This window comes from Suncus etruscus, chromosome 2 (assembly GCF_024139225.1).
Source record: "Suncus etruscus isolate mSunEtr1 chromosome 2, mSunEtr1.pri.cur, whole genome shotgun sequence".
Classification (NCBI taxonomy): Eukaryota; Metazoa; Chordata; class Mammalia; order Eulipotyphla; family Soricidae; genus Suncus; species Suncus etruscus.
In genome coordinates this window covers 104,600,744-104,836,713 of record NC_064849.1, presented here as the reverse complement: position 1 = coordinate 104,836,713, position 235,970 = coordinate 104,600,744, and the positions used below count along the sequence as shown (strand labels likewise).

The following is a 235,970-nucleotide window of genomic DNA, read 5'->3' as shown; positions in this document are numbered from 1 at the left end:
TTCTAAAACATCCCATTGAGCGTCTGAATTAGGGAGTTGCTAGTGAGACTTTCTAGTCGCTTTCCTTTAAGCTTCATGTTGGCTGCTGGGTTTGTTTTATTTTTTTTTATCTGAATTGACTGCGTCGCATTTAAAATGCTTAAAATGTCTCCATAAGCCCAGTAAATTTGCATCTACAAAACCATATTCCGTTGCTATATGGCCACACCCTTTGTTTATAAATTTTCTCTTCTCAAAGTCAAAACTGTTCAAAGCACTACGTCAGCAAGCCTGACTTTACCTCCTTTGCATTCCTAAGCATTCTTTTTTTATTTAGTTTGTTTTGGTTTGGGGATCACACCCAGCAGTGCTGAGGGCTTATTCCTGTCTCTATGCTTAGGGATAACTTGGCAGTGCTCAGGGGCACATAGGTGGTGCTGGGGGTGGAACCTAGCTAAGACCATGTGCAAAGCAAGCTTGCTGTACTACTTATCCATATCTTCATTTTTGCTCTTGTTTTTAATTTTGACACAGTACCTCTTGAATAATCTCCATTTAATCTTAGTTATTTTAAAAGTGTTTTTATAATTTATTAGGAAGTACTGCAACCAGTGTCTTGTAATTTGTAAGAGACTAACCACATTGTTTTTCTTTTAAACACATTAATAACACTGTGATTTATTAAGTTGTTCATAGTACAATTGTTTCGGGCATTAAATTTTCAAATACCAATCCTACTTCTGCTGTGACTTTCCCTTCACCAATGTCCCCAAATTTCTCACCCTCCACCATAGCCAATTCTTTGAAGGCACAAACAAAATTATTTCATATTGTTTGTTATAATACATAGGCAAATTGAGTTATAAAAACTTAGATCCACAAGGGTCAATTTGAAATAATTGTTATTTCTCTCCATACTGTTACTAAAGTCAGTGTTTTAAAAGTTTAAAGTCAGGGGGCTGGAGCGGTGGTGCAAGCTGTAAGGTGTTTGCCTTGCACGTACTTTTCTAGGAGGGAAACCGGTTTGATCTCCCAGCGTCCCACGTGGTTCCCAAAGCCAGGAGCCATTTCTGAGCACATAGCCAGGAGTAACCCCTGAGCATCACCGGATGTGGCCCAAAAAGCAAAAATTAAATAAAATCTTTAAAATCATTTTTGTGTTTGGTGCTTTGCTGAGTTCTGTGATAAGCTTACTGATGCTGGTAGATTTCTATGTAGCTTTCCCATCAGATTTGCTTTGATACTACAGGGCTAACATGACTATAAAATGTTGAAGTGTTGTAGCTACATCTAGGCATGGGTTCAGGATTTATAAACCTGAAACAAATATGGTGGCTTGGAAGTTTGGTAAGGTTAAATAGTGGAACTAGGCCATATCTATTAGAGAATGTAGGGTGTGGCACTGGACTGCTATGGTTCAGACAGAGTCTTTCACCCTCCATTCTGAGTATGCCACAGAGAGATCAGCCCAGACAAGACTATCTGGAAAAGATTGGCAGCCATTATTTTCTTTTGGAGCTTTGTAGAGAAGCTGGGCCTGACTACAATATTTTTCTAGCTGACTAATGCAGCATAATTTTCTACCCTCATTAATTGTGTCCTTAAAGCCCCACAGCACCTGAAACATAATAAATATTCAGAAAATGTTTAGCCATTAACAAAGCCTCATAGTGTCAAGATATTCTTTTATCAGCTCAAGAACAGGCATGTTACATTATGTGATCAAGGTGGGCTAATATTAAAAAATTAATACACATTTATAATATCAGAATGCTAAACCTAAGTATTTATAGCAAATAAAATTTACATTTTCAGTGATCTATTAAACAATAATAGATCTTTAGCAGGCAAGATAGATGACCCTGGAAATCACTGCTCAATGATACTTATATCGGTGTTCATTTCCAAGTAAGAGCTTGAAGATATCTAAGAGATTTAGGTAAACCCTCATTTTAAAATAAGAAACTAGTAAATATGTGACTGTTAAATGCTCCATACTCTAGGGTACATGATTCTACTATTTATATTCTTCTTGTGGACTTTACTTTCTCATATAAATAAATTTGCAAATGGACAGAATTAAGCTTCACTTTCTTCTTAGTTATCACCAACAATGTGCAGAGTAAGAATTTATTTTAAAGTTACATACTTTTTAAATCTATTGCATATTAATATAAAAATAACTTACATACTTTTTATTTAATGACCCACTGAATCATATACTTTGATGTACACTGGGATTATAGCAATAAGTAAAATAAACATGATCAGCTCTTCCAAGAAACCCATGGTATTTTCTCAGGGAAATCAACATGGGTTAAGTAGGAACGTGGTGTGTGTGTGTGTGTGTGTGTGTGTGTGTGTGTGTGTGTGTGTGAGAGAGAGAGAGAGAGAGAGAGAGAGAGAGAGAGAGAGAGAGAGAGAGAGAGAGAGAGAGAAAGAAAGAAAGAAAGAGAAATGCCTTTTCCTTTCTCTCCTCCACCCAAATCACCTACCTTAGGTGAGATACCCAGGAATCAGGGTGCCTGCAACAAGACTATTACAAAACTGCCAAAGGTAGGTGCCAGAGGCAGCTACTACCTAAAACTCCCACATTGGTGAAGTGCCAGGGTAGGGGCACGTGTGACAAGAATTTCATGCAAGTGAAGATACCAGGACAGCAGGAGTCAGCACTGCAGATCAAAACCAGGAAGAATGTTCTGGCAATGTCTCTCCAGCTCCCTCTACTGACAAGGCTTAATATCAATTTTAGCTATTGAGGTCATGAAAGGCCAAAGGCTTCTCCTGGCGCAGGAAGGTAAGTCAAGAGTATAAGTAAAGGTTGTGTTTCAGTCAGAACTACAGAAATAAAGCTGGAGTAAGCCCCACTCAGCCATGCTTACATTAATTAACCTATCTTCTGACTATGGCCAAATAGTCTCTATTTCATGCCAGGCACGGACTAGATGATAATATAAAGATTATTTGGTAATAAACAAGACAGGCCTACTTTTGTGGAGACAGATCATAGGGTAGATATTAGATTCCAGGTAAATATCTGACTGAAGCCAGACCTATTATGTTCTTTCTCCTATTAGTTTGAAACATTGAAGAGATGAGCAGAGATGCAATTAGTCGCTTCAGTTACTGCACACTGGAGTAATAAATCTACCAGCTGGGGCTAAAGTTCTGGAGAAAAACTTCAATTTCCAAAAACCACCTGGTTTTTTCAGCAGTGTAAATCTTGATAGCTCAAGATTTTCTTGATTGTATACAGTATCTTTAACATTGATAACAATTAGTTTCTATTGCTCATGATCAAATAATCACATTCTAGCATGGGTATAACTTAATAGGGAAGATCAGGCAGAACCTATAACATCATGTTAGTTTGTAGAGAATATCTTTGGTGGAGCAAAGAGAAAGATGATGATGGCATGATTTCTCTGTATATTGTGAATATCATTCTATTTTTAGACTAAAATGTCAGAAATATGAAAGGATTGGGTGGATGAACTGGGTGACAAATACTCTTAGAGATAAATACAATATTCTTACTAGGTTAGGAACAGAAAAAATGGAGAGAAGGAATTAATTTAAAGAATTATAGAAGGAAAACCAAAAAAACTTGTGACAGGTACAAGATAATAGAGGTGAAAAAGAAAAATATGAAGAATGTCTTAGGGGTTCCTGCCAAGAACTACTTAGTAGTGGAACTAATGTTTTCTGATTCATTCAAATACATATGAGAAGCAGATTGATGAGAAAGAACAATGATTCAGTTGCATTAATCTCTCAAATAGAAATCAGCATATAGAAGAGTTTTTACTTTAAACTTAATGATAATCAAAAACAATGTGAGGGGCTGGAGAATAGCACAGCGGTAGGGTGTTTGCCTTGCAAGCAGCCAATCCAGGATGGACGGTGGTTCAAATCCTGGCATCCCATATGGTTCCCCCTCACTCCCCTTGCCTGCTAGGAGTGATTTCTGAGTGCAGTCAGGAGTAACCCTGAACACCACCAGGTATGATCCAAAAACAAAAACAAAAACAAAAACAAAAGAAAGAAAGAAAGAAAGAAAGAAGGAAGGAAGGAAGGAAGGAAGGAAGGAAGGAAGGAAGGAAGGAAGAAAGAAAGAAAGAAAGAAAGAAAGAAAGAAAGAAAGAAAGAAAGAAAGAAAGAAAGAAAGAAAGAAAGAAAGAAAGAAAGAAAGAAATCAAGAAATCAAGAAATCAAGAAAGAAAGAAAGAAAGAAAGAAATCAAGAAATCAAGAAATCAAGAAATCAAGAAAGAAAGAAAAAGAAGAAAGAAAAAAGAAAAAGAAAAGCAATTTGAAACAAAACTTTAAAAATATGTATAAGCTAAACCCTGAACATTTGTCATAGTGACTAGGCTTAGGGTCCAGAAGATCAAACATTGGCCATTCACCCCTCAACCTTGGATCCCATCTATGGAACAGGAAAGGTTTTCTATACCAGAACCAGGTCTTCTACCAGGGACAGCCTAATGCTGCCCTGGCAATGATTTGCTTGAGAATGGGTTCATATTACACTCTGATGATTTGGCAACAGCAACAACATGCTTTCAGGCAGGGTTCCCTGCATTGCCACCTAACAATGAGATGGAACTTGACGACACTTTATGTCATGCTGTCTTCAATATAGGATCTGTACAGGATCTCTAACTACAGAAACCTGACTGTGACAATCGTGACTATGAAGAAATTTTGCTGGGACCACAGAGAAAGACTTTGGAGTTAGACAACTTTGTATGCCTGAAGCCTGTTTTATGCCAGGATGATTCAAGGTAAGGTCTCCCCATTTCTAGGCCAAATATTTTTCCTTTCTGTTTTGCACATATTTTGCTGTGCCTATGCAAACAAATAAACAAAAAGCCTGCCACACACCTTTTTTATTGGATTTTTAAAATCTTTTATCTTTTAAATTGGGGTTCCCACCTTTTTCATATAACCTTGGGACACAAATTACTTTATTTTACCACATCTTCCCACAGTTTTCTATAAAACTAAAAAGAAAGAATCAGAGAAAGGCCAAGTGGTCTCAGATGCCATTGGCCATGAAATAAATAAGGACAGATCTAAATATCCAAGCCAAAGTCAATGATAATAGAATCAAGGGATCTAAAATTTAACAAACTAAACTTAAAAATACCTATTATACTGCCAGACCAGGGGGCAAAGTGTGGTGGTATAGGATGTACTATGGGGCCATTAGTGGAGGGCAGTTGACACTGGTGGTGGGAAGGGTCCTGACTCATGGTATAACTCAAATTCAACTATGAAGGATTCTGTTGATCACAGTTGTTTCAAAAACTAAAATTAAAAAAATATATGTATAAGCTTACCCGGAGCATAAGTTTACTTAAATTTGATTCTGACTATTCAGAAAATAAATTTTTCTTGTGAATTTTTAATTGTGATATTGGGATCCTAGTGTTAATTGGCAGATTTGGGTGGGGGTGAGTACAGATGATACACACCATAGTTAGGGCTTATTCTTGGCTCTGTGCTCAGGGATCACTATTGACAGGACTCAGGAGACCATTTTTGGTGCTGAGAATGGAATTCAGGTAGGTTGCATGCAAGGCAAGCACCTTACCTGCTTACTATCATGCTGATTCGTGATTGGCAGCTCTTTTGTTTGTTTGTTTGTTTGTTCGTTTACTGGTCACACCCGGCAGCGCTCAGGGGTTACTCCTGGCTCTATGCTCAGAAATCACTCCTGGCAGGCTCGGGGGACCACATGGGATGCCGGAATTCGAACCACCACCCTTCTGCATGCAAGTCAAAAGCCCTACTACCTCTAGGCCATCTCGCCAACCCCTGGCAGCTCTTTTTTATATACAATTTTTATACATACTATTATGGACAATCTACCTCAAAATGGAGTCAACCACAAGGCAGAATAAATAGTGGGTGAGAGACCTGGTTTTATTTATTTTATTTGGACTTTTGATTTTTGCTACATTTTCCGTTTCAACTGGCAAAGACATGTTCATTTTTTTCTACACATAATAAAGAATGAGCTCAGAAATGATCAGTTAAAATAAAGAGCAGTAACAATAACAAACCATGAAGAAAGTGTTTTTTTCTTATTTTCATAGTTACTGTTATATGCTATGTAGAGTGTCTAGTTTCCAACATAAGATTATAAAACATGTAAAAATAAAAATAAATGAAAATGAAAGTATAGACCATATCGATTAGAGGAAAGTAAAAATAATTTGGGCTGGAGAGACTTTGCAGGTATTAGCACAATTGTCTTGCATGGGGCTGACCCTGTTCAATCTCTGCCTCTCAGTGATCCCTGGGCTCAAAGCCAAAATTAAGCTATTACCCCTGTTGAATGTGGCCCCCAAACAAACAATTAAATTCAAAACAATTGTTCCTCAAGGAAGCCTGGGCATTATACTGACAAGAGATAGGATTTTATTTTAAAGAGATTTGGAAAAAATGAAAATTACCTAAGGGGAAAAATATAAAGACTATATCTACCAAATAATTTTAGTAAAAAGATATACATTATTTTTTTTTAGTTTTTGAGTAATACAGGGCCATACTTGGGAGTAACCCCTAGTCCTACAAAAGGGTTGGTTGCACTGCCCCAGAGGACTATATGGTGCCAGGGTTCAAACCTTGGACTCCTGCATGCAAATCATGACCTGCATGCACTCAGACCATTGAGGTACATTATTGGACTAACAAATTATTTTTAAATGCCAGCTAAGCATAAAGTCTGGAATGGAAAACTACAAGCACTGGTGAATCTTCACTAGAGGGATTTAAAAGAAGTTTGAGTCAGAAAAAAAGAATATTCAGCAAATTTGAAGAGAAGTTAACTAATTCTATTTAGCCAAAGAGAGAAAAAAGTGAGAAATGAACAGTTTCAGGCATTTGTGTGACACTTTCAAGCATAGCAGCATAAGCATATTGTATTCTTAAAGATATAGACAGTATTCCTTAGAAATTAGACCTCAAGGGGCCGGGCGGTGGCGCTCGAGGTAAGGTGCCTGCCTTACCTGCGCTAGCCTAGGAGACGGACCGCGGTTCGATCCCCCGGCGTCCCATATGGTCCCCCAAGCCAGGAGCGACTTCTGAGCGCATAGCCAGGAGTAACCCCTGAGCGTCACCGGGTGTGGCCCAAAAAAACAAAAAAAAAAAAAAAAAAAAGAAATTAGACCTCAAAACCCAAATGAACAATAATATGAAAAACATAAAAGATAAATCATGCTAAATCAAATCAAATTTGGGGTCTTCCGTAATTCAAAAGACTCCATGATGGAAGCAGAAAGTGGACCAGAGAGATTATACAGCAGATAAGGTACATACCTTTCTTGAGTCTAATCAGGTTCGATCCTTGCTAATGATTCTCCACCAGAACCAGAAATGACCCTTGAGCACAACCAGATGTGATCAAATCCAAAATGAAAAAAAGGAGAAGCAAGTGGAGGAAGAAAAAAAAGGTAGAGGAGGAGGAGGAGAAAGAAAAGGAAGAGGAAAGAAGAGGAGGGAGAAAGTAGAGGAGGAAGAAGAGAAGGAGAAGCAGCAACAGCAGCAGCAGCAGCAGAAGTAGGAGTAGGAAAAAAAAAGTTGGTCCACAAAGATGACTCAAAGGGCTGAGTCATGTTTTTTTTTGCCTTTGGAAGGCCCAGATCCCACTGAGTGGAACTCCAAAGCAATAATAATAATAATAATAATAATAATAATAATAATAATAATAATAATAATAATAGCAATAACAACAATAATATAAAATAAAAAAAGTAAAATATTAAGTTAAGGGAAAATTATTTACAAATTTGGGAAAGTATTAAGTTTTGAGACATAACTGACTGTGCTCAGGTCTTATTCCTTGCTTTGTGCTCCACCATCACATGTGGCAGAGCTCAGGAAACCACATATGGTGTCAAGGAATTTAATAAGCTCAGCAGCAGGCAAGGCTACCACCTTACTAGTACTATTTCTCAATTTCTTTGTCCCTCAATGAAATGAAGTTTAAACTTATTAGTCATTAAAGAAATATAAAAGATATGTATTGCTGTAATTTTAAAAAATGAAATAATATTATTGAAAATTAGATAATAAAGTGTTTCTAAGTATGTGAATAAACTGCAGGGCTGGAGAGAGTTCAGCAGGTAGGATTCAGGTCCCACCCGGCAGCGCTCAGGGGCCACTCCTGGCTCTATGCTCAGAAATCACTCCTGGCAGGCTCAGGGGACCACATGGGATGTCGGGATTCAAACCACTATCCTTCTGTGTACACAGCAAATGCCCTATCTCCATGCCATCTCTCCGGCCCAGCAGGTAGCGTTCTTATCTTGCACACGTAGCCTACCTGTGTTCACTCACCATTAACCCACATTGCCACCATCAGGAGTGATCACTGAGCTCAAAACCAAGAGTAAGCTCAGAGTACCACCAGGTGTGGTCCACAAACAAAACAATAATGTGAAGAAATTAGAATTCCAGTACAACTACTGGAAAGGAAATTCAAATCATGTAAATGCTTTAAAAAACAGACAACTCCTCAAAAAATAAGCATAGAGTAATTAAATAACCCAGCTATTACATTTCATACACAAGGGATATTCAAAAATATGTCTACAAAAAAGTATTTTTATAAATGTTCATAGCAGCATCATTTATAATAGTCAAAAGGTAGAAACAACTTAATGTCTATTAACTGATAAATAAAACATATACAAGCATACAACAGGAATTTACCTTTACAAGTAGCTTCAAAAAGGAATGGCATACTGACTTGTGCCAGAATACAAATAAATAAGCATTTATGTAAAAGCATGCTTTGTAAAAGAAGTCAGGCCCAAAAGACCACAATATATTATGTGAATCCATGTTGGTAAAGATTCACATATTTACAACTATAGTAAATTAGTGGTTCCTCAAACTGATGAGTGTGGGTTGAATATCTCTGTGAATATACTACAAACTACTTAAGAAGCACACGTTAAACAATTGCATCAGATATGAGATATATTTGAATGAAGTTGCTTTTTTTTTTCCAGTCCTTTTGGCCCTCCCAGCTCTTAACTCTATTGTCTCCGGGCCTTATTACAGTAATGTCTTTAACTTTTCTTAAAACCCATAGATGAGTGATACTATTAGGCATCTATCTCTCTCCCTCTGACTTATTTTACTCAGCTTAAATAGATTCCATGGACATCTCTGTGAAGTTGCTTTTAAAGAAAGTGCACTTACTATATTGGGTAGGAAATCTTAGTCTAGAGCAATTCTTAGAAATCCAAAGACCAACACTTTCACACAATATCATATTTGTCACTAAATTGTCACTTGTCATGCTAGATTCTACCCTCTTATTTATTCTAAGGTTAGAGTTGGAATCTGTTAACTGCCAATCAGGCATGCACTTTAAATAGGTACCTAGCAATTTGGGGGAAATGAATGGATCTTCTTTTTAAAATGAGTCTCTGGGCAGGAGATATTGTAGAAAAGGTAAGGAGCTTACCTTGCAGGCATTGTAAGGCAGGCATTCAACACTGACTAAAACCAAAAGCATCACATATGGTCTCTCAAGTGCCACCAGTGATCACTTCTGAGCACTGAACCAAAAATAGTGCCTGAACATGGCAGAGTGTGATTTAAATTTTCTATATTTTTTTTAAAATCAGGATAAACTGTGTTCTGGATATAATTACATGGGTAACTACTGGTATCATTAAAGAAAAAGGGGAATGTGTAAAGTTATAGGAATACAATTGGGAGACTTTAGGATGCCATGAAGATGAGTTTTAATAGTCTGCTGTTAACAATGGAGTGAAACTTTGGTTTTCAAGATAATTATTTGTTTAGATTTCTGATACCGGTGATGAGAAGGATGGCATATGTGAAATTTAAAAATTGAGGGAGAAAGATCTATTTAGAAGCTATTACTCCATGGGGGAGAGGGAAGAGAGAGAAACAGAGATGCAAAGAAAAAGAACATTAGAGAGACAGAGACAGACAAATTGGGAAAGAAAATTTAAACTAAGATGTTAATTTAAGTTAAGAAGGGAGACAAAAATGATAAGAAAATATTTCAAAGGTAAATGTACAGGAATTGGTCATTTATTCAGTCAAGGTTCAAGTCCAAGAATATAAAAGACAACTTTGTGCCTGTTAATAAGAAAATCCATCATCTTCAATGTCAAAGTTCTCCCTACTCCACTAGTTAATGTTGGTAATATTAACTATAAAGATTAAAATATTTATTTTTGTGTACTTTGGCCAAGCACGAAGTTTAGCAGATTTATTTTTTCCTTTTCAGTTATTGATAAATTAAGGTACAATATATGCTATCAGAGGCCGGAGAGATAGCATGGAGGTAAGGCGTTAGAATCCGGGTATCCCATACGGTCCCTTGAGCCTGGCAGGAGTGATTTCTGAGCCTAGACCCAGAGTAACCCCTGAGCCCTGCCGGGTGTGACCCAAAACCCAAAAACAAACAAACAAACAAAACAAAAACAAAAAAACAATGTATGCTATCAAAGAATATAATTTTAATACTCTTTATATTTGATCCAAAATTTTTTCTCCCTCTGTTGTTATTGACTATAACAACAAGAAGCTGATTATAGAAAATGTAGCTTACTTTATCTAATCCATAATATATTGTCCAGAGATTAGAGATATTGAGTGGAGAGCTGGGGGGAGGGGAGAAGGGGTATTGATGGAGTAAGGGCTTGCCTGATCTGTAGGTGGCCCAGGTTCTATCCTTAGCACTATATATGGATTCCCTGAGCACCAAAGGGTGTGGACCAAAACTCCCAACCCAAAACTTATATTCAAGATAAATAATTTGAGGCTAATTATTTAACACTCACATTTTTTAATCCTCTAGTTCTTAGCCTCAGGGAAAGTAGCCCTGTGATCTCCAATTTACTTTCAAGACACATATCTTACTGTCCTGAGCAACCATCTAAGATCTTGATGCAAACATCTTCCTCCCACATTTTCTCATACTGTCTCTGGGAACTTTGGCATCCATGTTAATAAATGTTTGCATTGCTCAAAATACATCTTTATTTGTCTAAGAGTGGTTCTTTAACTTTTAATAGTTGATACACTTCAAGTCATTTTCTTCTACTGACCTCCTTATCTGTCTCACATTCAGGAAATTATGCAATGCATAATTTTTCTTCATCTGAAAACTATTTTTCAATTCTAAAATAGCCCCCACATTATGGTAAAAGAGCAAACTAGCTGTGAACTCTAACCATATTATACTCAATATATGATAATTCAATATATGACTGTATGTGCTTCACAGTTCTCTCATGAATTCACACTGTAACAGATCTTTGATCTAATAAACCCCTGGGTGAAATTTTTTCTTAATCATCTTAACTCCCTATGGCCTCTTTCTTTATGACTGATCACCTGAGCCAGCAATGAGGTCTCATCCTTCCACTCTACAAACCTTTATTAATCTTCAGTGAACGGTTCTCTGTCTTCATTCAGTTTTAATCTCTTGAAGCACAATATTGCCATGTAGTTTGATGGTAAACTAGGATAAGTTCTTCATGCTGCCTGGAACTTCAGGTGTCTTTTTCTTCAACCTTAAGCTCTTAGAGGGCAAACTTAATACCTCGGGGATGGTTGTATTCCTTGAGTATAGTATATAAAAAGGGGTTGCTGTTCAATTGCGGACTTAGAAGATGACAAAATGGTGTCTCTTCCTCCATGAGTCAAGGATTATTATTTCTTCCAGCAAAAAGCTGGAAGAAGCAAAGAAGCTGATTTTCCCATAGAATGCCTGTGCATTATTTTTCTATTTGTTTATGACAGACTAAAACAAAAATAGGACTTATGATAATACATATTTATCCTCTTTGGATTCGACCAGTCAGAGTTCCAGAATTATTTTAACTGGACTAAAGTAAAAGGGTCAAGAGGGGTATACACCCTCTCCAAAGCCTCCCAGAAGAGTATTTTTTTTGTCTTCCCACCACCAGTGTGCAGAGCTGAATTTCTTATATTCTTTGACTCACATCCTTTTCCTTCAACTTTACTGCTAAGGATGTGATGCCTTTAAATCACTTTATGCTTTTAGTAGAACACCTCCTCTTTACTGTGAAATATCACTAATGGAATAGGATGAAGTATATGCTTTACAAATTGGAGTCCAAGGGGCATCACATGATCCACTAGCATTGAGCTGGGAGATTATGCCACTATAGCACTACTGGATGTGGGATCCCAAAACAAGACAAAAAGATCAAATTACATAGAAGATAATATGCTTAAAAATCTATCTCTCTCAATAGTTCAGTTGCAATTCTTTTTTTTTTTCAGTTTGTTTTCTTTTTGTTTGTTTGTTTTTGGGTCACACTGGCAGTGCCTGATCAGGGGTTACTCCTGGCTCTGTGCTCAGAAATCACTCCTGGCAGGCACGAGGGACCATATAGAATGCCAGGATTTGAACCACTGTTCCACTGCCCATCCTGAATAGGCTGCATACAAGGCAAATGCCCTACCACTGTACTATCTCTCTGGCCCCTAGTTGCAAATTCTTTTTTTTTTCACAATAAAATTATTTTATTTTTTTAATTTTTTATTTTTAATTATGAGGAAAATGATGCAAAGAGGACAAGGTAAAGTTACAATGAAAGGACAATCGCCCATAAACAGAGTTCTCAGAAGAAATCCCCTTGCTGGCGCCTAAATATTGAACTTACAGTCAAAGAACATTAAGAAAAATAAGGCAGAACCCATGTACAATTACTTTGTCCACAAGTCCCCAGATTGTGTACATTATAACATTTTTAGCAGTACACAAAGCAACCTAAAGCCATGAGATTTATGTGACTCCTTAAATATTGAAGGCATAGTATTTTTTTATATTTTCATGCGCATATATATTAAAGTTAACATCAAAAGTTTAAGAGGTTTTTTTTTAAGGGTTAGTCAAAAAGGCACAGTAAAAACAGTGTTAGAGTGGCAAATATTGTTTGCATAGGCCCACCAAAATATGGGGGACATGGAAAGGAAAAGCCTTGGTCTAAACACAAGGAGACCCCTACCCCTGAAGTTTCCTGGCATAAGACCAACTCTAGGCTCCAGACAAACTAGTTTATTCAATTCAAGTTATTGTCTGTAGTGGCAATACAGTTTTATTTTTCACGCAGTCCTATTGTTGGCATCAGGTTTCTGTATTAAAGATCCTGGAATCTGCACATCCTACATTGAAGTCAGGCTGGTGTGGAGTATCCTCTAGTTTCACCTCACAATTAAGGGGCAATACAGAAAGCCCTGTCCAGTAAGCAGGTCATTGTTGTTGTTAAGTCTTCTCAGTGTCAATGAAAGTCTCTTTTGAGTAGGTCAATGTCAGAGCAGCGGTAGGGTCTTCCCTGGTAGAGGATTGCCTCCAGGTGATGTTATAGACAACCTTGGCTGTTTCGTAGATGTCTTCTCTAGATCACGGGTGAATGGAGAATGCCCATTCTTCTGAGGCCTGTGCCAGGTTTTTATGTCAATGTTCAGGGTGTAAGGTCCCATTGCACTACAAGATCTGTGTGTTCCCATCTCTATTAGATAAGAACTTATTTGTATGTATAGTATTTTCCCATTTTTGTGTGCCTATGCAAACAAGAAATAAAGCCACGTGGCATTATCAGAGTATATGTGGGCGTTAGAACACGTTCAACAATACCCATGACTTGGTTCAAACATAAGCATTAAACTGAGGGATTCTTTCACACCAAATTCCATATTGAACAGTTCACAAAGAGAAGATTAAAAAAACAAAAGGGGAGGGATCGTCACTATATAAGAGAATATTCAGCAAAAGTTATAGCCGTCAAAAAAACACACATAAAATGTTGAAAAGACATACGTGTCCTTTTTATGCCTTTTGGAATAGTTGGGTGGCTGTTCACTCCAGGGCACCACTTTGGTCTGTGACTTAGGACTCTACAATACTTAAGTTAGAAAGAGTAAATGAGGAGTAATGATGATAGGGGTTAAGGAAGTTAAAGAGAAAAATGATCTTTTGTAGGGGTGTGTGAAAGTGCAGAGTACAAAATGGACATTCTGCATATATAAAAACATAATTCAATGATAGTGAGTACTATTAATGTATCTGGTGTATTATTAATGTATCTGATTTTGAAAATATAGAGTGGAAAGAGACTACCAGTGACTGCGTCAAGAAACTGGGAGGCTGGAAGTTCAGAGCCCCACCCAGACCCTCCCTAAGGAGCCGAATGGATAATGGGGGAAAGCCTAGGGTATCTTCAAGCGACTCCAAGGGAGCAACTCGCTGGCTTGCCCAGGCATGTGGCCCGGGGAACCCTAGAGATCTGGAGCAAGGCGGTAGAGGGGTGCTGTGGTTACCCAAGTCCTGCACCCCGCCCCTAGGCCTGGTTAAGAAGGCCTCTGGCATGGCGGAGGCCTGCTGAACCCCATGCTGCTAGACTCCTGGCTCCCAGGAAGCCTAGTTGCAAATTCTTTAAAGACTTTTAAGAATATATTCATGGGCCCAGAGAGATAGCACAGCGGTGTTTGCCTTGCAAGCAGCAGATCCAGGACCTAAGTTGGTTGGAACGAATCCCGGTGTCCCATATGGTCCCCCGTGCCTGCCAGGAGCTATTTCTGAGCAGACAGCCAGCAGTAACCCCTGAGCACCACCGGATGTGGCCCAAAAACCAAAAACCAAAAAAAAAAAAAAAAAAAGCCTTCATTTCAACCATATCTGTGGGATACATCAGATACATCAAGATACATAATCCTTTACAATAGAATGAGATTTTATTTGGTTATACCATATTTTGTTTATTATACAACAATTGTTGGCCATTTGGAATATTTTCACCTTAGACTATTTTGGATAATGCAATCTAAAAATAAATATTTCTGTGAAGTTTTGTATAACCATATGTTTTTATTTCTTTGGGATATGAGTTGAATTGTTGTGCCATATGGCAAATCTATGATTAATTGCAAAATGCCAGATTGTTATCCAGAGTGAATGTGCCATTTTATTTTCCTACCAGTATTCCATGAAGGCTTAGATTTTTATAGCATCTTCAGTACTTATAGGGGTGGAGAGATAGTTCAATGGGAAAGTCACTAGCTTTATATGTGACTGGCCCTTATTTGATCTACAGCACCACACATGTTCCCCTGAGCACCACCTGGAAAGTGCCCTGAACTCAGTGCCAAGAGTAATCTATAAGCACTGCCAGAGATGGCCCCAAATCACCAAACAAAAATACTTGTTACTATTTGATCTTTTTTTTTAAACACCATGGTTACAAGGTTGTTCATACTACAGGTTTTTATTTCACAAATAAAGCTGTTCATGATTAAGTTACAGTCATATAATGTATAACAATTTTCACTAGTGCACATTTTCTGTCACCAAATCAACAGCTTCCATTTCACCCTCCCTTATGCCCTCTTCCCTCCCACCCACCCTCCTCCTGGGGCAGGAATTTTACTTTTCTTTCTCTATATCTCTCTTCTCTCTCTTTTCTATCTTGACATTATGGTTTGAACTACTGTTGGTGAAGGGGGCCATTCACATCCCTTTTATAGTAGATAGACTCTTCTCTACTCTATCTGCAATCTCCCCTCATGGCAAGCTTTCTACCATAAACTGGTCCTCCTAAGCCTCATCTCTATTGTCTCTGGATAACTATTTGATCTTTTATTCTAGGCATCCCTTGTGGGTATAAAGTGGCATATTACTATGTTTTATGTGAATCTCTAGTAATAATAAGTATAAATATTACTGTTCTTTATTTTTTTTATTTATTTTGGTTTGGGGCCACACCCGGGAGCGGTCAGGGGTTATTCCTGGCACTGCGCTCAGAAATAACTCCTGGCAGACTCAGGGGATCATATGGGATGCTGGGAATTAAACCTGGGTCCTCCCTGGTTGACAGCATGCAAGCAAATGTCCTACCTCTGTGCTATCACTTAAGTTCTTTATATTTTTGTTTTTAATTTTTATATTGTAACATTCTATTTCACATTCCATTTGTATTGTCATATTCTTTATAGTGTATATAGAGTCAGCTGCATGCCAATCAAGTATTTTAAACCCTTTACTAAATTCTCTGCTTCCATAATAATGGTGTTTCATTTTATTATATTTTTAGTGAAGCAAATTGTTTTATTTAGAAAAATGTGCTGAGAATCAGAGGGAGAAAGACACACTGCAGGTTGAATATGGCACCAGGAACACACCAATATTGTAAGTTAAAAAAAAAAAAAAGCTTTCAGGTCCTGGAAAAAAGAAACAACGAGTATGGAGAGATTAACATATACCTCAAAAGATGGAGGAGGGGTTAACTGTAAAGAAATATTTGAAGAAAGGGGACCATGGCCTGAAACTGGTGATGACTAAAATATATAGAAAATGCATGTGAGAGCCCTCAGCTTTAGTGGAGAGGAACTTAGCTGGGATGAGAAGTGGCCTGGTCTTAGTACAGACTGGCTGGTGTCCTTTTGTAACCAGTTATTTATGACTGTCAATGAATCTGGATTGTGCTAAGAAAAACTCTTATTCACTTCATGATACTTCTGGCATCACTTGCCTACTGCTTAAACGGCACAGCTTTCATAGAACATGCTACATCGAATGCTTCTCATAATTGCTTTCATGGCTTTTGTCTCACACACACGAAAGTATTAGTGTGACATATTTTATTATTATTTTATATTTTGTGTTTCAATTAAGTTTCCAAAAGGGTATTTGGGGGTGGGGTGAGGGGCTTCCTAAATGGAGCTCAGAGCTCTACAAGGCTTTCCCTTCCCTCAGCAATTCTTAATCAGGGAAGTGGTTTAATGTTCAATTTGAGGACCTGCAAATGTAATGCTGCTCAGGTACTAGGTGCTGAGGATTACCCAAATTATCCAGGTGGCACTCACAGGCACCTCCTGCAAAACTCTAGGGACCATGTGACCTCATGCAAAGCCTGTGCCTTAACTCTTGTACTATTTTACTGGTCCCATCCTACAGGTCTTAAAGGATTTTCTGTGTATGAAGTCATTAGATGAATTACTGAATGAACCAGTATTTATTCTTACAAGTGACTAGAACTGTTAGCCTATCATTTTATCACAAACAGAAACAAGTATTTAAAATTTTTTATTATGACACCATTATGTATCAAGTTGTTCATAATACAGTTGTTGCAGGTATTAAATGTTCAAGCTTGAAACCCACCACTAGTGTGAACTTCCCTCCATTCGTGTACCCAGTTTCACACTCACCAGTCTAGCCTATCTCCTTGCAGGCACAAACAAATTTCTTTCATATTTTTTGTTACAACACAAAGGCAAATGTAATTATCAAAACTTAGATCAATAAAGGCTAATTTGAAGTAATTGTTATTTTTTCCTGGGGGGGGGGTTGGGCCACACCTGGTGATGTTCAGGGGTTACTCCTGGCTCTGCACTCAGAAAGTGCTCCTGGCTTGGGGGACAATATGGGATGCCAGGGGATCAAATCGTGGTCCGACCTAGGCTAGCACGCGCAAGGCTTGCACCACTGCTCTGACCCTTAATTGTTATTTTTAATGTAATTGTTACTAAAGTTGGTATCTAAAGATTTACTGGGAGATGGTTGGTGCTAATTGAGCCTTCTTTATTACTATTTGGACTTACTGAAATTGGTGGTTTTCTATTTAACTCTCCCATCAGATTTTCTGTGATCCTAGTGGGCTAATTGTACTATGAAATTTTTGGGTTATTCAGGATCTCTAGATCTGGAATGTATTTGGTGGATTAGCAATTTGACAAGGTTCAGTTGTGGAACTGGGCATTTTCTGTGAGAAGGTATTAGATGTGGCTTTGAGTTGCTGTGGCTTCAGGTAGAACAAGGAATTTATCCTCACCCATTCTGAGAATGCCCTAGAGTTTTCAGCCCAAACCAGACTATCTGGGAAAAAAATATCAGTGGCCATCTTCCAAGAAAACTGCAGAAGTGAGGAGAGGTTCTTAGAGGTTATGTGCAAGACAGTTGATCTAGGATTTGGGCGGTGTTCTCACCATGAATATACTCACCAATTGGCCATTTTTCCTGCTGTTTTCTTTTTTTTTTCATAATAAATTATTTTATGTTAAGTTATGGATCTTTTGAAGTCAACACATTACAGAAACAGAAATCTGTATGTTTCAGAATATTCAGGAATTAAAATAGTGAAAAATTGTAATTATCACAAAATATTAATGCAAAACCATCTTCTAGTGTTCTTATTCAGAAAGTGGAAGAAAGCCTGACTATTAAAACTACTTAATCTGGGTAGATAGTTCAAAGAGCTGGTATGTATACTTGCATGTAATAGATCCAAGTTTAATGCCTGACATTACTCTGAACACTGCCAGGTGTGGCCTTGAGCAACTGCCAGGAGCAGTCTCTGAGCTCTACTAACACCCCTTTTTGACTTCCTTCTATTTATGCTTATTGAATTCTAGTCATAAACCTGTTTCTCCTGTTAACTTTACAGCTTCAGTCCAGTGATGAGCACTTCAGTGCTTCTAGATGTATTACCTTTTAGACTGGCCAATAGATTAATAAATCTATCCTTTTAGCACTCAGGAACATTTTGTTGGCAAACAAGTAGAGTTTCAGGGCAAGTAGAAAGAAACCCTATAAATATAAGAAAAATAAAGGGGCTAGAGCTATAGCACATTAGTAAGGTAGTTTGCCTTGCATGTGGCCAACACAGGATGGACCCCCCATTTAAAATCTAGAATCCCATATGGTCCCCTGAGCCTACCAGGCGCAACTTCTGAGTGTAGAGCCAGGGGTAACCCTTGAGTGCAGCTGGGTGTGACCCAAAACTCAATACCCCCCCAAAGGATGTGATAAAGTGGTAATAATATCCAGAGACAATAGAGAGGACCAGTCAATAGTAGGAAACTTGCCACAAACAGTAAATCAGTACAATTAAGGCAAAGAATAAACTACTAGGACAATGATAATTGGAACTGGTCACTAGGGAAAATAACTGGGTGATATATAGAAATAAAGCAATATGCACGGTACCCTTTCATTTATACCAAACCACAGTGTCTAAAAAGGAGGAAAAAATGAAGAGAGAGAGAGAGAGGTAGTGTGGGACAGAGTGTTTGCCCCAGAGGTCTGCATCGTATAGGGAGGGAAAAAAAAAACGGGAAATGTTCATGGGTGAAGGGGGTGGTACATTGTAACTGAAATTTAATTTTGAACAACTCTTTAATCATGGTGTTTAAATTAAAGACATGTCAAAAGAAGGAAAAGCTTATAGAATATTGTTGAATAAAATAAAAATTTTAATATCTTTAAACACCTTGATTACAAACATGATTGTAATTAGGTATCAGTCATGTAAAGAACACCCCCCCACTTCACCAATGCAACATTCCCATCACCATGTCCCAAATCTCCCTCCATCCCACCCCACTCCCACCTGTACTCTAGACAGGCTTTCCAGTTCCCTCATTCATTCTCAAGGTTATGATAGTTCTCAGTGTAGTGGTTTCTCTAACTGCACTCACCACTTTTTGTAGTGAGCTTCATGAAGTGAGCTGGAAGTTCCAGCCCTCCTCTCTTTGTCTCTGAGGATTCTTGCAAAAATGTCTTTCATTTTTCTTAAAACCCATAGATGAGTGAGACTATTCTGCGTCTATCTCTCCCTCTGACTTATTTCACTTAGCATAATAGATTCCATGTACATCCATGTATAGAAAAATTTCATAACTTCATCTCTCCTGACGGCTGCATAATATTCCATTGTGTATATGTACCACAGTTTCCTTAGCCATTCACCTGCTGAAGGACATCTTGGTTATTTCCAGAATCTGGCTACTGTGAATAGTGCTGCAATAAATATAGGTGTGAGGAAGGGATGTTTGTATTGTATTCATGTGTTCCTAGGGTATATCCCTAGGAGTGGTATAGCTGGATCGAATGGGAGCTCGATTTCCAGTTTTTGCAGGAATCTCCATATCACTGTCCATAAAGGTTGGACTAGATGGCATTCCCACCAGCATTGGATAAGAGTTCCTTTCTCTCCACATCCCTTCCAGCACTGATTGTTCTCATTCTTTGTGATGTGTGTCAATTTCTGTGGTGTAATTGGTATGGTATCTCATAGTTGTTTTGATTTGCATCTTCCTGATGATTAGTGATGAGGAGCATTTTTTCATGTGCACATATAAAATAAATTTTTAATAGAAAAAATAAAGTTAAAATTCACATCAAAGTGTGTTATCCTTGTAATCAGTTTGTAATCAGTTTACATATATTCAAAATCTGCTATGTTTTGAGCATTTGAAAGGTATTTTATGTATAGTATTATTGGGACCTGGGTTCTGAACAAGGAGGAACTCCATTTAGTAAAGGCCACATGGAAGGCTTCTTCTCAGGTTCTGAGTAGGAAGAGACACCATTTTGTAAGAGCCACATGGTGTAAGCCACATGCTAGGTCTTCACAAGCCTATTTCCATAGACTCTGCTCCAAGCTACCTGGCCATACCAGGTAGCCTATCAGGGAAGGACAAGGAAGCAGTAGGAAGATATCCCTAGACAATAGCCAATAATTTTAAGGATCATCAGAAAGCTGGAACCTCCCTATATCCTTTCCCTAATAATCTTCCTTATGACCAGGGGGAGGGGGGAATGGTATCTCCTTGGAAAATGGCCCTGCCTGGCTAGTGTGGGGGTCTTGTTGGCAGACGAATTTAAGTATTAAACTTAATTCCAGTTGTGTGATTTCAACCTCTACTCTGGATCCGTAGACCTATGAACTTTTAAATATATACTGATTATAGGTAATTAAACAAAAAGGAACCCTATAGATGTAGATAAAACTGGAGAAGAGCTATATTCCAAGTCACAGCTCAAGTCTGCTACAGCTTGGATGATATCTATTGGTGACTTAGAAAAGGGCAGATGCTTATCTTATTTATACTTCTCTTTTTTATTTGAACACCTTGGTTACAGGTTGTTCATAATAGTTTTTTTTCCCCACAGATAAAGATGTTTTTTTTTCCCTGCAAATAAAGATGCACAGCAACCTTCACCAGTACATTATCATTATTTTCCACCACCAAAGTCTCTCACAAGCGGTAATGGCCTCTTCCCTTCCACCCACCCTCTCCAACCTGCCTCTGATGCAGGCATTTTACTTCATTCTCTCTCTCTCTCTCTCTCTCTCTCTCTCTCTCTCTCTCTCTCTCTCTCTCTCTCTCTCTCTCTCTCTCTCTCTCTCTCTGTTCTTTTTTGACATTGTGGTCTATACTGCTGTTAATAAAGGGGTAACATGCATGCCCTTTTCAGCACCGAATTATTGATTCTTCTTTTGTCTCCCAACATAATAGCTCCCTTTCATGGAAGGCTGTTACCTTCATCTATAGATAAGCACTTGTTGGGAGAGGATTGCTGCTATTCTATTCTGGCCAGTCAAAAAAAAAAAAAACTATTTAGTGACACAGTATTTGTTTCCTGAAACACTCTCATGGATTCAAAGGTTCAGAGTCTAGAAGACAAAACTTGGCAACTAAATTTGAAATATTTATATCTCTAGGTATTTATATTTACCCCAACAGCACATCTGAACTTTATAATATTCTGCTAGATATAGACATTGAAAACAGCATTAAAAGAAGACATCCAGAATTTACTTATCCTGGATAACTAAAAATGTCTAAGTATTGAATGGCAACCCTCCATTTTTCCTCTACCTTTGCCCCTGCAACTCCTATTTTATTGTCTACTTGAATGATTTTAACTATTTTACAATCCATGAGCTAATGTGGCTAATGGTTATTGACTTATCCTCAAGGTTTAATCCTGTTATCTTATATGGCAGGATTTCCTTAATTAATTTTTTTAGTTTGTATAAAATCATAAAAAATCTTTTAAAATGTTTTGTTAATCTAGCTTTGTTTTTGTAATAAGGTACATATCTTGAGTGACTCATTCAAGGAAGTTCACATAGTCCAGCTTAATAAAGCCTTCTGGGCTTCATTCATCCATGGAAGGGCATTTGATTTGCTTTCACATCCTGTTTATTGTTATTAATGATGCAGTGGGAGTGTATATACAACAATCAAATACTGACAAGTTAGGTTCAAATGCTCACACAAACTATATGCATTTTTTTGTTTGTTTGTTTGTTTTTTCGGCCACACCTGGTGATGCTCAGGGGTTATTCCTAGCTATGCTCTCAGAATTTGCTCCTGGCTTTTGGAACCATATGGGAAGCCTGGGATTGAACCCAAGTCTGTCCTGGATCAGCCGCGTGCAAGGAAAATGCCCTTCCGCTGTGCTATAGCTCTGGCCCTGTTGCATAGTGATATTTATTTATTTATTTATTTATTTATTTATTTATTTATTTATTTATTTATTTTTGTCTGTGTCACACCCAGTGGCGCTCAGTGGTTACTCCTGGCTTTGCACTCAGAAATCACTCCTGACAGGGTCAGGGGACCGACCATATGGGTTGACAGGGATCGCATCCAGGTCTGTCCTGGGTTGGCCGCATGCAAGGCAAATGCTCTACCACTGTGCTATCTCTCCAGCCCTGCATAGTGCTTTTTAATGAAAGGTTGTAAAATAGTTTAATCCTTAAAAGCAAGGTAGTTTTGTTTGTTTGTTTGTTTTTTTAATTTTATTTTATTGAAATCACTGTGATTTATAGTCTTTCATAGTTGGTTTCAGCCATAAAATGAATCAGGACCAATCCCTCCACCAGTGTCCATCTCCCTCCACCAATGCTTCCTAAGTGCATCCCATACCACTCCCTAGCCCCCATTCTGCCAGTATAACAGGCCCAATTTAACTTTGAATTGTTAATGTTTGGGTCTCTTAATTCCACTGTAGTTTCCTTTGGCTTGGGTATTTAGTTCTGTCCTTTTTTAACACTAATATTGCACCTGAGACTGCTTGGCCCTTGCTCCCCATCCTTTCATATTTGTGCTTCTCCTCTTCTACTCAGTTTTTTTCCTTCTCTTCACTATACTCATGGATGTTTGAGACAACTCCCTTTTAGACCATTTTGTTTCTTTATAAAGTTATTCTAAATACCACATATAAGTGATATCATTCTGTATTTATCCTTCTTCTGGCTTACTTCACTTAACATACTATCTTTCAGATTCATTCACATAGCTGCAAATTGCATGATTGCATCATTGCTTACAGTTATGTAGTGTTGGGTTACACCTTATTTTACCCAAAGTTTCTTTGTATGTTTGTTTACAACTTGGATTTACCCCAAAACAAATAGTCTAATTTATAAACTTGGGTGGGTTTACTGTCCCACCCAGGTGTGGTCTCTGTACTCAATAAAAATAGTAGTTTGGGCAGGCAGCAAAAACTCCATACTAGGTAGAAGACTGCCAGACTACATGTGTTTCACCCTCAGCCTGGTCTGGATTATTTCATCTGCTACCCTGATTCAGACTCAGTCACTGGGCTTGGAATAAGGCATGTTGCACTGATTTTACAATGTAGCATTCTTTTCCATATATGTACCACTTCTTCATGATTCATTTGTTTGTCATTGGACTTCTAGGTTGATTCCAAGTCTTGGCTATTGTACTGATTGCTATTGCTATTGTACTGATCAATGAATAGTGATGTGCAAACATCCTTTTGGATGAATGTTTTCTGTCCTGGGGATAGATACCCAAAAGAGGAATTACTGGGTCATATGGAAGCTCAGTTTTGAATTTACTGAGAAACCTCCATACTGATTTTCACAGGAGTTGGACCAGCAGCCTTCCCACCAGCACCAGCAGTGGATGAGAGTTCCTTTCCCAGTCTTGCTTTCAATATATATATGCATTTGGATGGTCCTTTTAGGCTTGGAACCATATATGAAAATAGGTAGTATACTTTATAATCATTCTAGACTATGATCTTAGTTATGCCTTATACAAATTACTTTAAATTTTCTCATTTATTTTTTAAGTCTTAAATTTTGGGGGGGAGGGTCACACCCGGCGGTGCTCAGGGGTTACTCCTGGCAGCTGTCTGCTCAGAAATAGCTCCTGGCAGGCACAAGGGACCATATGGGACACCGGGATTTAAACCAACCACCTTAGGTCCTGGGTCGGCTGCTTGCAAGGCAAACGCCGCTGTGCTATCTCTACAGGCCCAAGTCTTAATATTTTTTGCAATACATCTTACATCAAAGAAAAGTGTTATTATAGATTAATGGCGACTAAAATAATTAAGGAAACGACAAATACACAAAAGCATTATTATACAACTGATTTTTAATTGCAGTACTTCTGAAATACAAAACAATGATCAATACAATAGTTTACTGAAACATGTTGGTTTATCTCTTCACTCAATATTTTTGTTTGTTTTGGAATTTATTTTTTTAGATTAATATTTTTATTTGAACACCTTGATTACAAATATGATTAGAGTTGAGTTTCAGTCATGTAGAGAACACCCCCCTTCACTAGTACAACATTTCCACCACCAATGTTCCAAATTTCCTTCCTCCCATCCCCACCCCCCATATGTACTCCAGACAGGCTTTCTACTTCCCTCACTCATTCTTATGATAATTCTCAGTGTAGTTATTTATTTATTTATTTTGATTTTGGGGCCACACCGGTGGTGCTCAGGGATTACTCCTGGCTGTCTGCTCAGAAATAGCTCCTGGCAGGCACGGGGGACCATATGGGAAACCGGGATTCGAACCAATCACCTTTGGTCCTGGATCGGCTGCTTGCAAGGCAAACGCCGCTGTGCTATCTCTCCGGACCCTCAGTATAGTTATTTTTCACTCAATTTTGTTTGTTTGTTGTTTTTTTGGTTTTGGGGGCCACACCCATTTGATGCTCAGGGGTTACTCCTGGCTATGTGCTCAGAAATTGCCTCTGGCTTGGGGGGACCTTATGGGACGCCGGGGGATCGAACCGCAGTCCTTCCTTGGCTAGCGCTTGCAAGGCAGACACCTTACCTCTAGTGCCACCTCGCCGACCCCCAATTTTGTTTATAAATTATAAATATCATTCAATTTTTGTTTCATCCAGTATCAGAAGTTGTTTTCTGACATGTCTTCTTTATGAAATACATATTTTATGTAATTAATGTCAGCAATGATAAGCTTTTCTAAGTCATAATTCAGTGTGTGTGGCTTTGGAAATAGTCACCATGTTGTATTATGTAAACTAAGGCTCATGTAATGAAAGGGAAACATTAATGGACAAAATATCAGGGTTGAGAGTAGGACTAAAAAAAGATATGTTTTTGTGAAAATCTGTTAACGTCTTCATTATTTTGGTATTATAATGCTAGAAGTGTAGTATCTACCAACCATATATTGTCTATAATAATTGTTCTTTTTATATCACGTTCTCTAAAGAGTGGTTGATTTTAGCAATTAAATGGATTAATCAAGTATGCAGAGAACTTTAAATTATCCTGTATATTAGTGGTTTGAAACCAGTGTTGTGAATCAGATAGCTCCATCTGTAATGCAGCAACACCCATTATTTTAAAAATGAGTAAAAGCTGTGTGGAAGATGCCTGTCTCTTTTTAATAATTAGATATGAAGATGAACCATCACCAACTAGATAAATTAATAAAAACAAAAATGACCTCATCTATCAACACACTATGTTGAGCCAGCAAAACCAAGATTGTTAAAAATGTGTAAGGTACAAACTGACTTGTATAAAACAAGAGGGTATATATCCTCTTTATGTAATACCAAATATGGAAAAAATCTCCAATAAACTTCGTAAGAAGATGATTCTGGCTTACATAACAGTCTGCTTAAATGAACCTGACTATAAATTTCCTTCTTCCAACATAATACCCACTGATCATAAGCTAAGACAGTCTAGTTTCTTTTAAATCTCTCATTTCCTTGGATTTACTATGCCATCTCTTTATAGCCATTTAATGTATAAGCTGGACCCATTCAGTTTACTTAAAGAGCCTCTCTTGAAAAATAGAATTGATGCATTAAACAGTGGTACTTTTTAGTATAAAACTACTTCAGAAGCAAATGTAACATTAACATTATCAGAGAAAGAATGCAGTTTACTAGCCACCTTCTCATTATAAGAAACTCAGTAGCTGAAAAAACCATTTTTGTTCAGTTTCAGAACATTTTAATACTTATTAATTTCAAAGATCCAAACACTGGCTTCCGGTTTCAGTCTGCATGACTGTCTCCGGAATCCCAGAGCTCTGGAATAAACCCCACTTTGCTTTTGCATTCTCTGAAGGGTCATGAGTGATGGTGGTCCATGTTTGAGGCAGTCACCACTAGGAGTGGATTTGAAGCAGAGAGAGAGTCATTCGCACAAGCTCAGCCAGTAGGAGGCAGTAGAACCAGAGCTGGACTTGTTATGGGTTGGACGCTGAAGCCTCGATTTCTGTAAGAAGATAGTTTGGAGACTATTTGCAAAATTGATGTTCAATCACTTCAAGTGTATGAAATAGGAAAAAAAAACATCCAAACACCATGTAATTGTGGCATGTTAGGTATTAGCACACTCAGGACAGAAGCAATATTTAAGATGAAGTGAGCGAATCATATTTCATATAGAAAGTTGCCAGAATTATAGACTTATTGGAGAAATTGTGAAAAACAACTTCTGTGAAGAAGTAAATTGTACACATAGTCCAGCTGTTTCCAATGAATTAGGAGCCTTGCTTTACCCTGGTCAGGCAGTTGTTTCAAAAGGTGTCCCTTTTGGGGCCCGGAGAGATAGCACAGCGGCTTTTGCCTTTTAAGCAGCCGATCCAGGACCAAAGGTGGTTGGTTTGAATCCCGGTGTCCCATATGGTCCCCCGTGCCTGCAGGAGCTATTTCTGAGCAGACAGCCAGGAGTCACCCCTGAGCACCACCGGGTGTGGCCCAAAAACAAACAAACAAACAAACAAACAAAAAACAAAAAAAAGGTGTCCCTTTTACTGCATGAAAAAATACATACATCCCCAGATTATGGATACCATTTTTTAAGGTCCAGGCAACAGAAACACTGAAGAAGGGAATCTTTAGTAGGACAATAAGAAGCAAGCTAACTCCCAGGACATATGTCAGCCACATCCCCTGGCTGTTCCGAACGCGGGTATTCAGATTCACTTCATTATGGGCAATTCAAACATTCATGTTTTCTCCACCATCCCAGTGCAGGTGGCTGACACCAATCAGGAACAGCCCAGTGCTGCAGAGCTCAAGAACAAATGACAAAGGGGTGCCCCAGGCCCTATGTGACCCTACCCCACCGGCCTTAAGTTTTAATTTAAAAAAATTCTTTGTAGTGACACACCTATTTTAGAATGACACATTATAACATCATCATTTTCTTATGGCTCCACCACTCACTCAGACTTGTATTCTATGGAGCAGCAAAAGTAAACGTGGACTAGGCTATAGAAATGAAAGATACCAGATTCTCTTGGCAACATTTTTCTTTTTTTTTTTTTTTTTTTTTTGGTTTTTGGGCCACACCCGTTTGACGCTCAGGGGTTACTCCTGGCTATGTGCTCAGAAATCGCCCCTGGCTTGGGGGTACCATATGGGACGCCGGGCGATCGAACCGAGGTCCTTCCTTGGCTAGCGCTTGCAAGGCAGACACCTTACCTCCAGCGCCACCTACCCGGCCCCGGCAACATTTTTCTTGAAATATATTACTGGACTATTAATGATTTTGAGGAAAGCAGGCAGACAGTTAAAGGGGGGACAACACCACTCCCATGACAATGACTTATTGAATATTGGGAAGTAATAAAACCAACTAGCCCTATGGCTGCCACCTTGTCTAGGCCTGATAACACCATCACCTGGCACCACTGCAGACCCAGAAGAGGCTGGACACTCAAGAGAAAAAATTCCAGCAGGAACAAAGTCCAGAAATGGAAGGTCAAAGCAGGCCATCAACTGCTCCCAAGTTTACCCTTGGCAACTACCCTCACAACAGACTGATCTAGGCAGCAAGCCTCATGTGGTTTGGGAAAAACTTTACAAAAGCCAACTTGGAGCAAAGGAGACATGTGTACTTGTGGTGCAAGCGAAGGTACCAGGTGCCCATCTGTGTTGACAATGTCTCCACCTTGAGACATGTACTTTCCTACTTTTACCCTGATATGTTTCCTGGGGCTCTTTCTGCATCTCTTTCTCTGTCTCTGTTTCTGTCTCTTTCTCCCTCTCTCCTTTCTCTCTGTCTCTTTCTCCTCTTTTTCTCTTCTCCTATTCTGGGGAAGTCATATTTTTTCTTGTGCAACTATTTTACCTTATCTCCCTTTATTTCTCAATAAACTTGTTATACTTCACAAGCTCTCCTGAGTAGTGTCCACCTGAAACTGTCTATTGGAAATTCTTTTCTGAGAGGGAAAGGCAACAAATCAGAAAGGCCTGGGTAAGGTCTAGGAGTGATTTTTCTGCAAAGAGCAAGACTCACCAGCATTCCTAAGTCTCAGAGGCATTCCAAGATGACAGAGGTGGGGAGAGAGAAAGCAGTATATTTTCTTCTTGAGGCTTCTACTTCTGCCTCTCTCCTCTTCATTTCACACAAGTCACCTGGGGTCCTCCAGTAGCATCAGTAGTTATTTTAGGGTATATCTAGATTGAGTTATACTGCAAAATTAGCACACGGTTTGGATTGCTTCTTTGAAAAATCTTGGCCAAATAGAAGGCATGTAAAAAGTGAAGAAAATAGTGAAATGAATAAAGGCTAAGTTTGTAGCATAAAGAAGTATTTATAATCCATTATATAACCATTATCTTTCACTCTTTCGTTTAAAAAGACAGCTGTGGCACAGGTGATCATTAGGCTGAATATAGGGATTATGGGCCTGAACATGGTATAGTTCAAGCCTTGCATATGATGTGACCCTGGTTTTGACCCCGTTACTGCCAAAACATACAAAAAAAATTTAAAAACAATCAAATGCCACTCTCTTGGAAGCTATCAGTGAAGAAAGACCAAGGAATGCTGGTAAGTACAACATAGAGCTAAAAAAGACTATGAATGTATCTAGTATTCAGGAATTACTCCTAACTTTGTGTTCAGGGATCACTTCTGGAAGTGCTTGTGGCATCATATGTGGTACAAGATATTGAACGGGGATATCCAACACAAGACAAATGCCATAACCTCTGACCTTATCATTCCAGCACACCAAATGTTAATAATTACTACTATCTCATGTTTTGGGGGAAAGTATTCAGTCTGAATTGAAAAACTCATTAAAGACCATGATTAGTATTTGGATAGGAAAAAAGGACATTACACGTTTTTTGATAATGGCCATATCCAGAGGTGTTGGTGGTATCCACGGACTTCTGCCAGCAGCACAAGACTGGCAAGAGCTGCTGTGTTTGGTGCTTGGGCTTGTTAGTGCTCGGGGGTCAACAGAGTTATAATCTGTGGTTTTGGATATGAACCTCACTATTCATGCATGCCAGACAAGTGCTCTATCACGTGGAGTTTTACCCGTGGCTTTAATCAAACATTAAAAATAAACATTACTGGATAGAGAGATAGTACAGTTGGCAAAGTACTTGTGTGTATATGCTTGACCTGTGGTTAAAATAAGGACTACCTATAGTCTCCAAAGCACTGCTGGAGTGATCCCTGAGCAGAGTTAGGAGTAAGCCCTGAGCACAAACAGAAGTAGCACAGAAATCAAAAACCAGCCAAACCAAACTCAATCAAAACAAAAAATATTTGCTCTATATTTAGACTAATTAATCCCAACCAACATTGGGGATGCCAAACCTATTAAACATCCCTTTAAGATTACAATCTAGATGCACAAATTGCATTCATTGGTAATGACAGAGCCCTTGAAAGCAGAAGAAAAAGGAAATTTCTCCTTTTTGTGAGGCACCTGGGATTCAGGAGAAGGATTTTTATTTTCAAAGCACTATGAAAACCTTTTCTGAGCCTCAAGTGCAACAAGAGAAATGGCAGGCATCTGTTCAACTCAAGAGTTTCAAGAATCCAGAAATAGCAACACTGAAAACCAGTTCAGTAAAATCATATTTACCAAGAGTTCACTGTACACAAAATAGCAGTTTGCAAACTGGGAGTTTCTGACATAAAAGTGATAGGAAGCACAGAGAGATGATATTAGAAGATAGCTTATAAATAAAAATGATAAAAGTGCATTGCCTTTGATGTGGCTGTTTATCAAAATGGGGAGTTCCAGACGACATGGAAATGGTTAAAAGTAATAACTTTTAACTATCTTAGGAAAATGAAAGATTTAAAGATAGTGAGTTATTTTTAGTTACAGTCATGAAATATATAGAAAAATGAATAGTTAAAAATCCAAAAATTAGGGTCTGGAGTAATAGCAGGGAGGTAGAGCATTTGCCTTGCATGTAGAAGGACAGTGGTTCTAATCCCAGCATTCCATATAGTTCCCCCAAGCCTGCCAGGAGTGATTTCTGAGTGTAGAGCCAGGAGAAAACCCTGAGCGCGGCCAGGTGTGACCCAAAAACCAAAAAAAAAAAAAAAAATTAACCAATACATATATGGTAAATTAATTTACAACAAGAGCACTGCAGAATTTTTTGGTTTTGGGGTCATATCCAGCAGCGCTCAGGGGTTACTCCTGGCTCTATGCTCAGAAATCGCTCCAGGCAGATTTGGGGGACCATATGGGATACCAGTATTCGAACCACCATCCTTCTGCATGCAAGGCAAACATCCTACCTCTATGGTTTCTCTCTGGCCCCACTGCAGAAGTCTTGATTAGAAAGGGCTATCTAGTAGGTGCAGCTCATGAAATGAAGCTCACCACATAGAGTGATGAGTGCAGTTAGAGAAATAACTACACTGAGAACTATCATAACAATGTGAATGAATGAGGGAAGTAGAAAACCTGTCTCAAGTATAGGTGTGGGTGGGCTGGGGAGGAGGGAGATCTGGGAAATTGGTGGTGGGAATTTTGCACTGGTGAAGGGGGGTGTTCTTTACATGACTGTAATCATACAACTGCAATCATGTTTTGTAATCACGGTGTTTAAATAAAGATAATTAAGAAAATTTTGAAAAAAAAAAAAGAAAGGACTATCTCTTCCATAAACGTTTCTGGAAAAACTAGAAAATCTTGTGTAAATGGATGAAACAGTATTACTATCATATATACAAAATTATATAAACTACACAAAATTTACTCAAAATGATATTTTTCTTATTTGACATCTAAAAGCAATGACAACAAAAACAAAATGAACAAGCGGGATTACAGCAAGCTAAAAAGCAATGGAATATAGCAATGAAAACCATCAAAACATTAAAAAAGCAATATATCAAATCGGAGAAATTATTTCAAAATCATATATATATAATGAACTAAAATTCAAAAAATATAAATAACCCACACAACTCAGTAGCAAAAACTAAACAATAACCTTCTTTGTTTTGTTTTGGGTCAACACTCAGAGGTACTCAAGGCTTACTCCTGTTTCAGCTACAGGGCTTACTTCTGACAGGGCTCAGGGTACCATATGGGTTGTGAAATTGAACCTGGGTTCAATGAAAAGCAAGTGCCCTACCTGTTATTATCACTCCAGCTCCAAAAGGAAGCAATACTTTGATTTTTATATTGGCAAGGACAGGGGCTGAATAAATAGTATAGCTGGTAGAGTGCTATTCTTCCACATACACAGGGCATCCTGAGTTTGATCTCCAGCATCCCATATGGTCCCCCTCCCATCACCACAAGTGTAGAGCCAGGAGTACCCCTGAGTATCGCCAGGTGTGCCCCAAACCAAAATATAAATAAATTATAAATTATAAAAAAGAAAAGGCCAAAGAGATATTACAGGAGATACATTGGCTGGCTCTAGTATGATACTTGGCTTTGGTATGATACTTGGTACCATGTATAGTTTTCCTAATAACTGCTAGAGTGAACTCCTGATTATAGAGACAGGTGTAAGCTCTCAACACTGCCAGGTGTGGCCCCCAAACCCCACCCCCAAAAATAAACAAGCAAAAGCATGGATGTGGCCCCAAAATAAAAAGGGAAAAGGAACTAAAAAAACATTTCCAAAGACACACAGGTAGAGGTGTTCAACTCATGTACTCATGAAGGAAGCACAAAACAAAACCACAACGAGAATCATCTTACATCTATTAGGTTGTCTATTCTTTACAGACAAGAAAGAGCAACTATCAGTGAGAATGTAGAAAGAGGAATATTCTTGCACTGCCAGTGAAAATATAAATTGATTCACTCTATAGTGAAAAACACTAAAGATATTCCACAAGGAAGTTAAAATAAAACTCTCATGATTTAGCAATTTTACCTCTGGGTATGTAGCTAAAAAATAAAATATAATTTGAGATGATGCATGCACTCACATGCTCATTGTCATATTATTTATGAGCATTAAAAATGCAAATAACATAAGGAGTCATACATGAAGGAATGTTTATGTTTTCATTTTTGATTTAGGCCACATCCAGAAGTGAGCACTTCCCACCTGTTGGGAGAAGCTTAAGAAGCATACTGTGCACAAGAGTAATAATTCTTGTGACAGTGGGACTACATAGTGGCAGAGATCTAACCCAACTTTTTTTTTTTTCTGTTTTGAGCCACACCCAGCAGTGCTCAGGGGTTACACCTGGCTCTTCACTCAGAAATCATTCATGTCAGTCTCGGGTGCCATATGGGATGCCAGGGTTGGCTGCATGTAAGACAAAAAGCCCTACCTCTGTCCTATCTCTCTAGCACCAAACCCAGTTTTCTGCATGCAAAGTATGCATGGAAGATTTGATGAAGGAAATATAGTATACTATAAGAACAGAAACCCCCCTGGGCCAAAGCCCCCACTGTAAAATATTTTTCCCTTCTACAACTTCCCCATAGGCAGTGTGTATTAGTCCAAAGATAAAAAGGCAAAATGTATCCTGTAAAGGTCAGGACCCTAGGTGTTCAGCTAAAATAGAGAAACTAGGTGAGTCCAAATATTCCACCAGATAAGGACCCCCTGACACGAAGTTGTGTCAGCAATAACGAGACATCAACCCTAAATATGTAATTTCTTTCAAGTGAATGAAATGCTTGCATTGTTATAATAACAAATGAAACGCATGAGTTGTTGAAGCCTGTAAAGCCCTATATAAACTGCTTAGAGATTTAACTTGGGGACCTTGTAACCTTCACTGGTTGAATAGTACTTGAACCTCGGCTAACAGAATATAAATTCCCTTTTGCATCTTGCTTTATCAGAGGTGGTCTTTGACTCTCAGGGCCAACTTGAGTGTCAACTCAAACCCTAACTAACTAACTAACTAACTAACTAACTAACTAACTAACTAACTATATATATATGTATATATATATATATATATATATATATATATATATATATATATACATTTTGTGCTAAATGAAGTCAGAAAGTGAAAGATAAATCCTAGATAGTTTTACTCAGTGACATATAAATAAACAAGAATTGACAAAATATAACAAAGATCATTTGTAGCCTCATATAAATACATGTTCGCCAGAAGGGAAGAGGAAAAGGTTGAAGAAATAGGGTAGAGAGGCTCAATTTGATAGTAGGAATAGTAGTAGAATTTCAGTGGTGGATACATGGACGTGTATCACATATTCATGTGTAGGTCTATAATTCAATAAAAGTATTTCAAATCATTAAAAATCAGTAACATTTTAATTAAAACTACCATAACTCAATGTACACCGTCTCCCATACTAGACTTAGTAGTTCAGATATAATTGAAAATTTGTTTTAAAACTCCAGTGTTTGTAGAACCCTAGAATCAAGTTTTTGTGGTATGTATAAAGTGAGATTACTTGCCAGGCCTGGATTAAAAATATCTTGTCTTTCTGGAGTTTTATTGCTGGTTTGTTAGTAAAACAAGTCCAAAAGAAATTATGAGTGGAATTTAAAACTGAAAGTCAGCAAATTCTTGTGGGTGGAGACAACTTTTGTCTTTCTTCCAAAAGTTTAAGATAAGTACAGGTCAAATAAGATCTTTCTCAGAAACTGTTTAGTTTTCCAGATAAATTCACTGTCAGTTAGGAAACCAGCAGCCCATGAAGTTAAACCCCTCCATAGACAGGGCTGTCTTAGCTCTGAGGGTTACTCCTTCTCTTTCCTACACTAACACTGTCTATCTTTTACATGAGTCCCTCCAGAGAGTCAGAAAAACAGCCAAGGGTAAACTGGTGGACCTTTCTACTTGTGTGTTTGTAAATGAAGAATAATGTCTCCCAATGACTGCCCTCCTCTCCCTACCCATTGCAACACAAAACAATTATCTGTCAGTGCTCTTGAGTGGTTCAAGGTGCACTACTTTAACTGGGATCTGTGAACAGATTCCTCCCTGTGTGACCACTTGTTTGATTTTAGGAGGATTGTGGTGTGTGTGTGTGTGTGTGTGTGTGTGTGTGTGTGTGTGTTTGTGTGTCAGGGGAGGCGAGGAGTATTAGGAAATTGTGATATGAAAAAATACTTCACCACCTTGTGAGATCTCTGCAAGTTTGAGTCAGAATATAATCTATCATGTCTGATTAACCTAAAGTAAAATCCATCATGTTTGAACTGTTTAACCAATAGGATAGGTTGAATCACTGCTAAAGAATGAAATTATGCAAAATGCCTCTGAGGGAGACCTTGATGAGCTCTTACCTACCAGACTTCCCATGCCATGGGATGAGGCAGCCTGAGGCAGCCTAGGTGTTTTATTAGTTAATACTTTTCTTTTTTTGTTGTTTTTTTTTGGGGGGGGGCACACCCGATGGTGCTCAGGGGTTACTCCTGGCTGTTTTGCTCAGAAATAGCTCCTGGCAGGCACGGGGGACCATATGGGACACCGGGATTCGAACCAACCACCTTTGGTCCTGGATCGGCTGCTTGCAAGGCAAACACCGCTGTGCTATCTCTCCGGGCCCTTAGTTAATACTTTTCTTTAAGTCCTTTTGAGATGTTTTGTTTTTTGTTTTTGGGTCACACCCAGTAGTGCTCCGGGGTTATTCTTGGTTCAGGAATCACTCCTAGCAGACTAGGGGGACCACATGGATGTCAGAAATCAAACCTGGTATAACTATGTTGCAAGGCAAGTGCCCTCCCTACTGTGCTTATCTATCTGGATCAAAGAGATGTTTTTTGGGTGGGGGCACACCCAGAGGTGCTTTGGAATTACTCCATGCTTGGGGGATCATATGCGATATCAGGGATCGAACCTGGATCAACCATATGCAAGGCAAATGCTCTACCTGTTGTGCTATAGCCCTAGCCCCTCAAGAGACTAGTTTTAGTATCTTCTCCTGCCCTGTGTTTCAAGTGTGTTCTGTGTTCCATGCTATGATTTTCAGATATGTCTTAGAAGTTTTCATGATTTCCTGATAGCTTTATGTGCTGTGGCATCCAGGCTGTCTTCTAAGAAGACAGATACTCATGGGCATCCTGCTAGAAGGTGTATGTGCTATTGAATTCCAGGAAGCCATAAAAGCAAGAAATGCTCAGAGATTAGAAATTATCTGGGGGCCGGGAAGGTGGCGCTAGAGGTAAGGTGTTTGCCTTGCAAGCGCTAGCATAGGACGGACAGTGGTTCGATCCCCCGGCGTCCCATATGGGCCCTCCAAGCCAGGGGCGATTTCTGAGCACATAGCCAGGAGTAACCCCTGAGCGTCAAATGGGTGTGGCCCAAAAACCTAAAAAAAAAAAAAAAAAGAAAAAAACCTAAAAAAAAAAAAAAAAAAAAAAAAAAAAAAGAAATTATCTGAAAGGAGTGGTCTTGCACCAGCCAGACTTAGGCTGCCAGCTAAAAGCCAAAAACCAAAGCCAAAGAAGACAACCTGAAAATGAAACTATTTTACTTCCCTATTTGTTTCCTGAAATTCTTTTCTGAGAGAGAAGATGATGATCCTGAATAACCTGGATAGATATTAAGTCTGTCTTTCCTTTTTTGGCAAAGAAATTCCTCACTCTAAACCAAGTCCACACACCCCAAGAACCTCATGTAGATCAAGTGCATTTCAGGTGTAATCTGAAGACTGTTTAGTAGAGCTGATGGGAGGTAAGCACATAGGTGCTCATGGCAAATTTTATCAGTCTCTGCTCTCCCAGGCATTTCCTTGGGTGCCTGAACACTCTTTTTTAGAGGTTATCTTCATTGCTCCTACTTCACAAAAGTCACCTACAACACTAGGTTTGTTTTTTGTAGCTTGCAGAAAGGAATTTCAAGAGAAGATGGATTGTAAAGTGAAAAAATTATTAAAAAGACAAGAAAACATATCCAAGAGAGGTAACATGAACTTTTTCCAGGTATTAGTTACCCAACATTTGCACATCCATAACAAGGATGCAGGTGACTGCAAAATGGAGTGTGCTGGGTGAATTAGCAAAGCTGACAAGAGTTCTTTCTAAGTTACAAAAATTTGAAGTTCTTAGTGCAGAGAAGTCTTGACTTGGGGTACAGTCAGGAAAGAGACTTTGAACTCTGGACTGTTTTTCACTCGAGGTTTTTTTATTTGTTTATTTTGGTCTTTGGGTCATAGCCAGAGACACTCAGGGCTTATACTCGGCTTTGTGTTCAGGGATCACTCCTGGTGGTGCTTGAGACTCTATATGTGGAGGTGGGATGGAAACTGGGTAGGTCATGTCCAAAGTAAATTCCAGACTTACTGTACTATTTCTCCAACCCTTCACTTAGATTTTATTCCTGCTGGATCTCCTAGTCTTCAGGGTTTGAGCTGGTGTCTTCAGACTGGAGGGTCTTGCTGGTGGCAGGGTAACTGAAATGTTTCCTGGTTATATAGCTTCTGAAATTCATTTCAGGGCCCTTCCCTATCTGACTCCTTATTAGTAACAAAACTTGCCATCTCCAACCTAAATCTTGGGTAGAAGGTTACTTTCATGGCAAGGGGCCCCCAGATATAAAGGATTTTAACTTTTGAGGACTAGTTTTCACCATATCAGTTTGTTCTATTCTGTTACTTCCCCAAACTTCTTGTTCAACAGGAAGCTATTATCCTGTTTCTCACAAGACTATGAGGAAGAACAATAGATAGAGAGAACTGAAACAGTCCCAGTGAAATCACTTTGGGCAGGCACAGTCCTTCTACTGCTACTTTATCATAGAGCCCAAGATGAGGGCTGGTTAAATTCTTATGCAGAACCCTTTATGGAAATTTGCAGATATGATGCAGAATGTGGTGTATCAGACTAAAAGCAACCCTATCTAAACTGTCTTTTTTCATTTCCTATAAAAACTGCTTCTTGGGCTGGAGGGATTAGCTCAAAGAGCTGAGTGTATTGTTGCATGCAGGAGACCTGTATTTGAACCCCAGTACTGAGTGTCTCCAGGAGTAATCCTTTGAACATAGAGCTGGGAGTAGGTTCTGACTACTGCATGATGTGGCCCTAAAACAAAATAAAAGGGACTGGATTGATGGCATGGTGGATAGTGCATTAGCCTTGCATGTAGCTGACCCAGGTTTGATCCCTGGCATTTTACATGGTCCCCTAAGCCTGCTAGGAGTAATTTCTGAGTGCAGAGCCAGGAGTAACCCCTGAACACTGCAAGGTATGGCCCAAAACCAATTAAACAAAAAACAACCCAAGAAACCATAAATAAGTAAAAATAAGAACTGGAGACTATAGAGCTGATATAGGGATTAAGGATTTTGCTTTTGCATGTAAGATACACAAGTTTTATCCTTGACACCACATGATCATCTCCAAAGCACCACTAGGAGCCATCACCAAACACAGAGACAGAAGTAGTCCTTGAGTACTGCCAGGGGTGATCCAAAAATCCAACCATTTTCCCACCCAAAAAATGGTGGCTTTGTGACTGTAGACAAGAGGGTAAATGAGAGTTCTGGGACTTGTCATATTCTAACCTTCAGATTTACCACCAATGAAGCTCTTTTGAGCTCCATCACTAAGTTTCTCAATAAGTGTTCTCCTGAGTGACAAGGTTGGGCCTACATGGTTGCATGACTATTTAAAAAGTTTTTGGAAAACATATGTAAAGTCTATCATTTGTATCTGAAATGATAATTTTATTTCTCTGGTGTGGGGGTTATATAGGAAAGTGCTTGGGAACTGCTCTTGGTTGTGGGTTTGGGTGTCACTCCTGGTACTGTTTGGGATGGCAGGTTGGGGGGGGTGAGGGATCAGACCTGGGCCTTCAAATATACATGACATGTGCTCAGTCCACTAAAATTCTTGTACTGTATAAGTGGTTAACTGAGGCCAGAGTGATAGCACAGTGGGAAGGGCATTTGCCTTGCATACTGAAGACCCAGGTTCCATCCCTGGCACCCCATATAGTCCTCTGAGCTAGTCAGAAATAATTTCTGAGTGTAGTCAGTAGTTACCCCTGAGAGTTGCTTGGCGTGACCCAAAAAACAAAAAAAAAAAGAAGTGACTAACTTTGAGGAGTAAAGGAGATACAGTTAGGAAGCAAAAGACAGCTACTTTGATGAAACTAAATTTTAACTGTAAAATATCTTAAAATTTCACTCATAAAAATGAGTGAAACAGGAAAGTTAGGCCAAATTTAAAGATAACTCATATATAGGGAGATATAAAGATAAAGAAAATCTTTATTTTAATTTTTGATTTTCTGTCACAATCAACCATACTCAGGGCTTACTCCTGGATCTGTGCTCAGAAATTTCTGGCAAGCTGCTTGGAGGACCATATGGAGTACTGGGGTATGAACCTGGGTTAGCCACAGGCAAGAGCCTTACCCACTGTATTAACTCTCCAGCCCCTAAAAGAAGTATTTAATACTGTACAATGCAGATGTTGAACCTTGTCTTATTTTTTTTTCCAGTTCTTGAAAATAAAGGGCATTTGAGAAAGGGCTAGCGAGAAAGTATGTGGATTAAGGCACCTGCCTTCCTTACATGCAGCCAACCCTGATGTGGTTCCCAGAAACTGAGCAATGCTAGGAATGATTCTTAGACACTGAACCATGTTAGTTGTAGAACAAAGATCACCTCCACCCCAATAAAAGAAATTTGATAAAAATTTAAGTTTATAAAGTATTCTATTTCTGAAATCCAAATAGTGCACAACAGGCCCAGGCAAGTTCTTACATCTTGCTATTCTGCAACTCTCCTTAATAACATATGTACCACGGTGGCTCACATAGTTAGGGAAGGAGCTGAAAGTATTGAACTCAGGAAGCCCAGCTATTGCCTCTAGCTTCCCATTATTTTGCTGCCAACATATTTCTAAGAAAGTCTGAATTCATTGTGTGCAAGTCAAAAAAATTTAGTTTTGAATATAAAGGAGGTGAGTGTGGGAGAGGGAAAAACCAGAAGATGGTTCTCCTTTAATGTCAAATTTGTATCTTAAGGGCCCGGGCGGTGGCGCTAAAGGTAAGGTGCCTGCCTTGCCTGTGCTAGCCTTGGACGGACCGCGGTTCGATCCCCCGGTGTCCCATATGGTCCCCCAAGCCAGGAGCAACTTCTGAGCACATAGCCAGGAGTAACCCCTGAGCGTTACCGGGTGTGGCCCAAAAACCAAAAAAAAAAAAAAATGGTATCTTAAAAGGCTTCAAGCATAAGGAATGTGACCAGACTTGAATATATGTTGGGTCACATTGGGGTATTTGTTCTGTTCAGATACCTTGGCACATTGTCAAATTTTTCTTTTCTTTTTTTTTTGGTTTTTGGGTCACACCCGGCAGTGCTCAGGGGTTACTCCTGGCTCCATGCTCAGAAATTGCTCCTGGCAGGCACGGGGAACCATATGGGACACCGGGGTTCAAACCAACCACCTTTGGTCCTGGATCGGCTGCTTGCAAGGCAAACGCCGCTGTGCTATCTCTCTGGGGCCAAATTTTTATTTTCGTTGCAATTATTGAGTTTGACTCAACTGTTACAGTGAAACTGGTAGTAATTTAGGTGGGTTCTTGAATTTTGAATGTAAATTAGCATCCTAAAATCTTAAAATTGGGGAGGATAGTCAGGATAGTAAGTAGGTCTGAGACACGGAACACACTCTACATTTTTTTTGCTAGTCAAACAAAACACCTGGTAACCTAACCAACTTACCTGGCATGGGAGCTAGTTTTTATCTCATAAATTTTTAGGGTTAGAACAGTTCTAGACTAAGGTGAGGTTAGGCTCTTTTCAGGAAAAGACAGTGGGTCCCAATTTCCATCCAGGTTAGGTTGTGTATGTGAGCATAAAGGAATTTCAGAAGATGACAATGAATACAATGAAGTAGTTCTATTTAGAAATATGAGAAGAGAGACCTGTAAATAAAGAAATTACACTGAGGTGGTATGTGCAGGCAACTCCAAAAGAAAGCACCCAGACTGACTTTGCAATGGTGAATTGCAAAGGCCTTTTGCAATTGAAGACCTTTCCTAAGCATCACTGCAGTTTTTTACTGCAGTTAAAAATCAAGAATATTAGGGCCCAGAGTAGAGTATAGCTAGTTTGGTGCTTGCCTTGCATGCACTCAGCCAACACAGGTTTGATCCCTAGCACTGCCCCAGTTCTGCCAGGAATGATTCCTAACCACAGAGCCAGGAATAACCTCTGACTGCCAGGTTGGCTCCAAACCGAAAATAGCATAGACTATTGCCAAGAAAAGAAAAAGAACTTTGAAATATGGAGGTCTTTATAAGATCATTGTTCTTGCTGATTTTTTTCCCCTGGGGTGTCCAGGTGCTATTGCTGGCTCTGTGCTTAGGGCTCTCTGCACTTCCCTGACATATAAAGCATATGTTCAATGCTCTGGCCTTTTGATGGGCCACCAACTTTAGGCTTTTAGTTATAGTCAGCATCAGTCTTGAGCTAGTGACAGAATAGCTTCTAGACATTTATTAGTTTCTGTGTCTTCCCGATTTTCTTTTTTTTTTTTTTTTTTTGGTTTTTGGGCCACACCCATTTGACGCTCAGGGGTTACTCCTGGCTATGTGCTCAGAAGTTGCTCCTGGCTTGGGGGACCATATGGGACACCGGGGGATCGAACCGAAGTCCGACCAAGGCTAGCGCAGGCAAGGCAGGCACCTTACCTTTAGCGCCACCGCCCGGCCCCCGTCTTCCCGATTTTCATTGCCAACTGCCTCCCTCAAAAGGGCCATTGTACAAAAAAATGAAGCATGACTGCATATAAAAAATTGACTTAAGAATTTAGCTAAAAAAAAAAAAACTTCAATTACTCATTATAGCCAGCCAAACAACAATGAAGTATGTTCCCCTAAACAAAAATAAACTCCAAAATATTTTTCAAGCAAGCAAAGGTAGCTTGCAATCTAATTCTTGCACTGTCCACATCCATTACTAAAAGGGGGGGGGGAATAATGCAAACTTTTGTTATCTCTGTTAAATTAAACACTTTCTCCCAATTTCTAAAAGCATGGTTGTTAAATTCAACAAGATTACATAAAGAAAAGTTTCCAGAATATATTGCTAACAAACCACGGTTGAAAGCAAGGGGAACTCCACTAATTCAGAGCTATTATTATTTATTTTAAAAGAAATTGGTCTTTGTACAAGTTAGAATATGTCTGTGGAACCAACAGAGACCTGCATGAATTATTTCTGGAATTTAATTAAGTTGAATATACTTCTATTTTAAGAAGTACAAAAACAAAATAGAATCATCACAAATACGATTGGTGTGTTTTGACTATAATCAGACTGATTTTTTTTTTCATGTTTGGAGTTATACAGAGAATAAGACTTAAAATGTGGATCTTTTCCTCAGTCAGGACCAAAAAGGACGAGAGCAGCCAAGAAGAGTCATATGACAAGTTAGACAAAGTTTCCAGAGCTATTTTCATTTCCTTTGCCCTCTTAAAGGGCAAAAGTGGAAAAGCAGCTTCAACTGAGAATGTTGGCTTTTCCCCATGCTGTAAAGCACAGTAGGGCAGCTGCTAAATGCTGAATTCTACTAGTAATGAGACTTTAGCTCTGACTTCCCTCTCTATCAAACTCCTTAAAATGTGTAGAAAATAAGAGTACAATAAAAAGCTAATCTCTTCTTATGAAATGAGACAATCTAACTTGCATTATTCACAGACACTGATTAAAATAGCAATATTCATAGGGAAAACCTATATTCATAAGTCCAGTTAAAAGACTACCATGAAGGAACAAGAGCTTCTGTGGACAGATTTTTAAATTAGATTATGTCTTTCCAGTGGCTCAGGATACTGATCACAGAAGCTAAGGTCTCATTTGTTAACTGTGGTTCACATCAGCCAGAGTCCTCAGATGCAGTCAAATGTTTGAGTTTTCACTGAGTCCTTCGATTCAGCTAAATACATATGTAATTCTAGAAATGACTTAACTCTCAGCTTCAAGGGGTTGATCAGAAAAAGAGGTCATCTGCTTTTCAATAGTCACCTCATGAAAACCTAACATGGTTCTGGCTTTACAGCAATCCTAATGTGCAGAATACAGATTCTGAGGTGTAGGAGAGTATAGTAACTCGTCAAGGTCAGTCAAATGAACACACACTGGAGGGTTTGCATCTATTATGTAAGTTCTGTTTCTTGCTTTGGGGCCCAACCTGGCAGTACTCTGCAGGGTATAGGGTTCTGCACCCAAGGACCACGCCAATTGAAGGGCACCGGGGACCATCAGGAATGGAAAGGATAGAACCTGTGTAGGCTAAGTCCTTCCACGAAGGTAAAAAGGACGTTAAAAATCACATCCTACGGGGCCGGAGCAATAGCACAATAGTAGAGCGTTTGCCTTGCATGCAGCCAACCCAGGACGGACCCTGGTTCGAATCCCAACATCCTATATGATCCCCCTCTTCTCCCCTGAGCCTGCCAGGTGTTATTTCTGAGCGCAGAGCCTGGAGTAACCACTGAGCATCACAGGGTATGACACAAAAAGCAAAAACAAACAAACAAAAACAAACAACAACAAACAAATCACACCCTTGAGGCCTGGTACTACCTTGACCTGGGGGCAATCTTGACCACACATGTTTGGCCACTCCCCGCTGATCCTGCAGATGTCTCCAGGCAAAGTGCTCTGGCCAAAGCTACTCTTCTTTTTAAAAAGGAAGGCCAGTAGCGAACTGGAATGGTACAAAATTGGGTGCAAAGGGCACTTGGTACTTCAGGTAGGGATGAAAGTAAGGGGGGAACGCCAAAGGGCAACCCCCTCTGCAGCCACTCACACCTGCTACACAGAGACAGTCTTGGGACAATGGACAGCTAGCTAGCTGAAACGCTCAGAGTCACTCATGACCAAGTGGGGAGACAGCCAGTGCTCCCCTCAAAGTTATCAAACTAGCAGACCCAGGGGCTCCTCTGCACAGCCATCTGCAGCCCGAGTCACCGCGGGACTGGGAGCGGTCCTAGGGGAGCTGGGTGGGTTGGTTGGTGGGTGCTTGGCGGTGACGCCTCCCGGGCTGCCGCATCCGCGGGCGCTGCAAGCCCCAAGCTAGGACGTCACAGGGCGCGCGGTCGAGCCTCCAGCCCGCCCCCCGCGCGCCCTCCTCCTTCCTCCCAGCAGGGCGGTGACGCGTTGTCGTGGCCCGTGCAGCAAACAGACAGACCTTCTGCGCCCGCTGCAACTCGCCGCGTCCGCGTCCACGCAGCCCGAGAAATGGCGGCGCTCAAACTCCTCGCTTCCTGCCCGCGCCTTTGCGCCCCGGCGCGCAGAGCCTGGTCTCAGGTAACGTGGAGAGGGAGGCCCTGTGTAACCCGGGGACCCCGCGTTGTATCCTCCGCTGCAGCCGGAGAGCTGCGCATCCGTGGGGGACACGCTCCTACCGGCCTCGCAGCTCCCGATCGCCGTGGCAGGCAGCGCGTCCGCGTTTGTCCCCCGATGGAGTGGACAAACCTCGAGGTGCACCAGCGCGCCCAGAGGCTGAAAGTGGGGAGGCGGCAGGGCGCCCGCGTGGCCAGGCTGCGCTTCCCCAAGGAGGCTGGCTGATCCGGACAACTGCTTGGGGGTGGTCGGGTGGTCGGGAAGGGGCGATGGGGGGACGCGCCTGGGTGCGGGGAACTACACCCCTTCATGGGTGGGGTGGGGATGTTTTTGGAGCAACGCTCTCCCTCCCAACCCCCTGCCTGCCGGGCTGATTCCGGATGGGTGTGAGTTCCCCGCCAAGGGGGCGGATGCGGGGCGAGGCCCTGCTGGGAGTAGGCGCCCCACCTCCGCTCCCCTAAATGGCCTTAAGGAGCAGCTGCGTTGGAAGGGGAGCCGGGACTGGAGCACTCACTCCCTGGGGCTTCTCCCCCCAGGACAAACCTCCCCGGGCAGCACAGGCCAAGAGGGTGCGCTGGGGGCTTCTGGATAGGCTTCCTCCAACTTCTAAGAAAGCCCCTCTAGAGCTCTTTAGGGCCACATCTCCACCGTTTGTGCCTTCGGAGTGCCCCGTTATTGGTTGATAAATGCCTAGCCCCGGGACAGGGACACATACAGTCTGTTCTGCCAAGCTTGGAGAGGTTCTTTCTGCCAGTCTTGGAGCCCAGGCCTGGACCAGAACAGAGCGCCCTATCCCAAGAGGATGACTTACTGATTTTGGCTGCCCACTTCTTTTGCACAAGCATAGATTTTTTTTTTTTAATTTCCTAATGGACTGAATTAATTTTTTAACGTACTATATTCTTGAATTCATTTCGGTTTGGGCCACACTTTGCAAAGCTCAGGCAATTATCAGGTATTTGTTTCTGGGTTCTGCGCTCAGGGAGCACTCCTGGAGATAGATGGATGTTCAGGGGACCAGACAGGATGCCTGGGGTCAAACCTGGGTCGGCTTCCTGCGTGGCAAATGCTGTAACCTCTGTACTCTCTCCCAGGGCTGTCATCTTGAATTAATGCGTGTAAAGAGAACTATTCCTCCCTGTGCTTTTTTCATAATCCTTCATCTTGCTCCAAGGTAGTTTGGTGATTTCTGACCGCTTTACTCACAGAACTTCATGTCTCTTAGAAAGAATCATTTTGTTCACTGCAATTGGCTATGGGTATCTGAAGCTCTATAAATCAGACATGAAAGGGAGCTTGACCTTGAGTCATATTGCTGTGGAAAGGTGAAAGCAGTGCAGACCTGGACAGGCAATACCCTTGGGCCAGCTGAGGTCAAGTCAAGAACTTTCTCACTTTCCATACTTATATATTTGTCCAAATGCAATTCCCTCATTTTCTCATCTTCCCCATATTATGAAACCACTTTTGAAGCTCAGCAAACTTCTTAGGTGGCTAAGCTACAAATTATGGGTTTAGTCATATCTCAATGCAAGTTCTTATCAGGGTTCAAACTTGCCCTTCAGGTTTGATTATCATCCCTGTCTAGTGTATCCTGGATTGCCATTCGGCTCCTTTTCTGTTTACTTTATTTCTCCCTTTCTACTTTTATCAAGCTTGCAACACTTGAACAGTCTTCTCTTTTCAACTATGTACCTTTCCTTCTTAACCAAATGCAAACTCTCTGGGGTGTCTTATTCTCTTTCACTCTCAACAGTACAAACTCCCCTGCCTAGCACACTCATAATATGACAAATCTGTGATGAAAGAACCTGTGGACAAACTTAAGTCTGTAGCCTTGAAAAAGTTTTGTGAAATATAACCCACAGATGAAACGAGGGAGGAATTTTTTTGTTTGCTATAGGCAAGACTCTCAAACATGAGTATGCCTACCTGGAGGACTTATTTATTTAAAGTTTTTTGGGTCACATCTGGGTGGGTGCTATTGGTATTAGGTGGAGACAACCATACTTTGCTGGAATGGAACTCCTCTCTGTGGCTTGTGCTTAATCCCTATACCATCTCTCCAGTCCTGGAGGGTTTAGTTAAAAAAAAAAGTATGTTATAGTCCCAGGATTTCTGACCCTGGGTCAGATCCCTGGGTGAGATACCAGGCTTGGCATCTGTATGTTGCCAACAAATTTGATACTGCTAGTCTGAGGATTGCTCTGCCTCCTTTTCTCCCTCCCTCCTTCCTTCCTTCCTTCCCTTCCTCCCTTCCTTCTTTCCTTCCTTCCTCTCTATATCCCTCCCACTCACCCTCCCTGCAGGAATCTTCCTCTAGATAAAGTCCTCAGTGGGAACATTAGTGTTTTCCATTTACTGTGGAAAATGAATTGCCTTCCCCAATAAAAATCCATAGAACTACCATTAACACTTTACCTGCTTACCTTGTACCTGCCTGATATTCACGGGCAGGTGAAATTCATCTTATGTGTCTTTGAATACACCAAGCCTTTTCACAAATCTTTCTTACTAACCACTTTCTCCCTCTTTCTGGATACAACTGTTGGAATTTTAGCTCTTGACAAACCCTTCAAACTTTCTGATATACCAGCTGATACTTGTTCACCTATGATTCTTTAGCAAGCTAGACTTCCTCTAGTGCTGGCATATGTATGTTGTGGACTAGCAATCTATGTTGGGGGCCGGAAGCGGGACTGGAAGGGAGGCGGATACACTAGGAATGGGTGTGATATTGCAATTATGTGTGTAAGAAACAGTTAAGAGTATTGTGAACTACAGAATCTCAATAAACAATAAAAACAACAATAACAAAAACCCCCTCAGACTCATCTATGCTACTAGTGGTGTCTTTGCCTGCTGTGAGTTCATTGTGGTCTCCTTGTGCAAGTGTCTAACTGGCAGTATGTAGTTCAGGATGAGTAATTCACGGCCCTAGGCACTAGTCCAGTGCCCAGCACTGGTTCAGTTCATCACTTTCATCACCTCCTCTTGGCGGAGCTACAGAACTGAATGTCTCCCTGCTAGGCTGAGAATGTAACTACCCACCAGTGCCTTTTCCATTGAACTCCTCCGCTTTCTTCACCTTTGCTCACTTGGCCACCTGTCTCCACCTCACTCTAACCTACTGTAGAGTGAACTGGAGTGAACTGTGTGGATATGCCCGTGTCTGGAGTTATTTAACTAGAACGGCCCACTTTACTAGTCCATTAAGACTAAAAAACTTAGAAAGCAGTGTGACTGTTGGATTTTTCCTGTAATATCTTTCAAGTCAACTACATCTTTTTTTTTTACAACTACATCTTATTAAGTTCTAGAGTTTTGAATAGTGGGAAGAAGAAATTTACGTAAAAGAAATAACTGGTAGAATTGGTTTGAAAAAAAGGAGAGTCTGGATTTGGAAGCCATGAAATTAGATGCAACAATGGAATGGTAGAATCAGACCTCAGAGGACAGGTGTACGGATTTAAGAGTAGAGGACATGGGGCTGGAGATGTGGCTCAAGTGGTAAGGCATCCGCCTTGCCTGCACTATCCTAGAAAGGTCCACGGTTTGATCCCAGTGTCCCTTATGGTTCCCCAAACCAGGAAGGATTTTTGAGTGCATAGCCAGGAGTAACCCCTGAACATCACCAGTGTGGCCCAATCCTCCCCTTCCCCCCCAAAAAAGTAGAAGACAAAGAAGAAATGGGAGATGGGTATGGGAGAAATAAGTAGCAAATAGTTACATAATTTGGATGATTTCTTACATTTCTGTACCGAGTGTTAAGGAAACAATAAAATGGGATTTTGTAGAAAGTGGAGGAGTAAAAAACAACATGCAATGCATGTGATTGTCAAGAAAAACCTTCAGGGGAAATTGTATCTTCAGAATGAATAATTGTCAAAGCTGTACATTTCACTACCCCTCATTCTGCCAACTTGAAGACTTTTTTAGAGTCGTAGCTGGTGGGGGGGCTGTCTTTTCACATCACTCATTTAGACTTTGAGGTACATTAAACGGTAGAGGACATGTTAGGAACTGGTGAGAGTTTCTGTTTGCATTTGGTTTTGTAAGGGAAGAAAGCAGCTGTTATTGGAGACAGCTTCCTTCCACCATCTTGCCTAACTCAGGATATGCTGCATGCTTCTCCTCCATTCCTCAAGGCAGGGACATCAATGAGATAAAGTGGGCAGAGAATAGGAACCCTCAGGAAAACCAGACCAAAGGCTTCATTTTAGAGGTGCTATTTCCCTGTGTGTAGGCAGCTTCCTTGATGGAGGGACTAAAAGATCCCAGTTATATGTTGGGGTTCCACTAATTTTGACCTTGTGCTTCCTCTTTGCTGCACTGCAGACTGAATTGGTCCACTTTCTTTGACCACTTATGTTGGCTTTATTTTATATAAAATAAACAAAACTGGGATTTATTTGCCAAAACAAATACCACATGGATTAATCTACTGCAGCCTGGGCATGTGAAAATTATTCTTTGTCCATTTGTGTGACTTGGGCTGGGGCTGGGCTCAAAGTGGGGAGATTTAAAGTGGAAACTTCACTCCTACTTTTGGCATGTTAATTTTACACCTTCAGTGGAAGGTAGAGAAAAGGTTGTATTGTCCTAAGAGAGCTAAGATACACTTGGGGAATCTTCTGTAGCTCAGGGACCCAGCTAATTGTTTCTGCATCCATTGTTATTTAATCCTCACTCTTAGCTCTGAGAAGCAATTATCCTCCTTTCCCAACAATCAATCTAAGGGAATCTTGTTCATTTAAGTTATTTTCAGGTTCTTCGATTGTAGCTGGACTGCAATTCCAAGCAAAGGTATCTTTGACACACTAAAATTACTGGAGTGTGTCCTGTTATGCCACATTTAGTTTTCTCAGTCAATAGATAACCATAGAGATTTAATAGATGACAACAAATGCTGGTACTAAATGCATAAACATTGGGGGAAAATAGATCCCGAAAATCAACCCCAAATTGCATGCCTATAAATTCTCCAATAGCTGTGTTCTTCCATATTTCCTGATAATATAAATCTGTCTTAACTATTTCTAACTTTTGATTTTTGTGGTAAATGTGAAATAGCCAGGTCTTTTCTCTAGTCTAGTACATTTGAGAAATATTATTTGGTATATGGGACAAACTCATTATTTTATTTATTTATTTATTTATTTATTTATTTATTTATTTATTTTAGAGATGCACCAAGAATGCATGCTCAGGGCTCACTCTTGGCTCTGCTCAGGCATTACTACTGGAGAGGTGCAAGAAACAGTATGGAGTCCTGGGGAACTGAACTCAGCATGGCTGCATGCAAAGCAAGCCCCTTACCTATAGTACTGTCTCTCTGGCCTCTCAGTAATTTTTGTTGTTTGTAATGATGAGTTTTGCTTTTAGAATCACTAATTACAAGTTAAAGGGACGTACTGAAATTTTTGGTAAGTCTGTACTGCTATGCTTTTGTTTCTGTCCTTGAATCTAAAAACACATTTTTTTAGTCCATAGGTGACATCAGTTTTTTTTTTTTTTTCCTGATTTTCCAATGGATTCTTGCTTCCTAGTCTATGGAGACATAGTTCTCTTGCTTCCCCAGAATGTTTTGAAATAAACCAGTTTGGTCAGTCCTTCTATCTCCTTCTGCTAATGCTTTATTTTTTTGGTGGGAAGAGGAAGGATAGGGATAAGTATATATGATAATAATAAGGATTATATATGTAATATATATTAATAATATATGATATATAATAATAAGGATTAAGTATATATAATGATATATATAGCATATATATGACAATAAATAGTGGCATCTTTACCCAAATTGGGAATAATGACAGCAGTTAGTTACTCATACAAATATGAGGCACTCAAAAATGTGTATGGGGTTGGAAATATAGTACAGTTAGTAAGGCTTTCCTGTGGTCAACCTGGGTTCCTTAATTACTTCTAGGAGTGATCCCTGAGCACAGAACCTGGGATCACTTGTGATGGACCCCTGGGATTATATGTGGTACCTAGAATTGAACCTTAGTGGGCTGCAATTCAAGGCAAGTGTCTTAATCCTTGTGTTATCTCTCCAGCTCAAGTGCTCAAACTTAATTTCCAAGATTAAGCTATATTTGTAAATGACTTTTAGGCAGATTCAAGTAAGCTTGCTATTTGGAGTGTAGGTCAGAAAAGAAAGCTGTCTGTGGTGTATGCCCTTTACTTTCTCCCTTTACTTCCATTTATTTCTCCCTTTTTGGGCTGTGTGCCAGGGTATCCCTCCTCTTCCATGACCTTGAGCAGGTTTGAAATTTTAAAGGGACAAGAGGCAGTTGTGTAACAATCATCTTGACAAGTCTCATTTGACTTTTAATGAAAGGATTATTTTAGAGGAAGAAAGAGGGATAAAATCATACATATGCTAGTTAATTCCTCAAGACTGTTGAGCCTTGATTTCACAGGTTTGTGAAAGTGACAGTATAGTCAACAATCAGATGTCATTCTCTCTGCTCTTTCTCTTCAGGTTCAAACTATAATGACACCAAAGGTGAAGTGTTATTGGTGTGATAAATGAGTAGCCTCTTATGCTCACAGTTTCTTTTTCTCAGGTAGTGAGAGAATGCGTAAGGCACTGATGTACAGAGTGGTCATTGGTGCTTTCTGGAATCTCTCAAGTAGGCATTTTGGTAATTCTAACCATATCTCACTTGTAGGTAAGAGTTTTTTATTGTTTTATAGCATTCATAAGCTTACATCTTTAGAGAAGCTGTCTTTGGGTACCCTGCTGGAGGCATTCTCTAATACCCAAGAATGGATCATGAGTGTGATTGCATTATATTTGTGCTCTGCCTTCTGGGTATTTCTGTCAATGGGAGCAGTGGTTATGTCTCCATGCCATAGAGTATCTGGCATGGGATAGATTATTTGTTAATTGAATGGAAGATTAGGCTACTGTCAGAAACCAATTATTTTATTGGAGGGAGGCACTCTGGGCTAGCCTTAGGGTTTACTCCTGCCTCTGTGCTCAGGGATCACTACTCTTGGGCTTGGGGAACCATATAAGAGTGCCAGGGAATTGAACCTGGGTTGGCTATGGGCAATTTAAGAGTTCTACCCGCCATATTATTTTTCTGGCTCCAGAAATTGATTCTTGATGATACAGTTATTGTGAGTATGAGTCCTGAATTCTGGGCTCTCTACTTTTTTTTTTTTTTGGGGGTGGTCACAGAATAATACAGAATTCTTCCCTTATTTAATAAAAGAAATTGATCCCAAGGGGACTGAGGTAATCTTCTGTCTCCAGGATGTCAATGCTACTCCTAAATGAACTACTCACTATTCCACTCTTGCTTTCCAGGAAGACAAAGTGAAATTATCCTTATATATATAAAGGGGAATCGTTTGTTAGAGACACAAAGTTAAAACTATTCTCCAAGTGGTTTATATACTTGTAATTTTTTCTTTACTGTTTTAGGTATGTGTTTCATATTTTTCAACCAGCACACGTTGCCATACTAAATTTTATACAGATCCGGTGGAAGCTGTAAAAGATATCCCTAATGATTCAACCATCCTGGTTGGTGGTAAGTAATAGCATCATTTTCCTTTTTTATGGTAAGAGTAATAATGAAGCTATAAATTAAAAGTGCCTATATCTTATTACTTAGCTATTATGTACTCATTTTTATTTGTTATATGTCTTACAAGCTTTCAAAAAATTGAGCAAGGTGAAGAATTTAGTATTTTATTTTTTCTTCCTTTTGTGTTTTTTTCTATTTAAAGTCGAAACTTCAAACGATATTGTCTTGTTTTAGTAGTCTTAATCCCCTAGATCATTAAGAATTCTGTATCACTCAAAATAGTTATGTTGTCCTCATGAGCCCACATCCAATCATTGCTTTTAATTCTTTTCTTTTTATAAGATAGAGCATATAAGCATTGTTCTGTTGTTGAATCCCCATTATTGTTTCTTGTTTGGAATGCCTATTAAAGCACTCATTAAAAATGCTTATTTGATTTTTTTTACACCTTCACTGCTTGCTTGATTTTTAAATTTTGTTAGCCTTTTAGGTCTTGGTTTTAGAAATCAAAACTTATTTTTAGGGCTGCTTTCTATTCATCGATCAGTCATTGAAGTTCATTTTGACTCAATATTATTTGAAGAATTGTGGACTCTATAAATTAAAGAAAAATCAATGGTCTTGGCTTCTATTTTAACAAGATATAGGCATTTAAAAACAATACTGCTTGAAAAGATAATTGTATAAGGAAAGTTGGATTACAAACTGGGGCAATAAAAGATAAGTATGTAAGTAGTTAAGCTCAGGAAGACCAGCGTGTTGTCATATGAACTGATTGTACTTGCTTCAGGCATGTGAAGTAAGAACTTGACAGTGATATCTGGTGCTGTTTAATGGTACAAAACATTTTTATGTAGCTCTAAGGTCATTGGTTTGAATTGCCATATCCTGACATTTTGCTTGGTAAGTCTAGTAAGGGCACTTTTCCTTTTTTTCTTTCAATTAAGAATAACACACATATTTCTGCTTCAACATTACCTCCTTCACAGAATGTTTATATTTTTGTTTTATTTATAGGTTTTGGGTTGTGTGGAATTCCAGAGAATCTTATAGGAGCTTTACTAAAGACTGGAGTAAAAGGATTAACAGCAGTCAGCAACAATGCAGGGTAAGTGGACATTTTTTGGGGGGGAGGGGACATCTGGCAGTGTTTAGGATTTGTTTATGGCTCTTACCTTAGCAGTCACTTCTGGTGGACTCAGGGGAGCCATGTGGGATGTCAGAATCAAACCCAGATGACTGCATACAAGGCAGGTGCCCTACCTGTCATACTGTTGATAGCTGTAGCCTGGTAAGTGGGCGTTTTTTGGCTGTTGTTGTTGTTTGTTTTTTTGTTTTTTAGTTTTTCGAGCCACACCCGTTTGATCAGGGGTTACTCCTGGCTAAGCGCTCTGAAATTACCCCTGACTTGGGGGGACCATATGGGACGCCGGGGAAATCGAACCACGGTCCTTCCTTGGCTAGCGCTTGCAAGGCAGATACCTTACCTCTAGCATCACCTCACCGGCACCTAAGTGGGCGTTTTTAAATCAAGTGGTTTGCAAGAGGTTATGGTCTACCTAATATCCCCATTGATAACTCCAAAGGTTATGAAATTAAAATTTCCTCATGTTTTGTTTCAACAGTAGGCTGAAGCCTCAAAAGAGAGAGGGTATTTTAGTAGCATTAGTTATAATCATAGTCTTCATCTGTTGTGATTTTTTTTATTTGTTTGTTTGATTTTTGGTACTAGTCATACTGTGTAATCATTTATGGCCATACAGGGGGACCATATGTGGTGCCAAGATTGAATCCAAGTTCAGCTGCATTTGGAGTACTATCTCCTTACATGTTCAACTGCATGCAAACAAAGCATTATCTCTTTGATCCCCTAATGTGCTTTTCTTTTTTTAAATTTACAACATATTGTTAATATAGCAATACATAGTTTCATTTGAATCTGGCATTATAAAATCTAGAAATGTTCCTTTCTCTTGTATGTTATTACAGATTATATTTTATAAAGGAGGATGAACATTTATTATAAATCTATTTCATGTTCTTTCTTTTGATTCTGCCATTGTGGACGATGATGTACATAGATTATCATTAATCATTAAAAAATGCTGAGGTGAGAGAGTAGTATAGGAGCAAAGGTGCTTACCTGAATATGGCCAATCCATGTTTGGTCCTTATTACTACATAAAATTCCCAAGCACCACTAGGAATGACCCTTGAATACAGAACTAGGAGTAGCCCATAAGCATTGCTGGTGTGCCCTTCCTCAACTATCAAATAAAAATTATTAAAAAAATATTGCTTGTCTCACAAAAAGGCAGAGACTATAAGCACTTAAGACAGTGAATTGCATCAAAACAGTCAAAAGTAGGCCATGATATTCTAATAATAGCATGCACTGGAAGATATATTTATAAAGGAAAAAGCTATTTCAGCATCTCAACAATAAAAGACTAAAAAAACTTTAAAAGACTAAATTGAAAGCTTATTTCAGTATTAGTCAGTATTAGATAGGTAATTTGGAATAAATTGTATATATACATATTTATATATATACACATCTATCTATCTGTCTGTCTGTCTGTCTGTCTGTCTGTCTGTCTGTCTATCTCTATCTATCTATCTATCTATCTATCTATCTATCTATCTATCTATCTATCTATCTATCTATCTATCTATCTGTTTTGTCTTTAGGTTATACTTGCTAGTGTTCAGGGCTAACTTCTGGCTTTGTGCTCAAGGACCATTCCTAATGGGGAACCACACAGGATGCCAGAGATCAAGCCTACATTGGCCACTTGCAAGGGCAAGTGCTCTACTCATTGTATTATTGTTCCATCCCCCATTTGGAAGCAGCTAATCCTAAAATGTGTTCGTTTTTTTCTCTGCTGAGTCTATTAGACTGTTATTTTATTGAGAAGGCTCTGACACCTCTTCTCTGACTAGCCATATTTCCTTCCTCTTTTAGGATTCATGACATTTATACAGGTTCAAAGTTCCAATTTGACAGTTCTACTATCCATTGATTTTGCCTCTTTCTGAATTCTTTTTGAATTCCTTTGGAGACTTTGAGCCTTTGTAAATGGAGCTATATTATTCTCTCCTACTGTTACTCATAATAGCTTCATGTGCTTTATTCTGTTTAGTCTAGAAGTCTCAGAGTTGCTGAATGGGTTTGTGGGCATTATTTATTTCAGTTTCCTTATTTAAGAGAGGAAGTATTTTTTCTTTCTTTTTTTTTTAAATTTTTTTATTTTTAATTATGAGAACAAAGATGCAAAGAAAGAGGACAAGGTAAAGTTACAATGGAAGTATTTTTTCTTTTTTTAATTTTATTGTGACTGAAGTGCATTACACAGAATTATTTACGGTACATAGTGACAATGAATGAAGGGCATTCCTACCACCAATGCTGTCCTCCCTCCACTCCTGTTCCCAGCATGTCTCCCATATCTCCCGCCTTTACTCCCCCAGAATACTAGTGTAACTGGTTTCCACTTTACAGCTTGTTGTAGATTGGGTATCTATTCCATTGTCATTGACTTTGGGTTTGTTGTTTCAGTCTGGTCATTTTTTATTTTCACTACATGTTCATATGACTGTTCCTGGTTGTGGTGTACCCCAAGACCCACCCATATCTGGGAGGAGTTTTGGGAACCGGATAATAGGTGTAACTACCTGCAAGACCTCCCATTTCTGGGAGGGGTCTGGAAAAGGATAGATAAACCTCTGAGCCAGGGGATTCGGGCTGGTGCCCTTTTGCCGTTTCTCTTTTGGCCCGGCTTGGCTTCCTGGTTTTTGGATCTTTGGGCCGCATGGAGCCCAAAGGGAAGATGGCTAACAGGAGATAAGATGCAGGGCTAGCAAAATATAGCTGAATGCTTAAAAGGTTGACATAGGCCACACACCTGTGGTGGCTAGGGCATAAATAAAGATGATTCTTCCTGAAGGCTGCGTGTGAGTGAGTGATTTCACCTGGGCCTGGAACTCGCCGGCTGCATGGAGGTTGCAGAGCCATGTGGGCTGGATGGCATCATCCACCTTCCAGCCCCATCGTTAATTATTTCATGCAACACCTGGTCTCATCATTTTCCCCCATCTATTTATGAGGCTGAATGATTCAAGTTATGCTATTCTGTTGGAGATAAAAAGGTTAAGGAAAAGAGAAGAAAAATTTGGTATCAACTACTAAAAAACAAACAAAAAAAATCACCAAATAATATCCACAAGAGTGAAAAAGAAAAAAAATGTGGAAGAAAAAAAGAGAAGGAAAATAATATCAAAAACAAACAAAACAAAACAAGAAAAAGGAAATAGGAGTGGCAGGGTTTGGTGTTCCCTCCACTTTTTATTTATTTTTTTTGCATAGGCACAATATTGGGGAAATATTGGGGAAGGAAGGACATTCCCATGGCCTAAGAGATTCAAGGTTTCTCCACTCCTGAAGCATATTGTTATGGGAACAACCACTGGCTCCATACATACTCATTGCCATATCCCAGGGTTTTTTTTTTTGTGGTGTCAGGAAACTTTCCTCTCAGTTGTGGATGAGAAAATTTGGCCACTGTAGCTAGCAATCTTGGTATTTGCTCAGGTCCTAGGACAAGGTTTAGGATGGAGTCTTTACGGTTCTAGAGGTTCTGTTCCATCATTGTTGGTATGTTCAGTTTTCTGTATCATGTGCTCCATGTTTTTGTTCCTTCCCTATGTCAAAGTCTAGGAAATTATGGTTCCAAAGGTTCTGCTCAGTCTCTGTTGTCAAAACGGGGCCTCTGTACTAAGAAATCTTGATTTTTTTAAGAGTCCTGGGCTACAGCCTAGGGTAGGGTTTTTCTTAATGGTCTCAAGGTAAGTTCTGCCCAGTCACGGTTATCAAAGTCAGTTTTCTGTAGTTAGTGCTCTTATTTTTCATAGTTCAAAGGACGATATACATCTTCTGATTTACTTAGTGTTTGGTGATGTGATAGGACTTTCTGGTCTTAGGTCAAGTTTTCATTTCCTCGCTGTCCTTGCTGTCATATTAACAATGGCACAAGTATATCTCCCAACGGAGCTTAGTTCCTGGTGTTGTTGCAGGGAGCTGTTTCAGTTCTACGACTGGGATCTGGGGTTTGAGAATGAACTAGCACTGTCCAATCTCGTGGAGACTGAGTTGTATCCATATGACATATGTCCAGGATAGGAGGCACCCTTGTATAAAAAGTGTGAGTTCTTATCTTTAGAAGATAAGATCTTGTTTCTGTGTCTATGATTTCCCCTTATTTACTGTGCCTATACAAAAATGTATGGTGTCCTTTTGTATTGCTGGTGTTATTCTAGGTAAGGATGACAGGCTACACACACAGTATCTGTGGTGTGGTCTGAGCTTTTATCCCAGGCAGACGTTTTCTTGGTTTTTGTACCAAGCAGCACCAAAACTGGTCAGGATAGAGAAAATATGTATATATAAAAAATAGAACAAATAGACAAAACTGAGATAAAAAGGTAAATTAAAAAAAAAACGAAGAAAACAAGTGATGGGGGAGGCTATCTGTATGTTTAGGAATACACATCTTAAGATGCATTATTATACAGGAATTAAGCTTACATAGGCAATATAGGCCTCCCAATTAAGTCTTTTGAGATCTTCTTGTGGGGAGTTAAAGCCAAGGCACTTTTTCATGTCACAGACCTTAGTTTTGAGTTTGAGATATGGTTTGCAGCGTTTCGGAGTCTTGTAGTGTCCTTGAGCTGGGGGTTTTGCTAAGGCTAATTCCGGTATCATGCAACAGTCCACAATTTGATGGGGGTGAGAGGGGCCACAAAGCTTGAGTCAGCAGGCGTGTTGGTTGTGGTTTCTTGCTGAGACACGAGATGGGGGATCGAGAGGGTGTCTTTCATTGAGGAGCTGGATGGTGGTTTGTTGGGGCAGGAGGTTCGTCTTGGTGTCTAAGTTAAGAACTTAGTTAACTAAGTTAACTAAGTTAACTTAGAGTTAAGAACTGAGGATAAAGGGGGTTAAAATAAGGGGAAGATAATGAATCCGGGTTGGGAGATGAGGGAGTAGAAGGGTCTCTGGGTGGGGGAGGGGCAATATAAGAGGAAGTATATACATTGTACAGATGAATTGTTTATGGATTAGGCTTGGCAGTCAGAGAGGACCACTATATAGCAAATAGCGTTCACATATACACTGACTTCAGAGATATTTGAGTGCTATCCTCCATATATACGTATTCCATTTTCTTTCCTATAATAGTCAAGAATTAGAATATTTTTGGATGATGTTCAAAGGGTATTTTTTATTCTGAAAATGGTTATCAGTAAGAAAAGACAAACCTGCAGGGGGTCTAGTATAGATAAGGGAATTTTCCTTTGGCTAGCTATCCTGGCATGTGGGTTCTCTGAGCCCAGCTCTGGCCTCTGCAGTTCGTGGATGTATAGGGGAGGAGTTTTCCTCCACCCTCATCCCCCCAGGGCCCAGGTTACCAGGTCTGGCCCTGAAGGCCATTCTGGCTTGGGGGGTAGTCCCCCGGACTAAGTGGTCAGTCCGGGGGGTCTTTGGCTAGCTGTCTAGCCCAGTGCCCCCAATATACTAGTACAAGAGGAACAGAAATCCTAGCATGTGGGGTCTAAGAGAGGAAATTTGCTTGTAAATGGAGAAGTAACTTGTTGATGATCATTTGTTATTTTTTTATATTAACATAATTTTTATTTTGATCATAGTGGCTTACATATTGTTGACAATAATATTTTAGGTACATATTTACATAAAATCAGGGGGGATTCCCATCACCGGTTTGTCTTCCCTACTCCTCCGTTTTTGTCCTACCTCCCATATCCTCTTCCCTCACCCCCAGGGCTGCTAGAATATGTGGTCCCCTCTTGATATTTTTAAGCATATGACATGCCTTGCAAAACTGACTTCATGCTTATTTGGAACTGCTTTTGATTATCTCAGTAAGAATTTATTGATTTCTTTTCCAGGCAGACCAAATGTGTAATTCACCGTAATTTTCTGAACAAAGTAGATGTTGTTAACCTACTTCATTGAACAGCATTGGGGTGCTTTGCAAAAATCCACAATGGCAGTTGAATCTCTCTTCATTAGGGACATTCTCTCATGCAACTGATTTCTGCTGGGGTGAAAGCTTTGCTTTGCTGTAAGAGACAGACAAAGAGGAACATGTTGTGACTTCATTGGCAAACCAATTGCGAGATAAACTCTCTGGATAAATAGAATTTAGAAGTCATAACTATTTTTCACTTAGAAAAGGCCCCTATTTTGGTGAAAGACTTACTTGAAATGGAAATCTTTCCAAAGCTCCCAACTCCTTTTGATCTGTTTTTTGTTGATTTCATTTTTGGGCGGGGGAGGGGGGGACCATGTGTGTGAGGACCAAACTATGATCCTCATGCTTTGAGATGTGCCTCCCTGATACCTGAGTTATTTTACGTCGTCTTTTGTTAGGCGATCTGGCACTACCTTACTTAGGGGAGAGGGGGTAATTATTAACTCTTTTTTTTTAAATAATATTTTATTTAAATACCTTGATTACTAACATGATTGTGGTTGGGTTTCAGTCATGTAAATAACACCCCCCATCACCAGTGCAACATTTCCATCACCAATGTCCCAAATCTCCCTCCTCCCCACCCCACCCCCGCCTGTACTCTAGACAGGCTTTCTATTTTCCTCATACATTCTCATTGTTAGAATAGTTCTCAATGTAGTTATTTCTCTAACTAAACTCATTCCTCTTTGTGGTGAGCTTCATGTCGTGAGCTGGAACTTCCAACCCTCCTCTCTTTTGTCTCTGAAAATTAATTATTAACTCTTAATAAAGAAAACATTTTCTAGGGATGCTTAGTTGGGTCACCACTTTAATTTGGAAGGTAGGAAAAATTGAGAATGTGCCTTTTATTGGATTTTGAATAACTTTAGCATATTCATTATCAATGGATATGGACAAAAGCTTCAAAACTGATGGTGTGTTAATCAATCAAGAGACAGAGTTGAGGGATGGATAGTCATGTTCATTTCCTCATGACAAGTTTAGAATTTATGTCATTTAATGGGGGAAGAGGGTGGAGTTGCTTTAAAAGTAGCCTCATTCAATGTAAAGACTAGTATCACTAGTCTACTAGTACCCACTAGTAGACACTAATGGATAATATAGATATACCTATGTTTAAGGTTACTTGAACTTGTCTATAGTCTTACACTGTCAGAAGAATTCTGCAAGGGTGCAGTGCATAGTCTTTCTAAATAGGATTCCTGGTTCTGTAACCAGGCTGCAAAGGCAAGTGGCTCCTTTCCTGCTGTTTTCCTTTATGAGGTATATGCCACTCTGAAAGGCTGAATGGGGAGATTTAGGCCACATTGGCTGATTATGAACATTCTACCTCTTTTTTTGTTTGTTTGTTTTGTTTTTTTGGGTCACACCCAGCAGTGCTCAGTGGTTACTCCTGGCTCTATGCTCAGAAATCGCTCCTGGCAGGCTCGGGGGACCATATGGGATGCCAGGATTCGAACCAATGACCTTCTGCATGAAAGGCAAATGCCTTACCTCCATGCTATCTCTCATAACCCCTATCTTTTTTTTTGGGGGGGGGGGCACACCCGGTGGTGCTCAGGGGTTACTCCTGGCTGTCTGCTCAGAAATAGCTTCTGGCAGGCACGGGGGGCCATATGGGACACCGGGATTCGAACCAACCACCTTTGGTCCTGGATTGGCTGCTTGCAAGGCAAAGGCCGCTGTGCTATTTCTCCGGGCCCCCTATCTTTTTTATTTAACCTCTTTTTTGTTTGTTTGGTAAGGGCCAGTTACTTTCCAGGAGATGTACTTTAGCTCATGAAGAATTTACCTTGTTCCATATGAATGCTACAAATTAGTTTTATAGGCAAATTTAGCACTTTCTTTGCTTTTCTCTTTTTTTATAAAAATTTTTTCTTTATTTAAAAAGTTGTTCATTATTGAGTCTCAATCTTACAGTGTAATCACCCTTCACCCCTGAATGTTCCCCACCAGCAGTATCCCTGGTTACTTTCCCACTCTCCTTGCCTCTGGGATAGGCATTTTGCTTCTCTTGATATATTTCTTTTTAGACACTTTTTTGCACTATTGTTAATGAAGGGGTACTGTTCATATCATTTTATCTCGATCCAACATACACATTTTGTCCAAAATAATCAGTTTCAACTATCATATTGGTTCCTTCTCTATTCTAACTGCACTGTTCCACTATTTATGGCAAGCTTTCTTCCATGTTTTGGTCCTCCTGGCCATCTTCTCTATTAGTTTTTGATATTATACTCTTATGTTCATTGCAGCATTATTTACATAGTAAAAATCTGGAAACAACCAAAATGCCTAAGAACAGGTGAGTGATTAAGAACATGTGGTACATCTATACAGTGGAATTCTACACAGCTGTAAGGAAAATTAAGTCATGAAATTTTCTTTTACATGGATGGATATGGCAAGTATTATGTTGAGTGAAATGAGTCAGAGGGATAGACATACCATATTTATTCGAGTATAATGGCACCCATGTATAACGTGCACCCCTAATTTTCTATTAAGAATCGGTATAAAATTTTGTTTTACAACAAGTATTGTAATTGACAAAAAATGTTGTTGAACATGTGCGGTCATGATAAAAATCATTTATTGACAACGTAAACTGGTAAAACACAATACCAATGTAAAATTACCGGTAATTATTTACTTAAAATGCTTCCAAGTCAGATTCATCATCAGATACACTAGAGTTGTTTCCATTCTTCTCGAGTTAATTTTTCATCAGTGTCCCAGTTGGCAGGAACATCTGTTTCTCTAGTTTCTTCGATTTCTTCTGAGTATGAATTCCACAGCAGGTCTTCTTTTGTGCCGTCCAGTTTATTGCTGATGCCTGTCTTCAAAAAACTCTTGATGATCATTTCTTTTGGTATGTCTTCCATTGATGCTTTAACCCAGGATGTCACAAGAGATAGGCCAGGTAGTGCACAGCTGCAGCCTGGAAAAGGTGCAGTGTGAACTCACAATTCACCTGCGCCCTCATTGGACCGGCCGCCCCAGCCCTTGTTTATAACGCGCACCTAAACTTTGATTTCTTTTTTTGGTAGAAAATTCTGCGCGTTACACTCGAATAAATATGGTAGAATAATCTTACTTTGTTATGAAATATAAGAACAATAAAAGATAGTGCGGTATAATATTCTTTTGTCTTTTGGCAGTTTTCTTTGGCCATACTTGGGAGTCCATAGAGCTTGTTCCTAGCTCTGTGTTTTGGGGACTATATGTGGTACTTGTAGAATTACATTATTAATTATTGAGTCCTGGATGGAGGTGTATGAAGATGGATGGAGGGTAAGGTCTTTCTCCTCCAGCCTGGATCCTGCAAATTTTTTGTTCTGGCCAGTCTGAAGGTTCAGGGTAGCAGCAAGGAAAAGACTCACAGCCAGTCATGTTCAGGAGACATGAAACTGTATTAATAATAGGCCACATATGTAGCTTCTATGCTAACCTTTTAAGCAGGATCCATAAGCCACCCTGAATTTAATCCTGAATCTGCCATCTCTGCATGCTGTCTACTTCTGCTGAGCCTTCTTGCTGAATCCCTCAGAATCTTCCTTTGAATCCCCTGACTGCCCCTGAGGCAACCCTGTTGTTACCTTCCATAGATCCCTCCCACAAGTGGGCTAGTCTGACCAACAGGTAATATTAGCATTTTGCCCTGAAAGGGGGTGACATCACTGAGAAATGAAATAGATTGGCATTGTGCAAGACAAGCACTTTATCTCTGTATTATCACCCTAGCTCACCTGTTGGCAGTCTTGATAAACATAAATTGCATAATTGGGGCATCAGCATATCTGAAATAAGAGTAAAAAAATACAATTTAGTAAATAGTTTGAACTTTATTTTCCTTAATTTAATTTTGAAAAAATTCCCAGTTAATGTAATTTCAGAAAGTGTGAATTCAGAAAGCAAAACTTCATATTCAGAAGATAATTAACATTTGAACATTAGTAGTGTCTTCCATGTCTCACCATTTTTACTTTATTTTTTTAACCGTTTTACTTTATACTTTTTCTACTGAAGCCCAAGCTTATGTTTCGTGGAAAAAAAGTAAATCTCTCTTGATATTCTAGCAAAAATGGTTACTAGAGTCAAGCAAAACAGTCCAGCAAAGCATCTTTAATATCACTAGTCTTCTTTAGCAGGCACTTAGCATATAGCATTAAGTGCCATTTATTTTATATGACATATATAATATTCAGTATTGGGTTTCTTACTTTCAAACAATCACATGTCTTTCTTCTTTGTAAAGGTTGTTAAAGAAAGCTATCTTACACAATTTTGTGTTGTCAATATCTGATAATAATATAAGAGATCCATACCGGTTGAATTTATGAGATGGAAAATAGGTGACCATAAAGGCTTACTATAAGCTTATTAACAGTGTTTTTTGAGTCCTAAGCACTAACTTTGGTCAGGTACTCAGCCCAGACTGAGCACCTGATGCACTGCTTGGTCACCATGACAGGTTGCTGGCCAAGAAACAAAGTAAAAGTCAACACAAAACAGAACCAAGTTGAAATGATTGAAAAACTAAACAGATCCCTGCAAGAATCATTAAAAAAAAATTCCCAAGTCAAAGAGTGACCCAAGTCCATCCTGCTTTATGGTACTTGCCTGTATGTTTGGAAAGAGTTTCAGTTGTTTAAAACTACAAGAAATGAGTGAACTGTGTCTGCCTTCATGAATTATCTTGTTTAGATTTTAATAGTCAGGGCTTCAGAGGATCTCACTCATACTCTTATAATTAGGTCATAGAGAATTACCCAACAGGATGCTTCTGAAAGAAATGGTTAGTGCTGCAGGAAAATGGCATGGGTGTTAATGAGTTGTTGGTATGGTTTCCACTTAGTCTCAACCTGCAGTGATGAGAGTGAAAAGCAGGTTCTGAAAGAAAAGCTTTGTGGAAAGGGCTATCCAGTGTTATCCAAGGCTATTTTGACAAGCTATATAGCTTGTCAGGGAGAGAGTCAAGGGAATAGAAATTCTGGTATCATTTTCTCCTCGTGCTCTAAGCTGCCTGATGCTGTCTGCCTTTGGCTGAATCAAACAGAAGCCAGACAGCTGGGGAACTCCAAGATTAAGCCTATACAGGTCAGCTAAGTGAGGCCTAGGGCTAGATAGAGGCTGGAAAATGGACATGGAGGATCAGAGAATACATCCATCTTAAGGTCTTGACAATGGTTTATTTTTATCAATGAGGAACCACTGAGGAAGGGGTACAGTGGACTTGGGCGATACAGTCTTTTGACAGGAATCAAACATGCTTGTGGACTATTCTATATGCTTTTCAACATAGGGGGTGAACCAGTGAACAAAGCAGACTAAGATCCAGGCCTTCCTGACTCTTCCATCCCAGTAGGAAGAGGCAGAAAATAAGTAGAGCCTATCATTCTGAAGAAGTCATTTCCCAGCATGCTCTAGTGTAGATGTGCTATGGCAGGGGTGCAGAGGTGGGCCAGGTGAAGAGCTCTAGTAATCAGGTTCCAGAGTGAGAAAGTGGAGGATTTAGTCCAAAATGAAGATTTTAACTAACCAGAGACTTGGAGGAAACCACTGGTGGTTGTGGGGTGGGTGTGGGTTATGCAGAATTCTGAGAAGTTGCCCAGACTGGTAGAATGATTGCTGAGTAGGGTTGCATTGCAGGTGATGCTTCTGGGGGAATTTAAAGGATGGTAAAAAAATAAAAAAAAAAAAGACCACAGAGGGTAGGGGCCAGAGAAGACTGTCCGTGGGGTGCTGGGAGGCATCTCATCAAGCGGGCCTAGCAGGGTGCTCCAGAAAACTTGGTTTTCACTCTGAACCAGGCAGCACCGTGCTTGGGTTTTTTTTTTTTTTTTTTTTTTTTTTTTAGTTTTTGGGTCACATCTGGCGGTGCTCAGGGGTTACTCCTGGCTGTCTGCTCAGAAATAGCTCCGATTCGAACCAACCACCTTTGGTCCTGGATTGGCTGCTTGCAAGGCAAACGCTGTTGTGCTATCTCTCCGGGTCCCCGTGCTTGGGTTTTTAAACAGAGCAATGACACCATCTGACGCTTTTTACTTCACATTTAAATTTGGCTGTCATTTTGTGACTGGATTGTAGGGGGACAAGAATAGAAGCAGGGGTTTTTGAAATGTCCAGGCAGAAAGGTGGTGACAGTAACAGCCACAGAGAAGGAAGTGAGAAATGATCGACTTCCCGCTCGGAGTTTCAAGGTTGACGCAAGGTTTGTCCATATAAATTTCCTTCCTACTGTTAGGTATGAGCAAGAGAAGGCAAAGGTCACTCTGTCACTTGGGGGTGACTTTCAAGTGAGTTGTGGGTTTTGTGGTGAATAGCATTGATAACCTGAAGAACCAGGGAAATAAAGTAGGAGTAGTTTACAAACTACCAGAGAGAAAGGCTTTGCAATATTAGCAGTAAGAGGGAAGGAGACTCTTCAGGGATGTGGGGCCCTCTACTGGACAAGTGTAACATTCGTCCTCAGGGAATTCTCCCCCTCTGTCAAAAGTACGTAATTATACTCTTGGTCATACTTGACATTTTATTTGACTTGTTGCTTTTTGCATTAAATGAGAATAAATCATGGCACCGTTTACTTTATACCCACGCTAGCTGGGAAGATATGCACAGATTCAGTTTAAATTCCAATATTAAACCTAAAAGTGGAAGATTGTCAGTTAAACCTTTATTTCACTACTGCATGATTATCCCCATCGCAGTCATTCCACCTTTTTTTTTTAAAATAAAATAAAATAAAATAAAATAAATTTTAGAAATAAGTTAAATTCTTCACTGTGATTTAAGTAACGTCATTGCAATAGTGTTAACATTCATGATTTTGATATAGAAAGCACCTTCCACACCACTAAAGTGTTCAGAAACTTCCTTAACCCCACTCTGTCCCCACACTCCTCTGGTTCACACTTTACCATTGCATAGAAGGTTCCAGAAAAGTGAATGGAAGTGGGAAGTATGATAAAGTCTCCAGATTTTTACAAGCTGTGTAACTGACACTTAGATAAAGAAGTGGAACTTGATCAGTGGCCCAGAAAATCCTCCTCATTCATGTTCATTCTGGCTACTGTTCTCTCCCACTACCAAGGTTGCCCATTTTCTATTTATGGTTAATGATGGTAGTGTCTGACCTTGGGAGTGTCTGTCTGTCTTTAAACTTATATAAGGAACAACTCAGTATGCACTGTTTCCCCAATGCTCACTGTTTTGTCTGAGTTATCCACTGTTGGTGTGCAGTACGTATTCTCCTTGCTTATGTATTCTGTTAGTGGTCAGCATGTGGGGAAGCTTCATCTTGTGGCCACAATGGTGCTACAACGAATATTTCTGTGTGTGTGTGTGTGTGTGTGTGTGTGTGTGTGTGTGTGTGTGTGTGTATACCTGGCAATGCTCAGGGATTACTACTGGCTCTAGGCTCAGAAATTACTCCTGGTAGGACCTGGGGGACCATCTGGGATCTGGGGATTGAACCTGGGTTGACTGTGTGAAAGGTAAATACCCTACCCACTGTGTAATCACTACCCCCTGAATATTCCTATTAATCTATTTTGCTCAACATAAATCTGCATTAATGTGTCTGTGGACCAGGGAGTAGAATTCTTGACTTGTGGCACATGAAATTGTTCAGTATTAATCAGTACTGCTACATTTTTTTCTAGAGGTATGTGAATCCACATAGAGTTCCCTTATTATATCTGAGAGTTCTGATTGTCCTATATCTTTGCCATGATCTGTACCTCCTTATTTCTGTTTAATTTAGCCATTGCTTTACAATTAGCCACCCTTTTGATTTGTGATCGTGTACACATTTCTTTATTTTTAAACATTTTTTGCTTTGATGGTGCTTGGAATACTACTGGACCTGTGCTTGAAGGTTGCTATACAGATCATATATTGGGATAACTTGGGAGACTTAGGGACCATGTACTGGAGATTGGACTGTAGTCAGCCACATGCAAGGCATTTACTTTAAATCCTGTACTCTACAGCCTATACCATGCATGCTTCTATTTAAAAAGTTTTATAGTTTCATTTGTTATCATCTTAGAAATGTTTTCTTGTAAATAGAGAGATAGCAGATGTGGTCCAAAACAAACAAAAACTCTGATGTTTTCTTTAGTCAGTTAAGCTAGTTTTTAAAGCTCTCGAGTAGAGAAATAAGAGAAAAGATGACTAAAACACATAGAACATGTTCTTAGTTACTAATGACACTTTTATTTTGTTTGAAATTTTACATGCTTTTTGTTTTATTAAAATATAATAGAAGTAAAAAAAAAATAAAATAATAAAATAAAAATAATAGAAGTAAATGAGAAAGGGGCTGGAGTTTAGTACTCATGCAGGTATCTTCCACGCAGCCAACATGCTTGGATTCCCACAACACATCCCCCTACCCCACCCCCTACTGCCAGGAATGACTTAAAATACAAGATATATAATAATAATATAAAATAAGAACCAGGAGTAAGCTCTGAATACCATCAAATGTGACTCAAAACAAAAAGCAAAAAAAAAAAAAAAAAAAGGTACCAATGTAGCCCAATTTAATGTCTTGTTCTAATAACTCTTGTACTATTTCTAAGAATAAATCTCTACATATTTATTCTTGGAATATATAAAACAATGTATTTATTGGTTTGTTTGTTTGTTTTGTTTTTGAGCAGCACCTGGTGATGCTCAGGGGTTTCTCCTGTCTATGCACTCAGAAATTGCTCCTGGCTTGGGAGACCATATAGGACTCCAGGGATTGAACCCTGGGTTCAGCTGCATGCAAGGAAAATGCCGTACCACTGTGCTATCACTCTGGCCCTGTATTTATTTATTCTAAATTTATTTTGTTTTAACCAGTAGTGCTTAGGGACTTCTCCAGAGATGATGGTGCTGGAAAGTGAACCCAGGCCTGTTGCCATCATGGTAGGCAATGAAGTTATTCCTGACCCATAAACTAACTATAAAACAACATTTACTGGAATAGAGAGATAGTACAGCAGTAGTACTTATACACAGCCAACCTGGGTTTGATCCCCAGCACCCAACATGGCCCAAGCCCTTTAGGAATAATTCCTGAGTATAGAACCAAGCATGTCTGGGTATGATCCTCGAACAAACAAATAATATTCACTACAAATAAATTAGACCATTTTATAAGTAATTGGACAGATAATGGATCTTGATAAATATTACATTTTCTCTAGTTTTTGATTCATTTCTTGGTTTTTGTTTTAGTATGTAATATGGATATTATTTAGCAAATTATATGCTAGAGAAAATCAGTTGATAGTTATAATTTGGGACCAGATTTCAATAGCAAGTTGTTCTTCTTTTTTTTTTTTTCACATATGAGGATAATCTTTTTTGTATCTTACACTTGGACCATTCTTCCAGTGCTCAGCACAAGCGTTCATCTCTGCTCATTTTCCACATCACCACATCACTTTGGAGCAATAGAAGGGCTGGACTGGAGTATAGAAATGGGTTTATCACTTCATGCCAAGATCTTGGGGGGGAAATTTACTTATATATTTTGAATTTTAGTTTCCTTAGCTGTACAATAAGGAAAAAAAATCTTGCAGGGCTTTTTATTTGGATGGTGAGGAGCGAAAAAGACTGTGGATTAAATGCCCAGATATGTGGCATTTAGGAAGCTTTTGTATTTTTGAACTGGACTTCTAAGGAGTTCTGCTTGGCATCTGATTGTAAGTTGCTTTCATTTTTCTTCCAGGGTGGACAACTTTGGCTTGGGCCTTTTACTTCATTCCAGGCAGATAAAGCGCATGATCTCGTCATATGTGGGAGAAAATGCAGAATTTGAACGGCAGTATTTATCTGGTGAATTAGAAGTGGAACTGACACCTCAGGTTGGAACATTTTTCTGCTTTCTTTTTTTTTTTTTCAATGCTGATTTATTTTAAATTGTACTTCTCGCTCTCTGAGGATCTCTTTGTACAAGAGTGTTAAAGCTGAGAGGACACTCTTTTGCCAAAGCAGGGACATTTTAGTACAACATACCTGTTGATTTAATTCCTTAGAATTAATACTTTGTGAATATTAATACTTTTCTGTCATTGCATCCTGAAAGAGGAGACTTCTTCTATAGGCACCAAAGGCTTACTGGATAAATTTTTCATTTATTTTTATTTTATATACATATATTATATATTGTTTTTTGTTTGTTTGTTTGTTTTTGGACCATACTCCTGGTGCTCAGGGGTTACTCCTGTCTCAGTGCTCAGAAATCACTCCTCGTAGTCTCGGGACCATATGGGATGCTGGGGATCAAACCTGGATCTGTCCCAGGTCGGCCCTGTGCAAAGAGAATGCCCTACTGCTGTGCTATCACTCTGATCCCCAGGATAAAATTTCCAGTTTTGCCCCATGGTGTATCTTATGTTGGAACTTCGCAGAAGATGTGCTGTAGTGAGGAGTGACTTGCAGGTCCATTCCTACAGATCAAGGAGTTTGAAATTTGTGAGTGAGATGGTTTTGCTAAGACTTATCAAAAGATTGAGGTATTGGAGGGGAGGGGGACCAGAGCAGATCTTTAGAAAGTTGATGTCATTTCAAAGCAAACAATTATTGCAGTGAATTGGGCATGAATTCAGTCATTTTCTACTCTGTCCCCTAACTAATGGAGGCATTAGTCAGAGAAAAAAACTCTGGTGCCACTCAGTCCAAGCAAACAAGGGTCTGCAGCCAGAAAGGGTTTGTTTGCATTGATCTGCCATCCTGATGTGGTCTCAGCCATGGAGCCCTTTACTCTGCTTTCATTCTGTCAGACAAGAAGATTTTTATGCTAAATTCACCTAATTGGTGGCATTGTAACTAGCAGAAGTAAGCCATTTTTCCCTGATGAAATCACAATAAATACTTGTCTCAAGAGAACAGACAAATGAAGGTGCTATTCTTTCTACTGGAGGCTTCCTGGTATAACTTGGCTCCATGTGGTCCCTCCATAGCATGGATATGGCCAAGTAGTACAGGACTCGGTATTTCTCTCGCTTTTTGCTTAAAATTGTTGAAAAGATGGAAGTATACCGCCTTAGTCTGCTCATGCTTCTGTAACACACTGTCAACTGGGTGCTGAAAAAACAGACCTTCTTACCATTCTGTTGGCTGTAAGTCCATGGTTAAGGCGCTGTGTGACTGATTTGATTCTTGGTGGCAAGGAAGAGAGAGATTAGGTGCTTGAGTGTGCAAGGGAGCACACTGAACCAGGTCAGTGATCCCCAACACCACAAATTAGTGGTATATCCACATTGGTTCTGGCAACTTATCTTGCAGCCCAAGAACTGTGTCTTAAAAAAAGAGAATTAGGTGCTGGGTATTATATGGAGGTGGTTGGGATTAGGACTCACATAGGGAGTTGGAGATGGGATCTTGGTAACATCTGTAGAAATGCTTTGCAGTTATTTATCCTCTGAAATAACATTTGAAGTACTTTTTAGTCTATAAAAAAGTCAACATATCGGGCCCGGAGAGATAGCACAGTGGCATTTGCCTTGCAAGCAGCCGATCCAGGACCAAAGGTGGTTGGTTCGAATCCCGGTGTCCCATATGGTCCCCCGTGCCTGCCAGGAGCTATTTCTGAGCAGACAGCCAGGAGGAACCCCTGAGCAACGCCGGGTATGGCCCAAAAACCAAAAAAAAAAAGTCAACATATCAATATATCATACTGAGTTTTTCCTTTGTTATCTAATTTAGTTGATAACTTGTTTCAAGAATGATGTAAAAAAAATCCCAAATAAATTTGAACCATTGTCCATTATTAAGATGTTAACTGTCGTAAGATCCAGATCATTCCTATCTATATAGGCCACACAGCACATCAGCTTAATTATATTTTGTAAATATATGTAGAAGTTAAATGTTCGAATGTGAAAACCGGTTTTAAAGTACTAAAAATATAATAGTATGCAGAATATGATATCAAGAAGCCAGGGGGAAAACATGGGAGCGGAAAACATGACTTTACAAATAAGCACTTTTGCAAAAGAGGTTATTGTCTAGAAGATGATGGACCGAGATGGACCTCACAGTGTTGATGAAATGCATCAGTCTACAACATTAGGGACTGTTGGGAGCAGTGAGTCCCTAGAAAATAGGAACTTTATCTCTATGTGTGTTTCCATGTGTAGAAGTTAGCTTAATGAACTTTTTACTATGTCTTGCTTTCTTACCTGCAGGGTACTCTTGCAGAGAGGATTCGTGCAGGTGGAGCTGGAGTGCCTGCATTTTACACCAGCACAGGGTATGGGACTCTGGTGCAAGAAGGTGGAGCCCCAATCAAGTACAACAAAGATGGCAGCATTGCCATTTCCAGTAAGCCACGAGAGGTATGAAGTATCGTCCCCTTCAAGGTTCCCTTATTCAGCAAAGTATTCTGGGTACACTTCTTGGGAGAGGAAGTATAAAATCTCCTCTGTGTAAGAACAAGCACTATTATACATGTACATAAGTATGTTCAGTAAAATTACTAGCCAAAACTGAGCACCTATGGGGCAACTAGGTTCATGAAGAGAAACCAGAATACATAGTAGAAGAAAAAAACCCTGTAATCTATATATGACATGAGTTAGTTCAAAACTAATTTTGTGGTAGATTTTAGCAAACATAGAGCTTTCAGGATTGCTGGTTATATTTCTATGGGATCATAAAGTAGATGTATATATGGGATTAAATGCTTCAAGCTCAGACTCCTTTATATCTGACCGAAGAAGAAGAAAAGTATCACACTTGTCTACAAACATGAAAAGCAGAAGTCTATAACCATTCCAGTGGAATAATTTCATTTCTCTCTATTAACTGTCATTTTATGTGTTGACCACTTTTGAGCTTTAGCTCGAGTAACTTAGTTTTGCCTTAAATACTGGATGGTAGGATGGAGTTCCTCTGTACTCAGTAACTTCACTCATGTACTAGGAAAAATATTTAGAACTTTATTTTATTCTTCCCTCATCTCACACACACACACACACACACACACACACACACACACACACACACACACATTATTTTGGGGGTCTACATCTGACTGTGCTTAGATTCCTGGCTTTATTCTTAGGAACTCTTCTTTGGCTTTCGAGGGCCATATGCTGTGCCAGAGTTTGTACCTATTTGGATGCATGCAAGGCAAGCACATTAACTTCTGCAGTCTGGTCCCCCAAAACTGAACTTTATTTTTTAAAACTATATTTTAAGACTAAACTCCAAAAAGAAAGTGATGGTCACTGACTCTTTTCTGGTAGACTGGTTAGGGCTGAAAACTTTGGGGTGTTCTCAGAATGGGTGTGGGTAGATTCCCCTTTTTACCTGAAGGCACAGCAGCCCCAAACCACACCCAACATTCTAACTGGAATGACCCAGCCCCACAATTGAACCTTATCGAACAGCTAAGCCACCAAATATGTTCTAGATTTATAGAGCCTGGGCTGCATGTCCTCTTGTGGTCTTGTGACACACCATAATTTCATAATAGTATCAGCTCAGTAGTGTCACAGGAAATCTGATGGGAAAGTTACATAGAAGACCGCCAAGCTCAGTGAACCTAAACAGTAACATAGAAGGCTTATCTGGCACCAAAAATAGCCAAGTAAATTCTCAGACGCTGACTTGATTAACACCATGGAGAAATATAACCATTATTTCCAACTGAATCTTTTTTTTATTGGAGGGGTGGGCCACAACTGGCAGTGCTCTGGGGTTACTCCTGGCTCTGTGCTCAGAAATTGCACCTGGCAGGCTCAGAGGAACCATTTGGGATGCTGGCAATCGAATCCTGCAAGGCAAATGCCCTACCTCTGTGCTATCACTCTGGCCCCTTCAATTGGCTTATTGATCTAAGTTTTGATAATTCTATCTGCCTTTGTGTTGTAACAAACAATATGAAGTCAATTCATGTGTGCCCTACAAGGAGACAGGCTTGGATGGTGGGTGGGAAACTGGTGGAGGGAAGGTCACAGTGTTGGTTGGGGATTGATATTTGAATATCAATTGATATTTGAATGCTTAACTGCCTATTCCTATTAGGAATAGCTTGGTAAATCACAGTGTTTTAATACAAAATAAAAAAATAGTGTTTTAAATTTTAGGCACCATGATTTATAGTACTATCATGACTTCATGACATATATGTATGTCATATGTATATGTATAAAACATATATATGTATATATATATACACACATGCTTTCATGTATATAGTATTTCAGCACCACATAGTTTCACTAGAGGTCACCTCTCTGATGTCCCCAAACCCTTTTCCACCAAGGATAAGCTCTTTAGACTAGTTATTAAGTCCTGTTGCTTTTTGTCATTTATTATTCCTTCTGTTTCTTTATATACCATATATGAAAGAGATAATTCTGTTTGTCTTTCCTTACGGCTTCACTCAGTAAGATATATCCATATCCATCTGATTAGCAGAAATGCATAATATCATCTTTTCATGTACTGAGTGGTATTCCCTTGAGCATATGTACCACAGTCTCTTTTTCAGTCATCTGCTCTTGAACTCTCAGGCTGTGCCCATATTTTGACTGTTGTGAATATAAATGCAATGAATATTGTATATTGTGCCTTGTAAAAAGCAGTGTCTTTTCAGAACAGGCTTTTGGTCCCAAGGGGTAGATGCCAAGAAGTGGTGGAGCTGAAGTGATAATAAAATGGGTAGGGCACTTGCTTTACATTTGCCAGATTGCCTGGCTAATCTGGGTTCAATTCCTGGCACCATATATGATTCTCTTGAACTCTTCCAGGAGTGATCCCTGAGTACAGTACATCCTGAACACCGCCTTTGACTTTAGATCCCAAACCCAAACAAAACAAAACAAAAACCAAAGAGAAGAATTGTTGGGTCACATTGCAGCTCAATCCTTAGTTTTTTTGAAGTGTTTATACTGCAAGACAAAACTTTAGATACAGGCATTTGAGATACTCTAATTTGAGCTATTACACATCGATTAATCTTTCATTGCTATGTTTTTTGGTATCCTTTCCTTCTGTCCGTTCACATGACTCTAAAGTGAGCACGACTTTCAGAAGTGCCAAACTGATGAGTAAGAAGCTGAAACCTCAGTCAGGAGAGGGGTTTCATAGGTTGAGCCTGCCTGCAGGAATGTTAGCTTTGCACATCCATGTTCTGAAGGAAAAGTAAAAGGTCATTCTCTGTGTTCCCTGCTGCTCACTATTGGTTCTTGCAATGTTTTCCATCTGGAGCTTTGTCTTTCTTCTTAGAGCCTTCAGTGTTGACGCAGAGCTTTTATTAATGTACCTCATTCTTTCCTGCTTCTTCCTTCACTGTCTGGTTATAGGTTTAAACCGTTTTTAGCAAAATGAAAGACAAAAACCTTAAATGGATCACAGTTACTATAAATGAAGGTGCTAAGAAATAATATTTTGAGAACTTGTTATAGGTTAGAGAAGTTTTCCTTGCCTGGGGAGATTTGTGAGAGACCAGACTCACTCTGGGACCCTCAGGTTTATTTCTGCCTAGAGCCAGATACATGAGTCTCATCTTGTCATTAAATCTGAATTCCCAGGAAAATTGACAAATTACTTCTCATGTCAATTTTTGTTTGCTCTGTGTCCCTTATAGTAAAAAAAGATGTGGTAAATTAATTTTAAACAATGTACTATTTATTGAGGATGTTATTTGTGGAATGTTCCTCATTATTTGCATTAATTAAGAGCTGGGGGAGAGAGGGAGGATGGAGACACTGAGTAAGCTGTGATGGCAGGACTGAAAGTACTGTGATAAGGAAAAAGGGCAGAGACAATTAAAGGCCAGGAAGATGATGTTCCAGACTGGGTTAGGAAAATCTCTCTGATATTTAGTAAGGATTTCATTAAAATAGGGGGAGCAGAGCAAGCGCAGAGCAGGTAAGACATTTGCCTTGCAAGCAGCTGGCCTGGATTCAATTCCTGACATCCCATGTGTCTCCTCGAGCCTCCTGCCAGGAGTAATTTCTGAGCTCTTCTAGGTGTGTCCCAAAAGCTTAAAAAATAAATTAATTAAAGGAGAGGGGCTGGGGAGGTGGCTCAGAGGTTTAGAGGATATACTTTGCACGCTAAGGGCCTGCGTGTGATTTTTAGTACCAACTGAATCTCTGAGCTTGGAACTGGATATTGTCCCCCCAAAAAAACAAAATGAAAATGATGAGTATTAAGTAAAAGGGCAAAATGGACAAAGATCATAGAGTTCTGCTCTAGCCTGGTGGAGAAGACCAGACTTTGAAGTAGGCTGCTCTTGTGAGGAACAGCAGGAAATCAGACATAAACAGAGCCAGTGAGGCATTGTGCAGGGACCGGAGGCCCAAGTGAGGTAGGTGCCATGTCACAGGAGTTTTGGTCTTGCTGAGGTGAGAGGCTGACAGAGTTTTAAATAGAGATAGGAGAGAGTGTTACATAAGTCACAGTTTGGAAAGATGCCCATGACTGTTGAGTGGTGAATTGTTTGGTTTTATTTTTTTGTTTGTTTGTTTTTTTATAAGTGGCAGAAGGCAGAAGCTTTGAGGGAGACTAAAGCTTTTAATATACATTTTTATATATATACATTTTAATATATATATTAAACGGATATAATTCAGGACTTCCATGTATGTTGGCAAATACCATTTTTTTTGTACTATAAGATGTACTTTTCCTCCCTAAAAAGTGCTTCTTATGGAGTGAATGCTGCCTGGAGCTGAATCCTGAGTACAGGAGAGGAGAGCATCTAAAAATCTATGCGTCTTATGCTCAGGTACATCTTATAGAGCGAAAATATGGTACTAATCATTGAGCTACATTATTGGCTCAACTGGTTAAATGAATGGCTTGAATTAGAGTGCTGATAGGAAATACCTTTTTCTGTGCTTTGTAATGCCTGGGAAGGAAGGGAGCAGTGAAGAAGAAGGGAGAGTGTCTAAGAGTGAAGGCATCAGATCATTTGGGTGATTATATAAAGGAATGCATGGTGGAATAATGTCCACAGACAATGGAAATGAAGAACATGAAAACTTGTCTTTAGCAGGAATCATGTCACTTGAGGGAGCTGGCGGGTAGGACGAGGAGGAGGCAGTATCTATAGCGAAGGGAAGTGCACAGTGCAAAAATATACTTCAAGCCTTGTATGCCTGAAACCCAGTCATGAACAACTTTGCAATTTCACAGTGACTAAGGAAACAAATATTTACTCATAAAGAAAAGGAAAGATGAGGGAAATCATTTTGGCCTGCTTTTGGGCTATATTGGGTGGTGCTCAGGGACTGCTCTTGCCTCTGTGCTGAGGTTGTTCCTGGCAATGCCCTGGGAGAACTGAGCTGTTGACTCCTGATGGAGCATTGTAAGGGTCCGAGTTGACTATCCGAGTCAGTGCTGAGAGTCAGAGGCCACCTTCGATAATAAGATGCAAAAGGGAGTTTATTCTACTAGAAGTACCATCTAACCAGTGGAGGTGACAAGGACCCCGAGTCAAATCTTAAGCAGTTTATATAGGGCTTTACAGGTTTCAACAACTCAAACATTTCATTGATTAATACAACAATGCAAGCATTTCATCCAGTTGAACAAAAATCACATCAAAAATCACATCATACTTATGGTTGATGTCTCAACTTACTGCTGACTAAACTTCTTGTCAGGGGGTCCTTATCTGGTAGAATATTTAGACCCACCTGGTTCCTCTATTTCAACTGAGCAGGGAGGGTCCTGCCCTTAACAGGGTGGGTACATTTTGAGGTTTTATCTTTGGCTAACACCCTATGTGTATGGGAAAGTTATAGAGTGGAAAAATATTTTATGGTGGAGGCTTTATTGGGGGCTTGGAACCACCTTGGTTGTAGGCCCAGTGGGCTTTGATTCTCATAGCATCACTCAGCCACCCCAGTATCTGTCTATCTAGTTCCGGAAAGACAAGAAGAATTTGACTCCATCGCAGGTTGAGACTGAAAATTGGCCATTGATTTTGGAAGCAGAAAGGTGAAAAAGGAGAAGAGTAAAGAATTTGGTCATGGAGCCAGAAGTGACTAATGAGCATGTAGAGCTGGTGAAGTACACCTTTTTAATATAATTTTTATTAAGACAAATGTGAATTACAAATTTTTCACAGTTATATTTATGAGAATAGTGACAGTGAATTAGGGAAATTCCCACTATCCATGTTAACTTTCCTTGCCATTATTCCCAGCATGCATCCCATACCTCCACCCTTAGCCCCCTGGACTGCTAGTGAAACAGGTCCCTACAATATAGCTTATTGTACTTTGGGTCTCTTTATTCTATTGTCATTAACTTTGGGTTGGGTATTTAGATCTGATCATTTTTTATTTCCTCTCAATGTTCCTGAGACTGCTTTGTCCCTGGTACCATTCACTCCCCTACCCCCAATTTGTAAGAAGACATAGAAATATGAGGCAGAACAAAATGATTCATGTTCTATGGATCTGTTAAAAAAATGTGGCAGGAGCCCCTGTCTAGAAACTATAAATATAAATTTAAAAGATAAAAGGGAGAAGGCTGGTGTGGCAAGGTTTTTGTTGGTGGTGGTGGTTTTTTTTTTTTTTTTTTTTTTTTTTTTTTTTTTTTTGCCATAGGCACATTAAGTATTGGGGAAATTAGAAAGGAAATTCCCTTGGCCTAAGAGATAAAGGATTGAAGCATACTGTCATGAGTACAACTTCTTTGTTTGTTTTTGTTTTTGGGCCACACCCGGCGTTGCTCAGGGGTTACTCCTGGCTGTCTGCTCAGAAATAGCTCCTGGCAGGCACGGGGGACCATATGGGACACTGGGATTTGAACCAACCACCTTAGGTCCTGGATCAGCTGCTTGCAAGGCAAACACCACTGTGCTATCTCTCCGGGCCCCATGAGTACAACTTCTTGAGGGAATATGTGTATTACTCTGATGCACTTTTTACTTGGTTTTCTTTATCTTTGGTACTGGGGCCCACACCCTGTGGCACTCGGGGGTTACTTTTGGTTCTGCAGTCAGGAATCACTCCTGGTAGGCATGACAGGAAACGCTGTGTGCAAGGCAAGTGTCTTATCCACTGGATTATTTCTCCAGCCTCCCTTCCAAATTTTAGAATTCCTCCCACTCGGCACCAGTTAGAGTTTAGATCCAGCAAGAAATTATATAATTGGAATAGGAAAAAAAGCTGTAATTAACACCCTTTGCCATGGTTAGCAAAATTTTAGCTGTTTTTCAGATTTGTATGCAAGATACTCACTGTCTTCATTTTTAAAAAAACCTTTGCATTGATAATGCAGCTTGTAAATACTTTTCATGTAAATGTATAAAATTATTTATTTAAACATCTTCTATCATCAATGACTTTCTAGGCTCCTTCCTTAATACATTTTAATAGGAGAGTGGGTATCCTTGAGTATCATTCACAGTTCCAAAACTCTCTGGAAGCTTTCTAGGAAAAGCATGAAGTGTATCGCTAGGGGGCGCAATAGGACTGTGGAAAGAGTCAGCTCGCTCATTCCTCACCTCCTGTGTTCTTATGGGAGTGTGGCTGTTGATTATGTGTCTTCTCTACTTTAATTCCAAAAGCTAAATCCCAAAGCGAAAAAGGAACACATTGCCATGGCATAGTATTACTTTTTGCTTTTCCCTCTGTATGTAATAAACATACAAAAATCAAAATTATCCTTTTAGAAAGCTGGATAGATAAATTGGATAAAGGAAGCTTTAAAAAATATGCTGATGGGGGCCGGAGAGATAGCACTGAGGTAAGGCATTTGCCTCGTATGCAGAAGGTCGGTGATTCGAATCCCAGCATACCATATGGTCCTCCAAGCCTGCCAGGAGCGATTTCTGAGCGTAGAGCCAGGAGTAACCCTGAGTGCTGCCGGGTGTGACCCCCCACGACCCCCCCCCAAAAGAGATATGCTGATGGGTGGAAACTAGACATTTAGTGATGAGCATAATGTATATGCAGGTATTGATATATGTCTGTGCTTCTGAAGTTCATGTTATAAATTAGTGTTATTTAAAAATATGAATATTTTACATCGAAACATTCAGTATTAGACCTGTTGTGACAGAAAAGGTATAATAGGAAAAATATAATGTGCCAGAGAGATAGTACAATGGTAAAGTGCTTGCCTTGCTCGTGGTTCAGTCGCCAACATCCCAATTGGTTTCCTGAGCATCTCCAGGAGTAATTTCTGAGTGCAGAGCAAGGATTAACACCTGAGTATTGCAGTTTTGGCCCCAAAACAAAACAAAAATACCTAAAAAGAAAAATATTTAACATCTACATGCCAACAAAAACCAATAAATGCTAATGAATCCAATATAATATACAGAAATACATGTACATCTTTTATGAGAAAAATGATATTTTTAAATAAGGCAAAAAAATCTTCCCAAAATAATTTCTCCAAATTGCTCCCATATATTCTAGGCATATTAAAATCTCTAAGAAAAGGAACCTCTGAATATGTACAGATGGATTAGGAGAGATGATGGGTTTTTGTACCTATTTTATATAAAGACAATACATCGGACATTTAATACAATATATAGAGGTATTCCAGAGTGGTAGGAAAAGGCCTATTTATTATTATTATTTTATTGTTTTAGTTTTTGGGTCACACCCAGTGGTGCTTAGGGGTTATTTCTGAGTTACTCTTATTGTACTCAGGATTTACTCCTGGTATGCTTGGGAGACCATATAGATTAATGTCTGGGATTGAACCTGGGTAGGGTGAATGCAAGGCCAGTGCTCTATTTTCTATACTATTGCTCAGGTCTAAACCAGTAGTTTCTTGTTCCTCAGCTCTTCTAGACCCTCTTTTGACTGAGCCTTTACAGATGTTGGTACCTCATTTTCCTCTTCCCCATTTCTCACTCTGTCCTCATTGTCCTCTTGCTCTTTTTGAAATCTCTGGTGAGAAGCTTCTCTTTCTGAGAATTCTTCCCTTGCTAGCTTTGTATCCCTTTTTGCCTGTCTTTGGTCGATCATGTGTCACAACTGGACATCTTACAGCACCTTCTTTACTTCTGCAGGTGCGAGAATTTAACGGCCAGCACTATATCTTGGAGGAAGCAATTACTGGAGATTTTGCTTTGGTGAAAGCCTGGAAGGCAGACCGTGCAGGAAATGTGATTTTCAGGTAGCATGAAGGTTTTAAAAACCAATGTGATTACAAAATGGATAATTTCATTTGTGTGCTGATAAACATTTTCTTAAAAATGGGTTCAGATCTGTGCTGGACAGAGACTTGGATTCCATCTTCAATACCAAACAGTGACCCTTGCACTGAAAAGAGTTCTAAGTATAACTGAGTGTGGCCCCGAAACTGAGGGAGGTAGGAAGAAAGAAGTGAAGGAAGGAATGGAAGGAGGGTGGGAGGGAGAAAAATGGAAAGAAGGAAGGAAGGGGATAAAACACCTCGTGTGTGTGTGTGTGTGTGTGTGTGTGTGTGTGTGTGTGTGTGTGTGTGTTCGATGTGACTCATCAGATGCTCGAATTTCTTTACCTTTGTGTATAATCCAAACAAATTATTATTATTTTACCTGTGTATTTTAGTCACCAAGACTAAACTGTAATGTAGGAATTGACATGTAGGAAAAGATGATAGATGTATACACATATTTAATTTTGATTTATTGTTTAGAAGCATTGTCTCAAAATACCTGTTTCTTTGATAATCTAGTTTGATAATCTAAGTTGATGCTAATGCAATCACTGAAATATTTTTTGTTCTGAAATGTCAATAAAGGTTCTCAATGACAAGTTGATTAACCTTAATGATAACTAACTTCCATTTTCATTATCTTATTAAGCCATAGGCTTAAGATCTTAGTATTTCAAGACCTTCTCATTATTATAAGCAAACCAAGTATTTGCCGTCTTGGGTTTATAGATGATATATTGTTCATTTTTGAAAATTCTATTACATTTGAACATACACATAAAAGATTACTAGAATGTTTGACTCATAAAGATTTTACTTATTAGGTATATTGGAACATATTTTTTGTACCTTTTCTGCTTTTTAAATTGAATTTTAATTTCTTTTTTTTTTTTGTTTTTTGTTTCTTTGGGACTGTACCCAGAGATGCTTAGGGATTACTCCTAGCCCTGCAGTCAGGAATCACTCCTGATGGTTTTTGGGGGACCCTATGGGATGCTGGGAATCAAACCCAGATTGGCTGCATGCAAGATAGGTACCCAAACCACTGTACGATAGCTCTATAGCTCTTGCTCCTTAATTAAAAATACCAAATTCAGCTTTGGTGGGATCACAGCTCCCTCATGCTGTTTTTTGTTTATGGCTGAGGAACATATATATTTTTTGGTTTTATATTATATATCTCAAATTAAGCTAGTTTTTGAAATTACAACTGAGTTTGGCAGTAACAGAATACATTTTTGTAACATGTCTGTCTCGTTTAACATTTTGTCATGCTTTTTCCTGAGGCCTTGTTGCCTTTATTCACTTAATACTGACCACTCTTATTTTTATAGGTATCATACTCAGGACAGAAGAGTGCTCTGGCCTGAGGGGGGGGTCACCAGCGCTCACACACCCAGTGGTGCCGTGAGTGCATGTGGTTTTAGCAGTTGGACTTAGGGCCTCCTATCTGAGTCACATTCTTGGCCACCTCTCCCCTGACATTTTTTTCCCAAGCATTGGACATCTAATGTTGGTCTCATATATACAAATGCATTATACCATTAAACCTCCTTCTTGGCCCAAAGTCTGACAGATATTTTTGGGGGTAGGGTCTGTTTTTGTTTTATTTTTTTATTATTTTATGCTTTCTTTAGTGCTGGTGGTGCTTGGAAGACAGCTGAGCAGGGCATTGAACCTGGGCCCTGTGGATGCCAAGTATGCACTCCAGCCTTTTCAATTATCTACCAGTCTCAAGCTGGTTGCTGCTTACAGAAGATTGATGAGGGTTGGAGAGAGAACTCAATAGGCTGGAGTGTGTGCTTTGCATGCCAGAGGCCCAGATTGATTCCCAGAAGCACATGGTCCTTTGAGCATGGCAGGGAATGACATCCAGCCCCTTTGCCTTTGCACTGCCAGGTATGGTCCAAAAGAAGCGCCACCTTGCACCCAAACCAGCAGAAATAAAGTATTCTTTTTTTTTTAATTGATCCTGTGTTTCATTTTTTGGATTTTGTGTTTCGGGACTTCCCCTGGGCTACTGTCCGTACAACATTTATGCCTATAGTTCTTGAAAGCTGATATAAATTGAGAATATTGATCCTTAGTGGTGAAGGTACCTTAATTTTTTAAGATATTTACTTCTAGAACTTTAGTGAAACTACTGAATACAGAGGGTCTGTTCAGGTGGGAGAGCTCTGTCCCACTGACCTCTTTGTCTTTGGCCATTTTTTGTCCTGAATAACTTGTAGACTCCAGCACAGGCCCCTTGTGACAATACCTCTCCTTATCCCTTGTTTTAAATCCAAGTGAAGGGATTATAAAGCTCAGGAAAGAGCTAGTAAAATGTGGTTTTGACTTATTTTCTGTTAGCAAAAATAATGTTTTAACAGTTTACACTCTCAGAAAACTCTGAAAAAATACATTTAAGATTTTATGATTAGGGAAGTGCATTCATTAAAAAGACAAACAGAAAAATTGGCATCTTGAATTTTTTTTTATCTCAGGGTCTACTGTGGGTGTTGTAGTTTGAAAAAAAAAATTCCTTTAAACATTGGTACTCCAGAATGAGCTTTATAGGTGAGTTAGAATTTTCTGAAGAGTGCCATTTATTTTCAGTAATACATTTATCTTTAATAGGGAATATAATTGTTATACTTTCTCATATAAATACTTGCTATATCCCTCTATTTTAAAAAGAAGCAAATTTAAAGAAATACTTTACAGTAGAAGTAAAAGTCATCCCCATAGGAAAAGATATGGAAGTTACTTTTAAATAGAGTAGGATGATTAATTTCATTTTGATTTCATATGACCTATAGGATAATAAAAAGTAGTCCATCTTTCCTTCAACTCCAAACCAAACCAACCAACCAATGAGTAATTGAATAAATTGATATTATGTTTATTTTTTAATTTATAACATTTATAAAATTTATGGAAGTTGATATACTATTAAATAATTCAGAGTCTTTAATTCATATTTCAATATCTTTAAAGCAGCTAGAGACATTTCTTAATTTTGTCTTACCCAATTTCTCTTTTTTTTCCAACCCCTTTTATAGGAAAAGTGCAAGGAATTTCAATTTGCCAATGTGTAAGGCAGCGGGCACCACAGTGGTGGAGGTAAGAGATTGGGTTATTTCTCATTTTTTTTTATTTTAAGAATTTATTCAAGAGACAAAATTGATTAACATATTGAGGTAAACTGACATAACATAATATAGTAACATAACATATAATTAATATAATATAATAATACATGTAAGTCAAAGAACATTTCTTAATAAAACACAATTTTTTTTATCATAATGACTTACATATCGTTCACAGTAGTATTTTAGGTACATATTAACATTGAATCAATGGAATACCCATCACCCCCAGTGTTGTCCTCCCTTCATCCCTGTTCCCAAGCATATATCCCTTTCTCCCTCCTTTATCCCCCAGAATGCTAGTTTAACTAAAAGCATATATGTTAAGACTAATGTAAACCATTTTTTTATTTTGCAGTTTCAGATATTTTTACTAGTGGTTTCTTAAAGGTGTAGAGTCAAAGGAGCACTGTATAAACAATGTTAGAGTGGCAATTATCGTTTGCATGGGCCCACCAAAGTATGGGGGTCAGGGAAAGGAAAAACTTTTGGCCAAAGTACAAGGAGGCCTTACACCTGAAGTTCCCTGACATAAGACCATTTCTAGCCTCCAGGCAAACTAGTTTGTCCAATCCTGGTCATTGTCTGTAGTGCCCATACAGTTATATTTTTCACAGTCTCTGTTGTTGGTATCCTGTTTCTGTATTGAAGGTCCTGGAATCTGTATATCCTACATTGAAGTCAGGATGGTGCAGAGCGGCGTCTAATTTCAACTCACAATTGACGGGCAATGCAGAAAGCCCTGTCCAGTACACAGGTTGTTGTTGTTGTTGTTTAAATCTTCTTAGTGTTAAGGGAAGACTCTTTTGAGTAAATCGATGTCAGAGCAGCAGTAGGGTCTTCCCTGGTAGAGAATTGCTTCCAGGTGATGTCATAAACAACTTTGGATGTTTCATAGATGGCTTTCCTGGTTCAATGGTGACTGGAAAATGCCCAAACCTCTGAGGCCTGTGCCAGGTCATCATGTCAATATTCAGGGTGTAAGGTTCCATTGCACCACTAGATTTGTGTGTTCCTATCTCTATTAGATAAGAACTTATTTGTATGTATAGTATTTTTCATTTTAATGTACCCAATGCAAACAAGGAACAATGCCACCTGGCATTATCAGTGCATAAGGGGGCCGCAGGAACAAGTCCAACAATCCCCGTGACCTGGTTCAAACATAAGCATTAAACTGAGGGACTCTTTCATCAACATTCCATATTGAACAGTTCACAAAGAGAAAAAAAAGATAAACAGTGGGGAAAATAAACAATCTAACTTAAGACAATGGACACAATTGTCACTGTTTAAGAAAATTTGTGCGTTCCCATCTCTATAAGAACATGTTTGTATATAATTTCTCATATTAATGTGCCTATGCAAAGGAAGAACAGTATCATATGGCAAGATTGGTGCCTTTGGGGATGCTAGAACAAGTCCAACAATCCAATTGACTTGGTTCTTATATAAACATTAAATGGAGGGACACTTCTACAAACTTCCTTATTTAACAAATAACAAAGGGAAGGAAAGATGGAGAGGGACTCTTTCACCAAAATACCTTATTGAACAGTTCACAAAGAGGAGAAAAGATAAAAAGTGGGGAAAATAAACAATCTAGCTTAAGACAGTGGACTTAATTGTCACTGTTTATAGGAACTAATCAGAAACCTAGTATGGTAGCAACCACAGTTACACAATAAAAGAAGGAAGAGGCCAAGAGGCTATTGAGAGTAAACAAGTAAAGAGTTCTGGCCTCTTCCCAGCCTGAGAGTCCATCCTCTCATTTTTAATTTGAAAATATATGGTACCCCCACCCGAAATGGTCTCTTCCCAAACTAAAAGACCATCCTCCCATTTTATTTTAAATATATATGGTACGCCCCCGCACGGTTTTTGAAATGGAGACCAATGAGAAAAAAAATACCAGTGAATGTCACGACATAATGTCCCAACATACACCAGTGCTGCATCGGCCCGCCATCCACCCCATGTGTCCCTCACTTAGTGTCGGGAGAGAAAGGGGGAAAGCCTGAGGACCACGATACAGTCCACCTGGGCCGGCAACCAGGGAAGACCTGGAGTAGGGGAGGAAATAGGGGAACGGCTGGAGGCCTGCCAAGCCTCCCAGCACCCCCCAAGCTAGGAAAAATGCCTGCGGTTTGGGGTGTCCCCTAACCCCATACCTGGGAAGAGCCGACCTCCAGGATCAAAGCACTGGAAGCCAGCTATCTGCCCGGCCCCTCCCTCTGCTCCTCCTCCCTAGAGTAGGGAGGCGGGAAGCTTGGAGACCCCTAATAGAGTCCACCTAGAACCCACAGCAGGCCACCGAGGTTTCACTCAGGCGGGGCCTAGAGCCCAGGTGGGAAACGGGAATGGCTGGAGGCCTGCCAACCCTCCCAGCACCCCCCACGCTAGGGAAAATGCCTGTGGTCTGGGGTGTCCCCTTATTTCTCATTTCTTGAAGGGAGCTTTTAAACTTGATATTTTTTTCTTAGTGTTAAAAAATGTATATTAAGTTCATTTACTTTCTCACAGTTTCTTAATTTGTACCTAGGGCAATTTGCTTTAAATATATACTAGTAAATGTTTTGCTGCATCATTAGCTTTCTGGGTAGCTAATTTCCTTCTTCAAATGCTAGCCATGGATGACTGCATTAGCCACGCGATGGCTCGGGACTGCTGTATGGATTAGTTCTAACCTTATTGTGAGATATAACACTGCCATCCCTGTAGAGAGTCTCATTAGACCAAGCTTAATTAGAAGAATTAAGATGAAAACTAATTTGTCAATCTAATTCAGGAATTCGAAGCAAGAGAATTGATTATACAACAAGTGACAATTGCTTACACAACAGATGACTGTGAGCCCTTCTGTGAGCCTGCCACAGGTTGGATGGTAGAAAGGAGCTGTGCACTCAGATGAGAAGAAAAATAAGGGACTGGGAAAAAGTGTGGAGACTGGGCTCTTTCTGATACCAAAAGTCTATTTTCATTGCAGTTTAGGTTACATGGTTATAATAGTGTTAGCCTTTATGGTATTGATACATAAAGTTCCTCTACCCTTCTGCCACCAACATGCCTAAGATACTCCACCATTGTCAAGCAAAGCAAAGCAAAAAAAAAAATTCTATTTATGACTCCATGAATTTGTATTATTCTGAGTCTAGTGAATGCCTTGGGCTACAGGATTTCTTTGCTGCCACATCTGTGCAATCTGTTACCTGCAGTGGCCACTTTTTCTCTTTTGTCTCCTGCAGATCTGTCCTGCTTTATTTTATGATGACCTTCTGAAGCAGATGATTAGCAGCTAGTTTCTGAAGTCTGACATTTTAACAGGAGTCTTTAAGAGGCAGGACATTATTTTCATATTCCTGCTAATTCTTAACAATAATGTAGCTATTATTATCTTCATATTTATTATAGATTAGTTAATGCTGCATTTTTGTAGACATTACTTTTCTTGTTTTTCTTTTGGAGGACAGGCTTCTAAGCTATGCTTAGAGAGTTTGAGGTCACTCGGTGAATCTCAACTAACCCATCTCATTGGTATTGCTAGGGATCACTTAGAGAACCCAGGCTTAGAAACCTTCAAAGCTGTACCTGGTGTCACAGAGGTCCACGTGGTGCTGGGGATCAAGCTGAAATCTGTTATATGCAAGGCTTATGCCTAATTCCTGTACTTTTTCTCTGGCTCTTCCATTACCATGTTTTAATCCTCAAAGTAGTCCCATGAAAAAGGGACCATTATTCTTATTCTAAGGATGTAGACTTTAAAGCACAAAGAGATAGCACAATGAGTTAACAACACACTTTCCTTACATGCTGCTGATTCTGGCTCAATTCTGGTTCATCACATGTGATCTCCTGAAGCACTTCCAGGAGTAATCCTTAAGCATGGAAACAGGAATTAGTCAGTAGTAGAGCCAAATATGGCCCAGTAACTAAAACAAGCAACAAAGCATGGGAGCCTATTGCCATGTGTCACGCACCATGCACCTAGGTGGAACTAAGTAGAACCATAGTAAGGACTGATTTCAGAGTGCTTTACCTGTATTTTCCAAACTCCAAAATCATAAATAGATGATGCTTTCAACAGAAATTCAGCTGCTGGAAGTAGTCTACTTCAATGTTAACTGTTACAATCCAGCAGAGTGTTATAATTATTATTATTTTTCTTTTGCTAATTTATTTTCCTCTCCAATAGCTTTTCTTGCTAGTTATTTTCTTTTTTGTTTTGTTTTGGGGCATACCCAGTGGTGCTCAGAGGTTACTCCTGGCTATGCACTCAAATCAATCCTGGCAAGCAAGAGAGATAATATGAGATGCCGGGGATTGAATTTCAAGGCAAACATCCTACCTGCTTTACTATCTCTCCAGCCCCTTGCAAGTTATTCTGATTCCAGCTTGCCTTAGAATAGCCTAGAGAAAAGTACCACCCCCCTTACCGTGCTCAACAGTCCTGTGGGCTTTTTTGGTTTTTCCTGTTCAACTCTGGTCATTTTATTGTGTGCTCTCACAAATGTTCCTAACCATAGTGATTGAATGTCTGTTCTGGTACAGCATTAGGCTAAGCAGCAGGAACCTTAATACTGACTATTCCTTAAGTTTTCCACAAAAGCATTTTGTAGCTTGGCTTATCTTCTTTTCTTGCTAGATGGGAAGAATTGAGTGACTTTTAAGGGATTCACCCTTTTACATTCTTACTTTGAGTTGTGAAGACGGTAGAATTCTAAATATCTGAACTATGCATGCTGAGTCCCTTGGATATCTTAAATACTTTTTTAAAGGGCTTGGAAACGGGCTGGCAAAGGAATACACAATTGGTCTCTTGCTGTCTCTGTTTCTAATTTCTTCTTTAATTAATTCAGAGTTAATATTTTCTGCCAAGAAACAGACGAGCATGTTTATCTTAAAGAGGAAACAAATTTGCTGTTGACATGAATTATTTCTAGTTTTTGCAATTACATATACAATTGTTTCTGCAATTACAAAAGTACATAAACTTTTTAGAAAACTTTATCTTTTTACACCAACATCAGGGTATAGCTAATGAGGTGATAAATTTTATTTACAGTATTTTCTGGCATTTAAGATGACTTTTTTTGAATTAATAAATTGTATTTATTTATTTTTTTTTTGCAATGAAATAAAAGTTTAATGAATAAAACGACTTTTTTTAACCCATGAAAAACTTCTTAAAAGTTGGGGATTGTCTTATATGCCAATATATGGCATGCTGAAACTTACTCCAGCTTCAAGAACCAGTGAACCGCCCCCCCTCTTACTGCCGCAACCCATCCAGCTGCCAGGCGTCATCACTCAGTCCTCTGCTTGTCCTGATTAATCTTTCAGGGCACACAAAGGAGCTGATTTATCAAGCGCTGCATCTCATCCAGCTGCTGGCTATGCATCTTTCTGGTGTTCAGTCCTTTGTTCAGCTTTTATGGGACACAGAGGAGGCGCTCTATCTTTCTCTAGCTGTCCCCCACTCTGCTGCTCTTGGAGGAGTCCCCTCTCCCTGCTCTCAATGTAGATCACAATTAAAAAATCACAGTCACTCACTACAAATGATATATGCAAAATGAGTGTTGGCACTCTAAAGTTTAGCTTTATTAAACATATGCTATTAACCTTTGAGGGTTCTACTCTTTTTCTCTTACGTTTTTAAATTTTCATTTGGTGTGCGTTAAAAGAGAGGTAATCTTACATGGTGAATATAGCCCAAACTCTATATTATAACAGGAAAAGTAGGGGGTCATCTTATATACCCAGTCATTTTATATGCCAGAAAATATGTTAGGTTCCTGCTTTAACTGAACCAATATGCCTATATTAATATTGTTCTTTTTCCTTTCTCTCCTCTCACTTTTTGTCTCCCTCCCTCCCTTCCTCTCCTTCCTCTCCCTCCCTCTTTTCCTTCCCTCCCTCCATCTTCTCCCTCCCTTTCTCTCCTTCCTCTCCCTCCCTCCCTCCTTTCTCTCCCTCTCCTTCCCTCCCTCCTTCCTTCCCTCCCTCTCCTCCTCCTCTTCCCTCCCTCCCTCCCTCCCTCCCTCCCTCTCTCCCTCCCTCCCTCCCTCCCTCCCTTCCTTCCTGTGGCACCTAGGAATTACTTGTGGCTCCGCACTCATAAATCACTCCTTGCAGGCTCAGGGGACCATATGGGATCCCAAGATAGAACTCAGATCAGTCTCATGCATAGCATGGCTGTATTATTGCTCCAGCCCTTTGGGAGAATGTCTTAAGAACCTCTCATATTCTTCCTGGCTCCTGGGTAAATATGTTCCACCATCCAGGACTTTTAGAAGTGACTGGATTCTGTATTCTAAAGAAAAGCAACTTTTATTCCTTTATTTTGGGGTTGGGATAGGGGGAAATCACACTTAACAGTGCTCAGAGTTTATTCCTGACTCTGCACTCTTGGAATGCTCCTGATAGGACTCAGTGGACTATATGGTGTACCTGGGATCAAACCTGGGCTAGCTGAAAGCAAGACAAGTGCCCTCTCTGCTGTATTATTGAAAAATTGAAAAGCAACTTTGAATAGGAAACCTAAGATCTGGTGCTGAGCTTCACGATAGCACATAGAACACTTGTTGCACTGTCAGAGCAGATCTTTTGTCTCTGTAAAAGATAGTTGAAACTGCTGCTAGCAAGACAATAATGTGGCTGGTGGTAAACAACAGACTTCTGTAAGGCCTCTTAGGCTAATTTGGCTAATTCCAGCTTTTAGTTAAGATTGATATATTCACAGATTTTCATGTTTATGTTCCATGTTTGTATTTGCCAATGAAAGAATTGTAAGTGTTCCTATTCTATGATCATTGATGCTCACAGGTGTTATATCTAGGCAGCCTGAGTGATGTATGAAGCTGAGAAATAAGAGGATTAGTCATTATGGTTTACCTGCCTCTGCCTTCCCTGCAGAGATAGGTAACCATTGTCAGCAACTGTATTGATCAGCCCGATGCTTTTAAAAAGTATTTAAATCAGGATGTAGGGACAATTGGGAAATTATTTTCTGAGACATTAGATTGAGATTTTGTTATTGTTCTTCTAAGGCCAGATCTGTGACTTTTGTTTTCTGTACTAGTGCCTGGCACATGTCATCTTTCTTGGGGAATAACTGGAAGCAAGATTGGGGTGTTCTTTCTGAATGGGGGACAAGGCAACTTGAAGATGTCAATGTCAGTTGCTTGTTTTTATTTGTAATGGTTTCTGTGAAGGATGCTAGACACATAATAGTACTTTTAATTGTCCCATATAAAACCATAGGGGACCTAAGGACATAGCCGCTAATTGAAGAGTTAATCTTCTTATGTCCCCCTTTCAGGGTCTGTCAGCCTACAGTGACTTCTGCCATGCCTGCCTGCCTCTCCTCTCTCTTCTTACAGTAGTCTTAAGGTATACAAAGGGAAAGCTCAATGAAGCCAAATGTGTTAAGGACATTTGCAAATTCTGGAGAAATAGCAGTGATCAAAAATAAACATTTGTTATCTCAAGGCTTACATTCTATTGCTCAAGATAGATAATAAATATAATAAATAGGTAAAAGAGTAGGTTAGATACTGATATATGTGCCAGAGAAAAGAGCGATACATCACAAAGGGAATGTCAGGGCAAGAAACCAGAACTAGAGATAGAACAATCAATAGAAGGTTATGGGGAGATGGCAGCTGAGGGTCTTTGGGATCAGGAAGGGTGAGAACTAGGCTCTACTGCTCCAGCGGTGGAAAGGCCTGAGGTGGCACATGCCTGTTGAGTCTCAAGAATGAGGTTAATGAGCTCCCCCTTGTCTGTGCAGGTGGAAATTCAGGGATCATACATTGCAGAACTTCCTTGAGTTCTAAATAGCAATGTCATCTTTTTAGAGGCTGAGTGAAAAAGACTTTATTAGTTCACTACAAAATGAACTTTTATATATATGTAAGTTCCTAGAAATGAACATATATGATATATATGTTCATTTATATAGCATACTATATGTTCATCTTGTAATGACTCTTTTTGTATGGTTCACTAGAGGTGATGTGCAAAAAGTCTGACTTTATAGCTCTGCAGTGAATGGAGAATGTGAGTATAAGAGTGGAGCTTCCTGGTTCTTGTGACTGATTCAATTTGGAAAAATTTGTGTGGATAATTATTTATGTCTATTTCAGCAGACATGATCAGACTGGTTGTGTTTCTTTACAATAGGAATACCGTGGATTCTATTTTACTTTAAATTTTTTTTGGTTTTGTTTTTGGGCCATACCTGGTGGTGCTCAGGGGTTACTCCTGGCTCTGCACTAGGGATCACTCCTGATGGTGCTCATAGTTTATCAGAGACCGAACCCAGGTTGGCCTCATGCAAAGTAAGCGCTGTATCCCCTGTCTTATGAAATAGCTTTAAAAGCAGTGAAACTCATAATTTTTCTGAGACAGTAAAACAAGGAAAATATACAGCTATAACCAGAAAACAAATTAAAGCTCTAGCTAGATAAGACAAACATGTTTTACCTTATTGAGCAGCTTTATTTAAAAGATTCAGTTTTAAGCACATGCCCATTCACAAGATCCACTTCACATCCAAGCACACAACCAGTCACACATCTATATGGAATTCATTTATGTACAAAACTGATTGACATGTAGGGACTTGATGTTTCTGAGAACTTGGCTGAAATGTCAGATTTGACATTTATTATCTGAAGCATATAATGTTAGAGTCTTTTCATCACACTTTAAAATTTACCTAGTTTAAGTTTTCTACTTCAATCAGTTGGCTAGAAAAATGAGAATAGCAAGAAACTATTGATCCCAGTCCTCTTTAATTCACTGATGTGGCCCAACTAACTATTTGGCATAAATTATTTTTTAAAAATTGGGGTGATGGAAGTGTATGATTGGTAAAAGATCTTCTATAGAGATAAGGAACAAACACTTTCTTCCCACCTGCCTGATAAATCCTGGTTAGTTTTGGGAATGAAAGTAGAATGATGGATATAATTTACATAGATTTTTAGGCTTGTTAAAGATGATATAGTATCTTTAATTTGCATTTATTTTTCTTGCAGTTATTTTACTATGCTATTTTATCCATGCTTTTGAATTTAATTTAAAGTTAATTACTAAGCCACTCTGTAAAAGGGATATTGGTAAGTTAAGAATTGAAGGAGATATGAAATGCTTTGACAGATAAGGTGACAATTCCATAGGAAATGAGGTGAAATGAACTGATTGATTTCACTTATTTCAAAGTACTTAAAGATCATTTCCTTGAATTGTCATTGAATACAAATTGGTTTGAAAATATTTGAATAAGGATAAAGATGTATCGAATGAGGACAAACTTTATTCGAGTATTTTGGCAAAGCAAATTCCTTAGTCTATCCAAGAAGCAATAAATACAATAAAAAGTAAAATCAAACACGGGCATGGTGAATGCCCACTATTAACTTGATTGCATTTTTGCATATTGTTCAAAATAATTTTTTCTCTAATGACAAGGAATAGCTTGAGAGAATATGGCTTATTGATGATAAAAATATATTAAATCAAGAGCTAATCCTGACATTTTATTTCTTGTTGCTTGGTAACAATGCAGCAACGATGTGAGAAACTTTCATTATCTCAGGTACAATGGACTTCATTCCATTGTGGGCTAGAGAAATACCAATTACAGCAATTCATTTGTATGCCATTATCCTTGCAAAATTTTGGTGCTACCTTTTATTGTTAGTGCAGAGATCCTAAAAGAAAACTATTTTAATAATACATCCCCCTTTTTTGATGGATTGGTGAATTTTATTCTAGCTATTTTTGGCTTTTTTACTTTGTGTCTATTTATAATTTTTGAGGCTGAACAAATTTAGTTTTATTGACTTGTACTGTGTCAAACCTAGGCTATTAAATTTTATTATAATATGTATGCATGATGTTTCATTAATTCTAAGTGTTCATTTTTTATCCTTGACTGCCTAGGATGAAAAAAGTGATCTGGGAAGATTTTTTTGCCTTGTGAAAAATAGGCAAGAGTTGTTGAACAGGGTTTAAAGCACTGGCCTTGCCTGTGGTCTACTTCAGTTTGATGTTACTTCATTCCCTGGCTGGGGACCCCTGAGCACAGAGCTGGAAGTAGTCCCAAGCATGGTTGGCTGGCTGTGCCCCAATCTTTTATTTCATCAAGATAAAAAAGAAGGGAGGGAGGGAGGGAGGAAGGGAGGGAGGGAGGGAGGGAGGGAGGGAAGGAGGGAAAGAGGGAGGGAAGGAGGGAGGGAGGGAGGGAGAGAGGGAGGGAAGGAGGGAGGGAGGGAGGGAGGGAGGGAGGGAGGGAGGGAGGGAGGGAGCAGCAACAACAAACCAGGTTAGATTTTTTTATTTTGGAGACCCCAAACCCATTGATGTTCATTGGTTGTTCCTGCTCTGCACTCAGAAATAATGTAATATAAAAAGAACCTCATGTCCTGAGTGCAGGAGAAATGAAATGAGTATAGAATCTGTTATTCATTGGTGATTAATGTCCATCCATAATCATTTCACTGCTTACTGCAAACGTTGGCGGGAGTAAGGACCCCCAAATAGGTCTTTCCATGTTTCCTTAGAACAGAACACACTGTTTTGTATAAATAAATTATTCCACAGGTGTGTTTGCATTGCTTCCTCAGCAGGCTTTGCCTTATTGAGTTTTCACAGACTTGTAAAAATTATGTTGTTTTCTTTTAGGTGAAAGGGTTTGAAACATTTGGTTCATTTTGGAGAATGAAATTGGAAACCAGGAATGAGTTAATTATTAGAAAGTCATGATTTTTTTACTATGTGGCTTATATTGTAAATAAAGTCAGCCCAGGGTTGGAGTGAGTAGGGCACTTGGTTTGCTTGTGACTGACCTGGATAATATCCAGGGCATCACTTATGGTTCCCCAGCCCCACCAGGAATGATCCCTGATCACAGAATCAGGAGTAAATAAGCCCTGAACACCACTGAGTATGACCATTGAGTATGACCTCAAAACAAAAGAAACCAAACGTTTAAAAAATAAAAGACCAAAATGCCCAAGACCATTCAAATCCAAGAATATAGTTCTGATCCAACTGTTGTTGACTAACTTAATCCACATTCTTTGGAAGGAATTTTAATCCAGGTTTTCTGGATTAAAGCTACACAAGAGCCTGAGGGTCTCTGCTTTTCACTCTTTTCTGTGAAAAGAAGTCATGTTATACAGGAAGAAGGTATTTGGAGGGCCAGTGGTAGACTGCAAACACTGAGTGTGGATGATCTGGGCTTGATTTCTGATTCTTCAGAAAAAAAGAAAAGAAAAGAAAAGAAAAGAAAAGAAAAGAAAAGAAAAGAAAAGAAAGAAGCTATTTCAGTTTTGTTAATAAATGGTGGAAATGATTCAAGTTTTACCTTGTATTTTTTTAAAAAGTTATTTTTTCTTTTAGAATTTCATTTTAAATTATGAAAAAGCTTTGCTGGCACAAACAAAACAAGGAAGAAAACTCATTACCAAATGCAGATTAATGTAGGTTGACTATAAAAAGCTGCAGGATTAAGCCTATTGAGTTTGAAAGTTTTGGTATAATTTAAGTTTCTCCCAGTTTGAGGAATTTACAAAGCTTATTCATTTTGAGAGTTGGCATCTAACAAGTGAAATTAGACCTTTAGAAATAAAGGAAACAGCAAATAGAATTTTAAAGGCAGACCTATACATCCACTCCTTCTATAAAAAGAAATGTTAATTGTTGTTTTATTTGTAGAATTTTCCCCAATGCTTTTATAATTATGCTTGCTCTGAAAACAAGTGTTCATTTATTATTCTTTGTTGATGTATATTTTTTAAGGTGCAAAGTGCTTATTTTTGGCTTTTGGGCCACATTTGGCAGTCCTCAGGCATTACTCAGGGATCACACACTTCTGGCAGCGCTCAGGTGTGCTGGGAATTGGACCTAAGTTTGATGTGTGCAAGGCAAATGCTCTCCTGATGCACTATTGTTTTGACCGCCCCAAATGGCATTTTATTTGGGGATTGATTATAACTAGGTTATATAAAGAGCTAGAGAACTAGATTTGGAAAACATTTCTTCTTTGTGAAGTTAAGTTTTGGAAAACAGGGACGGTCAGTCTGTGTTCCAAGAGAACTGGATCCAGCTAAGGTGTGTTCTGCACTGAGTGTCTACCTAGTTGTATCACTACTAATGTAGTGCTTTTAATTACCACTATTAATGTAGTGCTATTTCTGAAATATTCCTAACAGTAGCAATAGCAGGTGAATGGCTATTAGTACAAATACCAAATAATAATGCAGACATTAACATCAACAAGTGCCATTTATGCCACACATTTATATGCAAAGCTCTTCATCATCCATTGTAATAATTCAGAGAGGTCCAATTCACTATCCTCATTTTAAAAAAAAGGAGGAAATTAGGATAAGGAATGGCTTTATACTAACAAGGCCAGGGAGAAGAGTCGGCATTTTTTTCCTGTTGCCCTAGCTTATGTTCTTAAAGGATATGAGGAATGTTGGGCATATTTTAAAGTCCATTTATTTTATACTCTGCAGAGCTAACAATATAGTTTCCCATTTCTTCATTGGATTCATCTTAGTCCTTCAGCTAATCAAATTTTTGAGTCAACTAACTAGATCTCCGAGGTGTTAATACTTCTGTAAATACAAATTTAAAATTTTTAAATTAAAATGAAAAATTGTTCAGTAATGTTAACATTTTAAGACTTAGAAGAATTTCCTAAGAATTATAAAATAAGAGAAGAGCCATTACTCCTGGGAAGCAAGAATAGTTTTCTCTTAAGTAAAAGTAACATAGATGGTCATGAAAACAACTTAGAAACTTTATTTCTGTGTATTAGATGTATTTTCTTGATGACATTTCAAGAAATGGGTATTTTACATATGTGTATCAACATTTTTATAAACTTTTGGTCTCTGTTGGTCAATTGTTTTGTAGAAATGAGTAATTTCAATTATAATCACACAATATATGAAGGTTTGAACTATTCTTCACAAGATACTTTTTCCTACTTCGCTGGATGAAGCATTCTGTCTTTTAAATTTGCTTATCTTTGATGACAGGGAGGTTGAAAATATATTTGCTATTTGCACTTTTTTGTGGGTTTTATGAGTTGTTGTATTACAGTGTTTATTTATAGTTAAATATGGGGAGCAGGAATTGTGGCCATACCTGAAGGTGCTCAGGGGACCATTTCTGGAGTCAGGAATTCAGACTGGGTGGTCACCTGAATGTCAAGCAGATGTCTTTACCCCTGTGCTCTCTTTCTGGCTTTCTGGCTTTTTTAAAAATTTACCCTGATTTTCAAAGGTGTTGATACCAGGGATCAACAGTGTTCCAACCTCAAGTCTACCTACTACCAGTGACGAAGTCTTCACAATATCACTGTTCCTACATCAAGACTCAAGGTTCTTTCCCTCTCCTCAACCTGTCTCTTTAGTAAACTTATTACAAAAACTTGATAAATGTTTATAGTTTGAGATCACATTGTTTTCATGGAAGTATTCCCATTATTTCATTCCTAGGTCTTCTTAGCTCTCCCACTTAGATGAATTTTGTAAGACAGTAAGGAAGAAGGGTAGGGTTGTGGTTGACAACAAGAGCTTTGGAGCAAGATTCTCTGTTTTTTTTTTTTTTATTTTAAACTTGATTGACTGATTAATTGGTTTTGGGGCCACACCCAGTGGCGCTCAGGGGTCACTCCTGGCTCTGCACTCAGAAATCACCCCTGGCAGACTGGGGACCATATGGAATGCCGGGAATCGAACCAAGCTCCGCCCGGTTTGGCCGCATGCATGGCAAACACCCTACCATAGTGCTGTCTCTCCTTTTTGGGTTTTAAGGATGCCCCTTTGGGAGATCTTAGCTGCCTCTTCCCATGCAGGAATTTGGTTGGCTGTAGCTATAAGACAAGAAAAAGAGAAATTCCTTGATCTGCAGTAAGTAATCCACTTATGGACAGGAAGATAGAATATGATATGGAATAATAAGAGCGCAGCAGCTCTCACTATAGAACCTGTTCCAAATATAAGGTTTGAGTCAGGTGCTCTGTGGATTCACTGTTTTGAGACAGCTCACAAAAACTTTTAATTATGACTTCCCAGAAAAACCTTGTCTTCCAAATGAGAACATAGGTTCTGTTGATAAAGAGAAGGGGAATTAAGCAGGAATTTCTGGTTTAATGATTTTTGATCCTTTACCTATGACATTCTCCTATAAAAGTTTATTGACTAATAAAGGAAAGTATATCTGACATAAACTGAAAGGCTGCTTGTCATATTAAAAAAGAGAAATGAGGGTTGGAACAAAAGTATAGTGGTTAAAAAAAAGTGCAGTGGTTAAGGTACTTGCTTTATATGTGTGCGACCTGGGTTTCATCCATAGCAGCAATATGACCACGATCCAAATACCAAAAGGAAAAAAAGAAGAAACAAGGACAAAGAATCCAAAACATAAATACTTTTGTTTTCACCTTTAGTTTCACTAACAGTTTTTGTCCTACTTATTGATTTATTCCATGTTGGTGTTAAGAATTTAACTTGTGATTGTAAAGTCACTCATTAAAATAATAGTGGCTTTCCTCATTCCTGTTAGAAACCTTGTCAAAAATGTTATTTTTTTCCACCTCAAATATAGACCTAGCCTACAAATACTGAAGTGATAATTAGGGCTTACGCATTTTAAAAATTAGCCTTTAAAAAAAAACAGTTACTCTAAATCTTTGAAGGTTAAGCAGATAGTTAAAAAGAGAAGACATTTTAGTCATGGCTTAAGTAGGAAATGTGTGAGAGAAATGCTAAATATTACTCATTGACCCTCTTTATGTTATTGGTTATCTTTCCTATAAATGTATTTCTGTCTGTATCATTATTGTAGTTTGAGCTTGCACCATATGGCAGCCTCCTAAAATTAGAACATATTCAAATTTTCTAATGGCCTTTTATGAGACCTTTTGAAAACCCAGGTGCACAAGCAAAAATTAATGAAAATGGGAGGCTGTAATTGCCAAGGTGTTAAAGTTTCTTTCTGGAGGGAAGCCACAGTAATCCAAAGAAGCTGCCTTAGTAGCATCATTAGTTAAGGAGAACTTGTTTGTTGAACTCTTGTTTCTTGATGTATGGAAGAAATTACAATTTTTTTGGTTCGGGTTCATTGTTTCTAGTTTTAATAGATTTTTTTCCCTGTAAGTTAAGTTTCTCATTCTGTAAAATAAAGAAAAGAAATGGAACTTGTTTCTGTCATTCTTCTTCCTTTGCATGCTGAAGAGACATTTTCCTATGTTCCCCTAGATCAAATCCTTCCCTGACTCCAGGCCTTTTCCTGCTCTCCCTGGAATTCTCTTCCAGCCCTGCTTTTCATGCTGCATTTTCTACCTTCTGAGTGCAGCTGTCCTCTATTACTTTGGGTTGCATGATTATTATGTTGTCTTGTGATTGACTGTTTACCTCCCTACTTCTTTAGACTCTGAACACCTTATGAGACCTTGTCATACTCATATTTGTATTCCCAGCACCTGGCACAATGTGGGCACATATTACTTGCTTGTTGAATGACGTTAGAGGCACTGAGACCAGCCTTTTAAAAATATAGGCATCTTTTTTTCAGGTTTCAGTTATACTGCCCATTCTGTCTGTATAGCATTATTTTCTTGCTGTGTTCTAAGAACGAAAAAAATTTCTTTCCTGTTCAGTGACTCTTCTGGCAGCTTAAAAAAATTTTTTTTAATCTAAGGGCTTCATCGGGCCATGCATAAAGAGACTTGATAATCGGCCACCAGCTGTTTTGTACTTTCCTTCCTTATTATTTCACTAGCTTCCTCTGACTTCCCTAGGCTGGTTTTATCTCAGGGTGTGCCTTTTAATGCAGACTGAAATAGCCAGTGTGTTTCATTGAATAGGCTTTTATTACTCAGCTAAAGCAGAACAAGCCATATGGCAGTTAACTAGATAAGCAAAAGGTTATAAATCAGTGGCATATAAACTGAACTTGGAGATGGAACGTCCTGGTCAGGAGAGAGCTGGCAGTGCAAATTCACCAGTCCACAAAAGTATTGTGATATACCAGGTAGCATGGAATTAAAGTAATATTGTGTTAGCAGAGAACCCTAAAGTAGGTGATTCATTTAGTGTGTTTCAGCTACCTATAATGATGAGATGGGTGTGCACTATCAGGCCACTTCCATCAGCTTTCTCATAGGATGGATGTTACACTTGACACTAATGGCTTCCAAGGTAGGATGGTTCAGCTCACTATGATGAGCACTGCAGGAATGATTGCTGAGTGGAGAGCAAGGAGTAACCCCTGAGCACTATTGGGTGTGCTTCCAAACCAAAGAAACCAAACCAACTAACCAACTCAAAAATACCCTGTTAGTATGACTCCCTGTTTGTACTGAGGGGAAGGGCAGTTTGATCATAACGCTGAAATCACAGCCAAGAATGGGATGAATATGTTTGAATTGCTTTAGGATTTAAGATTTAGTTTTGTACTTAAATGAACCTGTTATACTGGTAAGCCAGAGGGCAAAGGGTGGTGGTATACGATGTACTCTGGGTCCACTGGTGGAGGGAATTTGACACTGGTGGTGGGAATCGCTGTGACTCGATGAATATCTGAAATTCAATTATGAAGGACTTCATAGATCACAGTTGTTTCCATTAAAAAAATTTAGTTATGGAAAAGTTAATTTATTTTTGCATTTTTATGTCTACCTTTCTTAAACTAAATTGGGGAAAACAGACTTGGTGTTTTAGTTTTCTTAATGAAATAAATAGAATTTCATTTTGCTTGCTTACTGCTACAGAGAAATGAAAACATATGGAGACTTTTTAAATGATGAAATGGAATGAAGTTCTTATTCTCCTGCACTTGCTATAATATTTTAAAATTAGAAATTACTGAGTCATTCACATGCTGAGGTCAAGTCACAATCTCTGTTGGATTAAACAGCTATTAACTGTGTCTTGGAAATGCTGATGTTTAACCCATTTCTCCTTTGCAGTTTATGTGTTAAATAGTGTGTCCTTGGATTATAAAAAGCTCCAAGGATGATTAATAGCCTTTAAGCAAAGGAAACAGTTTTAAAGAGCAACATTTTAAAGTTTTATTTGGCTTGGTTAAAAGTTTTTCTCTAGCATTAAACCCACTTCTCTCTCACTGTTTTTCCATAAAGTGTTTTTATCAAAAAATGCTTTTTTCCCCTATTAATTAATTCATGTCATCCTTCTCCCTGCTTTCCTTAGGATAAATGATAATGGTGTAATGTTTTTTCTTATTTTTATAGATAAGACTGGTGCTTTGAATGAATGTGTTAGAAGTATTTTAATTCCTTTGTGAAAGGAATTTTAATTACTTCTCTGGATTTTCTAATTCAAATAAAATTTCCTCCTCAAAGAAGATAAGGAAAGTAAATGTGGTATTTTGTTTTATAATATTGCCTGAATGTCATTAAGTAGTATATTTAGTGAAGATTGGCATTTTTGGTTAAATAAAATGTTAGCAAAATATCAGCATGGGTGATAATGTTTGAACTAAGTACTAGCCAGTGAAAATGAAAATAAAAACCCATAAAGGGGGTTATTTTATAAAAATGTTTTCTACATTTAGAATTTATTGGAATCATCCATAAGGTAATATTTAAATTTTATCTTATTTATTTTTTGCATGAGTTTGCCTCTTTGCTTTAATTGTTAGTCATGGCTTTTGTACATTTTTGACTTTAGGTAAAGCTTTTCTTTGAAAATTTTGTCATTGCTTTCCATTTTTTTTTATCCCACGACTTAAAATAAGACATTGAAGGGAGTAAGGGCTGTTTTTATTTCGTAATGAGGAACATGAGGTTGAAAGCAATTTTCATCAATTTTGAGATTTGACAGGACTAGCCAGACTGATCCCTGAGAATAGGTAGGGCATTTTGGAGATAGGTCTCATATTATAGACTTTGTGCTAGTGATAGCTTAACATGTTCATTTCCTTTGGAAAATTAATTAAAACATGATTATATTACAATGCTAACTTTGATCTCTGCTGAATTTTATTAGCTAATACTGGCCCATTCTATTTTCTTAATTATACCTGATTAATCATCTTATTCAATGTAAAATGGGGCTAGAGTTAGATTAGAAAAAATAAGACTCTAAGGACAACATGACAACATTTATAAGAAAAAATGACAAAATTTATTCATTTATATAGTTGTTTTTATACATAGTTTAATGGAAAGTAAAGTGATTAGGTAAAGTATGACCATTCTTTTTAAAATTTATTTCTTTTTAAAGCACCATAATTTATAGAGTAATTTATAGTTGACATTGGTTCCGATACCAGTCCCAAAACCAGTGTCGACTGCTCTCCATCAGTGTTCCTAGAGTCCATCCCATACCCACCCCCTTCCCTCAGCCTGCTATCTGGCCAACTATTTTAAATTTAGTTATTAAAATTTAGGTCCCATGATTTCAGTGTTACTGATTTTGTGGGGTGGATAATTAGGTCTCTCATTCCTTAACATCACTGATGTATCTATGTCCCCTTGAATCCTAAACCCTTCAACCTCACTCTATTTCTTTCAAGAGTGATCTAGGTAGCCCCTTTTATTTTATTTTTGAAGAGCAAACCTCTCTTACTTGCTTTATTCTCCCCGCTCTGAGTTTTATTATAATACCATAATTTATTGAGTTCATAAGGCAGTCATTTTAGTCTTTAAATGTTCAAATACCAATATCACTACCAGTATGACCTTTCTTCCACTAGTATCCCCAGTCTCCCACCTACCACAAAAGCATGCAAGCACAGACATTTATTTCAAACTGTTTATTACAATATAAAGGCAAATGGAATTGTCAAAAGTGAGACAACAAGGGTTAAGTTTAAATAATTGTTATATCTCTTCATAGCGATACTAAAATCATTGTCTTAAGTACTTACTGACCTGTGATATTCTTATTATTATCATACCTTCTCTGTACTATTGTTTAGACACACAGGGAGATGGTGGCAATGCGCAAGGGCTTCAGGGTTTTCCAGTACTATGGGGGTTTGGAGGGGCTTGGTTCAACCTCCTTCCAAAAGGAAAGACCCAGAGTTTTTTAGCTCTCTAAACCAATATTGCCCAAAGAGGATTTAGCTGCTATATTATTTTATTTTAATCACAGAGCAGGGCCATTCTTGATTTCCCCCCTTTAAACCATTGAATTTCTTCATTCAGTTATTCTAAAAATCACAAGGGTTGACATCCTGTGTTTATCCTCCTCCTCCTGGTTTACTTCATTTAACAGATCTCCCAGTTTCATGCATGGTGCAGCAAATTGCATGGTTTTGCCATTCTTTACAACTGAATAGTATTACTTTATGCATATGTACCATATCTTATGTATATGCATCCACTTCTCTGTAATTGGACATCTACACTGATTCCAAATCTTACCTATTGTACTAAGTGCTGCAACTAAGTGCTATTGTACTAAGTGTGCATATGTCCTTTTGAATGAATGTTTTTCTGGAAGTATTACCAATTTTGCTACTAAAACTTGACAGTTTTATTTTAGGCTCTGTGTTTTATAATCGCAAGAAAGAGCTCATTTTATTTCAAAAATGAGAAACTGACCATGTACACTATCTTAAACTATAATTTCTGCCCTGTGTTCTGCCATGGAACATGAAGAATGGTTGGGCTCCTGGAATATTGTTTTTCTTACCCCAGATTTTGGTTAACACATGGAGGTTGAGAGCCTGACATTGTCTCCTTTGGCAGAGACAGGAATGCATCTGTTCAGAATTGCTTGTTGTACCCAGACCCTTGTCTCTTAGCAAATCTAGAATGTGCAGATTTTCTTTAATTGAGCCCCTGATAAAGCTATTGCACAGGATAGGACCAAAGACATCAGATCATCAAAGCAAGAGTTCACTAATCTGAGATCTGGTTGAACTGGAGAATGGGAGTACAGATATGTTTCTGAGTCAGTTACCTAAAAATCTAATACTTTTATAGGGAATTTTGAAAGAGAGATAGGAAGATAGGGGGAAAAATGGGGAGGGAGAGGAGAGAAGAGAAAATAGAGGGAAAGAGAGAAGGAGAAAGAGGGAGAGAGAGATTTAAAGATCCTTAAAGTAGTACATTTTCACCTCAAGCTAAAAACCATGAGATTGCTGACTTTTAAATTCCTTATCAGGTGTTATTTACCCACTTGTACATCAGAGCAGGCTCCCTGTCTGTTATACTTATTGTGCACTTGTTTATATTTGCTGATTTGAAAAGAAATGAATCTGAGTGACATTTTCCACTATGTATAGCAAGGTGCTTGTTGCCTGAGCGACTGGCTCAATGCCATGTGCTTTTCTTTAGTTCTACCAAGGTCTTTAGATTATGGAAGTTCTATTGGCAAGTCTTGATTTTGGGGTGGGGAAACTTATGCTGATGTATTTCAACCATTTTTTTCTCCTCTGGTTTTGACCTTACAGACCATCTCTTGAGTCGTCTCCAATATACTACTATACTGAAGTCACCACCTTGCTTCTTTCTATTGATATCTACTATTTTTTAACCTACTGTACATCTGTGATATATAGGCAAGTGTAAGAAGTTTCTATACTATTTAAGAATTCTAGGATACACTCTGTGGGCCTGACAGCCTAGGAGCCTAAATTTATGTAGAAGATCTTGATATCTCTAATTAGAATTAATTTCTTTTGGCCATATTAGTTATGCTCTTTCTTTCTCCCTCATGGGGAAGACAGGAGCAAAGCAGAATTGACCTGCTGTGCACTCCCAGTCCCCCATCCCTCATCACTTGTCTCAAGTGGTTGTGATGAACATTTCTGAATTATTCACCAGCAACAGTACCTAGAAACTGCTCTTTCATCATGTTTAGCACTTTGGATGTAACTTATTTTATTCCCAATTTTCACCTTTTGACATACCTCTCAGGTTTCAGGGGCCTCTCAGTCATCCTGAGCTGTGCATGAGTCTTTTTAAAAAATATGTGGAGACACATAACTGTCCATTTTATACTTATTCTTATTTCATTTTCTTCACCATCAAGACTATCTGATTTTATATGGTCAGAGCAGATATGTGTATGTTGAGAATTTCAGAAACCCATTTGTCATTTGGAGATTCTGACCACTTGATTCAGCTTATCTTTTTCTTCAACTTTTTGAAATATGTTTTTCTTCAAAGAACAGGATACGTTTCTGTGTTTCTCCAGGGTTCAATTCCTTTTATGTTACAAATTCCAATTTTACATTGTCACCTTCTTTCAAGATTTCCATCACTTCTACTTTACCAAGAAAAATCTTCATGGGTTATATGCCCAGAGTCATGTTTTCTCTCATTGTTTCATCTTGAAAGATGGAATTTGTCAGAATGTAGAAATAATCAGCAGAATACAGTGAACAGAAGATTTTCTTTATGTAATCACCATCTTGAAAGCACCTTCTTCTGGGCCTGTTTTGTAATTTCTACTAAAAATTTCAACTAGGGGCTGGGAGATAGCATGGAGGCAAGGAATTTGCCTTGTATGCAGAAGGATGGTGGTTCAAATCCTGGCATCCCATATGGTCCCCGGAAAATGCAGGAGCGATTTCTGAGCATATAGCCAGGATTAACCCCTAAGCTTTGCTGGATGTGACCCAAAAACCAAAAAAAAAATTTTTTTTCAACTAAGCTATTCTCTATAATTTGGTGAGAATTCTCATTATGTGGTCAATAATATGAAGTTCTTTATCCCTTTATTTTTTTTAATAGTGTGTTAGGGTTCCTTTTCCTCCACACCCTCATCAGAACTTTTTGCCTTTTTTTTTTTTTTTACTATTTCTAGTAAATAAGTCTTTCTCAACTGTATGAGAGAATATTTCATTATGATTTTTATTTCCTGATAAGAATTAATAATGAGCTGTTTTTATGTGTCTGTTGGCCATCTATGTTCTTTGGTGAAGTAACTGTTTAGCTATTCTCCCCATCTTTTTATTGTTGCTTAATTTTGTGAGTTTCATGTATCTTCGATATCTTTCCACTGTTATTACATGGTATACAAATATTTTATCCCATGTGGTCAAACTTTTTTCATTTTATTTGTATTTTTCACTGATTTCAGCATTGGACTACAGTTGCTTTGAGAAACTTTATGCTACTAAACATGAGCACCTAGAAGAAATGGATACAAATCAAATGGAGCCACATCTCTGCCAACTGTAGTTCTTTCTCCTTTTAAATTTATTTTAAATACATTCTCCACATTTTGCTGCTAGTTCTATGGTTTCCCAGATATTTGTTTGTTTTCTTGACACAGAAGCTGGCATTTATCAGGTTCCTTTGTACTGGATATTTCAATCTGTCTGTTGGTATGCGTTCCAGTCAGCCAGGTTGCAGTAATAGCCACTCATGTTTGCCATCAGTTATAAGGATACAAATTGATAAATATTTAGTTACCTGATAGTATATATACAATACATCGCATGTGTCTTTCTGTATAGATAACTTATGTCGGTCATTTTTTTTTGTTTGTTTGTTTGTTTGTTTGTTTGCTCAGGGGTTCCTCCTGGCTAAGCTCTCAGAAATCGCCCCTGGCTTGGGGGGACCATATGGGACGCCAGGGGATCGAACCAAGGTCCTTCCTTGGCTAGTGCTTGCAAGGCAGACACCTTACCTCTAGCGCCACCTCGCTGGCCCTGTGTCAGTCATTTTTAGTTGTTGTATTTGCCTAAGAAAAATATTTTTGTGTTTAGACTTAAACTAGGGCCTCAGCCATGCAGGCAAGTGCATTCTGAGATATGTCCCTGGTTCCTGTGCCTTCATTTTTGTACTTACATCATCCTTTACCTTGAAGTTGGAGAAGATAAACTCTGCTCACTTCTTTGGATTTTGTAAAACTCTTCCCCCCTCCTTTGGCCTTGAGAGCAGGATGCTCTTCGGACTCATTGCACTTCCTATCTTATTGCTTCCCATTTCCCCAAAGGGTACCCATTTCCTGGGTTAAAGTTGCCTGCATCTAACAGGGGTCTCAAACTCAATTTACCTGGGGGCCGCAGGAGGCAAAGTCGGGGTGATCCTTGAGTGCAAAGTCAGTAGTAAGCCTTGAACATTGGGGGGTGTGACCCAAACAACTAAAACAAAACAAAACAAAAAAAGATTCCTCTAGGGCAGGGCCACAAAACGTTGTACGGAGGGCCGTTTGTGGCCCACGGGCAGCGAGTTATGCTCAGTTATTGTTCGTTGCCTTCTTTCCTTTTTTTCAGTCTTTTATGCCTGTGTTCTAACTTGGGGTTACAGTATTTTTTTTATCTTTTATGATTCTAAACTTTATAGCTTCTTTTTGTCTATTTCTTGGCAAAATAATCCAGAAGCTTATTGGAAAGATACATTTTGGAAAAATTTCACTGTGTGCTTCAAACACTTCTTCTAGCAGCAGCACTTACTCTGTCCCACAAAATGCCATGTGGTGTGCAGAAGTGCAAGTGTGCAGTGTCAGGTGTATGGATGTACAGACATGTAGGTAATCAGGTGTCAGGCTGATGGGTATGCAGGCATGTTGGTAGAACAAGTTACATGTATATAGATGCCCAGTGTACAGGTATGCAGACATAACAGTTGTTATGTGTACAGTTGTACAGTTATATAAGAGTGCTTATGTTTAGGTGTACAGGCATACAAGTGTGTAAGTGCTCAGTTTTCAGGTGTACAAATGTGCAGATATACAGGTATAGAGGTTTCTACAGATGTGCAGGTATCAGATATACAGGCATGCACACATACAGATGCCATGTGCACAGGTATAAAAGTGTGTAGGCAACAGGTGTGCGGGCATCCAGTGTACAGGTGTCAAGTCTTCATGTGTACAAGTTTCATATGTTCAGATGTTAGGTGTGCGGGTATGCAGGTGTTAGGTATATAGGCATGCAAGTATACTGATGTCACATTATAGGTAGGCAACAGATGTGCAGGCATCTGAGTATACAGGTAGTGAGTTTAGATGTGTACAGGTTTCATGATTCCAGGTGTCAGGTGTGTAGCATGCAGGTGTCCAGGCGTGATATTCAATGTGTGCAGGTGAACAACTGTATAGCCTTTTCCACAGATAGTCTTCAGGCTGACCTATTTGTGCACCTATAACAGATTAAGGTTTTCCCTAAAATAAAAAGTAAAAACTTAAGGTGAGATATAAATAATATTGCCAAGTGAACATTAAAAATATCATTGTTACTCTAGGACAAATTCATCTTCTTCCTTTAAAATAAAATTTTCTGGAATTATAAAGTAGAATGAATGTAGGGCAGAGAAAGCAACTTTTGCAATTCAAATTAATAATAATCACATTTTCTATTCTCTATTTTCCTGTTAATGACTGAAGACAAGTACTAATTAGAGAAACCTTAACTGTCTGGATATCTCTTTGTACCAGATGGTGTGTCTTAGATTTTGCATAGAGCCAGAGAGAAGTCTGGATGGTTCTTAGCTATACTTCTGCCATTTTGATTTTGTCTGAAGACAATTATGCCTGCTGTTTTGTGTGAAAGCTTTTTCTTTTTTCGTGTGTGTGTGTGTGTGTGTGTGTGTGTGTGTGTGTGTGTGTGTGTATGTTTTTTGTATCTTGTATTCACTTCTGATTTTAGGGGTGCATTTCTGCTGACTATGAGTGCTCTTGTGAGCTTTCATTCTTACATTTTTTCTTAACAAGCTGATTCTTTTTGTCTTTCTTTTTAGATTTCTGTTGGTTCTGTGGATATTGCCTGATCTGTCTAGGCTTCTCAAATTGGTTCTTTCTTTTTCAGTACCACAGAGAAACTAGCCCAGAACCCACATTTGATTCAGATCTAGCATTTAGATAGTTTTGTTTCTTTTTTTTTTTTTAAGCTCTTTTCACAGATTGTCTGAAAACATATGTTTTCTTCTTTGGGTTTGTACTTCAAATATTTTCTTCCTTTGCCATTAACTCCACTAACCAACTCTGAGAAAGCTTTGATTTTTTTATAGACAAATCCAATACTCTTGAGTGTTGGTATTGTTTTGACAAATGCTGCACATGCACTTTCAACAATACGTAAATCATTCATATTAGGGTGACAAAGTGTGCAACTGGTTACATTTAACCAGACTGTTTTCATCAGAATCGCTTCACTCACATAGGTTCTGTTTGTTATGAAAGTTATGATATAATTGCCCTTGATGAAAAAAACTTTGTCTTAATTGGGTGGTTTTTAAATGAAAACTTTTTTGGCACTAGTTAAAAAAGGTGATTGGCTATCATCGACATTCTGGTGTAAGTGAGAAAATTACATTCTTTTGCCCGTTTCCATTGTTTCTTGTCCTTGTTGAAGGGTAAAGCCAGGGATAGAGTGTTAGGAAGCTGCTGCAGTCATTCCAGCGGGAGAGATGACAGCCTGACACTGGGACAGCATTAGATGTGGAAAATGCCTTACATTATTATTTGCAAAAGCATAATCATGTTCTAAGTGCTTTTAGGGTTTAGAAATTGGCAGCTTTTCTTAAGAGTTCATTTTCTTTCTCAACATGTCTTTCAACTAATTAAGGAATTTGGCATAGCCCGCACTTATATATTTTTTTAGTTTTGGAAATGCTTACTTGGTGTCTTTTTCTTTTTTTTTTTTTTTTTTTTTTTGGTTTTTGGGTCACACCCGGCGGTGCTCAGGGGTTACTCCTGGCTGTCTGCTCAGAAATAGCTCCTGGCAGGCACGGAGGACCATATGGGACACCGGGATTCGAACCAACCACCTTTGGTCCTGGATCGGCTGCTTGCAAGGCAAACACCGCTGTGCTATCTCTCCGGGCCCTTGGTGTCTTTTTCTATCTTAAAAAATGTTTGTATGTTTTTACTTCTTTATTATAAAAATGAAAAAAAAAGTGCCTTGCATTATCACCCAGGGATAACTGTTGCCATTTGATTCTATTCCCTGTTGATGCAAATAAAGAAATAATTGTTTTGGCCAAAAAGCCCAACATTTTATGAAAAAAATTATAGGAGAGCTTTTTATACTGTTTTTTTTTTTTTTTTTTTTTTTTTTTTTTTTTTGCTTGCTTGCTTGTTGTTTGTTTGGTACCACCTGGTAGTGCTCAGGGCTTACTCCTAACTGCTCAGGGATCACTCCTGGTGAGCTTGGGGATCAGAGACAATGCTGGGATTGAGTACAGGCTGGCCAGGTAAAATAAGTTCCCTACCTGCTTTTAATGTCTTATTTATGCATTTAAAAGAAACATTTGTGAGTACATAATATTGACTTAATGCATGGATGTACCATATATACATTTTACTAGTATCTTGTTGACATCGAGGTTATTTTCAATCCATTATTATTTTAAGTGATGCTGTGCTTAATATTTTCTGACTAGTAAGCATTTGTGTGTATCTTGAGGATAATAGATTAATATTCAAAGAATTTTTACTTTCTCTTCCCTTTCACTTTCCCCTTCTCTTTCCTTTCTTACATCTGGTGATGCGCAGGGACTGATCCTAGCTCTGTGGTCAGTAGTAACCTCTGGTGTTCCAATAACCATTTTGTGGTGCTGGAATCCATCTGGGGTTAGCTACATGCAAATCAAGCATCTTACCTCTTGTTCTCACTATCAGCCTTCTAAAGGCATTTTAAGTAAAGAACCTCTAATCAGAGTAATAATAAAGCAGGTAAGATGCTTGTCTTGCCTGCTGCTGACTCTGGTTTTATCCTTAGCCCCTCATGTGGTTCTCCAACTCCCACCAGGAGTAATCTCTGAGCTTATAACCCAGCACCTGTTCTGAGCACTCCCCGTGTCCCCTTCAAAAACAAAACCAACTCCCAAAAATACTAATCAATAATAAAGCCAATAATCTTTTTGAAGGCTTGGAAAAGTTATTATAAAGAAGTGATCGAGTTCCACTGGCAAAGTTGCAAAACTATTTGCAGCAGTGCTTAGCTGTTCTGTATTTCCTACCTTCATTTTTTCTTCAGTCTCGTTACCACCTACTGTAGGATATATAAGAGCTTGAGAGATTTGCAGTGGGGGGAAGAGGAGTATAATGATGGAGAGGCCTCAGGCCTTCCCTGATTCATTCTGAGATGAATACAGGTACTTATCTCTACCCATAGTTTTAACTTCAACTCCCACATGTTAACTGACTCACATAAAGGCACTCTTCAATTTACACAAAATACTGGTGTTATGAAAGTAGATTTGATCCTCCATGTCCTGTTCTTTTTTCAGCCATTTGGAAGTAGAACAGAATAACTACCATGATTCTTGTATGGTGATGGCATATAGCATACAGAAGACTATATAACCTTAAAATTTTCTGAAGAGTTTATTTATTAGTTCAGGAGAGAATTTGAATTCAGATTTCTTTGACCATTTAAGTAAATAATTATTTGCTTTAGATATGATATTATTAAACTGTGCACTCACAGTCTTCAAGATAATATTTTTTCTTGGAACTGAAATGTTAATTAAGTCTTTGATCACAACAATGTTGACCTGAGTTTTCTAGATTCATATTATTTATATATATATGAATATATGAATTACAAAATAGGACACCAGGGCATTTTATATTGTTATTGTAATAATTTATATTGCAAGTGACTAATAATAATTAAATTAAATTTTATAAAGTATATAAAAATAAAGCTTATATTGCAAATGACTTTATAATTAAATTAAGTATTACTAATTAGTAATTAATATTTTCTTACCAAAAGATTCATACCGGAATTCATGGTGTGTCTTTAAGAGAAAAGATTTCAATGATCACAGTTCTGTCCTAGGAAGCCACAGGAATAATTAAAAACTGTTACAAGTAGCATTTGTATCTATATTTAAAAATCTCTTCCATTGACCAAGCAGATGTTGCCACAGATTTTTGTCTTTTATATGATAAATTTTCCAATAATTTTGAATATCTAGGCTTAAAGAATGTACTTACAAGTTTTGCATAGTTGAGCTGCAATTTGTTAAAGTTCTAGCAGCTTGACTGAGAAATCATTTGAGAAATTTGTAACTGAGGCTGTTTTAGGCACAAATTAAGTGCTGGAGCTTTATGTTCTGCACTTTATGTTTAGATACGTGTCATTAAAGTCTTTCATTTTTATGGCTTGAAAAGTGTCATGTGCGTGTTGTATTCATATTCATATTCATATATATGTACTCTTTTATCTGTTCTTGTGTATTGGTACACTTAATAGACAACTTATATTGGGGCTGAAAAATACATAAACTTTACTTAAAAATCAGTTTGAGGGTCAGGAGAGATAGTATTTGCTTTTCTTGCATGCCATCAAAGTGGATTCAATGCTTAACACCTCATATGGTCCTCTGAATTCCGCCAGGAGTAATCATTGAGCAAAGAACCAAACGTAAACCCTGAGCACCTCTAAAGGTGATTCAGGAAAAAAAAAAAAAAAAAAGAAGCCCCCACAAAAGAGGACCTAGAAGAACAAAAAATACGTCCTCAGTTTGAACTCTCACTATTTAAAAAAATATTTGCTCTTTCCCTAGGTTGAAGAAATTGTGGATATTGGATCATTTGCTCCAGAAGATATTCATATTCCCAAGATTTATGTTCATCGCCTTATAAAGGGAGAGAAATATGAGAAAAGAATTGAGGTAATTGACTTAGCTCTTTGTCATCATTTATCTACCGATGATCAAATTTATGGTTCCCTAGCTCCCTTCAGATGACAGGAAATTGGAGCCGAATGGGAAATCGTAGTAGTAGTTGCTTTTCACGGGTTCATCTTGAGATTTGATTGCTTGCATTACTGTGCAGCATCAGAATCTATTGTGTTCACAAAGTATGTACATCAGGCTATGTGATTTTCTAGCTTGGTACTTCCAAGCTTCTATAATTGTTATAATTTATGAGTCCTGGTTTTGACTGTCTTATGGGAAGAGGAGAAATAATGGATCTTTGGTGGTTTTGTCCCTGCTGGAATGATCATGTTTGTTTATCCAGAAATATTTATCTTTGGCCTTTGTGAGTATAGGAAGCTCATAATTTCCATTGGGTTCTGGGAAGTTGTTGGTTACAAGATTGTAGTCAGGAGTTGATACCAAAACAGATATAACAAAGTTACTGTGAGAGCCTTGGAGATTGATCAGAATTGGTAACAAGATTGAGAAGTATTTAGGAGTTGTCCACAGGAGAGATCTGAAGTTAGTGATATTTGGCTATCAAAAACACTGTGGACTTGAACAGAAAGCTTCTCTGCCATCTAAAACTAATGCCTGGGTGAAAGAAACAATGGAACATTTGCAAACAGAACCTGCCAGTGTCAGGGAGATTTAGTATTGGAAATAATTTCCTGGCTGGTTTTTGGATATTTCTGTGACTCCCTGTTGATGCACTTGTAGCAAAACCAGTCTAGACTCTGCAGGTGGAAATAGGCGATTGGCAGCAGTACCTGGTAAACACATTCTGACAGCCCTGCAGAAACAGATTTTCAAGGTCTGTTCCTTTTCCTTTGTTCTGGTTTTATCCCTGAGCACCAAGAATTCATTTGTAGACGTCTGAAGGACAACCATAGAAGCATTCAATGTGATAATAAAAAAGTTTTTATTTATTTATTTCAAAACAAGACATTACAAGTATCTCTATCTCTTCAAATTAATAGGACCTCTTTTACTTGCTTTCTAAAGAATGATGCCTATCTTCAAATATAAATGTCACGGATGTTATTCTTTTAAAAATTTCTCTGGTATAATTGTAGATTTGTCTTATAGGAGTAATGGGTGACACTTTTTTTTAAATCACCCAAAAAATTCATATTTCAGCAGTACTAAAATAGTTTATCACAATCATCAATTGTTATTTTTGTTTATTTTAAAGCGTTTATCAGTCCGAAAAGGTGAAGATGTGAAAGTGAAATCTGGTAAATCTGGAGATAATGTGAGAGAGCGTATCATCAAACGAGCGGCTCTTGAATTTGAGGATGGCATGTATGGTATCCTTGATATTTCTGGGGCTGAGCATAGACGTTTCACTTTTCTCCATGCATATGATGTTTCTCTAATGAATTTTAACATTGTCAACTTATAAATCTCTCTCTCTCTCTCTCTCTCTCACACACACACACACACACACACACACACACACACACACACACACAAAAAATGTGCCGTGTAATTTCTAAAGACATTAAAATCTATAAAATCCAGTTGTTTTCTTTCCTGAAACTAAATGGCAGTAAAACATTTACATATTTTTAATATGCCGTGGATTTCATTACAATTTTGGATTTGGCCAATGGTAATTAGGAGATTATTATGCTGAGTTAAACGAGTCATAGGGAAAAGGATAGAATTATCTCACTCATTGTGAGATATAAGAAGAGCAAGAGACAATATGGTAATAATATCTAGAGATGAGATAAGGGTCAAGAGATCCAGCCCAAGGTAGGAAGTTCACCTCAAAGAGTATTTAGAGTAGAGAGGGAGTACTATGATAATGATAGTTGGAACTTGAGGCCTTGGACAAGAACTCAGTGCTGAAAGGAAAGAATGTGGCATGCAAGGCACCCCTCCATTAACAATTATGCTGTTCACTGTGTCTAAAGCAGGGGGAGAGAAAGGAGAGAGAAAGATATGCGGGAAGGGAGGAGGGAGGTGGGGGAGAGAGGGAGGGAGGGAGGGAGGGAGAGAGAGAGAGAGAGAGAGAGAGAGAGAGAGAGAGAGAGAGAGAGAGAGAGAGAGAGAGAGAGAGAGAGAGAGAGAGAGAAGAAGGAGGAGGAGGAGGAGGAGGAGGAGGAGGAGGAGAAAGAGAAGCAAATTGTCTGGCTCTGAGACAGGCGGGATTCGGAGTGGAAGGGAAATGGGACTCTTTGAGGTGGTGGGAGGGGTGGCCTGCTGAAGGATGTTGTACATTCTATGACTGAAACTCAACAATGAACACTTTTATAACAATAGTGCTTAAATAAAGTGATTAATAAAAGATATTGGGCTAGAGTGATAGCACAGGGTAGAGCATTTGCCTTGCACATGGCTAACCTGGGTATGATCTCTGGCATTTCATATGGTCCCAGAGCCTGGCAGGAGTAATTTCTGAGCTCAGAGCCTGGAGTCACCCCTGAGTGCTGCCAAAACAAAAAAATAAGACAGTATGGGTTTCAGATTTGTATGTAGGAAGCCCTGGGTTGAATCCCTGGCACCAGAACACAACTTTCCAAAGTGTTAGCAATAACCAGTGCTATGCTATACTCTAACATTTATATTCTCATTGAAACCTAAGACCAAATTTCTGTTTTGATAAGGCCTCCCAAGGGCACTTTCAGTGATTCTCAGCCTGGTGGATGACTCAGGTCCAAGGATGCTGTTATGCTCAGGCTCTGTGGTGCTATAAATCACCCCAGTCACCAGAGCTGAGCTAGTGATGCTTGGGTGAGAATGTAGTGCTGAGGACTTAGCCTTGTACAAGGCATGTGCCTTTAATGCTATACTATCTCTCTGGCCACAAACACAGTTTTCTCAACAACACTTTGTTCCTCCTGTGGATCTTCTCAGTGATCCTGGGAGTGTACCCTTTTGGGTCTATACTTTTGTTAAGCTATTCAGTGAGTAATTCTAGATCTGTTTTAGGTGTTTTCTTAAAAGATAGGTAGATATAACTTAGCTCAATGAATACTTGGATTATTTTGAACCGACTTAAATAGCAGTTAAGTCTATCATGTTGCCAAGGTTTCAATATATATGAAAAAATAGACCACATATTACAAATACACAGAAGTAAAAATACTACATAATAAAAGATATATATTTGGTGAATGCTGAATACGATACATATATTTTTAAAGATGGAGTTTCTAGAAACATGAAGTTTCAAGAAGCATGACTACCATCATTCTTTGCACTGATTCTGTGGAGCTTCATGGTGTGTGATGCAAGTAACAGAACAGGCAGTAGGTCTTGGTACATTTTTCCCATGATCTCTGATAATATTAGACTGCTTGTGTTGAAAAGAACCCACACCACTGAGTACAAATCAGGTCTGATCCTAGATTGATCATCTTAGGAGGAAGATTCAACACTTTAAGTTAACTATTTGGAACCATAATATTATTACTTTTATATGGTCTCACATGTATTTTCTTGACTCTAACACCCACTCTCCCTTGTTCTTTATATCTTAGAGACTAATCAGTTCTAATAAGTGTTAATCAAATTTCCAAACGATGACTGGAGTGATAGTACAGCAGGTGGGGTGCTTGCCTTGCATGTGGTTGACCAGGGTTTGATTCTAGCATCCCATGGTCCCCCAGCTCTGCCGGTAGTAATTCCTAATCATAGACCAAGAATAATCAGTGTCCACACTGGGTGTGACCCCCCCCCAAAAAAAGTGTCCCAACGATATCCATATACTTTTAGGCCTTTCAGTATTGTCTAGAAATATTTTTAACTAAAATTTGACCATCCATTTTATAATATTAAATCATGTTATTGTTGGAATCTTGAACTAAATTTTTTAAACAAACATTTAATGTCAAATCATGTTAATTATAGGATAGACTTAATAATTCATATTATATACTTCAACTTTTCTAAATACATTAATGAAAATAAGATAAATCTTACAGCCAAAAATAACCCTGAGGTTAGTTTTCTGATGCCAGCACTTTGGTAACTTGATGGAAAGCATTTTAAATTATTGAAGAGGCTGTCATTATTTAGAGACTTTAACTTTTAGAAAAAGTATAAATTATTGCCCAAAGGGTGATTGGAAATGTAGTCAGTAATTGCATTTAGATCAAGTACCTTTAGAGCAGGTTTCCATTCAGATTTTTATATATGTAAAACGGTTATGGCATAATTTCTCTACATTTTATCTTCTGGACCTTAACTTTTTTTCCTAGCTAATCTGGGCATTGGAATTCCACTTCTGGCTAGCAACTTTATCAGTCCAGATATGACTGTTCATCTGCAAAGTGAAAATGGAGTGTTGGGTTTGGTAAGATAAATATTTGATTTTTCCAGTTTTGCAAGAGAACGGGACATCATTGCTTTCTTCTGTGTTTACTAGTTTTTCTTCCTTCCTTCCTTCTTTCCTTCCATCCTTCCTTTCTTCCTCCCTTTCCTTCCTTCCCTTCCCTTCCCTCCTTTCTCCCTCTCCTCCCTTCCTTCTTCCTCCCTTCCTCCCTCCCTTCTTTCTTCCTTCCTTCCTTCCTTCCTTCCTTCCTTCCTTCCTTCCTTCCTTCCTTCCTTCCTTCCTTCCTTCCTTCCTTCCTTCCTTCCTTCCTTTCTCTTGATTTTCTTATTTCTTTTTTCTTTCTTTCTCTCTAGTTTTAAGCTTTTTACTTTCCCTTTATTACTAATTTTACAGTATAAGTAGTTCACAGTTTTTAAAAGAATACAAAAGTTAATGAGTTTTAATATTTATATGCCTGGAAAAGGTAACGACAGTCATTAATTGTTCTATGTTAAATTAAATAAGGTCAAATAAGAAACTGAAGAGTAAGATTGCTATTTTAGTGCAGGAACTTAGTTGAAAGTTGAATTATTCCAGATAACTTTATTTTGTTTGTTTGTTGTTGATGTTATTTGGTTTTTTGTTTGCTTGTTTCTGGGCCACACCCAGAAACTCTCAGGGGCTGCTCCTGAAATCACTCATGGCAGGCTCAAGGGACCATAGGGGATATTGAGGATTGAGCTTGGGTCGGCTATATGCAAATGCTCTACATGCAATTCTATCATGCCAGCCCCATTGTTATTTGTTTTATTTATTTTTGTTTTGGATTTACACCTGAGTGTGCCCAGGGCCTACTCGTGGCTGTGCTCAAGGATTACTCTTGGCTGGGTTTAGGGACCAGATGGGATGTGTCGACTTATGCAAGACCAGTACCCTACCTGCTGTATTATTGCTTTGGTCCTAGTCTAGTCAGCTTTGAAATTCTCGGTTAATTATTACTGTGAGGTTTTTGTTTAAAGTAGAATTTTCTCATCCTCAATATTAACCTTCTTAATGAGTTAAATAGCCCACAGAATGTGACTGTACTTTTAATTCAAAATAATGTAATTTAGAAATCCTTTGCTCCTGGATGTCATTTTAATTTATTAATTGTGGCGATGAGAATTTCTAATATGTAAATTCATAATATTTTATTGTTTCTTGGTATCTCTTAACTGTTGTGATAAAAATTATATATAAAGAAATAGTATATCCAGTACTTAAAATACTAACAATAATCATGGATAGGTCATCAGTCTGATGGATTAATCATAACTCTTAGAAATTCCTTTGTGTCTGGACAAAAGAAAATTGAGGTCTTAACTTTTTACTCCTATCTTATTTGCGGGCTGCTGTCCCTGGTGGTGCTCAGGTCCTACTCTAGAAGGCTTAGTATTTACAGGTTGGGGAACAGGTAGAATTGGCCTCCTGCATGCAAAGTACAGTATTTACTCCAGATAATTATGCTATCTGGTCCCTCAAGATATTTTAAAGATACCTTAGAAATTATATAGGGTAATCAAATTCCTAACTTTGAAGACAAGGAATACTTTAAATTTATGATGATTATCTATGATGATGACAATTTCTGATTATGATTATTACAAGTTTTGGACAACACCCAGCTTTGTTCAGAGCTTACTCCTGGTTCTGTGATTAGGGATCACTCACTCCTTGTCATATTTAGTGATCATATGTGGTGCCAGGAATCAAACCCAAGTTGGCTATGTTGAAGGCAGGAGCCTTAAAAGCTATACTTTCTCTCTGGCTCAATCTTTGTTTTATTAATTATAGACATTATAATTTATAATCTTTTAATGACAGAATTTTGTTCATAGAATGTTTCAGTACCACACTACTGTTTTCCCTCAACCCCAACTAAACTCAATTCTGTAAGGGAAATAATTTGATGTGAATTACCCATGATTACTGTTAAAAAGAAAATTTGCCTAGATCTAAAACTGTAGTTGCCACATTGATATATTTAATTGGCTTCTTGGTTTGTTGGAAATATTGGTTCTTCTATAGAAAGTATATTAAAATTTCAAAACCAATACTTGCTCATTTTAGGTCCTATGTTATATCTTCTCTTTTATCATTTCCTCCATTTCTACTAAATATGTCTTGAAACTGCTTGTCCCATCCTACTAGTTAGAGATGCCTTGTAAAAATATTTCAAAAATTAAAAATATTCACTGAAAATAGCTAGGCAAGGGAAAAAGAATGCTTTCAATCCAATGTAATTGACTATAAATATAATCCAATGTAATGAGAGAAAAGTTAAGACCTTGTCATATTTAACCTTTTGGTGCCAGCATCCCAAAAAGTTGAAACTTTGCTTGTCCAATTTCATTGCCATTTTGTTTGCCTTATTTAAATTAACAGAAAAATTTAACTGCATCATTGGCACTAAATAATTACCTTTAAGTTTATTAACCTCTATTTCTAATTATAACATGCTTTTCAAACTTTGGTAATTTTTTAAAAAATATGTTAACTTATTTAATTGTATTGATTAGTGTAGAAGAAGTGAACCCGTGTGGACCAGAGAATTAATACTGAAATTAAGGTGCTTGCTTTGCATGTGGCTAACCCAGGTTCCATCTCTTGAGCATCTCCAGATGTGATCTCTGAGCACAGAGCCAGAAGTTAGACTTGAGCAGTGCAGGATTGATTTAACCTTTCCCCATTAAGAAAAAAGAAATCTGGGGCCAGAGATATAGCATGGAGGTAGTGGGTTTGCCTTGCATGCAGAAGAACGGTGGTTCGAATCCCAGTATTCCCCCGAGCCTGCCAAGAGCAATTTCTGAGCGTAGAGCCAGGAGTAACCCCTGAGCATTGCCAGGTGTGACCCCCCCCCAAAAAAAAAAGAGAAAAAAAGAAAGATTCTGTTGATAATAATTTTCTTGGGTTTTTAGAGAAGTTGTGTGTCTGGGGTGTGATTCAGTCAAACAGAATATCTGTTGCTAATCAAATGTGTGCTTTATTTGACAGGGTCCCTATCCTTTACAAAATGAGGTTGATGCTGACCTAATTAATGCAGGTAAAGAAAGTTACTCATCACAGTTCTCCAACACTACCCCAAATGTTTTTTGCTTTTAATTTTTTTTCTATGTTGCCTCATACTGCTATCAATTAGGCTTGATTCTTGTTCATTTGGTTGGTAGTGCTCAGGGCTTACTTAGTCCTGTTCTGTGCTCAGGGAACTGGGGTCAGCTGCATGGTAGGCAAGTGCCTTCCTTATACTATTTTGCTAACTTTTTTTCATTTCTTGTAGTGTTGCTACTCTATTCTCTATTTTTATTGAGGAGGAAATATAAGCCCACCTATTTCCTCCATTGCCTAGTTGGTTGTCAGGTCCCTTTTGCAGAACTTTGGTGGGGTTTACTCAGGGTTCTGCCTATAACTATCACTCCTTCCCAAATGGAATAAAGTTAATTCAGTGAGGGACAAGTTACAAGAGAGAAGACAGGATTAATGTCAAGGTTGGTGAAGCATCACATGGAGTCACACTTAAGGCTTATGGAGTAGCTGGCGTCCCTTGAACACACTGGGAGTGATTGCTGAATGTAAAGCCACTAGGTAGCCCCAGAACACTGCCAGGCATGCTCCCCAAACAAACAAATAAATTTTAAAAAAAAGGGAAACTTGGTAGAGGAGCACCTCTCTCTTGCAGACGCTGGTGTTGGGAATGGGGCATGTTAGTGGAATGGAGGGGACTTCCACACCTTTGCTCCATCTCTTGCTGGTGCCCCCTGTTGGCACATTCCCAGATTGGAATAAATCTGTTTTAGGATGCAAAGGGGGATGACTGGCTCCAGAGGGGCAAAAGAAGCCTGGGGAGTTTTTGTTGTCACAGTTACTTGCTCCCTTTCCGGTCCTTACTGGCAAGGAGAGGAAGAATATCCCTTAGGTTTTACAAGGGTGTTTAAGGGTGCTAAGATACAAAATCCAAGGATGCTCTGCTGCTGAGTAAGGCTCTGTGATACTACAAAGGCTCAGTGTGTTTGTCTGGTCTTGCCTGCTCTGTTCCTATCGAGGCAGCCTTGCCTTTTATTGTGAGTCATGACTAGCACATGGAATCAATCACATATAGTAATGGCCTACAGGGAGAAACCAGCTCAGAAATTTTTGTTCTGTTTTGTTTGTTTTGTGACCACACCCAGTGATGCGCTTAGGCTTACTTCGGCCTCTGCACTTAGGGATCACTCTTGGCAGGGTGACAGACCATTTGGGATGTGGAGATTGAGCCTGGTCAGCCACAATGGCATGCAAGCACCTTACCCACTGTACTGTCTCCACCCCTGGTCAGACTTTTTGACCCTCATCACTGCTCATGTTTAAAGCAACACAGCCTTCAGTTGAGCTTGAAGGTTTTCTTAGAATGGGGCTGCCCATAAGAAGTTAATTTTTATTCCAGCAATGATTTTCTTCACCCTTCTACTCATATTCACTCAGCCCCCGCAAAAGTATTCTTACTTCACATTCAAAAATAGTATGTGTAAATCTGAGAAGAGAAGCAATATGAGCTGAACATAAAGGCCAGCTGCCAAGAGGAATTGATGTTTGATACTTAGGATTTTTGAAAGTAAAATAGTTTCTGGTTGAATAGTTGAATTAGTGAACACGACTCAACTCTGAAAGGCCCACTGTGATAAAGCAATGACATTTAACCAAGGCTGTAATTTAATTGAACTGTGCCCTCTAGCAATAGCTCATTGATCTGCGAAAATATGTGCTGCTTGGTTTAATTAATTTATGATGTTAGTGGGTTATTTGCAAAATGAATAACTTTATTTTCCAAAGTTTAGGCTTGGGTTCATAAACCTACTTTCCCTGGAAAAGTAAAGTAGTTGATCTTTTCAGTAACACTGAGGATGGTAGGCATTCTGATTCCACTGAGACTTCGTCCTAATGGAATCATTATTTCCATATCTTAATTTCTGGAATGCCAGTATTATCTTAAAGTACTTGGCAATAAAACAAGTCTTAGCTTTGGGGAGGTCAAGCTGTAAATCAGTTTAATAATCTGCTCTTTCAACAGATCTTTTTAGGGATTTCTGAAGCTTTTGGATTTGTCTATTGAGGGAGCATTAGGGAAACTAGAGTTAAAATGGTTGGTTTCCTTTATTCCCCAAATTTGGAAATTACCCAGAAGATCATCAGCCCATTGTTTGTAGTAATTTGAAAGGATATATTTTTATAAAAGGCAACTTAATATTCATTCTCCATAGAAGATTGACTTTGTAACACAGAGTACAAGGTTTGATATAGCCATTAAAATAAAACTTGATGAAAAGGATTTTATAAAAACCTTTTGGAATGAATGTACAAAATTAGAGTATTAAAATTGCTGAATATAATTAGGACTCTAAAGTATATATAATCTGTAATTAGATTTTTTAAAATATAATTAAAACATGAAAATTTTAAATAATAGGATTATTTCTGAGGATATTTCTTTCTAAGTAATAATCTTAAATGGCTACATAAAATTGAATTATCACTTATATAGTACTGTTTAGACATACTTTAATAAGTATTATACATTTTAGTCTCAAGAGGACAGTTGTTACAGATTTGGAAACTTACTCATTGTGAAATGTTGGATGGAGCTCGAACTCCTTTTCCCATACTTGGTCTCTGGCCTTCCCTTTGAGCTGCAATCATTGATTACCTGAGTTTTCAGGTTGTAAAAAAGCGATGTATAGAACCTTTCAGAAGTTTCCTGAACTCAGTCCTACATTATCCCAGTGCAACTATGAAATTTCTAATATGTCTTATGTTGTATTTTGCATTTACATTATTATTTTCTAATATTGATTTTAATAATAAATGATCTTTTAGATGGCTACTTTTGAAACCATTTTAGAAAGAACCATGATGTTTATTATTTTACTGTTATTATTATTATTTTTTACACAATAGTACCAGTGTCATTGTTTTGTATTTGCCATCGCAGCACTGTTTGCTAGGATCCTTTCAATATAATCCCAGGCTCCTTTTCCATCCTGCCCACCCAGCACCCTCACAGGCACAGTTCTGTTGCTCATTTCTCGGAGTTTTATTGGGTATTCTCTCTCTTTTTTTTTTTTTGGTTTTTGGGCCACACCCGGCGGTGTTCAGGGGTTACTCCTGGCTGTCTGCTCAGAAATAGCTCCTGGCAGGCACAGGGGACCATGTGGGACACCGGGTGGCTGTCTGCTCAGAAATAGCTCCTGGCAGGCACAGGGGACCATATGGGACACCGGGATTCGAACCAACCACCTTTGGTCCTGGATCGGCTGCTTGCAAGGCAAACACCGCTGTGCTATCTCTCTGGGCCCCTATTGGGTATTCTCTAATGCTCTAATTCTAATTCTCTTAATTCCTGGCTTTCCTTTCTTTATGTTATGGAGATCATCCGGGGTTTGTCTTTTCTTTCTGTATCACTTCACTTCTTAGTATTATGTCCATAGTTCTATCCAAGTTGAAGCACACTGCAAAATTTCAGCTTATTAATATTTAATCATGTTTATATAGCCACAGGTGTATTTTGTTTCTGTTTTTGTACCATACCTGTTGGTGCTTAGGACTTCCTCCTGACTCTGTGCTCAGAGGACACTCCTTCTGGTACTCAGGGGGATCATTTGGTATAGGAGATCAAACTAGCATCAGTTGCATACAAGGTAGATGCTTTAACTACTCTACTGTCTTTCCAGCACTGTCACCACATATTTAAAATCCACTCATCAGTTTTTGGATATTTTTTGTATCTTGTCTATTATAACTAATGCAAAGATGGACATAGGAGCACCATTATCCTTTCAGAAAGAAGTATTCGTGTTCATGTGATAGGTAGTCAAGAGATGAATTACAGATTTACATGGGAGCTCCATTCTTATTTCTGGGGGGCTGTTTTGAGTTTGGAGCCACACCTCGCAATGCTTTGGTTTTACTCCTTGTTATGCACTCAGAAATTACTCCTAGAAATATTTGGTGAATTATAGTAGATGCTAGGGATCAAGTCCAGGTTGGCTGCATGCAGGGCAAGTGTTCTACTCTTTTTTACTAGCTCTCCAGACCCTTTTCTTTAATTTTGAGGTCTCAAATAATTCTAAAAAGGCTGAACTAAATGGTAGCCCCACGACATCCTCACTCTCCAGCACTTATTTTTCCAAATATATTAACATTCTTTTTTTTTCTCCTGTTTTTGTTTGAGGGGAGCACAACTGACAGTGCTCAGTGCTTATTCCTGGCTCTGTACTCAGGAATTATTCCTGGTGGTGCTTAGTGAGGACCATAAAGGATGCTGGGGCATTAAAGCTAGGTCATTTGTGCAAGGCAAATACCTTACTGCTGTATTATTCATTCTGGCCCCCCTTTTGTTGTTATTGCTATTGTTATTTTTGGTTTTTAAACCATATGCAGCAATGCTCAGAGATTATTCCTGCTGGAACCAGGAAACCATGTAGGATACGGGGTTTGAACCTGGGTTGTCTACATGAAAGTCAAACACCCTTCCTGCTGTGTTATTGTTTGGCCCACATTTTGACATTCTAAAGTGTTCTCAAGGACTTGCCCAGAGAACTCTAGAAGAATAGGTAGAAGGTCTCTTAAAATGTTTGGAAGAAGTCACTAATGACTTCACCTGGTCCAGGAGTTTTGTTCTTAGGGAACGTTTTGTTAACACTTTCAACTTCCTTCATGGTTATAGGTCTACTCCAGTTCTTTATTTCTTTGGGACTCTGTTTTGAGCAGTTATAAGATTAAAAATGTCTTATACTTATTTTTGCAATAATTCTCAGAGACCAAAGAAAGGAGGGCTGGAAGGTCCAGCTCAAGACATGAAGCTCATCATAAAGAGTGATGAGTGCAGTTAGAAAAATAACTACATTGAGAACTATCATAACAATGTGAATGAATGAGGGAAGCAGAAAGCCTATCTAGAGTACAGGTGGGAGTAGGGTGGGGAGGAGGGCGATTTGGGACATTGGTGATGGGAATATTGCACTGGTGAAGGGGGGTGTTCTTTACATGACTGAAACCCATCTACAATAATATTTGTAATAAAGGTGTTTAAATAAAGATATTAATACAAAAGAAAAACTTTATACAGTTGTGCCTACCACAGTGTTTCCTAGCTTATCAAACTAAGTAAAAGAATAAAAATGTTTTATAGGGGCCGGGCGGTGGCGCTAAAGGTAAGGTGCCTGCCTTGCCTGCGCTAGCCTTGAACGGACCGCGGTTCGATCCCCCGGTGTCCCATATGGTCCCCCAAGCCAGGAGCGACTTCTGAGCGCATAGCCAGGAGTAACCCCTGAGTGTTACCGGGTGTGGCCCAAAAACCAAAAAAAAAAAAAAAAAAAAAAAAAAAAAAAAAAAAATGTTTTATAGATTTTTCAGTTCAGTAGAGTAAATTTGCTCATAATAATCTCATAAATCTTTTATATTTATGAGCTGCCTGCTATAGCTTCCTCTCTTGAATCTCTCATCTACTTTATCAAGATTTTCTTTTTTTTCTGTGAGAGTAACCAAGTTTTGTATATATTATTACTTCTTTAAAAAAAGCAACTTGGTTTCATTGATCATTTGCATTATTGATTTTCTTGATATTGACTTCTACTTCTATTTAATTATTTCCCTCCTTCAACATACTTTTGCTTTGTTGTTCCTTTTCTTGTTTCTTTTGGGGCTATCCCTTGTGTTCAGAGCTTACTACTGGTTCAGATGTTAGGGATAACGCCTGGCACTGCTCAGGTGCTGTAGATATAACCATGGATTTGAACCAGGGTTGAATTCATTTTCTACCTTTAACTAACCCCTGTACTCTTTATCTCTTTTGCCAGTGTTCTTGATTACTAAGGTCTGAAGTTAGGTCACTTATTTGTGCCAGTTCTTCTCTTTATTATCATTTGTATCTAGGATACAAACTCCATAAGTTTGAGAGGATACTTGATGTGATTTCTGTTATCTTGATTTTTATGGAGACTTGTTTGGTGTCCATTATGTGGTTTATCCCTGAGAATAATCCATGAGCATTGACTAAAAAGAATTTGTACTCAGCTTTTGGTGGGTGGAATGTCCTATAATTGTGTATCAATACTATGAGTTTTTAAAGCCCCTGGATCCTGCCATATGCCTTGAGAGAAGGGATTTTGAATGGGCTAAATCTTTTTTCATATAAAAATTTTTCTATAAATTGATATAGAATATGTTTTGTATGCTATCAGCCAGTATAGATTGTCCTTTGGCACTTATTTTGGTTTAGAACCTGGAGACACCACCAAACTGAGCTTTTTAATGTTTATCATTTTTGCCTTACAAACTTTATCCTTGCCTTTCTACCTCACCAGAATACTAAGAAACTAAGTTAGCTGGCATAAAGTTGTATTAAAATGATTACAATTTTGCTTGATCTTAAACTTAGAGGTACCTGTCTAGTTTATTACCTGTCCCATTACCAAGTTCTTGGACCCGTAGCCTAATCCCCTGAGGTATGATGAGTAGTCCTGTCTCTTTATAAGTTTGTTTGGTGTAAAGAATTACAGCAGTGATAGTAATGTAAACTCACAACAATGGAATTCTTTTTGTGTGTGTGTGTGTCAGGCACTAGTAAAAGGACTTAGAACACACCATTTCATTTAATTTTCTAAATCTATGTGCTCTTAAAAGCCCCTTTAATCACAGCAGAAAGTATTTCAATTTATGAAAAATGTGTAAGCTTTTCCTTAATTTAGAATCAAACTCTTTTGGGGAGTAAATATTTCAGCATGTTACAAATAGTTTTATTCGTTTTCTTTACTTGAGCTCAGATGGAAGGGAATGTTGATGAAATTAGATTTTAGACCAGACTTGAGACATCAGGAAGCAGCTATGTTGCACAGCTGGGCATGTCAGACCATACTGGTATGGTTGTGTCTGGGAGCATTTTTTTAAAATTGAGATCTCAACTTTCTCTCCTTCATTATAGTCTGCCCCATAGCACAAGGGTAATTAACATATGGTGGCTTCTCAGTTTTATATGTTTGTCTTTGACAAAGTGGCCTGTGTGCACTTTAGTGTGACTGAGACTAGCAGCTCCACCCTGGAACCCAAAACTTTGAGTAGATATGAAATTGATCACAAGAAGAAAGCTCTGATACGAGGCAGGTGATATCATTGGATGCATGGGGAATAGATTACCTTGAAGATCTTTTCCAACTCTGAAATTTTATCTGTGATATGGCTTTGGGGAGAAAGTTTTCCATGAGAAACCCTTGGAAATTAACATGGACTATGCTGTCCAATATTAGAATGTTATGTCAAAATACTGTGGCTTTAATAGAAATTCAGAAGTATGAAAGGGAAAAAGAAGACAAAGGAGAAAAGGGAAATAAAGATTGAGAGAAGAGATTCAGGTCTCAATGATACTAATGATAATAATGATACTAGGCCTGTTTCTCCATATAGGCTGTTAATTTTTTAAGAAATACCTGAGGATCATTTTGTGTCATTCCCTTTAAAATCATGTTACTTAATCACTGCCCCACTGTTTTCTCCTCCAGTGACCTAATAGTAAATATGACTCTTGATAGGTGCATCTCAGGAACCTCTACTCCTCTTCACTCAATTGGCATTTCGTAGGGGCTTGCAAGGGTAATGGTGGTAATAGGTGGTGTGGGGATGGGTGTAGGCATCATTTGTACAGAATTTCAGAGCATTAATAATATTGGTTTGGTTAGTTTGTTTTTTATGATCACCATGCAAGAGCAAATCTGAGCAGTGTTGGTGGTAAAATGTTCCTCCTTAGTGTTCCGTGCTTCCTCAAATGGCACCACATTTGGTAAAGGGAGTTTGAGTTCTTTAGGAAACAAAAGGTACAGACTTTTCTCTATCATGTTAATATTAGAAGTCTCATTGTCTGCACTTTTCCCCCCTCTTTGTATGTTTAGGCAAGGAAACAGTTACTGTTCTTCCAGGAGCCTCTTATTTCTCCAGTGATGAATCATTTGCAATGATTAGAGGGTATGTAATAATGGACTGCCTCGTGTTGCACATGGTATGGAATGAGCTGAGTCACCCCTGAAGTGTGTTAGCCAGGCCCTGAAATGTAGCTGTGTCTCCTCACCAGAAATCTATCAGGGCCTCATTCGACTGCACCAGATGTGAAATTATTTTTCTATGCCCAAATTTCAGCACATTTGAATTTCAATACAATTGAAATTTGGGCATAAGTAAATAACCTATTATTTAAAGAAACACCTATCTCCATAAGTGGGATTTTTTTTTTGTTTTTGTTTTTGGTTTTTGGGCCACACCCGGTGTTGCTCAGGGGTTACTCCTGGCTGTCTGCTCAGAAATAGCTCCTGGCAGGCATGGGGGACCATATGGGACACCAGGATTCGAACCAACCACCTTTGGTCCTGGATCGGCTGCTTGCACGGCAAACGCCACTGTGCTATCTCTTCGGGCCCCATAAGTGGAATATTGGGATAGATCTGTGTACCAACTATACTGAAGTAAGCATTTTTATAGCAAGGTAGTAATTTCCTTTCATTTTCTTATTTACTTACCATACCTACCCACCCAAAATCATTAATTTTGTCCCAAAGTGCACACGTCTGTTGTTGGGGAGGTAACTCAAAGGAATGGAACAAGTGCTAGATAAGCACAGGGCCTGGATTATTTTATGAAGTAAGCATTTTTAAAACTCTGAGTATCCTAACATTTTTCTATAAGCCATGTGCTCATTTTCTTGCTAGTATTTGTCTTCAAACTGGGTCATTTTTTCCCTTCAATTAAACTATTTCACCATGTACACCTGTTTTTAATTTGTTTTTTTTTTTTTTTGGAGATGGTATAGCAATACAATTTCTTAATGGCTGTTCTTCAATATCAGCTTGAGCTACTTGCAATCAGTCATGGAAGCAAATGCATTTTGGGCTGTATAGAATGATTTGTTTATTTCAATTTCTAGTAGTTTCAAAAAAATAACAGAAACCATAACACAAAGCTTGGAAATTTGTTTTATATTTTCTTTTTATTTTCTTTTTCAGGGGACATGTTGATCTAACGATGCTGGGGGCAATGCAGGTTTCCAAATATGGTGACCTGGCTAACTGGATGATTCCTGTAAGTAGACATTTATCTTCTTAATTGTACTTGAGTTAGATTTTTGCAATATTAAGAAAAAATTGTTAAATTACAATTAAGGAACACTATTTTTAAAAATAATAAGTTGTTTTGTGTATTTCTTATTTGAATTTTAATTGCTAGGAATGAAAAATATTCATTTCTTCTGCTTGAGGGATGACTAGGACAAATAATTTAAATAGATAAACAAGAGGTAGAGAAGAATAAAATAAATGAATGTACTTTGATAAAATTAAAATTCCACATATGTATCTAAACTAAGTTGTTTTTTTTTTATTGGTACTGGGTATGAAACTCAGGGCCTCATGTTTGTAAGGCAATTGATTTACCTCTGACTCTCTTCCCCTTCCCTATGTAGCTATGTTTTTATTACTACAAAGCGAAACAAATATGTCCATTAATTTTGTTAATTTATTTTCATTATTCACAATGACTAAAATTCTCGTCGTCAGATGGCCTCATAACTAATCAGCCACAGTGCCTTCTATTATGGAATACAGAACCACTCTACCAGTGGTCAAAGTATAAGCTTTGAATGGGTAGTTAAATTCTTTTAAAACCCTTAACCAGGTTGCAAATGAAATGTTTTTAGGGGTCACATCTGGCTTTACAACTTGGTTGTAAATCTATATTAAAATCTCACTATTGTCATTTGCTAGCAATGAGCCTGAGGCATTTGTAAGAATCTCATTTGTAAGGTGGTAATGTACAGTTCTAATTTATGGATAGAGGATATCAAAAGTACTTACAAAGTACTTAATACAGAGCTTATCACAAGGTATATACTATATAAATGGATTGTTATTTGATGAGAAAGTAGGTGGGCATACCTAGCAGAGAAGGTAATTGCATTAGTTGATCTAATGAGAAGCAGTAACATTTTTAATGTGTCCTTTTCCGGGGACTGTTGGTGATTTTTGAGTTTGCACAGTGGTCCCAGATATAGAGCAGAGAATTCTTTCTAACACATTCTTACTGTTAGGGAACTTGTGCATCATGAAAGTCTACAAACAATTTACTTTTGTTATGCTTTAGCACAAAGTGGAACTGAACATGCTCAAACTGAGACTGTAGGTAGGTAGTTGCCACTTTATTGCCTGTAATCACATTTTTACATAGCTTGTTGAGATTCCGATGAAGGACTAAAACATCAGTGCTTATTGCTTTGTAATTTTAAACATACAATTTGGAGCTCATGAGTTTTCAAAGGATTATGCCGAGCAAGACAGCAATGTGAACTCTGGAGTTTGAAGGAGTGTTGAGAAAAATTTAGCATAAAAAAATTGTGTTGAGTTTTACTGTTTTGGTATAGTAGCATCATTTCTGATTATGTTCATTTAGTAGCTCGTCATCATGTCCGTCTTCCTTTATGTGAGTATATTTTAATTTTGCATTTCTAGAGGGACCATAACTGGCAGTGCTCAGGGACTTCTGATTCTGTGTTCAGGAGTCATGCCTGATGATGCTCTGGTTATCATGTGGTGTCAGGAATCACACCAGAGCGAACCACATGTAAAGTAAGTGCCTTGCATGACAAAGGTGAAGGCATCTGACTTCTATAGAAAAGGTTAAGACGCTTGTAAAGCCAAGTGTCTCTCTAGCCCTATATTCGGTTTTAAATATGGGCTCTTGAGAGTCAAGACCTTGAGCTTTTGTTTAGAAGAGATCTGATTTTAATTTTATGTCTATCCCTTTTGAATGATAAGCTGGCATACATATTTTTTTAGTATTGAGTGAAAGAAAATGTAATACTAAAATTGCTCCATTACAGTGACTCTTATATCTATCTTCTTTGCTTAAAGAGGGCATGTTAAAGAGAGAACAATTGTTTCAGAATAACACTGAAATAATTGAGTGTATTTTACAGTACTGAGTATAACTTACTTATTCTGAATTTGTACTTAGATACCCAAAATCAAACACTTCGAGGATACATTTCTTGCTCTGCTTGGCGATGGGTAAAGATCCAGCCTTACCGTGGTATATAGCTTCACTGACTTTTTTTTTCCTTTGTTGACTTAAACAGTTTAGATATAATTTTATGGTAATATCTGTCAGTCAGCAAACTGAAAAGTTTGCTTTATATCGTTTTCATTTTCTTTTTTAAATGTTTAATAATCTTTTAGTAGTTGTAAACCTTGAGTTTCTGTACACAGTGGCATCCCATCAATCATTGTGATGTTGGATTATAATAAACATTAAGTTTTCAAGGCAGATAAGTGCTGTGGATGCTATTTGTCTTGTCCATTAATAGCTTCTTAGTAAGCAGTATGATTTTCAAATACACACCACTTTTAATAAGTCTTCAGGTTCTGTGACGCTCAAGAGGAAAATTTGAGAAAAATAGTAGTTGGTACCTTTACATTTCCTGATATACTGTGATAGTAATAAAATCATAGGCATGCCATGAAAATATGGAAATGAATCCATTGACTCTGCATTCAAAGCTGCTCTGGCCTTCCTGTTGTCTATTTTTGGAAAACAGCTGCCATAGATTATTGACTTGTAAAGAGAAGCAGATGTGTGTGATCAGCCATGGAAGCTGGTTACTGAGAACATGAAGCAGTGGCCCCTCGTAGGGCTGCTGTCTGTGAGGAATGCACGAGCTAAGCTTGCATCTCCTTAAGGGAGAATTCAAGTGAGGCATCAGAAAATGTAAGCCACTATGATCAAAATAAAAATTATATTAGAAAAATAACCTAAATAAAAAATAGCAAAAAAAAAAAAAAGAAAATATATCTCTTTTATTTTTAAGTGAAATTGTTTTATAGTTTAACATGATAGAAGGTTCTGCATCTTCAAAAACAATGTCAAGACTACATTGAGTTCACCAGTCCACTTAGCTCTCACCATCCGTTTGCTTCCTTTGTCTCCAATCACCCACTTTCTTTCCCTCCCCTTGGTTTCTTGCAACCACTAATTGACATTGTATTCTAAAAGTTTGTTTTTGTTTTACTTAATCTGTTTGCTGTATACCACATGAAATATAATGAAATAACGAAAAATAAAGTTTGCAGGAGGCAAAAGCATAGAATATTTTTGGTATGTTTTTTCTTCACTTGTTTATTTCTCAGTGCATTAAAAAAATGCAGGCTTGCTTTTTAAAGTTCATGTGCTCCTTTGAAAATATGTATCTTGCTTGCTTATCTCTAAATCTGTTTGCTTTTTACACTCCGGGTAGCCCAGTTCTCTCTTGAAAAGTATTTATTTTTTCTCTCTCCTTACATATTTCTAAACAACTTTCAATCATTAAAACTATCTTGCTTCCCTAAAATAAATACATATAAATTAATATTGTATTCATGTCTGCTACTTACCTGTATGATCATGTAATATTGGTTTGGACTTTTACATATTTCTTTTTGTTGTTGTTGTTTTATTTTTATTTCTTTTTAGTTTTGGGGTCACACCTGGCGGTGCTTAGGGTTACTACTGGCTCTGTGCTCAGAAATCGCTCGTGGCAGGCACAAGGGACCATATGGGATGCTAGGATTCGAACCACCATCCATCCTGGATCGGCTGCTTGCAAGGCAAGCACCCTACCGCTGTGCTATCTCTTCAGCCCCCATATTTCTATTTAAAATGTGCTGATTCTCTGCTCTTTGTGTTCAAGATTTAAACTAGTTGTTTAGATGCATCCATGTTGGTCCAACTATGAAATAAAATAAATATGTAAGTGCAGATTACATTGTAGGTGAGGATATAAACATAGTGATAGAGAATAGTGTTAGCATGTTGTTAGCATGTCTAATACATTTCATCCAAAGGCTCAGGAAATTACAAACCAGACTAAGGATAAAGGACAGTGGAAAATATACATGTGTGAATTTTTATATAGCTTTACAAATATTCACTGGTGATTTTACAACATCAATGTACAAAGAAATATATGGAATATTTCAGAATTAGAACTGTGCTTATACGCTGGTTCTGCCACACATTTGGTCATATTTTACTCATTTGTAAAATGATTTTGTTTAACTTGGATATTTGTTCTATCGATTAAATTAATTCTTTCATTTAGTAACTTTTTATTTGGTATGTTATAATGAAGGGGTCACCATTTTATTTGTTTGAAGATGCAACTCTTTTTTAAAACAAATACAGTTCTCTGCATTTATGTAGTTATTATTATAACTGGGCCAATATAGCCAATCTGATTCAGAGCTTGTTTTGTCAAAGAAATTTTATTTAAACATATCCATAGCTTTTGGTTTGCACATGCTTTTGTTTGACAAGATGCTATATAGAGAGTTATAACTTCTAAAGTCTAGTATATATTACTTAGATACTTTTCTTTTTTATTTTATTTTAATTATTATTTATATTATTTTAATTATATTTAAACATCGTGATTACAAACATGACTGTAGTTGGGTTTTAGTCACCAAAAGAATACCCCCTTCACCAGTGCAACATTTCTACCACCAATGCATCCATCTCCCTCCACCCATCCGCCCAGTCTGTATTTGTGTCAGGCATTCTACTTCTCTCACTCATTAACATTGTCATGGTAGTTGTTAGTGTAGTTATTCTCTAACTGCACTCACTACTCTTTGTGGTGAGCTTCATATCATGAGCCAGTTTTTCTATCCCTTGTCTCTGGGCAATAGTACATTCTTTTATTTGTCTTAAAACCCATAGATGAGACTATTCTCAGTCATTCTCTTTCCCTCTGACTTATTTCACTCAGTATAATAGTTTCTATGTCCTTACATGTATAGGAAAATTTCATGACTTCAACACTCCTGATGGCTGCATAATATTCCATTGTGTATATGTACCACTGTTTCTTTAGCCATATTATAAAACCCTAAAAGGACAGTTTTGAGTTTTTGTTTGTATTATATCTTGATTTTTTTTGGACCATATCTAGAAGTGCTCAGTTCATGCCTGATGAGACCGAGGGGTTCATATGACTTGCTAAGGATTGAACTCAAATTGGCTCTGTGTAAGACAAGAACCCTATCCCACTGATCAATCTCTCCTGCCTGAACTTGGACAAATAGTGACATGTTATTTCTTCTGTACTAACAATATTGCTATCAGCTTTTTTTCCTAGGTGTATAATTTTTAATTTTATAAAACCAATCCTTTGTTACATACAGTATAAAGGGCGAGATAGTGCCTACTCTTCTGCTTTTCATTTGTTATTATTCTGAAGACTTTCCTTTTGGCTTTTAGTGATCATCTCCTATCAAATACATTTTAATACTGCTATGTTGGATTGATTTAAAAGAGACCATGACTCTTCTCTGCGCTAGTGATTGTGTCTAAGACTGTCTGTAACAAGTATATGTGTGTGTTTTGTGTATTAACTATATTGAATAAGCTGTACCTGTGGAATGAAGTCAAACCTCAGTTTTACATCTTTATTGGTGACTTTAACTTTATTCAGTTAGAGAGGCTCTCCTCTGCATTGGCATTTCAGCTTATTCTCAGGTAATAAACTGTTGCTGGGTCACTTTGATTCACAAACACAGTCTTGTTTGAGGAATGAAAGGAACCAGTCCAAAGCAGTGCCTGGTGTTTCCAGGTGCCTTTAAAAGCAATGGCTTGGGTTGGGAGGAGGGAGATTTGGGACATTGGTGATCGGAATGTTGCACTGGTGATGGGTGGTGTCTTTACATGACTGAAACTCAAACACAATCATGTATGTAATAAATTTGTTTAAATAAAAAAACAAAAAGCAATGCAGTCTAGCTCACTGCTTCCTAGCAACAGGCAGCTCCTTGTCTGCATTTGTGATGTTTAGAGGGTGTTCTTTGCTGCTTCTTTCCTTTCTTTCCCTCCTAACTCAGTCTTTGACACTATCAGAGTTAAAGCTCAGGAGAAAGAGAAGGTGAGGATGGTGACAGGGAAGTTCTGACATGCCTGGTGACTGGCAATGACATCTGCTATCTCTGTGATTGCTGGTCCTTGAAGATGTCTAAAGCTGATTATTTTCTCTCTGTTTCTGTGTGAAGTCTTTGGGCACTCCTCTTGGAATGCTTTGGCTGCATCTTTGCTGATGCATGATGGCTGGATGCCTCTCTGCAGTCCTATTTTTCCTCTGATCTACTTTATATGTAGATCATTGCTTATAGGCCTTTGTTTTGGAGTGTTTTGTTGAGAAAAATACTGAAGCATGGTTAGATTGACTGTCCTACATGGCTCATATTTGAGAAGATACACTCATGCATTCATTCTTCTACTACCTTCAGTGATGGTGGTGGTCTCGAAAATGGTTTTGTTGTTGTTTGGCTGAGGCTTGAATCTGGTCTCCTGCATCAAATCCTGTGCTGAGCCCAAGTTCTCTTGAACTTTCTTAAGTGACTGTCAGGCAACTGTTCCCTGGTCTCAAGGCTTGGCCTCGAGGCTCTGTGTTGTCAGTGGAGTTGAGGTACAGGTCCCTGCACACTTCAATTTTCTTCCTACAAAATCCTCAGCTGTGTACATCATGGACACTTTCATTTTTCCAATGGTTTCAAGAGTTTTGGAACTAGATTTGGGCCATTTTCTCTGAAAATGCTTCTTTTTTTTTTTTTTTTTTTTTAATTTTTTTTTTTATTTAAACACCTTGATTACATACATGATTGTGTTTGGGTTTCAGTCATAAAAGGAACACCACCCATCACCAGTGCAAGATTCCCATCACCCAAGTCCCAAATCACCCTCCTCCCCACCCAACCCCCGCCTGTACCCTAAACAGGCTCTACATTTCCCTCATACATTCTCAATATTAGGACAGTTCAAAATGTAGTTATTTCTCTAACTAAACTCATCACTCTTTGTGGTGAGCTTCCTGAGGTGAGCTGGAACTTCCAGCTCTTTTCTCTTTTGTGTCTGAAAATTATTATTACAAGGGTGTCTTTCATTTTTCTTAAAACCCATAGATGAGTGAGACCATTCTGCGTTTTTCTCTCTCTCTCTGACTTATTTCACTCAGCATAATAGATTCCATGTACATCCATGTATAGGAAAATTTCATGACTTCATCTCTCCTGACAGCTGCATAATATTCCATTGTGTATATGTACCACAGTTTCTTTAGCCATTCATCTGTTGAAGGGCATCTTGGTTGTTTCCAGAGTCTTGCTATGGTAAATAGAGCTGCAATGAATATAGGTGTAAGGAAGGGGTTTTTGTATTGTATTTTTGTGTTCCTAGGGTATATTCCTAGGAGTGGTATAGCTGGATCGTATGGGAGCTCGATTTCCAGTTTTTGGAGGAATCTCCATATCGCTTTCCATAAAGGTTGAACTAGACAGCATTCCCACCAGCAGTGGATAAGAGTTCCTTTCTCTCCACATCCCCGCCAACACTGTTTATTCTCATTCTTTGTGATGTGTGCCATTCTCTGGGGTGTGAGGTGGTATCTCATCGTTGTTTTGATTTGCATCTCCCTGATGATTAGTGATGTGGAACATTTTTTCATGTGTCTTTTGGCCATGCGTATTTCTTCTTTGTCAAAGTGTCTGTTCATTTCTTCTCCCCATTTTTTGATGGGGTTAGATGTTTTTTTCTTGTAAAGTTCTGTCAGTGCCTTGTATATTTTGGAGATTAGCCCCTTATCTGATGGGTATTGGGTGAATAGTTTCTCCCACTCAGTGGGTGGCTCTTGTATCCTGGGCACTATTGAAAATGCTTCTTTTCAACATCTATCTTGCATATCATAAGTTTCATAGCACTCATATTTGAGCATTAGTAAAAGACAGGACAGAAATATTTCCAGTTTAGCATTTGGTTTCTGCTCCTTTGCCTTCTTGGTTTAGTGAATGCTGTTCCATCCTGTAGGTACGCTGCTCCATTTTTACCTCCCTTATAAGCTCATTCTCAGTTCAGTGTCCTTATATGTAGAAGCATGCTTCATCTATGCTCCTTGCAGGCTGGGGTGATGCTAAAGCCATTCTGTTTTGGAATTAGCCAAGCGCTACTTTTTCTACTAGGAAGGGAATGAAAGCACACAGACCCTGTGCACTTTTGCTGGCATGGAAAGGGTACATATTCTTTACTTCCTATGCCAATCAGAGGCACATTTAATACTTTCAGAATTTTGAAGAACAAAAAAATATTCCTTCTTGTACAGAGATATTATAGATAACACACATTGAAAAAAAAAGAACCAATTTTATGAATTTAGGTATTAATAGAAACAAACTGTTTGTTATTCTTTATTTGGATACTATATTTGGTTATCCACAATACTTTTAATCTGTGATCAGCTGGAAAGCATTTGGTTGAGAACTAACCTTTAATTGTATTATTTATATCCAATATATTTCACACTAAAAGAATACTTGCACACTGACATATTTGGAATATTAATTTTATAAGAAAAATTATTAGAAGCTGTAATTAAGTTTTAAAAATTAGCCATATTATAAATCTAATGTTTTCTCAAGGAGGGAATTAACAGTTATTAAGCCATTGGCTACATGCTAACCTGTTTATTTATCTATAGTCTGTTAAATCTTTTAGAACATTGTAAAAATTATAACCAGCCCTATGATTAAAGATGAAAAAAAACTCAGACTAGGAGTTGACTCTTCAAAGCTTTTATTTTGCCACAGGTCCTTTTAGGGGTATATTAACAAATGTCTTTCATGATGGAAACAAAACTATCAGAAATTAAACATTTTTAAAGCATTTTCTGTAAACTTGATAAACTATTTCTTTTTTTTTTCTATTATTTTATTTTTTTATTTTTTTTATTTTTTTTTTTATTTAAACACCTTGATTACATACATGATTGTGTTTGGGTTTCAGTCATGTAAAGAACGCCACCCATCACCAGTGCAACATTCCCACCACCAATGTCCCAAGTCTCCCTCCTCCCCACCTAACCCCTGCCTGTACTCTAAACAGGCTCTCCATTTCCCTCATACATTCTCATTATTAGGAAAGTTCAGAATGTAGTTATTTCTCTAGTTAAACTCATCACTCTTTGTGGTGAGCTTCCTGTGGTGAGCTGGAACTTCCAGCTCTTTTCTCTTTTGTGTCTAAAAATTATTATTGCAAGAATGTCTTTCATTTTTCTTAAAACCCATAGATGAGTGAGACCATTCTGTGTTTTTCTCTCTCTCTCTGGCTTATTTCACTCAGCATAATAGATTCCGTGTACATCCATGGATAAACTATTTCTTTATAGTGTGGGGTCAAATCTATTACAACTGGGAGGATTTGTGCTATATAATTGTTAGTTCAAGTTGGAGTTTTATTTATATTTTATTTTTTTCCTGCCCCACTCCCTATATTTATATTTAAAAATTTTAAACTATGTTTTAGAGAAACAGATTTATAGTACTGTTATACTTTGCAAGTATGCGTCATTCTAATACCACACCCAGCACCAGAATCTCAACTTCCTTCCACCAGTTTTTGAATGTCCCCTCCCAACACCTGCTGACCCCACCAAGTAAGCTCAGCTCTATAGACAAAAATCTTCAAAAATCTTTAACATTTATTGCTCCTTTTCTGTTTCTTTTTTGATCCCTCATATGGGAGAGATCTCTTTTTTTAAAAAAAATTAAAAAAAAAATTCTCATTGTAGATATGATGATACCTGCACACACATAGATCAGGAGAGATGAACTCCTGAAATTTTATAAAATTTTATGTTACTGATAAGTTGACATATCTTTGTTTCAAAAACTGTATGTCTTCCTTCATTACAGGTATATAAATCTAAAAATAAATATTATGAATAGTTCTGTGCTAATTTATTTTAAAATTTGGTCTCTTCAATAAATAGTTCTTTAGATAATGTTAAATTTGTGTAACTGCTGGATCCTCATTCTCATTAAATAACCCAATTGAAAAGAAGAGGAAACATTAAAAATCATAGACGAGATCTCCTAGAAACACATTACTAGTAATTTCATAAATAATGGTGCTGATGGGGGCCAGCGGGTGGCGCTAGAGGTAAGGTGTCTGCCTTGCAAGCGCTAGCCAAGGAACAGATCTCGGTTCCATCCCCCGGTGTCCCATATGGTCCCCCCAAGCGAGGGGCAATTTCTGAGCCTGTAACCAGGAGTAACCCCTGAGCATCAAATGGGTGTGCCCCTCCCCCCCAAAAAAAACTAAAAAACAAAAAAATAATAGTTCTTTAGCAGAATAAAGTCAAAAGGGCTGAGGATAAGATGACCAGAAGTTAAAGGCTAATGAATCTTGAAGACTATTTCATTAACAACTGAACTTGGCATTTCCATTGGGTAAACTCTTCATTTCTCACTTTTGTCTTTTGGTTTTAGAGTAAATTTTGGTCAGCATTTTTATTAGTAGTTTTCTTACTGTAAATATGTATAAAAAAGGATAAGAAAATTAAGTTTTTATCTATTCAGTGTCAGTCTTATTTCATCTACACTTACATTCTCTTTGCTTCTCTTCCCAGATTATTTTGAAGTAAACCACCCACTATATCATCTTACCCAAAAATATTTAGCATTATTCCTGAAAGATCTAGATTCCCTTATTAAATCCTAATTTTATTTTCCCACTAGACATAAAGAATTAAGGAAATAACTTCTTAATTTCTTCCAGTAATTAAGGAACTACTTTTTATATAATCTTTATTTAAGCACCATAATTACAAGCATGATTATAGTTGGGTTTCAGTCAAAAACAGAACACCTCCCTTCACTAGTGCAACATTCCCACCACCGATGGCCCTGATCACCCCTCCCCCTCCCAACCTGTATTCCAGACAGGCATTCTACTTCTTTCATTCATTAATATTGTCATGCTAGTTGTTAGTGTAGTTATTTCTCTAGTAGCATTCACCACTCTTTATAGTGAGGTGCATATTGTGAGCTGGTTCTTCTGGCCCCTAATCTATTGTCTTTAGGTTTATTACAATAATGTCTTTACTTAAAAAAAAAACTCATAGATAAGTGAGACTATTCTGTGTCTATCTCTCTCCCTCTGATTTATTTCACTCAGCATAATAGATTGCATGTACTTCCACATATAGGAAAATTTCATGACTTCATCTCTCCTGACAGCTGCATAATATTCCATTGTGTATATGTACCACAGTTTCTTTAGCCATTCATCTGTTGAAGGGCATCTTGGTTGTTTTCAGAGTCTGGCTATTATAAATAGCGCTGCAATGAGTATAGGTATGAGGAAGGGATTTTTGAATTGTATTTTTGTGTTCCTAGGGTATATCTCTAGGAGTGTTATAGCTGGATCATATGGGAGCTCAATTTCTAGTTTTTTTGAGGATTCTCCATATTGTTTTCCATAAGTGCTAGACTAGATGGCATTCCAACCAGCAGTGAATAAGGGTTCCTTTCTCTCCAAATCCCCTCCAGCACTGCTTGTTCTCATTCTTTGTGATATGTGCTAATTTCTGTGGCATGAGATGGTACCTCATAGTTGTTTTGATTTACATCTCCCTGATGATTAGTGATGTGGAGCACCCTAATTTTACTGATGAAGAACTTTTATCCAGAGTAGTGAAGTGATTTTTTTCAGGTGTCAAAACTAGTTAGTGACCCTGACAGTAAGTACTGCAGTTTATCTCTCCTATCTTTTAGTTTGCTATTTTCCCTGAATATCAGGTAAAAACCTTTTACTTTTACAATAAATATCCCAACACAATAAACCTTGCACTTGCATTTTCAAAGACTCTTTGAAACAACTCACTGTTTCTGAAATTACTTTTTCTAATGAATGGGATAGTTTTTAGTCAATAAAATTAGTTCTTTTTTTTTTTTTTTTTTGGTTTTGGGCCATACCCAATGATGCTCAGGGGTTACTCCTGTCTATACATTCAGAAATCGCTCCTGGCTTGGGGGACCATATGGGACGCCGGGGGATCGAACTGTAGTCTATCCTAAGTTAGCGTGTGCAAGGCAGATGCCCTACTACTTGTGTTACAGCTCCGGCCACTAGACTTTTTTTCATATAAAGTGTTGTATTAAGTAACTTGCATAGAATGGCCTGAACCCTAATATTGTCCTTTTCTGTACAAAGAGGATCATTTTCTTGGGTGGTAAATATGTTAAAATAGAAACCAGAGACTGGACTATGTAAAACTGCTGTATGCTATACATTAAATATTTTGATCTAAGCATATCAGTGGGTTTGCAATAATCAAATGTTCTTGTACGGAAACCGTGGTATAGCTTTGCAGTTATTTAGGTCTCTGTCCCTTCATTATACTTAGTCATAATTATTTTATAGTTTCTACAATATTTTTTCTGGTGATTTTATTATAATTTTTAACTTTTTGCCAATATTGGAGAAATCATTATTTTCTACTAACATAAAGAAAAACCATTGTTTTCAGCATCTTGACATTTTTCAGTTACTTTATTAATGTTTTATACTCTGTTATATTTTTGGAGTCTGATTATTATAAGTCTCTTATGTGAAAATAATAAATATGTTCCTTCTTAGTTCCATATTACCATATTTAGTTACTTAACATAATATCCAAAGCAATGTGAGTATATGATTGTGATTATGGATTTTCTTGATAAGGATGCATTGGTCTTTTTATTTTATGCTCTTTTATTTTTTGCTGTTTGTAATTTTTTAACTTATAGAAGCAACAAAAAAAGAAGGTTGTTTGAAGTTTTCCTATTTATTATTTATTTATTTATTTACTTATTTGTTTATTTATTGGTGTTGGGGCTTAGATCCAAGGCCTCACACATGTTCTCTACTGCTGAGTTATGTCCCTGATCCTATAATTTTTAAACTGAGTGATTTTTGTGTTTTATTCAGTGTGTTTTTATGTAATCCCATATTCCTGCCTTGTAAAGTTCAGTCTGTAGAACAATTTGGTATGTTGAGAATAATTTAACTTTTGTGTTGTATACTTTGATATAGCGAGGTTTTTTTTTTCTCATTAATTTCTAGGTAATTTGTAATATCCGCTTTTTGTTGTTGTTTTATTGTTTTATTGTGCAATTTTGAGGCCACAACTAGCTGTGCTCTGGGATTACTCATGACAGGACTCAGGTGACCATATGTAGTGACAGGGAGTGAACTTGAGTCAGCAGCATGCACAGCAAGCATTTTACCTGCTTTACTATCTCACCATTCCTGTAACTTTAATTTAGTTTAATTTTTTAAAATTTTTGGATATTTTTTCCCTTCGAATTTCAAAGTTTGTAGGTGAATCAATTTTTCTTATATTACTTTGGTGGCCAAGTACATGATCCATTTTTCCTAATGTGTACATGAATATAACTTTATATGTGATTCAACATGTTTATAAATGTATTCAAATCTTTTATTTCATGTACAGGTCATAGAAATTTAGATTATAGTTGAAAGCAAATAATATTAAATTTTATCTTAATTTGTGTAGAGAAAGAGCCACACCCAAAGTGCTCAGGGCTAACTCTTGGCTTTGTACTCAGGAGTCATTCCTGGTGTTGTTCAGGTGAACCATATGTAGGTGCTGGGGATCTGCACATTGCAAGCAATAGAAATATATTATTTGTCCCAAGAACAATTTTAAAGACCTGGATTTATCTGTTTAATTTTAATCTGTTTAGTTTTATCTGTATAATTGTGATTTTATGCAAATTATTCTTCCATCCAATCCAGCATTATCTGAAAAGGAATGTGTTGCGGTGTTGATGAAAATATTTTAATCTACAATATATACAATATGATAACACAAGTTACATGTGACTTTTTTACCTGATCTTCTGCCTTACTGTATAGTGCAGGTCTCATATTAAATTAAGTTCTTAGTTTCTATAAAGCCTAAGGGAAGTTGACTCTAAAATTTAATGATTAAACTGTAGATTTACACATTCCTGAAGATGTGATAAATTGGGGAAAATTTGATTGCATAGAAAAATATGAGATAGTACAATTGTTGTTCCCGTTCAGATTATAATAATTATAAGATAATTTCCATAACTTAGAAATTACATTAAACACTCAAACCTGTGGTAATATAAGGGGCTTGAAAACTAGTTATTTTACTGAAGATGAGTTTCTAAAAGTCAACCCTAAGGTAAAAATTACATTATTCAAATCATCCTTAAAAATATGTTTTACTGGGCCCGGAGAGATAGCACAGTGGCGTTTGCCTTGCAAGCAGCTGATCCAGGACCAAAGGTGGTTGGTTCGAAATCGGTGTCCCATATGGTCCCCCGTGCCTGACAGGAGCTATTTCTGAGCAGACAGCCAGGAGTAACCCCTAAGCAATGCTGGGTGTGGCCCAAAAACAAAAACAAAACAAAACAAAACAAAAAAAATATATATATATGTTTTACTTCTTTGTTAAAGGTTAGAAAACCCGTAAATCCTATCACAGACTCCTTTCCTATTGTGCATTAAATAGAAAAAGGAAAATCAAAACTGAAATTACAAATGACTTATAAATTAATGAAAATAAGAACTTTATGTCAACGCCTTTGAAATACAATTTAAAAATGGAGCACCTTAATTATTTTTATTATTTCAAGAAAGGGCACTTTGTCCTTCTGTCTTGATTGCATTCTGTACCCCTATAATTAATACTTGTGGTATAACAGTGCTGAAGAACTTCCAGGATTTGACCATGTTAATTAGTAAACCTGTTGGGAATAGTTCTAGATCAGCTCATGGTTCTTGGGGTTAAGAATCTAGTGGAATTCTAAGGTTAAAGGAAAAATCCTTCACCTCTTTCTGTCTTTCTCTTTCTCTCTTCTCTCTCACCCCACTCCCCACCCCCCACTGAAAGATGAGTGGATAACGAAATTGTGGCATATCAATACAATGAAATCTTACTGAATTTTGAGAATAGATGAAATCATGCAGTTTAATACAACTTGGGTGAAATCGGAGAGAATAATGCTTAGTGAAATGAGTCAAAAAGAAGGTAAACAACTCATTTGTGGAATATAAGGAAATAAAATAAAGGATTGGACCAATACTCAAAGGAAATAATCCTGAGATACAGTCAGCGGAACTGTGATGTATAGTGGAGGCTATAAAGTACCAGGATAGGGAGCTTGGATTACAGATTGGAGGTCACTCTGGTGGTGGGGCTGGTGTGGCAATATCACTAATACAAAATAATACTATGGGTTCTGTTGTTAAACAAGCAAAAATCAATATTTAAAAGCCTAATGAATCATACACATACAACAAAAAGAAAATAAACCAGGCAAAGCAGCTAACTTTATTTGGACTGGATTGGGTGAGGAATAAGGGGGAGAGAGGTAGATGACAATATATGTATTATCAACCTACAGTTTTGTAGCTATCTCACTGTATATCTTTAATGCTACATATGCGAGAGATCCTCTATCTGCCTCTTTCATTCTAACTGAATTCACTCAGCATGATATTCTCTAGTTCATCCCTGTTGCCTCAGATTTCATGCATAGTATTTCTGTGTGTGTGTGTGTGTGTGTGTGTGTGTGTGTGTGTGTGTGTATCACTTTTTGATTCATTCTATTGTTGGGCATTTGGGTTGTTTACATATTTTAGCTATTGTATTACGTACAATGATGAACATAGGTGTATATATATCCTTTTGAATTATGTTTGTATTTGGGGGGTAGATGCCAAAAAGTGAAATTACTCGCTCATCTAGGGGTACTATTCCTACTCACTGGAGAACCCATACTGCTTTCCATAGAGATTGGACTACCTGTCATTCTCAGCAGTGAGGGTTTCCTTCTCACCACAATCCCACCAACATTCAGATTTTTTGATAAACGCCATTCTCACAAATGTAAGATGATATCTCATTATTGTTTAGATTTGCTTTTTTCTAATTATAAGTGCCAATGAGCACGTTTTTGTATTCCTATTGGCCATCCATATGCTTTCTTTGGCGAAGTATCTGCTCATCAACCCTCCCCTTTTATGGATGAAGTCATTGGATATTTTGGTTGCTAAGTTAGTGAGTGCTTTGTAGATTTTGAGTAGCAATCCAGAGCTGTTGTGTGAAAGTATTTTCTCCTATTCAGTAGGATGTCTTCATATTAGAACTTGAGTTTCTCTGTGTGAAAGCCTTTAATTTCTTGTAATGCCATTTATTTATTTTTGTTTTTGTTGTCTTTGTCACGGTGGTAATCTTGTTGAAGATGCCTCTGCTTTTAGTTTGTTGGAGAGTTCTGCCCATGTTTTCTTCTCTTCAATGTATTATATGGTTTCTGTTCTAATCTTGATATCTTTAATTTACTTTTTTTTTTTTTTTGGTTTTTGGGCCACACCCTGTGACGCTCAGGGGTTACTCCTGGCTCTGCGCTCAGAAGTTGCACCTGGCTTCTTGGGGGACCATATGGGACGCCGGGGGATCGAACAGCGGTCCGTCCTAGGCTAGCGCAGGCAAGGCAGGCACCTTACCTCCAGCGCCACTGCCCGGCCCTGAATTTACTTTTATGAAGGATGTGAGGTACAATTCTAATTTAATTTTGAATTTTTTTCAACAAGACTTGCTAAGGCCATTTTATTTGCTTCATTTTACATATTTAGCTTTTTCGTTGTAGATTAGCTGACTAAAATATGGGGACTTAACTCAGGACTCTCAAATCTGTTTTATTGATCTACACATCTTGATGAGTTGCTCTTATGAGTTGGGTCTTAAGTCTGTTTTGGAACACCATCTTCTGGTAAAGGCCATGTTATTAATGATAAGGATCAAAATATGCATTTGAAAGAATATAAATAAGCATAGTATTTAAATAATAATCTCCTGAAAGCTCATCTGCAAATATTGGAGATATATCTCCCTTAAAGATACATTTTTCTTACTGTCAGAACTTTATTGAAAATAAGCTTATTACTCTGCTATTTAGAAGTTTTATCAGTTAACATATTTCCATCCTGAATGTAACTTCTACTCATAATCATGTAGTTTCTAAGAAATTTAATTTTCTTAAATTGTGGCTTTTAGGTTGATGAAAGATGCATGGTTTGTTTACAAGCTGGAAGATATTTTAAAGTTTAGTCCTAAAATATCTGACTGTGTTTTGAAAAGCTTTTTAATCTGAAAGTACATAGGACTTCTCTCTGCTTGTCTGTCCTTTAAATAAATGAATTAATGTAATCTAGCAGATTACGATCAATAACTATAGTATAGTAAGTATACTAATATATAGTATACTGATACCTATAGTAAGTTTGATCTGCTGAGTATTTTAAATCAGGTAATGTTGCCCATTTGGGATTCATGGACTTCAGAAAGAAGCTAGGGAAAAGACTTTCTCTAATTAATGTTCTATCTTATTCTCCAACTTCAGATAATTTATTTAACTTATTGTGTTTTCTCTTTTTATCAGGGAGAGCTTTTTGTATCTATTTAGTTCACTTATGAAGTCTCATCTCTCCAAGTATAGACAAAAAAATCTGTGCACTTAAAATAGAATGTTAGGAAATTATTTTGTGTAGAAAATGAATATGCATTTGTTAAGTGGCTAGTTATAGGCATGAATCTTCTGTATTTTCTTTTTAAATGGTGCAATTAGGATGTCACTAAGTTTCTTTCTGGTTACAAATGAAGCACTTTGGAACCATCCTTGTACAAAATCACACTAACTTAGCTCTCTCTGGATTTACAAAATGGTTAACAGGAGAAACGTGATCTTAACTGTTTTTGAAAAGTTACTCATTTTTTTAATATAGAGTATATTGGTAAGTTTTGCAGACACAAAAACAATAATCAATTTGACTAAGTAAGTTCATCTTGTTTTCTCAGACTTCTACATAAGAAATCCAGGGGAAGCTCTAGAACAAGTGCTCCAGGATAGAGATAAGGGCATTTGTTTTGTTTTGTTTTGAAACTGTTAAGTATTATTATGCTTAATAAATAAGCTATTTGATGGAATTTATTAAATTTATTCAGCTAAGCAATATATATTCTGACTTGGTATATAATATGTCAAGAATAATTTACATTATTTTAAAACCCATTGACAGTTATTTTTTGTATTTACAACTTCTTCATGGTATCACTGAGAGAAATATGTTTACATTACTTTCCCACATGTGACCTAAAAATACAGCTATTTCTTACAATTGATTCAGAAACAGATTCCCTTTACTATCACATAGAATGTTTTTTCTTGGTTTTTGGGCCATACTCAGTGACTCTCAGCGGTTACTCCTGGCTATATACTCAGAAATCGCTCCTGGCTTGGGGGACCATATGGGATACCTGCAAATCAAACTTCGGTTAGCGTGTGCAAAGCAAATGTCCTACCACCTGTGCCACCACTCCGACTGTCACATAGAATTTTTTTAAGGCTCAAGTGACTTTTTTAGGAGATTGCCAGATAATCACAACAAAATGGCAGAATACAAATAGAAAGGTAAGAATGAACCTCTTTTCTGTATCTATATAAATTAAAATATATCCATTCCTTCAACCATTAATTCACATGGCCTATAAAATTATTACTGACTGATTTTTTTTTTTTTTTTTGGAAAATTGAACTAGCCATTCTTAAAAATCTTGTTTTTAGATTCCTCAAAGGGGTTGTGGGTTGATTGAGATAAAGCAGAAGAGAACTTAATCTCAGGGCAGATGATCACTTGCTTCTATCACCTCCTCCCACTGTCTGCAAAGCTCAAAAGAGCACAATTACAGAATTATTGTAATTACATTGCCATCTCTGACAGCTGGTTGGAATTTTCACAGACATAGTGACGGGAAAAAAACATTATTACAGGATACATCAAAATTATCACCATTACCAATGTTTTTTCCATGGTAGAAAAAAACACCCCCACCTTCCAAAATAATCCAATGTAGAAGGTAGTTCAGTAGTAAAACAAAAATTCCATGGAAGAAGAATAATTAAAGAACATGCTTAGGACACATACAAAAAGAAGGGGTCTTGTTAAGAAATATGACAGATTTAGGTTGAATACTATGAAACTACTTTGATTTTATGCTATTGCCAAGTTTTCTGTTTATTCTCATCATCTCCTCTAGATTCACTTGAGGACCCATTGTAGTAACTGCTAAGTACTTCCTGAAAAGGTGTAAATAGCTTCGAACATTCATGACAAACTCATAACCCATAAGCCATCCAATGTTTCTTCCCCTTGTAAAAACTCTGCTGTAACTTGGGGACTGTGTTTCTTCTCTATGTGAAGGCAGATCTCACTCTTGGTTTGCTCAGAAAGCATATGCTAGTTTGGGGGTTAGAAAAACCAAGGGTCACCACTCATTCCATAGAGATTCAGATTTGAGGTCCTGTTGAGGTCTGAGGAATTACATAAACTGAGTATGACCCACCTTGTGAGATTTAGACTGCAGAGCCCTGTGCACTAGGCTATGCCACAGATCTTTGCATTGGGATGTGATTTCCCCTTTATGAAATTTGTGCTTGGAATGAAAGTGCATGAAGGTAAAATGGCTTCTCTTCACTGAGAATGAATTAGAAGATTCTAATTAGAATCTTAATTCTAGAAGATTCCTCCTCCTCATATTGGAATTCTAATTCTTCTGTTTTTAAGTTTATTTAGTTATAGTTAAGGACACTTGTGATCTTGACGTACAGTTTTCTTACCTCATCACCACCATTTACCTATGAGCCTCACCTCATGTCCCTGTGTCACTGTCAGCCCACTTATTTCACTCCTTATTTCATGTTCTCAGAACAGCAGAATTTTTACAAATACTGAAATAGGTTAAAAAACTTATTTGGGGGAGATTTGTATCCAGTTATCCTTAAAAGATAAAGTAACAGGGGAGATTCAGAAATGATTGGAAGACACTATTGAAAGGTATTTATACATTTACAAAATGCAAGAATTAGTATAATTAATAGGTAGGAACAGAATTCATTTTTCCTGTTGGAGTTCTTCAGGAATTAGTCTTATTCATTTGTGACATTTTCTAACCCACGTAAGTGGGATGGTCCAGTTTATCTTTTAATGAATTAATTCTCTTTACTGAGTGGAGATGTACAAAAAAAAAATAAGTTAAAGGGTTTAGAACCTAAAAAGCAAGGCTATGCTGTCCACCTGTGATAGGTGATCTTAGCCAGGTGGACAAGACACAGCAGTCATGATCAAAATAGAGTCTCCATCAAAACAATTGGGTATCGTAGTTGACTAGGATCTTGGAGATATACAGTTGTGTTTTAAGTTGCTGCTTAGAGATACAGTTGGTTTTAGAAGGAGTACCATTTTTGCTATATCTTTCACTTAAAGCAATTTTTTAAATATTGGGTCACAGCCAGCAGTGTTCAGACTTACACATGATTCTATACTCAGAAATCATTATTTTTGGCAGTACTTAGAAAACTCTTTATCTGTTGTTGGTGACTGAAACTGAATTGGCAGTGAGCAAGTACCTTAATCCCTATATTATCTCACAAACCTGGATAGTTGTATTATCCTGTCACTAACTGCCAAAACTTCAGCCATCTTTGTGATTGGATGATGTGGTAAAATCTGAAGTGGGGATGTTGCAAGGATTGCTGTGTAAGTACCCACCCATCACATCTTATTTATGGGGCAGGACAGAGGCATATTGGACAGTTCCTGGGAGAGCCATTGCGACTTGATACATAAAGGAAGTGCTGCTGTACCCCAAATAAACCAACAGTGGCACTGTTGACACAGTGTGAGGCCATAAGCCATATAGAAGCAACTTACTATTTTTCTGAAATGGCAACATGATGTGAAAGGTGGGGAGATAGGGATTAGGATGTCACAGCATTACCTCTCTCCTTTGTATAGTCACTCAGGCATTCTGATTCCTTCCATTCCTGAAACCCACTGTTTCCAGATTGTTTCTTGCAGGAATGGAAAGGACACAAATAATATTGTTTTTGTAGGGTTTTCAAGATCCAGCTCCAGAAGTATCATTTATCACTTTCACCCACTTTTGATTGGACACAAGTCTATTCACATGACCAACGCTAATTCCAGCGAAGGCTGAAAATCTCAGGCCAACACTCTGCATTGGAACAGAAGGAAGCAATTTGGGACTGAACTCACTGATTGCCCCACAGGAAACTAAGTGGTATAATTCTGGATATTTTGAAATTCAGAGGAAGGAATTGAGCTAGAAATGCAGCATTAGAGTCAGAGAAAATGGTCAGTTTCTCTAAAGAGAGAAGGTGAGTTACCCTTGAAGAACAGAGACTGAGACAGTGGGTCAAGAACAAAGATTCTCACTTCTTCAACACAACTTTAATGGAGCGAAGGATGTGAGGAAGGAGCGTGGTATCCTCAAGAATTAGGAGAATCAGGGTTATGTATTGTGCTATGAGCAGAGAGTTTTTTTTTTTAAGGGTGAGGATTTGCCTTTTATTTTTGTAAGTATTTTTTTAGTTTTGCTCTTATTTATTTTTACTAAGTAATAAATTCTTTTAATTGAATCATCATGAGATATACAGTTACAAAGTTGTCCATGATTGAGTCTGAGTTGGACAACATACAACACACTTCACTGGTGCACATTTCATGCTACCGATGTCCCCAATCTCCCTCAACCCCTGCCTCTATGGCAGACATATTTTTTTGGTGTATGTTTTGTTTTGTTGTTTTTTTATTTTGGTTTTTGGGCCACACCCAGTGACACTCAGGGGTTACTCCTGGCTATGTGCTCAGAAATCGCTCCTGGCTTGAGGGACCATATGGGATGCCGGGGGTGGGGGAGGGCAGAGAATCAAACTTCGGTCCTTCCTAGGCTAGCATGGGGGGTAAGGCAGAAAGGCTGATGCCTTACTGCTTGTGCCATTGCTATGGCCCCAGTAGATGGCAAACATATTTTATCTCTCTCACTTTCTCTTCCATTTTTTCTTTTAGACAATGATTTGCAATTGTTTCTGATTGGCTATCCTGTTATATTCCAGTACTCAATTTTAGTCAGAGAGATTTCCAACTACTGCCATAGTAGTCCCTTTTCTGCCTTTAACTGTACTCCCCCACCCACTGCAATTGCAAATAAAAAGCAAGCTTCTTACCATGGACTGGCCCTCCTTACCCTCATCTTTATTGTTTTGGATATTATTACCATACTTTTTTGTACATCCCATGAATGAGTGTGTTCATTCTGTCTATCTCTCCCTCTGACTCATTTTGCTGAGCATAATACTTATACCATCCATGTATAAGCAAACTTCATGACCCTATTTTTCCTGACAGTTGCATAGTATTCCATTGTGTAGATGTATCATAATTTCTGTATCCAGTCATCTGTTCTTGGCACTTGGGTTGTTTCTAGATTCTGGTGATTGTGAGGAATGCAGAAGGCTTTTTCTGGGTAGGGGATTTTGAGATCACATTTCTCATGAATGGAAGCCCATAAGGTGTGAGTCTGTGGAAACTACATAAAATGCAATAGAATCTTTCAGGAGTCTTCAGGTTAACTCAGAAGATTTCTACTGAACCAGATGTTAGCATTTTAAACCTGTTTTATAGCTCTCTTCAAGGGCATAGTCAAGTCATGAATCAGATATTTGTGTCTTGAGGAATGAATAAAAGGGAGCCCCAGAGTGGGTGAAATCATAGCAAGTGACATTCTTGATTCCCTTAGATGACAAAAATGTGAGAGCAGAAAATCAAAGTTTATAAAAGTATTGCTGTCTTGACATGCTTTTCTTTTCAGCCCATATTACAATTGATGATGACTGACATTTTCTAGAATTTTAACTTACTTAGCAATAGAGACTATAATTATATTTCTAGTTGCATTATTATTTGGTTTACAGAAGCTCTTCATCTGTCCTGGGAAATGCAATTAGTCTTTGAATGGAAACCGCCATTTTATTACCCTTGGTTCTGCAGACAAATGTAGTGCAGTGAAGAGAAATATTCTGCTATAACATTGTTATGCCTTTACTAAACTAAGACAAATTGTAAATTTGTTGGTTTATTTTTGTACCACACCTAGTAGTGCTTAGTGATTACTCCCAACTGCACTGAGGATTTACTTCTGGCTGTACTTGAGGGACCATATGGGATATCGGGGATTGAACCTAAGTCAGCTGTATACAAGACAAGCGCCCCCCACACTGTCCTATTTTCTAGTCCCTGGAAATTGTAAATATTTTCTTATTCCATTATAAGGAGAATTCTAGCTCATGTCTTTCTGTTTAAATAGGTGACATTAGTACATTTCTTTGTTTCCCTGTTTGCTGTTCTTTAGCTGGGAGCATATTAAGGGCCTTTTTCTTTCCTAGAGCAATTTTAATAATGGGGAAGTGAGACAAAAATAAAGGGGCTTATGTTTGGATTAAGTCAGTACTTAGTGTTCTTGTTTTTAATATGGAGTCACAAGCCCTGGTTTTATTAATAAATCTCCCACAGCACTCTTTTCTTTTATTTTTCCAGTTGACTCATATTTCTAGTTGTGCAGATTGCTTTAGTTAGGGTGCCCTAAAAACTGTTTCTATATATTATGCATTGTTTCTCACTTGAGGCTGAACATTTAGAAGTATCAAATTTGGATTTAAGTCATGACTTTTTTATATATTAATAATAAAGATAATGCCCTGAATAATTTTCAGTGTGTTTTATATTTTATCTTAAATAACAATTTTTCTGAACTGTTTAAATGAATTTGTTTTAGCTTTTTTGTAAAATCTTGGAAATATTACGGAAGTTCATGCTTAGAGCTTGAAATGGTATTTCTTTTGGAATGCAATTTGATATTTTATTTTGATGCATAGAATTTTTTAAAAATTTATTGAATTTAGAGCAGAATTTTATTTCTCTTAAAATTCTGATAGAAGATGAAATGAAGCTTAGAAAACTTGTTTTTTATAATTTAAGTGTGTCATCTTGAAAAAAAGTGTAAATAGCTATATTAGTGTTTTATTCACAGTACCTCTCTTGGTACATGTTATTTGACGGGCTCTGAATAAATACTTATGAATTGAGAATATTAGAACTAATATCTTTTTAGAAAGATTACTGTGTAACTATCATAAGCAAGTATGTAGCATCTCTAGCTCATTTTCCAATGGTATTTTTCCCAAACTTGATGATGTTCAGGGTCAGTTCTTAACAGAAAAAAAATATGAGCTGCATCTGAAATGAGTGTCCAACAATCATCTCACCATTATGCTGGCCTGAATGCATTTTAAAACTAAAGTGGCATCATTCAGGAAATGTGTGCTTGCTGATGAGACTTTAAAGGAAGTCACCCTTGTGACTCCCCTGGCCCAGGACTTCAATCAGGCCTAGATTCTCTTCTCATTCCAGGCCTATTTTTCTCCAGGCTTAACTTTCCTTCCTTGTGACTTATTTAGATTTATTTTTAACACATTTACAAAATCTCAATTTATCATCTTGCTTTATATATCAAACAGCAAGTTGAAATTGGAAAAGGGAGATAAAAAAAGGGAGTGGAGTTTGTACCTGTTCTCTCTAAAATGCCCAACGGTGTGCTGGCCATTTGGATAGGAAGTAAATTTCCCAGTAATGGGGTATAGGATCAAGCATCGAGTCCTCTCACAAGGAGAAGCAGTAAAGTATCCCTTTAAGAATCCTGTGTATGTCCCCCCTCTGGTATATGATTGGTTTCGGCAGTTGGTTGGTCGTAGGTCATTTGTGTACCAGGTCATAATATTAGTGACACTAACTACTGTAACAACCAAGTATCTCAGTTTTATTACTTGGTACTGTTTTTGCACTCAGATTGAACAAAGTGCTTTCAAGTAAGTGGACTCTGCTAGACATAGTCACTTAAACGAGGGAAGCAAAATCATCTTCTAAATGACTTGAACTATGCACTTAAGATTATCTTGGATGGTATTGTTGAGATTGCTCATGGCAAAAGAGCATAGAGGATTGATTTGTGTGCATCATCTTGGGTTCCTGCCCATAAAACCATGCAAACAAGTTTTTATGCATCACAGATTCATAGATCTCTTAGCCTCTCTTCCATTGCTAAAATTAGAATATGTGCACTCCTAACTGCAGAGGACTGAGAAATGCAAGTGTTCAGCTATGAAATAGTGTCTGTTACATGGGGCTGAGGGGCTGAGGGATTTCCCATTTTGCATTGAAGAGGATATCTTTTATAAACAAACCCCAACCCCAACTCCATGATTTTTGCTGCTGGTAAAGATAAAATATTTCCTCTGGTGACTTATTCTATTTCAGAAGTCATTTGAAAATTAAAATAGAAAGTAGTAATTTGGTGTCTTTTTCCCCTAGTATAATGAAGACAAAATAAATAAATAAATATCCCCTAACCCTATCCCCACCCCAATTTTTTTTTTTTTATTTTTTTGCTACTGGTAAAGATAGAATGAAATGGTTTTCTTTGGTTACTGATTCTGTTTAAGAAATCATTTGGGAATGAAATGGAAGGTAGTATTTTATTTTTTTTCAGTACAATGAATATTGAGGAAGAAAAAAAAGAGAGAGAAAGCTAACTGTTTGAAGGTTTTTCTGTTAACTTGATAAAATGCTATTTGTTTAGGTGATTCTGCCATTCTCTTCCCTTGTGAAATAACTGTAGAAATTCCCACAACCTCTTTCTCTCATTCCCGAGGCATCATTAGGTATTGCCTTATTGAGTTCTTGTACACCTATACTGGTTTAATCTTTTCAGTTACTCATTCTAGCATCTAGAATATACAATTCAGAAGAGGAAGAGGTGGAAAAGGAAAGCAGGAAAAGGAAGATGAAGTTGAATGTCATTGTAAAAGAATTACATGCTGAATAGTGCAAGGACAGGAGTAAGGGGTTCTTTTCTACCTTGGGGATGGAGGAGAGATGGGATGACTTTCTTTTTAAGGGAAAAAGTTCCTTATAAGTCATCTTAATTATTTGTGTCTATGATCCTTCCTCCAGAGAGTGAGGTTAAGAAGGAAAGGCAATCTGTTTGATCATATCCAGTATCTACTCTAGTGCTAAGCTCATAATAGGAATTTAGTGAATGAATTGCTTGAAGATATTTTTTCCCCAGCAGTGTCTGGTACCCAGAAGGTGCTCTGTAAACATTTCTTGAATAATTGGTAATGATTTAAAGTGTTTAAATATAGGATCAGTGATTAAATTACATGCTATGTATATGGCCTACACTAGTTTGTTTCCTAACATCATGTAGTCCCTAGAACAGTGCCATTGCAGCCCTAGGGGCTAACAGGATGGCCTAGGATGGCATGGGTAACCTCTAGCACTGCAGGGCATGTGCAGCACCACATCCTTGTGCCTTTACATTGAACCATTAGCCCAGCTGACCAAGAACAAAGAGAGGTCTTGAGCCTCCTGAGTACTTCTTGAAAGGACCCCAAATCCCAAATGTAAATAACAGTATCTAACTTGAATGAATTTTCAGTTAGAAGTAGTCCTAAGTATTACCTATGCTCATTGTCATTAAGGACAAGGTTTTCCTTTCTTATGTTAGAAGTGAAGGAACTTTGTTTTCATTTTCTGGACTTTTTCACATGCTTGCTTAACTTTGGTTCATCTACACTCCTGGAGTCCGCCCAGGGACTGCTTGTGGATGGTGAGCCTGACTTTCAAGTTTCCATATAAAATGGGGGGAAACTTTCTATAAGTTTATTTTCATGGGGTCTTTTAATACTATAAAAGTCTCAAATTTCTTTGTTTTGGGAATTTATTATACACATTCATTGCTTCCATCTCTGTCTTATCTGTATTTTGACCTCAAAGATATCAGTATTCTCTACAGCAATATTATGACCCAGTGACCAATGTATTACAAGTTCAGTTGGCCTAGGATGAAGGAATGACTTATTCATGTGTAAATTTTTTATTTCCACATTGACATGCTGCTTCATTTCAGGCTCTTTTTCTGAAGACAAGCACATTTTTACCTTCCATAACTTTTTCATCCCCCCTGCCATGGTGCCTTCTCTCTCATCCCTTAGTCATTCTGCTCATACCAGCTGCCATCACCATGTATAAAAACAGGCTTCAGGCTGCTTACTCCTTTTCCTTGTACTGTGTACATCAAATTCATGCTCATGGCCTATCAGATATATTTTTGAATTAGGGGGTTCAAGATGGTGCTTTAAAGCCAGACATGAGTGTATCTTCTTATAGCTATGAAATTAGGGGTAAAGAAGCCCTGTAAGAGCCTACTTTTCAATCAGCAAGAGGACAGATTTAAAACAGAAACACACTTTTAAGGAAGTTTCCATATTAGAAGACATTTTTCATTGATATACTTGAGTAAGAATTCATTTTATCATCTCTGCAAACACTTTGCCTTTTCTAAGACTCTGTAACCAGGAGAGACAGGCTGTATGGTTGGAATTAAAGTGTATGGTACAGAGAAATTGATAGTGCAAGCTTACTGAATGAAGAGATAGGTAGATGAGCAAAAAATAGAATAGTAAGGGATCCTGGACTCTGTTTTAGTCGTTTTTGATGAACAGGAATTTTATATATATATTTGTTTGTTTGTTTGTTTTGTTTTCCTAAGAGCAATAAAACACCATTTCAGTAAGATAGATCCACCTTTAATATTGATCATTACTAAGGAAACACCATTAGTGTTTCAGCCTACTACCTAATGGCATTTTAATTTTTCATTTCATGATTTTGTGGGACTGATTTCAAAGGAAATAAATGAATATTAGGAGTGCATATATTTTAGTTCCTTATTATTGTGCTAGAATTCTGGAAAGGCTCATAATATTTTTCTTGCCCATTTATTGTCATATTGCTAATATAATATGGTGAGTTTTTTGTTTGTTTGGTTGGTTGCTTAGTTATTGGGCCACACCTGGTGGTGCTCAAGGGTTACTCCTGGTTAGATGCTTAGAAAGTGCTCCTGCCAGGCTCAGGGTACCATATGGGATGCCGGGAATTGAACCTGGGCTCATCCCAAGTTGGCTACTTGCAAGGCAAACGCCCTACCACTGTGCTATCACTCTGATCCTGTTGCTAATATATTATGAACAAATTAATGTTAGCCACATTTAATAAAAGTAACATTGTAGTAATTATCCTAAATTTATCTTCAACCATAAATAATAATGAATGGAATATTAAAGTTACAAGTTATAAAGTTATTAAGGTTTCAGGTTTAAACAGTTATGGTCTCTGTTTTTCTCATTGATAGTTCTACAGACTTACTCCTGATAATTTATTTTATTCTTTCCAGTACTGAAGCAGTGAAAGGTAGAGAATTAATTTTGTGTTTTCTGATTCAACTTTATAGGGGAAGATGGTAAAAGGAATGGGAGGTGCCATGGATCTAGTGTCCAGTGCAAAAACCAGAGTGGTGGTCACCATGGAGCACTCCGCAAAGGTAATGCTTACTGCTTACTATTTCGGGAAGCATAATATACCAAAGTGTGCTATTACAGGTCACATGACTATGATTATTGTTGTTTATAAATATTTAAATATTTATTGCCTATTATGTCCTCAGCACTGCTAGGATTTCATTATCACCAAAACTAGAAAAAAGGCCAACTTGATCTCTGACAAAACAGCTGAGGTCACTAACTTTGTGAATGGAGAGATGTGGAATTGGGGCAGGGAAGGAAAACTGATGGAAACCCTTGGACACTTTGGAAGTAGTTAGAGGTACAGTAACTTTATACACTAAAAGCTTAAGCATTAACACCAATGTAGCCATGTAATCTCAATAATAAAGAATATTTTGGATAAAGCTAATTGATGACAGTGATAATTGACTTATAGTAATGAAGATGGTAATAATGTTGAATACATATATGAATAAAAATGAATGAAATATATATATGAATATATGAATGAAAAAATACAAGAATACATATATGTTATATATATACATCAATACAATGCTAGCTTCTATTTTTTAGCTTATTATGTATGTTCTGTGTGTTCTTGCATATATAAATCCATGAACTTCAAGTGGGAATGTATTATGGCTTTAGAAATTACTTCAGAGAGGTTATTAAATAGAAGCTGTATATTCATGGAACTGAGATCAATTTTTTTCTTTGATTTCTAGTTTTCTAGCTAACAGAACTCACAGTATAATTTTCTTGTTCCCAATCCATTGTCTTTGAACTAACAAAGCTTATTAATAACTTTCCTATACTGAATCCACAGGCTGCTGCTGATTTGCAATTTTGATACTAGATGGTCCCTTTTTCTATGCTCTTTACTCATTCTTTTCTTTTAATAATTCATAGTTTTTAGACATAGTCTACCTATTCTTCCCTGACTTCTGCTAATTTGAGTGGAAGTGACATGTTTTAATTTTGTGATAACATTAGTAGGAGAGCTTAGAACTCTGGAAGATTTTTACATCAGACTTGCTTCCCAGAGGAGACTTCTATTATAGAGTAATATATATCATGAAGTAGTGTAGCTATGATTGCTATAAAAACATGAAATGATCATAAATTAGTTAGTAAAAGTGAGAAGTGAGCAATGATACACAAATAGGGAACAATAGAAGTGCAGCTAACTCTAATTGAAAGACCAAGGCATTCAAGTCTTTCACTTTAGATGCAAAATGATGCCAAGATTGCAAATCAAGTCCAAGTCTTTACAGAACATAATGTCTATTTGGAGAAAATGCTTTCCAACTTTTCTATTGTTGTTACTTTAGTGTTGATGCATAGGCATTGTATTCTGACTCATTTCAGATTATTTTTGTGTGTTGACTTTCAAAACATTAAGCCTGTATTTAGAAAATTTCTCTCTGTCTTTTTTCCCCTCTAAAGCCTTTTCTTTCTCATTAACTGAATTTTCTGATAGAGGAAAGGAAATGGTGCTTCAAACGTTTGATTAGAAATTTCTTTATAAAAAAAAACAGAAAGGAATCTTTTCTGAGTTTTAGACCAGAATTAAAGTTGAAAATATTCTCCTAGATACTGTCTTTTTTAATGAATGTAAAAACCACATTTATTTATGATTAAAATAAGGATTGGTTTATTCTTAATAGTGCACTTATTTTGAAAACTAACAAGAACTCAGAACAGTGTCATGAATAGATCACATGTTGGGAAATAAAACAAATTTCAATAAAACTTAAAAAATTGAAATTATGGCAAGTGTCTTTTTCAACCATGTATGAGGTTATAAAGCAACTAATGAAGAAAGCTAACAAGTTAATATAGAGGTTTAACACTGTGCTGTTGACTAGCCAAAAAAGGTCAAAGCAGAAATTAAGGAATATCAGGAGTCAAGAATGAAAAATATGATATTGGAATATTTGGGATTCCAGTATAAAGCAAAAGCTTTAGTAAATAAGTTTATTTCAGTGAAGGCTTATTTCAAGAAACAAGAAAAATTTCAAATAACTAACTTTACATCTAAAGGAGGGACTGAGGGTAGGAAGGAGGAAAGAAAGAGGACAAGGAGATATAAAAAGGAAGATCAATGAAACCAAGAGTTACTATTATTTTTTCAAAAATTGGCAAAATTGAAAAAGGGCCGAGCACATGCCCCTTAGGTTTGAGACCCTGAATCTAATCCCTGTCATCACATAACCCCGAAACAATACCAGTTGTGGTCGTGATGACTCCCAAGCACCATCCATCATGCCTGGATCACCAGAGCTCTAAGCCTGAAGGACTTAGTAAAGAAGCAAGATGAGGGAACTTTTAGCAGCCAACTAAAAAATACATAGAAAACACATCAAAACAAATTGAAGAAAGATGTGAAGAGGAAGAGGCTGATCTCATGCTGATCCACATTACAATAGCGACAAGCAGAAGGATGAACATTGAGGAAAGAGGGGGCCGGAGAGATAGCATGAAGGCAGGGCATTTGCCTTGCATGCAGAAGGATGGTGGTTCGAATCTCGGCATCCCATATGGTCCCCCAAGCCTGCCAGGAGCAATTTCTGAGTGTAGAGCCAGGAGTAACCCCTGAGTGCTGCCGGGTGTGACCCCAAAACAAACAAACAAACAAACAAAGTAAACAGAGTAAATAAAGAAAGGAACATCTAGGGAAGACCAAACTCTTGCACTGCTGGACCAGTTTAAATCTAAACTCATTCATTCAAGCAGTTGCTGAAACACCTGCAAGTGGCATTTCTGAAACATAAGTAGAAGATGTTGAAGGGTAGATAACATATGCTTCAATTTGAAGATAAATGCAGAAAAATGAAAGATGCAAGCATGCGAGACCTCAGACACATCAGAAGTTTGTGATTCTTGGGATCCAGTGAAAAGAAGGAAAGAGAGCAAATATATGATGAGAGAGCAAGAAAGGAAAGAAGATAAAATAACAATAGCAATAACTAGAAGTAGCTGGAAATGTGCCTGCAATATATGTTTTATTACAGCCATTGTTCACTATAGCATCATTCAAGGGTGTGAAAAGAAGTATTTTGAACCTAATGTCTGGTTTTGAAAAATTTTTGTTAAGTTAATTGTGGGCTGACCTAAGCAAGTGTTTTTGGTTGTTTATGTTTTTTTTTCCCTGTTGGTCTTTTATATCGCTGAATTTGAAATAAATTCACATTCCAGTTTACATGTTAAAAATAAAATCAGAAAAATTGGCAAACTGTTGAATGACTCAATAAGGAGAAGATAGAAAATACAAATAAAACCAGAAAAGAAAGAAATGACATTACATTGACACCACAGATACTAAAAGTTATAAATTACTGTGACCATCTGTATGAACAAATTTCTACAAAAATGTAGAAGAATTCGATAAATTTTTTGAATTATATACCTCTCAATTGAATCTTGAGGAAAGGAAAAAAAACCTAGAAACTATTAGGGAACTGTTGTAGGAAACTGAAAGTGGAAAGGCATTTTGTTCTCATGGACTGGTAGAATCAGTATTGTTCTCAGAGTGGCCACTCTAAGCAATATGCAGACTTAAAGTAATTTCTACTAAAATGCAATAGCATTTTTTAAAAAAATAAGTAAAAAAGTTTTTTGTTGTTGTTCTTTTGTTTTTTTGGTTTGGGAGCTGCACCTAGTAGTCTTCAGGGGTTATTCCTGTCTGTGTGCTCAGAAATTAATTCTGGCAGGCTCAGAAGACCATATGGGATTCTGAGGATCTAACACAGGTCGACCATCTGCAAGGCAAACATCTTACCTACTGTGCTATCATTCTGGCTCCCCAAAATTCTAAAATTTTTAAGAAATTACTAAAGAACTCTTCTGAGAAGAAGAAAAAAGGAACAAAACCAGGTAGTATGCTTACTAACTTTAAACTATTGTGATGTTAGAAATCAAAACAGAACAGCATTTGAATGAAGCAGAAATCCAGGATTGATCTAGAAATAAAGCTGCACAGATATGGGCAACCAATTTATGACAGGATAATGAAGTCCATACAGTGGAAAAAGTAAAGTCTGTTAAATAAAATATACTGAGAAAAATAAAAAGCCATAAGCAGAAGAATGAAAGTAGACTACTGCCTTATACTGTCTTATAAGGCCTGAACTCATAAAATATTTAAGAATACATAGATGATTAGCTTTTTAACACTGGTTTTGATGTTGATTTTGAAAAACATGTGTCAAATAAAACATTAGAATCCAAAGTATATAAACAGGTCAGACAACTTAACATCATCAACCCTAAACTGTATAACATCATCAACCCTAAAACTGTATAATCTGAGTAAATTGAGAAGATGATCTAAATAGACATTTCTTTCACCAGATGGCCAATAGAGACCTGATAAGTTGTTCTACATTGTTAATCATCAGGAGAAAGGAAATCAAAACATAATATTTTACTTTACATCAGTTAGAGTAGTTCTTATGAATCATAAAGATACAGTAATTATACTTAATGTATCTGGAGAAAAAGAAACCCTTTTACCACATTAGTGAGAAGGCAAGTTTGTGCAGTATAAAGAAAAATATGAGTTGTTTTTTTTTTTAAATAAAAAATTGAACAACTACATGATCCAATAATCTCACTTCTGAGTATTTACCTGAAGAACATGAAAACAGTAATTTGAGAAGATATATATGCCCCTATATTTATTTTAGAACTATTGAAGTAGCCAAAATAAGGGAGCAACCAAGGGCAAAAGACAGATATTAGTATAAAGATGATATGATGTATTCCTTGGCTCAGAAATCCTCATAGCATCCCATTTGAATTAAAATCGAAAGTTCTTATTGTTTCTAAAACCCTCTATGATTTATTCCATATGTGACCTTTTCTCCTTTTGCCCACCTAGCTCCAGCCATACTTTCTTCCAGGAAGTTTCTATACTATTTGTTATTCTTCTATCTCAGGGACCTTGCACTTGTTATTTTTGTGACTTTTACTTGATACCTGCATAGCTTGCTCCTTCATTATAGTAGATCTCAATTCAGAGTAATACAGGTATTCTCCCTGAATATATCCCTTTTCTTTTCATGATCCTTCATTCTTTTCTTCTCTGGACTGTCAACTCCATGAGAGCAGAGGCCTTGCTTTTTATACGCTCTAAATAAACTGAATAATGTTTGGTGCATATTTAGACTAAATAAATACTAGTTAAATTCACCAACACTTGAAATATTTTTATTTAAATGGAGATACTTTTCAACTTTGTCCAGTACATGTTTGCTGTCTCCATTTCATCACTACAATACTCTCGTGTCTTCAATTTTAATGTTTCCCATGTAAAATCAAACTGAGTGTCATTGACAAAAGTGTAGTAGAAAATTAAGAGGAAAAAGCAAGCCAAGAATTCATGTATTCTGTCTGTGGGCCTTTTATTTTTTGCCAAACTTTTCTGTCTGCTAAGTACCATCACTACTAACAATAAAGGAAATGTTTTGTTTTCAGTATTGTGTGCTATGTTCCTAAGGGTAAAAATACCTTCAGAGCACAAAAGCAAAGAAATTCAGTCATAGCTGTTTTTTATTGGAAACAAGCAAAGCTTAGCTATCTGTTTTAGAGAATATAAATGTGAGTCCTATTTCTAAAACATTTTTTATTATACTAGTAGGTTTGTATTGGAGAAATAAAAAAGAACCATAACTATATTTTAAATATTTTGGGATAATATTTATATTAAATACAGTCTTGATGCTTGAGGCATCCTAGAGAAATCTTGAATCCTCTGTACTTTCTGTGGTGAAGAATTATAAAAAGTAAATTAGTTTTATTAGTCCTGTTTATTTTGAATCAGACTATTAACAAAATCTTGTCATCTGAAAGACTAAAATAATATTTTACTGAAAAACATCCTTTAGATAAATTTTGGTAACATTATCTCAAGAAAGTGTTTTGTCAGGGTAATTTATAATTATTTATAGTTTCAGATCATTTAATTTTTCCATACATAAAAAAATTTGATAACTTGTTTAATGAAACTCTTTAGTGGCTAGTATATATTTGGGGAAATTCATCTTTATAAAATGAATCCTTGCAAAGTCTTCATTTTTAGTTTTTCCATTAATAAAGTCATTGCCAAAAATATACTAATGGGGGAGGGGCTGCAGACCATAGTCCAACAACCAGTAAAACTCTTTAAAATGTCCTTTAGGATTTAACTAAGATAATAAATTTAAATTTTATAACTTTGGGGAGAGGTTTGGGCTACACTTGATGGTGCTCAGGGGTCACTCCTGGCTCTGCGCTCAGAAATGCTCCTAGCAGTTCCGGGGACGATATGAGATACCAGGGATCAAACCCAAGTCTGTCCTGGGTCAGTTGTGTGCAAAACACATGCCCTACCGCTGAGCTGTCTTCCTGACTCCACGCTTTATAGCTTAACTATCTTTTTATTTTTGTTTGGTTTGGTTTAGTTTTGGGTCCACTGGCATGTGGCCTTACTCAGGACTCAAGGCTTACTTATGACTGTTACGGGATCACTCCAGATGGGACTTGGGGGTCCATATTGGGAGCCAAGAATGGAACCCAGATCAGCTATTTATAAAGCATGCACTTCATTCTCTGTACGATGTCTCTGGCCTCAGATTATCTTCTTCACATTTAAAAAAAAAAAAGAAATACAAATAAACTTTGTCCAGTACCACAAGAAATGGAAGAAGTGAATAATCACTCTTATTTTAGAGCTTTGCCATGCTAGGGTAGAGATGCTGGGATGTAACCTTTAGAGAGAAGATAAAAGGCTATGAGAAAGATTTTTGTATTATATTGAAGAAAAATGACCTTCTATTCTAGGATCTCAAACCCCTGAAGACTGTATTCAGGGAAATGGCTTTCTCTGTGTATTGTTTTCCCTCGAGAATGTGCCTGTAACCACAAACTGTTATTACATTCACATATAAAAATCACTTGTAATTGCAACTGCCCTTTTCTTCAGAACTAGCAAATATTTCCACTCAGCTCCTCGTGTACTATTCTGGAATCGCTACCAAATAGGTGCTATATAAAGGCCAGAAATATCCCATGAGGATAGACCTGGTGTGAGTGATATCATCACTGTGTCCATTCATTCTTTGTACCTTGGGTTTGTTTCTTTAGAAAAACCCATTTTCCTTTTCTGTGTACCACATCAGTCATTGCAGTGATTTGAGAGAGCATTATATTTTGTAACACAATTTCTACTATTTCATATTTTTAGGAAGGGAGAGAGAGAAAGATAGAGAGAGTATAAAGCAGCTCTGTGTGGAGAAGAGAAAAGCAAGGGACAGTGATGTTCCGGTTCTTTTCATCTTTTGCAAGCCTCAAGGGAGATCTGTCACAGGTTTCATTGTGCTACTATCCACAGTATTCTGTTTGTTCAACATATTAATACAAGCCTTGCAGCTTTAGTGTGGAGCAGGCAGGGATGGTAGAATAAATGTAAATGCTGTTTTTCTTCATTTATAAATGTATATATTTCATACTGCAGTGTGAGGTGTCTACTTTCCCCTTTGATCAAGATTCTTTCTTCCCAAGTATATTAGTCCCCTGCATACTTCTGCCAGCAACCATTTTTTTCCAGTGAACTCAGAAATGTTGGGAAAGTACAATACCTATCCTAGGACTAGATAGGTAGTAACTTCTGGTTGATCATTAGCACAATCAGTTCATGGAAGTTGATAGCTCCAACTCAGTTGGGGTTCTTCAAATGAGAACTGCAATAATAAGTTGTAGTACTCAGATAGTCTTTGTTTACCTCTGTGCTTTTCTTAGTACTGCACTCACTACTGCAAATATGAAGGCTAAGCATCTGAGCTCAGAATACAGAGGGGAATGGATAGAAGGCAACAGTCACAACATATGCACTGAGTGAAGGAATCATAGTAGCACAGCAACATGCTCAGAGGTGGGTCACTGGAGCATGGACATGGGATACTGTCTTGGAGATTGTTACCCTAAGAAAGATGACATCAAGCACCAAGTCCTAAGAAACAGAGAGGATAGTAGCACTTGAATTTTGGGGTAAGGTATGATCAATATAATAGAATATATTAAAATTAGGACATGGTGTCTGTTTCAGGTGATATTTTTAAGTTTCTTAAGGGCCAACAAACTTATAAAATAGTCTCCTTTGTCCTTGATAATTAAAGGTTTTCCAGAGAATGTGAATGAAAGAATAAATAAATTGCAGACATACTTAAGAAGCATTAAATGCAATGATCAATAAATTATAAGCAAGAGAGCTGGTTGGATAGATTAATATCATCCCAATAACATAAAACATAATGATGACAAGGAAATTTGTTATTATTAAAATCATTTATTATTAAGAATTTTAGGCCCAGAATTTCACAGGAGCCAAAGACTTAGAGATCATCATGAGGCCAGTGACAGAAACTATGAAGTCCACTCAAAAATTGGTTATTTTCTATTTCTTATATGAGAAATATACATAATAAAGGGGAAAAGAGAAAATCTGGATAAGGTAGAGAAAGAAAATCTAAGCATTCATGCAGGTTAGTGTTTCTTAATCCTTTTCAGACACTTGCCTCTTTATGATCTTGTTTTCTTCCTGTGGCCTCCTTCCCCTGCCAGTTTTCTCCAAACTGGGTATAAGTGGGTGTCTCCTCATTTACATATTTTTACTTCAGATCCTTATGGAATATCCTGGAGACCTACAAATGGCTGAGGAATATTAATCAGGACCTGAGTGATAATAGGGTGTTTGGCTTGCATGCAGCTGTCCAAGGACAGACCTGGGTTTAATTTCCAGCATCGATTCCCTGAGTCTTACAGGAGAGATAATTTTCTTGGAGGGAGGTCGACACTGGTGATGTGATTGGCCCTGAAACATTGTATGTCTGAAACCCAACTGTGAAGAACTTTGTATATCTCAGTGGTTTCAATAAAATATTTAAAAAATAAAACCTACCTTTTCTTGCTTAAAAAAATAAAATTGAGCTTTCTTTCTATATGACTCAAAAATTCCATTTCTTTGCATCTACTCCAAGAACCCAAAAGCAATTTCAAAAAGGCATCTGTGTTCCTGTATTTATGCCCACATTATTTACAATAATCAAGATACAGAAAAAAACCAAATGTCCAAGATAGATGAGTGGAAAAAAAGATGTGATCTATATACCCATTGGGATATAGATCATAATAAAATGAAGTCACACAGTTTGCCACAACATGGTTAGAACTAGAGGATAAAATGCTTCATGAAGTCAGGCAGGAAATGGGCAAATACAGAATGATTTCTCATTTGTGAGTACCAACAAACGTAATAAGAGAGTATCAAATGGTCAATGACAAGAAACCTGGGAACCGGACAACATAAGTTTACTGAGGGTGGGGGAAGCATGAGAGGGGAACTTAGACACTGGCAGGGTCTGCTGACACTGGTGATGGACATGATGCTAAAAACATTGAAGAATCAAAACTCTCATTAGCAGTATTGTAAACCATGGTGCCTCAATTAAAATCTAGAGGGGGGAAAAGAAAAGAATTTCAAAGGACTAAAATGACTTAAATTCAGTAAAGACAAAAAAACTGGGTCTTTGAATTCCTTATATAGTGTTCTTTGCTGCCCCATTACTCTGCGTCTCTTTTTCAGATTTATTTTTAAATGCTAAAAACTCGGCAATTGTTCTTCCTTCGTGAATCATTAATCTATGCAGCTGCCATACCACATTGGAAGGCTCAGCTCGGCCTGGTTCGAATAGAGTGCTAAAGTGGGAGTTAGTCATAGTTTGGCTTCATAGCTAATCTATTGTTGAATATTGAAATTGTGACATTTTAAAAAATCTTTCTGCATCTCATTTTTCATTCTTTCCCTTGATGTGTGTTATGTCGTGAAGCTAAATGTGAATGGAGTCACCTAGCTACCTCCTTTTTGCTGCAAGAGTACACTTGATACCAGTTTCCTTTCTTGTCACATAGTTTATCCGCTGATACCTGTGTTTTTATTAATCTGTCTCAGGATAATGTTGGGGGGCATTATCTATGAAACTGTGTGTTCAACTTCACACAGGAACTTAAGAGCTCTGAAGGAAATCCGTGGTCAACTACAGAAAGGTTAACTGGACATTGTGTAAATGATAATAGCTAATATGTATTGAAAATTTGCTCAGTGCTGCTGGGTCCTTGTATTTCATAATCACGCCATAAGTATAAAGCAGAGAGGGCAGTGCAGGCATTGGAACTTTTCACAGTTTATGAGAAGCAGAGACAGACTTGACACCCAGGTCCTTCTGGCTTCAGACAACAGTCTTACCCTCTACATGATGCAGTTTATATGTTTAGAGTTCATTGGAGATGTGTCTTGATAGGGACTAGATAATTCTGTCGGTTGAAATTCCTGGTTCCTCCTACAACAAATTTGACTGTTCATTAAAATCTGACTCGCTGCTTTCACATAAAATGTAGATCTTGCAAAAATAATGAGAACAAAGCAAAAAAGTTCTTGCAGAAAATGTTCCTTGCAGAGGTCTACAGATTGTTCACTTTATTCACAGGTAGGCTTAGAATTCTTTGTCACATGCTTATTTGAAGTACATTAAATGTAAGGAGACCTGACAAGTGTAGAAGTTTGAATATTCATTATTAATTTTAACTCTTTACTTAAGCTTCTGTGACACATGCGAAGTTTCTTTGAAATCTGGAAAGGAAATACATCATAAAAATAAAGTGAAAGTGAATTTTATTTTTAAAACTATACATTTTCTTATATAATGAAATGCAGACACTTGCAACATGTTATTAAAGGTATAATGTCCTTTCTTTTTTATAACATTTAACAATAAACAAAATCAGATTTTGATTAAAGTGGCTTTTGTTGGCAATCCTTTCCATATTTTCATTCCCAATCACTAAAAAATAAAGTTAATACTTTTTGTACCATGCATAGCCTTAAACACATTGAAGTTTTTTAATTATCAATATGCAATGGAGTTAAAAAGGACTAAAATTTTAATTATGGTAGTTTGAAATTCCTTGTCTCATTTTATACTTGTTTAGATAGCTGCTTTGAGGAGATCTAAACTAGGTGGTGGTATCATTTTATAGGTAAATTATTTGAGTTGATCACATACTCTTGCATATGTGATTGATTTAAGTCCATATGAAAGCATTTTTGTCATTTTTAATAGATCTACAATGAGTTATGGTAGCTTTTAGCCTCAAGAGAAGTATTAAGTTAGACTCCAGGTGCTTGGAGAAAAGAACTTAAATATTGAATAAAAGGGGATTAGAAGTTTAGATCATAAAACCAACCTTTCAACCTTAGGGCAGGGGTAGTAGTGGTAGTAGTGATGAGTGAAAATTTATTGTTATTATTGTTTTCTTTTTCTTCATTGTACTGCAAGTTTCTCTTTTATGTTGAAAGCGCTGTGGTTAAAAATGAAACTGAGGGGGAAAAAGTGGATTTTTTTCGTTTTGTATTTGGTCCACACACAGAGATGCTAAGGGTGTTACTCCTGACTCTGCATTTAGGAATTACTCCTGACAGTGCTTGAAGGACCATATGAGAATCTAGTGATTGAAATCAGGTCTTCTGCTTGCAAGGCAAACAACCTACCTGTTGTATTGCATCAGCCCCTAAGGGGGAAAGTGGACTTAGACTAGCTCACCTTTTACTAATAAATTGAAGGCCAGACAGATTCTACTAAAATCAAATAACTGTCAAGGAAAGTAAATATTACTGTGGTATTTTTTACTACCTCACCCAGCAATGAACTTTTATGTCGTCATTCTCAGTTTGGTAAGATCTGACTGTTGAATTAACTGAATACTAAAATAGCTATATTGGAAATGGTAAAATGAATTACATAGAATTACATTTTCATATGCCATAGGAGTTCAGTGCTGATATATAAAATTGACTGATCAAGAAATAGATATTATGGATAACCATCCTATTTTAAAATGCAGAGATACAGATCCAAGGATGTAGTTCAGGGGCAGAGCACACTTGAAACCATTAGTTCAGCCCCAGGTACTTACCAAACTAAGAGTCATTATTGGCTCCACAGGGCTTTCTGGAACTACATGTGTGAGTATAACCACTAAGTGTGTGCTACCCTGTGTGTTGTAATTGCAGTAAACAGCAAAGAGATGGGAAGGGAGGAAGTAGCAAAACTGAAGAAGGAAGGAGTTGGGCAGATAGTACAGTGGATAGAGCACTTTCTTTGTACATGGATGGCCCAGATTCAATTCCTGGCACCCCATATATTCCCTTGAGTCCCACCAGGAGGGATCCCGAGCACTGCAAGAGATGTCCCAAAACCAAAATAAGAGAGACAGACACAGAGAAGATATAAGAAGAAAACCGTATAGTAGTATAAATTAAAATGATATAAACAATTTAAAATTGACTCTTGTGGAAAGCAGGCCTAAGAGTCAAAAAGGGAGATAAGAAACTGCCATTTTCTATGCACATATTCTTCTTTACTTATTTTTTATATTATAGTTTAGCATATGTTTAAAATTGAGCTAGCAGTATTGATGTACATCATCACTACATCTCCCCACATCCAAGTGTCAAGATCCCCCTTCTTTTTAGGCCACCTCTTTATCCCTCCCCCCACTGCCTTGTGAGCTGACTTTTATAATCCAAGGCCATAGTTCTGTTTGTTAATCTAAGGCAAGAGTTTTTATATTCATTTTTTAAACAAAAAATAATACTCTTTAGGAAAAATGGTATTGTGCACTTATGTCCAGTCTGTTTCCTGTGCTTGGCAAATAGCTCATGGAGTTCATTCTCTGGAAGAGAAAAGCAAGTAGGATACGAGCCATAAAATACTCATAACAGGATGACAAACATTGAAGCTTGAGAAGTCAAATCTGTGGAATTTGACCATTTCCATTTCATTTGACCATTTCCCAGCCAAATCACTTATGCCTTTGGCTATTCATTTTGGCATTTGCCCTAAGTTGCCTCAGGAACAGACAGTTCTTATAGGAAAAACAGTAATAAAAAAATGTCTGAACAAAGATTTTGAAGTAGTTTGTACTTGGGAGACATTTTCTTTGATAGTTCCTGTTAGCTATAGCCATACTAGAGCAAGAAATAAATTTGTTTCCTAAATACCATTTGTTGATGTTTTTTCTTTGAAATAGGGAAATACACATAAAATCATGGAGAAATGCACGTTACCTCTGACAGGAAAGCAATGTGTCAACCGCATCATTACAGAAAAGGTAAAGTGCCTCTCGCTCTTTATCTTCACTAATGTCTGCCATCTCATTTTTTAATTTATAAACATTTGTATCATTCTTGTTACCTTCTAAAAGTAATGACATTGTTAGCCATAGGATTAATTTAATTTAAATTAAATAGCTCAATTAATTGATCCATTGGTTCCTAAATGTAGACATCTTACAATGCAGGTTTCTTGAGATGTATTAAAACACAGCAGTCCTTGACAATAACTTAAATTGTTATGTAATCAGTGATGTAATCAGTGTCACTGATTCTTCTGCTTGATTTTTTATCAAGTCTATATTTTAATGTAAATATAGTTAAAGATTTATTTATTATCTTTCACTTTCTTCTTTGCTTTCTCTAAATATTAATTGTTTGATTCCATTTTAGGAGACTCATCTAAAATTGAATTTTAATCACTTTTGTGCAAATTGCAGCTTAGGTATCAGTAGTAAGCCAAGAAACCAGTGGTTTTTGTATCACAGAGTGGCTTTCAGAACACACCACTGTCTTTGGGCCTCTCCAGATTAACCTCCTGTAACCAGTGGTAAATGGAGATGTAGCAGATTTATTAGAAAGGTTGAAAACCTCTGGACTACCACATTGGTTATTACTTTGTGGAACAGTAGGTAAGACTGTTTTAACAAGGTTGAAGAATGCTGCACTAGATTTTTTCTTCTTAGATGGAAAATACTGTGCAATGGCTCAACTGAAAGCATCTCAGATTAGAGGACACTAACTAGTAACCTCCTACAGTCATCTTCCAGACTCAGGTTTGAAACTGTGATGTTAGTATAACATTATTCTCACAAGTGAGCAGGAGGATCTCATTGTCATGATTAAGGAGAATTAGCTATATCAAAATTGATGTGTGTTTTTTTTTAATTATCATCATTCCTTTGGTTGAAAGCCAGAGCAGAATTTATGTAGAATTTCATAAATGTGACTTGTAGAGAACAAGTGCATAAAGGGGGCAGAACATTTCTCTTTGCAGTTTTATTATTTGTTAAAAACTTCTGGTACTGTAGATAGGACTTGTTGAAAGAAATACATTACTTTGAAAATAAAGATACTCCTCCATCCTGCCTTTTTTTTAATGAAGCAGTGATGTTTCAACAATAATTCCAGCCACGTTTTCCTCTGGTCTTCTCCCAAGGGCTTTTTCTTCCTAGTTCCTTATTCCATATGCTGCCCTGTTCTGCTAAGTTCAGTGTTTCTCTCTGCAACACCCCCAAGCACCTTGTCTTTTGTTAAGTCTAACATGATTCTCTTCATCATAAAGAAATTTCTGGCCATCTCAGCACTCATTGCTGCATCTCGGCACTTTTCACCATTCATTTAATTGGTAATATTTTCATGTACATACAGAATATATTTTATATCTATTGTTTTTCTAACTAAAAGTAAACCATTTTATTATTTGTCTCTAACCTTATTTTATTGGCATTTAAAAATGTTTTAGACTTGCCCTTCAAGACCATGGTCTCCCTTGAATATGTATCTCCTCACTTGTTTATCTTTTGTAGCTCACTTGCTTGTGTCTTTGGTTTTTTGGGGGAACAGGGGGTTGTTTGTTTTTTTGTTTGTTTTTTTTAGGGCCACACCTGGTGACACTTAGGGGTTACTCCTGGCTATGCACTCAGAAATCGCTCCTTGCTTGGGGGACCATATTTGATGCCAGGGGATCAAATCAAGGTCTGTCATAGGCTAGCGCAGGCAAGGCAGACGCTTGTGCCACCACTTCCGCCCTTGTTTGTGTCTTTTGCTTGCTTTTTCCACTGGGAAAAAATAGCTTCTTTTTGCTCTTGAAAATGTACTTTCTCTTTCTTATGTCATTCTAAGTAAGTTTCAATAAAAATGATCTTGTTTCACTAAAAAATGTTTTAGACCCATTTTTATGCACAACTTGTTTTATTCATTCATTCTTGTAATAGTCATTTGTGAGCACCTTCTCTGAAATGAGTGGAGACTTTGTGTGTGCCTTCAAGGAGCACATGTCAGAGGGACAGAAAATGCCCAACTGTTCTAGCAGTTTGAGTGTAAAAAGTGATTACAGCCATGCTAGATAGCAGATAGGGATGTAAAAGAAGTCTTCTTGATTGTTTTAGGGGAGTGTCCAGGAAATCTACTGACTGGAATAAAATAGTGTTCACATTTTGCAAATTATTTGAAATCTGTAACCCTTATTCTTTAAACTCAGTTTCTTTCTACTTTAACATTTCTGCCATTTCAGCCCTTAAAAATGCTATGTACTATGTATGCTGCATGATTTCTGAGACTGTTCATTCAACCTCTTCCTGATTTAATGCCCTATGCACTCAGGTCATCTTGGTCATTACTGCTCACTGCTTTGATCCCAACTGTATATTTCTTTCTTTGGCAAGTCTTCTCCTCCCCAAGTCTTCTGGACACTTCCTGGAGTGCTCGTTGTTATGTAACTTGGCACTGACCACTGGTTGAACTAATCTTTATGCTCTGCCAATCTCATTCAATGCTGTTTACCCAGTACTTAGCATGGTGCCATACAGAGTGAATAGCTAGTTGTGTAAATTGTACTGTACTTTCCTTGACAAGAAAATTGATAGATTGAATAATGAATCTTGAAAGGTAAGTCAGAGTTTTATAAGGGAAAGTATGACGAAAGAGATCTTTCTAGACAAAGGCAAGAAAATAACCAGAATTGCAGAAGTTAAGAAAGCATCCTAAAAAAAAAAAAAAAAGAAAGAAAGCATCTTAAGAAAAATGTGTTAAGAAGACACAAACGTCCTGAAGATATTTGGTATAGCAGGGTACAGTAATAGCTGGTTTAGATCAAATTAGAAAGGAGACAGTGGCAAATAGCTTGTTAAAAATATGTGAATTTTATCTGTAAGACAGCAGAGAGTCTTTCTGTATCTGGGGATACATGGATAGATTTGTATTTTAGAAAGAACAGTAGCTATTATGTATGCTGAGGGTGTTGGGGAAGAGATGAGACAGTCCACTTAAAGATCTAGTCTCTATCTAGACTTCAGTGATCTGATCAAAAAATATCAGGCTCCTAAACAGGTCAGAAAGCGTTGAAAGAGATATAGGAAACATACTCAACCTAATTTGATGATGAATTGTGAGGGCAGAGATCATTCAGTTATTTTCCTAACTAGAGAGGCTGGTTAAACTATTGGTTTTTTTGTTTGTTTGTTTGTATGTTCGTTTGTTTTGGGGGTCACACCTGGCAGTGCTCAGGGGTTACTCCTGGCTCTATGCTCAGAAATCATTCCTGGCAGGCTCAGGGATCATATGGGATGCCGGGATTCGAACCGCTGACGTTCTGCATGAAAGGCAAATGCCTTACCTCCATGCTATCTCTTCGGCCTTGGTTAAACTATTGTAACTTGAATGAAGCTTGTAGTTATAGGAAGAGAACTGGTAAAGAATAGATTCTATTTTGACATACTTCACTTGAGATTCCTAAATAATTGAACATCCTAAACAATCCAACTGAGATTTTTTTTTTTTGGTTTTGGAGTCACACCCGGCAGCATTCAGGGGTTACTCCTAGCTCTACGCTCAGAAATCGCTCCTGGCAGCCTCAGGGGACCATATGGGATGCCGGGATTCTAACCACCATCCTTTTGCATGCAAGGCAAACGCCTTACCTCCATGCTATCTGTCTGGCCCCTAAGAGATATTTTTTTATATAAACCCTCAGATATGAAAATCTGGTGTTTGGAAGAGAAGCCAATATTGGAATAAACCAGAGGAAGTCATTAGCTTATGGAGATAACTAGAACCTTAGCTATAGATGAAGGCATAGGAAAGTGAGAATAGTAAAGTCAAATTTAGTGTGATATGAAAATTTAGGTACCTCAAGGAAGGGAGTGATGCATGTTCATCACTGTGCTAATGCACAGTAGGTATCCAATAAATATCTGTTGAATGCAGGAATAAGAATTCACTACAGGGCCCAGAGAGATAGCACAGCGGTGTTTGTCTTGCAAGCAGCCGATCCAGGACCAAAGGTGGTTGGTTTGAATCCCGGTGTCCCATATGGTCCCTCGTGCCTGCCAGGAGCTATTTCTGAGCAGACAGCCAGGAGGAACCCTGGGTTTTTGGGTGTGGCCCCCCCCCCAAAAAAAGAATTCACTATAATTAAGACTAGTGAGTATTTGTAGCCCTACATCAGATATGAATGAGAATTCTATTTTTAGCTCATAAAGTTTTTCATCTGAAGGAGACTGTGGGCATATGACAGCCCTAATTTTCTAGTTCAGTGGTGCTAGAATAAGGTGACAAAAGGTGCCTTCCTTTGTAGTAACTTGGCTATATTGAAGTACTTTATCCCATAAAGTAGCCTCTTGAGGTGGCAGTAAAAAGTGCATTTATCTGTGGAAAAAAGGCAGATGAAATATTATTTTTTGGTATTAGAACAATTTATTGTAGCTTTTAGATCTTTTAGCTTTTAGTTATAATTTTTACACATTTTTGTTTATTCTTCATACCTTCAAAGAAAACTCTTTCTAAACATATTAAAAGAAAAATTTCTTCCTTTGTATAATAGATACTTGACTCTCCAGTGGTTTCCCTTCCCAGTAAGACCAACCAAGTTATCTGAGATTTCATCAGATGATGCAAATATCATTTATCATTGTTTTGCTTCTCAGGAAAATAGTAATCAGTAGGTAATAATAACTATTTCTGGACCTTTATCTGTATTTACTTACAAGTGACAATATCTTAAGATAATAGGAGAAAGAACACACTATCTGGCACCAGGCTTAATGCAGGGTGCTTGAGTATGCATGTTATATTTGTTCCATAAAGAAGCTCTGACCAGATTGTGCGGCCAGCATAAGGCAGAGCTGGAATTTCATTTTGACCTAAAGTCCAGTTGTTTTTCTTTCTACATGTTGCTGTGCTTTTATATTAGCCTCAACCAAAAATGTATTTTAAAATGACAATTTAGAGTTTGACTCTCAAGGAACAGAGTCCAGGCCTGACTCCTGCACCACTTCCAAAACATAGTTGTTGTAAAGATCAGTTCAAAGGACAGTAGAGAATTAGATAGCAAAAATTAATAATCATTCCCAAAAAGAAGAAACCAACCCTGTTACACTGGAATCTACCTTGAAGAAACACCTGTTTCTAGTCCTTAGGAATCATTTTTGATTGAGTTTTCTTGCAGTAGACAATCTGCCCAGCTTCCTGCCTCTGTAGTTTCTAAGTAGAACTCTGGTGACCATCTGGATCTGATGTTATATTAAATGATTTCATCTACAACTTCAACTCAATTTTTCTTCTTTTATGGTTTTCTCTTTTTTTTTTTTTTTTTGAGTTCTTCATCTCAAGCTCCTTTTCTTTTCTTTTCCTTTCTTCTTTTCTTTTCTCTTCTTTTCTTTTCTTTTCTTTTCTTTCCTTTCCTTTTCTTTTCTTCTCCTTTTATTATTTTTGTCTTTGGGGGAACACTCCCAGCAGTGCACACCTGACTTTGTGCCTGGGAAAGTTTGCTCCTAGAGTTACTCAGGAGACCATGGAGTGTTGGAGGTTGAATTGGCCTCCTACATGTAAGACATCCACTCAACCCATTGCACTGTCCCTTTGGACCTTTCAAGTTGTCCTCTTTCTAAAGATGGAAGCTTGTATTCTAAATCTGGTAACACAGGTCAAGTCAACTGCTGAGGTCAAGCTACAGCCCTTGGTACTCCCATCACCTGGTGCTTCCAAACAAAGCTATATTGGAGTGTTTGGCAAAGTTAGCCATTTACTTCTTGTCCTTAACTAGGCATCTTCATTGGATGCACAAACTGGAGGGAAATTTTTATGCCATCCTCTCTGACTTATATGTTTCTGCAGGGCCTGAAGGGAAAGTTTTAGCATTTGTCCAGCATTTATCGGGCCCAGGTCACCTATCCATTTATAATCAAACCTGCTCATTTCAGCGCATCTTATGTTTTCTGTCATTCTTCACTGCTGTTCCATATTATTCTTGTGTGTTCACCTTCCAAACACCTCCTCCATTTTTTATCAAATCATTCATTTTTTTAATTTTTATTTTGATTATCAAATCATTCTTAATCTTAATGGGCCCTTTGACCAAAAGTAAAGCAGTAGTCTGTGATTCAACCATTAAATAACCCCAAAAGTCGAAAACGACTGTTACTAATGAGTACCACCACCAGTTGTATTGCACAGTGCTTTAATGCTGAAGACTGATTAGAGATAATTTGGGTCTTATTTTTATCCAAATATAAGCACAGTGGAAATGTGTTCATTGGAGACTTTCAGATGTCTTTTTCCTTATTTTGTGTATTTTCCTTAGGAACTTAGGTTATTGCTGTTTTGTGCGACAAAATGATCACTGTGATAGAAATTGTCCTTGTCATTTTCTTGATTCCAACAGGCTGTGTTTGATGTGGACAGCAAGAAAGGGCTGACTCTGATCGAACTCTGGGAGGGCCTGACAGTGGATGATATAAAAAAGAGCACGGGATGTGACTTTGCAGTAAGTATTTCTGTGAACAAATCCAGCCACTTGTCCTATATCAGGGCCTTGATTAATGGGTGTTTACAGGACATGAACCATTAATTTGAGATCATTTTTGGAGTTGACCTTTGCAGAGAACAGGAGTGGAAAGAGGGGGCTCCAAAGGGGAGCAGGTGGGAACAAGAGACAGACTCTGACTCACAGTCTGGGCTCAGCTCAGGAGTGAGAAGCAGATGGGGTGAGGGTGGGAGGCTGGACCACTGGGAGCTGCGAAGGTAGAACTTGAACTCTGAGTAACTTTCAGTAAAGTGACTTGCAATCAGTCTTCTGAGCTGTGGTTATGTGGCAGTTCTGGAAAAACTTGATGAATTGAAAAAATCTGAGTCACTCATGGACTTTTTATGAATTCTATGATTTTTTTTTTTTTGTGGGGATGGCTTCTGACCCTCTAACTTCTATTCTTGTTATTTCAGCCATTGATATTAAAAATATTAGCATGGGCATTTCGTCACACCAGATTTGTAGTCACAAAATAGAAGTGTCTTCCATTGGAAGGAAAATAGAATGTATAAAGATTTAATCACATGCAAAAAAATTTGAGTCACAAAATTAAGTATATCAGGGAAATTTCTTTTATGAAATTCCCAAAGCTCAAAATATATTTTGCTTAGGCACTGTGTTTGGATAGTAACTACTAATGCATAACAAAATTTTGTAGTAGCAATTTGCTGGATAATTATTTTATTCTCATATAATTTTTTTTAGTTCTGTATGTGAGTCTTTTGTCTATTAACCTTTTTCTGCTTTTCTGTTGGAGAAAAGAAGTCTGTTAGCCATACTTTTCCCTTTGGAGAAAAGGAGTTGCTTCAACAAAAATTACATCTTTAATTAGCTTTTCAGTAACCTTGGGAGAGCCTAAAAAAAGTAGACTTATTTATATTCTGACTTTTTAGAATTTCTTCCATGATGAAAGTAAACACTTTTTTTTTTACTTATTCAGCTATTCTCTACATATTTTTTCTTTGAGAGAATGTGTTAACCTCTTCATCCAATACCATTTGTGAGATCCACAGAATGTTCAATTCTCTGCTTCAAAAGAGGAAACATAAAGGAAATTTCTTAGTTATTTATTTTTTTGTTACTCATGAAGATGAAACTGAAATGAAAAAGATATATTTTTACTATTTTTTTTCTTTTTTTCTTTTTTAAAAAATGACTGGTTTCTATGTCTTACATGGAAAAATATCTTGATGGCCTTTCTTTTATTATAGCACCATCTTCTATTCTTTGGACATTGGCATGTAATCTTGTTTTCTCAAATTAGGCTATTGAAATAAAATGTTAATTTGTGTGTCAGTGTTCTCCTGAAATGAAAAGGTGTGATGTTAGTTTAGCCACCTGGGCCAAAGAATTAGCTTTTAAGTATCTAATTATCAATATTATCTCTTTATACTCTGCCAGATGAGATCACACATAGTGGACTCTTTCTCTGTACAGAATTGAAGTAACAAAATGTTTGTTTCGGTGTGGCCCGAAAAAACAAAAACAAAAACAAATCAAAAAAAGATTATTTAAATTTTAAAATTCAAGAGATGTTCCATATGATTATTATTATATAAGTATCATCTTACTATTTATGTAATTATAGTCTAGCTATTGTATTCTGAAGTTTCTGTTTGAGAGAAAGCCATATAACTCAGCCTTCCTTGTATAATTGACTACAACAGAATAAAAAGGGATAGGTTGGTAAAGAGGTTACAGCATAATTCGTTAAAAATTATTTAAACTATTTTGATATGTTGATAAAAGTCCCATATACTTTAGAATGGGACAATCAATAGGAAATGAATTGGCAAAACATACAAAAGTGAATATAAGCTGTTTGAGAAAATACTGAGTATTTCACAGAAAAAGACAACATAATATGAGATAGAAGGATAGTAAAAAATTATGGTCTTTCATATTAAAATAATGATTAAAGTAAAATATGGATGATTTTTTGAAGAGAATTATAAATACTTGCCTGTGGGGCCGGGAAGGTGGCGCTAGAGGTAAGGTGTCTGCCTTGCAAGCACTAGCTTAGGACGGACGGTGGTTCGATCCCCTGGTGTCCCATATGGTTCCCCCAAGCCAGGGGGGATTTCTGAGCACATAGCCAGGAGTAACTCCAGAGCAGCAAAAGGGTGTGGCCCAAAAACAAAAAAAAAAAAAATTGCCTGTATGGTACATTGCAGTTAACAGCATAACATCTGAAAGAAAAAGAGGGCTTTTAAATATCATATGAAAGAGTTTTCTTATATATTTACAGTAACCAAAAATAATTGAATGAGTATGCTCATGATTTTGTGTTAGCTGAAAGTTTACTTTAAAAAAAAAGTTTCAAATATCATTTGTGCTAAAACTCTAAACAAGACAACAGAAAATTTGCTGTAAAACTGTTAATATCTGCTGTTTTCTGGAAACTTTCACCACACTCTAGACAGGAGTTGTTTACAGCTAGATCACTCTCCTTCAGAATGGAATTATTATAAAGGGACTTGTCTCTCTTTTGGATTGAATTCTGTGTCTATTCAAAGAAATAAAAGAGCTGGGCAGGTAGAGATGAAAATCTCACCATTATAATAAAGGGGGAGGATAGCGGCTGTAGCTTTGTTGTATGGCTGCAATAGGCTTTCCAGATATAAACCCAGAGTGGAGAACCACAGAACTGCCTATATAGCTGAAATCGTTTCCTACCATGCTTCTTTCCAAGTGAAAAAGAGCAACACAGAGCTTGTGTTTGCTACATAAGAAGAAAGAGTTGGACTGAATTTTATATGCTCTTGCTCTCCAGTCCTATCACTTAAGTCACTGGTGGACACTCATGGACCAGGGTGTTAAATGTTCAGGTATCCTCCTACATGGAGGAGAATATGGTAGTGAGGAATGAACACCTCACTTAGCACTCTTGGTCTGTAGAACCAGATGAAATGATTGTCCTTTGAAAGTTCTGTATTGTGGTACTATGCAGACACAACCCTCTTCTATCTTTGTCCTGTGCCACTAGCTTTCAATGTTTATATGAATTGAGATTATTTTGGTTTGTTTTTTACCATAGCCATCTCATTTTGAAGCCTGTCACTCAATTATTTATAAAGCAGCAATTTATTTTTATAGTCAAAATAATATTGCATAGTCCCTTGTTAGGACTTCAATATGTTAATGAATATGTCTGATTTTTTATATTTGCCCATTTATTTTGTTTGCCATATCCAGCAGTGCTCAGGATTTATTTCTGTGTCTGCATTTAGAATCTTTCCTAGCAGACTTGGGGACTGAGTCCTAGTTGTTCGTGTGCAAGACAATAAAGTACCCTCTATATTGTCACTTTGCTTATTCTTGTTTCACTCTGTGACAATGGTCAATTATATTATTAGCTAAATCAGCAAGAATAAAAAAATGGAAATCCCACCACTTACTATTTTATTATTTGCCAGTCTTTTTTCATGAGTAGAGAATTCATGATTACTCTATTCTTTCTTATGCATACTTATTTTAAGAAGTGATTTCTTTCCTGTATATGTATATGGACTATTTTTAAACAAGATGTTTCTATTTTATTATTTAATTAAAAATAAGGTTCAAATATGGCCAGTGGAATAGTACAGTGGGTACGGCACTTCCCTTGCATGTGGCTGACCTGGGTTTGAACCCCTCCCATCCTGAATGAGTAGCATTCTGAGCAATACCAGGCCCAATTAATTAATGAAGTAAAGCCTCAGTAAGCTCTGGACAAGGTTCAGGCATGGCTCCTTTCACAAAATAAATAAGGGCCAGAGATAATATGGCAGGTAAGGCATTTACTTATTCTTGGATGACCTGAGTTCCATTCCCAGCACCACACATGATTCCCTGGGCCAGCAGTGATTCTTGAGCACAGAGTAATGAGTAAGCCCTTAACATAGCTGACCGTGTTCCTACAATGAAAAAACAAAAATGTTTAGCTAAAAATAAATTTTAACTATATTGAACATTAAGGGTAAAATAAAACTGACAAAGATCATTAGTATAGCCATGATTATTTCTTAAGCACTCAGTGCATGTCCCATATAGTTATAAGATGTGGAAAAATAGAAAAATTGGTATAGTTCCTACTTCCAAGAGTCTTGGTCTTACTCTCCATGCAGGCATATATCTAAAACACTTGTGTTAAAATAATGATAACAATACTACTACATATTTATGTCGTAAGTAGACTATAAAAGAAGTTAGCTGCGACATTTGGCCAAGTTGATTACATTTTCATTTTCTTTTTTTTTTTTTTTTATTAGTTTTTGGGTCACATCCAGCAGCACTCAGGGGTTACTCTTGTCTCCATGCTCAGAAATTGCTCCTGGCAGGCTCAGGGGACCATATGGGATGCCGGGATTTGAACCAATGACCTTCTGCATGAAAGGCAAATGCCTTACTTCCATGCTATCTCTCTGGCCCCACATTTTCATTTTCAAAATTTATTGTGAACTGACTTTACACAGAATTAGGAAGTGCACTCTTAGGATTTCAGAGGCCTAGGAAGACAAATTGTTGGCTTATCTTTCACACTTAAATCATATAGTCTGTGCTTAGCCTGTAGATCACCGTGGCAGGATAATTTGCTTTGGCTTGCATAAGCTTAGTGTTGATGACACTGGAGAACTGAAAGAAAAATTATGGTTTAGCAGATGCTTTTCATAACAAAGGCAGACAGGCCAAGTCAGTTGACATAAAGCTTCATCTTTATTTCTGATCACCATTTTCCACAGAGCATATAAATGATGTTAAGAACCACAAATAGGGCAGATATGACAAAGAAAGAAAGGGATCAGATATTTAGCTAAAAATGTTAAAGTGTCCACTTTCCTTGGAAAAGAAAGGCTATAAAGCATCTATTTGAATGCTGTTTTCTAAAGAAACTTGTGTTTATTTTTACAAATGTTCTATTGTTTATTTAAAGCATCATTTTTGAGACCCACATCTAAAAAGCTTGAGCGTGACTTTTTGTTTTCCCATATATTTGAAGAACTATGTATATGTAGGCTGTCACTTTGCCTCTATAATATTTCTTTATCTTATATATCTGCTCCTGAATTTGGCAAATTTAAATGAGATTCATGTATGTCATACAAATTATTTTGTGCTGTCAGTCAGATAAAAAGGTGGTCATTAAATCATGACATAATAAACTATAAATGAACTAAAATGATTTAATTTATCAAAGTTAAAAACCTATTTCTTTCCTGATATTGCTGACTTAACGTCAATAGACAGTTCTTTGAAGCTTATCAGATCAACTTGTTTCATTTTTTAATTCATTAATTGAAGAAAGTATTAACTGTCCACTCAGGAAGTCAAAATACCACTTAGGCCAACTTCAACTGGCATGTCTTTGAGGGATTCAAAAAAATACCTAAGGAGCTCGAAAGATAAAAGAGCAGAGACAGGGCCCGGAGAGATAGCACAGCGGCATTTGCCTTGCAAGCAGCCGATCCAGGACCAAAGGTGGTTGGTTCAAATCCCGGTGTCCCATATGGTCCCCCGTGCCTGCCAGGAGCTATTTCTGAGCAGACAACCAGGAGTAACCCCTGAGCATCGCCGGGTGTGGCCCAAAAAAAAAAAAAAAAAAGAGCAGAGACAATGCTCTTGCCTTGTTTGTGCTGACCCAGATTCCATTCTGGCACCTCATATGATCCCCTGAAAACCAGGAGTGAACTCTCTGCACAAAGACAAGTAAACCCTGAGCACAACTGAATATGACACACCCCCGCCCCTCATCCAAATTACCTAAATCTTACCAGGGACTTACAGTATCTGCCTAATTGAATGACTGAATCTGTATTGACATAGAGCTTTGAAAAATTTTTCAAACAACTTACATCAAGGTTTTGTCTAAAATTTCTACCATTCAGTATAGACCTGTCCTCATTTTTCTCTGATTTTATATTTCCATTGGAACCAGAATATGATCTGGTAGCACTCTTAACCTTTCATGGGACCAACCTAGGTTTGATCTTCGCACCACGTATGGTCCCTTGAGCCCTTCCTTGAGTGATCCCTGAGTACAGAGGCAGGAGTAAGCCCTGAGCACCTCCAAGTACAGTCTCAAAACAAAACAAGACTTTCAGAAATGAATTACTATTTTGTATATGTTAGATATAATCAACATTTAATGTTGTAATACTATTACCATCCTTTTAGTAATGGCTTCTAATCTTTATACTGCTTTTATATCTTTTAATTCTGATTCCAAAACTTCTGATAAAGTTTGCTATTGATTGTATTTCTCTTCACTAATAGGTATCTTGCTAGTACAAAGATTTCATGAAGTGTCTCTTAAAATGTGAATTACTGGGCCTGTTTTGAGGATAATTAGAGTGGTACCTTAAAGTGTGACTCCTTTTTTGAGTCAGTTTGTAGAGACATCACTCTTACAGCTGGTGAATCTATTCAGCAGATATTGTTTTTTTTTTTTTTTTTTTTGGACCTTTTGTCTGTCTGTCTGTCTCTCTCTGCATATTCCCCACCTTCTTATTTTTGCTAGTTCTAATAATCTTTAATGTACGAGTAATAATGCAAGAAAGTTAAGACCCACTAGGTATCTAAAATACAATTCAGAAAGGAGTTTTCTGTCTCAGAATAGGCCAGATGATGTCTGGGGCAAGGCTGCCATCATTTTTGTTCAGAAGTTTAGGGCCAGGGATTTATCTTGGTAGAGCACTTTCTTGCATATGTGAGACTGTGCGTTAGATACCTGACACTACCCCCCACATACACACTAACACATCAAGTTTAGAGTCTAAATGTGTATATGATGAGTTTTTTTAATCACTTAATTAATCTTTTTTCTTTTACAGGTTTCACCAAAGCTCATGCCAATGCGGCAGATCACATCTTGAAATGGAAATAGATATTGCTCCATTCTATGAAGTTTTCATTTTAACCTTGTAGGATTTTATTAAGAGATACCATGATCATAAGTTTATGTTTAATAAGCAGATTTTAACTCATTTTTTGAAGCTACGTTAGGTTTTTTTCTTTTAAGTGTGTTGTGAAATTTTAATTAAAAACAAAAATGTAGATTGCTTTAAGATTCAAGAAGGCTAGTTGTGAAATTTTAATAAAAAATGTAGATTGCTTTAAGATTTTAAGAAGGCTATTTTATATTGGTGCTCATGTTGTATTTATCTTTACCTTCTGTGCAATATATACTGATAATGTATCATTTGTGCCAAGATGGTCTCTTAGGAAGAATTTACTGATGTACTTTTCCTGATAGCTAAATAATCCTGGCATGTAAGTTGGGTAGAGGAGATAGAAGGATTAAGGATATAAAAGAACTCCAGCCAGAGTAGACCCAAGGCAACATTTTACTGCTTCTGAAAGATAACATACTATGTGAATTTTGATGAGAAGAGATGCTGTCTTCCTGGAAAGATTTTTTTTTCTAGACTTCCTCTGACTTATAATTGTAAAAGCCTTGATTTTGTCGTGACATCTTGTTTTTTCTAGATTGTGCATCCCGTTTTCAATAACTAAGTAGATATCTAAGAAGGCAAACAGAAATGCCTTTGTATGGAGAAATAATATTTCATGGAACAGACCAAATGTTACAGGGTCTCTTGGTGCTGACACCAAAAAGTTGCCTTTATCAACCAATCAATCAGCTGTCTATTCTATCTGTACTTTCTTAAGTTTTATTTTATATATAAATCTATATTTTCTAATACTATGTTTATTATAAGAAGAGAGCTCTAAGCCAGATTTAATCTAACAGTTTTCTCACTTTAATGTACTCATAATAGTTCTTAGGAATCTTTCTATAAGTTGTTGATGCCCTCAGGGCCAATTTTATAAATCCTTTCTTTAAACCTAGTGTAGCTATAGGATAATTTTTCATGAATCTGTCACAATAGCAGTACTTTACAAAAATGGGAAAGAAAAAGTCCTTTTAGAATCCCTTATTTTTGCTCAAAAAAGTTCCTAAATACTTAATTAACCTTTTCCTACACAGTGTTCTCTCTTCTGCCCAGGCTACAACTTCTAAGTATTTTTAATTCAATTTTAGCCAAGCAGGGGAAATGATGAGCAAATTTATGATTAGAGGAAGAGCGTAATGACTTTTACTGTTTAAGAAAAAACACATGGTAGATTAGGTTTTATACAGAACATCTTACAGTATTCTTCAATGCCAGACAGTTGCCTGAGGGATAACTGCACCCTAAGGTATCAGATAGGAGAAAAGTTTAGGCCTCCTAAAAAGAAACCAGGACAGACAGAGATAGACATAACGGAGTGCAATGGAGCTTTCCTTAGGCACTTACTACAAATTCTCTCTTAGTGGAGTTCTGTCCTTTATTAGTTGGTTCATGTTAGATTAAAAATATCAGAGATGCACTTAATACCTCTGTTCTATCAAACATCATAGTTTAGCCTAGCCTATTTGAACTTTATTCAGAACATATATATATGAACAGTCTGCCTGATGCTGAGAAGAGTAACCTAGCGCAAAGCTAATGTTATCATTGAGTATTTATTATTTCATGTACTTTGAATACTATTCTGAAATGGCCCTTTGTCCTCATGGTCATGTGGTTGCCTGGGAGATGTGATTCAGTGCACAGCATTACTGGTGAATATTCTACCACATATAACAGGCCTGGAAAAAGATCAAAATTCAAAAAAATGTTAGGTGTGCCTGTTATTTTCACAACATTGTAAAGTTTGAAAAGCTGTAACGCAGCCCCATCATTAAGTTGGGGGCTGTTTGTATAGGTATTTTTTGCATGTTTTGAGATGACACTTGTCACTGCTATGTACACAATATACCTGCCCACAGATACACTGTGTACAGAATTAGAGGGAGGAGAGATGTGCTTTGAGCAGCACATACAATGTATAAGAGTTTTCAACCAACGCATAGTTGAAAACATATTTTCCCAGTACCAATAAATAAAATAGGACTCAAAATTTCAAGCACAGGAGAATAATATATTTCTGTTACAATTATGGTTTGGAATAAAAATATGATGCTGATAGATGCTATATTTGCAAACTTTGCTTATCATTCCAGCTTGTCACTTGAAGATAATGTGATCCTCACAATGTTCCTAACCTTGAGTGGCAAAACCTAAGTAGATGATTTTCTTGCTTGATTGAAGAGTGCCATGCATGTTAAGAATGTTAAGATATGCAGTAAGAATGACAATAAATATTTCAGATGACACAGATTGGTGTGACCGTCTTTTTCCTTATTTAGGAATTTTATTGCTAAACTTGAGAACAATAGAACAATGTATGGTATAATGATCAATAAAATAAAGTCAGCACATTTTCTAATCAGATTCTTGCTTTGCCTTTTACAAAGAAACAATACTGTAATTTATAAAAATTGAAATGTTTACCTGAATAAATTCTGCACTTTGCAGATCTTGTTAAAACCGATCATTTGTTATAAAATCTCATAATTTCAAATTTCATGTGTTAATAAACTGAATACCAGAGTTTGTTGCACCACTGATAACAAACTCCTCTGCTGAGTGAGGCATTTTCTGTGTGCCCAGAATATATTTATTTTAGTAGTTTTCTTTGAACTTTGGTAGTTGTCATGTGGTGACCTAGAATCTACCAGATTATTATGAGGGAAAAAACCAATTAGTTCATTAACATGGATTAATATTAGTGTAGTCTTTGGATAGATGCCCAGGAGTAGATTTGCAGGGCCCAAGGGAAGCTCTATTCTTAATTTTAGAGGGAAGCCTCCAAATTATTTTTCAAAAAAACTGTCCCACCAGTTTTCTCACTTTTTTGCCACATCTCTCAGCATGTATTGTATCCAAAGTTTTTGATATAGACCATTCTTGCTTGTGAGAAGTCATTTTAACTTGTAGTTTTGTCTCACTGGCATTTTGAGTTGTACTTTCCTGCAAATCAGTGAAGATGATTTTTTTTTTTTCTGGCCATCTTTGTGGAATACTTCTCTCTTATTTATTTATTTTTTTTTTTTTTTTGGTTTTTGGGCCACACCCGTTTGACGCTCAGGGGTTACTCCTGGCTATGTGCTCAGAAATCGCCCCTGGCTTGGGGGAACCATATGGGACGCTGGGGGGATCGAACCGCAGTCCTTCCTTGGCTAGCGCTTGCAAGGCAGACACCTTACCTCCAGCGCCACCTACCCGGCCCCTCTTCTCTCTTATTTTTGAAAGGTGTTAGGTCATCCCTTATTTTGCTCAAAACAAAGATAATCCGTGGTTCCTTTGAATGTTTATTTACAACTTGGATTTACCCCAAAACAGAGATGGTCTTACTTTCCTCACCAAGGGATGCCCTCTGTACTCAATAAAAACAGCATTTCTGGCAGGTAGCTGGCTCTCCATACAAGGTAGAATACTGCCAGACTACACATGTTTAACCCTCAGCCTGGTTTGGATCATTTCATGCACAACCCTACATTAGACTCATTCACCTGGGCTTGGAGATACAGCTGTTGGTTGTTTTGCTTTTGTTTAGCTCTATATAGCTTGGATATTAGTTAGGCATTTGATGGATGATATGTGAGTTGTTTTTTTTTTTCCAATCAGTGGTATGTCTTTTTATTTTAGGCCTCATTTCTTCTAAAACCTTTCAGATATAGTTACATTTGCTTTACATTTGATATAGTTACATTTGCTTTTTTGTTTTTATCTTCTTTGCCAGTTGATTCATATTATTAAATACTCCTCTGAGGTCAGATCTTGGAGTGTCCTCCCTATGTTTATCCTTGATATATTGGATAGACATAGATTTGATAGCTAGACTTTAATGGAGTAGAGTTAAATCCTATAAGCGATAAGAGCCCAAAAGCTTTAAACTTAATAGGACAACTTTTCAAATTTTTTTCTCCCTCTCCAGTCAGTTCTTAAAAATTCGGTTAATTATAGAAATGGGTAGTTCCCAAAATAAAAAATAATGACAGCTTTCAGGCAAAATGTCCCTGTGGAAGACTTGCAAGTCCTGAATTTACTCATAAAAAAGCCTTGAGTTAAGAACGATGAGCTCACACCAAGCAGGAAGCATTGACAGGCATTGCTTTACCTTTATGACCTAACATCCTTTTGACATTTGGTTTCCTCGCTTTAATGTTGAGCCATGTTCAAATTTAGAGGTATGGTTCAGATATGGTATGGTTCATTCAGTTGAACCCCATAGATTAAGTTGATATTGGCAGCCTGAAATTAAATGTTTTTGATGGCTCAAAGAAATCTTCACTCAGTGAGATGAAATCCCGTTCCTTTCACTAAAGGAGGAAAAAGAAAAGTCCTTGAGAAGAAAACGTCATATCTCTGGAGCTTGTGAAGCCCGTAATGGTGGTATAAGATTGGGAAGCCACTAGGGCCATCAAGATATATTCAGGAGAATAATTCATTGAAACAATATTTCTTGACATTTCTCTTACAGTCAACTTTTTTTGTAAGGACATATTTGATCTATATCTCATAATAACATGATATATGCTCTCCTAATAAAGCAGTATTGTTTTGTATAGGTACTACAGATCCTCAATCTCACCACCCTATGATCTTCCCTCCATCAATATTGCTAGGTTCCTTCCCACCTCCAATTTTTTTTTTATTGATTTGGAGATACTCCTGGGACTAATATCCCTCCCTGAGATTTTTGGCCAACCAGACTGTTCAATTCAATGCTAGGTCCCAAGGATGTAGTGTTGCATTGACCCAGAACTGCCAAGGACCACCAGGACAACTTCTGTGGTATCCAGAGGCCTTTAGTTCTGGCATAGCACCATATGATGAGCCATGAAAACTTGATGTTCCACAAGGTCTAGAGTTTAATCCATATAGGCCTCTCTTTGGTGCACTTTCATGGCCTTCAGTGCTGCCTCTTATATCTGCTATGTTATTTAGTTTTGTCTTTCCTATTACTAACCAATTCCTCATTATTCCTTTTCCTCTTAGATTTATTTCTAAAAATAGCTACACATTAAATTTACCAGGTAGTTTGTCACTTGATTAGATGCTGAATGATAAAGTGCACAATAAATCTGTTGAAAGAAAATGAAGAAAAGGAGGAGAGAGAACTATATGGTGCATGTTAACTCATAGTGTACTTATTTGCACTTACTATTTGGAGTTAGAAATTTTATGACAAGCTGAAATTCTTATAAATATGATCCTGTGTCACTGAATTATTTTTCATGAACTCATGGCTTTTGATTCACTCCACTAAAATGTTAACAGCTCTTTGACAAATATTACTAAGAGGCTTGTGATCAGAAGAGCAGACAAAGAATAAACTAATATTTAGATTTCTATGAAGAAAAATTTTTTGCACCATAATAGATTATTTAAAGGGTTCTTGAAATACTTGTCACTGATCAGTTATGCTTACATATACAAGTCAACAAACTGCATAAATTTTAGAAAGAAGAAGCAAAAGTGATTCAATAAAAAACAAAACCAGGAGGCCAGCTCTTCCCAGGTATGGGGTTAGGGGACACCTCATGGCGGATGATATTCTCCCTAGCTTGAGGGGTGCTGGGAGGCTTGGCAGGCCTCCAGCGGTTCCCCTATTTCCCCCTTGACTGTAGGCCTGGCCTGAGTGCCACCTTGGGTGGCCTGCTGTGAGATCCAGGTGGACTCTATTAGGGGTCTCCAGGCTCCCCCCCCATCCCTACTCTAGGGAGGGGAAGCAAAGGGAGGGGCTGGGCAGATAGCTGGCTTCTGGTGCCTTGATCCTGGAAGCCAGCTCTTCCCAGGTATGGGGTTAGGGGACATTTTACATAAACATAGTGATATAAATGGTGAGCCTGATCTCTCTTGAGTTACAATGAAATATAATTCTAGAATTTCTGATTCTCTGTTTGATACTACTAAGGCATTTTCCCTAACTTGGGGGTTGCTGGGAGGCTTGGCAGGCCTCCAGCCATTCCCCTATTTCCTCCCCTACTCCAGGTCTTCCCTGGTAGCCGACCCAGGTGGATTGTATCGTGGTCCTCAGGCTTTCCCCCTTTCTCTCCTGACACTAAGGGGGGTGGGGAACACATGGGGTGGATGGTGGGCCGATGCAGCACTGCTGTATGTCGGGACATTACGTCGTGACATTCACTGGTCTCCATTTAAAAAATTCTGCGGGGTGCTAGCGTGTACCATATATATTTAAAATAAAAATGGGAGGGTTGACTCTCAGTTTGGGAAGAGACCAGTTTGGGTGGGGGTACCATATATTTTCAAAATAATATTGAGAAGATGGACTCTCAGGCTGGGAAGAGGCCAGTACTCTTTTCCTACTTGTTTACTCTCAGCGGCCTCTTGGCCTCTTCTTTCTTTCATTTTGTAACTGTGGTTGCTACCATACTAGGTTTCTAATTAGTTCCCATGAATGGTGACAATTGAGTCCACTGTCTTAAGTTAGATTTTCCCCACTTTTTATCTTTTCTCCTCTTTGTGAACTGTTCAATAAGGTATTTTGGTGAAAGAGTCCCTCTCTATCTTTCCTTCCCTTTGTTATTTGTTAAATAAGGAAGTTTGAGGAAATATCCCTCCATTTAACGTTATATAAGAACCAAGTCAATTGGATTGTTGGACTTGTTCTAGCATCCCCATAGGCACCAATCTCGCTGTGAACTGTTCAATTAGGAATTTTGGCGAGAGTCCCTTAGTTTAATGCTTATGTTTGAACCAGGTCACGGGGATTGTTGGACTTGTTCTTGAGGACCCCTTATGCGCTGATAACACCAGGTGGCATTATTCCTTGTTTGCATGGGTACATTAAAATGAAAAATACTATACATACAAATAAGTTCTTATTTAATAGAGATAGGAACACACAAATCTTGTGCAATGGAACCTTACAAAACCTGAACATTGACATGATGACCTGGCAGAGGCCTCAGAGGTTTGGACATTTTCCAGTCACCCCTGAAACAGGGAAGCCATCTATGAAACATCCAACCTTGTTTATGACATCACCTGGAAGCAGTCCTCTACCAGGGAAGACCCTACTGCTGCTCTGACATCGATTTACTCAAAAGAGTCTTCCCTTAACACTGAGAAGATTTAAACAACAACAACGACCTGCGTACTGGACAGAGCTTTCTGCATTGCCCGTCAATTGCGAGTTGAAATTAGACGCCACTCCACACCATCCTGACTTTAATGTAAGATATACAGAATCCAGGACCTTCAGTACAGAAACGTGAGATCAACAACAGAGACTGTGAAAAATATAACTGTATGAGCACTACAGACAATGACCAGGATTGGACAAACTAGTTTGCCTGGAGCCTAGAGATGGTCTTATGTTAGGAAACTTAGGAGTAGGGTCTCCTTGTATTTAGATCAAAGTTTTTTCTTTCCATGACCCCCATACTTTGGAGGGCCCATGCAAACGATAATTGCCACACTAACATTGTTTTTACAGTGCTTTCTTGATTCCAAACCTTTAAGAAACCACTAGTAAAAATATCTGGAACTGCTAAAAAAAAAAAAAAGGTTTACATTAGTGTTAACATATATGCTTTTAGTTACACTAGCATTCTGGGGGATAAAGGAGGGAGATAAGGGATATATTCTTGGGAACAGGGATGAGGGGAGGACAACACTGGTGGTGGAAAGGCCCTCATTTATTGTCCCTGTGTACCTTAAATATCACTGTGTAAGATTTGCCGTTATATATTCTTTTTTTTTTTTTTTTTTTTTTTTGGTTTTTGGGCCACACCCGTTTGACGCTCAGAGGTTACTCCTGGCTATGTGCTCAGAAATCGCCCCTGGCTTGGGGGGACCATATGGGACGCCGGGGGATCGAACCGCGGTCCGTTCCTTGGCTAGCGCTTGTAAGGCAGACACCTTACCTCTAGCGCCACCTTCCCGGCCCCAACCATTATATATTCTAATAAATGTCTCATTTAAATAAAAAAAACCAATAGGAAGAGGAATTTGAGTTACTATAATTGGTACAAAGGAACTCCACCATAAATGATTCCTTGACTAAGTTAAGCCTACACTTAACTAAGTTGGGTTTGAGAAAGTATGAATTTTAATGAAAGTTTTAGTGAAATAGTATAGTTACTGAAGAGATGTGAAATTGAAAAATATAGTCCAGAGTAACGGCATGCTCAGTGGTGGCTGTAATAGTTTGACTGGAGAAGTTTTATTTTATTATGGAAGAATATTAGATAGGTACAACCTGCTATGAAGAGATCAATGAAAATTCTGCAGCAAATTGGGAAATGCATTAATGAGAACGGTACTCACTAAACAGCTAGATATCTTTTTCAGAAAAGAAGTAATCTCATAGACATCTTTAGCATCACAGAAAAGCAGAAATACTTTAAGAATATCTGAGTTTGTGGTAGAACTTTGGTGTGTTTACAGAAGTCACCTCTCATAAACTTAAAAGTCCTTTCTTCTACGATAGGGGAAATGTAGCCCCAGTGTAAGGGAAAAAACTGGGTAGATATATGTACTTAATGCAGTTTATTAAGAAAAAAATGATCAATGCCATTGCATAGAAGGCTGTATAGAAAAGTGGTGTCTCTTCTAAAAATGTAATTATGTTTTAAATAAATCTAATCAAATATTCCAAAAATTACACTCTGTTCACATATGTTCTGTAATTAAAGATTTTTTTGATAATACAAAAGACATTTGAACCTTTTGGTCTTCTGCTTAGAAAAAATATCTCATTACTTAAATTTGTCAGCCAAAGAATTAATTCACAGATGAAGTTTCTGAGAGTTTTTCTATAAAAATACACTGACAAGGGGCTGGAGAGATAGTATGCTTGCCTTGCATGCAGAAGGACAGTGATTTCAATCCAGTATCCCATATGGTCCCCCGAGGCTGCCAGGAGCGATTTCTGAATGTAGAGCCAGGAGTAATCCCTGAGCACTGCCGAGTGTGACACAAAAAGAACAAAAAATACACTGACAAATAACAATTAAGACAAACTTAGTATCATTTTGCTGATTATTAAAAATGGATATTATGCATGTATAAGAATTTCATTGTATTACTTTGATGAGTAATGCAATTTTAAGTATTATATATTTAAAAGTGGTTTTATTGAATAGCATGTAAGTTCAATTATGATAACTGAAGTCTTCAATGGGGGGATAGTCTTTCATATTGAGAAAAGAAGCTAGTGAAGAAGAATTGGATTCTATATAGAGAAGAGAATATGAGAGTGAATTTTAAAAATCAAGTCCCATTTTCCCTATCACTAATATTGCAGATGTTTGTGCTAAGGAAGAGAATTATGTAAAGTGAATGCAAGAAACATGAAAAACCAACATCATTAGCCATCATAGAAATGCAAATTAAAGCCACAATGTGACATCATTACATTTTTATCAGAATACAATCATGTCTAAACTCTCAATTTAGGAATACGTATTCAACAGAGGAATATGTTTATTTTAGGTATATATGGTCTTCATAACCCAGAGCTTCACTAGTGCTGTAACTTTTTCTAATAGTAGGAGAAACCAGATGTCATAGCTTGTTTGCGTCAGGGATATCTTGACATACTTCAGATGCTGGACTACTATAACTTTCCCCAAGATATTAGGCGTCTTGAAAAAATCTTGGATGAACATGGAATTATTCCTTTATTTCTGCCATACTGCATCTTACCAAGATGCCTAAACTAGTTGCAGCTTCCTGCTCACCAGCTCTAATGAACATAATATTATCAGGCAATTGGTCAGTAATATGTCCTGCTTAATGAGAAGTGACCAAAGTTCTTAGAGACTAGATTTCTAGCAATACAGAATGGGGAGTTGATACATTTCCAGCCCTGTGAACTAAAAGAGAACTACTTCTACATTTTTAGCTAATATACAGAGTGAGAAAAAGGATTTGCATACCAAGAGCCGAGGTTGTATTGATTTATTCTGGCATTGAAATCATATCTGGAATGGTTACAATTTGGGTCATAATCTAATCATTTAAAAATGATCCAGTAGTATCTGAACTGATAATGACCCCACACCAAAAGATAAGTCAGTAACTCAGCCACAACATGAGAAGCCACAGGCATCACATAGTGCCCTCTTATTACAAGGTGTAATGCCCACTGCTTCATTTTCCTAATATTCACATTTCTTCTGTAGTCAGCCCATAGTCATGTGGGGAAGGAAATTATAACTAATTCCTCCAGTTTCACTGAAAGAAAAAAAAAAAGGAACAGTACAGATAAAAGCAGAATTGGTTGAGAACAAAGTTTTAAGGTTATTTTAATAACAGAATAATAGTCAATACTTATTACTGAAATGAGGAAAAGGAGACACAGAATATATTGTAAAGGAATTAACCAAATCTAGATGAATATTTCAAAATTTAGGAAGGTAAAAAAATACTCCAATAGTTATTATACTAGAACCAGAGACAAATATGAAAGGGAGAAGAAAATAATTAGAGGAGATAATTTTTGTTGTAGTAAACATGGCCTAATGGCATCTAGACACTGAAAACCACATGACTAGTTGACTGTGAGGCAAATTTGCCAAGTGATATAACTGATTGATAGCTTGACAATTTGGTCTCATTTGGCCCATATGACAATAAAATGTGACTATCTTAAAATAGTAAAGGATAACAAGCCTTATCAGTTTGCAAATTCTTCTGTGAGCACAGTTTTCCCTTTTATCTGTCAAAACCAAAAGTTACTAAGGTATGACATATAGAAAAGAGTGGCTAATGACTAATACATAATCATTTTTTATAAAAGTTATCAATTCTTTATCTAATTTAGAATGGCTGATTTCTTCTCTAATGTCATCTTTATCAAAAATTTTATACAAAATTAGGGAGATGAATCAAGTTCCTCTGGTTCCCCACAAATAAATGGTTTTATGATTTCCTTTGAATAGAAGTTCCTTGAAAATGGTGAACATTTTGCATGAGAACTAGACATTTAAATGTTGCTGATAGTACTTTCAGATATGTATGTATATATACATATATACATTATCTATAATGATAATAAATAACAACCTTCTCTGTCTATTTTATTCGATGGAAACCAGAAGAAACCCATAGCACATTTTTTTTGGAGAGGACATAGTTTGGGTCCAGCAATAATCAAGACTGGTTTACCCACAAATTTGTGCTCAGGGATTAATCCTGCAGTATAGGAGATAAAGCCTGGGTCAGCCACATGATAGGCAAACACTTTAATCCCTAGCAGATTTTTTTTGTATTATAAAGAACACATGTATGTAGAACAGGGGTCTCAAACCCGCAGCAAATGGCCCTCCATACATTTTGTGGCCCTATCCTAGAGGAATTTTTTTTTTGTTTTGTTTTAGTTGTTTGGGTCACACCCCCCAATGTTCAAGGCTTACTACTGACTTTGCACTCAAGGATCACCCTGACTTTGCCTCCTGCGGCCCCCAGGTAAATTGAGTTTGAGAACCCTGATGTAGAAGATCCTAAATGCTTACTAATTGGCTTTTATAATTGTATTTTATTGCACCTTTTTAATGAGAAAAGTGCTTTACAGCTAATTTATTTTGAATTTTTTGGGGGTGGGCATAGCTTGCTGTGCTCAAGGCTTACTACTGACTCTATACTCAGGTATTACTCCTATTGTTCGAGGAACCATATTTGGTATTGGGAATCAAACCTGGATTGTTTGCATTTATGGAAAGTGCCTTATCTTCTGTCCTATCACTCCAACACATCTTTGAATCAATTAGTTATGCAGCCAAAAAAAAGTGAATGTATTCACAGCAAAGAAATTTTAAAGCATCTACTAGATGTAATTTAGAAACAACTATTTTGGAGCATGTTTAGCTATATATTGTTTATAATAGCAAGTACGTAAAAACCATTATCTGAATAAGTAACAAACAAAATATGACAAATTATCTCTTTGGATAAAGAAATAGGTAAAAAAATTTTGGATGAAGAAATTGGACATAGAAATAGTGTATATAAATCTACTAAGCATTCATTAAGCTTAAATTTGCTTGAAACTGATATCCTCATTAGTGGGAATTCCAAAATAACCTCTAAAATTTCTTCAAATTTTATTATTATCTACCAGACTCTGATTTTTTTAAATTTTATTTCATTTTATTTTTGTTTATCGGGCCACACCCAGTTGTGCTTAGGAGTTACTCCTAGTTCTGCATTCTAGGATCACTTCAGGTAGGACTTGCAGGACCACCTGTGATGCAGGGATTTGAACCAGGGCTAACTTCATGCAGGGCAAGCACCTATGCACTCTACTATTGATCCTGTTCTCCAGACTTCAATTCCTTGCTCCTTCTGTTCAGTGACTTCAGGCAGGAGATGTATCTTGCTTTCTTTAATTTCTCCATATCAGTATTCGCACAAATAATTTTTGTGTTTAGAAATTTAGCTTAAATTTGAAATGACAGATTACACTTAATGATTAATTGAACATTCTTATTCCTGGAAATCTCTCTGTATTTGATATATATATGGATGTTTATCCTATCACTATGATGATTAGCTCCTCTTCCCTTCACTCCTATCACACCTATTTTCTTTATCTTCATGTCCCTCTTTGCTTTGCATTTTAGAACAGTTTAATTCTTTATTTGTCTCTTTCAAGACTGCAATCTGGAGGCCTCATGTTTCTTTCTCAAGCTGATTGTTAAATATATTGACCAATCAAAAAACCGTCTCCTCAAAAAAATGAAACTGTTATGAAAAGTTATTTTAAGTAAAAAAATGGTAATACATAGATACAAATAGACAATAGGGAAGGAAGGAAGGAAGGAAGGAAGGAAGGAAGGAAGGAAGGAAGGAAGGAAGGAAGGAAGGAAGGAAGGAAGGAAGGAAGGAAGGAAGGAAGGAAGGAAGGAAGGAAGAGGGGAAGGAAGAAAGGAAAGGAAGGAAGGAGAAGAAGAAAGAAAGAAAGAAAGAAAGAAAGAAAGAAAGAAAGAAAGAAAGAAAGAAAGAAAGAAAGAAAGAAAGAAAGAAAGAAAGAAAGAAGAAGAAAGAAAGAAAGAAAAAGAAAGAAAGAAAGAAAGAAGAGAGAGAAAGAAAGAGAGAGGAAGGAAGGAAGGAAGGAAGGAAGAAAGGAAGGAAAGAGGAAGGAAGGAAAGGAGGGGAGAGAGGAAGGAGGGAGAAAGAGATGAAGGATATAAAGAGAGAGTGAGAGAGAAGTAAATTGCCTGCTCTAGAGATAAGTGGGAGTGTGAGATAGAGGGAAACGGGAGACATCAGTGGCAGAAGGATGCACTGGTGAAGGGTGGTGTACATTCTATGAATGAAACCCAACAATGAACAATTTTGTAACCATAGTGCTTAAATAAAGCAATTAATTAAAAAAAGAATGAAAAGGAAAAAATCTGGAGAACTGGAATAAGGAAAGAAAGAAGGGAGAAAGCTAAATTTATTTCATAACTTCTCACCTTAAATATAGATTTAACTTCTCTCCCCTTCAAAAAAGTCAGTACTGATAAACACAAATAATGAGCCTTTAAAAACAATCCAAATATGGAAACTTGCCCTTGAAATAGGTCTGCAAAGCCACAGCTGGTTTATTTGAAATGATCTATTTCACATTCTCTGGTTTACAGAATGACAATGATGTTATGAAGGAATTTAAGAGTAAAAAGACTCAGGGTACATTCCTGGGTCTGGGTATTCCAAAACTTAGAAAGTAAATAAAAGTTCTACAGGAATATAGGTTCTCTTAGGCAGGCATTGGCAAGGCAGCAGATGGCAATAATAGGGTATGGTGGTTGAAAGATTAAAAATAAAAAAAAAACTACTGAATGAGATAACTATGACTTTATGAACCTCATATGGGGGGGACTTCAGAGTTGCATAGAAATTGATAACGTGTTTGGAAACAAAAAGAGAACCTAGGCTTAAAGATAAACAGTGAGGCTCAAATAGACAGTCAAATGGGGATGGGGTGATGTAGAGAGACTTGGCAATAGATTTTAAAGAATCTAAAATTTTCAGGGTTTCAGAGTTTCAAACTTTAAACCGGGCTGAAATAACCATCTAGAAAAGCCTAATGCTAGTATTAATCAAGAGACAATTGAGCAGTTAGAAAAGCCCTGATATGACACCAAATGAAGACGATCAGAACTCAGTCATTTTCCTTCTCAAAGGCTAGTAAAGGGTTTATCTGCACAAAATACCCAAGCCAGGATAGCGTGGAAAGGCCGATATATATATATATGCCTATACATATAGGTGCTTAAGCACCATCTATAACTATATCTATATCTATCTATCTATCTATCTATCTATCTATCTATCTATCTATCTATCTATCTATCTATAAATAGCTTTGGAAAAGTAAACCCTGTTCTGTGTATTTCATTGTGGCCTATACAACCCTAAAATTGATGAATTTATCATTTGCATTTTTACTATTGGAGGTGGGGGGGGTCTTTCTCTTTATGGAGAAGCCTACTTTATGCTCTTTGTTGTGTTCCTTTTTCCTCACACAATTTTTTATTAATTTTTTATTTTTAATTATGAGAACAAAGATGCAAAGAAAGAGGACAAGGTAAAGTTACAGTGGAAGGACAATCACCCATAAACAGAATTCTCAGTAGTCCCATTGCTGATATCTTAACTTTGAACTTTCAGCCAAAGAACATTAAGAAAAATAAAAAGAACCCATGTACAATTACTTTGTCCCTCAAGTCCCCAGATTGTAGTACATAATATTTTTTAGCAGTACTCCTCACACTATTTTTACACATATATTATTAATTTGCCACATATAGTTGTTTTTATTGACATTAACATTTGCGAATAAATTTTGGGTGATTTACATAATATTAAAATGTTTTCTAATAAGAAAACAAAAATTACAAATTACACACAATTTTATTAATGTGAAGACTATCTCTTATTAAATACTTTAAGAAGTTCAAGGGGGGGCTTCTTTCGAAGGCTGATTCTGGGGCTTTTGGCTTCAGCCATGTCCTCCAAATAAAGCTGTTATCTTCTGCAGCCTGACTGCCTTTTAGCTTTATACCTGTCGCATTCACCTCAAAAAATGCCGGCTGAACAGGGTGGCAGACGCGTTCTCTGAGCTGGAGGAGAAAGACCTCATTCTCCATCCCTCCATCAATCAGCCCCGTCAAGGGCTGATTTGCCACACATATCATTATAATTCCTTCCAGATCCCAGTCCTCTGCCAGACTGACCTCTTCCCTCTATCATTGTCTTAGTGGCTCCTTCCATGACCTATTCTCCATTTTCCCCACAGTGATGCACTTTTTAAAAAGGACAAGTTCTCCTGCCCTTTGTTTCTATTATCTTTGAACATTTAAAAAAAAATCACTTCTCAGCCTTTTGGCTAAAATCAAGTGTAGAAGTTCAAGGGTTAGATTAATAGAATAGAAATTAAGGCCTTACAGGAGCCCAACCTGGTTTAATCCACAGAACCACATGCCCCCCCAAGAATCACTCAGTGTAGCCCTGTAGACCCTGACACACCCAAATGATTTAGGTAAATCCTAGAATACAGGTTCAAGCAGCATTTAATCCTTGGGCTCTTGCATTGTTCCTCACAATAGCAACATTAATAACAACATTTTCTTACTTTTTAAAAAAATTATTTCAATGAATCAATGTGAGATACAGTTACAAAGTTGTTTATGATTTTTAGTCATACAATGTCCAATACCCTTCACCAATGCACATTTCCAATGTCCCCAGTTTCCCTCATAACAGACAATTTTCTTCTCTCTCTTTCTCTCTCTGTTTTCATTTTTGGCATTATGGTTTGCAATATTGCTAATGAATATGCGTATCACTTTAATGTGATATGAATAATGTAATAATGCATATCACTTTATCTCTAGTACCTAGTTCTTGTCCAACATGATTATTTCCAACTATCATTGTCATAGAGGTCTATTCTTTACACTCTAACTACACTGTCCTAACTACACTCCAATATGGCAAACTTCCTATTATGAATCAGTCCTCCTGGCCCTTGTCTTAATTGTCTTTTGTTGTTATTAGTATACTATTTCTTTTTGATATCCCACATATAAGTGCAACTATTCTATGTCTATCCTTTTTCCCCTGACTCATTTTTTCAGCATAATACTCTCTATATCTATCCATATATAAATAAATTTATTTCATTATTTCATTTTTTCTAACAGCTGCATAGTATTCCATTGTGTAGATGCACCACAATTTCTTTATCCACTCATATGTTCTCATTTTATTGGATCCTTTCAGATTCTGGTTATTATGAATATTTCTGCAATGAACATTGGAGTTTGCACTTTTTTAATTTTTTTGGTGGTGAGAATGATTTTCCTGGCTGTGCTCAGGCTTAAATCTTGGTTGTGATCTTAGATAAGCTCAGGAGAATATATGAGATGCCAGGGATCAAATCTGGCTTAGCCATGTACAAGACAAGTGCCCTACCCGCTATACTAGCTCTCTGACCCATCTGCACTCCATTTTCTTCTAAAATTCCTTTAATACAAGACTACACAGAGAACTCTGAAAATTTATCTGGAGATTGGGATTGACATTTTCTTTTCCTATAAATATCATACCTGTATCATGAAACTGCCCAAGGAAATTAGGAACAGAAAATTTTTCTAGACAAGGGCATTTGTCCTTGCATTATTTTTTTTGCAAAGCTAAAACGACTGTGTTCCTCATTCTGTTGCTCCCCCAAAGCCTGACCTTGTTTAGGTTTGCAGATAGAGCACAAGCATTGCTCATATTAGGAGCCTGCCAGTCTGTAACCCACCTTTTCTTCTCTGTTGTTTTCCTATAAAAACTTTTGCTTAGGATCTGAGAGATAGTGCAGTGGGTAGGTCACTTGTTTTGCATACGCAAGTTCTATCCCCCCGTATCTGATATGCCCCTCCCCCCAAGTACCACCAGAAGTAATGCCTGAGCATTGCTAAATGTGGACCAAATAGATCCCTCGTAAAATCTCTTTTCCCACCTTGTAGACAAGATGGAGATTTGAGGACATGAGTTTGCAATCTTCCAGCTTATTATCAACAAAATTTCTTTCCCAACTCAATTCAACATCATGTCCTCAATTAACCAGCCCTTAGGAACTACTGAACCAGGCCTTTGTGGTTATAGCCTTAGCCTGAAACCAACCATGACTCCCTGAAACTGGGGTGATAAGAAACAGCTCCCTCCGTGCACTAATTTACACCTTAGGTGTAGATTTTGATGGCTGCCTTAGCCATCCTCGAAAGTACTTAATGTGCATGAACTGTGCAGAGTTCAACTCACCACTACTCATGGTCCAAGAGGGAGGATGGTGTTGTTATTGGTGGAAGCAGGCAGGGGTGTGTGTGTGTGTGTGTGTGTGTGTGTGTGTGTGTGTGTGTGTGTGTGTGTGTGTGTGTGTGTGTGTGTGAATAAGGATGGAGAATGCCAGTTAGTTTAGGTAAGCACAATTGGTCATTTTAAATCTGATGCATGTAAAAAATAGCCAATCAGTGGAAAACAGAAATAAAATGGAAGTGGTGAGCACCTAAAAGGTAAACACAGGTCAGCTAACTTCCACTTTGTCTTATCCTTTATGTCAAGGAGGAGAGCAGGAAGAGCAGCAATTCTCACCAAGTTCGTGTGGTCAGAGAACAAAACAAAACGAAAGCCAGAACCACCAACAAGGGGACTCAGGTCACAGGCTCCAATCACAGACCGTGGGGACAAGATATGTAAAATCTTTCATTAGAAAGAGAAAATTCAGGGGACAGGATGTGTGATATGGTAATCAAGAAGCCAAGAGAGAGGCCTGGAGGAGGTAAGCAGGCAAATGAGGTAAACAGGCAAAGCTGTACCAAACTATCCTGGCTTGAATATTTATATCATAAGCATCTGGGGGCTATGTGGTAATTTTACATTCATTTTTTTCCAGGGGATATATCAGGAGTTAGTTTAGTTCTCTCTACTTCGATTTTCTCCTCCCACTCTGTGTCTCTCCATGAACCTCACCAGCAATAAACAGACATCTCATCAGATGCTAGACTCATCTCCAGGTTGAAATCAAAGTTCAATTTTAGTTCAAATAGAGTATGGGTAGATTTCCTTAGAAAAACTGCTGATTTGCTGGACTTTCTGAGTATGCTCCTAGGTGTCCATGCACACTGAAGAATCAATATCACCTACATGAAAATGGCTAATGATCTACCTGCATATTGGAGAAAGCATTTATACAAAGAAGTGGATTTTATCCTTCCCCCCTTGGATTCTTAGTATTCTTAGTCATCGAATAAGCTAAATGGCCCCTTGTATGACAATTATTTCCCTATCTAGTAGGCATCAGAAACTAGTAAGAGATGTCTTTTCTATTTTATTTTGTATATTCTTTTTTTAAATTTTTAATTATGAGAACAAAGATGCAAAGAAAGAGGACAAGGTAAAGTTACAGTGGAAGGACAATCACCCATAACAAAATTCTCAGAAGAAGTCCCCTTGCTGATATCTTAACTTTGAACTTTCAGCCAAAGAACATTAAGATAAATAAAACAGAATCCATGTACAATTGCTTTGTCCCTCAAGTCCCCAGACACATTATAATATTTCTTAAGAGCACACAAGACAATCTAAAGCCATAAAACTTATGTAACTCCTTAAACATTAGAGGCATAGTATTTTTTACATTTCCATGTACATGCATATTAGCTTAAGTTAACCTCAGATTGTAAGTGTTTTTATTTTTTTAAGAATTAGAGTCAAAGGAGCACAGTAAAAACGGTGGTAGAGTGGCAATTGTTGTTTGCATAGGCCCACCAAAATATGAGGGGCATGGAAAGGAATAACCTTGGCCTAAATACAAAGAGACCCGACCCCTGAAGTTTCCTGGCATAAGACCAGCTCTAGGCTCCAGGCAAGCTAGATCGTCCAATCAAAGACATTGTCTGTAGTGCCAACACACTTTTATTTTTCACACAGTCTCTGTTGTTGGTATCATGTTTTCTATATTAAAGGTCCTGGAATCTGCATATCCTACATTGAAGTCAGGATGTGGAACGTCCTCTCGTTTCACCTCACAATTAAAGGGCAATGCAGGAAGCCCTGTCCTGTAAGCAGGTCGTTGTTGTTGTTAAGTCTTCTCAGTGTTAAAGGAAGTCTCTTTTGAGCAGGTCGATGTCTGAGCAGTGGTAGGGTCTTCCGTGGTAGAGGATTGCTTCCAGGTGATGTTATAGACAAACCTGGATGTTTCATGGATGGCTTCCCTAGTTCAGGGGTGAATGGAAAATGCCCTTTCTTCTGAGGCCTGTGCCAGGTCGTTATGTCAATGTTCAGGGTGTAAGGTCCCTTTGCAATACAAGATTTGTGTATTCCAATCTCTATTAGATAGGATCTTATTTGTATGTATAGTATTTTCCCATTTTAATGTGCCTATGCAAAAAAACGAGCAATGCCACGTGGCATTATTGGCACATATGGGGACCATAAGAACAAGTCCAACAATCCCCATGATATGGTTCAATCATGAGCATTAAACTGGGGGACTCTTTCAACAAAATTCCTTGTTGAACAACTCATAAAGAGAAGATAAAAAGTGGTTAGAATCGTCACTGTATAAGAGAATATTTAGTAAGACATAGCTGTCAGAGAATAAACACAAAATATTCGAAAGAAGTATGTGCCCATTTTATGTCTTTTGAAACAGTTTGGGGTTTTCACACACAATGCACAGCTTTGGTCTGTGATTAGGATTGTGCAGTACTTAAGATAAAACGAGTAATGTGGGTTAGTGAGGTTTGGGGGGGGGTGAGAGAATTAAGGAGTAAAAATGAGCTTTGTAGGGTGTGGGAAAGGGAAGAATACAAAATGGACATTCTGGATAAACAAAACAAACATAAAGATAAGGGATACACTTAATACGTGGTTTTCCATATGTGGACTAGTCAGAAATTGCCAGTGACAAACTTAGCGCAACCGAGCAAATCTCAGAATACCCCAAGTTAAGACCCACCATTTCTGACCTCCTGGGTTGGATCCCCAGAAGACCTGGAGGCCGGGGGCAGAAGAGGGGAAGGCTAGGGGCCTATCAAGGCTCCCAGCTCACCCAAGTTAGGGAGAAAGCCTTCCACATGGGGTCTCCCCAAACCCCATGCGGCTAGAGCTAGCTTCCAGCTCAAGAGAGGATGGATAGAGAGCTGGAAGCCAGGATCTGCCCGCCCTACACCCTGTGCCCTTCCCACCCTAGAGCTGGAGGAAGGGCGGGAAAGTTTTGGACCCCATCCAGGAGGGACCCCCTGACACCCAACTTGTTTGGCCGCCTGGGCTGCCACCCCAGAAGGCCTGGAGGCCGGGGACAGAAGAGGGGAAGGCTAGGGGCCTATCAAGGCTCCCAGTGCACCCAAGTTAGGGAGAAGGCCTTCCACATGGGGTCTCCCCAAACCCCATGCCTTTTGTATATTCTTTTTACCCTAAAGGGCCAGAGAAACTGAGACTCAGTGTAGGTTGAATTTCTCAAGGCCTTATAATTATTTAGTTACTGGCAATGGTAAGGTTTGACCATAGACATATTTAACTCCAAAGCTCATTCATTCATAAGCTTGGGAAAAGAGTAGGAGTTAAATACAGACAAAATAATTAAAACTATCACCTCAGTTGGCTAATCCTCAGCTGCTCCAATAACATACCACAAATAGAGGGCAGACAGCTGGCTTTTAGCACTGCTTGGGAGTTTTAAATGAAATAACAGTTGTTATGTAGATTACCCAGTTTAGGAACCAAAAGCAAACAAAACCCAAAGCTTTCCAGGGGACTTTGAAGATAAAAGTTGTTTCAAAGGGACAAAAAATCGTTTGAAAATAGTGTTAAATGAGTTTCTAGCAATGGCTATTGATATTTTTTTTTTTAAAGAAAAACTGTGCTCTTTAAAGACATATATGCACTCTTGCTGAGGCTTACGGGTTACTCCTTGCTATGCACTCAGAAATCGCTCCTGGCTTGGGGGACCATATGGGATGCTGGGGGATCAAACCAGGGTCCGTCCTATGCTAGTGCAGGCAAGGCACTCTGTCCCCCCTTATTATTTTGCAAAGAATGGTGTGACGTCTAGTTCAACTAACTTTAACTAAATGTGAGCAACAACATTAAGAAAAGAAAGAAAAGAGTCCCCTGGATAAGGTTCACCAGTCAGTAAACATTGCTCATTCATTTATTCATTCATTCATTCATGCATCCACATTCCTTTTTTACTTTCTTATTTTGGGTCCACACACAATGGTACTAAGGGTTTATTCCTTGCTCTGTGCTAAGGGATCACTCCTGAGGAAATTAGGGGACTCTATCAGCATCCAGGAATAAACATGTCTTGACTCTATGAATGGCAAACACATAGCCTGCTGGACTATTGCTCTTACCCCATATTCTTTCTACTTTTAAAGTTTAGTTGAACTTTTAAACACAAAGGATTCCATAAGTTAATTATTTTGTTCTCTTATAAAATATTTAAAAAAATAGTTTTAGACACATTCCCAAAGTAAACAGATGATAACTGTGCACCTTGATGAGTTTCTCAAATATGAATACTCTGTTCTTAGGACCCAGTTACTAGCATCCCAGGAGATGACAAGAAAAGTCAAATGGTGGCTCACATGCTTTGCATGTGCAAGGCCCTGTGCTTAATTCCTGATACTGAACACTGCAGGACCCCAGAACCTCTGGATTTGGCCTAATGGTCCCCGAACATCACCTGGGTGTCCGTGGTGACCTCTAGCATCACCAGAATCAGAAGAAAACCACACTGTCAGACATTAAACCCTAGATTTAAAAAAAAAAGAAAGTATAGCATTGCCAAAATCCTCTTTTGCCCCTTTGGAGTAATTCACTCTGTGAAGAAGGCTCAATACAATACAATTGCTCTGCTTGGTTTTGTGCTTTATATACATGCAATCTTGCACTAGCTACTCCAGGGTCTGGATTCTTTCCTGAAAGTTGCTTACGAGAGTCATCCCATTATCTGACTCCATATTGATTATTCTCATTATCAGGCTAAGATCAGCAAGTCAAATTTAGTCTTCCATCTGTATTTGTAAGTAAAGGGTTATTGTTTTATTTTGTTTTCAAAATCACAGTCATGCCTATTTATTCACTTCTATAGTGGCTGTCTTCCCACCATGCATGAAAGTTGAGTTGGGCAGCATGTAATTCACTAGGCGGCAAATATTTGACCCTTTTAAGGGTTTTATGACTTCTTCTGTGACTATATCAAAATGCATGTATACATTCAAAAGAGAAGACTGTAAATTTCCTAAGTAATTAAAAGTACTACCAATTCATCAGAAGATTTTCTTTCTCAGTTTTTATAGAAAAATTATCTTTTGAGTAGAGATTGAAGGAGGTGAACACAACTGTATGACTATGGAAAGAAAATTTTGGGCTGAAACAGCAGTGATTTTTTTAAGGCTTGAGGCAACAAAAATGATTGTGTTCCAGAAGAGTGATAGAGTCCAATTTGACTAAAATAAAGATTACAAAAAAAAAAAAAAAGCCAGAGTGAAAATGGAGGCCTTAATTATGTGGAACCTGATCATGTGAGCCTGAAAGGACTCTAAGGGACATATTTTTCTCTGACTCATAAGGAAACTTTTGGACAGTTTTGATATGAGGAGAATCATAAATTGATTTGCATTTTTTAATTATCAATCTGGAGAGAAAAGAGTGGGTTATAAAAACATTGTGACAAACAAAGCAAAGGGTGTTGTAACTTGGCATGGTGAGAGGTCAGTTTGTGATAAGATCATCTCTGTAATTTTTATATAATTTCTACGTTTCCATTATCACTTACATAAACTATATTTTTATGTTCATTTTTATACCTGTCACTTTTTTATTCCTTCCTGCATTTTAGATCAGTGATTGTTTCCCTCATTCCTTTAAAATTTTCTTTTGTAAAGGTATGCTGATGGAAGACTATTTTATTTAAATGCATGATTTTGCCCCTTCTCTTGGTTGGCATTATTTTTTTTTCAGTAAATTGATACTATCACAGTAGTCTCTTAGGGATTTTATTATTGCTGTTAGCTTAAATGTTCCTTTGAAGGCAATCATATTTTTCCTCTCTGTCTTAAATCTATCAGTGGTCTAGTTAGACAATTTCTCTGTGATATGATTCGGGTTCTTTAAAACAAAATTTTTCCCTAGGCTGGAGTAAAGCTTTGTATGTGGCTGACCTTTATTTGATCCCTGACATCCCTTATGGTCCCTTGAGCACTGCTAGGCATGAATCTTGAGTGCAGAGCCAGGTATAATCCCTAAGCACAGTTAGGTATATTCCCCCAAATAAAGTAAAAAAAAATTACACAGTGGGCCTGAAGAGATAACGTGGAGATAGGGCATTTGCCTTGCATGCAAGCGAATGGTGGCTTGAATCCCAGCATCCCATATGGTCCCAGAGCCTGCCAGGAGTATTTCTGAGCATAGAGCCAGGAGTAACCCCTGAGTACTGCTGGGTGTGACCAAAAATAAACAAACAAACAAACAAGCAAATTACACAGAAGCAGACCATAAAGCTGTACTAATAAAGCTTCCACAGCAAGCAAAAGCAAACAAATAGAGAAGAGATAACATATCATAGGTTTTCTCAGGGGGGAAAAACCCTATGTATCACAGAAAGTGCATCAAGAAGAAGATTTAAGGTATGGAATGTTTCTCTGGGGGTGGATATATTGTGGCATGGAATATGCAGATCCTGTGACCAAGCATAGTGAGAAAGTCAAGTGACTTCTTTACCTGTAGGAGTAAAAGGAAGGGAGCTTGGGGCAACCGGAAAATGGAGTGACCAAGGAACATTGATTTGTTCCTTAGAAAACTCACTTAGCAGTTGACTAAATAGTTAACACAGATATGACTATCTCCCACCTTAGGAGCTGAATCCCAGAAGCTATTGCTGAAGTAGTGGGAGTCAGGTAACAAAGGGGAGTAGACTGGTTCATAGTTGTCAGCAGATACCATTTCACTTCTCCTAATTCTGCTGATAATAGCACTGATGAATCCTGTGTTGTAAACCATCCTTTTTTATCTGTACTTTTAAGCTTTTTCTATCCCTTTTTCACATGAAAAAAAATTGAACTCAGAGCATAATATAGGCAACTCAAACATTCACTAATTCACTATTAATAACTCAAATAAATCTTATTTAAAAGCAAATTTAAAAACATCTCCACAACCCCACATTTAGTTATGGGTTCATAACCCACAGTTTAAGAAGTTAGATTCAAATATATATAAGACCCTAAGAACAAATCCCTGCTGGGCACTCTACCACCATGGGGAAGTGGTTGGGCTAGTCAGGAGTTGAGAGATCATTATCAAGATCTGAACCCCTGAAAAATAAATAAGCTTAGTCTTTAATTGTTTTTACCTGTCTCTACTCATCAGCAAGACCTTCTCATCATATAGCTTGTTCTTAGGGAACTTTCTAACTGTCTTGCAGACGGCAGCATCCCACAGCCCCACAGCAGATGCAGGACCTGCCAGTTAGATCTGGCCAGGACCCTGGAGAGTACCCGGTGCCTTGAAAAGATCACCAGTGGAAAAGCCTCCACCTAAGTGGAACGTTCCTTCTGCAATTGCAGACTAATCCCCTACAAGGTCTGATATAGCGATAACCCCAGGTATGGTAGGCCCCAACTCCCCAGTAATCCTTACTATGCCACAGAATAATGTAAGGTTCTTCCTACTTGGAACCCTATATTCTAGAAAGAAGCAATATGGAACTACCAAGGGACAGATAGTAAACATTTCTGAGAAAACCCAATCACTCATCTCTGTGGGCTTCCCAAACAATATTTTTCTAGAACCTTAGGTGGAGATTTTTCAAAAAAAGCTCTGTAGGGGCCAGAGAGATAGCATGAAGGTAAGGCGTTTGCCTTTCATACAGAAGGTCATTGGTTCGAATCTCAGCATCACATATGGTCCCCCAAGCCTGCCAGGAGCAATTTCTGAACATGGAGCCAGGAGTGAGCCCTGAGTGCTACCAGGTGTGACCCAAAAACCAAAAAAAAAAAAAAAAAAAAAAAAAAAAAAAAAAAGAAAAGAAAAGCTCTGTAGCTAGTTGGGAGCAGGCTGGTGTATCACACAAATAATAGCCTCCTCTCACAGTACTCAGCAAGCTCTGGACAGATTGACCGTGGAAAACTTTCAGCTACCCTTGATACTTGACACTTGAGGACCACTTTAGTGCTAGGGATTGAAATGAAGTTAGTTGCATGCAATAAGAGCCTTACCAGCTGCACTGCTTCTATGTCCTTTGTACATTCCTTTTTTTTTTTTAATCCCAGGACAATACTTAATGCATTCACTGATTAGAACATTAGGGTGTTTTTTATAAAACAGCACAGAAAAAGACCTCTAAAAGTTAATTTTAAACATTGAAATATTTGATACCATGTCTTTATTTACACACCATTCTAGGAATAGGAGATCTGAAAGACAGACCAAGGTTACTCTTCTGGCAATCAGCTATAGTTAATTGATGGAGACATTTCAAAGTAAAATAAAATTATCTTGACAGATTTCATTAGAATAACAACCTGACAGTCAAAGAACTACCTAATTTTTTCCTAATCTTGACAAATGATTATTAATAGCAGCTTTTATGTATTACACATTGGACCTCTTTAGACAATTTAGCACAGATTGATAAACAGTCTCTTCCCCATAAGCTTGATCCATGACATTACTGAAATAGTGACGCAATAACATTTTATTATAAATCAACTTTAAGGGGCTATTAATTTCTTAAATTTTGCTTATAAAAATCTAAAAACAAGTATCAAAAGTAACATTATGTTAGAAAGTAACAGTAATTTCACCAAATTATTATAGAAGTCTCTTTAATATTTCTTTTTGTTTGCTTTTTAACCACACCTGGTGGTACTCAGGTTACTCCTCACTTTGTGCTCAAGGGTCATTATGGCAGTGCTGGGGCAGGGAAGAGATCATACGGAATGCTGGAGATCAAACCCGAGTTGGCAAGACAAACACCCTACCAGTTGTACTATCCCTGGATCTCTCTTTAGCATTTCTTTAGAACCAAATTATTGGATTATGATTTCCCTTAACTGCTTGAAAAATTTTTTAAATAACTCCTAAATTTGCACAAAAGCATAGCTAAGCAAAGTATTCTTTTTTGGGGGGGGGCATATCTGGTGATATCAAGGCCTACTTCTACCTCTGTCTCAGGGGTCACTTTTAGCAGACTCCATGAGGGACCAGATAAAATGCCCGGGTTTGTACTTTGATGGGCCTTGTGCAGGGCAAGCACCCTACCTGCTCTACTGTTACTTTAGTGCTAATTCCTGATTGGTTGTCTTTTCCATTCAGTACTCTAAGGACCAACCCATATATCTTACTCCTGCAGAATTTCTATTGAGATATTTGCTAATAATATGTGGTGTTTCCACCCATTTATTTTTGATACTTGTAGACTTTCTCTTTACATGGTTTTTTGGCCAAAAACAAAATTGCTCACTACTGTAAAATATTCCTTATCAAGTTACATGGTTGTGAATATTCTTCCAAAAATTTCAGAATCATGAGTTATAACACAAAGAAGAATAAAAGGAAAAAAGACCAGCACTAGTGGAAAATCATTTATCCTGTAAGAAATAAAAGATTTCATTAATTTATTAATCTGTCCTAATATTTTTGCCCTAATTACCTATGCTTCTTAAATATTCCTCTGACTTGATTGCTATATCTGAGTGTCAGTTGGGAGGAGATCCATAATCTTTGTATTGTTTTCAATTGGGAAAGAGATGAGAAGTATGACCTAGGCCCTGAGTAGTATTTATAGTAAGCATAGATATTTAATGTTTTTACTTGCAATTTCTGTAGGAAGTACCATATTTCATGTTTTACTGATACTTGTATACTTTTTTTATTTTACATATGTAATGTTTGTGATATAAAGGGCTCTAAGCAGAAAACCTTTTAACAGATGTAGAAAACAGTTTTGACTAAAGAAGTATATTAATTCCAGAGCCATTGACTCTGTTTTTAAGAAATCTTTGGAAAAGTTACCCAATTGCATAGAAAACTTTTGCAGATGACCTTCTAGAGAAGGAAGGTACATGTTTAACATCCTGACACCAAAAGACAAAGCTTGAGGAGGGCTGTTCCCTGAGGGTCTTGGTGGAGGAAAAAGCAGTGGATCTACTTACACATGGGAAATAGGACTGGGGGGAAATAGTTATTAGAGGGATAGGTCTTTTGTGGGAAGATTTCCACACAAATATAAATTTGCATGCAATCATTTACATGAATATTTCTAGAGTCAGAGTTTTAGATTGTGTCATGGAGTGTTTCTTACTCCAAAATTTATATCTGCAAGGATTCTTCAAATAACATTGTGACTTTCTCAGAATCTATTAAGAAGCATTTCTGGAATTTAAAGCTCTTGAGAGCCCCATTTCATGTGCTACAATAGGTAAGGAAAAAAGAATAAAAACCTTCAATGATAGACTTCACTTTTAAAGTATTTGTTATGCCTGGCTCCTCCTCCTCCTCCTCCTCCTCCTCCTCCTCCTCCTCCTCCTCCTCCTCCTCCTTCTTCTTCTTCTTCTTCTTCTTCTTCTTCTTCTTCTTCTTCTTCTTCTCCTTCTCCTTCTCCTTCTTCTTCTTCTCCTTCTTCTTCTTCTTCTTCTTCTTCTTCTTCTTCTTCTTCTTCTTCTTCTTCTTCTTCTTCTTCTTCTTCTTCTTCTTCTTCTTCTTCTTCTTCTTCTTCTTCTTCTTTTGGCAAGGGTCTACTCTAGAGGTTAAAGCTGTGAGAAAGAATAGCACAAAGTTATATGATAATAAAAAATCTGGGTTTTTATTGAACATTATTTTATTTCTAGACCATCAGGCAACAATTTTAATGAATTCCATTTTATTGGCATGTGTTTCATGCATCCAGTCAACCAAACAATTTACATTTTAAAATAACAATACAAAAACGTTAAAGATGAGACACACCCACTTTGAATATTTGTTAAGACATCAGACAAACAAAAATTTCATCAACACTGAGTTTGGGCTGAAAATTCTAGTGTCTTGAGGTGAGGTGGTCAGCCTCCCCCAGCTACTGCCAGAAAGCCAGTAGTTATACCCACATTCCACAGTTGCCTCCATGTAAGTCTGTCAACTCAGAACCAGAAGTTCCTGGAGTATGTAGCCACTTCCAAATTCCACCACACTAAGAGTCTAGTAAGCTTACAAAATTAGGTGGGAAAGCAGCATAGACACCAATTAAGCTCAACATACTAAAACAACAACACGAAGGCTCAACTAACAACAAGCAGCTTAGTAAACCCTCAATGACTAAATGACCACATTGTGAGATATAATTATTCCTAAATTTTCTTTTACTAAAGTATTTTTCAATTATTTTATTATACATTTAGTTGTAACAATATAGAATAAATTATTTTATGCCTGCAAAGGAGGCAAGGTTGGTGGGTGAGTGGATGGGAAACTGGGGATAATAGTGGAGGAATTTAACACTGGTAGTGGGATTGGTATTGGAAGATTGAACGCCCAAAACAATTGTACTATGAACCACTTTGTAAATCACTGTTTTTAAGTAAAGTATATATATATAGTATATATATATAAAGTATATATAAACATATATATACATATATATATGTTTATATACATATAAACATATATATACTTTATATATATATATATAAACACTAAAGAGTAGGAGAGTTGCTATGGAGATTATCCTATGCATATAAGACAGGTGAATGTCTCAATTTAAAATATGATGTGGTTTCAAAATTTACAAAATTAGGGCCCGGAGAGATAGCACAGCGGTGTTTGCCTTGCAAGCAGCCAATCCAGGACCTAAGGTGGTTGGTTCGAATCCCGGTGTCCCATATGGTCCCCCGTGCCTGCCAGGAGCTATTTCTGAGCAGACAGCCAGGAGTAATCCCTGAGCAACGCCGGGTGTGGCCCAAAACCAAAAAAAAAAACATTTACAAAATTATTGGTACAAGATATACAAATTTACTACAAGAACAATGTAAAAAGTATCCACTTACTTTAGTGAGATAAATAATATTTGTATTGAAGAAACTCTTATTTTATTTGTCTAACAAATACAGCAGTATGTCAGAAACATAACTTAAAAGCTGATGATTCCCACACTGTTATTGATATTGTGCCAGTGGTTGCAAGTTTGGGCAAAACAGAGGGGACCACTTATACTAGCAGCCCGGAAGGCCAAGGAGGAGGATATGGGATGCATGCTGGGAACAGGGTTGGAGGGAGGACAACACTGGTGGTGGGAATACCCCTGATTCATTGTCACTATGTACCTAAAATATTACTGTGAAAGATTTTATTCCATTGTGGTAAAAATAAAAATAAAAGTTTCTCAAAAAAATATGCACCCTTTAAGAACCAGTGTACTAATTGATTGAAAATACCCAAACACTGTAGTTAATGGTATATATGTTACAGTGTCAACACCTAAAACATAATCTTTCTATTTAGTAAATATATAATCTCTAAAGAAATCTTCAGACCAGCTGTGTTTAAAGGAATGAGCATAATGAAAAACACTTTGAACACAAATGCTCCATGATCCAAGCTGAATTTATGTTGATGCTGAATTCCCATGGTACTGAGAAAGTTGTCAGAACACTTAGTAAAAGCAATTGATCTTCTTGGAAGAACAGGTGGTTTTTTGTTTTTGTTTGCTTGTTTTGTTTTTGGGGGTTGGGGACCGGACGCTGTAACACTCAGGGGTTACTCTTGGCTATACACTCAGAAATCACTCCTGGCTCGGGGGACCATATGAGATGCCTGGGAATCGAACCGAGATCCGTCCTAGCTTAGCGTATGCAAGGCAAACACCCTACTGCTTGCACACTGCTCCAGCCCCAAGAACAGGTATTTTGTTTGAACTTTATTTAGTAAATAAGTAAAGGAGGAGAAACAACTGAATTTAGAAAAGATGATATCTTTCTACAGGCTCCTCCAAAGCCTTGGATTCTGAGAATTTACTTCTCTGATAGATCTTGCAAAGATTTTATGATTCTTGAAAATTCATTTCGTGTATTTACCAGATTGTGACTTTTAAGGCTCAGAGCCTTGTTACTTAACAAGAGCCATAGATAGAATCAAGTACAAAAAAATAAAGTTCTAGTTCAACTCTTACTGTACTGCAAAAACTCTTCTAGCAAAAAGAAAACCTTAGTAGTATCAGAGAATCAGAAATTCTAGAATTACATTTCATTGTAACTCAAGAGAGATCAGGCTCACCATTTATATCACTATGTTTATGTAAAATGGATATTATGTTTCACCTAGACTGAATTTATATGTTAGTGGTAGAAACAGAAAAATAACAAATTACTTTTTATTTCTGATCATTTATTTAGCACTCTATTATTGGTGTTCTTTAAATGTTACCCTGAAAATGTGAGAGTTAAAGTTTTCTGTTAGTATTAGAAAGATAACATTACTACAATCAAATTTAGATTCTTATTAATATAATTAGAGATAAAGAGGATATATATGCAGAGATAATTGGTGCATAGTAACTGTGAAAGGAAGACAAGCATGGACAACATTTTTTGGCAGAATAACAAGTTAATTCATGGGGAGCAAATAAACTCTAAATGCTTTAATTCCTAAATCTGTTCAATTTCATGTTCTACAGTGTTCATCACCTGGGCCATAATTTTTTATGACTATGCTCTGAACATTGGCTGAGTCAAACCTTTTTGCTATGGGTTATTGATATCACCTTAAGGGAGCCTGATTTATCTCACAATTTTCCTAAAGCCATTAAACATAAAAACAAACATCTTTATATCAATTAGTTCAGAAAGTGAATTAGTTCATCATAAAATACTGAGTTTTTTTCTTAAGTGCAGAACTATGAAGCAATTAAAAGTATTTTTTCTCTCATTCTCATTAGCAACCCCAAGTGAGTGTACTTGCTATGGATTCAATAACAGAATGGGCTAATGCAAAGACTGTGGTGATTGGCATGAGCTTGCTGCTAAAAAGGTAATGACTTTGAAACATTCATTAAAAAATACAAATGAACACACTTATTCATTGCAGCAGTCAGTACAATAGATAAAATTTGAAATCAACCTAAATGTTCAATGATAGATTAGTAGATCATGAAGATGTGGTATATCTACACAAAGGAATACTACATAGCTATGGGGAAGGATGTATTTTGCTGCAACATGGAGAGAACTGAAAGATACCATGTTAAGTGAAGTAAGCCAGAGAAAAATGATAAATTCAGGGTGATTTATTTGTACATAATATTTAAAGTAATTGCATGAGAGAATGCAATTGTTTAAAGGGGGTGCCTACATCGCCCTTAGTCCCAGAGTATAGAGAAAAGGAAAGAAATAAAATGAAGGGGAGATGGAGAAAGACAAATAATAATGGAGTAAGGTGTTAATGGGAGTCTGGCATATTTGGTGGCGCTAAGGAAGGACAGAACTAAATATCCAAGCCACGAAGTAATCAACACAGAAATGATGAGACTCGAACTTTAAAAACAAAACTTAAAAAGGTTCCTGTCAAGATGGGAGGCTGGAAGAGGGAGGTATGAACAGAACCTGGGGGCACTGGCAGAGGAAATTGACACTGGTGGTGGGATTGGTGTTGGAACGTTTTATGTCTAAAACTCAACTCTGAATAAAAGTAAATCATAGTGCTTTAACAAATTACAAGAAAGACAAATGGCTTTAAAAATATGTAGCTTTATGAGATGGTGTGGAATGAAAGATATAAGAATCACATTGTATCAGCTGCCTCTCAGTCTAAATCATTATCAATATACAGTAATAGAAATAATAAATAATAGAAATTCACTAGTCATTGAACAGATATCTCATATCTTGATATTTTTTCCTGGAATTTTTTTCTCCTTGGTCTCCATTTCCAAAACCATGCTGGGACTAGTGCCCCCACGCGTACAATATATATTGATAGTATTATATGCATATAGTTTATATATGCATAATATCCATCTTGTTTTGTGACCTTGATACTGCCCTACAAAGCTCATTTCTAATCTTTTACTGCCTCAGTCCCAACCATTATTTCCCCCATTTACCCATGTAGGTGCAGCTTATGACATGCAGCTCACCACATAGAGTGATGAGTGCAGTTAGAGAAATAACTACACTGAAAACTATCATAACAATGTGAATGAATGAGGGAAATAGAAAGCCTGTCTCGAGTACAGGTGTGGATGGGGAGGGAGATCTGGGAAATTGGTGGTGGGAATCTTGCACTGGTGAAGGGGGGTGTTCTTTACATGACTGTAATCATACAACTACAATCATATTTGTAATCACGGTGTTTAAATAAAGATAATTAAAAAAAGAAAGTTGACAAAACTGAAGCTGGAGCATTGACACAGTGGGTAGGGCATTTGCCTTGCACGCAGCCTATGGGAGTTCGATCCTGGCATCTCATATGATCCCTGTAGCCTGCCAGAAGTGATTTCTGAGCTCAGAACCAGGAGTAAGCCCCGAATGCCTCTGGGTGTGGCTCAAAATCCAAAAAAAGGAAAAAAAGTGACAATATTACACTTTTGGTTAGAGAATAAAAATCTAAAAGTTTTCAATAAAAATGTAAGAAAGAAATTCTTCCTCATTACAGAAATAAATTTTATACTTAACAGAAGATTAAATTTGAATTTTGGAAGTGTACTTTACTCTTCTAAGTGTTTTCAAAAGAACTAAAGAACACCTAAATGAGAAAACAAGTGAAATAAATAAAAATAAACTTTGGACTAAAAGACCAATTTAGTGGGAACCATTAGTTAGGGTGTTAGATGGATTGATAAATTGGACAACAGGAATAAATAATGGTGAAGAGTAGAATTGGGTTTATGGAACATAATATATTATGCTGATTTTCAGTGATGCAGACCTTAAACATATAATGTTATACAAAAAAAGTGGTTTAAGTCAGTTTTATGCATTACCAGGGAAGAATGATTTTTACAATGAACACTAGGGATTTAGGTGTCTAGATTTTATTCTTTATTGAATAAAGTAGAATCCAAACCTTAAGATAAAATATTAAAATGTTATAAGAAATTGTGTTTGTATATGGGGTAGGTTTTAGAAAAGAGTATAAAATAAATACCAACTTAAAATTTCTCTTACATTTATTTCTGAAGTAAAAACACAAAGTTTTTGTCACATATAAGTTTAAAATATCATTTGACCATGTGAATTTCTTACTATCCTGAGAGTCCTAGTAATTGAAGTCTACATCCATCACAGATTTCTGTGAAGTTTATCTCACTGCTTCCTGACACATTCTGATAGGGGACATAACTGAAGTTTGAACAATTATCACTTGTCATCTGGAAAATAATGATTTGCTTTTGTTGTGATTGACTAGATCAACGAGAAATGAAAATTATGCATGCTTAACTATCTCCCCTGCTATAGATGTTTTGGAAAACATCAAAAATATATCAAAACCTTAGGCAGTGTAATCTAGCCCATGAAAATGTCATATTTATCTCTGTCATGGTGGCTAGAGAACAGGATTTGCTTTGTTTTGGCACAGTGACTATATTCAAGGATAATTTATGGTGGAGTTTGAGACTATATGTTGTACTGGGGATTAACCCCAGCAGCGTGTTCAAAAAGTGCCTTTCCTTGGTACCATAGCGCCAGCCCAGGATTTTAATAATATTTTATCCTTAGACCAATTAAGTCCAAGAATCTGGTCTCATTGATAGTCCAATACCAGTTTGAGGAAACAATAGGTACTCTTAAGTAAAATATTGACCATCTTGACTGCGACAACCGAATTCAATTAGTTGAAAATTATTGTGTGACTTGCCTGAGGAATTCTGATATCTTTTGTCCTCAGTTCTTTTTTGATATAGTTCTCAACCAGGCATAACTTGAATCTCTTATCCAATGGATGCTTGGAAATGTCTGGTAATATATTTGATCATCATGGTTCAGTAGGTATTGTGGGCATGTAGTAATTAAGAAAAGATAAGGTCTGCTTCTAAATATGCTACATTGCACAGCACAATCTCATATATCAAAGGTACAAGATATTATTAGTGCTGAGATTGAGAAGCCTTGCTTTTTTAAATTTTAGGTAAAGAGTTTCAGGGGCAATTACCTTACAGGGCATAGGGAAATTAACAACAATCTGTCTTTAAACCCCTCCATAGTGACTATTCAAAAAACCAGAGAATATAGTGATAAAGTATGATTCAGAACTTTCCTTTTATGAGAAAAACATAGTGCATTCTATTCTCATTCTTCTCTTAGAACAAAAGTAATACTTTCCACACCTTACTATTGATTCTTCATTTTCTTAATATGTATATGTTTTTGTTTTATAAAAGAGGTATTAGGCTGGGGTTATATATCAATGGATTGGAGCACATACTTTGCATGTGAGAGCCCTGGGTTTGATGCACTGACACCATATGGTTCTCCAAGAACCATTGAGCACTGTGTTGGGAATAGAGTCTACCATCCAGCACTGCCAGATGGTAGTTATGGATTGAAAACCAAAACATGAAAAATTGAAGTAAATTGAGTTTTAGGTGGGATATATATGCTTAGATAAATACATATATGTCTCATAGGATTCCCTCCAAAGCCTTGTTTCCATCTCTTACCATGACACTCTTTAACTAGTCTGACATACACATTCCTGCTATTTTAGAACAAAATACTAGGTGTTCCCCCTTCCCCACAATTCTGGATAATTCTGAAGAGAGAAGAGAAATTTAGAACAATCAATTATATACCACAGTCCCGTAATAATCCTGTGCACCTTTACTTTCATTATACAAGGTTGAATATTAGACATATGTGGCATTTCAAGTTATGAGGATGCTTGTATGAGTTTATGAGGATGCTTGTAGAAGCTATAATTCATTTACAGAGTATGCAGATGTATGCAGAGCAGGTGCAAAATAACTGATCAAATTTTTAGGTACCAAGGATGATGTCAAGTTTCATTCATATTAAGGTATTCTAGGACCTGAAATCTATTCTAAGCTAAACTAATATAATAAGAGTGCATATTGCGTTTTGTCTCATTTCCTTCAGTAGGCATTTTCTTGTTACTATGAGTGTGTTTCTTGTGTTTGCATCTCATGACAGCAATTCCTCTGTGCCCAAAGCATTGAACCTTTGCCAACTGTCCGGCTACCTTCTGAATAAATCAGTTATGTTTCATTGCGTGGCAGAGAGGGCACTTTGAATTTTCATGGCAGATGGTTTGACACACCTAATTGAAGTAATATATCTTTCAGATAGTCTTGATATGCTATAAGGAAATGTGCAGCATGTCACATTGTGACAAATCTTTATGGGCTGAAATAGGAAATTTGAAGCAATTGTGATGTACTCAGCATAGATGTAGCTTTTGAAGTGGGGGATCATTTTGAGACATACAGCTTTATTAAGGCAGGTATTTGTACTAGTTACCTCTGAGAAGGGTAGGCCAATTTGGGACCAGTGTCATAATGAACTGAGTATAAGAGGCTATTTGTTCAAGATCAGGCAGAATTTAGTAAATGAATGGTTTTCAGAAAGGCCAAATTGAGGCACATAATTTAGAAAATCAAGCTCTCTCACTGGCTTTGAAGATCCACAAATGGGAATATATTTTATTATAATAAAATTTCCCCGGGGCATAATGGGCAAGAGAAAAAACAGACTCAAAATTCCACCAGGAGAGCTTTCCACTTTCTAGTATTCTTGGAATTAACCATAGAAAGGATACTTCTGTGAAAGAAATTCAGCCCCATCAAGCAGAGGCTTTTTAATATTGATGTCTGGGTCTTCAGGTAAAGCAACTTTCACAGTGAAACAAATAGAGGTTAAAAAAGATTGTCCATTTAACAAAAGCTAGATTATATCTTTCTTCAGTTTTGTTTTGCCTTTTTGGAGGATTGGAGGACAGCCAAATAAGCCATTGTTCAGTGTTCTGCTATCATGTTGCTGTAGCAGAAATATGGTTTTGACAATCCACTAGGAGAGAATGGTATGTTAATGCACAAGAAAGGAAGGAGAGAAAGAGGTTTAAGAGGAAAGAAGAGACCTGGAGTCGGTTGTCTTTCTGCACCCCACAACTCAACTTAGTCTAGACTGCATTGATTGATGGCTCTGCCTTTTATTCAGCCTAGTTTTGTAGATTGCCTGGCCTCACCCTCTGACATCCACGAGAAAGACCTTCAGGTCACTGCTCTGAGAAAGCTGTTATTTCTTGAAGGACTAGTCTATTTTATTAGAGATAATTCTCAGTTTGAAAGAAAATTCCCTACCTGAAGCCTTGATGAGTGCACAAAACACAATTTCCAGAACAAACAGTAGAGGCTAGAAATAAATGAAATGCTTTAAAACCAATTATTTGCTATTGTAGCCTCTTTCTTTATTGGGTTTCTGTACAGAAAACACAATCACAGAAAGTTTTCTCATATTATTCTCTCCTATAATTTTGAATCTCTGTACTCTGATCACTTTGACTAGTGTACTATTACCACTTGACATAGTTTAGTATATTTTTCTTCTCCCTTTCCCTAAATATCCCCATTTCCTCTCCTGATTTCTCATCATAAGACCACTAAACAGGAATCAGAGAAGTCTCTTGTTCATTGTTGTATTCTTAACATATATACCAGTGCCCAGGAGGTAAACAAATATATCCTTTGAATTGGTCCCCAGTTAACCATGAATTTCTGATTGATCTAATCTTGAGCTCATCAGGGTCTGTTGACAATTTACTTGACGTTGTCATTATGTACCTCTGCTTGACATTGCCATTTTGTTACAGACATTAAGAGAGGTGGCTAGTGTATAAGACCCTCAAATAATCTTTTTGAGTGTGAGTATTTTAGTACTTCTCTTCCAAACCTTAACACAGACATTATGGTTTATCTTTCTTCCTCAGAATCTGTTCTTCCTGAGTATGGTACATTAACTTGACTCAAATCTTATGCATCTTTGACTTTGCTTTCCAGAGACTACTTTGCTTTGTCACAGTTTACATTCAGATTTCTAACTTTATTAGATTCATTCCTATTTGAGTTAGATGTATTCCTATTTGGGTTCTAGGAATTGTTTTCAAATCTACTTGATTTTTTACCTAGCTTATTTGTCATCTCAAAGCATTGATACAACTCAGATCCCTTCTCATCTTGAAATATTTTTCTACTTTTGTGAAACCTATACTTTTCAAATATTGCATTTAATGGTAATATCATTGGGCTGGATATCTCCAAGGTCATTTACAGGCTTTTCTCTCTAAACATTGTAATATATAAGCTCTAATTCAGTGTCTTTCAAATTATTTATTATTTTATCTAAATTGCTTTGCATATTTGCTCATAATATATTTGTCTCTGCTATTCCATATTCCAAAATCAATTCTACCATCACTGTAAAACCCTCTCCACTATTGTCTCCAGATTCCCATCCACTTCCAAGATTGTCCCCTTGCCAGGCCTAAAATAATTTATTTTATGTTGCTTGTTTTAAAGCTTAGTGGTAGTGCAGTAAAAAAAAAAAAAAAAGACAAGAGAACATTTGTGAAAACTATTTTATCTAACAATGGGGTCACTAAGTTATTGTCTGGAAGTTTAGTAAACTATTTCTTACTATTTGATCATTCTGTTATTGATTTATTTGTAAACTTATATGTTTTCTATGTTACTTTTACATCTAATTAAGTGTATTCTTTCTACTTCTAGGGTGACAGTATTGAAATATTTTGAGATATTTGCATTGCCCTATTTTGTGGCCATATGCAGTCCAGAAATCCAAGTCCTGTGGTATGGTAATGGCTGCTAGGCCTTCTAGAATTATAAAAAGGCAGAGGAAGGTGCATGCACTCACTCTGACAAAGTCCTCCTGATGTTAGAATACCTGGAGTTTTTGGCTGTTTAGGCATCTCTGCAGAGATCAATGGAAAAGCAGTGAAGTTGGGGCATTGGCAAGGTGGTGATTTTGGGTATGAGAACAGCTGCCTGATCTTTGGCAGGGTGGTGATTTGACCCACCACTCCTCCTTATACTGCTATAGTTTTTTTTTTTTTAGCTGTTAGGCCAGTTTGACCATGATTTTTTTGTTTGGTTTACATCTCTTTCTATAATAAAATGAGTTGGTCCTGAATAAACATGATGGCAGTATGTGATGTGGGTCACCTTTTAAATTCATATTGTGCATATTAATTGGTAAAGCACAAATTATGATTCAATATGCTTTGGTCTCTGACCTGCATTTTGTTTTGTTTTGTTTTGTTTTTGGGCCACACCCGGCAGTGCTCAGAGGTTACTCCTGGCTATCTGCTCAGAAATAGCTCCGGCAGGCATGGGGGACCCTATGGAATGCTCTTGGATTCGAACCAACCACCTTAGGTCCTGGGTCAGCTGCTTGCAAGGCAAACGCCACTGTGCTATCTCTCCGGCCCCTGACCTGCATTTCAAATGAATGCCTGGTGGACAATCATGCTGTTAGTTCAAGACCATCTACACTCAGAAGTTGGAACAGTCTTAGAAAGGAAAGTAAACATATCATTCTCCTACTAGGATTCCTCAGAACTTGCCATTCTATATTTTGGAGTGGAACACATCCAGACATTCTCAGAGCTTATTACTTGCTCTGCACTCAAGAATCATTCCTGGTGAGAATTAGGGAACCATATGGGGTTCTGGAGATCAAACCTGAGTTGGCCCTGTGTTCCCACTTAAATATCAATGGCCCTTCTACTAGCATTTTGAATTAAACCATTTCTCATAATCCAATTCCTTCATAAACTGGTCTCTATTTTACTCTCTAACTTTATCTTATGCCATTCATACTATATTTGAATTCCATATACAGTGTCATCTTTAGCTTCAAACAGATCACAAGAATTGTTTGGACAAGAGAGCCAGGATTCCAACTTCTTCACTCTGGCCCTACCATTCACTATTTTTATGATAAATGAAGAACTCAGTATCTCTACCTTTGTCACATAAAATGTAGATAATAGTATAATCTGCCTAAAATTATAAGGCTTAAAAGGAATAATCTGCAAAATACAAATACTCAAAAAAGAATATTGGAGTATCCAGTCAATTCATGCCATTATTAACTCTATCATTTTTCAATTTAAGTTATTTTTCTGCTAACCTGTAAAAGATTATATTTCTTCTGCAAAAAAAAAATAGTAGTCCTCATTCTATTTCCAGAATGTTTAGTCAGCTTTGCTTCCACTTAGACCCTTTGATGTATTTTTACATAGATTTGATGAAAGGAAAAGACTTGATACATATCTAGGTGATTTAGGAAGGATCTAAGAAGCAGGCTTCATGGAAAGGGAGTTGAAAATGAAGCAAAAGAAATACTGGGCCTATTTAGTTTACCAGTTGATGTTATATGACTTAATAATTTCTTTATAAGTGAGCATGAATTAATACTGAAAATCAGGGAACTCTAATGTTCAGTTTTGTCATTAGCATCATTCTACTAATGTAATTTTGTAGGGTGATAAAAATATAAGGCTTAAAAATAAACTCAAGATTTGTCTGTTTCCCTATCCTAGTCTGTAGAGATTTTATGATCACATTTCTTTTTTTTCAATTTTAACTTCCTGCTCTTTTCCATATATTATTACTAAATTAATATTCTAAGGACATTTTATATATGTTACTTATTCACAGCATTCAGAAAAACCTTTATTTATATAACAGATTTCTCTTTGACATAAAATTTAAGGCCCCCACACATCACAAAGAATGAGAACAAGCAGTCTTGGCGGGGATGTGGAGAGAAAGGAACTCTTATCCACTGCTGGTGGGAATGTTGTCTACTTCAACCTTTATGGAAAGTGATATGGAGATTCCTCCAAAAACTGGAAATTGAGTTCCCATATGATCCAGCTATACCACTCTGAGGAATATACCCTAGGAACACAAAAATACAATACAAAAACCCCTTCCTTACACCTGTATTTATTGCAGCACTATTTACCATAGCAAGACTCTGGGAACAACCAAGATGCCCTTCAACAGATAAATGGCTAAAGAAACTGGTGACAGAGGCACGGCTGGGCTCAGAACACTCTGCATGCCAGGATTTCTGGGCATCTTTGACTGGTATGTTGGGGGCTCTGGGCAGGACAGCTAGCCATAGGACCCCTGGGCTGACCACTTAGTCCAGGGGAACAAGATTCCCCCCACACCAGGCGGGTCTTCAGGGCCACGCCTGGTTAATCAGGCCCTGGGGGTAGGGGGTGAGAAATTTCTCCCTATGCATCCAAAAACTACAGAGGCACGGCTGGGCTCAGAACACTCTGCATGCCAGGATTTCTGGTTGTGTTTGACTGGTATGTTGGGGGCTCTGGGCAGGACAGCTAGCCATAGGCCCCCTGGGCTGACCACTTAGTCCAGGGGAACAAGATCCCCCCCACACACCAGGCGGGTCTTCAGGGCCAAGCCTGGTTAATCGGGCCCTGGGGGGAGGGGGTGAGAAATTCCTCCCAATGCATCCAAAAACTACAGAACCGCCTGGGTGCTCGCGCCCCCACGCGTACTTCATGTATTGAGAGTATTCCTTATTATGTTATGTTTTGCATATCCAGAATATTCATTTTTTATTCTGCCCTTTCACACACCCCTACAAAGCTCTTTTTTACTCCTTAACTCTCTAACCCCCCCAAACTTCACTCACCTACATTACTTTTTTTAACAACAGTAGTATACAATCCTAATCACAGACCAAAGCCATGAATTGTGTGTAACAACCCCAAACTGTTGCAAGATACATAAAATGGACACATATTTCTTTAGAATATTTTGTGTTCTTTCTCTGACAGCTATAATTCTTACTAAATGTTGTCTTATGCAGTGACGATTCTAACCACTTTTTATCTTCTCTTTTTGAGCTGTTTAACAAGGAATTTTGGTGAAAGAGTCCCCCAGTTTAATGCTTATGATTGAACCATATCATGGGAATTGTTGGAACTGTTTTTATGGCCCCCATATGCGCCAATAACACCATGTGGCATTGCTCCTTTTTTGCATAGGCACATTAAAATGGGAAAATACTATACATACAAATAAAAGCCTATCTAATAGAGATTGGGACACACAAATCTTGTAGTGCAAAGGGACCTTACACCCTGAACATTGACATAACAACCTGGCACAGACCTCTGAAGAAAGGGCATTTTTCATTCACCCTGAACCAGGGAAGCCATCCACAAAAATCCAGGCTGGTCTATAACATCACGTGGAACCAATCCTCTACCACGGAAGACCCTACACTGCTCAGACATCGACCTGCTCAAAAGAGACTTCCCTTAACACTGAGAAGAATTAACAACAACGACGACCTGCTTACAGGACAGGGCTCCCTGCATTGCCCTTTAATTATGAGGTGAAACGAGAGGATGCTCCACATCCTGACTTCAGTGTAGGATATGAAGATTCCAGGATCTTTAATACAGAAACATGATACCAACAACAGAGACTGTGTGAAAAATAAAAGTGTGTTGGCACTACAGACAGTGTCTTGGATTGGACGATCTAGCTTGCCTGGAGCCTAGAGTTGGTCTTGTGCCAGGAAACTTCAGGGGTCGGGTCTCTTTGTATTTAGGCCAAGGTTATTTCTTTCCATGTCCCTCATATTTTGGTGGGCCTATGCAAACAACAATTGACACTCTAACACCATTTTTACTGTGCTCCTTTGACTCTAATTCTTAAAAAGAACCCAATTAAAATTTGAGGTTAACTTAAGCTAATATGCATGTATATGGAAATGTAAAAAAATACTATGCCTGTAATGTTTAAGGAGTTACGTATGTTTTATGGCTTTAGATTGCCTTGTGTGCTGTTAAGAAATATTATAATGTGTTACAATCTGGGGACTTGAGGGACAAAGTAATTGTACATGGATTCTGTCTTATTTATCTTAATGTTCTTTGGCTGAAATTTCAAAGTTAAGATATTAGCAAGGGGACTTCTGAGAATTATGTTATGGGTGATTGTCCTTCCACTGTAACTTTACCTTGTCCTCTTTTTTTGCATCCTTGCTCTCATAATTAAAAATAAAAAAAATTAAAAAAAAGAAACTGTGGTACACATATGCAATGGAATATTATGCAGCCGTCAGGAGAGATGAAGTCATGAAATTTTCCTATACATGGATGTACATGGAATCTATTATGCTGAGTAAAATAAGTCAGAGAGAGAGAAAAATGCAGAATTGAATTCAGACCCCTCTCTTTAATCTCAGGATGTAAAAACTTACCTTCTGGCACTTTATAGGTTGCAGAGATGAGCATGACACCTCAAGCTTGGAGCACAACAACGAGCAGTTTAATTTCTGCACTAGAAAATGGATGTCTCAGTCACTCTGCATGATGAAAAAATGATCTATAACAACCAGAGGTTTTATATTATAAAAATACTCTTCTGAATGGCTCCCTTTGCCCACAGCTTAGCTACCCTAGCCAGTTACTGTTAGTGGAATTTATAATTCTCTATTTCTTGGAAGTTATCATAAGCCCTCTACCTGCAAAACTACTTGTATATATATTAAAATTATACATTTTGAAGTCAATTATTCTACACTCTATTTTGTAGTTAAAATTAATGTAATTAATTCACTTTCTAGAACCTTTATTCCACATCATATTAATTATGGGTCATCATCAATTTAGTTCAAAGTTCATAAAAATCTAGAGTAATATATATATATATATATAGTACTGATATACTGCAAATACTCTGAGTTTCACACACAGACACATACAGAGACACACACAGACACACACTTGCTATTATCTCTATAACAAGGCATCAGGTTTTAAAAAGGACAAAGAACTTGCACTACTGGTAGATTATTAGGCTCCAGCCCAGGGACTGGGCTGTTTGTTTTCTTTAACTGTAAATTTTTTATCAGTTTTAAGACTAATTGTGATTTCTAGTATTGTTCATTGTATTTTAAAAATTTTATTTTTAATTACTGAAAACTGAACCTTGGTAATGTAATGTCTACTTTGTATTATGTATTCCTAGTAGAAAGCTTAGTTGGACAAGTTCAAGTGGAATATATTAGAATAAAGCAAAGATCATTTACAAAGGGATGGGGTTGGTGTAAAAACCATGAAAACTAGGCAGTTTCTAGTTTCTTCTGGGATACTAAAAGGGACTATTATAGCCCTAATGAAGTGAGAAAACTTGTAATCCAGATCTGTTGGAGTCAGTTTGGGGAACATACTGTCTTATTTGAACCTGACCTTAATAGAAAAGATGAGATCAATCTAGAGGGTGCCCAGGTAATCTGGCCCAGATCTCATTTTTTCCTTGCAGAGGCTCAGCAGTGATTGATTGCAATCTGAAGCCATGGGTCAAGGAATCTCTTTACTATAGTCAAGATAAAACAGGGTTGGAGTATATGCATAAAGATAAATGCAACAGTTTGCATGACTATCTATTTAATTCTTATAGTATCCTTATAAAGTAATTAATTTTCAGAAGAGAAAATTGACTTATAGATAGTGAAAAATTATTACATGTATTTCATGTTTATATATTGTATTTTTGGTTTAATTTCACAAATATAATCTTACTATAGTAGAAGATTTGAAAATACAAATATTCTTGGTTCCTAAAGAGAAAATTAATTAGGGCCAGAGGGATAGTGTATTGATTAAGGTGCTTGCCTTGCACATATCCAGCTACCCTTATGGTCTCCCAAGCCCTGTTAGGAATAGTATTTGAACACAGAGCTGGGAGCAAGCCCTGAACACCATTTCATATGGCCTAAATCCAAATCAAAATAGAAAAAACAAAATAGATTAATAAAATAATCATTTTTTTTTGTTTTGTTTTTTGGGCCACACCCCGCCGTGCTCAGGGGTTACTCCTGGCTGTCTGCTCAGAAATAGCTCCTGGCAGGCATGGGGGACCATATGGGACACCGGGATTCAAATCAACCACCTTTGGTTCTGGATCAGCTGCTTGCAAGGCAAATGCCACTGTGCTATCTCTCTGGGCCCATGAAATAATCTTGTAACCAGAGAGCACCTCATAAGATTATAAATTGACTACCTTTATTGTCTTGTTTTTATTTGTTTTAAGTCATAATTGGTTGTGTTCAGGACTTGGTCCTGGCTTTGTATTCAGGGATAATTCCCTGGCTTGGAGGACTATCTGTGGTACTGGAAATTGAACCTGGGTTGCCTGCACACAAGACAAACTTCAGTGTCTTTTATAAGACTAATTGTGGGGCCGGGCGGTGGCGCTAGAGGTAAGGTGCCAGCTTTGCCTGCACTAGCCTAGGACGGACCATAGTTCGATCCCCCGGTGTCTCATATGGTCCCCCAAGCCAGGAGCAACTTCTGAGCGCATAGCCAGGAGTAACCCCTGAGTGTTACCGGGTGTGGCCCAAAAAAAAAAAAAAAAAAAAGACTAATTGTGATTTTTAGCATTGTTCATTGTATTTTAATTCATTGTATTGTTTTATATTTATAAAAGTTTATGCAAGAATTGTTATGTAATTTACACTATTATATTATTTTTAAATTATTTTCATAATAATCCAATGAGGTCAGTGCTTTTATTGTTCCCATCATATTAGAATGATGCAATTCTTTTAGACTTAAAGCAATAAACCTCTCTGGTTTATTATTACTATGGTCATAGTTAACTGGTGTTAACTATGTCAAGCCCAAATTTCTAAACCAAAATTTAGAACCTAATTTAACTGAATTTCATTTTCATCTCCTACCCCAAAATAATTTGACTGATTGAGAATTAAAAAATAACAGATAATACACAAAATAACAATCCCTTGCCTTTTCCTAGAACAAGTTTTTTTCACAGTGAGAGAAAAACAACAAAAATCTAAACTTACCCCACCTTCTTCCTGTTTATAAAAATGTTTGATTTGTGTGGTGTGTGTGTGTGTGTGTGTGTGTGTGTGTGTGTGTGTCTGTGACTTCTCATAGAGCTTTTCTATTTGCCAGATGAATTATACTGGATTCCTGAGTCATTTCATAAAGGCAATTAGATCTTTAAATTAACTCAACCAAATCTTTCTTCTTTATTTTTTTTTGGGGGGGGTCACACCCGGTGATGCTCTTGGGTATACTCCTGGCTATGCGCTCAGAAATCGCTTCTGGCTTGGGGGCCCATATGGGACTCTGGGGAATTGAACCTCGGTTTGTCCTAGGCTAACATGGGCAAAGCAGATGCCTATACCCCTTGCGCCACTGCATCGGCCCCTAAATCTTATTACTATTTTTTTTAAGTTTTTGGGTCACATCCGGCAGTGCTCAGGGGTCACTCTTGGCTCTATACTCAGAAATTGCCCCTGGCAAGCACAGGGGACCATATGGGATGCCGGGATGACATGATATCATGACATCAGTGCTTTTCCTCCCTCTTAGTTCCTATGCTGGCCATCTACACTTCAATTATCTACTTCCATTTTATCAAAGAGGCCTTTCATTTTGGTCAGTATCCCAGTCTCTCTTTAACAATATTTCCTAGGAAATAATAACCTGTGTTAGGACAAGGGGATAGATCCTCTGACTATGATGAAAATACTGAATCATTTGATAGATAGAGTTACTCTACATGAATCATTTAAATAAATCTCATATTTAATTAACATAAGTATTGGATTGGTTACATAGCTATAGACATAATTCATTGATTTTAAGTAAATTTTCAAATATGCAGTTTGAGATAAGCATTTGATATGTATGAAAAGTTATTAAAATTGAGAAATGTGATGAGAAATTTTATTAAATTATCTTAACAATATAGTTAATGGAGGTAAAATATGAATACATGAAAGAATTATGGACATGAAAATGTTATAGTGTTTCTTGTAGATTCAGATGTTAAAATCTTTAATTTTAAATGTGATGGTATTTTGAGGGGACACCCTAACGAGGTAATAAGGTGAGGCCTTGCTCATGGGGTTAATTCCCTTATAAGAAGGGTATGTTCACATTGATGTCATCTGAATAAAAGGACAGATGGCATTCACTTACTGTTAAAAAGAAGAGACCATAGCATAAAACCTATACTGTCACTTTGACCTGGCTCTCAGGTTCAAGAGCAGTGAGAAATAGATTCTTGTTTTAGCCTCACAGTTTATACTTTAATATGCCATTCAAATACTAACAAATGGGATAATTCTACAGAGTGCTTCAGCAGTAGGAGCTTAGCATTAAGTGAGGTAAAGAATAAATATTTTAATGCCTCCCATATTCCTTTTCCCAAGGAGTGCTTTAGCTATTCGAGGTTGTTTGTTGTTCCAGATGAATTTCAGAAGTATTTGATCCACTTCTTTGAAGAATGTCATGGGTATCTTCAGAGGAATCGCGTTAAATCTGTACAATGCTTTTGGAAGTATTGCCATTTCAATGATGTTGATCTTGCCAATCCATGAGCATGGTATGTGTTTCCATTTCCGCGTGTCCTCTCTTATTTCTTGGAGCAGTGTTTTGTAGTTTTCTTTGTATAGATCCTTCACATCTTTAGTCAGGTTGACTCCAAGATATTTGAGTTTGTGTGGCACTAATGTGAATGGGATTGTTCTCTTAATGTCCATTTCTTCCCTATCATTATTAGTGTATAAAAAGGCCATTGATTTTTGTGTGTTAATTTTGTAGCCTGCCACTTTGCTATACAAATCTATTATTTCTAGAAGCTTTTTGGTAGAGTCTTTAGGGTTTTCTAAATAGAGTATCATGTCATCTGCAAACAGTGAGAGCTTGACTTCTTCCTTTCCTATCTGGATTCCCTTGATATCTTTTTCTTGCCTAATCGCTATAGCAAGTACTTCCAGTGCTATGTTGAATAGGAGTGGTGAGAGAGGACAGCCTTGTCTTGTACCAGAATTTAGAGGAAAGGATTTTAGTTTTTCTCCATTGAGGATAATATTTGCCACTGGCTTCTGGTAGATGGCTTTGACTATATTGAGAAAGGTTCCCTCCATTCCCATCTTGCTGAGAGTTTTGATCAAGAATGGGTGTTGGACCTTATCAAATGCTTTCTCTGCATCTATTGATATGATCATTACTTTCCCCAATTTTAAGTTGTATTACAAAGCAACAGTTATAAAAACAGCATGGTATTGGAATAAAAACAGACCCTCAGATCAGTGGAATAGGCTTGAGTACTCAGAGAAGGTTCCTCAGACATATAACCACCTTGTTTTTGATAAAGGAGCAAGAAATCCTAAATGGAGCAGGGAAAGCCTATTCAACAAGTGGTGTTGGCACAACTGGTTAGCCACTTGCAAAAAAGCGAACTCAGACCCACAGCTAACACCATGTACAAAGGTAAAATCCAAATGGATTAAAGACCTTGATATCAGAACTGAAACTATAAGGTATATAGAACAACATGTAGGTGAAACACTCCAGGACATTGAGACTAAAGGCATCTTTAAGGAGGAGACAGCACTTTCCAAGCAAGTGGAAGCAGAGATAAACAGATGAGACTATATTAAGCTGAAAATCTTCTGCATCTCAAAGGAAATAGTGCCCAGAATACAAAGGCCACCCACTGAGTGGGAGAAATTATTCACCCAATACACATCAGATAAAGGGCTAATATCCAAAATTTACAAGGTACTGACAGAACTATACAAGAAAAAAACAACTAACCCCATCAAAAAATGGGGAGAAGAAATGAACAGACACTTTGAAAAAGAAGAAAGGCAAATGGCCAAAAGGCACATGAAAAGATATTCAACATCACTAATCGTCAGGGAGATGCAAATCAAAACTACTATGAGGTACCACCTCACGCCACTGAGATTGGCACACATCACAAAAAAGGAAAACAAGCAGTGCTGGCGGGGATGTGGAGAGAAAGGAACTCTTTTTCACTGCTGGTGGGAATGCCGTCTAGTACAACCTTTATGGAAAGCGATATGGAGATTCCTTCACAAACTGGAAATTGAGCTTCCATACGATCCAGCTATACCACTCCTAGGAATATACCCAAGAAACACAAAAATACAATACAAAAATCCATTCCTTACTCCTATATTCATTGCAGCGCTATTTACAATAGCCAGACTCTGGAAACAACCAAGATGCCCTTCAACAGATGAGTGGCTGAAGAAACTGTGGTACATATACACAATGGAATACTATGCAGCCATCAGGAGAGATGAAGTCATGAAATTTTCCTATACATGGATGTACATGGAATCTATTATGCTGAGTGAAGTAAGTCAGAGGGAGAGAGAAAGATGCAGAATGGTTTCACTCATCTATGGGCTTTAAGAAAAATGAATGACATTTTTAACAGTATCTCAGAGACAAGAGAGATGAGGGCTGGCAGGTGCAGCTCAGGACATGCAGCTCATCACATAGAGTGATGAGTGCAGTTGCAGAGATGACTACACTGAAAACTATCATAAAATGTGAATGAATGAGGGAAGTAGAAAGCCTGTCTCGAGTACAGGTGTAGGGGGGTGGGGAGGAGGGAGATCTGGGAAATTGGTGGTGGGAATGTTGCACCGGTGAAGGGGGGTGCTCTTTACATGACTGTAATCATACAACTATAATCATGTTTGTAATCACGGTGTTTAAATAAAGATAAAGGAAAAAAATATTTGAATATGTAAAAACATACAGAAGTAAATTTAATGTAATGCTATTCATTTAAATCTATTAATAAAATTATATTAACATTAAAAAAAAAGAATAAATATTTTAGAGGAAGAACAAGATTAATAGCTGTGTTTGGTACCAGATAATGATTGCCCAGGTTTATGGGAGTGGGAGGAAGAGGAAAAAGTGTCATAAACAAGTATATTGAATGGTCAGACTAAAGGTATTGATTATATAATCTTGACTATAGTTTTTTCATTACACAATTTACGTGTTGTAATTTGTATAAAATTGGGTTAATGTATGCCTTGTCCATTGTACTACTAACTTTTGAAATGCCTGAGTTAGGTATGTTTTGCTTTCCATTATGGTTTCAAATCCTGCCACAGTCTTAGTAGACATGAAGTGCTCAATACAAGTTTTAGTGATTACGGTAACTAAATAGATGAATAGCTATTAACTCCCCACAAGAAAAGCTTTCTCTATGTCTTGTTAAAGCAGTTACATATGTTAATACTAATTTTATTAAGTTCCGAAGGAAAGATCTCTCTCTCTCTCTCTCTCTCTCTCTCTCTCTCTCTCTCTCTCTCTCTCACACACACACACACACACACATATATATAATGGTCACAAGAAATACACTGTGGCCATCTTCTAAAAGTAAAGAATTGACTCTAATCTGTCATAAAGCTCTTTAGACTTTTAATTTGTTTCTGATTTAAGAAATATGAGCATATGAATGCTTAGAGTATGATGAATAATTAAACTGAATTGAATAGATTAGCATATAAAAGAAGAGAACTGGAGTATAGTTTAGCTATTCCTTCAAACTTTTACAAATTGTCAACTTTTTAAAATTTAGAAGAGTGGTTTGGTTTTATTTATTGTTTGTTTGTTTTTTTAACCATATCTAGGGGTATTTACATCTTTCTCCTGTTCTGTCCTCAGGGATAGGTTCTGGAGAGGCTCAAAACTGCACAAAGTGTCAGGAATTGAACCTGGGTTGATCTTGGGCAAGGCAAGTAAGTGCCATAACTGCTGTATTATCACTTGGGCCTCAAGGAGTGGGTTTCCTACACAGAAACCAAAATCCTTCTGGCACAGAAACCAGAATCTTCAATGACAGAAACCGGATAACAACAACAGCTAATGTGTGAAAAAAAATTTTTTTGCCGTGACCACAGAGTTGGACAGGGGTTGGACAACCTAGTATGTCTGGAGCCCAGAGTCGGTCTTATGTCAGAGAACTTCAAGGATAAGGTCTCTTCGTATTTAGGACAAGGCTTTTTAATTTCCATTTTACCCATATTTTTCTGGGCCTATGCAAATAACAACAATTGCCACTCTCACACTATTATTGCTGTATTTTTTTTAACTCTTATCTTTAAAAAAAAGATGAGTTTACTAAACTTTCTGCTGGTGCTTCAATGAATTCATTGTGAGTCAAAAGTTTTCAAAGATATTCTTTCCTCTTTCTTCCATCTCTTTAGTTTTTCTTTCAATTTTCTTTTTTTTTTAAAGAACATGTTGCTTTTGGTCTTCCTAAAAATGTATTTTTATCAGTTATGTCATCTATGTAATGCTTTTTCTTTAAATAAATTAATTAAAAAGAAGGAGTGCATTTCCTAGATCCTTTTTATGTTCTCTAAAGGCAAACTGTAAAATGAATGATTTGAGGTCTTTGTAGTGCTTGAGACAGGGCCATTTCTAATTACATTTTCTTTGGAACAATTGAACTTCTTCAGTATTTAGGAAGAAAAGTGAGTGTAAAACCAAAGACAGTTCTTTTTTTCTTGGACTCTAGAGCTTTTGACTATACTAAAGCTGCTCTAATGTCCAGTTTTCAATGATACCAAAAGTTTTGGGAAAATGGGCAGCATTATATTTTGGAGATATCAATTTAACAGATTTTAGAAATCTCAACTGAAAAAGCCTTTGAAATAATCAGCTATGACCTATTTTGCTTCAATTTTTCATCTTTCACCATATGACCTTGGTGGTGGTGAACCAACTCAGACACTCAGGACTTCTGTTTCTCTTTCCTCTCTGGCCCAATAGAGCCTAGGGTCTTTCATAACTAGATTAAAAAATGAATAGTTTGGTCAAAGCTATTTTTATTATTGGGGAACATCACAATCTAAGCAAGTGGTCTATCTCTGATCCCAAAAGTCACTTTTATTTTGGAAGTTTATATTATGTATTTATATATAAATATATAAGTTTATATATAGATTTATATAAATTATATTATAGACTATAGGAACAAACTAATGGTGTTCATAAAATGAACAAAAACAAGATATGATGTATTGATTTGTTAATGTTATTTGAATCATTTTTAATATTCATGTTCATAGTCATTGTCACATACTGACTGATAAACTATTTTCACAAAAAATATGCCATGAACAAAAATGACTCAGAGTCATCTCACATCTAAATGCTGGAGCATTTCCTTTCTTTCATGGATCATTTATTCTATTTAAAATATAAGTGAGATATTAAAAGTCTGTAAGCAACCAAATTTATTTTTTAGGATCCATATATTAAATTCATGTACTTCATTTATGTATTTATTCTGATACTTTGTGATGGTATATTTTTGCTGTATACAAAATTTTCTCTTTTTTCTTTTTGTTGATATTTTTGTTGATATTTTTAGCCACTCTAAGTGGTTTTCAAGTCTTTTTCAGGCCACCTGTTCAGGGATAACTCCTAACTCAGTTTTGGGGAGACTCTCTGGGGTTCAGGATATAGAAGCCAGTTGGAACTGAATGTAAGCCTTACCTGTTGTATTATATCAGTCCACCCCCAAATTCTAACAAGTTTAGTACATTGTAACTAATATACAAGAAATGGCAAAGTACTTGTCATAACAATATATACCCAAATGACCATTTTTATTGTGTTAGAGGAGATAAGGAAATGAAAAAAAGAAAATTCAAAAACTACAAATAAATATTGCAATAACCTATTTTGTCTTGACCTTTGACACTCTCCACTTACATTTTAAAGGATTTCTATATCACAACTCTGCAGAGTGGTAAGATTTTCATAATTTTGACACTGAATTATCAAGTAAAAAAAGAAGCAGCATCAGGAAAGGTAATTTTTCTTTCATCATCCGAGAAACAGTCAATGTATCTTAGGAATATTTTCAAATAAAATAGTTTGATAGTTCTAATGTATAAACTGATTATCATTTTTATCATTTAGGCTAAACTTTTTTTTTTTACGCTAAACATCTTAATGTTTAGTTTTGTCAAATTGGGAAGATGAGCTTTGTGGCAGAAGCCAAAAGGTACAATTACAATTACTAAAGCCTCTCTCTGTGTATCAGAGAACTTATTAAAATTTCACATATATAAAGCATGTACTATAGTACTGAACTTTATCTCCTGTGCTAGAAAAAATGTCTCAATTTTATAGACATTAAATAATTCATGAGATAATATTTCCTCAAATAAAAATTAAGAATTATGTATTATTTCTATATTTAGCATGGCTGAAATTAGGGTGGAGAAGAGGCCCAAAATAATGAGGGGCCAGAGCAATAGATCAGTTGATGAGATATTTACCTTGTGGAGGGCAGAGCTGGCTTCAGTCCCTTATACCCTTTATGGTTCCTTAAGCATAGCCAGGAGTGATCCCTGAGCTCAGAGTTAGGCTGTAGCTTAATTTTTCCCTTGAAAAAGTTACTTACAAAATGCTTAGAACTGACAAGTTATTTTTTAATTTGAGAGCTGTGGGGAAGGTAAATCCTCCAACATGTGTAAATGTTAGAAAGCATGATCAACAACAAATTAAAATAATTCAATTGGTGAATATTTCCGGAAAAATAAAGGAATTGCGTATAAACAGCCTACACCAGGAGAAGAAACCTTTAGCATCCTAAAAAGCTTGGGTCACCCTGTCTCATTATTTATATCTGGCAGGAGCAGGTACTCAAATAACACATCTGCTTACTCAGATTCACCTGGTCTCTCTGTGGGGATATTTTCTCCTCCCTTGTTATTAGATTTGTCTTTGTCTGCCTTCTTGGGTACTATAGAGATAAGAGCTTTGAAATTACTCAGAGAGAAGCAGATTAATGGTTTTGTTTTTCAAATATCTTAGTAAAAGGTTTGAAAATTATTATTTGTAAGGTTGTAAGTAGATACTTAATGAAGCACAGCAAATTGCATATCCCCTCCAGACATACCAAATTAGCATCATGGACTGAAGACCCACAAAATAAAACAATTAGAAGCTAAATTCAGAAATCCTTAGTTTTCTCATTTACTGCTACATACCCCACATTTCACTCCTGGGAATGATCCAGGCTGTCTGTTGAACTCATAATTTGGTGTTTTGTTCTTGATCTAAAACCTGTGATAAAAACTCTAAGGTATGGTAGGATTTAGGTAGTATCTTTATTTTTAGCTATCAAACTGGGGGCATTGGTACAGTTTAATTAAAGTCAGAGGGTCCTAGACATTACACAAATATTTAACGACTTTTCTCCCAATCTAGTTTGATAAGTAGGTATCTATAATGATTGGAGATCAGTAGTGATGGTAGCCTTAGTCACTCAGGCAAATTAAGATTAAAACTTGTTGATGGAAAATATGAGTTTGCCCTTCCCACTCCTCTGCTCTCTGACCTGGGTCAACACTTTGTTTTTTCTATAAATCTAATAGATGAGGACAAATAGAAATTCTTTTTATGAAATGGTACCAGGGGAGGCCTAGGTAATTCCTTATAATCTGGATGACTGAGGCCCTGCTAATAACATAGAAAACTGAATAGTATAGATGACCAGATAGGAGATAATAATGATCTTAACATTTTCACCCCCATTTTAATGGGTCACATATTTGGAAAACAATAAATAAATGCTCACTGCAATTTGTTTAAAAGGTGTACAAAGAGAAAAGGTTTTTACCTTTATCTGGAATCCTTCAGAAAACCTCTTCCATAACTAGGGTGATTTCCTGCCTTTTCTGCTCTTCCTTGAATAAAAATTTTTCTGAATTTAGTCATTAAATTTTAGTTTTTTGCTTTCAATTTTGACTGCTTGAGGGCAAACCTGAGTGTCTGCACTATAACACAATGAGTTACTCCATTATTTTGTAATCTAC

General features: G+C 37.5%; 1 protein-coding gene and 1 pseudogene across 1 annotated transcript; one reads left to right on the top strand and one right to left on the bottom strand.

The window, feature by feature from the left end:
• Positions 1-26,259: 26,259 nt before the first annotated feature.
• LOC126001834 (ORM1-like protein 1) lies at positions 26,260-27,080 on the bottom strand (annotated as a pseudogene).
• A 16,418-nt stretch (positions 27,081-43,498) lies between these two features.
• OXCT1 (3-oxoacid CoA-transferase 1) lies at positions 43,499-182,297 on the top strand. Its single transcript, XM_049767688.1, has 17 exons — positions 43,499-43,567; positions 51,048-51,156; positions 52,171-52,261; positions 67,936-68,071; positions 70,397-70,546; positions 79,210-79,316; positions 82,385-82,445; positions 110,946-111,053; positions 112,276-112,390; positions 115,292-115,386; positions 118,378-118,426; positions 126,297-126,369; positions 127,401-127,476; positions 155,549-155,638; positions 168,729-168,809; positions 175,193-175,294; positions 182,146-182,297. Exons 1-17 carry the CDS (start codon positions 43,499-43,501, stop codon positions 182,185-182,187), a joined length of 1,554 nt encoding a protein of 517 aa, XP_049623645.1. The 3' UTR covers positions 182,188-182,297.
• Positions 182,298-235,970: the final 53,673 nt, after the last annotated feature.

Bases quoted from the DNA above. Each gene is read 5' to 3' on its own strand.
- OXCT1 (XM_049767688.1), top strand. From the start codon at position 43,499: ATGGCGGCGCTCAAACTCCTCGCTTCCTGCCCGCGCCTTTGCGCCCCG. The intron at 126,370-127,400 runs GTATGTAATAAT...TTTCTTTTTCAG, and splicing joins TCATTTGCAATGATTAGAGG to GGGACATGTTGATCTAACGA. The intron at 175,295-182,145 runs GTAAGTATTTCT...TTTCTTTTACAG, and splicing joins GCACGGGATGTGACTTTGCA to GTTTCACCAAAGCTCATGCC.